The sequence below is a fragment of the Aquarana catesbeiana genome, linkage group LG04, assembly GCF_042186555.1.
Source record: "Aquarana catesbeiana isolate 2022-GZ linkage group LG04, ASM4218655v1, whole genome shotgun sequence".
Taxonomy (NCBI): domain Eukaryota; kingdom Metazoa; phylum Chordata; class Amphibia; order Anura; family Ranidae; genus Aquarana; species Aquarana catesbeiana.
In genome coordinates, this window is record NC_133327.1 from 234,058,455 (window position 1) to 234,346,812 (window position 288,358).

The following is a 288,358-nucleotide window of genomic DNA, read 5'->3' on the forward strand; positions in this document are numbered from 1 at the left end:
AATCAAAACTTGGTTGAGGGTCTAATTCTTTCCCACTCTAACCAATTAACTTAAACTTTGATTGCATAATGACTTGCCCACTGCAGGGTGAAGGGGGGAGATGAGTTACGGGTCATCTGTCCATCATGCCGCTGTTGATGCATGAAATACACCCCTTGAGCTACATGCTTTGGCTCACTTCCATATTATCGCATGGAAAGAACAGAGGAACCTTCCCATCTTAGTTTAGATGGACTGCCGACATCTCGGATAACCGCAGTTCCTTTCTGCCCCTCCACTACTGCTAAGGTTCTGAGCCCACCTGCTCCACGCACCTCCAAAATTAGTCAGGAAGCATCTGGGTTGGCCTACCTCACGGAACCTGGCATTGAGCAGCCGACCGTCGTACCTATGACAGGTGAACTACCAATTCGGGACTCAGATCAGTCTATCCCAGCCCTCTAGGCCAGAAGTTGACCCGGTTATCTCGGTTACAAAGGTACTTTGATGCATATGTCTTTGATAAATATGGATATACATTTCCATATGTGCCCAAAGAACTGTTTAGACAGCTCATGGAGAAGAGACCAAACATTTCTAGCTGAGCTATATGGGAGAAGCTCCATGTACCACAGCATCTCTGAGAATTCTGGTGTCAGAACAAATTTATTGAGGCTTCATCCGATGTACAAGGATTGAAACCTTGGTAGGCATATCTATATGGATTGAGTGGAGATATTTTAACCGGACTATGCATACCCGGTTGTCCACCAAGTCGTGGAGACTACGGGAGAAAAGATTTGGCTTCCAGATCTCAACTTTTATGTTTAAAGGTTGCGGGATTGTTGTAACATCTTTTAAAACTTATGCCATTGGTTTCACTGTCTGTGAAGTTTGCACATTCTTGTTTTGATTATCTGGGTCTGTAAAGCACTATGGGGTATGAAGTAACAACACAGAAAAAGGTTAACTCAGCAAGACAAGAAGAACAGTGTAGCTATGGGTAACCAAGTGAAGTAAGAAGCTACAAGCAATCAGTCGTTAGGCATGGTACCTGGTAAGGTGGCAGGTCCACCAGTAGTGAGGGGGTCGAAAGGGATTTATTATGAAAGGAATATTTGCTTTATGTATAATACTAAAATTGAGTTTCTCTACACCTCTCATTTATAATTATTTTGCAAACTTGTATGCTCCAATAATTTGTCCACAATATTTTCATGGGGAATATGAGCACTTCAGATTTTTAAGCTTGTGGTTTCCGTTTGTGGGCAGGTTGAAATGTGTGTGCAGTTAATTATTCAGCAGCCGTCCCAGGCTGGAAAAAGGGTTAAACATTTTCAGCTCAGTTCCCAGGCTATTGGTTTTGGCGAACCCACCTGTTATATGAAAAGGAGAACAGATTAGGATCAGGAGCTCTGGAAAACGAGACATGGGTATAGGTGGAACGTAGACTCACTCTCTTAAGTTCTGTCTCAGATGGAGGGGTGAATCTCTCAAGTGGGAACACAGACCACAAAATCAAAACTTGGTTGAGGGTCTAATCCTTTCCCACTCTAACCAATTAACTTAAACTTTGATTACATAATGACTTGCCCACTGCAGGGTGAAGGGGAGAGATGAGTTACGGTTCAAAGCTACAAGCAATCAGTCGTTAGGCATGGTACCTGGTAAGGTGGCAGGTCCTCCAGTAGTGAGGGGGTCGAAAGGGATTTATTATGAAAGGAATATTTGCTTTATGTATAATACTAAAATTGAGTTTCTCTACACCTCTCATTTATAATTATTTTGCGAACTTGTATGCTCCAATAATTTTTCCACAATATTTTCATGGGGAATATGAGCACTTCAGATTTTTAAGCTTGTGGTTTCCGTTTGTGGCCAGGTTGAAATGTGTGTGCAGTTAATTATTCAGCAGCCAGCCCAGGCTGGGAAAAGGGTTAAACATTTTCAGCTCAGTTCCCAAGCTATTGGTTTTGGCGAACCCACCTGTTATATGAAAAGGAGAACAGATTAGGATCAGGAGCTCTGGAAACGGGACATGGGTATAGGTGGAACGTAGACTCACCTGTGAGCGCAATCAGGAAGAAGAAACCAGGAATCACGGACAGCATCCATTCAAGAAGTGCATGTTGGTTCTGGTGTATTCCTAAAGTACCTGGGTCTGTAAAGCACTGTGGTGTATATAGTAATACTACTGCAAAAGGTTAATTTGGCGTGGTACCTGGTAAGGTGGCAGTTCCTCCAGTAGCGAGAACCAGGAGCAGGCTAACATTATGCAGATCTATGGCCTGGTCACGAGGTAGGGGAAAGAAAGAGTTAAATGCATGGGGTCTGCGCTATGTGCTTGGTGGGACCCCACTCTGTTACCAGGAGTGAGGTAACAGAAGTACGCTGTACTGGTGAGTGGGCGCAGGCTCAGCACATCCCTCCTAATGCAACATTTGATAAGCTACAGTGTGTAGTGACTTGGGACAAGTCGCAGTTCAGAGGAACATTTTTACATTGCATTTTTACTGCACACAGTGAAGGCTTATCTCTAAGTCGATGAACTGCCTTGATGTTTGATTTTTTACATGATCGCAGTCTCTGCCTGGTCCCGGGCATTGATGAGCGCACTAAATGCAAAAGGTACCCCCATGTGCATGGGTGCAGATGAACCCGCCCACACACTAATTTAAAAAAGGCGTCATTACAGGGATGATATATATCAGATATAGAGTAGTTGTCACTTCCTATCGACTTGTCCAAAAAAGTGGGTCCAAAAGCATAATTCCTCCACCTCATCAAGGCCATAAATAACTAGATATTTGTAGATAATAGAGATAGTCCCACCTCGAAATATTAAATTCCATAGAAATCTTTTCAAAACAATTTACTGAATAAGGATTACTATGGTACAAATGATCTGCTGAAATCAACGCGTTTTGCCTCAAGGTTTGGAACACAACATACACTCTACTCTGTGGGAATGTTGGAATATCCTGAATTGGAAAATAATTTGGAACATAGGGAGACATTTCATGTTTTATCCTCAACTCTCTAACCAAAATTTGAAATAAAACATTGCCTTTACATACACTTTAAAACCAGGGAGATGGAAAATAGATTTTTTTTTCCAGTAAGACAATTGTTTTGGAATGTGTAATGGTATGGAACAGCAAATGCAAAATAAAAACAATATTATAATACCATGCAGAGCTTGTTGGCTCTCAAGTTGTATAGACATAAGCGCTGGTTCACACCAGAACGCACGTGTTCCCGTGCAGTCATTGTTTTACAGTCTATTCATTTGAACAAGCTACAATTCACATCGTAATGTGGAAAAAGTAGTGCAAGCACTACTTTTTCAAAACGCACTGCATTAAACCGCATGGTACCACAGTGGTTTGGTGCTCACAAATGCATTGAGCTTGCAATCCACATTTGGGGTGCCATTAGCAATAAACTGGCACTGGCATACAGATCACAAGGACAGCGCATTCACCTGTGGTGCAGGAAACGCGCATGTAATGTGCATTTCCCACACCGCTTTTTGGTGTGAATTAGCCCTAATCCTATTCTTTCCTGTCAAGAGCTGGTATTAGATTTTAACAGGGGGCTGTGATAAGAAAAAAAAACATTCCTTAGTATTTCTAGTAGTAGTAAGTTGCATTCAACAAGACACTTCTGCAGACTTGAAGATGTTATTATGACATTCATTAGAACTGAAGAAATTACTTGGAGAAGCTACAAAACATTTTAAACACTACAGAAGTAGTCTAGTTGGATGTGAATAACTACTACTAGAAATACAATGACCTGAACAGTTGGAAACCTTCACAGACATTCCTGAGTATTCCAAGCATAGATGGTATCCTAAACCAACCTTTCTTTTCACCTTGTGACTGCAGTGAGTGTTCATAATAGTTGGAAGATGTTTTACAATATAGAACTGCATATTATACACTAAATGTACACCATTAACAAGAACATTTGAGAAATGTTTGTGTAGCGATGACTCCCAAAAAAGCAGCTGGAAAAAGCTGGGTCCCCCGATCTGCTGGGAGGCTCACGTCCTGCTACCAGTCCTAAAGCTCACCACACATGTTACAATGTAATTGCAAAATCTTTCTGATTGGACACAGATCAATTGGTTAGAACATGTAACATGTATGGCGAGCCTAATAGCTCACTGACAAACTCAGGCTCCTGTTCAGAGGTCTTTTTACTGTTTACTGCAGAATACAGGCAAAATGCAAGGAGGAAGGTTTAGGGTGCAGGATACCCGAGGCACCAAAAACACACCACCGGCATGCGCGGATGCCTGAGAGGTTAGTTATGCCTGCTTAGAGCTCCGCTCTGAGGCCGTTTTCGCGGGGGAACTACAGGTCTCAGAGACGCCGAAAATCATCAAAACTACCTGGCACTTACCTGTAAAGCACTCAGGTACTATTAAAATGGTTCTGAAAGGTACCAAATCTAAATTTAAGTCCGGTAGCATTAAAGAAACACCGGCCCGGCCGTTATCCAAGATGGCGGCAGCAGTTACCTCACAGCCCAGCACCTCACATACTGCCAAGCCACTGAAACTTAATACAAGCACTATAGATTTTTCTGGAGAGTCTGATACAGACATAGGAGGCTCACAATCAGCATCACAGATTTATTTAAAAAATTTGAGCGAATATTACAAAAAGCCCTGAAACAGACGTCAGACCACATAACAGATAAATTAACAAGGGAAATTAGAGAGTTGGGGCAAAGAACAGCTGAGCTAGAAATAAGGATGGATGATCTGGAAAGCCAAACACAGCAATATGAATCAGAATTTATGAATCTGAAAGAAGAAAATGCTGTATTACAGTCACGTTTAGAGGACCAGGAGAATAGGGATCGTCGGGCCAACTTGCGGATTAGAGGTATCCCTGAGACTGTCCTTGATGTTCAAGCTACTATTACTGCACTATTTCAGGAACTACAACCTGGTATCCCAAAAGAGAGATTAGAAATTGATAGAGTGCATAGAGCTTTAGCTCAACGTAGAATAAATGGTCCACCTAGGGACATAATTGCTAAAATGCATTATTATCGCACTGAAGAACAATTGCTTGCACCAGCCAGAGGAAAGGATTCTCTCACCTTTCAAGGTCATGTATATCAGCTTTTTGCAGACCTTTCTCCTATTACAGTGGCAAAAAGACGTGCACTCAAACCCCAGTTACAAGTACTTCAGCGTCATCAAATTACTTATCATTGGGGTTTTCCTTTTTCGCTCAGATTTACACATTTAGAAACTAAATATGTATGCTGCTCTTCAGAGGAATTGCAGTCAGCCTTGATCGAGTTGGGCCTAAAGGACAAGAATTCACCTAAAGATTTACCACGCAGAAGGTCAGCCTCAGGATCACCTCAGCAAAATGCAACAGGAGTACATAACTCTCCCACCTCTTCGCGTCAGAATCTACATAAGCGAGGCCGCTTTGACAACTCTTCCCCTAATAATGAAGATTCAATGGACTGATATATATATATTTTTTTTATATATATATCTGTTAAAGAATGTCTTCTATTCGAATCTTCAATATTATATTATAATCTGTTTAAGTGAACCCATTATTCACAATACCAATGTTTCAGGTTTTTGGACTTCCAGTCTAATCCTTGTTTCTAATGTCTATGTCATCCATAATTTTTTGAGAAAATATATTTTTGTCTTTCTTTTTTTTTTTTTTTTTTTTTTTTACAGCTTTTAATAATCATTTTTTGATTACACTTTGGTACCTGGATATGACCAACACTTAATATCCTATCTGTTAATAAAATGTATGTGTATGTATGTGTATGTTTATATATATATATATATATATATATATACATATGTGTATGGGTGTATATATGTTTGCATATATATTTTTTATTTATTTATTTTACAAATATAAATATATATATATATTTTTTTTGTTCTTTTTTTTATGTGTATGTGAATGTATATGTATGTATTTGTGTGTATATGTATATGTATGTGTATGTGTGTATGTGTGTGTATGTATATGTATATATATGTGTATATATATATATATATATATATATATATATATATATATATATATATATATGTGAATGTATATGCATATGTATATTTTTTTTTTTTGTCACGATTATCATATAAATAAACAATCTTAAGGCCGGTAGCGATTTAAATAATTTAGTTTGCCTAAGATTGCGTCTAGTATTATAAGTTATAGTAGTATATTTTAATGGAGCTGTGGTTCTCCGGCGAAGTTCGTCCTTTCGGAACTTCTTGTTGCCCCCCTCTCCATCCTCGGACTCTCGCTGCTATTATGTGGGAGTTTGCGGATGGTTTTGGAAACTCTTGGAGTTTTTTTATTACTCCTCTAAGTTGCTCCCTTACCCTAGCATTTTGCTTTTTTTTATGCTTAAAATGCTATCATATTAGGGTTACTCGATTGCAAATTGTTCTCTCCTATTCTGTCCTTTCTTTTCCTTTTCTTTCTCTCTGGGTGGTGTCCTTGACTCTAGTTATTAATTGTATTCTATATGGTGTGATAGTCATCTCTGATCTATTATGGCCCCGATAAATATTCTATCCTTGAATGTTCAAGGATTTAATATTCCACATAAACGCACAAAAGCAATGAGATCTTTCTCAGCTAAGAAGGCACACATTATTTGTTTGCAGGAAACTCACTTTACAGATAAAGCTACTCCTAAATTTCTTTCCCCCTCTTATCCACAATTTTATACCGCCTCAACCACAGTTAAACAACGAGGGACTCTTATCGGATTTCATCGTTCTATGCCATTTACCCTTTTAACTCAACTGAAAGATCCGGAGGGAAGATATTTACTTCTCACAGGATATATATTGGATATGGCTGTCACAATAGTATCATATTATGCACCGAATAAGAGACCAGAATCCTTTTTGTCCCATCTTTTCCAAATTGTAGAAACCCACAAATTTGGCACTGTAGTTTTATGTGGAGACTCAAATGCAACAGTTTTCCCCTTCTTAGATAAATCTCCTCCGGCACCCATCAATAGGTCTATTAAAGTAACTCTTCAACATCTACTTGCTAAACATGGTTTGGTAGACACATGGCGAGAGCTTAATCCTACTAGTAGACGTTTTACGCATTATTCCTACCCACATAAATCATTCTCACGTATAGACCATATCCTAATCCCTTATAGCATGACCCCTGAAATGTTATCTTCAAGCATTCTACCCTTTACATGGACAGATCATTGTGCGATACGCACATCCATTGCATCCACAATACCCAGATCCCACGATACTAATTGGTGTATTAATGACTCCACATTAACTCACCCTTCCAGTCGTAGTAAAATTGAAATAGCACTAAAGGATTATCTCTCTTCCAATGATACCGGAGATATTTCTGACACCACGTTGTGGGAAGCTCACAAAGTGGTTATTCGTGGTAGACTGATACAACAAGCTACAAACCTCAAAAGAGAACGTAAACTTTTGTTTGCAAAGTTGGAAGATAACTTTAACTCGTGTCATTCCGCCTTTCAATCATCCCCGAATGCCATTAACAATACTAAATTAGACAAAGCTCGTCTTGATCTGGATTTATTTTTAACTGACTCAGCAGACAAACTTATACGTAAACGACAACACATTCAATACCTTAATGCCAACAAACCCACCACCTCTTTGGCAAGAAATTTGAAATCAATAGATCAAATACGGATCCCTATACGACTGAAAACGTCACGTAATCCAATTAAAATATTAGAAATATTTCGATCTAATTTAGCTAAAGTGTATTCCTATACTCATGATTTTAATCAAACCAATGCAGATACTCTTTTCTCCAATATCAAACTCCCTACTCTAGCTAATGAACAACGAGAGAGACTTGAGTGTCCTATCACAAATATTGAAGTTTAGAATGCTATAAAAAGTTTGAAACTTCATAAAAGACCGGGCCCTGACGGGTTTTCGGCATCATATTATAAAAATTTTGAGCACATCTTAACTCCAGTCTTGACTAGAACCTTCAATTCTATCTTGGCAGGACACTTATTTCAATCTGAGACATTAAAATCTATTATAGTTATGATTCCCAAACCCCATTCAGATACTAACTCTTGGACTAATCATCGCCCTATATCCCTACTCAATTTAGATATTAAATTGCTTGCCAAGATATTGGCATCTAGATTGAACAATATTATAGGTCAACTTATACACAGGGACCAAACGGGTTTTATGCCCAAGAGACAGGCAGGAGATAATATAAGGAGAACCCTTTTACTCATTCATGCAGCTAAATCCAGACGCATCCCAACCTGCCTCTTATCTTTAGACATCAAAAAAGCATTTGATTCAGTCACCTGGCCTTATATGCAGTATATGCTTCAAAAATGGGGTTTTGGAATACATTTTCTAACCTGGGTTTCCTCTCTTTATAACAATCCGAGGGCTTATATTAAATATGCTGGCTACAAATCGGCAATGCTCGATATTAGAAGAGGTACGAGACAAGGCTGCCCCCTATCCCCGCTGCTTTTCGCTCTACTTATAGAACCTTTAGCACAATTAATCAGATCTAATCCAGACATCAAAGGTATTGAATTAGGTGGTTATCAACACAAGCTTTGTCTCTTTGCAGACGATATTCTTATTTTTTTATCACATCCCCACATTTCCGTCCCTAATCTTCTTAACGTACTTGATAAATTTGCACATATTTCAGGGCTCTTTGTAAACCCCGTTAAATCAAATGCGCTAAATATATCTTTATCATTATCAGATCTTCAACAGGCTCAAATTTCTTTACCATTTAATTGGGTCTCTCATCAATTACCATACTTAGGAATATACCTCACATCCTCACTTTCTGACCTTTTTGCAGTCAATTATATACCTCTATTGAAACAAGCCACAGGCCTCATGAAACAATGGTCCTCTCTCCCATTGCCATGGTTGGGACGGATAAATACTATAAAGATGTCGTTATTACCGAAATTTTTATACCTATTTAGAGTACTTCCGATTTCTATACCACCATATTTCTTTAGAATTACACAACGTAAAGTGATGTCGTTCGTTTGGGGTAATATTAAACCCCGTATATCTAAATCTACTCTTTACCTTAGCAACACATGTGGGGGCTTGGGGTTACCAAACTTTTCCTCTTATTACCATGCTGCACAAATATCAATTTTAACTAAATACTATTCTAGGGAAGAAATACCCCTTTGGGTAGCTATTGAATCTATTGATAGCGACCCCATATCTGTAGCCAATTTGTTATGGATGCAACCTAGAGATAGATCTCATCTACTTAACCCCATTATGAAGCATTGATTAACTATTTGGGATAAGTTTGGTAAAACTCATATGCTTCAATCTATGCACAATCCCCTTCTTTCTTTTCTAGGGAACCCAGCCTTTTATCCTGCTTGGAAATTTCCAAAGTCATTTTCTGCTTGGTCCTCTACAAACTTGGTCAGATTATACAAGCTAGTCTCTATTGATAAATTTCAAGCATTTTCTACTTTATGTGATAATAATGAATTACCTTGTAATGAAATATTTCGTTATCTACAAATCAAAAATTTTTATACGCCTCTCCTTAAGACCGGTACTACGCTTAATCAATTGTCTCAATTTGAACATATTTGTATGAGTGACCCACATGTTAGAGGGATTATTTCACTCATTTATCAAAATCTCTTTAATACTCCTAATGATATACTTCCGCCTTATACTGCTAAATGGGCAACAGATTTAGGACAGACGTTCACCATCGATGACTGGTCTAATATATGGCTGGCTACCAAATCCTCATCCCCTAATTGCTTTGCTCTTGAAACTAATTTCAAAGTTTTGGCGCGTTGGTATTTAGTACCAGCTAGGATAGCAAAATTTACTCCTTCTTATCCTAATAATTGCTTCCGAGGTTGTTCCTCACCAGGTACCCACTTGCATATATGGTGGCAATGCCCGATTGCGCAAGAATTCTGGAAAAACGTATTTGCCATGGCATCTAAAGCTTTAGAAATTCCTATAACACCAGATCCAGCCATTGCACTTCTAAATCTTAAACCGGACAACATAACCCGTAATCAATTCAAATTGCTCATTCAAATCAATACTGCAGCCAAACAAACTATAGCCAAAGCATGGAAGTCTAATACACTGATTGTGGCAGAAGTCAAACATAGAACGAACAAGGCCCTCATTTTCGCAAAAATGACAGCTATCGAAAATAATAATATCAATAAATTCCGTATGATTTGGCAGCCATGGGTTAAGCACTTTTTTTCTTCCGATTTCGACCAGTCATTGATGTTACCCTATTAAAATTCCTGTAATATTGATGTATTATTGCTTATCTATGTCGGGAGCCGGGACACCACTTCGGGGGATTCTTTCTTTACTTCTTTTTTCTTCTTATCTTACTATCTGTTTCTCTTAGATTCCTTTAATTTCTAGGGCAAACCTATGTAATTTTTATTTAATATTCAGCACTAAGGTTATAATGCCTGTATAAGTCTCATATTCTTTTCTCTTCTTTCTCTACTAACTTTCCCTTTATTATTTATTACGCTAATGATAATTATGGAATACTTTTACAACTTACTTAAATGACTCATATCTCATTATCAGTGAGTAATGCCTTTATACATATTAGACTTTCACAATTTTTCTCCTCCAATAGTTAAATATAGTCAATAATTTGTAATGAGAGTATCACTCCTTTTTCTCGTTCTCCATTTACATTTTTTCTCTCTTCTCTCAGGTATACTATATGGACTAATTCCTATTTGTAATAACAATTTCATTTTTGACTATCCATGCCCCCACCTATCCACAGTTTGAGCCCAAGAGGGGTGGATAGGTGGTCTGGAGGCATACTTTATATATCTCATATATAAATATTGATTCATATTTGGGTACACAATTTATTGACTAATTTAAAATTTTATCTATTATCTCTGCTTTCACCTTGCCTGCGAGAATTGTTTTAGTACAGACTATATAGATATGTCTCTATTGTTCATATATGTATCCCTTGTTACGATATCTGATATACTTTGTCTTTTCTTATGCAAAATTTCAATAAATATATTGAACAAGAAAAAACACACCACCATACTGGCTACATTACAGTCTGACAGAAAAGAAGCAGTCTCAAGGCTGTCTCTTTGTTATGACACACCTCCATCCCCAATTAACATACAATACAACAAAACTTTGCCCATGGGACTTTAAATGAGGTGATCATAATGGTCAAAACCAGTAAATGGAGTAAATTGAGTAAGTAAAATCTCAAAATTTATTTGCATAAGAATTAGACATAGACATGAATGGTAGCCCATTGAGACAGCATAGTGCCAATTGTAAACAGCCATACACATGGTGATGCAATGGTAGTAATACATAAAATGCATGTACACCTGTATACTCAACGCGTTTCACAAGCTTAGCTCGCTTCTTCAGGAGTTGATGTCTGCTTTTTCAATTTACATCGGAAGATTGGATCTGAGGGCTAATGCCCACACGGCAGGAACGAAAGGCATTCCAACTGGGAGCTGAAGGAGCACACCCAGAGACCAGGCAGAGGGTGAACATGGCGGAAAAATTAGTGGAAAGAGAGTGTCTCTTGGAGTCCCCCATTGGCCATATGCACGTAAAAACTGTAACAAAAATATGTATGAGTATACTGAGTTCATTAAAAGCTACTAAAAAGTTAGCTAGGTACTAAGTCAGCGACAATATGGACAGGGATGCACAAGGGAAGGAAAAGTTAAAAAGGGAATAGTGTAGGAAAAAGTATCAAAGAATGGTCAAGAAAAAGAAAATGAATAATAAATATGAGGGTCATCATGAAGAGAAAAATACATGGGTGAGTGATGCAGGGAGTATAAGTGTCTGATTCACACATGTGTGCGTCAGTAGGAAGTGTAGGAGTCTTGCCATCAGTGATCAATGTAAGGAGTAAAATAGTGCTTACCGAGGTGATATGACCTCACGACTGCAAGGTAAGGTAGCAAATGGAAAAGAGAGATAACGCCATGTCAACCCTCCAGCCTAAATCCCCGGGCGGGTGCAGTGGGCTCCGCCCCTAATGCCATGTGTCAGGTGGCTATGATGCGAGCGCGCAACCCGCTCACCCCCGTGTGGGAGCACGCATGCGCTAACTCCCTCAGCCAGCTGGATGAAGTGCTACTTCCCAAATGTGGGGACAGCGCACGGAAGTCCCACGATGGGTGTAAAAACATGGCACCGATGTACCGGTGGCCCTGCCCCTCCAGATCATGGAGGGGGACAGCAGGGGAGAACACCCCCCATATGTACATCGCAGCTCCCGGAAGGGAAAACAGGCCACAGCCACCAGTGGGGCATAGCACAACAGAACCAAGAATCAAGACTTTAAATGAGTTGATCATAATTGTCAAAACCAGTAAATGGAGTAAATTGAGTAAGTAAAATCTCAAAATGTATTTGTGTAAGAATTAGACATAGACATGAATGGTAGCCCATTCAGACAGCATAGTGCCAATTGTAAACAGCCATACACATGGTGATATGCAATGGTAGTAATAAAAAAAATGCATGCACATCTGTATACTTGACGCGTTTCGCAAGCTTAGCTCGCTTCTTCAGGAGTTGTTGATGTCTGCTTGTGCAAAATGTCTGAAAGGTAAATATCAATGAGATAGGACATACAGTATTGGTTGTGGTCAGACAAAAGATAGGGGGGCTTTTAACAGACTCAGTATACTCATACATGTTTTTGTTACAGTTTTTATGCTGCACATGGCCAATGGGGGACTCCAAGGGACACTCTCTTTCCACTCATTTTTCCTCCATGTTCACCCTCCGCCTGGTCTCTGTTTGGGTGTGCTGGGTCATGCTCCATAAGCTCCCGGTTTGAATGCCTTTCGCTCCTGCTATGTGGGGATTAGCTCTCAGATCCAGTCTTCCGATGTAAGTATGGGATGTCCTTATCAGGCCCCCTGTCTTTTGTCTGACCACAACCAATACTGTATGTCCTATCTCATTGATATTTAGCTTTCAGACATTTTTCACAAGCAGATATCAACTCCTGAAGAAGCGAGCTAAGCTTGCGAAATGTGTTCGAGTATACAGATGTACATGCATTTTTTGTATTACTACCATTGCACATCACCATTATTATTATTATACAGGATTTATATAGCACCAACAGTTTACGTAGCGCTTACCATGTGTATGGCTGTTTACAATTGGCACTATGCTGTCTCAATGGGCTACCATTCATGTCTATGTCTAATTCTTACCAAATACATTTTGAGATTTTACTTACTCAATGTACTCCATTTACTGGTTTTGACCATTATGATCACCTCATTTAAAGTCCCATGGGCAAAGTTTTGTTGTATTGTATGTTAATTGGGGATGGAGGTGTGTCATAACAAAGAGACAGCCTTCAGACTGCTTTTTTTCATTTTGAACCCAGGTGGAAGACACATATATGCTCTATTTGGTCTGTTGCTGTTCTCTGGTCTTATCCTTATGTATGCATAACTTGCATCTTTACCCAGACATGTTTATTGCAGTCTTGATTCTTGGTTCTGTTGTGCTGTGCCCCACTGGTGGCTGTGGCCTGTTTTCCCTTCTGGGAGCTGCGATGTACATACTCCATTTACTGGTTTTGACCATTATGATCACATCATTTAAAGTCCCATGGGCAAAGTTTTATTGTATTACAGTCTGACAGGGGTATTTGAATAAATGCTTAAGAGTAAATATATTTTGTCAGATAAAACAATTTATATGCATGATTTTTAACTGTGTATTTAGTTTGTTTTCTGGAGTTCTACTTTATCTTTTTTTATTTCATCATAACAAGCCAGTTATATTTGATGTTTTAATATTATGTGCAATATAGTGCTCTGATCATTCACATTTTCAGATGTTAACATTTTAGGAAGTGATTTGATGATTATCTGCATGTTCTGTTATGTGAATTGTTAGAACAATTTACAATCCCAAAACCTTTTTTACTTCTTCCTAGCGGACCACACTGTGCCCCAATTATCCCAGACATTCTGCTCAGCTGAAATAACCATTATGGATACAATAATTTCTTCATGGAAATGATCTGGACAAGTCATACTCTAATGCTGCATTCTGCATTAGACATGCTTCATAATCATTTGTGCAGTAAAGCATCTAATGGCCTGAACATTACCCCAGGTCCTATAGCAAATTCTTAATGTAGTGTAAACCAGTAGGTCAAGTTCATGGAAAAAATAAAACATTTATTTGGCTTCTGCAGCTAACTTCCAAAACATTAGTTAATTTATGTTTGCTTGTGGAGCTTTGAATATGTTGGTTTATTTATATCATTTTATAAATATATAATTATATAATAGTTATCTAAATATACATATAAATGATATTATTATAAATGTAAGGAAATATATTATGTAACTGTTACGTTCTCTTTATAGTATAGATCAAAGGTTGTTTGTCATATTTAACTCATGAGCCACACTTTGTCCTGTGGCACTTAAAATGGAGTTCCACCCAAAAGATTTGGCACCTTTCAGGGGGGAGGGGGGAATGGGTACCTGTTTTTGATAGTTACCCATCCTAACTTCCAGGTGTCGGTGCAGTGGAGCCGTCTTTTGGAGGTTTGGCCCCCCTCCTCCTTCCTCCGCCGCTGGGCCAGTAATAAAGTGCAGTGTGCTTCACGCATGTGCAGTAGGGAACCGGCAGTGAAGCCGAGAGGCTGGGATGCCAACATCGCGGGAACCCTGGACAGCCAAGTGTCCTAATATTAAAAGTCAGCAGCTACAGTCTTTGTAGCTGCTGACTTTTTGTTTTTTCACGGGGGGCAGAACTCTGCTTTAATCACCCTAGGTTAGAACACTGTGGCTCACAAAACCATTGAACTGTATTACTGTATTTCACAAAAACAACAGAGATACACAATATAGCTGGCACTACAGCAAATGGGCTTTAACACCCTGCTGCCACATACTTGCATTGCTGGGTAGTTCTAGTTCCTAATCTAGTTCCCAATTGCCCCCCCATCCCCCCCCCCCCCCCCCCCCCCCCCCGAACTGTGACCAAGCTCATTGTCATTGATAATAGAACATCAAACCTGGAGTTTTTAGGATGTGGCACATGTACTAAATTTGTATCCACAGTACCACTCTGTGGTGATACAAGGTACATTTAAATTTATTCCAAGCTCATGGTCAACTACCAACTTTTGGGAGCCAGTAGGACTGGCCCCTATTAAGTCATCACTGTGCAGCCAATGCCAGAGAAAAAATGAACAAATGCCCCTCCTACCAGTCTCTGGCATCTTGGTTCACTTAAAGGACTGGCTCCCGCCAGTCGCAAAAAGTTTACATGGTGTCATAAATTTAATAATAGCATTCAATGCCAACCTGCAGCTACTAGAGCAAGTAAAGTGTGTAGGTTAAATTCACAAAGCTCTACACAAGTATAGGGATCTTTATCTTCAGCAACGTAGCTGTAATATTCTCGTTGGACCTAACTGAAAATAAGTGCGACAGGGGATGCAGCAGTGACAAGTGTCTGGACCCATCGTTGATGGAGAACAGCATAGAAGGAGCAAACAAACCCCATGTGCTTGTAAATTGTTAGAAACCGAGTAACTGCACTTCAGAGCTACTGTTGTCTTCTTTGAGGATGGAATACTTCATAGTACATCTAGAGAGGTCAGTGGTGGCTTGTTTTAAAGCAGTTTTACTTTTGGTTAAAAATTTTCACAGTCTAGGCACGGAAGCTCCATTTAAAGCAGAATTTGTCAGTGAATTGTTATAAATAGCTTTCATTTAATCAGAGAACATTCGTTTTTCTTGTACTAATGGTCCACTAGTCATACAACTGCTTTCCAGTTAACTGGTCTCTACACCAACTTCTATCAGAAGGCTGACTGGTCTGTGGCGTACCCCTTGTATGCTTGGATTACAAGGACATTTTTCCTTATGCTGGTCATGGCAGATATGAATGGAATAAAAAAGCTCTGACACTTGGTATCTCCTCCATATCTCTCAGGTGCCCTTGTTTTGTAAGGTCAGTGGAAAAGAAATTAATCCATTGACAATAGTATAGGGCAGACTCACTAATGACTTCCACACCTCTGTATCTACCCAGTTTCTGCCTTTGTCACCACCTCAATCCTGCCATGCCAACTGAAAATTGTTAAAGGATAACTGTACTTTTAAAAACAGAAACTGTAGTTGGGTTTTCAAGTTACCCTGGGGCCAATTCACCAACATTTATCCATATTATGTGATATTTGTATTTATACAAAATATGTATGCAAAATTTAAAGGGTCAGTAGTTCACTACAGTCAAATGCCGCATTTGTTATAAATGCTGCAAATGCAGTAATTACCTGTGGCAAATATTGAAAAGAAGCAAAATAAATGATAAAGCTGTTTCACAATAAAAATGCATTTATTAATTATCTTGTGGTCTAGCCACTCACTATTTAACAAATGTACAAGGGCCCTTTGGGTCTGGTATGAATTTTAAGGGAGACCTAATGCCAAAAAAAAACAAAAAATGGTTTGAGGTCTCCCCCAAATTCGATACCAAACCTTTATCCAAGCATGCAGCCTTGCAGGCCAGGTAAGAACAGTAATAAACGTGTCCCCCCCCCCCCCGAACCATACAAGGCCACATGTCCTCAACATAGTAGGAGGTACCATGTTGATAAGGGCAAGAGCCTCTTCCCCACAACCCTAACCAGATGGTTGTTGGTGTCTGCGGGTGGATGGCTGATTGGAATCTGAAAGCCACCATTAAAATAAAGGGGGCCCCAGATATTAGCTTCCCTCTTCCCTATGTGAATGAGTACATAGTACTCCTACTCATTCACAGAAAAAATGTACACAGTAAAAAAAAACTTTAAAAAAGTCCCAAGATGATGCAGGTCCATGTCAATCGTGATGAATGACACCCATAAACTGTAGAAAAATCTGAGGCACATTCATCTCCAGGTCCCACATATGAACATCTCCGGATGAAAGCTGAATGTGACGGCATGGCTGAATCACTGGTTGTTAGGACAATGGCAGGTGCTGGCTCTCTGACAACCCTGAGCAGGAGCTGTCACGTTTAGCAACAGGAGGTGTTTCACTTCCCACCACAGCAGGAGGTATAGTCGGCGATCAAATAAGGTGTATAAAAATGTGCTAAATACGTAAAAATTAAAAAAAAAAATGTAAAAATGCATTCATTAACGCATTTTAATTAGTGATTTGCCTGCTTCAGAGTTAAATACAGCTAAGTTGTTTTTAACACAAAAATGAATTCAGTATTTATCTCCTAGTGAATTGAACCCCCCATCACTGAAAGTATTTTTAAAAATGGCATTTTGCAAGGAAGTACTTACCTCCCCTGGTACCCATGCCGCCAAACACTGCTTCAAGTAATCCAAGGCTGATTTTTCAGAGATTGACACTTTTGGGGAGTGTTGACCTTCTTGATCTCCCCACAGCACTCCATAGCTCCTTCTCCTGACTCCAACTCCTGACAGGATATAGCAGGAGAAAACACAGAGTGCTGCAGGGAACCCAGAAGTTAGCCACTCCCAGAAGTGTCAGCCTCACAAAAAACTTCAGGGGGATGAATCAGCATTGAAGTAGAGTTCGTCTGCACAGGCAACAGGAGAGGTAGGTATTTCTTTGCTTCTTTGCAGGTATGCCCTTTTTAAAGATACTTTGACCTCACAACAGTAAAATCAGTCTGTATATGCAGTAAAGCAAGCTTGTTATACTCACTGTGGAACCTAAGGGGTTAATTATTATTATTATTTAATAAAGATTTATATAGCACCAACAGTTTACGCAGCGCTTTACAATATAAAAGGGAGACAATACAGTTATAATACAATAAAATACAAGAGGATTAAGAGGGCCCTGCTCAGAAGAGCTTACAATCTAATAGGGTGGGGCAGGTGGTACAAAAGGTTGTAACTGTGGGGAATGAGCTGGTGGAAGTGGTAGGAGATTAGTTGGAGATGTGATAGGCTTTCCTGAAGAGATGAGTTTTCAGGGATCGCCTGAAGGTAGCAAGAGTAGGGGATAGCCGGATAGATGGAGGTAGTGAGTTCCAGAGGTTAGGAGAGGCTCTGGAGAAATCCTGGAGACGAGCATGGGAGGAGGAGATGAGAAAGCTTGAAAGCAGGAGGTTTTGAGAAGAGCGGAGAGGTCGATTTGGGTGATATTTGGAGACAAGATTAGTGATGTAGCTCAGGGCAGAGTTGTGAATGGCTTTGTATGTTGTGTTTAGAATTTTGAATTTAATTCGCTGGGTGATTGGGAGCCAGTGTAGGGATTGGAGTAGAGGGTTGGCAGACACTGAGCGGTTGGTAAGGTGGATCTTCTGCATTGTGTAAAAAGGCTGTTTGAACCAGTCTTCTCTGGTCCTCCCTTTCTTCCACTGTCCCCAATCCATCTCCTGATAGTACAGTGCCTTGGAGGCACTCTGCACATGTTCAGTTTGGTGTGTATTGCTAGAGAGTTTTTTGTTTTTTTTGGGGGAGGGTGCATGTGATCAGCATGGGGCCAATCAGCACTGTCCAGACAGAAAGACAGAAGTCATGCAGCCTCATAGGACAGTGGAGAATACAAATTCATCCTACAAGCTTTAGCCAGACAGGGATAAAAGTCAAAAGACTGCTATTTACTGCTGATGAGAAAAGGTATTTAACAGTTTATATTTACTAAAGTTATTGCATTTCCATGCTCTGTGTACTGTGGGAGACCAGATGTAGTGAATTCAGGTTCCTGGGTTAGTAACACTTTAAAGTGTTACTAACCCCGGGACCCTGCATTCACTATATTTGGTCTCCCACAGTACACAGAGCATGGAAATGCAATTATCTTAGTAAATATAAACTACTAAATACATTTTCTTATCAGCAGTATATAGCAGTCTTGTGACTTCTATCAGTGTCTGGTAAGCATTGGTTAAAGCTTGTAAGAGGAGTTTTCATTCTCCTCTGGCTGTCCTATGAGGCTGCATGACCCCTGACTTTCTGTATGGACAGCGCTGATTGGCCCTCTGCTAATCACATACACCCTCCCAAAAAAAAAAAAAAAGAAGAAATACACATGAAACTGAGCATGTGCAGTGTGCCCCAAAGGCTCTGTTCTATCAGCAGTTGGATTGGTGGCAGTAAAAGAAGGGGATGATCAGAGAAGACAGGATCAAACTGCCTGTTTACACAATGCAGAGTTCCACAGTAACTACAACAAGCATGCTTTACTGCATATACAGAGAGATTTTACTGTTGTGGGTTTAGTAACACTTTAAGTAAGTTAGAGTAATTTAAGTTTTTGGCTGTGCTGATTCACCTGGTGTGTAGTTCCTCTGCTGCAATCTACTGAGAATGAACTCCATGTGTGAATGCAATTTAGTTTGTTTCTAGTAAATCAAAGAATAAAAGAGTTCCCTTCAAAGCGCAGTTGCAGTGTCTTCTTTTACCCACGTACTCCAGGGATTCTTTACAGCCTGTAGTGAGCTACTGCAAACAGGGAAGAGAAAGAAAATATGGTGACAGAATGGTTTCAGACTTCATTAAATTACCCCCAAAGCTGTATAATTCATGCTGAGTTACCTGAGGGCTACTCATTCCATTTGCTATAAAGAAATATGTTTTTTAGAATTCAGAAGTCATTTGCTTCATTGCCAGCATCAAGAGTTTCCATAGTAACCAGTAGCCTTGCAGCGCTTTGGGGCATGAGGGCATTCTAACTTGCCAGAAACTTGTCTGCATGCAGCTGGTAGAAGAAATCCTACTCAAAATAGAATAATAATAAAAAAAAGACTAGATAAAATAGTATATTTATGGAAATGTTCTTTAGTGCACACCTGTTTCATTTGGAAGATATCAAGAAAACGTGACTTACTTTATATGTGGGTTATATTTAAATATACATGAGTTCCCTTCTGTCTTTTTAGCTGGCTTAGTTATAAATGCCTGAAAGTGCAATTCTACTAACCCAATATTGTGACAACATAGCAAAAGGAACTAAGCCTACATTTAAAAGGGTGCTGGGTGAAGAACATCTGGCACCATTATTTTTAGAGCAATTTTTGGGTCCCTCTAGGAACATTAATGAAAGTGAAAGAGCAACCTGAACTTTACATGCAATATTATTATTATTATTATTATACAGGATTTATATAGCGCTGACAGTTTACGCAGCGCTTTACAATATAAGAGGGAGACAAAACAGTTATAATACAATAAGATACAGGAGGATTAAGAGGGCCCTGCTCAGAAGAGCTTACAATCTAATAGGGTGAGGCAGGAGGTACAAAAGGTTGTAACTGTGGGGAATGAGCTGATGGAAGTGGTAAAAGATTAGTTAGAGACATTATAGGCTTTCCTGAAGAGATGAGTTTTCAGGGATCGCCTGAAGGTAGCAAGAGTTGGAGAGAGCCGGACAGGTGGAGGTAGCGAGTTCCAGAGGATGGGAGAGGCTCTGGAGAAATCCAGGAGACGAGCATGAGAGGAGGAGATGAGAGAGCTTGAGAGCAGGAGGTCTTGAGAAGAGCAGAGAGGTCGATTTGGGTGATATTTGGAGACAAGATTGGTGATGTAGCTCGGGGCAGAGTTGTGAATGGCTTTGTATGTTGTGGTTAGTATTTTGAATTTAATTTGCTGGGTGATTGGGAGCCAGTGTAGGGATTGGAGGAGAGGGTCAGCAGACACTGAGCGGTTGGTAAGGTGGATAAGTCTGGCAGTAGCATTCATGATAGACTGAAGAGGGGATATCCTATGGAGAGGCAGGCCAATGAGAAGGGAGTTGCAATAGTCAAGGCGAGAGATAACAAGGGAGTGAATGAGGAGCTTGGTGGTTTCATTTTTTAAAAAGGGGTGAATTTTAGAGATGTTACGGAGGTGAATTCTACAAACTTTTGACAACGATTGGATTTGAGGCTGAAATGACAAGTCAGAGTCTAGGATTAAACCTAGTACCCTGGTGTGAGGGGAGGGACTGATGGTTTCTTTGTTGATTTTGATGGAAAAGTCATGGAGGGGGGCACGGGCGGGGGGGAATATTAATAGCTCAGTTTTAGAGAGATTTAGTTTAACCACTTGACAACTGGGCACTTAAACCCCCTTCCTAACCAGACCAATTTTCAGCTTTTGGTGCTCTCACATTTTGAATGACAATTACTCAGTCATGCAACACTGTATCTATATGAAATTTTTGTCCTTTTTTTCACACAAATGGAGTTTTCTTTTGGTGGTATTTAATCACCGCTGGGTTCTTTATTTTTTGCGCCGTAAAAGAAAAAAGACCGAAAAATCTGTAAAAAAATACATTTTTCTTCATTTCTGTTATAATATTTTGCAAATTAGTAATTTTTCTTCATATATTTTGGCCAAAATTTATACCGCTACATATCTTTGGTAAAATTAACCCAAATTGGTGGATATTATTTGGTCTTTGTGAAAATTATAGAGTCCAAAAGCTATGGTGCGAATATCTGAAAATTGATCACACCTGAAGTACTGACGGCCTATCTAATTTCTTGAGACCCTAACATTCCAGAAAAGTACAAATACCCCCCAAATGACCCCTTTTTGGAAAGAAGACATTCCAAGGTATTTAGAAAGATGCATGGTGAGTTTTTTGAAGTTGTCATTTTTTCCCACAATTCTTTGCAAAATCAAGGTTTTTTTTTTACTTTTTTTTTTCCCACAAAATTGTCATATTAGCAGGTTATTTCTCACACACAGCATATGCATACCACAAATTATACCCCAAAACACATTTTGCTATTACTCCCGAGTACGGCGATACCACATGTGTGAGACTTTTACACAGCGTGGCCACATACAGAGGCCCAACATGCAGGGGAGCACCTTCAGGCGTTCTGGAGTGCCCAGGCCAATTCTGACATTTCTCTCCTACATGTAAAAATCATCATTTATTAGCTAGAAAATTACATAGAACCCCAAAACATTATATATGTTTTTTTAGCAAAGACCCTAGAGAATACAATGGCGGTCGTTGCAACTTTTTATCTCGCACGGTATTTGCGCAGCAATTTTTTTAACGCGTTTTTTTTGGAAAAAAAAACTGTTTTGTGCTTTACAAAAACCAAAACAGTAAAGTTAGCCTAATGTTTTTGCATAATGTGAAAGATGAAGTTACGCCGAGTAAATAGATACCCTACATGTCACCTTTCAAAATTGCACGCGCTTGTGGAGTGGCGCCAAACTTTGCTACTCAAAAATCCCCATAGGCAACGCTTTAAAATTTTTTACTGGTTACATGTTTTGCGTTACAGAGGAGGTCTAGGGCCAAAATTATTGCTCTCACTCTACCGATCGCAGCGATACCTCACATGTGTGGTTTGAACACCGTTTTCATATGTGGGCGGGACTTACGTATGCGTTCGCTTCTGCATGCGAGCACACAGGGACAGGGGCGCTTTAAAATTTTTTTTTTTTTTTTTTATTGTTCATTTTACTTTATTTATTTTAGTTTGATGCTTTTTTTCCAAAAAAAAAAAATTTTGGACCACTTTTATTCCTATTACAAGGAATATAAACATCCTTGTAATAGGAATATGGCATGACAGGTCCTCTTTACAGTGAGATATGGGGTCAATAAGACCCCACATCTCACCTCTAGGCTGGGAAGCCTGAAATAAAAAAAAAAAAAACGATCCTGGCTTCGATCGTAGCGGTGAGTCGGTAGAAGCGCGGGAGGGAGGGACATCCCCTCTCGCCTCCCGTAAGAACGATCAAGCAGTGGAACAGCTGCTATGATCATTCTCATAGTGTAGGGAATCGCCGGCTGAAAAAGCTGATATCTGAATTATGCCTGTAGCTGCAACCATCATTCAGATATCCCCGCAGAAAGTCAAGGATGTTGTATGACGGCCGACGGGCGGGAAGTGGTTAAAACGCTTTTTTTTTTTTTAACACAAAGTTGTCCATTTACACAATATTTCTACCACATAACATGTACATACCAAAAATGACACCCCAAAATAGATTCTCCTACTCCTCCTGAGTACGGCGATACCACATGTGTGAGACTTCCACAGCCTGGCCACATACAGAGGCCGAGTACAGCTGAGCATGGCTCAGCATGGCAGGGTATGGTGGGGTATTGCGGAGTATGGCGGGGTATTGCAGAGTATGGCGGGGTATGGCGGAGTATGGCGGAGTATGGCGGGGTATGGCGGAGTATGGCGGAGTATGGCGGGGTATGGCGGAGTATGGCGGAGTATGGCGGGGTATTGCGGAGTATGGCGGGGGCATGGCAGAGTATGGCGGGGGCATGGCAGAGTATGGCGGGGGCATGGCAGAGTATGGCGGGGGCATGGCAGAGTATGGCGGGGGCATGGCAGAGTATTGTGGGGGCATTGCAGAGTATTGTGGGGGCATTGCAGAGTATTGCACAGCATTGCAGAGTATTGTGGGGGCATTGCAGAGTATTGCACAGCATTGCAGAGTATTGTGGGGGCATTGCAGAGTATTGCACAGCATTGCAGAGTATTGTGGGGGTATTGCAGAGTATTGCACAGCATTGCAGAGTATTGCACAGCATTGCAGAGTATTGCACAGCATTGCAGAGTATTGTGGGGGTATTGCAGAGTATTGCACAGCATTGCATAGTAGTAGGGATGGCTGAGCATGGATGGATGGATGGCTGGATGTCTCTGTGCAGCGCTGTGGGCACTACACATACAGCCCACAGCGCTGCAGCCATCCATCCATCTCCCTCTCCTCCACAGTGTACCGATCGGTACACAGGAGGGGAGGAGAGGAACCGGCATCATCAGATGACGCCGGTCTGTTTACATGTGATCGCGCCGTCATTTGACGGCGCGATCACATGGTAAACGGCCGTGATCAGCGGCCATTTACCGGGATGCGTGATGCGCCGGGTCCTCTGGACCCGGCGGTCATGGATGTGTTCGGGGGCGCGCGAGAGGGGAATTCTGGGAGGACGTCATAGTACGTCCTCCCAGAGTTATCCAACCGCCCTGCAGCCGTCATTCGGCTATGGGCCGGTTGGTAAGTGGTTAAGGAAGTGGTGCGACATCCATGCTGATATGTCAGTTAGTAAGTTAGTAATGCGAGAGGAGACTGAAGGAGTGAGGTGAGGAGTAGACAGATAGATTTGGGTGTCATCAGTGTAAAAGTGGTATTGGAAGCCGTGGGCGGTTATCAAGTGTCCAAGGGAGGAGATGTAGATAGAGAAGGGGTCCAAGAACAGAGCCTTGGGGGACCCCCACAGAAAGGGTCAATGGAGAGCAGGAGACAGAGTTGTAGGTGACACTGAAGGAGCGCTGTGATAAAATGGCAGATAACCAGGATAGAGCAGAGTCTCGGAGTCCAAGGGAATATAGTTTATTGAGAATGAGTGGGTGGTCAACAGTATCAAAGGCCGCAGAGAGGTCAAGTAGTAGGAGTATGGAGTACTGGCTGATGGTTTTAGCAGTTAGAAAATTGTTAGTAAATTTTAGTAAGGCAGTTTCTATGGAGTGCTGTGAGCGAAAGCCAGACTGTAAAGGGTCAAGAAGGTTATTTTCACTGAGATAGGAGCTAAGACGGTTGTAGACTTAGGGCTCCTTCACACGGACATGTCCGTGCACGGAGCCGCTCTGCTCAGCGAGGGATCGCTCCGCCGATCCCTGCTGAGCAGGCAGATGACAGGTCCGTCGCTGCACACTGTGCAGCGACGGACCTGTCAGAGCGCCACTCTCCCCTATGGGGGATCGGATGATGACGGACCGTAGAGTCCGTCGTCACCCGATCCGACCCGAAAACGGATGGAAAAGTAGGTTTTTCCTCTATTACACTTTTACGGATCGGAGCGGGTCGGATGTCAGCGGACATGTCACCGCTGACATCCGACGCTCCATAGAGATCTATGGAGGGTCCTGTCAGGTCCGCCTAAAAAACTGACAGGCGGACCTGAACGGATCGTCAGTGTGAAAGAGGCCTAAGCGTTCTAGAAGTTTAGAGGTGAATGGGAGCAATGAGATGGATCTTAAGTTGTTCAAGTTGGTAGGGTCCAATGAGGGCTTTTTAAGTATGGGAGTGATCTGCGCATGTTTTAGAGGGGAGGGGAAGGTGCCACTATGTGGGGTCCTATACGGCAATGCAATGCTTATAACCATCCCTCGTGTGTACTGAGGTGGCTGAGTAGTCTAATGCCCTGTACACATGATAGGATTTTCCAACAACAAAACCGTGGATTTTTCCAAAGGATGTTGGCTCAAACTTGTCTTGCATACACACGGTCACACAAATGTTATCAGAAATTCTGAACGTCAAGAACGTGGTGACGTACAACACGTACGATGAGCCGAGAAAAATGAAGTTCAATAGCCAGTGCGGCTCTTCTGCTTGATTCCGAGCATGCGTGGACTTTTGTGCGTCGGGATTGTGTACACACGCTTGGAATTTCCGACAACAAGTTTTGTTGACGGAAAATTTGAGAACCTGCTCTCAAACATTTGTTGGTGGAAAATCCCACAACAAATGTTCTATGGAGCATACACACGGTCGTACTTTCCGACAACAAGCTCACATCCAACATTTGTTGTTAGGAAATCCTATTGTGTGTACAGGGAAAGAGTTTGGGGGTGCTAGGCAGGTGATTGAGATGTTTTTCCAAGCACCCCCAAACTCTTAGACCCCATACACACTGTTAGATTGTCTGCAGATTTTTGTCTTCAGATTTACCAAATCATATAATATGAGGTCAAACCTTCAGATTTTCAATTTGTATGCGCTCAGGCAGGCCCTTGCACTACATGGTTTTGGTAAATCTGAAGACAAAAATCTGCAAAAAATCTAATAGTGTGTATGGGGCTTTTAGACTACTCAACCACCTCAGTACACATGAGGTATTGTGATAAGTATTGCATTGCAGTATAGGACCACACATATTGTATTTAAAGTTCAGGTTGTTCTTTCACTTTCATTGATTTTCCTAGAGGGACCCAAAAGTTGCCCTGGTCTGTCTTCACATAGTGAACTTTCATTGAGGCTTGGATGCTACAGATTAGGCACAATGAAAAAGAAATAGATAAACACAGCCAATAATAAAGTGACATTTTTTCGATAAAAGAAATACAATTGCTGGAATTCCTAAAGACTGGCTGAGAAAGATTTTGCGAAAGTGTCTCACATGCGTTCTAAAAAGTGGCGCAGAAAGCATGTACCTGTCCAAAACTTGTACTTGAATTTGGCTCATGCTGCACCACTTTTAGAATGCATGCAAGACACTTTTGCATAATCTGTCTCTGTACACCAAAAAAAAGTTGGCACAAGTTAGAACTACCTGAATTCGTCGCAGGAGTTGCTGTCAGAACTAAAACTGTTGCAAATGTTTTCTGAATTAGGTGCAACACATTAAAAAGAGCTATTAACTTCAGACAAGTGGTGCAGCAGCTTTATTGAATTCCCCTCAGTGGGGTTGATTTACTAAAACTGGAGAGTGCAAAATCTGGTGCAGCTCTGCATAGAAACCAATCAGCTTCCATGTTTTTTGGCTAAAGCTTAATTGAACAAGCAGAAGTTAGAAGCTGATTGGTTTCTATGCAGAGCTGCACCAGATTTTGCACTCTTCAGGTTTAGTAAATCAACCCGAGTGAGTCTAAATATAAGTAGAATGTACTTTTATCTCTCTTTTCTTTCGTTTCATCTCTCAAATGCTATTTTTTTTTCTACTATTCTCAGACTTTCTGTTCTCAGGCGGCTAAGTTCATTCTCCATGCCCACCTTGTGTATGTGAAGGTAGCCACCCTCTCCTGCTTGCCCCTGAGATGGAGTACACATCTAGGTGCAGACACATTCAGCTCTATGGGATTTGTAGTACACACATTGCAGAGCATGTGACCAGAAATAACAGCACCACTCGCTCTAAAAAAAAAAAAAAAAAAACAGGTATACCTGTTTTAGAATAATTCATGTAATAAAAAAATGTGAGTTTAATGTCACTTTAATAATGCTATATGCGCTACTCCAGCAAATAAATAGAATTTAATTTTGAAAATACAGCGGGTCAAATAAGTATTGAACACTTCACCATTTTTCTAGGTAAATATATTTCTGAAGGTACTATTGACATTAAATTCGCCAAATGTCGGTAACAACCCATGCAATCCATACATACAAAGAAAAAGAACAAATAAGTTCAGAAATTAACTAATTGCCACCCGCCATATAGCAAAATGATGTCGGCAAAGTGGTTGCGATATCCTAACCGGACGTCATATGACGTGGTCAGGATAACAAGTCGGGGGCGCGAATCGCTGCGATCATTGTTACGGCATGTCAGTCTGACACACCGCAACTCCGATATAGGTAAAGAGTCTCTGACAGAGCTGATCGCGAGCTGATCACGATGTAAACAGGAAGAGCCGTTTATCAGCTTTTCCTTACTCGCATCTGACAGGCGCGAGGAGAGGAGAGCCGATCGGCTGCTTCTCTGACAGGGGGGGTCTGCACTGATTTTTTTTATCAGCGCAGCCCCCTCCTTCAGATGGCCACCCAGGACCACCAGGGATGGCCACCACTGATGACCACCAGGATGGCATCCCTGGTGGCCATGGGTGGCAATGTGTGCCCACACATGATGCCAATCAGTGCCCACCAGCAATACCTGCCAGTGCCTCCTAATCAATGATGCCAATCAGTGCCATCTATCAGTGTCAATTAGTGTCACTCATCAGTGTCCATCAGTGCCACCTATCAGTGTCCATCAGTGCCACCTATCAGTGCCCATCAGTGCCACCCATAAGTACCCATCAGTGCAGCCTTTCAGTGTCCATCTGTGCCACCTATGAGTGCCCATCTGTGCCGCCTATGAGTGCCCATCAGTGCCACCTATCAGTGCCCATCAGTGCTGCCTATCAGTGCCCATCAGTGTCGCATATCAGTGCCCATAATCAGTGCCCATCAGTGCCACCTCATTGGTGTAATCTCATCCGTGCTCATCAATGCCACCTTATAAGTGCCCAGCAGAAAATATACTTATTTACAAAATTTTATAACAGAAACGAAGAAATTTTTTTTTTTCAAAATTTTCTGTATCTTTTTATTTGTTTAGCAAAAAATAAAAACCGCAGAGGTGATCAAATACCACCAAAAGAAATCTATATTTGTGGGAAGAAAATGATAAAAATGTTGTTTGGGTACAGTGTAGCATCACCGCACAATTGTCATTTAAACAGCGACATCGCTGAAAGCTGAAAATTGACTAGGGCAGGAAGGGGGGAAAGTGCCCAGTATTGAAGTGGTTAATTTATGTGTAATAAAATGGAATGACACAGGGAGAAAGTACTGAACACATGAAGAAAGGGAGGTGCAAAAAGGCATGGAAAGCTAAGATAGCAGCTGAAATCTGTCAGTAATTAGAAAGAAACCCTTCCCCTTGTCAGTGCAAATTAATATCAACTGATTCAGTCTCAACTGATGGCCTAATAAAAGGTGTCTCATTACCAAGGTGTCACACAAGAAACATCTCATGATGGGTAAAAGCAAAGAGCTCTCTCAAGACCTTCACAACCTTATTGTTGCAAAACATACTAATGGCATTGGTTACAGAAGAATTTATAAACTGCTGAATGTTCCAGTAGCACTGTTTGGGCCATAATCAAGAAGAGGAAGGAACATAATTTTGCCATAAACCAGCCACGACCAGGTGCTCCTTGCAAGATTTCTGACAGAAAAGTGTAAAGAATTATCAGAAAAGTTGTCCAAGAGCCAAGGACCACTTGTGGAGAGCTTCAGAAAGACCTGGAATTAGCAGGTACAATTGTTTCAAAGAAAATGATAAGTAATGCACTCACCCGCCATGGCCTGTATGCATGCTCACCACACAAGACTCCATTGCTGAAGAAAAAGCATGTTGAAGCTTGTTTAAAGTTTTCTGCGCAACATTTAGACAAGCCTGTGAAGTACTGGGAGAATACGTCTGGTTAAATGAGACCAAAATTGAAATCTTTGGATGCCATAATACACACCATTGTAAAATGTAAAAGAAAATGGTGCACCAATTCAATATGTGAGAGTATCCAAATCCTCTAAAATTCAGCAACATAAACAAAAATTATAGTGAAACAATAGTAATAACACACACAATATAGAATATGTACAAGTGAGAAAAAGTCCCATAAAGTTGATGAAACTGGGATTCTTCCTTAAACACTTTGCGCCAATAAATGCGACCTATCGCTAAAGATCAGTGATAATAAACAACCACTGCCACCTCCTGATGAATTGCCCGTTCACCTCAGAGGAAGACCCTTTGGGTCTAATCTCGCCTCTAGTATCGTGGTCTTTAAAAACTCCTGAAGGATAACACTGCTGTATCTTTGGTCTTTTTGGTCTCCTCAAAAGTACTCAAAACAGCTTCTTCAGCATTAGCTTCTATATGCACAACATATCCATATCCAACATAGACAGCCCAGTGGTTATAAGGATACCGAATACCTTTAAATTCAATCAGATCTCCAGGTTTTGGTTCTGAGCCGTCATTTTAACAGCATGGTAGTTTTCTTCCTCCCGGGGCTCCTGCAGGATGACATCAGTGCCCCTCATCCACAGAGCTTGCCTGAAGCTCCCGGAGACTGAGAGGATTGGTGCAATTCACCAGGAGGTGGCAGTAGTGGTTTATTATCACAGATTTTTAGCGATGAGTCGCACTTATTGGAGCAAGATGTTTAGGGAAGAATCCCAGTTTCATCAACTTTATGGGACTTTTTCTCACTTGTACATATTCATTGTTGTGTGTGTTATTACTATTGTTTCACTATAATTTTTGTTTATGTTGCTGAATGTTAAAGGATTTGGATGCTCTCACATATTGAATTAGCGCACCATTTTCCTTTACATTTTACAATTGAGTTAAGTGTGAGATCGCTAATTTAATGGTGCAGCTGTTCTAGTTTCACAGTAATTAATTTTAGTACTCTTTAGTACTCTACATATTATAATACAAACCATGTTTGGAGGTCAAATGGCACTGCACATCACCCCAAAAACACCATACCAACAGTGAAGTTTGGAGGTGGGAATATCATGGTGTTTTTCAGCATACAGTACTGGCAAAGTTCATATCATTGAAGGAAGGATGAATGGAAAAATATACCAAGACATTCTTGATAAAAATCTGCTGCCATCTACCAGGATGATGAAGATGAATCAAGGGTGGACAATTCAGCAAGACAATGATCCCAAACACAAAGCCAAGGAAACTCTCAATTTGTTTCAAGGAAAGAAAATAAAGCTGCTAGAATGGCCCAGCCAATCACCTGACTTGAATCCAATAGAAAATCTATGGAAAGAACTAAAAGATCAGAGTTCATAGAAGAGGCCCACAGAACCGTCAAGATTTGAAGACTGTGGAAGAATGGGTAAAAATGACACCTGAGCAATGCATGCGACTAGTTTCTCCAAACAGGAGGCATCTTGAAGCTGTAATCACCAACAAAGGATTTTGTACGAATTATTAAATACATTTTAGTTAGCGTGTTCAATACTTTTTCCCTATGTCATTCCATTTTATTACACATAACTTAATTTTTGAATGTATTTGTTTTGGTTTCTTTGTATGTATTGTAAGGGATTAGCTCAGTAGCAGGGTGTGCAGGGCCCCCTGGATGGGTCACAGCACAGTGAAGTAGGCACGGACAGAGAGCAGGATCTTTGTGAAAACAAAACAGTGGTTTATTTCCAAGTCTGTGGTTATAAGTGCAGGTATCAAAACAGGAAAAATAAAACAAAACAGAAAATAAACCCTTGCCACCTTGGGCATCTAACTGCAAAACACAGGAACCTATCTACCTGGTCTGGAACAGCCTACCGCTGCCCAAAAACCTGTCTGACACACAGAAAAAACGGAAAATTTCCTATCAAATTCTTACCGTAATTTTCCTTTCCTTATAGACGTGCAGTAACGTGTGGGGTAGCCCCGCCTCCATAACTACCCTATAGGACACCTCTCCCATAAATCTTTGCTCTGGGCTACCAGCCGTGTTCCATAACTTGCCTACTCCAGACAATTGGGAGGGAACTCCTGCTGCCATGGAGTCTATCAGGAAAGGAAAATTACGGTAAGCATTTGATAGGAAATTTTCAGTTTTCCTCACAGACTCCGTGGCAGCAACGTGTGGGAAATAACTGGCTGTACACACCCAGGTGGGCAAATGCTGAGCAAAGAAAACAAATTTATTTAACACTGTCAACCGACAGTACTTTCAAACCAAAACTGACAGATGATAAGGCAGCTGGTTCAACACAGTAGTGAGACACAAAAGTGTTGATAGAAGACCAGGAAGCCGCTCTACAGATTACTACGGGAGTGGCATGGCGCGAAGCTGCCCATGAAGTTGAGATACTCCGGGTTGAGTGTGCTGTCACTGCCTCTGGAGGAGCCAGGCCCTTTGCTTTATAAGCCCATCGAATGGTCTGAACGATACAAGCAGCAATGGATCTAACTGAAGCCCGCATTCCTGTTTTTCCCATGGGGAAGGATGAAAAGAAAATCCGATAGCCGAAAGGAAACCTTGACATCCAGATATTGTTTCTGGTTATGCTCCACATCAAGGGGATGGACGTCTTGATTTTCTGATGACCTAAAGTTGGGAAGCACAATTTCATGTGGTCACTTTAGGATTTGACCCCAGGATGGGAATTAACACTGCTCTGTCTGAAAAGAAAGCTATAAAAGGTTCTTTCGAACCCAGGTTTCTGATTTCAGACACTCTTTTTGCTGAGCAATGAAGTGAATGCCACAAGATTAGAAAGGGGGTAGTATATCATTAGTGGGTACCATCATCCTTTTAGAAATATTTAGAGAGGAATTTGGAGAGGAAACAACCAGGACTTCTCCAATTCAGTCCTGCCTTCTCCAGAGGAGTGGTTATGGACTATTACGGTACCTCATAAACACAAACAGGATAAGTAAAATTTCAGTTTATTCAAAAAATAGACATATTAAAAAGTCCATATGTGGACATAAGCTGAAGTAACAGCCCCCGGGAAGGTGGTCTAGAGAGTAAGATCCTTCACTAAGAGCGGCCTGACGGGATGTGATCCGAGTTGAGAAAGGAAATCCAGAACAAGAGGGAGGTCCCACTTGGGGAACCTTGGCTTCCTCTGAGGCCTAAGCCTGATAGCACCTTTGAAGAACTGGCGAACAAAGGAGTGATTGGCCCATGAAACTCCTGTGAATGCCGAGATGGCCGATACCTGTACCCGAAGTGAGATCACTGATAGGGATAGGTCTAGACCTGATTGTAGGAAGCTAAGAATGCCCTGGACTGCTGGAGCGCTACAAGGGTTAGGCCTGGAAGACATGTGATCCGTGAACCTGGTCCATATTCGTTCATAGACCCTGTTGGTGCTTTTCCTTCTGGCAATAAGGAGGGTCGGAATGACCTCTTCTGGACAACCTAGAGCCTGGAGCCTTCCCCTCTCAAGAACCAAACCCTGAGGTGCAGGTGAGAAGGACAGGGGTGCAGGGTTGTGCCCTGAGACAATAGATCTGGCCTGAGTGGCAGGGGAACTGAGTCACGATAACTGAGGAGTGTCAAGAGAGGAAACCATGGCCTGTTGGGCCAGATTGGAATTACCGCTATCACTTCCACCTTCTCTCTCTGAGCCTCCGGAGAACCTGGAGTAGCACAGGTATCGGAGGAAAGGTGTAAGCCTTGTGGAACCTCCACTGGTCCATGAGAGCATCTATCCCATAAGCCTGAGGGTTTCTTGAGTAGTACTTGGCCAACTTGTTGTTGCATGGGGATGCAAAGAGGTTAACGTCTGGTGACACCCCCAGGGTCAAGAGCCACTCAAACACCTCTTTGTAGAAAGACCACTCATTGTTCATCTGAACACAAGAAAGGAAGTCTGTCTGCACATTTTGGATCCCGGGTATGTAGGCCGCTAAAATGTTGGACAAGTTCCACTGAGCCCAGCTCATGATTGCCTCCACCTCCCATAGCAGGGACCAGCTGTGGGTTCTACCCTGCCTCCTTATGTAGGCCACCACGGTTGTATTGTCCAACCTGAGCATCACTAAGGATTTCTTTGTTAGATGATGGAACACTAGAAGCGCCTGAAAAGCAGCCCACAGTTCCAGAATGTTGGACACAACCCCCGAGACAAGGGGAGTTCCATCTTCCCTGTGCTACTTCCGATGACAATGAGCACCCCAGCCCCTGTTGCTGGTATCTGAGGTTATCGTGACTCATGTTATGTGAACGATCGAGTGGTAATTGCAAAGATTTTTCCCCTGGAGCCGCCAAAGGAGGGACACTCTCATAGCTAGAGTAAGGTGGATGTGCTGGCTCTTGCTGTCGGACCTCCATTGTTGGAGGAACCCTTTTTGGAAGGGTCGCGTGTGCCACTGTGCCCACTTCACCATGAGAATTGTAGCTGCCATGGTGCCAATCACCTTCAGACACTGGAAAGCGGAGAGATGAGACGAAGTGAGGGCTGAGCGGATTCTGTCTCGGACTACTACAATCTTCCCCTCGGGCAGCGAGATGGTGCCCTTCACTGTGTTGAAGTGAGCTCCGAGAAACATGAGGGACTGTGAGGGTTCCAGGTGACTTTTCTCTAGATTCAGGAGCCACCTGAACTGTTGAAGTGTGGAGATGACCAGGCTCCGGTGTTCTAAAAGTTGACCCTTGTCTTGAGCCAGAAGGAGGTCATCTAGGTAGTAATGAAGACGAACCCCTTTGACTCGGAGCAAAGCCACAACAGCTAACAAGACCTTGGAGAAGACACGAGGTGATGTTGTTAGACCGAAGGGGAGACAGGAGAATTGTAAGTGCTGCTGGCCTACTGAAAATCAAAGGAAATGTTGGACGTCCGCTGCCACCGGAACGTGGAAATAGGCGTCTTTCAGATCGATCAACACCAACCAGTCTCCTGGATGGACCGACTGATGGATCGTATGTAAAGACTCCATCTTGAATTTATCTTTTTTGATGAAGCGTTTGAGATGGGTCAAATCTATGACAGGTCTCCATGCACCGTTCTTTTTCTGTACCATGAACAGAGAAGTATACATGCCCTTGCCTCGTTTGCCATCCGGAACAGGAATGGCTGCGCCTTGCTCCAACAAGGAGTTTACGTAGGCTAATAGATCGTAGGAATGAATCTGAGTCTGTTGGTGCTGCTGAAGACCCAGGTGTGACCTGAGGAGACCATTTTGACGGTCCAGAAGTTCTGAATTGAGGCTACCCAGACATGCTGAAAGCGGAGAAGACGAGCCCCCACCTGGCATGCCTAAGCGGGCCCAATCTCAAAAAGACTTTGTGGATTCCCTGTTATCGGAAAAATCACCCTTCGCGGGTTTCTTGAATGAAGACTGCCTGGCTTTCCAGTATCTTGTAAACTCCTGGCCTGGCCTGTAACTGCACGCCTCTCTGGCGCGATCGGTATTCTGTCTTCTTGGAAAAGTGCGTCTCTGGCTCTGTAAGCGCCGATCCTGAGGGAGGAAACACCACTTGCCACCTGTGGCCCGAGTTATGGCGCTATCAAGTTTGTTTCTGAAAAAGGATGTGCCCTCAAAGGGAATTCGGCACCAAACATGCTTGGAAGCCGGATCCGCCAACCAAGGACAGAGCCATGAGGCAGGACGTGCTGAGACTGCCGCCAGCATACAAAGGCGGATGACATCAATGGAAGTCTCCCCCAGAAAGGCGGATGGCAGCCTGATCTCCTGGATAGGCGAACTTCTGGCCACTTCACTGGAGATGCCTCTGAGGGTCTCGTCAATGCTGTCTGACCAGGTTTACATGGCTTTAGATACTGTGGCTACGGCTAGGACCAGTTTGCAGGCCATGCCCACTGTCAGGTAGATCCGCTTCAGATCAGAATCGATCCATCTTTCCAAGGGATCTTTAACCACTTGCTGCCCACCCACCGTCATATGACGGCGGGACGGTGCAGCTGTTATCCTGGGCCACCGTCATATGACGTGACGGCCTTCCAGGCCCTCCAGGGGGCGCGTGCACGCCGCGTTACTCGGGTCCAGGTGCGCGTGCCCAGCGGCCCCGATGTCCGCCATGCACCCGCAATTTCCCGGTAACTGAGCAGGACCGTGGATCTGTGTGTGTAAACACACAGATCCACGTCCTGTCAGAGGAGGTGTGTGTGTTCCCAGTAAAGAGGAACAACGATCGGTCTCCTGCCCTTGTGAGTCCCCTCCCCCCACAGTTAAAATCACTCCTTGGGAACATAATTAACCCCTGCGGCGCCCCCTCCTGGTTAACCCCTTCATTGCCAGTCACTTTTATACAGTGATCAATGCATTTTTATAGCACGGATCGCTGTATAAATGTGAATGGTCCCAAAAATTTGTCAAAAGTGTCCGATGTGTCTGCCACAATATCGCAGTCATGATATAAATCGCAGATCGGTGCCAGATCGGTGCAGATCAGTGCCATTACTAGTAAAAAATAAATAAATAATATCCCCTTTTTTTGTAGACGCTATAACTTTTGCGCAAACCAATAAATATACGCTTATTGCGATATTTTTTACCAAAAATATGTAGAAGAATACGTATTGGCCCAAACTGAGGAAAAAAATTGTGTTTAAAAAAAAAATGGATATTTATTATAGCAAAAGTAAAAAATATTGTGTTTTTTTCAAACTTGTCACTCTTGTTTTGTTTATAGCGCAAGAAATAAAAACCGCAGAGGTGATCAAATACCCCCAAAAGAAAGCTCTATTAGTGGGGAAAAAATGATAAAAATTTCATTTGGGCACAGTGTTGCATGACCGCGCAATTGTTACTCAAAGTGCGACAGCACTGAAAGCTGAAAATTGGCTTGGGCAGGAAGGGGAAGAAAATGCCCTGTATTGAAGTGGTTAAAGGAAACGGTGTCTTCCAAAGGAAGGGTTACATATTTAACTAGTCTTATTAGTGCTGCGTCCACCAAAGGAGCTGACTCGAGATGTTTAACCTCTTCCTCCCTGAAGGGATACAGCTTCAGGAATTTCAACTGCATGGAACTCTTTTTGTCCACTTTGTCCCACTCTTTAGAGATGATGTTGCCCAGTTCGGTGAGAAAGGGAAAGTATTGACGCTCCTTGCTGAGCTGCTTGAAGAATTTCCTCTGCTTTGGAGGAGAAGTTACAGGATCTTCCCAATTCAGGGCTTCCCTTACAGCTTTCACCAAAGAGGGAACCAAGACATATTCAAAGTCCATTCCCGGATCCTCTACTTCCCCCGCTGTCGGAGGGAAGAGCGGATGGGAGGCTTGGCTGAGAAGATTCCCAAGTTTCGTGGGCCTGCCCCTCTCCCATTGGAGAACATAGTGGCTCCAGGGGGGGTCACGAGGCTGACGAGCCTCCCTCTCCTGCAGAGATTCTCTCACAACCCGCTAAACCAAAGATTCAAGGCACTGGTCTGCACCCTCCCTCTCGTCTGCTGCTTTAGAGAATTAGTGGTCACAGATGGACTTGCCGACAGGGACAGGAGCCCTGCACCCCAGCATGATTTCTCCGTCCCCTTGCTAGGGCGAGACTTAGGAAAAAAATCCTGCTACAGGAGGGCTGGCAGGTATACCTGCTACAGGAGGGCTGGCCACCAGGAGGCAGTGAAGGATCCATGATGTCAGAGCAGGACACTGCAGGGAAAGACACGGATCAGCTGTCAGGCAGGGAACCTACCCATCTCCAACAGAACCAGTGCTTACCTGGGGAAGCCAAACCAGAGGCCTGGGGAAGTCGCTGCAATGCCCACGATCATTCCTGAGGCTCTGCAGGCTTCCCCAGGATTTAAAATTGGCACCGCATGACGTCACCACCAGTTCAGTTTTTACCAAGGTAACCAGGCTAACTGAATCCAACAATACAACAACATTTTTACCATCTAAACACATTTTGCATAAAGGTTTATCATTTCCCTTTACTGCAGTGCATGTCGTTCAAATGGGGACTGCCGTCTCTCGGTAAGAAAGTCACAGTGCATTGATTCATCAATAGCTGGGCAAACTGTCGCTACATGTCCCTCTTCCTGGCAACGGTAGCAAATTAACTTTCTGGTCACCTCCTGTGGGATTGGTCTTCTAGGCCGCTCTCGCCAGACATTAGAAGCAGTCCCAAAAATACCTTTAGTTCCCCCTTTTTCACTCTCTCCACCCCAATACCTTGATGCAGTCTTACCCATAGCTGGGGATGGTGTGGTATTGGGGTGGAAAGTATGCGAGTCTCTGAGGGAAGATGTCAGATTGTCAGTCGTTGGGTAGCTTTCCACAAGGTCCAAAAGTTTGTCTGCTGTTTCCGGATCTCTGTGGCTCACCCATTTCTGCAAGGTGGTAAGGAGAGACCTCAGAAATTTGTCCATGACTACCTGCTCCACAATTTTTGGTCCGGACAGAGTTTCTGGCTGTAGCCATTTCCTGGTCAAGTGGATAAGGTCATACAATTGAGAACGGGGTGGCTTTCTCAGCCGATAACTCCACTTGTGGACAGGCTGAGCATGGACAGCCAGGGTTACGCCCAGTCGTGCCAATATTTCCATTTTCAAACAATCATAGTTTTTTGCATCCGCAGGCTCCAAGTGAAAATAAGGCTTTGGGATTCTCCAGATAGTAGGGGGGCCACTAGTCCAGCCTATTGTTCTTTAGTGTAAAAGATTTTTAAAGTTCCGCGCTTATGGAAATGTAAGATGTAAGAAGAGAGAGAACTGCTACCTCTACCAATATATCCGCCTGAGCGGAAATATAAAATAAGTGAAGATAGGAGAGTAGAAGTGGCGCTGTTCTGGGGTGGAATGTCTTACACCCCTATGATGAGAAATATCCCCAATTTGGACCAAACATGGAAAGTATATAAAGTGTGAACCCAATGCACGTGTACCTGTGTCCTAATACAACAATCTGGTGTGCCACTAATCAAATTTGCTACACAGTGGCAGATACTGTGAAAGCGTAATACCCCCGTGCAGGGTGAATGGTTCTGTTGAGTGCATTACCTATAGGGCACCTATAAGAAGCACAGAATACAACTTTTTATTATTTTTCTGCTATTTTTCACCATTATGGCATATGGACTATTTGTGCACATAGTATTTTCTTTAGCATAACCAGAGGGTATCACCATAAAGATATCAAGTCTTTATGTTATCACAAATGTTTTAAACACAGACACTGTCGCTCACATGTTTATGGGATTGTCTGTATTTTTCGTATAGTTCACAAGCCACATGGAGATGTCTTTATATTAGCGTTACACCAGATTGCTGAATAAGATCACAGGTCATTTGTATATTGGGATCGCACTTCATACTGGTTTGATTTTGTTTTTTATTATATATTTTTTGGATCAATTTGAGGCCATTTGATCAGTGGCACACCAGATTTTTGTATTAGGATACAGGCATTGGGTTCACACTTTATATACTTTCCACGTTTGGTCCCAATTAGGGATATTTCTCATCATAGGGGTGTAAGACATTCCATCCCAGAACAGCGCCACTTCTACCCTCCATTGTTCTTTAGGCCAACTTTCTTTTTCTGTTGCCCTTTCAAAAGGTGGTCAGAAACATCTCAGGGTCATCATCTGCAGGCAACAGGTGGCTTACCTGAAAAGTAGGTATATTACCGGCATGACTCCCAGCCTCAGTCTTCTGCCTTTGCTGCAGCTATTTAATGATAGCCTTAATTTGCTGCAGGTGTCTCTGTTCCTGCTGTGTCAGCAATTCCCTATGGTGGGCCTCCACCTGTTCTAGGGCTTGTTGCTGGGCTGCTACGCTCTGTTGCAAACCTGCATTTGCCTGCTGTTGATTTGCATTTGCTAGAGCCAGCTGTCTCAGTATCTCCTTCATGCTGGCCTTACTTCACCTGCCCGCATCCTCCACCGTGTGTAAGGGATTAGCTCAGTAGCAGGGTGTGTAGGACTCCCTGGATGGGTCACAGCACAGTGAAGTAGGCACGGACAGACGGCAGGATCTTTGTGAAAACAAAACAGTGGTTTATTTCCAAGTCTGTGGTTACAAGTGCAGGTATCAAAATAGCAAAAATAAAACAAAACAGAAAATAAACTCTTGCCACTTTGGGCGTCTAACGGCAAAACACAGGAACCTATCTACCTGGTCTGGAACAGCCTACCGCTGCCCAAAAACCTGCCCGATGCACAGAAAAACAGTCTTTTATTCATACAGACTAATAGGGCGTACACACGGTCGGACTTTTTTCGGACATTCCGACAACAAAATCCTAGGATTTTTTCCGACGGATGTTGGCTCAAACTTGTTTTGCCTACACACGGTCGCACAAAGTTGTCGGAATTTCCAATCGCCAACAACGCGGTGACATACACCACGTACGACGAGACTAGAAAAGGCCGGTTCAGAACCAATCGCGGCACCCTTTGGGCTCCTTTTGCTAATCTCGTGTTAGTAAAAGTTTGGTGAGAGACGATTCGCGCTTTTTCAGACTCGTGGCTTTCAGATCGTTTTCTGACGTTCAGTTTGTGCTTGTGGGTTTGTATCTGCTCTTCAGTGCGTGCAGTCAGTTCGTATCGGAGTTTTCTGTGTGATCTTGCCTGCTCGTTGCTGTTTTTCAGGTCGCTCTTCACAGGCCTTGCTGTTCTTCAGTGCGTTCTGTTACTTCGTTCTGAGCACCCGACCGTTTTCTAGCCATGTTTCGTATGCGTACTCCTCGTAGAGTTCGTGCTGTGCGGGGGCTTGGTGTTGGGGTCCTGACCTTAACACAAGTCCAGTCCATGAACAGGGTGGGGAGGAGTTCATGGACCAAGAATTGGTTGCTTCAGCGTGACAAGTTCTGTCATATGCCTTTGCTCCGTGAGATCCGTGAGAATAATCCTGATGATTTCAGGAACTTTCTCAGGATGACGGACCCCGTGTTTCACCGTTTGTTGGCTTCGCTGACCCCCTATATCAGCAGGCAGGATACCTGCATGAGGCAAGCCATCACTCCGGAGCAGAGGTTGGTCGCTACCTTGCGGTATTTGGCCACAGGGAGAAGCCTGCAGGACCTCAAGTTCTCGACAGGCATCTCCCCCCAGGCTCTGGGTATCATTATCCCAGAGACCTGTTCTGCCATCATCCAGGTCCTGCAGAAGGAGTATATGAAGGTAAGATTTTTATCCTTTTATATCACATTTTATTGTATTGAATGTTTGCTAATATATTGTATTTTTTTCCTCATTCCCTAATTACCATGATTGTAATATGCTGTGAATGTCCCCTTTGTCCTCATGCATGCTGGATTTTTATGTCATTATTATTTTAGGTCCTTCATACATATTTGCCCTTCAATAACCTCCCCAGCATGGTGTCTCCTGCCCTATATTCACCTCATGTAGTCACTTAACAATGTATTTTATCAGCTCCATAGTAGTGCTTTACCCCAAACACCCCCTAAAATGTTTGGAAATGTTATTTTTGATTTAAATTCAGGCAGAGGGCCAGAGGCTTTTTTTTGTGGTGTCCCCAAATTTTTTGTAACCCTCCCCCCCCCCCAACTGCTAAGTCAGCTGATCCCAATTCATTATCCTCAATCATCTATCTGCTGACTTTGCCAAACCCATACACACTATACCCATCTCTTTACTGGTCAGATTTATGGATGAATTCCCCAAAGCATGTAGTGCAAGGGCCTGCCTGTCTACTTTCCAATGGTGCTGTTTAAAGTTCTTGTATCCTATTATTATCTTGATAGGTAATAGCAGAATGTCCAAATGTCCTCAAATGTGTACAGTGTGTATTTATATCTTTGTATTATGACACTTCTTACCTGTCCAGTGGTCTGCCAATAGTGTAACTAAGGAGGGGCTGTTCCAAGTAATACCCTGTATTTAGGCATTCATCTCTCAATGAAGTGAAGAGGGTTACCTGTCCAAGAGTTCCCCCCCCTATAATGTTAGAAATGGACCATGAGAGGGGGGGGGAGGGGGAATATGATAGGTGTACCTTATACTTTGTTGTTGTAAAATTCCCCTTCGTAAATGCTATCTGGAGGTTGACCCATAATGTTTGTGTCTAATCTGCTTGCCATGTTTCTGTGAAAAAATAGTAATGTTTATTGTTTTTTCCTCAACAGGAATGGCAGACTGTGGCCTCCCACTTTGCCCAGCGGTGGGACTTTCCTAACTGCGGAGGAGCAATTGATGGGAAACACGTCCACATCGTCCCACCACCCAACTCGGGGTCGTACTATTATAATTACAAGGGGTTTAATAGTATAGTGATGTTGGCGGTGGTGTCGGCTAATTACGACTTCTTGTATGTGGACGTGGGGAAGAATGGCCGCATGTCCGATGGTGGAGTGATCGGCCAGACGGAGTTCTACAGGCGTCTCCAGAATGGCAGCTTGGACTTGCCCCCTCCAGAGGACAATGTTGAAGGTCTCCCATTTGTGTTCGTTGCTGATGAAGCGTTTGCGCTGGGGGACCACCTGATGCGGCCATTCCCGATGAGGACCCTCACCCCGGAACAGAGGGTTTTTAATTACTGGCTGGCCAGAGCCCGAAGAGTGGTGGAGAACACATTTGGAATCCTGGCCAGCCGGTTCCGACTATTTCTGACACCCATCCATATGGCGGAGTATAAACTGAACCATATTATACTGGCGTGCTGTGTTCTCCATAATTTTTTAAGAAAACATTCAGCCAACTATGCTGGCTCAGTTGGGCCTGAGGCCGGAATACCAAATACATCAACAATGACGGCGCTTGAAAGCGGCCGTCCTGGCTTGCCCTCCCTGAGTGCCCGTGATGTCCAGTTACGATACCTGGAGTTCTTTGCGGGTAGGGGGGCTATCAATATGCCAGACAATCTGTGACACCTTTTTCAAATAAAAAACAACCAAAAGCAATTCTTGGTGGACATTTACTGCTTGTGTTTGTTTGAGCTGACCCTGACAGAAATGTGTTGAGTGCAGAAAATGTCGTGATTGGGTAACCTTATAAAGAATAGTGTTGGCTGGTACTTCCTAAATGCAAAAACACATTTCACTACAAGTGCACTTGCAACTGCACTGAACTTGCACTTGTAGTGCAAAGTGTATTTGCCCTTAGGAAATAACCCCCATTTTTGCATAAAACAGCAATTACATCACCCCAAAAGTGTTGTAGTGTTGAGACAATAATCCACACATTCTTGAGTAAGGCACTTTTTTATACCTGCACAATCACATGTGCATTTACCAAAGGTTTTTAAAACAAAACAACATGTTTGTTGTATAACAATTTTTGGGGGGGCATTATCAAAAATCGAAATATCCATTTCAGATAAAACAGGCCTGTGTAAAACCAACAAGAAAGCCAAAAAACTTGAACTTACAAAGTTCACATTAGGTAAAACCTGAAGGCTATATCAGACATCAGTATTTAGGAACTGGGTTTGATATAGCGTTCAGATGGGGGGAAATCACCCCTGGAAAAGCCAAATTTGGAAGATGCACACCAATTTACGAATGTCAACATGTGCTACCTGCCATCAGGGGGGATCAAGGGACGTGTTTTGGGGGAGCAAGCCCTTCCTCAATGCGACTTTATAATTGAGGAAGGGGTTGCACCCCCAAAACGCGTCCATTGATCTCCCGTGATGGCAGATAGCACATGTTGGCACACTGTGTGCATCCTCCAAATTTGGCTTTTCTAAACATTGTAAAAATTTTTGTAAGATAAAACAGGTGATTTTGTGGGGTTTAAATTCGCCCCAAAACATCAATGATGTTATTATTTTTTTTAATAACATCAGTGATTTGTTGCTGGATGTTTTGCAATTGGAGATTACACCCCATGATCTCCCCGATCAGTATCTGGGCACTTTCAGATGTAAAGCATTCTGGATCACGATCACCTAAAAAGAGATAAAGACAAAAACAAAAAAAACAGGTCTCAAAAATCTGCCAACATCCATCTCTTTTACCTGAGCCTGTGGTCGCAGACACTCACCTGTTGTGGTGCCAATCTCCACCACATCTTCTTCTTCCTCCTGCTCTTCTTCTTGTGTTGGTATTTCCCCTTCTTCCAGAGGGGGGGGTCTCTGGTCTCCTGGGATGAGGAGTGTCCTCCAAGTCTTTTCTCCCCTATGTAAAACAAAAATGGTATACTTAGCACACAGATATTTGATGGCAGAACTAGAAATAGGAAACATTGCTTGGAAGTGGGGTACAATTGTCTATTTTAGCAGAGTTCCAAGATGTATATTTTTTATTGCCCTTTATCAAGCTGCAATACTTTACCTGTTTTGTACAAGCTTCACAGATGTAGCCCCCCCTATAGTATACACTGGAGCACCTGTGTGGCCCCCCTAATAAAAATGGTGTTCTTGTGTCCTCTCAGTGTCCTCTCCTTACACACAATCTAGTTTGCATTTCATTCTAGTAACAAACCCATCTACACAAAAAAATATTTGGCATCCAAGTAGGCCCAAAAAAAATGTGGGAAAATGCATATGGCCTAAACAATGGTGTTCTAGAGGCCGAAAGAAAAATGTTTGATACGAACGAATAATGGGCCCATGAACATTAAAGTTGACCTTTTTAAACGTTACAATTACTAAAAGCATATGGAGCAGAACGAACGGAATAAAGACAGAAAGAATATGAACACAGCACAACTACTTACTTTTTTGCAGCACTCTCCGGATCTTTCGGTACTGCTCTGGCTCTCTCAACTTCAGGTCCGACCACCACTTCCTGAGCTGATCTTTAGACCTTCGTACCCCGAAATTCCGCTCTAGACTCCTGACGACTTTCGCCATGATCTTGGCCTTTCGGATGTTCGGGTTGGGGTAAGGCCCATATTTTCCGTCGTAGTCGGACTTCCTCATGATGTCGACCATCTCCAACATCTCCCCAAACGACATATTTGTGGCCTTAAAACGTCTCCTTCTGGATCGGGACGTGCCTGGATCCGCCCTTTCCTCCTCCTCCTCCTCCTCGTTGCTACAATTAGCCCGCACCTGCTGTATGTCTGCCATCATGCTCTTCACCCACTGCGCAGAACGAAAAGGGGCGGGGAATACACTAGAAAGAACGTCAGGGGCGGGCGGAGTTACACGCATGCGCAGTGTATATAAAGCGTAACACGCGTGCGTATTACGTTTGATCTGTGAGCGGAGGAAGGAGCATTGAACGCGGCGATCGTAAGAACGAAGGTAAGAGACAAACTGGGGCCTATACTGCTTCTATAGATTGAGGCCTATATTGTAACAAGATTAGGAGAGTTTGGTGTGACATTAGGCTTTGTCTTGTGTTGTGTCTTGCAGTGAACATGGATATGGTACTGAAAGATCAGGACTTCATTTCAGTCTTCATAGAGATGCTAAGGGAGCTGCCCTGTCTGTGGGAGAATAAACACCCCCATTACAAGAACCAAACAAAGAGGAAGGCAGCACTGGAGCAATTGTGTGAAATTGTGAAGCAGGTGATCCCCACGGAAGACATCACTTTTTTAAAGATTTTCATTGGTGGCCTGAGGAGCACATATCTGAGGGAGCGCAATAAAGTCCTGGATTCGCAGAGATCCGGAGCAGCAGGTGACATCTATGTCCCCAGGATGTTGTACTACGACAGGCTGCACTTTCTGGCAGGCCAGACTGAACCCAGGCCATCCCTCTCCAGTCTTCCTTCCACGCTTCCTTCCCCCCTGGCTGAGGCTTCTGACGCCCAACCTGGGCCTTCCAGGCCACATGTAGAGGAGCCCAGATTGAGCCAGGTATAGCATTCCTCTAAATATTTCTGCTTGTCCAATCAATGATGTGAACTAGATGTTAGTTGGGAGTACTAATTTATGATTGTGATTGATGATGCAAAAACTAAAACCATGTCCCTTTTTCATACACAGGGAAGTCTCAGCCAGGAGGTGGCCGGGCCGAGCCGGCTGGCTGATCTGCAGGTCCCTCCATCCCCCCTGGAAAGAGAAAGTGGCAGTAGGAGGAGTACCCTAGAGGAGGCGGCTATCAGATTTTTTTGTAGGGCTACAGAGGTCCTGGGAGCACCACACACCAGGCAGGAGAACATTGCTGCATTCATAGCATATAAAATGCAGAGGATGGAGGAGGGCCAAAAAGCCATGTGTGAGGCCCTCATATCTGAGGCTCTGGCGAAAGGTGTGAGGGGCCAAATTACACCTCACACACAGCTTTGGGATGGTCCTCCTCCTGCAGGTCCTACTCCTCCTCCAGGTCCTACTCCTCCTCCTGCCACATCTCCAACTGCACAGCCACAGCCCGGAAGGAAGTGTGGAAGGAAGACCAGAGAGTGATTGCCCTGGATCCAGTCTGGTCGGCCAAAAGATGCAGCCTCTTGTGGTACCACAGCCTGGGGACACTGATGTCATCTGCTGCTATCCGAGTCTCTGTGAATCCCGGACCAGACTGCCCTCCCTTACATATGGACTCCTCAGGCCACCAATTTTGAGGTTTAAGAATTGATGTCTGCCGTGGGGGTCCCAGGCTTCACTAATTTCTGCTGTTGATCCAGTGTTGCCTTCCTCTTTGTTTGGTTCTGAGCCCTTAATAAAGGAGTTTTGTTTTGAATTATACTCTCCTATGTGTTTTACTTCAAAAATGACAGTTGGTTTGTGAGGATTCAGGTACATTTCTAATATACAATGTGAAATGAACAAGGGACACCAACAACAAAAAATCTCCTGGAGATTAAATAATAAAAGATATCAATGGTGTTGGGGTAACTTGACACACAAAACACAGACAAAAATATTCTGGAGTAAAAATAAAAATAACATTGAACAAAGATCAGCCTTGGAAAAAATCCAAACATTAACCACTTGCCAACCGCCTAACGCACATATACAGCGGCAGAATGGCACGGGCAGGCAGAATCACGTACCTGTACGTGATCTGCCTCCCGCGGGCGGGGGGTCCAATCGGACCCCCCCCCGTTGCCAGCGGCGGTCGGCATTTGACTGGGAGCGTCGGGAGGCGAGGGGGAGACCATCCGATCGTGCCCCCCCCTCGCGATCGCTCCCAGCCAATCGGAATCCTCCCCTGCCTGTGTGTAGTTTCACACAGGCAGAGGATGTGATGTCATCTCTCCTCGGCTCGGCAGTTTCCGTTCCAGCGCCGAGGAGAGAAGACATGTGAGTGCACAACACACACACAGTAGAACATGCCAGGCATACTTTACACCCCCGATCCCCCCCCGATCGCCCCCCGATCCCCCCCCAATCACCCCCCCCCCCCCGTCACAAACTGACAGCAAGCAGTATTTTTTTTTTTTTTTTTTTCTGATTACTGCATGGTGTCAGTTTGTGACAGTTACAGTGTTAGGGCAGTGAGTGTTAGGCCCCCTTTAGGTCTAGGATACCCCCCTAACCACCCTAATAAAGTTTTAACCCCTTGATCACCCCCTGTCACCAGTGTCACTAAGCGATCATTTTTCTGATCGCTGTATTAGTGTCGCTGGTGACGCTAGTTAGGGAGGTAAATATTTAGGTTCGCCGTCAGCGTTTTATAGCGACAGGGACCCCCATATACTATCTAATAAATGTTTTAACCCCTTGATTGCCCCCTAGTTAACCCTAGATTAGCGCCAGTACCGCTAACACCTACGCACGCAGCATACGCCTCCCTTAGTGGTATAGTATCTGTACGGATCAATATCTGATCCGATCAGATCTATACTAGTGTCCCCAGCAGTTTAGGGTTCCCAAAAACGCAGTGTTAGAGGGATCAGCCCAGATACCCGCTAGCACCTGCGTTTTTCCCCTCTGCCCGGCCCAGCCCACCCAAGTGCAGTATCGATCGATCACTGTCACTTACAAAACACTAAACGCATAACTGCAGCGTTCACAGAGTCAGGCCTGATCCCTGCGATCGCTAACAGTTTTCTTGGTAGCGTTTTGGTGAACTGGCAAGCACCAGCCCCAGGCAGCGTCAGGTTAGCGCCAGTACCGCTAACACCTACGCACGCAGCGTACACCTCCCTTAGTGGTATAGTATCTGAACGGATCAATATCTGATCCGATCAGATCTATACTAGCGTCCCCAGCAGTTTAGGGTTCCCAAACACGCAGTGTTAGCGGGATCAGCCCAGATACCTGCTAGCACCTGCGTTTTGCCCCTCCGCCCGGCCCAGCCCACCCAAGTGCAGTATCGATCGATCACTGTCACTTACAAAACACTAAACGCATAACTGCAGCGTTCGCAGAGTCAGGCCTGATCCCTGCGATCGCTAACAGTTTTTTTGGTAGCGTTTTGGTGAACTGGCAAGCACCAGCCCCAGGCAGCGTCAGGTTAGCGCCAGTACCGCTAACACCCACGCACGCACCGTACACCTCCCTTAGAGGTATAGTATCTGATCGGATCAATATCTGATCTGATCAGATCTATACTAGCGTCCCCAGCAGTTTAGGGTTCCCACAAACGCAGTGTTAGCGGGATCAGCCCAGATACCTGCTAGCACCTGCGTTTTGCCCCTCCACCTGGCCCAGCCCAGCCCACCCAAGTGCAGTATCGATCGATCACTGACACTTACAAAACACTAAACGCATAACTGCAGCGTTCGCAGAGTCAGGCCTGATCCCTGCGATCGCTAACAGTTTTTTTTGTAGCGTTTTGGTGAACTGGCAAGCACCAGCGGCCTAGTACACCCCGGTCGTAGTCAAACCAGCACTGCAGTAACACTTGGTGACGTGGCGAGTCCCATAAGTGCAGTTCAAGCTGGTGAGGTGGCAAGCACAAGTAGTGTCCCGCTGCCACCAAAAAGACAAACACAGGCCCGTCGTGCCCATAGTGCCCTTCCTGCTGCATTCGCCAATCCTAATTGGGAACCCACCGCTTCTGCAGCGCCCGTACTTCCCCCATTCACATCCCCAACCAAATGCAGTCGGCTGCATGAGAGGCATTTTCTTTATGTCCTCCCGAGTACCCCTACCCAGCGAACCCCCCCAAAAAAGATGTCGTGTCTGCAGCAAGCGCGGATATAGGCGTGACACCCGCTATTATTGTCCCTCCTGTCCTGACAATCCTGGTCTTTGCATTGGTGAATGTTTTGAACGCTACCATTCACTAGTTGAGTATTAGCGTAGGGTACAGCATTGCACAGACTAGGCACACTTTCACAGGGTCTCCCAAGATGCCATCGCATTTTGAGAGACCCGAACCTGGAACCTGGACCGGTTACCGTTATAAAAGTTAGTTACAAAAAAAAGTGTAAAAAAAAAAAAAAAACACAAAAATATAAAATAAAAAAAAAATAGTTGTCGTTTTATTGTTCTCTCTCTCTCTATTCTCTCTCTCTTGTTCTGCTCTTTTTTACTGTATTCTATTCTGCAATGTTTTATTGTTATTATGTTTTATCGTGTTTGTTTTTCAGGTATGCAATTTTTTATACCTTACCGTTTACTGTGCTTTATTGTTAACCATTTTTTTGTCTTCAGGTACGCCATTCACGACTTTGAGTGGTTATACCAGAATGATGCCTGCAGGTTTAGGTATCATCTTGGTATCATTCTTTTCAGCCAGCGATCGGCTTTCATGTAAAAGCAATCCTAGCAGCTAATTAGCCTCTAGACTGCTTTTACAAGCAGTGGGAGGGAATGCCCCCCCCCCCCAACGTCTTCCGTGTTTTTCTCTGGCTCTCCTGTCTCAACAGGGAACCTGAGAATGCAGCCGGTGATTCAGCCAGCTGACCATAGAGCTGATCAGAGACCAGAGTGGCTCCAAACATCTCTATGGCCTAAGAAACCGGAAGCTACGAGCATTTTATGACTTAGATTTCGCCGGATGTAAACAGCGCCATTGGGAAATTGGGAAAGCATTTTATCACACCGATCTTGGTGTGGTCAGATGCTTTGAGGGCAGAGGAGAAATCTAGGGTCTAATAGACCCCAATTTTTGCAAAAAAGAGTACCTGTCACTACCTATTGCTATGATAGGGGATATTTACATTCCCTGAGATAACAATAAAAATGATAAAAAAAAAAAAAAAATGAAAGGAACAGTTTAAAAATAAGATAAAAAAATAATAATAATAAAGAAAAAAAAAAAAAAAAAAAAAAAAAAAAAAAAAAGCACCCCTGTCCCCCCTGCTCTCGCACTAAGGCGAACGCAAGCGTCGGTCTGGCGTCAAATGTAAACAGCAATTGCACCATGCATGTGAGGTATCACCGCGAACGTCAGATCGAGGGCAGTAATTTTAGCAGTAGACCTCCTCTGTAAATCTAAAGTGGTAACCTGTAAAGGCTTTTAAAAGCTTTTAAAAATGTATTTAGTTTGTCGCCACTGCACGTTTGTGCGCAATTTTAAAGCATGTCATGTTTGGTATCCATGTACTCGGCCTAAGATCATCTTTTTTATTTCATCAAACATTTGGGCAATATAGTGTGTTTTAGTGCATTAAAATTTAAAAAAGTGTGTTTTTTCCCCGGAGGCCATGGAATGCCCAGGTGGCAAAAAACCCCCCCAAATGACCCCATTTTGGAAAGTAGACACCCCAAGCTATTTGATGAGAGGTATAGTGAGTATTTTGCAGACCTCACTTTTTGTCACAAAGTTTTGAAAATTGAAAAAAAAAAAATTTTTTTCTCGTCTTTCTTTATTTTCAAAAACAAATGAGAGCTGCAAAATACTCACCATGCCTCTCAGCAAATAGCTTGGGGTGTCTACTTTCCAAAATGGGGTCATTTGGGGGGGGTTTGTGCCACCTGGGCATTCCATGGCCTCCGAAACTGTGATAGGCAGTGAAGAGTGAAATCAAAAATGTACGCCCTTAGAAATCCTGAAGGCAGTGATTGGTTTTTGGGGCCCAGTACGCGGCTAGGCTCTCAAAAAGTCCCACACATGTGGTATCCCCATACTCAGGAGAAGCAGCTAAATGTATTTTGGGGTGCAATTCCAAATATGCCCATGGCCTGTGTGAGCAATATATCATTTAGTGACAACTTTGTGCAAAAAAAAAAAAAATTGTCACTTTCCCGCAACTTGTGTCAAAATATAAAACATTCCATGGACTCAACATGCCTCAAAGCAAATAGCTTGGGGTGTCTACTTTCCAAAATGGGGTCATTTGGGGGGGTTTTATGCCATCTGGGCATTTTATGGCCTTCAAAACTGTGATAGGTAGTGAGGAGTAAAATCAAAAATGTACGCCCTTAGAAATCCTGAAGGCAGTGATTGGTTTTCGAGGCCCCGTACGCGGCTAGGCTCCCAAAAAGTCCCACACATGTGGTATCCCCATACTCAGGAGAAGCAGCTAAATGTATTTTGGAGTGCAATTCCACATATGCCCATGGCCTGTGTGAGCAATATATCATTTAGTGACAACTTTTTGTAATTTTTTTTTTTTTGTCATTATTCAATCACTTGGGACAAAAAAAATGAATATTCAATGGGCTCAACATGCCTCTCAGCAAATTCCTTGGGGTGTCTACTTTCCAAAATGGGGTCATTTGTGGGGGTTTTGTACTGCCCTGCCATTTTAGCACCTCAAGAAACGACATAGGCAGTCATAAATTAAAGGCTGTGTAAATTCCAGAAAATGTACCCTAGTTTGTAGGCGCTATAACTTTTGCGCAAACCAATAAATATACACTTATTGACATTTTTTCTACCAAAGACATGTGGCCGAATACATTTTGCCCTAAATGTATGACTAAAATTGAGTTTATTGGATTTTTTTTAGAACAAAAAGTAGAAAATATCATTTTTTTTCAAAATTTTCGGTCTTTTTCCGTGTATAGCGCAAAAAATAAAAACGGCAGAGGTGATCAAATACCATCAAAAGAAAGCTCTATTTGTGGGAAGAAAAGGACGCAAATTTCGTTTGGGTACAGCATTGCATGACCGCGCAATTAGCAGTTAAAGCGACGCAGTGCCGAATTGTAAAAAGTGCTCTGGTCAGGAAGGGGGTAAAACCTTCCGGGGCTGAAGTGGTTAAAGAAAAAAAAAGGCTTAAAAACAAAAAAAAACAAAACATAAAAAATATAAAACTGTCAGATGTGACATCTAATAACAATATATTGAGGGAATCCCACTAAAAAAACACAAATAAAACTTTGTGAGAATATGAGCAGCAAAACTACTTCATTCTTGTCACATTATAAAGAAGAAGAGAGTGCGCTGTATTAAACCATTTTTTACATTGCAGCGTGACGAAAGTGCTGTATCCATTGCGAACGCTAAGTTTACCAGAACGAGCTATCCCGTGTCGGAATTTCTTCTGAGCATGCGTGGCACTTTGTGGGTCGGAACGGGCCACACACGGTCGGAATTGACGCGATCGGATTTTGTTGTCGGAAAATTTTATCTCCTGCTGTCCAACTTTGTGTGTTGGAAAATCCGATGGAAAATGTCCGATGGCGCCCACACACGGTCGGAATTTCCGACAACACGCTCCGATCGGACAATGTCCATCGGAAAATCCGACCGTGTGTACGGGGCATTAGTCTCACCACTCAGAAATAGCTGCTCCCCAATCCTACGCACAAATCTGGTTCCAGGGAGGAGCCCCTTGTTGAAGCAACCTGGGAGTTTTATAGAGCCCTGAGTGCTTCATCTGTTACACCTAAACTCGTTAACCCTCACTGAGCCCCAAACAGGCTCACTACCCAGCAGAAACCGAAAAGCAATCAGTGTACAGCATAAACTTGGGACAAATAGATCTTCCATCTTGGACACAACCCATAGATTTTCCTGGCTTCCTGTCATAGTATGGATTGCATGGATTGTTACTGACATGTGGTGAAAATGTCATGTCAATAGCACCTTTAGAAATATATTTACCTAGAAAAATGGTGACGTGTTCAATACTTCTTTTACCCGCTGTATATATGTAGTCTTTCAAGCCTTTGGAGGTCTTAGGTGGGAACTTGACAGAAATGCCTTGGAAATTTGAACCAGCTGCCAGATCATTACCAGAAATGTTGAAACCCTGGTCAGTCTGACAGAACTGGCAGTGCTACTTTTGCAACCGCTGGGGAGCTATTTACCTTGTGGAGATACATGGAGGAGCGAACAAGGAGGAGGAGTCAAATATATTATTTTGGGAACTGAATGTTCTGCACATGCCCTGGGCAGCTAAACTTGAGTGAGGGGGAGAACTGGGGGAAGAGCTGTGTGAAAGTTGGCTGGCCACACATGAAATTCCTCCTACTTTGCTGTTGGTGCAGGGGTGCCTGGATCATTCATTCAATTAAGGTCAGGACAGGTACAGGGCCAGAGTGCATTTCCCAGAGTGGGATCCCAAATCCAGGAAGGCAAATCTCAGTGCTGCAGCTGTACTGGCCTGGTGCAGAGCAAACCAAATCCTACTATGTAATTATTATTTTATAAAGATCCCAACAGAAAATGGATGACCTGATGTTTGTGCATGCATGTGTGGAAAGCAAGTCTAGCTGTACAAAAAAAAATCCTTGCTGCACAATTTATCCACCTTAAATTTCCTGCGGTGCCCTACACATGCAGTGATTAGCCCCACCAATTGTCCGTCCCACAATCTCAGGAAATGTAATTTCCCAAACTTCCAAGTAGAGCTGCACAATTAATCGTTAAGAATCAAAATCTCAATCTTTTTCTCTTCCCGATCTTCAAAACAGCATGTCACGATTCTTTAACAAGTGCAAAGAGTTCTCACAGCTGAGGAAAGAAGAAAAAAAAGGGCAGCCTGCCAAGTTTAATCACTTGAATAAGTAGAAACAAAGTATCTTTTCCTTCTGTTATCAAAGGAAAGAACTCCAGCATAAATCAAGAAGGTTTAACCATTCAGGCTGGGTTCACACTGCTGCAGTGGCAGACATCGCATGTGATTCGCAGCGCACTGCTGTTCACATCACATGCGATGTCTGTGCTGTGCGATATCAGCCATACAGATAGTATGGCTGATATCGCACCGCATTCGGTCCAAACTCGCACAGGACCCTTTTTTTTGTTCGGACCAAAATCGGATCGCATGGGTGTTCACACTTATGCGATCCGAAAATGTCCAAATTGTCAGTTCGCATTGCGATATGCGGGCTGAACTGGGGGTGTCATTAACATTGTATGACACTCCCCAGCAGTTCGCATATGGCAGTGTGAACTGCCGTGCGAGTTGGTGCGATGCGGGAACCCGCAGTAAATTCGCTGCGTTCCCGCACCACAGCAGTGTGAACCCAGCCTTAAAGACCAAACCTTTTCTGACATTTGTAGATTACAAGTAAAAATCATTTTTTTCTGCTAGAAAATTACTTGGAACACCCAAATATGATATATTTTTTTTAAGCAGAGACCCTATATAATAAAATGGTGGTTGTTGCAGTATTTTATGTCACACCGTATCAAACGCAATTTAAAAAAAAAATACACTTTAATGAATTAAAAAAAAAACTGAACAGTAAAGTTAGCCCAATTTTTGTATAATGTGAAAGATGTTAAACCACGAGAATCGTGATCTTTATTCTAAGCAAAAAAATCGTGATTCTCATTTTAGCCAAAATCGTGCAGCTCTACTTCCAAGGTATGTTAATGGGTCACATACATTTTGAAGATAAACTAAGGTAAACAGTCCAAATACTGAAGACAATATCAACTCTTATGCCGCGTACACACGATCGGAAATTCGGCCAGCAAAAGACCGATGAGAGCTTTTGGTAGGAAAATGCGACCATGTGTATGCTCCATCGGACTTTTGCTGTCCGAATTCCAGCCAGCAAAAGATTGAGAGCATGTTCTCAATTTTTTGGTCAGAAAAAGCTCCTATCCGAAAATGCGATCGTCTGTAGCAATTCTGACACGCAAAATTCCTACACATGCTCAGAAACAATTCAATGCATGCTCGGAAGCATTGAACTTCATTCTCTCGGCTCGTCATAGTGTTGTACATCACCACAGTTTTGACGGTTGAAAGTTCAGTGAACTTTTGTGTGACCATGTGTATGCAAGGCAAGCTTGAGCGGAATCTCATCGGAAAAGCCATCATATCTTTTTCTGACCAAAATCCCGATCGTGTGTATGCGGCATTAGGCTGATTTCAGAGAACAATTCTGCGTGCTAGAAGCAGGATCGCTAAAGGGTTTACCTAGCTGTCCCTATGGAATTGCTCCTTCTGTAAACAGATGCAGTGGAATGGCACTCTTTCACTGGCCTGAATGCTGCCGAATCATGATCACTCTTAATGGATCGACACCTTGCTGCCTCAACTACAAAGGGAGTGATTTCATGGGGCAAATAGGCTTTTAGTGATCCTGCTACTGCCGACTTTGAGAAATCATGAGTGGAAGAGATGCCCAGCCAACATCAGCCTTACAGAACATGTTTTTTTAGCAGAGCAGGGAAACAGAGATGACCAGTAGGTATGAAGTCCATTTTTAAATGTACCTAAACAAGCTCCTAAATTCTCCAACAATCCACATATTAAAGTGGTTCTAAAGGCTCAATGTTTTTTACCTTCATACATAAAGCAGTCCTCCAGTCCCCCTAATACTTACCTGAGGAATAGCAGTTCTGGAAGTAGATCATGCTAATTTCCTAAGTTACAAAAGCTAGAAAAAAAGAAAACTGGGAGTAGTTGTTGTATATAGTGACAAATCAGGTTTAATATTTTATGCTCTGTAAAAATAAAAATATTCTATTTAGAAAAAAGTGAAAGGTTTTCTTATTTGGGCACCCCTTCCTCCACCCACTGATAATCATCTACACTGCATTTCTCCACTGCTCTCTTCATCTAAAGAAATATCTGGTATTGGGGAGCATGTAACCTTCATCCCCTGATCCCAGCAGGCAGTGTTTGGACTTGAGCAGCCAATCACCAGGCCCAAACACTGTCACCTGAGATAGAGGAGCAGGTCATTAAAGTGTATCAATGGTCAAATGTAAAACCATTAAATCTTTTCCACACTGTATTTCAGTTATTTCTAGACTACTCCTATTAATCTTAACCATCCTGAGGTTTGTAAACTTACTTTGTGAAGATTCCCACCCATTTTTTTTCTTGAATTCATTGACACATAATCATTATGCCCTGTGAGTAGGCATTACTGTGTCACACATGTCACAGAGCCTGCCTTCTGAACTACAGAGGTGCTGAGAGGAGGCGTTTCAGGAAGCAGTGTCAGTACAGGAATCACTGCTTGCAGGCAGCAAGGTACTATGGCATATGTAGTCCTTAGAAATAGAAAGTAAACAGCAGAGGAGAAGCTGCAAAGCATGCAGAGAATCCAGTTGTGCAAATATATGCCAGCAGACAGGCAGAACTTGCAACACAAAATATTTAAGTAACCTTATATTGGATTGTCAAATATCTCACAAAAGTGAGTACACCCCTCACATTTTTGTAAGTATTTTATTATATCTTTTCATGTGACAACACTGAACAAATGACACTTTGCTACAATGTAAAGTAGTGAGTGTACAGCTTCCACAACAGTGTAAATTTGCTGTCCCCTCAAAATAACTCAACACACAGCCATTAATGTTTAAACCTCTGGCAACAAAAGTACACCCCTAAGTGAAAATGTCCAAATTGGGCCCAATTAGCCATTTTCCCTCCCCGATGTCATGTGAATCGTTGGTGTTACAAGGTCACAGGTGTGAATGGGGAGCAGGTGTGTTAAATTTGGTGTTATTGCTCTCATTCTCTCACACTGGTCATTGGAAGTTCAACATGGCACCTCATGGCAAAGAACTCTCTGAGGATCTGAAAAAAGCATTGTTGCTCTACATTAAGATGGCCTAGGCTATAAGAAGATTGTCAAGACCCTGAAACTGAGCTACAGCATGGTGGCCAAGATCATACAGCGGTTTAACAGGACAGGTTCAACAAAAGGTGGAGGAGGGCATGGTCTCTAACATCCACCAGCTCCATAATGTTATCATGGAGGAGTGGAGGAGGACTCTAGTGGCAACCTGTGAAGCTCTGGTGAACTCAATGCCCTGCAAAAATTAAAAGTCAGCAGCTACACATACTGCAGATGCTGACATTTAATAAAAGGCACTTACCTGTCCTGGAGTCCAGCAATGTTGGCACTGCAGGTGATGTTGCTGCCACCCAGCAGTGTAGCATTACGGCTTCACGCCAGGTCCCTACTATTTTTCAGTTTGCAGAAATGAACTACAGTCCATTTAACATGGTTTTCTATAGTACACATTCACATCTATCTATCAGGGACTTTTTTCCCTGCGGTTTGCGTGTAATAGACTTTAATGGAAACGCACGTGTTGTGTTTGTGATGCAATTTTCGATGTGTTTTGCGTTTCATGAGCTGTCAGCTGAATGTAAAAAAAAAAAATTGCGGGCAAAAAAAAAATAATTGTAAAAAAAATGGTGTGGGGTCCCCCCCAGGTCCATACCAGGCCCTTTGGGTCTAGTATGGATTCGGAGGGGGCCCCCCCGCCATCATTTTTTTTTTAAATGGCGTGGGGTCCTTATCTGAGCATGCAGCCCAGCAGGTCAGGAAAGAGCGAGCATCCCCCTCCTGAACCATACTAGGCCGCATGCCCTCAACATAGGGGGATGGGTGCTTTGCGGTGGCCAGCATCCCTGCCTATTCCTCAGCAACCAGCAGTGTACAGTGTGCTTACAGTGTGTTTAAAGAGAAAAAAAAAATGTAAACCGAAAAATGCATGAAAGCTGCATGCAAAACGCATAGAAAACGAGGGTTTAAAAATGCAAAACACACTGCAAAACGTGTCTGAAAAACGCATCTATTGCAGCTGCATACATGTAAACCTAGACTCATATTGTTTTAGGTTTTGGTGTCCAGGATGCCACAACCCTTTTTATTGTTTTGCCCCTGTTTCTTTATATATATCCAAAGACTTCTCTTCAAAAAAAACATGAGCCGACAAACGGAAAAATATCACAATATGGGTTATTTATGCAGTTTTCACATTAGAATGGAGGCTAAAAGAATGATCCAAGTATTCTTCCATTTTTATGAGTGATTGCTATTCTCCCAAATACTGAGACTAATATTGTTTATTTACAGATCTATCATGCTTTCCGCTTTAGGTCAAATACTTTGGAAATCCATCAAACTGTGCATTTTGGCTAAAGAAGCTAATGACTGTGATTTATCCTCTTAGAGGGGCATACATTTACACACGTCGAGAAAAAAAAGCTTGATTTTAACAGAAAAAAAGTTATTAGGGCTGACTTAGCCTGAGTGCTGTATTTGTTACCTCTCACTATTTTTCCTCTGTATAAACAACGGTAATTGCAAACTGTAATGATATATAATTAGAAAGCCAATTTACCTTTTCAACCTCAATAAAAAAAAATATAGATGTTTTCAATGTGATCATAATTGGTTCTGTATATAAAACTTTTTATGTTACAGACGTAGGCAGGATTTAAACAGAATCTGTCAAGACTGGGCTAATGCAGGAATCTAAACTTCTGACTATCTGATTGATTTAGCAACATGCTTTCTTTTAATATTAAAAATAGCCTTCAGACTTTCCTTCATGTATTTTTACTGTCCTTAGGTTGCAATGTCTGCATTGTGCATGCCTTGTTTTGACAATCAAGCTGTAAGCTTTATAGGCATTAGCTCAGGCTCAGTAACCACTGCTGCTCTACTCTTCACCTATAGCAGGTATATTTCTAGGATGCTCTACATGCATTCATCCTAATGTGTCAGATTATAGAACCAGGGCCGTGTGGCTGTAGTCCAAAAGTGGAGGAGGTATGAAGTGCACAAGGGTGCACACTTTATCATGGGTCTAAAAATATTATTACTAGGGGTAGCTGGTAAAGGCCAGTAGGAGCAGCAAAGGAGAAGTGGAGAGTTATAATGTCAGGTTACTCTATAGAACCTCCTTGTATTAGATCTACATCTCCTGCATGACAATGCTCCCTGTATTCTGCAATAAGGGTGGAACAGGTGCAAAAATTATTTCTTATTCAAATAACCAAAGGTGTACATTGTTTGACTTCAGAGGGACCTTAATGAATTAAATTAAGAATTTGTGTTGGTCTGTTGTTTCCACACAGAATACATTGGTCATTTTCTGCAACTGATTGCCAGGGCTGAGGTTTCTATTGCCACCAGAGCTGTTTACAGCAAGAAAAAAAAAGCAATACATTTGCATAACATCGTTCTGCACACCTAAAGAAGAATTCCAGCCCATGCCGCCGGGCACTAGACAGGGTTGCCTCCTCTGCCCAGCCCCCTTTGCCCTGGCTATTGAGAATCTGGCAATGTTGATACGGGCTTCTCCTGTGGCTCGTGGCATACCGGTACAACCCCTGATCGAAAAGGTGTCCCTATATGCCGCCTTCTTTACTTGCATAATGCTCACCAGTCTCTGACAGGTGTTAAAATTAACTGGGATAAATCAGTTCTGTTCCCTCTGACCCAGGAGGCGCCCCCTGCAAATTTACCTGCCCCCTTTACTTGGTCGACCTGGTTTAAATATCTTGGTGTCTATGTGCAGAAAGACCTGTAGATTTACTAAGATGATAATCTCTATCCGAGCACTTCCTTCGGAAATGCTCTACTTGGAAAACACTGCCATTAACGGCAGTGGGAAGGGTGAATTTGATCAAAATGACTTTTAAGTCCTAAATTTCTATATATATTTAGGTATAATTCTGTTCATCCCTAATGCTTTCTTTGCTAAATTGGATTAAGCTGTCATATCTTTTTTTTTTTTTTGGGCAGGCTCTGTAACACAGATAGCGAGATCCATCTTACAACTCCCTTTGTCCGAAGGAGACCTGGCGATGCCTTGCTTCAAGAAATTTTATTAGGCACCAGTCTTGGTTTCCATGTGGCGGTGGTTTGCCCAGGTTCACTCCAGCCCTACAGTAAATTTAGAGGCAGCGCTTCTTGGGTCCTATTTAGAACTTAGCAATTGGGTATATAGAGGGCCTCAGTCTAATTTGAATGCAACTACACCCATGAAAACCATGGTGATGGTTTGGAGACAAGTTACAGTATTTCTAAGGGAACCTCAAACTATTTCTCCGCATATTCCTTCTGCTGAGATGTGTTATCTGGGTCCGCTGGATTATCTAGATTTGACCATATATTTTTCCTTTTTTTGTTTGTGACTTATGACTTTTACTGTTTGCTTTGATTTAAAGTTTGAACCCATAAATCCTTTCTTTTTTTGTACTTCTACTGTAATTCACATGTACATTGCTGTTATATTTCAATAAACATTCCTTCTGTTAAGAAAAAAAAATAAAAAATTCCAGGTATGGCATTTTTTTACATAGTTACAAGCTGGACCAATGTAACTGTAAAAATGCCATACCTTGAATTCAGCTTAACTCCAGGTTTTGTGTTACTTTAAAAATGTATTTTTGGCCAGGCTGGCCCAAATTAACTGTTTTCATTATTATTCAATGCAGCTGCTGTCAGCTCTGTATAAACTGTAAGCAGCATCCACAATATAAATTATATAGCGCCGTGTGCTGGCAGCGGGGTGGGAACTTCCTGTCTGTTGCTGAAACAAAACTGAGTCAGTTTGAGCACTGCTTAGCCATTCACAGGAAGCCCTGAACGTTACCCTCCCCAAACACTTACCTAAAACCGATCTCAATCCAGCGCTGTGTCTGTCTGCAACAGCTCTTCTCCCTTCTCTCCTCTTTCACAGGAGACTCAGCAGCAGTGGGAGTCATTGGTTCCTGCTGCTGTCAGTCAAATCCTGTGGGAGGGAACAGCGCCAAAACATGCTGTGTGTCTGTATATACACACACACAGCCCAGCTCAGGATTAAGCCCATACATCTGCCCCCATAACAAGTAATTTGCTATGGGAGCAGATGCAGAAGAGGAGCCGTGGACAGGGAGGTTCGGGGCCACTCTGTGCAAATCCATTGCACAGAGCTGAAAAGTATAACATGTTTATTCAAAAGAAAAAAAAACACCTTTACAATCACTTTAACTGACCCAAAACAGCATTTGTGTCAGGGTTTGGAATACGTGAATTAATAATTATACCTAGAAAGGAATAAGAACACTATTTATACATTGGCTAACATTTTTTTAAATAATCTGTCTTTGAGGACCAAAAATTAATTTTGCCTTGTCTTTAGCTTTTATATCCTTTTTCTGAAACATCATATTAGGATCCATCTTCACCTTTCAAGACTAATGGTGCCCATACACTAGACGAGAAATCATTTGAAAATCTGTCATTTGGACAGTTCGTTTTTTGTCCAGTTAATGGGCACAAATCGAAAACCAGTTATGATGTTTCTGAGCCCAAAAAATCGAAGTAAAAAGTTTCTGCCGAACGGACGATAAATTGAAAGGTTAATGTGTTTCTCACCCGCTAAAAAAATTAAATGTTGGTACTGCTGATATGTGACACATAAAAACGAATGAGAAACTGATTCATTTATGTCCATTGAACGATTTATCGTTAAAAATTCGGTCAATACATGATGGCAATATCGTTTGCACTCAAGACCGCGCGTTCGTTTTTCGAATACACATTCAAATGATTCTTTGACTGGTGTATGGCTAGCATTGCTTACATAGAAGATAAGAGGCAAATGAGCAACCAACTAGAAGTGTCTGGGGATAAGTGCTTAACTCTGTATGTTAGCATTCTAAAAAAAATATAGCTATACTCAGATATGTCTATAAAATAGAAATTATGAAGGGGAACCTCTATAACACAACAAAATGGAAATCAAAATGAAAAAATATCACTTCTTTGTACTATTTTTTATGAAAGAAAAAACAGGTACCAAAGCACACTGCCACCACATCATTTGTAAAACATAGCTCCAGGGAGTGTAGTATTATCAGCAATGTGTGTCAACCTAGAGACATCTTATTAAAGGTGTACTAGCAATACTATTTTCAGAGAAAGGTTTACAGCACTTACGAGTGCATACAGAGCGCTGTTAATGGGGGCAACTGATCATAAAGGTGCATCCTCCGGTGCCATACCTAGCTTCTGGCAGTGATAACTTTGTGATGTCCTCCTAATATCAAAGCTTTAAATTGGCAAGATAGCTTATATGCAGTGGATTCAAGAAAGCATTTACTGGGACCAGTGGTAAGAAAATATAGGACCATTAATGTGTCAATGATATGCAAAACCCCCCATAACGATTTCATTTTTAGAAAAAAGACACACCAATCAAATAGCGTCCATGATGTTTATTTGTCTTTTCCATTGTGCCTGGAGTTCAGCTTTAATTATGATGTATGATGCCACTTTAAATACATAATCAAACTAGGTATTAACTTACCCACTTTCATTTCTTTCCAAACATTTTATTTCAGTAAAGCATATGTATGGACTGAAGAAACAAGATAACAGGTAAATGTATGACATCAATTATGTGAAGCTTTATCTGAAATGTCATTGACGGTAAATAAGATAATGAAATAAACAAGAGATGTTGGATAAATTTGTTTTGAATTTATGATTGTAATAGTCTGCTTAAAGGTACAACACAACAGTGGTTCATTGTCAAACTAAGATTTGTCTCTAGGTAAAAGTTTTTTTTTCTTTTGAACCTAGCTTGGTATGCAACAGCTTAAATATATACTTTTATATCAAATATGCACACCACTAAATGGGGTCTATCAATGATTGTACTGTCCCAAAGCATCAGCCATCAAGCAGCTTCCCTTCAGAACTTGGCTTTGCAGGATGTGACCAGCACCTCTCTGCTTAGTAAACTCTGCATTAAAAGTGTTGATGAATAGGGAGTGCAAGATCTCTTGGAGCAGTGGGCCAGTTGCAGTGGTAACCACTGCAATTCCTGTTCCTATGTAACCGGCCCAAACCTTTTTTCTGTGTTCATGGACTCCTGAGTGAAGTTTGTACAAATGCCTACCAAGGATTTGCCCTCTATTATGAGCATAGGCTTGCGCAGCCTATTGCATTAGGGTGTGCACCCCAAAGCTTAAACACACACACTATATAGAGAGCAGTAGATGGTGTCAGTAGGGCAAGGATTGGTGTCAGTAACTTATTTATTTATTTTTTTATTATTATAACCTTTTTTCAACCTGGCACACCCTGTGCGCATGCCTATGATTATGAGCATACATGAGAATACTCTATGACACTTATGTGACCATTGGACACACTCAGGATGCTTCAAGAACTGTCTGAGATATGTCTAGCGGTCACCAAAAAGTCCATGATAATTTGCACTTGGTTTCACTATGGAGACTAATTTTCCCAATGGAGAAAATGTGTACATACTGTACACAGGAGCTGCTGAACACAGAATAGTATAGATTAGCCATACCAACAAGCCCTAACATATTACTAAAATAATAAAAGAATGTCTAAGCTAGTATTTTAGTGTGTTTTCCGTATATCAGAAACATACATAAAACAACAGAATTAAAATTCCTATGCATACAGACAGAGTTCCACAGTTAAGATAAATGATAAAAAAAGAGTAAATAAAAAAATCCTTCATACTCTGACACAAAAATAGTAAGCATATTGGTACATTTTAGTAAAAAATCCTTTTTTGAGGATGTTGTGCAGTAATTGTTTCAATAAAGCAGCAATAATCAGAATGAAATATTATTATGGATGGTGCAGAAGAAGAGGAGAAAGGGCAGGCCTCTGATGGTAGCTCAGTTGGAAGTTTAAACAAGTAGACAGATGGCCAAATTCATCATACTCGCTATGGTTAACACCTGAAGTGCCATTACCTGACACAGAGTATAACGGGGTTTAACAACAGGGATGAGATAAAATTCAGACAGTAATTGCAGAAAAAAATATTTTTTTTACATAATGCCCCAAGTAAACAATGATTTCATATATAACAAAATATCTTAATTTATAAACAACTGGCTAAAGTCCCAAAAATTCTTTCAGTTTTTTTTTTTCATTTTACTTAAAGCAGCAAAGGATTTAGAGTATAACATCTGCATTTCAAATATTTTTGCTTGTACTTGTCCCAGATACCTCTAAAAAAAATACCAATGTGATGAAACATAAGCCCTGTCTTCAGCAGCCTGCAGTCTCATGGCTCTGAAAAATCTGCTCCCGGGAAACAGATTGCTCATGCACCTCATTCCTGATTGGGTCTCCAAAACGTACCCTCCAATGATATCCAGGAAAATCATTCCTAAAGCATATATTGAAGCAAACACTGGGCTGGGTCATGCTCCTAACAACAGAACGTATCTTCACAAAAGGTTACCCATCATATTGGCCTTTTTTTCAAAAGCTATAGGGACAATTACAATTTGTTTTATGAAAGTACAGTTATACTTTATGTGCAAACTAAAGTGAAGAATATTAAACTATTGAGAGAAATTATAACTAAAAGCACAGTAAAAGTATGGGGTTCATTGCTCCCAAGCCCTCAATCAGGTCACCCATATGAAAGATTGGGTGCTGAACGCCAGCAGGGGCTCATTCTATGCTTCACAGGCTGAACAAATGCAAAGGAAAAGACCAGCTGTACTGCAAAAAAAATTCAAACACCGGTAGCTTTATTTACCTGGATAAGACGAACAGGAGGTCAGGGCGGGGACTCTCTGTGTTGTCTGGATAAATAAACTTATCAGTGGTTGAATTTCTGTTGGAGTGCAGCCGGTCTTTTGCTCTGAACGCACAGTAACTGAAGAAATGACTATTTAGCAACAAACTGTTAAACGATAGAATGCCTGTTGGCAAACACAGTGGTGAGTTCCTGGTCATTTTACAGTATAGAAACACAACATACACACAGTATTCCGAAACATGCTTAGAAGCTCATGCTGTACAACATCTAATGTTCTTTGTGTGCATTCCACCATTGACAAGCACGCATCTTCATTCAAACCAAAAATCATTTTTCCAAAAAGGGATTCTTTGGAATGTCAGCTACAAATCACACAGTGTAAAGCAGAGATCCCCAACCTTTCTCAGCTTGTGAGGCACATTTAAATGTAAGAAATTGATATATATATATATATATATATATATATATATATATATATATACACACACACACACACATTAAAAAGTGAAGGTAAACCCTTAAACTATGCATGATGCCTCCCTGTATACAGTTCTTTAAGAACACTGTTCCTTGTGAATCTGTTGCAAAGTTCCTTACCTTGAAATCCTGCCAGTATCAGCACTTCTTGTTGCAGGCTTTGCAACAAGAAGTTGCAGCTTTGTCAGCCTGCAATGCAAGTTCCATTAGTTGGCCTTTGGACTGCCTATCTGATACAACTTAAACCACTTGCCAACCAGCTGTCGTCGTTATACAGCGGCAGGTCGGCTCTCCTGCGCGAATCGCTGTAGCTGTATGGCGGCTCACGCAGACTCAATGTCCACCGGCGACCCGATCGCCTAGTACAGAGGCAAAATGGGGATCTGCCAGTGTAAACAAGCGGATCCCGTTCTGCCAGATGACATGACAGAGATCTACTGTTCCCAGTGATCGGGAACAGTGATCTCTGTTATGTCCCTGGCAGCCCATCCCCCCCTACAGTTAGAACACACCTAGGGAACACATTTAACCCCTTGATCAACCCTAGTGTTAACCCCTTCCCTGCCAGTGTAATTTTTACATTGATCAGTGCATTTTTTTTTAGCACTGATCAATTTAGCAATGTCACTGGTCCCCATAAAGTGTAATTTGGGGTCAGATTCGTCCGCCGCAATGTGGCAGTCCCGCTAAAAATCACAGATTGCCACCATTACTAGTAAAAACAATAAAAAAATGACAGTCCCTAAATCTATGCCATAGTTTGTAGTCGCGATAACTTTTGCGCAAACCAACCAATATAAGCCTATTGCTTTTTATTTTAACAAAAATATGTAGAAGAATATATATCGGCCTAAACTGATGAATACATTTGTTTTTTATACATTATTTTTGGATATATATTATAGCAAAAAGTAAAAAAAAATGTTTTTATTTTTTTTTCCAAATTGTCGCTTTGTTTGTTTATAGCGCAAAAAATAAAAACCGCAGAGGTGATCAAATACCACCAAAAGAAAGTACTATTTGTGGGGGAAAAAAAGAACATAAATTTTGTTTGGGTACAGCATCGCATGAGCGCACAATTGTTAGTTGAAGTGATGAAGTGCTGTATCGCAAAAAATGGCCTTGTTATTAAGGGGGCAAATTCTTCCAGTTCTTAAGTAGTTAAAGCGGAGTTCCAGTCAAATTTTTGTTTATTAAAAGTCGACAGAAACAAAAAGCTGCTGACTTTTAATAAACAGCCACTCACCTGTCCCATGATCCAGCGATGCACTCACCCGCGTTCTCCCATGGCGCTGCCGGCACCTCTACTATGGGCTCCCGGCTGTGACAGCTTGTGGCTTCACAGCTGGGTGCCTGCTGCTCTCTGTGACAGGTCCCAAAGTTTTCTAGGACCTGTCATGTGTCCCAGAAGAGAGGAAGAGCTTCAGCAACAGGAACAGAAGTGGGTGCAGGTACTTGTCAAAATCTGGAAGCTGCTCAGCCCCCCCCCCCCCCCAAAAGCTCAGTTTTACAAAAAAGAGCTGGGGAGGAGGCCTTAAAGTAGATGTTACACTTTTGGATGGAACTCCACTTTAAGGAGCTTGCACGGCGGGCAGGCAACACTACTAATAATTGCGATACAGTAGCTTAGCGTTGTAACATGCTGTTACTGCCAGGATCTCCAGGTAAGAAAGTTTGCAAGAAATGAACAAAAACAATTTGTTTAAGAAAACTACATACAGTGGGACATGTTGCCAAACATACTGAAAAATAGGGTTTTTGTACACACAGTAAGCCTTAAACCTTCGGGTTATATTATCACTTGCAAGAGAATAGCAAACAAACTGTAGGCCAGCCCAGTATAACTCCTAGTATTACCAACATGCCTTTTTCTTGCAGCAGTGAAGTTCAGAAGATACTCGAGTATGAAATCCTATTTTCCTTCTCATTCAATAAAGGACAAAGAAAATCCTAAACCTCCAAGACATCCAAAAAGAAGTCCAAATGGGGGGTGGGCAAGACAGCTAACAATTGCTAACAGATCCAATGAAACTACAGGAAGCTGAGGAATTGCCTTTAGTCTGAATCTGACATTAGATGAGGCAGAATTGTCCATCTAGTGGAATTTAAAGTGATTGTAAACAATTAAATTTACCCAGTGAAGGGACTATCCTCAGGTGATACACAGATTAAACAAATCCTCCTATATAAGTTGTATATAAGTTGTATCTGTCTATCTGCAGTCTTCTCTTCTCCACATCCACCCAAAGTGCTGAATGTATAAGATTGTCTGAGAGTTCAGAAAAAAAGTTACACACTGCAGAGAGGAGAGGTCTAAAACCTGATTGGAGGGAAGAGATACCCCCCTTCACACAGCTCACAGGAACAGAGCTCAGACTGTCAATCAGCTGGAGGTCCCACTCCTGTCACCATTTTTCTCTTGGTGTCAGGAAAACATGTCAGAAGTGATTCATGCTGATAGCAGAGGAACGAGGCAGCGGACAGAAATGACAGCTAGTGCTTTTAACTGAGACAAGTACACACTTATAGAGGGATATGTTTGTTCATATTTTATGTCTGAGCTTTACATCTACTTTAACCAGAACCAAGTCTGGAATGTACCCTCACGGAACCTAGTGCTGAAGGTCTTACCAGGCTAGCCCCACAAAAAAGCAGTGTGGTTGTGATACAGTCCAAAAGCCAATCTAAGGATGACCAGTCTGGATAGCTGTTGATCAAAAGAAAAAACTACAGCAACAATGTGCAGAAGAGTCTTGTTTAAAAAAATGAACACTAGCAAACAATGTATGCATGCTGGTAGCAGGAAGGGTTTTACCTTGGCTGGCCTACAGTTTTTTGTTAGCCAATATCCAATCCTTCTAAAGTTGCAGTATAACCACAGTTTAAAGCGGTAGTAACCCACCACAAACATAAAAAAAATCAGGCCCCCTGCAGGTTTAAGTCATAATGTATGCACCACAATGGGTCGTGATGAAGTCACTCCCGCGCATGCACATGTGAGTCAGGCCCCAGCACGGAGCTCTGAAGGTACGGCACGGGTACGCCGTCCCTTCAGAGCGCATGCGCTGCTGATTTTATCAGCTCCATACTGTGTGAAAATCTCCTAAACAGTGCAAGTTTATGAGATATTCACTGTACCTGCAGGTAAATTTATTATAGGCTTATTTGTAGGTACAAGTTAAAAAGTGGACTTTACTTCCACTTTAAGATCTCCTGTGTGCCTCAATGGAAAAAAAAATGACTTTTAGCTTCCATACTTTTAAAATATTATGATTAGCACTAAACATTCAATATAACTTTTTAATCATGTAAATATGAAATACTGCATATGAATATTTCAGATTTACTACTTACAGTCAGCAAGTAGCAAGCTCTAGGTAACAGCACTGTTTTCTGGACACTTATATAATAACTGTCGTGGAATGGTCATGAAAATCAGGAAGATCGGCCTACACAAATTGCAGAGTGAGGACACACCCCTTCCTTTTTCCTAGCAGGACAGCACATTGGTGCTTGCCATCAGCAGTAGATGTGTTCCGGGATCACCGGAATATAGACAAAAGTGAGCCAAGTTCAAGCTCTCTGCATGCATCTTAAAGTGGTTGTAAACCCCATTCATGAAAGTTGAACTAAGCACATATATCTGCAGTGTTTACTTATCTCTCTCCAAAGCTCTAAACGCTGTTTCTCTCTGGTGCTCCATTCCTCTGTTATCAGCATGAGTCACTTCTGACAAGTTCACCGACACATGAGATAACAGTAGCTGAAAATTTGTGTCAGGGAGGGAACTTAGAGGGAGATAAGCAGAGAGCTTGTCTATTCAGATTATAGTTATGCATGTTTCTTCATTCCTCTGCCTGTGTGGAGGGGGGTGTCCCTTTCCTCCAATCAGCTCACACACAGTGTAAGCCCATCCCCACCCCTATTTGCTGCTGAATAAGGAAGAAAGATTTTTAACACGATCTGCACTTTGTAAAGAGTGTAGAAAGCTGAAGACAGCAGATATACAAGATATTCAAGTAAAACTTATGTAGTAGGATTTGTTTCATCTCTGTGTATCATCTCAGGCTGTTCACTTCACTGGGTATATGTGAGGATTTACAACCACTTTAAGGTTTAATTTTCAAATTTCACTGGAGTGAACCTTTAAAAACATCTCATGCTACCAGAGGAAAGAGCCCATGTGGGGAGAATCTGGTTAATATACCTCTCTGGTGTGCAATTCATTCTGTATCTTTTCATAGCAAAAACTAAAAATAGTTTGGCTATAAACTTTAACAATGTATACATAACAGAACAGTAGTTTGTCATTTTGTTTCCTTTGAAGACAACATATAAGGTGTAAATTACTCTTTAACAAATAAAGAATAAATCAGGAAACCTTTGATTATTTTCACCTACGTGAGAAATGTATAAGGTAACATGTTTAAGTAGAAGTATTTAAAGTGAGCTATCCTGGCCTAGAAAGTGCCTAGGGTAGCAAGAGTTGATCCCAGCGTGCCCCTTGGACAACAAACCCGGAGCTAAGTACCATCCCCATTTTAAACTTCAGATATTAGTGTCTATACTCATTCTACTATGGTTTTTTATGCATATATTACGAGCCAGGACAGGTTCACTTTAACAACTGCTGAATATCTGCCATGAGCAACATCAAAGATAAATATTTTAAATGTGACTGAAAAGCCATTGGTTGGGGACCACTGATGAAAGGAATGCACTGCTGAGTGCAGCCATGAAAAGGGATACTTGGATAAAATGCACAATCGGCAACCACTGACATTTCCCATAACCTGACGTTACAGAGCACAGGTATGTTAGGACTGGGTTTTCGGTTGTAACAGATTTAAAATAGTGGTAATCATTATCTCAGTGTTAAAGAGAAACATGAGACAAGTAGTTCTCCAGAATTGGAAAGACCATGTTGAGAAGTTCTTGAAAGGCCTCCAAACTGTGCAATAGTTACAAGATGTAGTGGTAATAACAAAAAAAAGTCAAGCATAAAATACAACTTGTTAGTGGTAATTTCCCTAAATGTAGCCTAAATTTTCCATCTCGCTGCGGTAGCGTTGCTCAGAAACTTTACTCTTGTGCTGTTTTGTCTCCAGATGTTGCCTAAACTCGAGCTCTTCACTGGCTCCCACATTGCACATTGAACAGTAGAACTGTCCACTTGGAGTTACACACATAGCCAGGTCTCTAGGAATTCTTTGCCGTGAACGGGGATTGAAATATGGACCTAAGAGAAAAAAAAATATATTTTCTGTCAATTGTCATTAAAACCAACACAAATTGATGGAGGACTTTGGCAGAAGGCATGGGGTGACCTTCCAAAGAAATATTGAGTAGCATTCTCATATGTTTTCATTAACAAGGCATAATACAAAGACAAAGTGGATTGCTTGGCCCATTAATTCAGAAAAGACATAATCTCTTGGCAATCAGACTCATCTTCATTCAGTGCCTTAGGTTTTATAATCTTTATAAACGCTGTCTTCAAATACATTTTAATCTCAGATAATTGGCTATCACAGTAGTGAACATAGAGCTATAGTGGATGTCTGAAAAAACTGAAATGTGTTTGTCACCAGACCCTAAAGAAGCTAAGCTTCACAAATACTTACATATTGTAATTTCATTGGTATCCTAGTACAATCCTTAGCTTTAGGCTGTGTAATGCAGGTAAGAGGAATTTGTCAACAAGGGACAATGGAAATTTCAGACGCAAAATCCCTGGTTTGCTACCTGCTACCAGCTGCCTGAAGATTCTTCACTCATTCAACACTTGCAGTAGTTTTGCATGCCTGCATTCCCTGCTCTGTGCAATCCCAGTAAAATATTCTCACCACACATATTCAAGGAAATGGTGTTGTAATAGGTCAGTGTTGTGGCAACTGCTGGCTGGAACCAGTATCAACGCCAGGTAAAGGCATACATCACCAGCACACCATGGATGTCACATGCCTGATGAAGGGGGCCTGCATGGCCCCAAAATGTCGCAATTCTATTCTGTGATGTGATCGCTTGAATAAACTTTTGGATGCTACTTCAAAGATCCACAGTGTGCTGGCGTTATACACCTTAACTTTCTGCGTGCAATGGTTCTTTCCACTGACCCCTGAATTACTACTATGTCCTGAAGTTATGCAGGTGTCAGCAAGACAGGTTTACAGCACAAGGGGGACTTGCATGACACTGGCCTCTTCCCATCCAACACCAAAGCAGCTATTTGTTATTTCTAACCAAACCCAGTCAGGGAAGGTCTGATGTTTCCTGCTAGCACCTACAGACCTCAGAACTGTCACCCAGCCTACTCAATCTCTATGTTTATGGCCACCATAAAGCTCAAACCAATAACAAATCAGATGTGTTTGCATATGGAGGGATTTGGGGCATTCTCTTATTTTATACACAATATTTTATGCACAGAGCATTCACTACTTTAATAAGGAATCTGCTGAGAAATGAAAGCCACGATTTCCTTTTCACTACTTTATTTCTAGCCCTAATTTCTTCATTGCTAGGTATCTCTTGCTCAAGCCAAGACCATGAAAGAAATTCAGATTAAGAAAAAAAACAAATGTTTGCATGCTCATGCTGTAAATATATTTGTAAGTATATTTCAAAAATGTGTTTGTACCTGGTAAAATCCACCTATGTTCTCAGAAGGCAAATGAGTAAATCTATCAACCAGAATGATTGGCTTGCAAAAGGGTCAAGCTCCTTAGGAGATGAAAGAAAGGGGTATCGTGAATCCCACCATCCCACTCTCACTATAATGTTCTCAAATGGTGCTATTTTACAGTATACAGTATGCACAGCACCATCTAGAGCCATATAATAAAATATTCAGATCTGTAGAGAAACATTGTTCATTGTTTAAACTTTTTAAATGACTTAAGCCTGGTACACACGTAAACCTTTTTTTCGTTCAACCCAGGGGTTGAACAAAAAGAAAACTGACAGATTGCCGTACTAACATGCACAATGTTAATGCTGTGATTTCACCTGCTGTGCCTTTGTGTTCTGACAGGGACTCCATACCGCCAGAATACATTGATTAGTGCTTGCAGTCATGGACTGCAAGCTCTGACTGGATGCTGGTTTTCCAACATATCCCTTTGACAAATGCCAGTCGTTAGACCGCCCTTTGCCGGAAAGACTGCTGTGCACACTGATCGAATGTCGGCCGGTTTATGTTGAACCAGCCGATAATTGGCCCGTGTACACCCAGTCTTACAGCTACCTGCAGCAAGATGCACAGTAGAAAATGGAGCCATACAAACACTCTGGATTATTTAACAATTCTGCATCTCTGACAGAGTTGGAGCCATGTAGACCAGTAAAATAGTAAATGATTTTAACCAGAAAGAGTTGCTGTTCAATGGGATTTTTGATAATTGAACAGTTAAGATGTAAACAGTGCTCCCTGGAGAATCTGTACTTTGCCTGGACGAGACAAAATAACAGGTTCCACTTTCAATGTAGGCTCCAAAGGAGTCTATGCTTACCTTTCCCATGCTCCATCACTTTCCAGATCCACCTACAAAAACTCCTATGCAAATTTGAAATTTTTACAAAGTGAATCTTGCTTAGGGCTAAACGCATGCCCTTTGTCTGGTAATTGGCTGCTCCAGCACCAAACTTTGGGATACACGGAAAGGGTCACAAAATTCATTGAAATGAATAGGGTGCCCTACACGCAGCTGCATAGATCCAAACCAAGCCTTAAGCTGGAAATGCATGGAATGAAATTCGACCGGTTCAGCAGAGCAGGGACGAATTTCAATCCATGTATTGGCACCCTGCTTGTACAGAAGTCAATCTACTGATCGACTTCTGTAAAACCAGCCTGTCGGGTTTCTCTCAATCAATCAGTGCTGCTGGCTATAAGAGGCAACACTGATCATTGTATTCTGATGGCAGGGAAGTCTCCCCACCACCAGAGCAAAATTTCACAGTGGGAGGATTCTCCCATCCACATCGAAAGAGTGGATGGGGGAATTGAATCATTTCTTTTGTTCGACCCACTGGTTGAAAAAAAAAAATAAATGATGCATGTATGGGCTGCCTTAGTGTATAAGTGTCATTGCAGAGTACATTCATTTTGGTTCAACTGTCTCCCTCTATATTTTTAAGGGTTCATCTCTGCACAACTCTCCAAATGAAGTATGTCTTTCACCTCTAACACTTCAGTTGTTTACAAGCAAATAAGCCACTTTTTTATATCGCATAGAATACTGTAGTTATACTGTAGAATCAGTAATTCTTGTGATTATTTTGAAATGATAAAAATTGTTTTCCAGATTATAAATATTGTAAGCTTAGAGTGGAATCTATGTTTTCCAAGTACCTCAGTTACATTAATATTTATAGCATACTGTTTGTCTCCATTATTTTTTATCCTGCAACGTTTGCACCTCTTGCACTTTCAATGCCCAGGTGTTTTGTAGTATTAATGGTAAACAAGCTGATTTACATAATACATGCATAAGCTTGTAGTAATGCGTATGCAAGAACATCAGATGTTGGTAACATGGGAATACACATTCCCCCTGTTGTTTTTCAGACCATCCTCAACCTTTAAAGTTGAAGCTTAGCTCAAAAACATTTTCTCTCTACACAGCTTTAGTTACATTACTTACCTGTAATGAGGTATATCCCACGATGTGCAGGCTGCTGGATTCTGTTAAATCTTTACTGCGGGGCTACCCTGTTCTCTTCCTGCTGCTGCTAAACTTCTGGCCCTGTAGGGGTTAATAGCTTCAGTATCCAGGCTCAGCTGTACTAAAGATGGCCCAGCAGGGACACGCTCCCTTCTACCGTCTCCTCCATTGAGAACAGTTCTTTCACGGATTACACTGCTTGTAACATGATTTGTGAATGGGGAGAGGATCCTGTAACCGATTAGGTCAGATTTACAGATTGTGTTACAGGCAATGTAATCAGTGAAAGCGCTTGAGGAAAGAACAGAGAGGAAAAAAATGACACTTCATTAGAAGGTAATTCCTTTTTTGTGGGAAAAAATATTGCATATAAAAAATAATACAGCATGTACAAATGTGACACAAGCCATATTGTAATTTATTGTTATCAAAATAATTTGTCCTTTTCAGTCTGCAGTGCTGTAATTTTCTGTAAAATTCAATGCAGTATGGCAACCCTGAGGCATTCTATACACAATTGGTGTACAGAACACCACCAGAGATGTAATTTTCCTACGTGTATGATTGGCTCACAAATTTTTTCCAGGAGTCCACACTAAGACCCCTTTCACAGTGAGGCGCTTTTCGGGCACTTTCACGCTAAAAAAACGCCTAAAAAGCTCAAGAAAAACTATTTCAATTAAGATCAATGAATGCCACGCTGGGGCAGTGCACTGGCAGGGTGGTGAAAAAACACCCCTCTCCATTAAAATGAATGGAAAGCTCTTCAAAAGCGCCTGAAAAGCTCTTCAGAGGCGCTCAGTGTTTTACTGGCAGCTTAAAAGCGCCTCAGTGTGAAAGGGGCCTAAGTCAAATTTTAGGCATCCTCTGAAACAAAAATGCTATTGGAGGGTTATTAAAGTGAGTGTAAGGGCTTGTTTATTTTGTTTTTTAACCACTTGCCGCCCGCCATATAGCAGAATGACGGCGGCAAAGTGGTTTCAATATCCTGACTAGGCATCATATGATGTTCTCAGGACATTAAGCCGCTGCGCGCCCCCGGGGGCGCACATCGCGGCGATCGTTGTTGCGGTGTGTCAGTCTGACACACCGCAGCTCTGATCTAGGTAAAGAGTGCCCATCAGTGCCGCCTGTCAATGCCCATCAGTGCTGCATATCAGTGCCACCCATCAGTGCTGCCTACCAGTGCCCATCAGTGCCGCATATCAGTGCCCATCGTCAGTGCCCTTCAGTGCCCGCTCATTGGTGCCAACTCATCGGTGCCGCCTTATCAGTGCCTGTCAGTGCCGCCTTATCAGTTCCCATCAGTGAAAGAGAAAACTTACTTATTTACAAAATGTTATAACAGAAACAAAAGCAAAACTTTTATTTTTTTCAAAATTTTCGGTCTTTTTTTTTTGTTTAGAAAAAAATAAAAACCGCAGAGGTGATCAAATACCACCAAAAGAAAGCTCTATTTGTGGGAAAAAAATGATAAAAACGTAGTTTGGGTACAGTGTTGGATGGCCGCACAATTGTCATTCAAACTGCGACAGCACTGAAAGCTGAAAACTGATCTGGGCAGGAAGGTGTATAAGTGCCCTGTATTGAAGTGGTTAAAAAATAACAAACACGTCATACTTACCTGCTCTGTGCAAGGGTTTTGCACAGAGCGGCCCCAATCCTCCTCCCCCGCCGGCACTCATGGCTCCTCCTCTTTATCGAGTGTGGCGCGCTCCTGAGTCCTGCTGCTGCGTCATTTGACACAGACAGCAGGACTCCCGCCCCCCCCCAGCTCCTGTGTCACTAGATTTGACTGACAGCAGCAGGAGCCGATGGACCTATGATTCCTGAAGCAGGATGTACACAACCTCCGCCACAGGGTGACTACCATCTGGAGCACCCCCTCGTGCCATCCTCATCAAACTATTGCATTTCCACGATTGGGAGGCAGTCTTGAGAGCCGTCAGGGAAAAGGGTCGTGTCTCCTTTAATGGCAATGTGATTACTATATTTCCTGACTTCTCTGCGGCTACGCAAAAACAGAGAGCCACCTTTCTGTCTACAAAGAGGAAGCTAAGAGATCTCCAACTACTGTACAATATGCATCTATCAAGAAAAAGCTCACTTCTTCACTGACCCAAAGGATGCAACACACTGGATAGACACCTTGGGACCACCGAATCCACCTCGCCCTAACCACCGCTCTCTACCTTGCTGACTATGGCCTGTGCTAAACAGTTCTTCAGGATGCCGCTTGTTTAGAAGTTCCTTTTGTCCCTTGTTTTCACTGAATGCCCATTCAGCAAGAGGGTAACGTTGTGATCCCTTGAATGTTAATCCCTGCTTTAAGTTTATTGAATATTTTCTACCCTGCCTTATGTGTGTGCTGTCATGATACTTTTGACCGCAGTGGTACACCTCCTTGGGCTACACTCATAACGCCTTCATCTTCACCTCCAAGTTAGCTGGAGCTATGTTACCTCCTGTTGTACCCCCCTTCCGGAACTGTATCCTTCATATGGGGTCTTGCACACCTGCCTTATCTTGCATTAACGGGCACGCATGGAATTTTATTGCTATAATCCCCCCTATATTTGTTGTTCATTTCAATGTTTTAAGGTCCTCCACAAGCCTTACTTGAGGGATTGAAACACGTTGCCCTCGCTAACCATCAGATTTTGTTATGGGAACAAAGCTCTCAAGTGTTTCGGTTTGGGGGCCGGGTGGGTTAGGGTTGTTTTTCTTGTCCTTTTGGGGTTTTCATTTTTTTTTTTTTCAACCTCATTTTTACGAACATAACTGTCCATTCATGGTATATGACCCTGCACTCCTATTAATGCCATATATGATATATATGCGGGATATGAAACCATATGTACTGCTCTGGACACAGGTTTTTCTAGTGTGGATACTTGCTCTACCCTTGTGGTTACATCCTATATTGCTAATGTATACTATTTGGTCATGTCTACAATACGTCTAATTCCCTGGAACATTAGAGGGCTCAATTCCAAAGTGAAACACTCTCTAATGTTTGAGTACCTGGCCCAACACAATCCGCATGTAATCCTTCTCCAGGTAACACATTTACAAGGCTCCAGAGTTATGGCACTGAAACTGCCAAAATAGCCTCTGCCATCCACTCCACCTATGCTCACGGTACTTCCATATTATTAGCGAAGTCGACCTTGATCACTCTTATGCCCCGTACACACGGTCGGATTTTCCTACGGAAAATGTGTGATAGGACCTTGTTGTCGGAAATTCTGACCGTGTGTAGGCTCCATCACACATTTTCCATTGGATTTTCCGACACAAAGTTTGAGAGCAGGCTATAAAATTTTCCGACAACAAAATCCGTTGTTGGAATGTCCGATCGTGTGTACACAAATCCGACGCACAAAGTGCCACGCATGCTCAGAATAAATAAAGAGATGAACGCTATTGGCTACTGCCCCGTTTATAGTCCCGACGTACGTGTTTTACTTCACCGCGTTCAGAATGATCAGATTTTCCGACAACTTTGTGTGACCGTGTGTATGCAAGACAAGTTTGAGACAACATCTGTCGGAAAAAATCCTAGGATTTTGTTGTCGGAATGTCCGATCAATGTCCGACCACGTGTACGGGGCATTAAGCATACAAGATCCTGGGGCTGCTTTGTAATCCTGGTGCTTGAAATTTCATACAAATCTTATAACTTGATTAACTTGTACATCCCACCACCATTCACTAAATTACTATTTGAGTGTATTATGAGGGCAGTATTAGAGGTTGCTGAAGGCCCCCCTCTTAATTGCCGGGGATTTCAACACCATCCTTGATAACTCCCTTGATAGATTTAGTAGTTCCACGTCGCCTCCCACTCCATTATGCTCATATTTGGACAAATTTGACCTGGTAAATGCCTGGAGATAGAAACATGCATTGTCACGGGAGTACTCATGTCACTCAGACACCCATGGTACATTATCCCGTATTGATTTGTTTGCTTTCTCATTTCTGTGTAATGATTTTGCACAGAGAAGCCTGATCCTCTTCTTTTTGGGTCCCCTGCCGGGGGTCCTGGCTCCTCCCCTTTGCCGAGTGCCCCAATAAAAAGCTTCTTGCTATGGGGACACTCGAGCAGGCTCACTCCCGAGCCATTCTGCTGTTAATGGACATTGTCAATTCACACACAGAGCGTGGCTTGGCCCCGCCCCCCGGCTCTCTCCTTATTGGCTCACTAGCGGTGACTGAGAGCAGCAGAAGCCAATGGCTTTCGCTGCTGTGTGAGCCAATGAGGAGAGACAGATCCAGGAAAGCTGCTGCTCTCATGCACATCGCTGGATCAAAATGGAGCCCAGGTATGTATAAGGGGAGGCTGGGGGAGCTGCACCCAGGAGGTTTTTTACCTTACAGCATAGAATACATTAGGGTGAAAAAACGTATTGACTAGAAATGACGATCTGCTGGACCTGGTAATCTCAAACCATGCAGAACTTATTATTTTAATTAGGAATATCTAATCCTACTTATAACTAAGCGCCGGAAAAAGTGACTTTGTTTACTTTAAGATTGTGATGCAGAGCTTATTACCAATATTTAAATAAAAGAACATCTGGGTAGCAGTGACATAACATGATTTAATTTAAAGTTAACTGTAAGCAACAAACACATACGGGAAAGATAAAAACACTTAACTTTAAAGCAGAGTTCCACCCACTTTAAAGTCAGCAGCTACAAAAAGTGTAGCTGCTGACTTTTAATAAACAGACACTTACCTGTCCAATGGTCCAGCGATGCAGTGCCGGCATTGCAAGTGTGAGCGCCCGGCTGTAGCTGCACAGCCGGGTTCACACTGCGCATGCATGAGTTGATGAGTTGCATGCGTTATGAATGGCTGGGCAATCTTCTGGGACCTGTGACATGCCCCAGAAGATTGCAGGGAGGGAGGGTGGAGAGATGAACTTCTGCTCAGCACCACGGCGCCAGGAGAGGAATTAGGAGCTGGGTACCTGTGAAAACTAGGTACCCCCCCCAAAAAAAATGACATGGCATTTCAGGGTGTCACAAGTACTTAAAGCGAAAGTTACATTTTTGGGTGGAACTTAAGAGAGCAAATTTTCCAAGGGTGAGGGTTACTCTCCAGGACCTAAGCTGGATACACACTATACAATTTTCTGTAGATTTTTTTCCTTAAGATTTACCAAAACCATATAATATGAGGTCAAACCTTAAGAGTTTCAATTTGTATGCAATCAGGCAGACCCTTGCACTACATGGTTTTGGTAAATCTAAAGGAAATCAGACAACAAGACTTAGACTGGGAGGGAATTTTGGCATCCATGGACACAGAAGAGAAATGGGAATTATTCAAAAAGACTGTATGCGAACTCACTGCAAAATATATTCCCATGGGCAATAAGTTTAAAAGGCTTAAAATATAAACCTATGTGGCTCACGGCCAAAGTTAAAATGGCTATAAATAATAAGAAAAATAACTTTTAAAAGATATAAAAATGAAGGAACACTATCATTGTTTAAATGCTACAAATAATTTAACAGAATATGTAAAAAGGAAATCGAGGACGCAAAACTTCAAAACGAACGACAGATTGCAAAAGATAGTAGGACAAACCCCAAAAAATTCTTTAAATATATTAAAGTGGAGGGCCACCCTGAAAAAAAAAAAAAATTCACCAAAAATTCTAAAAAAAAATAAAAAAAAAACATTTGAAAAAAAAAAAATTTTTTTAAACTTACCTAAACCCTTGTTGCTAATCTGCCTTTTCCTTTTCCGCGGCGTGTTCTTCTCCTCGGTGAGCGGCCCCGTTGTCTTCAGGGAACTGTGTGTGTTCCCAGAACACCACGGGGCCATTCACAGAGCGCCACGCCGCTCGCGCGTGCGCAGTAGGAAACTGGCAGTGAAGCCGCAAGGCTCCACTGCCTGTTTCTCTTATCTAGGATGGCGGTGCCGGGACCCGAGAGCCGAGGGACGGTCGGCCTCGGGCGGCCAACATCCGGGGCACCCAGGACAGGTAAGTACTTATTTAAAGTCAGCAGCTACAGTGTTTGCAGCTGCTGACTTTAATTTTTTTTTTTTAAGGCCGGAATCCCGCTTTAATGGTAAAAAGTTCAGGTCTGAGCATGTAGGCCATTTACAAAACAATCTAGAGTGGGTGACTGGGGACAAAGAGAAGGCTAGTTTATTAAATCCTTTCTTCAGCTCTGTGTATACAAAGGAGCATGGGGGAGCTCATGTCCATAATGGGGGTGGTATGACACAGCCCCAAATGATCCACAATGGCTCAAAAGTGATATGGTCCAGAAATATTTAGACAGAATAAAGATGGATAAAGCACCTGGACCAGATGGCATCCCCCCATGGATCCTAAAAGAATTGAGCTCTGTCATTTCAAAGCCATTGTTTCAAATTTTTAAGGACTCATTAATGACTGGAATGGTACCACTGGCTTGGTGTAGGGCCAATGTGGTGCCTATATTTAAAAAGGGATCAAAGTCTTTACCAAGTAACTATAGACATGTTAGTTTAACTTCTATAGTCGGGAAGATACTGGAGAGTTTAATAAAAGACCACATAGATGAGTTCTTGCTGGAAAAAAACATTTTAAGCAACAGACAGCATGGTTTTATGAAAGACAGAAGTTGTCAAACAAACCTGATTTCTTTTTATGAGGAAGTAAAACCTTGGACAGAGGGATGGCTGTGGACGTAGTATACTTTGATTTTGCAAAAGCGTTTGACACAGTTCCCCACACACGGCTCGTGTGTAAGGTAAAGTCTACAGGCTAGGAAAATGGAAATGGATAGAAAACAGGCTAAAAGACAGAATTCAGAGAGTAGTTGTTAATTATTCTTACTCTGAATGGTCTAAGGTTATCAGTGGTGTAACCCAAGATTCAGTGTTGGGACCCTTACATTTTAATATCTTTATAAGACCCCTTCCACACTGAGGCGCTTTACAGGCATTTTTGCACTAAAAATAGCCCCTGTAAAGCGCCTCTCAAGTCACCCCAGTGTGAAAGTCCGAGTGCTTTCACACTGGGGTGGCTCGCTTGCAGGACAGGAAAAAAAGTCATGCAAGCAGCATCTTTGGGGCGGTGTGAGAGAGGTAAATACACCACTCCTCCACCACCCCTGCCCATTGGAATGAATGGGCAGCGCTGCCGAAGCACCTGCAAAGTGCTTCGGCAGCGCCACAACACGGGTGATTTTAACCCATTGTTCGGCCGCTAGCGGGGGTTAAAATCACCCTGCTAGCGGCCGAAAAGCACAGTTATAACAGCCGCTACCACCCCCACCGCCCCAATGTGAAAGTAGACTATATGATATAGGGTCTGAGATTAAAAGTACCATTTCTGTCTTTGCCATCCTCAGTGCACTGTCTAATTGGGCAACTATTTGGCAAATGAGGTTTAAAGGGGTTGTAAAGATAAAAATTTTTTCACCTTAATGCATTCTATGCATTAAGGTGAAAAAACTTTTGACAGTACCGCCGCCCCCAGCCCCCCCGTTTTACTTACTTGACGCCTCGAATCTTCGCTGCTCGTCCTCATTGCAGCTCAGCCTGGTCGCTGATTGGCTGCAGTGGATGGATTGAAAGCAGCGCAGCCATTGGCTCGCGCTGCTGTCAATCACATCCGATGACGCGGGGCGCCGGGGGGCGGGGCCGAGTGATACAGCGAGCGGCTATAGCCGCCGGCTGTATCACGGGAGCGCGCCCGCAAGCACTCACCACGATGCGAGGGAGCTCGCATTAAGGTGGTAAATGCTTGCGGGGAGGAGCTGAAACAGCCGCCGAGGGACCCCAGAAGACCAGGTTCGGGGCCACTCTGTGCAGAACGAGCTGCACAGTGAAGGTAAGTATGATATGTTTGTTATTTAAAAAAAAAAAAAAAAAAAAATTACCTTTACAACCCCTTTAATCTTGATAAATGTAAAGTTATGCACTTGGGGCAGGGGCGGATCCAGGGGGGGGGGGGCAACAGGGCAATTGCACCCCCCGAGAAAATATTGCTGACTCTGAGGCTGAGCACGCCCCGATAATGTCCCATGGTTGAGACAACTCACAGCTATTCTCAGCATTAGGAATTACTGCACACACACTCGGAACTGCACTCTCCGCCCCCTGTACCTCCCCCAGCAGCTTTCCAGCCTCTCTCCTGCAGGCTGCTGCTTGAGTGGGAGGGAAGGGGATGTGCCTGACGCCCGAGACCGCGCCCGCCTGGAAGAGAGAGGTGTGAGCAGCTGAGCAGAGGGAGCCGAGTGACTGTGAACTTCCTGGAGGTAAGCTCAGCTAGCAGTATATCCTGGATTCGTTTACAGGCACCTCTATGCTCTATGCGCCCTCCTGACTCCCCCCAGTGTGTGCCCCCCTGATCCCCCCAGTGTGTGCCCTCCTGATCCCCCCAGTGTGTGCCCTCCTGATCCCCCCAGTTTGTGCCCTCCTGATCCCCCCAGTGTGTGCCCTCCTGACTCCCTCAATGTGTGCCCTTCTGCCCCCCCCAGTGTGTGCCCTTCCAACCCCTCCCCCAGTGCATGCCCTCCTGATCTCCCTGGTGTGTGCTCTCCTGACCTCCCCAGTGTGTGCCCTCCTGACCCCGTACTGTGCTCTCCTGACCTCCCTGGTGTGTGCCCTCCTGACCTCCCCGGTGTGTGCCCTACTGACCCCATACTGTGCTGTCCTGACCTCCCGCCGGTGTGTGCCATCCTGACCTCGCTGTTGTGTGCTCTCCTGACCCCCCCCCCCCAGTTCTGTAAGCAACACCTTATTTTCTGGCAGTGCCCCTCCCGAGACTAGACTCTGGATCCGCCCCTGACTTGGGGGCTAAGAAGATGCATGCATCATATATACTAGGGGGACTACAACTGGGAGAATCCATAGTGGAGAAGGATCTGGGGGTTTTGGTAGATCATACTCTCAATAATAGCATGCAATGCCAAGCTGCGGTTTCATTATATGAGGGATATTTGAGATATAATTTTGCCCCTGTACAAATCATTAGTAATACCTCATCTGGAATATGCAGTTCCGTTTTGGGCACCAGTTCTCAAAAAATATATATCAAGGAACTAGAGAGCGCAGAGAAGGGCAACCAAACTGATAAGAGGCATAGAGGAGCTTAGCTATGAGGAAAGATTAGAGGAACTGAATTTGTTCTCTCTTGAGAAGAGGAGATTAAGGGGGGGATTTGATCAACATGTACATTTCCCCTGCTGTAGCAAATTGAAGCATGCTTTGCTGGCCTTTTTCACTTTCCTCTGGATCAACTGTGGGTGAAGGATTGTGTATATGGGATTGTATGATTTTTATTTGTTTTTTTGTTTGAACTATATGGACTTTTTTCAACCTATGTAACTATGTAACAAGACACTTAAATCAGGCTTCAGTCAGTTTCTAACATCCTTGAAACATCTGTTGTGTTTACATGGGAAGGCTGCCAAAATCTCTACTTAAAAATCACAACGCGTCCTCTGTGTTGTGAACTTTTAAAAATATTTTCTTCTTTTTTAGGACCTAAACGTGATGAATTTGGGGTAGCTGACTGTAAACATCCAGCTGCCCATAGATCTAACAAGGATATGTTAAGGTCCAGGTGGAAAAAAATGAATGGATATGGGATGACACAAAAGCAACATCCATACCGCGTGGCTTCAATTCAGCAGGGAATCTGTTCATAGGACATGACCTGTGTGAAAGGGACCAAAGTGTCTGGGCTCTCCAGTAAAAGGCTTCTGAGGTGTTCTGTGTATGTAATAAAGTAACCATAGCTATATTCATAGGTAATCAATAAAATTCAGAGACCATTCATGTACGAAAAAACTATTGTTATGTATGTCTTTCTTCATTGCAATTCCTAAACAAACAAAATAAAAGAAAAAAAAGGGTTTATAAATAATCTGTGCATCCTGCTTACTGGTTGCCTATTGCCAGAGAATCATGAGCAATCAACATTGCTGTGGCTCTGGTGACAGGATGCTGCCCTGTCAGTTAATGTTATCTGAAGAGTGAGATAAGAGAGATAGGATATCTCTGTATTAATTTCCCTGCAGGCCACTCTGTTACTTTCATATGAGATGCGCACAGTCCTAACCAGTGCCTAGGTTGGGAGGAATGCTTGGATTCCCCTCCAGAATTCCCCTAGGTTAGTGGTACCTCAACTCCAGTCCTCAGGACCCACTAACAGGTCAGATTTTAAGTATTACCTTGGGGAGATGCAGACTAGAATACTGCAATCACCGAGCAGCAAATTATATCACCTGTGATGTAGTTCAGTTATCTTGCAAACCTGGTCTGTTTGTGGGCCCTGAGGACAGGAGTTGGGAGCCACTGCCCTAGGCGAAAATCTGTCTCTTTTTCAAAACTCCAGTATGAATGAGAAAATTAACTCAGTTATGAATTTGTAAAGAACCCGTTTATTGACCACTTTAAAACCAGGCACTTAAACACCCAACACCCCCCCCTCCCCCCCCCGTTCTGCGCAGGCCAAGTTTAGCTTTTAACGCTGTCCCACTTTGAATGACAAATGCACAGTCATGCAATACTGTACCCATATGAAATTTTTATAATTTTGTTCACACAAATAGAGCTTTCTTTTGGTGGTATTTAATCACAACTGGGTTTTTTTTTTATTTTTTGCTAAATAAACGAAAAAATAAACAAAATTAAAAAAAAATTAAAAAAAGTTTTTCTTAGTTTCTGTTAAAATATTTTGCAAATAAATCATCTTTCTTCATGAAGCTAGGCCAAAATGTATTCTGCTACATTTCTTTGGTGAAAGTTATAGAGTCCACAAACTATGGTATATACCGTGGGGCAAAAAAGTATTTAGTCAGCCACCAATTGTGCAAGTTCTCCCACTTAAAAAGATGAGAGAGGCCTGTAATTGTCATCATAGGTATACCTCAACTATGAGAGACAAAATGTGGAAACAAATCCAGACAATCACATTGTCTGATTTTTGAAAGAATTTATTTGCAAATTATGGTGGAAAATAAGAATTTTGTCAATATCAAAAGTTCATCTCAATACTTTGTTATATATCCTTTGTTGGCAATGACAGAGGTCAAATGTTTTCTGTGAGTCTTCACAAGGTTGTCACACACTGTTGCTGGTATGTTGGCCCATTCCTCTAGAGCAGCGATGTTTTGGGGCTGTCGCTGGGCAACACGGACTTTCAACTCCCTCCAAAGGTTTTCTATGGGGTTGAGATCTGGAGACTGGCTAGGCCACTCCAGGACCTTGAAATGCTTCTTACGAAGCCACTCCTTCATTGCCTGGGTGGTGTGTTTGGGATCATTGTCATGCTGAAAGACCCAGCCACGTATCATCTTCAATGACCATGCTGATGGGAGGTTTGCACTCAAAATCTCACGATACATGGCCCCATTAATTCTTTCATGTACACTGATCAGTTGTCCTGTTCCCTTTGCAGAGAAACAGCCCCAAAGCATGATGTTGCCACCCCCATGCTTCACAGTAGGTATGGTGTTCTTTGGTTGCAACTCAGCATTCTCTCTCCTCCAAACACGACGAGTTGTGTTTCTACCAAACAGTTCTACTTTGGTTTCATCTGACCATATGACATTCTCCCAATCCTCTTCTGGATCATCCAAATGCTCTCTAGCAAACCTCAGACAGGCCCAGACATGTACTGACTAAAGCAGGGGGACACGTCTGGCACCGCAGGATCTGAGTCCCTGGCGGCGTAGTGTGTTACTAATGGTAGCCTTTGTTACGTTGGTCCCAGCTCTCTGCAGGTCATTCACTAGGTCCCCCCCCCCCCCCGTGTGGTTCTGGGATTTTTGCTCACCGTTCTTGTGATCATTTTGACCCCACGGGGTGAGATCTTGCCTGGAGCCCCAGATCAAGGGAGATTATCAGTGGTCTTGTATGTCTTCCATTTTCTAATTATTGCTCCCACAGTTGATTTCTTCACACCAAGCTGCTTGCCTATTGCAGATTCAGTCTTCCCAGCCTGGTGCAGGTCTACAATTTTGTTTCTGGTGTCCTTCGACAGCTCTTTGGTCTTCACCACAGTGGAGTTTGGAGTGTTGTGGACAGGTGTCTTTTTTACTGATAACAAGTTCAAACAGGTGCCATTAATACAGGTAATGAGTGGAGGACAGAGGAGCCTCTTAAAGAAGAAGATACAGGTCTGTGAGAGCCAGAAATCTTGCTTGTTTGTAGGTGACCAAATACTTATTTTCCACCATAATTTGCAAATAAATTCTTTAAAAAAACAGACAATATGATTGTCTGGATTTGTTTCCACATTTTGTCTCTCATAGTTGAGGTATACCTATGATGACAATTACAGGCCTCTCTCATCTTTTTAAGTGGGAGAACTTGCACAATTGGTGGCTGACTAAATACTTTTTTGCCCCACTGTATCTGAAAATAGATCAATCCTGATGTACTGACGGATCTCATTCCTTGAGGCCCAGAAATGTCAGGTCAGTACAAATGCCCCCAAATTACAATTCGGCACTGCGTCGTTTTAACTGACAATTGCGCGGTCGAGCAACGTTGCACCCAAACAAAACTGACATCCTTTTTTTCCCACAAATAGAGCTTTCTTTTGGCAGTATTTTATCGCCTCTGTGGTTTTTATTTTTTGCGCTATAAACAAAAAAGAGCGACAATTTTGAAAAAACCGCAATATTTTTTAACTTTTGCTATAATAAATATCCCCAAAAAATTTATAAAAAAAAACACATTTTTTTTCCTCAGTTTAGGCCGATCTGTATTCTTCTACATATTTTTAGAAAAAAAATCACAATAAGTGTATATTGATTGGTTTGCGCAAAAGTTATAGCGTCTACAAAATAGGGGATAGTTTTATGGCTTTTTTATTATTAATTTTTTTTTTTACTAGTAATGGCAGCTATCTGTGATTTTTATCGGGACTGCAACATTATGGCGGACACATCGGACAATTTTGACACATTTTTGGGACCACTGGCATTTTTACAGCGATCAGTGCTATAAAATTGCATTGATTACTGTAAAAATGCCACTGGCAGTGAAGGGGTTAACCACTAGGGGGCAGTGAAGGGGTTACGTGTATCCTAGTACGTGTTCTAACTGAAGGAGGGAGGGGACTGTGCAGGGGAGATGACAGATCGTCACTTCATACTCTGTATGAAGAGACGATCTGTCTGTTCTCCCCTCAGAGAACCGGAAACTGTGTGTTTACACACACAGATCCCGGTTCTCGGTGTGCCCGAGCGAGCGCGGGAGCCCGGCGGTGATCGCGACCACCGGGCACTCGCATTCGCTCCGTGGGCGAGCAGGGGGCGCACGCACCCCCCTTGTGGCCATCTATGGTACAGACGTACCATGACGGCGATTCGCGCAGCCGAGCTATATTGCCGCCGTTTAACTGCGGCGGCTGGTCGGCATGCGGCTAACCACCAAGTATAAAGTATTAGTACATCATTTAATACTCTTCTGAAGAATTGTAAATTTTCCCAAAAGCCTAGTACACACTATCAAAAAATCGTACAAAAAATACCGCTTTCCAAGCGATCGTACGATAATCTGATCGTTAGTACACAGCTTTCGAGAGCCGATCATGACAGGTCGAGCAAAATTATCAGATGGGACAAGTATGAACATTTTTCATGTAGTATAACAGATCGTACGATTTTTGTTTCAACAGTACAGTTTTCGTCCAAAAATACGATACAAAATATTACATCACTTCCGAATTTTTATTCTATCGTACGAGAATTTTCGTTACTTTAGTAACCTCTTCATTTTTGATATGGAGAGTAGTATGCAAAAAAAAAAAAAGGACAATTATTCATCTGATAATCTCATTGTATGTACCAGGCACAAGGAAGGCATGATGAGACAGGTTTTAGGTTTAGTTTAGCTGAAGTCAGGGACTCCTGGGCATTTAGCATAGAGTTAACACTTTGGGCACTGGTCTAGCAGCTTACCAATAATACTGTGTTTGTATCCTCTAGTGTGTACTCCATTTTTTTTGTATTACCCTTCAACCCTGATATACTGCAACCCTTTTCCTCTATAAATATGATATACTGTATATACTATACTGGAGACAGTGATGTAAAAGGCAAGACGAGCTCATGTGAATTTTCCCAATGGTACACAGACAGCAATAAAATAACTTGGCAGGGGTTTAACCCTTCCCTACTGTATCCAAAACAAAAAAATTGTGGCTATATATATACTTTAAGAGCGGATGTGTTGCTGCACTTAGCACATCCCTACTGCTCTCTGCACTACTTCCTGGACTCAATCAGATGTTTTAAATTTCACCCAAAACCATTCATTTCATTTTCAGAAGAGTTATAATGATAAATTTTGAGTGAGGCCATACTTAATGAGGTATACTGTAACATCCCATTACGCTGAAATTACCCTAGAAATGCCCTTATTTTGCAATCCTTGATACCAACACCTGTTTCTGCGTTGAGGCCGGGTTCACACTGTTGCAAATTGTTTGCAGGTTTCTCTGCATACAATTTGCATAGCAGGAGATTGTGACCTGCTCTCTATGGAGCCGGTTCTAACATCTCCGATGCGAATTTGCACAGGAGTCCTGTGCGTCTTTTGGTCTGTTTCAGGTCCGAATTCAGCCAAAAATTTGGTCTGAAATCAGACCTAAAATGGTGAATGGGGACGCACTGGACTCCTGCTGTGAGCTGGAGCATGCTGCAGTGTGAACCCAGCCTGAAAGTTCCGCAGTTAGGTCAACTGAACTGTAATTATCTCTTTTTTTTTTTTTTTTTTATTATTATACTTTTTTCATTTTGGAATGAGTGGGGAAAGTACTGTATACAGTTTCTCAACTTATTATAACTGTGTGCCTGTTGCGAAAATTTACCACCAGGAGAAAAGGGGAGGGGAAACACACTACAAAAAAACCTTCTAAGTCTTCCCAGTCTATCCATAATTTGAGTTCCACTCTGGAGATAGATCAATGGATTGATAAATAGGTCGATCGACCACATGCCAATTTCCATCAATATCAAGTAAATGCTGGAGAGCGTATAGCAGATTTGTGTGGAGCTCTACTTAAAGCATTAGTACACACTTCAAATTCAATTTTTCTATAATAAACAGGGCAGCACAGTGGCTTAGTGGTTAGCACTAATACCCTACAGAACTGGGGTCCCTGGTTCAAATCGTGGGCAGAACACTATCACGTTCACGTTTTCCCTTTTTGGGTTTTTGTGGGTCCCACACTCCAAAGACATGCTAGTAATGTAATTTGCTTCTGCCTAAATCAGCTCTTTGTGTGCACTCTCCAGCAGTTGATAAGAAAAAAGAGACTCCTGCACAGTCGTGTGGCTAAATGTCTCTGTGTACCTAAAAGAACTAGTGTTTTAATATATAAATATAATCAAGTAATAACAGTGTCCACATCACTTTATTCAAAACAGTATAAATATGTAAAAACTGTGCTACACCACATATGAACATAAATCATAAAACCATAATCTATATCCAGTGGTCAGATATTCGTCTCAATGGATATATACTTAAATAAAAGTCTAAATAAATGGAAGCAGGCACTACCTTGACTACAAATAATTAATGTGCAAACTATATACAAACATATAAAATAAATAAAGGTGCATAATAATATGCGAAACAATCTACAAATAAAAAGTACACACTATAATAGTAGATATGGTGTCTTCAAAGAGCCAAAAGTGCTCCAGTCTTCTTTAAAAAGTGCTCCACCATGTTCATATCAGGCTTCAGCAAAACTCAGATCCAAAGCAAGGGGGATAAAGACAGGATCTTCTCCTAAATGTTCATACTCATCAGCATACAATGGCCCAGAAAAACAACAAAGTAGGGATATATATAGTGTAGTATGTTTTATTCATCAAAAGTACAAAAGATAAAAACTGTATGCACTCACATGTGTAAATAAGTTTATTTGCACTGACACACACAGTTTAGGAATGGTAGGAAAAGGGTAAGACCTGAGCAGGAGTGCTGCATGTATAAGTCTGGAGGCTGAATGTTCATTTGTTTTAATGGAAGAAAACCCCTGTGAGGGAAAACTCATGTTTTGTGTTTTCTGGAACTTTCTTTGTGTGTGTGTTATCACATTCTGCATGCCAGTCCCAGGTTGGAGCAGTTAGGGAGTGTTGAGGAAAGGCCCGGCGACCTACCCTGTAAAAAAGGTTCTTAAAGTGGTTCTAAAGCCAAAATGTTTTTTACCTTAAAGCGGAGTTCCGCCAGCAGAAAAAAATAATAAAATTCAGGGAGGAGGATTTGCCGGACATTGCGTTAGCGATCTTTCCCCGGAAGTGGGAGCAGATACCTGGATTTAACAGGTATCTGCTCCCCCCTTCCCCCTGAAAAATACCAAATGGGACACCGGGGGGGGGGATCCGAACAGCGGACGTTCCATTTCTGTGTGGAACTCTTCTTTACCATCAAGCCTTTTATTACATGTTCCACCTCAGGGGTCGTCTACATGCTGCAGTGCCCTTGTGGCCTGCAGTATGTGGGCCGGACCAAAAGACCCCTGCAGGTGCGATTAAATGAGCATATTAATAATATCAGGAGAGGATTCACCAAGCACTCTGTATCGAAACACTACTTGACTGTTCATGGCAGAGACCCCACAGGTACCATCTTCCTGGGAATTGATAAATTTAGGCCCCATTGGAGGGGCTGTGTTCTTGTTCGAAGCATCTCAAGACTTGAGATGGCTTGGGTTTATAAGCTCTATATCCCCTTTGGCCTTAACATCGATGTAGATGTTAATTCCTTTATTGACAATTCTTAGGCATTTTGGGTTACTTATATTCCGTTTATGACAAGATATGTTTATGTACCCATTTTTGATTTTTTTACATATATGTGAACTCTATGATGTCCCTTATTGGTTATAAGGACTTTTGATTGTATAAGGTATGTTAAGATGTAACATTTGTTGTTTGTACCACTTTCCTGATTTGGGGTGTCTTCTCATTTCAGGGAGACGCCATCATTTTGGTTCTGCTCTTATGAGCATTTATAATGACCACATTGGATAGCTATTAACATTTACCTTTCAGCCATGTAGGCGTTATGAAGCATTAAAATAATGACTCGGGTTCAGTGATCCGAGCCATTTGAGCTATGACCCTCAAATGATCTTTTTGCCAGTGGTGTTAAATTTTGTATATAACTCTATACGAGCTAGGTCATTTGGGCCAGACAACCTGGGCCGTTCGAGCTATGTCCCCCAATGACCGCCTATAGACTGTTTGCTAGCGGTGCGATTTTATAATTTTTATTATATTACATTTTATATATGTTTTTTTTTTAAATGTTTTTGTTTCTGTAATAGCACCTTCTAATCTTGTAGGTTTTTTGACATCTATGTTTCAGTTTTGGTTTGTGCTGAATCACACATTGCCACTACGTTTTGGTATGTCTATTATGGCCATAAACCATATGCATTTGCCCTTAGTGTTTCCCTTAGATGGAATGGCGCCCTAGTCGTCATGCCTCAATGAGGCGGGATCTTTTTTTCTGTATTTAGGCGGTGGGTCAGGACGCTGCTCGCATCCCGTGACCACGTCCTGATGACACCGCCACACATCTAGTCCCGGAAGTTACGGGCTGTTCTGGAGCTGGCCAGCTTTTCCTTTTGCCGATTTACATCTGCCGTTTGTAAGTGTACATTTGGCTTGTTTTTATTCAATAAATGTAAAGATTTTATGCTATGTGGAGCATCTTGTGTTTTTCACGCTAATACACCATCCTGTTGCGGTCTATGGAGAGGGTTCCTGTGGACATGATGCTATCCAGTGCCTGTCTCTAAGATCCCGGGCTGGGGTTACAGCCGTCTGCCTAGTGAGGTCCCCTATAATAAGGGACCAACATCCTCTGGTAAGCGGCCAAATTTTTTGAAGGTGGAGGTTTCATCTACGCACCCCATTCACTTCAACAAGAATTTTTTCACCTGTCACTTGGGGATATTGATTTTGTTTTTGCTTAATACACTTTCAATATATGGACCTTTTTTTGGGGATTATTACGTTTATAATCACCCTCTGTATATTGTGCATTGTATGGACATTTTTTGCGTTTTTAAATATTGTTTTTTTTTTTCATAAGGTTTTGAGGCATTCACTTTGCTGTTTTTATCACATTATGTGCACAGCTGCATCTCTTCTCCCCTCTCTTACTCTTTACAAGAGGGACTTGAGCAGCAGCAGGAGCCTTGGCTACTACTACTGTCAATTAGGGCTGCAACTAATGATTATTTTCATAATCGATTAGTTGGCCGAATATGGTTTTGATTAATCGATTAGTTGACCAATTATAGTTTTGATTAATCGGTTAATAACCTTAAACAAAAGTGCGGTGTAAAATTTAGTTAATATGTAAAGTTTAACCCTTTCATGACTAAGCCTATTTTTGAAATGTGGTGTTTACAAGTTAAAATCTGTATTTTTTTTGCTAGAAAATTACTTAGAGTTCCCAAACATTATATATATTTTTTTAGTAGAGAATCTAGAGAATAAAATGGAGATTGTTGCAATATTTTATATCACACGGTATTTGTGTAGCGGTGTTTTAAACGCAAATTTTTGGAAAAGGGACACTTTCATGAATTTTAAAAAATCCAAACAGTAAAGTTACCCCAATTTTTTTGCACTCGTGGAATGGCGACAAACTACGGTACCTATGAATTTCCATAGGCGACGCTTTAAATGTTTTTTACGGTTACCAGGTTTGAGTTACAGAGGAGGTCTAGGGCTAGAATTATTGCTCTCGCTCTGACGATCGTGGCAATATCACACATGTGTGATTTGAACACCGTTTACATACGCGGGCGTGACTTCCGTATGCGTTTTCTTCGCTGCGCGAGCTCGCGGGGACGGGGGCGCTTTAAAAAATTTTTTTTTTTTTTTTTAATTTTTTTTTATACTTGTAAATTGCGTTTAAAAAAAACATTTTTTAAAAAAATTTTATTGCTGTTACAAGGAATGTAAACATCCCTTGTGACAGTAATAGGTGGTGACAGGTACTCTTTATGGAGGGATCGGGGGTCTAAAAGACCCCCGATCCCTCCTTTGCACTTCACAGTATTCAGATCGCCGAAAACGGCGATTCTGAATACTGTGTATTTTTAAAATTCGGCGCCATTGGCAGCCGAGTAAACGGAAAGTGACGTCATGATGTCGCTTCCGCGTTTACATTGAGAAGGCTGGAACGAAGCCGCCCACAGCTTCGTTCCAGCCCGCCCCCAGCCACTGAAGGCGGCCGATTGGACACCGGGCATCCCGATCGCACGGGAGGCCCGGTAAGAGCGGCGGGGAGGGGGGATGTCCCCTCCCGCTCCTCCGGTATAACAGCCGAGCTGCGGGCATCATCCCGGTATAACCCCGGAAAGCCGAGTACGCAGATGTGCGTACGGTCGGCGGGAAGGGGTTAAAAAAAAGGCAATTTATGCTTAAATATCTCAATGCAGTGGTAAATACAGATAACCTACTATATGGTTAGGGAGCAAAATATCTAATCCACTCTGAGAATAACAGACAGAAGAGATATACTGTATATAATATTAGAGGAGATATACTGTATATACTACTATTAGAAGAGATATACTGTATATACTATTAGAGGAGATATACTGTATAAACTATTAGAGGAGAGATATACTGTATACACTATTAGAGGATATATACTATGAAAGGGTGAATCTGGTAAATATCATCAGACTCAGAGATCAAATTTTTTTATTAAAAAACAAAAACAATGTCTTCCTTCAAAAAAAATGTCATTTTAAGAACGTTTGTTCGATTTTCTAATCATTAGTGAGGTCAAATCGACGTTCATTTTCAACCACAGTGACAGGAAAATTTGGAAATAATAGAAAACTTCTTGGTCAAAGGGATTTTCAGACAGTGTATGTGGTTTTCGTTCAGAAATTACATTCATTTTAAAAACAGAATGTTAAAAACAAGTGAAAATTTCAAACAGCATTCTTTCATTCAGCGAATGTACAAAGATTCTTTGTCTGAATATTCTCGTCTGAAAATTGATCCGTGTGGCCAGCATAAGGCTCGGTACACACCTATGCAGTTTGCTTTTGATCTGTTTCTGCAGTGCTTTTTGCTGTGCATTTTAATTTTTGTGCATGTGATTTTGCTGCGATTTGCATTTTTTTTGGCCAATTTGTTGTTGGGCAGATTAAAAAACACAAATTGCTGCAAAAACGCATTACATGCTTTTCTGCAGCTTCTCTATTGAAGTATATTGAACCAAAAAAAGCACTGTTTTGCGTTAAAAAAAGTCCCTGACCCTTTCCAAATATGCAGCGGCTGAAAAAAGCATTGATGTGTACATGTCTCATAGGAAACCATGTAAATGAACTGTAATGCGTTTCTGCAAAAAGCCCCAATAAGCACATAGATGTGAACCAGGTCTTTGACGTTTAGTAACATAATGGGGTTAAAAGAACTAAAATGAGCCCTTTATAGTATAATAAAGCAGATAATCCCTACTGTAAGGTGTTAATTTTTTTTACTGTAGAACTGTGAAAGTAATATTCACAGTAGTGATTATTTGCTCTTTTTGTACTATAAAGGGCTCATTTTAGTTTTTTTAACCTCATTATGTTACTGGCCGATTAATCGATTATGAAAATAGTAATCAATTAATTTCATAATCGATTAGTTGTCGATTAATCGATTAGTTGTTTCAGCCCTACTGTCAATCAAGTGCAGTGAGGAGGAAGCAGGGGCGGGGTTAGGCCCCACTGTGTATCTATGGAGCACAGCTTCATAGACACACACTGTTCGGGAGCAAGTACACACAGTGTGCCCCCATAGCAAGCCGCTTGCTTTGGGGAGCACACAAAGTAGAGGAGGAGCAAAGATCGCAGGTGGGGGACCTAAGAAGAGGAGGATTGGGGCAGCTCTGTACAAAACCATTGCACAGAGCAGGTAAACATAACATGTTTTATATTTTAAATAAAAAAAAATGTACCCTTTAGTAACACTTTAAGTGTATCTAATATGGTTTCCACAGAATCGCAGCGAGTCCAATACAATTGAACAGATATAAATGCACATACATATTATGAACTAGCTGTAAAAAGATCCAAACCCACCCCCGATCTTGGTTCATATACCTAGCTTAGCTATCTTTTCCCCATAATTGTACAATGCCACCAACAATTAACAACCACAGCCACTACTGTCAATTACATACATTTTTTGGCATGCCCTTAGACCCATGTGATAGCACTGGGGCCTGATGAGTAATACACTCTGAGGAAACAGGGAGCATATCACGTTTTCCCATACCCAAAGGTAAAGTTACAGATGCATTATAGGAAAATATAGGCATTGGAGGGTGCCTAGTACAAAGTAGGGGAATGGATTTCCTTTTAATAATATGTTCACCGTAAATAAAATTGTGATCAAGGTGTATGTCAAACCAAATTTATTCTCAAGATTTGGATAGTGTGGACGAGGATTAGAACTCCTGTCTAGATTTAGTGACTATCCAGGGCTTTGTTAGGGAGATTTCCACTCTTTAATATTAACATTGATTGGACCCTGGGCAAACATTTTCTTGCCCTCCCCCCCCCCCCCTTTAGACATACAGTGGGGCAAAAAAGTATTTAGTCAGCCACCAATTGTGAAAGTTCTCCCACTTAAAAAGATGAGAGAGGCCTGTAATTGTCATCATCGGTATACCTCAACTATGAGAGACAAAATGTGGAAACAAATCCAGACAATCACATTGTCTGATTTTTGAAAGAATTTATTTGCAAATTATGGTGGAAAATAAGTATTTGGTCACCTACAAACAAGCAAGATTTCTGGCTCTCACAGACCTGTATCTTCTTCTTTAAGAGGCTCCTCTGTCCTCCACTCATTACCTGTATTAATGGCACCTGTTTGAACTTGTTATCAGTATAAAAGACACCTGTCCACAACCTCAAACAGACACACTCCAAACTCCACTATGGTGAAGACCAAAGAGCTGTCAAAGGACACCAGAAACAAAATTGTAGACCTGCACCAGGCTGGGAAAACTGAATCTTCAATAGGCAAGCAGCTTGGTGTGAAGAAATCAACTGTGGGAGCAATGATTAGAAAATGGAAGACATACAAGACCACTGATAATCTCCCTCGATCTGGGGCTCCAGGCAAGATCTCACCCCGTGGGGTCAAATTGATCACAAGGACGGTGAGCAAAAATCACAGAACCACACGGGAGGACCTAGTGAATGACCTGCAGAGAGCTGGGACCAACGGAACAAAGGCTACCATCAGTAACACACTACGCCCCCAGGGACTCAGATCCTGCAGTGCCAGACATGTCCCCCTGCTTAAGCCAGTACATGTCCAGGTCCATCTGAGGTTTGCTAGAGAGCATTTGGATAATCCAGAAGAGGACTGGGAGAATGTTATATGGTCAGATAAAACCAAAGTAGAACTGTTTGGTAGAAACACAACTCGTCGTGTTTGGAGGAGAGAGAATGCTGAGTTGCAACCAAAGAACGCCATACCTACTGTGAAGCATGGGGGTGGCAACATCATGCTTTGGGGCTGTTACTCTGCAAAGGGAACAGGACGACTGATCCATGTACATGAAAGAATGAATGGGGCCATGTATCATGAGATTTTGAATGTAAACCTCCTCCCATCAGCAAGGGCATTGAAGATCAAACGTGGCTGGGTCTTTCAGCATGACAATGATCCAAAACACACCGCCCGAGAAACGAAGGAGTGGCTTTGTAAGAAGCATTTCAAGGTCCTGGAGTGGCCTAGCCACTCATCTCAACCCCATAGAAAACCTTTGGAGGGAGTTAAAAGTCTGTGTTGCCCAGCGACAACTCCAAAACATCACTGCTCTAGAGGAGATCTGCATGGAGGAATGGGCCAACATACCAGCAACAGTGTGTGACAACCTTGTGAAGACTTAGAGAAAACGTTTGACCTCTGTCATTGCCAACAAAGGATATATAAAAAAGTATTGAGATGAACTTTTGATATTGACAAAATACTTATTTTCCACCATAATTTGCAAATAAATTCTTTCAAAAATCAGACAATGTGATTGTCTGGATTTGTTTCCACATTTTGTCTCTCATAGTTGAGGTATACCTACGATGACAATTACAGGCCTCTCTAATATTTTTAAGTGGGAGAACTTGCACAATTGGTGGCTGACTAAATACTTTTTTGCCCCACTGTATAACAAATAGCAGAAAGACTCAATATCAGTTTACTGCAGCAGATCAGGCGATTGCTATTGGTTGCCAGAGGTTACAGCATATCATTACCGTTCACTGACTGGTTGCTAAAGGTTACAGCACACATTAGGGCTCACTGATTAGTTGCTAGAGGTTACAGCACATCATTTCTGTTTGCTGATTCATTGCTAGAGGTTACTGCACATCATTACTGCTCACTGAGCAGTGGCGCAATTCCAGATATTTCAGCAAGTAAAGCGACAAATTGATCAAGCGATTATTTAGTGCTAGATGTACAACCACATCATTACTGCTCAATGATTGGTTACTAAAGGTTACTGCACATTATCACTGCTTACTGATTGGTTGCTATAGGTTACTGCTTATCATTACCGCTCACTTATTGGTTCCTAGAGGTTATAGCACATCATTATCACTCATTGATTAGGTACTAGAGAGGTAACTGCACATCATTTCTGCCAAAACTTTTTTTTGTTTTGGATCGAGTGGGTAAGGATTAGAACTCAGGTTTTACTTCTATTCAGGGCTCCATTACAATGATTTTCCCTTACTTTCTGTTCTGAAGAGAACATATTAGTGTGGGAAAAATTTGCAACAGAGAAACAGTCAATAAAAAGTTAATATGGGTTTTAGGGTTTATACATCTGTCTGTGTTGCTGTTGAAGAGTTTCCCTCACTTCCTGTCTGGTGAAAAGGTTGTCCCCGGGACAGGAAGTGGGGATAAATCTTTCTAACTGAGCCCCAAATAGCAGTAAATCTTGACAAAATTGTAACCTTCTCCACACTATCCAAAAAAAAAAAGTTTGGGCTACAGATACACTTTAAAAATGTATTTAATTTCCATTACAGCAAGTTAAATATCCCTAAACCATTGACAATATATTTTTTACATTCACGGAAGAAAGCAAAAACTGGCATATGGTTTATCACAGCTGTCTCATTGAAATAACTGTTATCAAAAACTATTCTTAAAAGAACATTAGATTAGAGATATTTTTAATGAAGAGAAATAGGTTCTTCAAATTGTTATTTCCGTTGTGCTAGCGACAGAATGTTTATTAACTCATTGCATTCAGGCAAAGGAAACTTGTCAACAAAATAAATATGATAATGAACATGAATGCTTCATACTCTGAATGTAATCTAATAGGTGTGCCTGTATTCATGCTAAAACTCAGGTTTAATTAAAAATCAAAATACTGATTTAAAATACTGAACTAAAAATAGTTCATTCTTTTTTTCTCCCATCAAAGCGAGAATAGTTCTACCGAAGCCTAGTGCCTGACACCTTTAAAGCTGAACTGTAAACTGTAGCCATCCAAACTATGATGTAAAAATTCTGCTGACTGTCTGAAAATGTCATTCCCTTTATAAGCTCTATCTGAAAATGTCATCCCCTTTAATAGTTCTTTACCTTTTACTGGATTTAGCTTCTGTTCAGAAATTGCATCCTGCCCAGATGACTGGTTGCAGATAAATTGTATAGAGACAGTTAGAGGAAAGAGATTCAGGACAACAGACTGGCAATGCCTGCATATTCAGTAATGCCAACTATATGATCTTTCAATTGAATCATTCCCAGGATTATAGCTGGGACATGCCAGTCACCATGCTGTTCTAAGACAAAGATGGTCCTGAAGACGTGCACTGCTGTCCCAGGCAAAGCACCTCTCTGTCTCCCTCCCACCCCACCTCATTGACCAGGCTGCATGCACCCCCACCTTCTCTTTCCCATACACACACACAGTCACACGCTGCTGTACCATGCCAAGTGGAGGGCCAAGAATAAATAAGTGGACCTTGCTTGGTAGTGCAAGGTATACTTTGAAGAACATTTAACGTGAACCATAATGCAATCAAAGCAAAGTACTATCTTTTAACACTGAACTCCAGGCAGACATCTAAATAAACAAATAAAATACACAAAGGGGGTTGTTTTACCTGCCACAAGGTTTGTTTTTCCATCTACACAGTGGACTCAAATGTGCATATAAACAACAAAGCTCATAAATTTACACAATCAAGTCATGTGCAGAAAAATGTAAAACACACGAAAACGGTCCGATACATCATCCAGCTAGGTTGTAAGTAAAAAAACGTGAGAAAAGTCCCATATGTCATCCAATTGTGTTAGATAATCCAATTAGATTGTATGTGTCCAGAAAAAAACACCACCACAGTTCATGTGCCACAAGTAAAGGTAAATCTTCCACAGTATCAGAAATCTTCCACCATGGACTGTCACCAAAAAGTGTTACCCAAGTGCCCAATCGGGTGTTACCTCACCTGATTTGATGGACCCTTTAAGTGTCACTTGCATGTGTCTCTGCACATTGTGAATGCTACTCCTTTTTATTCTTTTATTAAAAAGTCACTGGCAATACTAGACAATTGAATCTTCTTTGCATATATCTCTTTGAGCCCTTTTATGCAAGAAATGGGGAATATGGAGATGTGAGCTGGGTGCTGCTGACCTGTTGCCTATGTGATTAAAGTGATAATAAAGGCAACAATTTAATTTTACTTTTAAATAACAAACATGTCATACTTACCTGCTCTGTGCAAGGGTTTTTTACACAGAGCAGTCCCGATCCTCCTCGTTTTGGGTCCCTCGCTGACTCTCCTGGCCCCTCACTCCTACCAAGTGCCCCCACAGCAAGCAGATTGCAATGGGGGGCACCTGAGCAGGTGCGCTCCCAAGCCGCTGCTCTGAGTGTCCATTCACACACACAGCTGCAGCTTGGCTCTGCCCCCTCTCTCTCCTCATTGGCTCACTGGCTGTGACTGCTAGAAGCGGGAGCCAATGAAGGGGGGGGCCAGGCAGAGCCGAGGCTCCCGTGCACAGTGCTGGAGAAAGATCAGGCTCAGGTAAGTATTAGGGAGGGAAAGATGGGGGGCTGCTGCTCACAGAAGGTTTTTTTTACCTTGCATAGAATGCATGAAGGTAAAAAACCTTGAGCCTTTACAAATACTTTAAAACGCTTTGGACCAGCCTGATTATTTAAAGGGGTCCATCACATCAGGTGAGGAGACACAAGATTGGGCACTGACGGCGGTTTGCGCAGGAGAGCCAACCTGCCGCAGTACAACTGCGGCGGGTGGTCAGTAAGCAGTTAAAGTCTACCATCCTGGAGGTAACTAGATTATATGTCAGGCATGTTAGTAAGAATAAACAGAAGAAAAAATCAATATGGTTCACTAAAGAGGTATGTAGGATAGTAAAGGAAAAACAATAGCATATAGAAGATTCAAGGAAACAGGAGGTGTAGCTGACACTGAGGAGTATAAAAATAGACAAAAGGAGGCCAAACACAGTATCATTGCTGCCAAAGCACAGAAACAGGAGAAAATTGCTAAGTCTATTAAGAAAGGAGATAAAACCATTTTTAGGTACATTAGTGATAGAAGGAAAAATACAATCAAATCACTAAAATGAAAACTGGGCAAAACACATATGCTGAGGGAGACTAGGATGTAGCAAACCATTTAAACAATTACTTCTGTTCAGTCATCTGAGAAATAAATTGTACTAACGATAACAAGTTGGGGATTCATACTAGTTCTAGTAATGATGGTTAATTTCTAGGATTTCTGTAGACAGAGGTAGCAGAGGAACTGGCTCGGTTAAAGCTTAATAAAGCAATGAGCCATGATGGTATTTATCCCAGAGTTTTAAGAGAACTTTGAAATATAGTTGTTGGACCATTACCGGCTCTTTTTAATGGTGGGTGACATGGGTGACACTCTGGTGGCAGTTAATGGTGGAAGATTTTTGAAACTTTGGAAGATTTACCTTTACTTGTGGCACATGAACTGTGGTGGTGTGTTTTCTGGACACTTACAATCTAATTGGATGATCTAACCTAATTGGATGAAATATGGGACTGTTTGCAAGTTTTTCTTACAACCTAGTTGGATGATGTATGTATTTATGTAGCTGTAGATTTCTTGTTACTAACATAACCTACCACCAAAGAACAACCAAAAATAAATTCTCCTGTTCCTGATTATTGCAGCAATACCACATATGTGTATGTCAGTTATTGTTTGTACCCGTAGTACAGCCCAGAAGCAATAGTGTGCATTTTGCTTTTTAACTTCTTTTTCTTTTTTTTGTCCTACTTAAAACACACTGACACTACCTGACACTTAAAAAAAAAATCCTGCCCAAAATACACTGACCCTGACCCAAACACTAACCCTGGCAGTAACCTAGATCAAACCTTGACCTAGGTATTTTTTCTTTTTCCTTAATTCTTTTATTTTTCTTTACACGCAGTATTTTTTCCTCTCTGCAAGGAAAGAGAAACATACATTGTATCTTTCCTCTACATTCACAGTGAAAGAAAAAAACACAGGAGCCGACTTCACAGTGACTGATCACTGTGGTAGCCAATCAGAGGCTATCACAGCTATCAGGTGACCAGGAATCGGGAGATCTGGGTCCCCCTCGTTAGCACGGGGCCCGGGGCTCTCGGTAAGACCCTGTTTTCTGTGCTGGGAGTGTGCTGTGCGCCACGCTTCCAGCACAAAGTGAGATACACATATATGCGGCCCCACAAAAAAAAGGCCAGTGCAGTGGGGCCGCATAATATGTGTTACGTCTGGAGTAAGGGGTTAAGGAGCACCTCACTGTTAGTAGGTATACATTTATTGATATTAGGGTGGTGCATGCACAGCGGAGTGATAGCTGCTTTTTCACGGTTTATATTATTTTTTTTTATAGTGTATTAGTGTAGTGTAGTGTATTTTTTATAAATAATAGCGTGGGGTTTTTTGTACCTAATTTTTTTGAGATTTACACAGGTCTGCCGCACCATACAGCCTTGTCTGGCAGGAAAGGAGACCTGCATTTTCTCTGCTGCAGGGCATTTTGTTTTTTTTTGTTTTTTTTCCTCTGAAATACCAAAGAAAGCATCTCGTACAACAATGCAATTGATAGGCATCCAGGTGGATTATACCTTGTTTTTGTCAGGAGAAATTGGGCTTTCATTTGGTAGTAAATGGTTATTGATATCCATAACCGCAAGGCAAAACCACCCCCCCTGATGTGTGGCATTGAAGCGCGGCAGTGTGGGGCAACCTTACAACTTCCCAATCCAAAGGCGACTGCACATGTTCAAAAAATATGAGACGCCTTTGCAAGAGGTAAATCTGTAACACCAGTGGAGACAAGCGCTTATGGGGACCCTTCTCACCCCCACTCTGTCACTGAACACAAAGTCAACGGTCACACTGGTGCGACTTGTCATGTGATTTGATAGTTTCAAATTGCATGACAAGTCGTACCCTATTGTCCGCAGTGGAAGCAGTCAAATCAGTGCGACTTCAACACCACTGGAGTCACACCGATTTTGAAAGTAGTTCTTGCACTACTAAGTCAGAGTCGCACCGATTTTGAAAGTAGTTCTTGCACTACTAAGTCAGAGTCACACAGAGGTCCTCCAAGTCGCACCTGAAGTCACACTGACATGCGGCTTAGAAATTGTATGAAATTGTGTGATTTCAAAGCCACATTCAGTGTGACCGAACTCTAAAAGTAGAAGCAGCTGAATAATGAGTTTGTCTCACTGTCCCTCTGCTTTTTCCTCCTATCAGCATTCCCCTTGCACTGCATCACAACTTGTGCTGCTTTTCCCTACCATTCACCTTTAACAGAGAAATTAACTTCTATTTATCTATTCAATTTCATGTCCATTTTACTTACAATAAGCAATAGTATACTTTATTAGAAGCAGCAAGCAATGTTTGATTTAATTTTTGTTGTACAGCTGATAAATCATACAGTATAAAATTTTCTCTTTCATTTCATCTCTGGCCTTTTGCATCTGTATTTAGTTTGTAATCTCCGCTGCCTTTGTTACAGATTTATGCATTGAAAATTAATTACAGAATACATATTATTATGTGTGAGTCATCTTTACAGGTAGCGTTCATTTAGACTGAACTGAATTTTCAGGAAGGTGTGTATGTATAATATTCATTTAACATACTCCAGACAAGCAGATCCTTCATCTGTTACCATGGTAGCAATAAGCTATCTATTCTCAGCACCCGCCTGGACAAGTCCCCCTGATAGAATACCTGTATTATTCTGAGGAGAGCAGACGATTCTTCTATTTTGCATCATTTTATGTTCATTCCCTTCTTTTCGAGCTCTTCTCTTGCATTCTGCCGAGTCCCTAAGTGTCATCAAACCATAGCATTAAGTGTAGAAAAATTTTTGTCCGCTTTAATACATTTTGTACCTTTATGCAAATGCCAATGTTTAACAAGTAGTTTTATTCCCAGTAGTAGTGCCTATACATTTGCATACAGGTGTAATAATTTACTGATCTGATGTTTATTTACAGGATCTTGCTAACAGAAAGATCCTACAAGTTATGTTCGGTAAAGACCTTGTGTCTACCTGAATGTGACGTGGTATCAGCCCCTTGTAGTACCTGTAGAGCAGGCCTGGAGTGTCAGAAGAGGAAGAATAGCACAAGGATCAGTTCACGTGGTGACAAGAAGCATGCTGATAGGAAGAAAAAGCAGAATGGAAAAGAGATGTGCTTATCACTGTGCTGATTTTCCAGAATAGACTGGGCTCAGAGGAAGTGGGTTAAATGATGCTGGTCATCACACTTAGAACATTTACCAACATAAAAAAGTTCCAATAATTTCTATATTTGTGTTTGTGGCTGGAGCTCTGCATTAACATGGGTCAGGTATGATCTGAATTTCCCCGCTGTGCCTGAAATACACTATATTACTAAAAGTATTGGGATGCCTGCCTTTACACACACATGAACTAAGGCATCCCAGCCTTAGTCCGTAGGGTTCAATATTGAGTTGACCCTCCCTTTGCAGTTATAACAGCTTCAACTCTTCTGGGAAGGCTGTCCACAAAGTTTAGGAGTGTGTCTATGGAAATGTTTGACCATTCTTCCAGAAGTGCATTTGTGAGGTCATGTACAGATGTTCGAGAGAAGGCCTGGCTCGCAGTGGCAGCTCTAATTTATCCCAAAGGTGTTCTATTGAATTGAGGTCAGGACTCTGGCAGGCTAGTTAAGTTCCTCCACCCCAAACTCGCACATCCATGTCTTTATGGACTCTATGGACTAAAACTGGGATCCTATAAAAGTTTGTGATCGTGTAAAGGCAAGTGTCCCAATACTTTTGGTGATATAGTGTATATGCGTAAAATTCTTCTTCATTCTCTTCTAGCTGCTAGGGTTGCAATTTATGCACATACGATCGTTTACGATCGTAAATACTGGCACTAAACAGCAGCATAGTCTGTGCTAAGATGAGATACTCTTCATGGCGGTCCTGTCTTCCTGGGAATCTAAAAGTATAGAACTTCCCCCATGCACCACCAAACAGGACTACCTAGGATGACAAACTGTAACCACAAACAGATGCACAATGGCTTTGCTGCCCTCTTCTGTACAGGGACACCAAACTAAAATTGAAAAATAAGAAGAAGGCACACCAGCCTAGTACATTATCATAAACTATTTAAAAAAAATACTGTAAGACCCTTTCACACTGGAGGCGTTTTTCAGGCGCTTTAGCGTTAAAAATAGCGACCTGTAAAGCGCCTGAAAAAATGCCTCATCTGCAATCCCAGTGTGAAAGCCCGAGTGCTTTCACACTGGGGCACTGCGCTGGCAGGACGCTAGAAAAAGTCCTTTAGGAGAGGTGTATACCCCACTCCTACACCACCCGTGCACCAATCAATGGGCAGCGCCGCCGAAGCTCCTACAAAGCGTGTGCAAAATGCGTGCAAAGCGCCTTTAGCAGTGGCACTTTGCGGATGCTTTTAAAGCACCACCAGACGTGTCAGTCCAATAGGCACAGCTGACGCTGGAGTGTTTTACTATTGTTTATTAAAGCGGTGTTCCGCCCACCGCTGCAAAAGTTAAAAGCCAGCAGCTGCACATACCACAGCTGCTGACTTTTAATAATTGGACACTTACCTGTCCTGGAGTCTAGCGATGTCGGCACAGTAGCTGATGTTTCCATCAGCTGTCGAGGGCATGCTGCCTCCTATTGCGAGTAGGGGGAACCCGGCAGTGTAGCCTTTCGGCTTCAACTCTCACTTACAGCACCTGAAACTTTTGAGGGGCTTTTATTCAGCGTTAGATTTGCTTTGTTTTGGAGGTATTGCCAGTATTAGAAATCCCAGGAGGCACTGGGAAACCAACAAGCGGACCGGAAAGATGTCACCATTAGTCACTTCTGGTTCATGTTTATATGTTCTGGAAGTGTCTGGTGCAGACGTCACATCTGGTGTGCAGTGTGGTGCAGCAGGAAGGTGAGTGGGGTCTGGACTGGAGAAGAACAACTAGTAGACAGCACAAATGGTGTGAACATGGGAACACTATGGTAGAAGGTGAGCGACGACCAGAGGGAGAGAGGACTGAGCGACAGAGGTTCAGCAGAGCAATGGGACTGGACAAAGGAGAAACTAGCAGATGTTATACATGGTGAGCAGTGTAGGAACAATATAGCAGCAGCAGATGTCACACGTGATGAGCAGTGTGGGAACAATATAGCAGGAGGTCAGAAGGGATCAGAGAGAGTGGAGGATCAGCAAACCAGAGGATCAGCAGAGCAGGAGGTTAATAATAAGTGGGGGATCAGCATAGCTGGGGGTTACTACTGAGCAGGGGATCAGCAAAGCTTGGGGTACTACAGGTACTACTGAGTGGGGGATCAGCAAAGCTGGGGGTACTATTGAGTAGGGGGTCTGGTGAACAAGGATACAAATAAGCTGGTGATATGCTGAATGGCAGTACTAATGAGCTTGGGGATCTGTTGGATGGGGGTTCTACTGGGCCTCTCTAAAACAAATAGAAATACAACACACAGAGGGCATTTGCCAGGCTTCCTTAACTGCTTCAGCCCCGGAAAGTTTTGCCCCCTTCCTGACCAGAGCACTTTTTGCGAATTGGCACTGCGTCGCTTTAACTGACAATTGTGCGGTCCTGCGACATTGCACCCAAACAAAATTGACGTCCTTTTTTCCCACAAATAGAGCCATTTTTTGGTGGTATTTGATCACCTCTGCGGTTTTTAAAAAAAGACAATTTTGAAAAAAAAACGCAATATTTTTTACTTTTTGCTATAATAAATATCCCCCAAAAATATATAAAAAAACTATTTTTTTCCTCAGTTTAGAACGATATGTATTCTTCTACATATTTTTGGTAAAAAAAATAAAATCGCAATAAGCGTATATTGATTGGTTTGTGCAAATGTTATAGCGTCTACAAAATAGGGGATAGTTTTATGACATTTTTATTATAATTTTTTTTTTTACTAATAATGGCGGCGATCTGCGATTTTTTTCAAGACTACGACATTATAGCGGACATGTCGGACAATTTTGACACATTTATGGGACCATTGGCATTTTGTACAGCGATCAATGCTATAAAAATGCATTTATTACTGTAAAAATGTCACTGGCAGGGAAGGGGTTAACACTAGGGGGCGATCAAGGGGTTAATTGTGTGCCCTAGTGTGTGTTCTAACTGAAGGGGGGAGTGGACTGTGTAGGGGAAGAGATAGATCGCTGTTCATACTCTGTATGAACAGACGATCTGTCACTTCTCACCTCAGAGAACCGGAAACTCTGCGTTTACACACACAGATGCCCGTTCTCCGTGTGCCTGGAGCGATCGCAGGGGCCCGGCAGTGATCGCGACCGCCGGGCACTCGCATCAGCTCTGTGGGCAAGCAGGGGGCGCACTTGCGCCCCTAGTGGCCACATTGCGAAGCGACATTGCATATCGTCGTACAACTGCGGCGGCTGGTCGGCAAGTGGTTAAAGCTTAAAAAAGGCCTTGTGAAAGCATCAAAAACAGCATGTTAACCACTTGCTGACCAGCCATTGTATATATATATATATATATATATATATATATATATATATATATATATATATATATATGGCAGCAGGTCGGTTCAATTGCGCAAACCGCCGTACCCATATGGCGGTCCGTGCATGTGACACTGTGGGTGCGGGACCCGCAATCTCGGTACACAGGGGCAGAATGGAGATCTGCCTAGGTAAATAAGGCAGATCCCTGTTTTGACAGGAGACATCATGGAGATCTGCTGTTCCCAGTGATCGGGAACAGTGATCTCTGTGGTGTTCCAGTGAGCCCAGCCCCCACACAGTTAGAACACACCCAGGGAACACAGTTAACCCCTTGATCGACCCCTAGTGTTAATGCCTTCCCTGACAGTGTTTACCAAAAATATGTAGAATAATACATATTGGCCTAAACTGATGAAGAAATTAATTTTTCTTTTACAATTTTTTGGGGGATATTTATTATAGCAGAAAGTTAAAAAAAAAGGTTTTTTTTCAAAATTGTCAGTCTTTTTTTGTTTATAGCGCAAAAAATAAAAACCTCAGAGGTGATGAAATACCATCAAAAGAAAGCTCTATTTGTGGGAAAAAAATAACATCAATGTTGTTTGGGTACAATGTCGCACGACTGCGCAAATGTCAGTTAAAGCAACAGTGCCGTATCGCAAAAAATGGGGGTAAATCCTTCCGGGGGTTAAGTGGTTAAAGGCTCTTTAATATGAGTTAAAGTCTAAGTAAGTGTAAATGAGCCCTAGGAAACATTTTAACCTCAGCCAACTGTCAAAATCTGTAAATGGTCACTAGACTGGTCCATACACATTGTCAAAAATAACAGTGCATGTCAGGTTTGGCTGGCAATTCCACCTGCCACCATTCCTTATAGAGATGATTGAGGCCACACCACAACCGATGCAACCATGTCCAATGAATGCTGCTGACAACAACACAATCCACCACAAATAGTCAGCAGCTAGGCCCATGTGAAAGATGCCTTAAGCAAGGGGATCACATTAAAAAACATCACCATACACATGTAAACTTACATCAACGAGTTGACGGGGGTCTCTGCCAGTCGAAGCCTCTTGGCATGGTTCTTTCCCTGGTAATGTGCTTGGGCCACCACTGGAGAGCTGAATGAAGCATCACACAGTTTGCAATAATCATTCTCAGTGGCAAGGATCACACGACCCCCACATTTTGGGGCTGTAACCTAAAAACCAAGTTAGCTGTGATTTTTTTTTTTTCTGTATGGATGCCATTTCAGAAAATACATTATCAAAAGACAATCGGTAAGAATATATAAAAACAAAACAGTGTACTCAAAGACTCTCAAATTTTTACAGAAAGGCTCAAAATCTAACCAAAAGCCTGACTTCCTAATTCTTGGTAAAGATTTGCCATTACCATAAAACGTAAAGCGTAACTCCACTTTTGTTGAGAAAAAAACATTCCCCTCTGGGTGATCTATGTACATTGCAAGGATTATAACAACCTTTGTTGCAGATTCCTACCTTTTGTTATTCTAAAGAAATCCTTGTATGTTCCTCTGGGACTCTGTGCTGAGTAGGTCTAATGGGAGGGGTTTTATAGTTATCTATCAGCTGTGCACCTGCACAGCACTAGTGAGGAAATCTGCTGGGCCTGCATCCCTTTAGACGTGTTCCTATTGAAAGTATCTCACCAAAAATGACATCTTTGTTGCAAGGGATGCCTGAAATCTGACTTGTATCTTTAGGCAGACTTCTGGGAAAATTGATGAGCCAAGCACACAAGCAGGAAATTATGTTTCTGGAGTGTGTTCAGTACACACTCTGTGTACAGAACAACTCCAGGTAGCCATATTGCACTGCATAAACAGAAAATGACAGCGCCTGCAAATTGAAAAAGAAAGGTAATTTTTAATAACATTCAATTACAATATGACTTGTGTTGCAATTGTATACGCTATATTATTTTTTCTTTATTTGCTATTTTTTTCCCCCGCAAAAGTAGAGTTAGCCTTTCAAATAAAATTCCAGCTAAAGCATAATTAATCTTAAGAATACTCCCTCCCCCCACCTAACACCTATTCTAATTAAACTGTGTAAAGAAGATGCATATACTTACCTATTTTCAGCCCAATCCAGTCCAGTATAGTTGCATGATCCAGCTCCCCTGTGTCAGCTATCCGCGACTGCAGGGAAGAGGAGGGACCACCAACAATTGAGCATAGGAGCCTATGGGTGATGTCATTGCTCCCAGTTTTCTTAGCTGTTGTCAGGCACTCTCTCCTTTCCACTGCAACCACCGCTGGCGGACATGGGGGATCACATGTCCAGAATGGGCTGAAAATAGGTAAGTATATACATCTTTTTTACAAGGGTTAGTTAGTATAGGTGAAGGAGAGGGGACATTAAGACTACTTAGGCTTTAACTGAAATTCTACTTTAACTGAGGGCCAGTTCACACCACATGCTGTCCAGTGCGTTTCTGTATCAAAAATGCACGAAAAGTAGGTTATATGGTCTCCAATGGCATAGTTCACACCAGTGCTTGCAGTTCCAGTGCGTTCCAGTTCCAGAAAAAAAAGTAAAACATGCTGCATTTTACCTGCACTGGACTGTACTGGAACGCTGTAAAATGCACCAAAACGGACTGTAATGCACCGGAACGCACATGTCTTTACTTAAGATGACCAAAAAAAAAGGGGGAAAAATGCACTGGACTGTACCAAAAACGGACTGGAACCAAATCAGAAACACACATGCAGAAATGCATCTGGAATGCATCCAGACTGTGTTTCTATGGTGTGAACTGGCCCTAAAGGAAACCTGTCTTAATGAATTGTATAAGCTGCCATTGCTGTCCTCTCCTTCTAAAAGAGTGAATTGCCAGGAATTCATGCTTATACAGTGATTTCAATACACTAACCTGAAACAAGCAAAAATGAGTCAGGGACTCATTGGGGGTTATTTACAAAAGGCAAATCCACTTTGCACTACAAGTGCACTTGGAAGTTCAGTCGCTGTAAATCTGAAGGGTAGATCTAAAATGAGGGGAATATCTGCTGATTTTATCATCCAATAATGTGCAAGCTAAAATGCTGTTTTTTATTCTCCTTGTATGTCCCCCTCGGATCTACAGCGACTGCACTTACAAGTGTACTTGTACTGCAAAGTGGACTTGCCTTTCGTAAATAACCCCATTGTATTGAAGCAAGTAGAGTTAAGCAATAGTAGGCTTCAGAATCAATTATTCCAACATAAGCTTATTGGGTTAATTCTGCTTGTGTGTGTGACAGCCTTCTAAACTTGTTTAAAATGTTTGTATTCTTCTATTCTTGTGTGTCTTTCTGTTCACTTACCTGACACCCTGTTCCATGCAAGCTGTTGGGTTGCATCTGCCTCTGTATGGTTACCTCAAGGAATCTTCTTTTATTTAGTGACTGTTTGTTGTATACTGCCACTCTCATGTGTTGGCTTTTCATCTTAATCCTGTCTCTGTTGGTCAGTTTCATATCTGTCTCTGGGGGTTATTTACGAAAATCAAATGCACTTTGCACTGCAAGTGCACTTGGAAGTGCAGTCACTGTAAATCCGAGGGGGACATACAAGGAAAATAAAAAACAGCATTTTATCTTGCACATGATTGGATGATAAAATCAGCAGAGCTTCCCCTCATTTCAGATCTACCCCTCAGATTTACAGCGACTGCACTTCCAAGTGCACTTGTAGTGCAAAGTGCATTTGCCTTTCGTAAATAACCCCCTCTGCGTCATCAGTGGGGGAATCAGTGAGGGACTTTGAGGGTTATTTACGAAAGACAAATCCACTTTGCACTGAAAGTGCACTTGGAAGTGCAGTCGCTCTAAATCTAAGGGGTAGATCTGAAATGAGTGAAAGCTCTGCTGATTTTATCATCCAATCATGTGCAAGCTAAAAATGCTGTTTTTTATTTTCCTTGCATGTCCCCCTCGGATCTACAGCAACTTTATTCCAAATGCACTTGCAGTGCAAAGTGGATTTTCCTTTAGTAAATAACCCCCTTAGTCTCAAAACTCTACCACCAGAAACACAAGTCCAGCACCGAAACGGTGAGCCACTGAGACCCACCCTCTAGTCTTTGTCCCGTTTGTCTGTATTAGATGTCTATATTCATATTTTATTAGTTGCAACATAGCATCAAGAAAGGCGGAATAGTACTTCATAACGTGCATTCTACAAAAAGGATATTGTATAGCGTATAAGACAAGCTCTTACATTTGGTGATGATGATCCCGGTGATACTGTTTCTAAAGTTGGATTCAGTCTTGATGAAGCAGGACAGCTACTTGATGCACAGTAATTGCGTAATTTCTTGCTGTGGTTTTTGCCCTAAGAAAAATATATGAACAAATTTAGGCATCTGTGTATTAGATAAAGCTGTTGTTGTCTTTTGTTTTGACTATATAGATACTCCCTAGGTTTACTATAACAATTAACAATGATTAATAACAATTATTAATATTATGTTTATCATTCCCAGAACATAACCCATTTTGTCATGTTACAACCAAAAATGTAAATGTATTTTATTGGGATTTTATGTGATAGAACAACACAAAGTGGCACGTAATTGTGAAGTGATAAGAAAATGATAAATGGTTTTAACATTTTTTTGCAAATAAATATCTGAAAAGTGTGGCATGCATTCGTTTTCAACCCCCATGAGTCAATACTTTGTAGAACCACCTTTTCCTGCAAGTACAGCTGCAAGACTTTTTAGGGATGTCTCTACTAGCTTTGCACATATAGAGAGAGTGACATTTTTGCCCATTCTCCTTTGCAAAATATCTCAAGATCTGTCAGATTGGATGGAGAGCATCTGTAAAGAGCAGTTTTCAAGTCTTGCCGCAGATTCTCAATTGGATTTAGGTCTGGACTTTGACTGGGCCATTCTAATCTGATCCAAACCATTCCACTGTAGCTCTGGCTGTATGTTTAGGGTCGTTGTCCTGCTGGAAGGTGAACCTCTGCCCTAGTCTCAAGTCTTTTGCAGCCTCTAACAGGTTTTCTTCAAAGATTGCCCTGTATTTGGCTCCATCCATCTTCCCATCAACTCTGACCAGCTTCCCTGTCCCTGCTGAAAAAAAAAGCATCCCCACAAGATGATGCTGCCACCATTATATTTCACGGTGGGGATGGTGTATTCAGGGTGATGTGCAGTGTTTGTTTTCCATCACACATAGAGTTTTGCTTTTAGGCCAAAAAATTCAGTTTTGGTCTCATCTGACCAGAGCACCTTCTTCCACATGTTTGTTGTGTCCCCCACATGGCTTCTCGCAAACTGCAAATGGAACTTCTTATGGCTTTTTTTTAACAATGGCTTTCTTCCTGCCATTCTTCCATAAAGGCCAGATTTATTGAGTGCATGACTAATAGTTGTCCTGTGGACAGATTCTCCCACCTGAGCTGTGGATCTCTGCAGCTCCTCCAGAATTACCACGGGCCTCTTGGCTGTTTCTCTGATTAATGCTCTTCTTGCCCAGCCTGTCAGTTTAGGTGGACGGCCATGTTTTGGTAGGTTTGCAGTTGTGCCATACTTTTTCCATTCCTGATGATGGATTGAACAGTGCTTCGTGAGATGATCAAAGCTTGGGATAGTTTTTATAACCTAACCCTGCTTTAAACTTCCCTACAATTTATCCCTGACCTGTCTGGTGTGTTCCTTGGCTTTCATGATGCTGTTTACTAAGATTCTCTAACAAACCTCTGAGGGCTTCACAGAACAGCTGTATTTATACTGAGATTAAAGGGGTTGTAAACCCTCGCCGTTTTTCACCTTAATGAATTCTATGCATTAAGGTGAAAAACATTTTTTAATGCAGCAGCCCCCCCTGAGCCCCCTTTATACTTACCTGAGCCCCGAAATTTCCAGCTCCGGCCGGTGTCTGGTGTCCTGATTGGATAGATTGATAGCAGCGCAGCCATTGGCTCCCGCTGCTGTCAAATCAAATCCAATGACACAAGCGCCGGGGGGCGGGGCCGAGTCCGGCATTCATGTCTATGGTCGCAAATGCTGGACTTGGGAGCGCGCGCCCGCAAGGTAACTCCCTCGGGAGAGTGCTTCTCCTAGGGGTTATCTGATAATAGGAGGAGCCGCGAGAGCCACTAAGGGACCCCAGAAGTCGGTGTTTTGGGCAACTCTGTGCAAAATGAACTGCACGGTGGAGGTAAGTATGACATGTTTGTTGTTTAAAAAAAAAACGTGAACCTTTACAATCACTTTAAATTACACAGGTGGACTCTATTTACTAATTAGGTGACTTCTGAAGGCAATTGGTTCCACTAGATTTTAGTTAGGGGTATCAGAGTAAAGTGGGCTGAATACAAATGCATGCCACACGTTTCAGATATTTATTTGTAAAACAATTTAAAAACCATTTATAATTTTCTGTCAAATTCACAATTATGTGACACTTTGGGGTTGATTTACCAAAGGCCAATAGACTGTGCACCTTGAAAAGTGCAATTGCACTCTGCAAGTGCAGTTGCTCCAGAGCTTAGTAAATGAGGTAAAGCTTCACTTTGCAAAGAATACCCAATCACATGCAAGGAAAATAAAAAAACAGCATTTTGCTTGCACTTGCACATGATTGGTTGATGAAAGTCAGCAGAGCTTCTGCTCATTTACTAAACTCTGGAGCAACTGCTCTTGCCGTGTGCAACTTTCCAAAGTGCACAGTCTTTTTGCCCTTAGTAAATCAACCCCTTTGTGTTGGTCTATCGCATAAAATCCGAAAAAAATGCATTTACGTTTTTGGTTGTAACATGACAAAATGTGGGAAATTTCAAGGGGTATGAATACTTTTTTCAAGGCACTATATATAAGCAATCAAAAAAAGACAGAGAATACTGTTGTGGCAGCAGATGTGTAGAGGTGTAATAATAGAATTGTATCCAAGTGGGAAAGCAGTTGGACAAACATTTTAACAGATCCTGACTTGTAAGGGATTAAAGAATTCCATAGGAACATCTGTACTTTGCAGCACTGCTGTTTAAATAAAGGGCTATGTTACCCCCTGACTTTGGTGTTGGAGTGTTTCCCAATGAAACCAGGTCTTGTGCTGGAAGTAGGCAGCCAGACTGGAAACGCAGTTATGATTTCAACTTTTAAGTTCCCTATTAAGGCATTTTAAATAAATTACTTACACTCCTCTGAAGACCATCCCAGTTTGATATCCATGTTTTGAATTATGCTCCCCAGGAGGTGTTAGCCTTTTTTGATCTTGGTGTAGCTGCTAACATTTTTGTTAGTACTTTTGTCAGTAGACTTGGAGCCTCATCCCAGCCTCTAACCCAAAGTTGGGGCAAAGTTTGCCAAAGCTGCCAAAGTTGGGTCAAATTCTCCTAGAGCAACCAATACCTGCAGGTAGGACTGATTTACTCTGTAAGTCCCTAGGTCCTTGTAATTTTTGATAATCCATTTTTCGCCTTGTATGATTACATCAGCATAGTACCCAGCGAAGACGGAGCAGTGGGCAAATTAGTAACAAGAGAGAATTCTGCTGCAAAGTTGTTTACCTGCCTGTCTGAGTTTTCTTCAAAAGTGGCTGCAGGACTTTCTTCTAAGTGCATTGATTTTGGTAATGCACTTTACAAGCATGCTGCTGAAACGCGCCTCCACATATACCCTATGACTGCTCCATTGTTTGGTTCCCTAGAGTGTGAATGTATAACTTTTTGGTTCTTGAGACCCACACTCTAAAGAAGGAGTAAATGAGAATTTGACTGAAGGTGCACTTGGAAGTAAAGTCGCTGTAGATCTGAGGGGGATATGCAAGAAAAAAAAAAAAGAGCATTTTAGCTTGCACATGATTGGATGATAAAATCAGCAGAGCTTCCACTCATTTCAGATCTACCCCTTATGCTGCATACACATGAACAGAATGTCCGAAGGAAGCTTTTCATCGTATATTCCGATCGTGTGTATGCCCCATCTGACTTTTTTTTTTAGAAAATTCTTATGGACCTAGAAATAGAACATGTTCTAAATATTTCCGACGGAACCAATTCCTATCGGGAAAACCGCTCGTCTGTATGCTGTTCCGACGGACCAAAAACGACGCATGCTCTGAAGCAAGTACAAGACAGAAGCTATTGGCTACTGGCTATTGAACTTCCTTTTTCTAGTCCTGTCGTACATGCTGTACATCACCGCGTTCTTGACGATCAGACTTTGGTGTGATCATGTGTACACAAGACAGTTTCAGCGGAATTCCGTTGGAAAATCCTTCAGAGTTTATTCCGACGGGAAAACCGGTCGAGTGTATACGGCATTAGATTTAGAGCGACTGCACTTCCAAATGCACTTGCAGATGCAAAGTGGATTTACGTTTCGTAAATAACCCCCTAAACACAGTTTGGCCATGGACCTTGTGAAGATTCAAACCATTAAAAACTGGGCCAGCTCAAGTGAATTAGTGTTTCTGGTAGAAAAAATCATTTTATTCCATGTTACTTTATTTTGAAAAAATCAAGGAAATACAAAAATACGTCACACGTGACGGGACATAGCAACAAATATAATATAACCATGAATAACATAGAAAAGTGAGGAAGCAAAAATAAACAAGGATGTCCTGCTCCCAGGAACGGTATACGCATAGGGGGTTATTTACAAAAGGAAAATCCACTTTGTACTGAAAGTGCACTTGGAAGTGCAGTCGCTCTAAATCTAAGGGGTAGAACTGAAATGAGTGGAAGCTCTGCTGGTTTTATCATCCAATCATGTGCAAGCTAAAATTCTGTTTTTTATTTTCCTTGCATGTCCCCCTCGGATCTACAGAGACTTTACTTCCAAGTGCACTTTCAAGTGCACTTTCAGTGCAAAGTGGATTTTCCTTTAGTAAATAACCCCCATAATGTCTCCACATATCAAGCTGAATGATGTATTGCAATTCAAACCACAAGAAAAGCTCAAGAAAAATGCAATTAAATTGTATGTATGTCTTCACACTGGTCTGTTGTGCTTCCTTTGTGTTGTTAAAAATCATGCTTGCTGCATTTTTTTTTTTTTTGGTCAGTTAAAAAAAAATGCACCAAAAATGCACCTCCCAATTGAAAAGGCAGCAAGAACGAATCAATAACCAGTGAGCAGGTATACACATCCTGGCCACATTAATCATGCGAACCGCTAAGGATTTCTTGTAGCTCAGCAATGTTTGTGTGTTATAGTGTAAAATATTGGGTTGAAACAAAATCCAAAGACTCATCTATCACCTTGTTAACCAGTTCATCAACCCACTGCCAGTAGTCAAGAATATCTGGACAGGACCACCAAATGTGTAAGAAGGATTCCACCTCCATACAACATCGCCAACAATGGTCTGAAGCAGACGGTGTAAGCTTGTAAACGAGAGTTCACCATGTACCATCTCATTCTAATTTTGTAAGCATTTTCCTGGATAGTGACATTGCGACAGGATTTATGTGCCATCAAATTCACTGGCGCTCATGCTTCATCATCCAACTGACAATCAAGTTATGACTCCCATGCTTTTGCATGCTGGTCCTTTGCTAGGATGTGCGTTTATAAGATGGGGTACAGATCAGAGATCAAGTGTCTCAGGGGAATGCCTAGAGCAAATGGCCTCAAACACAAACAAGGGTCTTTCAAATGCCTGTTTCTATGTTGGCATCAGCAAGAAATTGAGCATTTGATAATAGGACCAAAGAGGAACCGGTATCTCCTCAAAAAGGCTCCATTAAGGCAGTTCTGTTCAAGAACTTGCCCCTGTGAAAAAAATGGTGTGCCAGGGGGGAAGTATGTGACCAATTCGATTTCAAAAACACCATACCTAGAACAAAATCTGGGTTTTTCCAAAGTGGAGTGAGGTGACGAATATGCCACAAGCCAAAACACCGAACAAAAACCTTGCAGAGTTGCCCAGAGAAGAGGATGATCCGGAACAATGGACTTCCAATAACTATCTTTTATCCACATTTGCTAAAGGTATATGTACAAAGTCCTGTTCTATCTGGACCCAATCTTTACAAGCAGAGTGGAGTGACCAGTCCACATTCCTTGCCAGCTGGATGGCCCAGGAAAGCCATCCCTCCCTGTGTCTTCGGGAGAGAAAGGTAGGCAAGGCTGTACCTTGGTCACTTATAATACCACAGAAAGGATCAGAACATCTAACTCAAATAAGAAAAAAAAAGGAGATAGAGAGAAGAAGCAGGGCCATTTGCATTACATACAGTAAAGAAGACGAGGCACAGCATTCCTCTTCAGTGCCGCCAACCCTCCAAACCAAAACAGAGGTTTAAGATCCCACGGCAGTAGGTCCTTGTGGCGCTGTTTCACCAATTGGACATAATTACATTCATATTATTCCATAGGGTCAGAGGGGATTACTATTCCCAAACACGTGAAAGTGTCTTGTTTTCATGTAAAAGGAAACTGCAGTTTGAAGGTCAGCACTAAGAGCATAGGACTTTGAGTACTTAATTTAAAAACTGGATAGCAAGAGATATTTGTCCAGAGCATCTAACAGTGTAGGTATCAAGAAATGCGGATCCTGAAGGAAAAGCAATAGATCATCTGCATATGCGGTCAGTTTGTGCTCCCTCCCGGCTATGTGGAATCCTCTAATGTCTAGATCACCCCGTAATCATCTAAAAAATGGTAAGAACGAATATCAGGGATGACAATGTGCACCCCTGTCTTGTCCCATTGTGAATCGTGAAAGCATCCGATAAAGATCCATTCCACCTAACCCTAGCAGAAGGAATCGCACAGAGGGCTAAGATCCTGTTGCGCATTTTAGTGCGGAAGCCCACAGCCCTTAACACAACAGCCATATAGTCCCAGGCCACTCAATCAAAGGCCTTCTCGAACCGTCCCAATTTTCTGCTAGCCAGGAGACACACCAGCATTTTCACTCTGACAGCCTATTGCCCTGCTTTTCTTTATCAGCTATATGGTCTATCTGATTGTGTCTCCCTACCATGTTGCCTTCTACCTTGTTACCTTGCACTTTGTGTCTTTGTCTTGTATCCTGTGCTACACTGCCTCACACCTTTACTTTACTGAAGCCTTTGTCTTTATTGTGCATTTGCTATAATCTTGTGTCTGATTGCTTTGCTACTCTCTCTTGCTTTGCTACTCCGTGCATTCTTATGCCTTTGGCTCATCAAGTGAAGATCAGGCAATTCCAGGTACTACCCTTCTTGGTTTGCCCTTTACCCCTTGATGGCAACACCATTTGCTACATTTATCTGCCCTTTAGCTTAGCCTTTGTTGTTGCCCAGAATTGCTAACAATATTTTTGCCTACAGTTTCCCTGGCCCTGTCCTAACCATGACACACACCGCTGTGTAAACTAATTAGTGTATTTAAAACAGAACTTCTACATCCCTGTCCTCAGAGTATATCTGAAGCCAGAACTTTTTTTTAGATTTGGGTAGAGTAGGTAATGGGTACAAACCCTGTAATTTTTGCTGTGTCCCCCCATTTAGAAGATTTTCCTTACCTTCATGTCTTGTAGATATCACAGGATATGAAAAGAAATTTCCATGAAGTAAAAAAACAGAAAAAAAAAAAACCTCTTAGCAGTCACTTGAACAAGTGCCCTATTCGAAAGATTTCCCTTCTTCCTGTACCTGATGAGAACTCAAAATGTGGATTTTTCATCTTTCAGTCCAGGTGAAAACGGTCACTAAGACAGAGGCTGGAAATCTCCCTAGTGGGGACACAGATATGAATAAACATCTGACAGAGGTTCTAATATTTTAATACTCTATCCAAAACTTAAAAAAGGTTTGACTTTAGAACCACTTGAAGAAAAAATTTGTATGTTCCAGTATTCTTGAACCTAGGTAGGTACACAAACATTTCTGGCAGAACCGATTCAGTCCTGTTAGATATTTTCATTTTCAGTACATTCTGGGATGCATCAGATTTTGTATTCTATATGATTCCAAAAATACCAGAACAAAATTGCAGATGAATCAACATAATGAGGTCATCTGTTACTCTATACCATTTGTATAATACACAGTTAAAGTCAAGTCTATTTCTTATCAATGAGGTCAGTCAACAGCTACGATACATGTTTTACATGGTTCTGTGTCTGATAGGAATAACACCCAAATGAAGCAAGAACTTGTATCGGTGGTCCTTACCTGATAATGTGCTTGAGCTTGCTGTGCTGAATTCAGGGTGACATTACACAGCTTACAAGAGAGAGGTTTACACAGTTCTTCCAAAGATGGATCTTGCTCCACGGTGTCATCCTCAAGGCCTTCCAAGGAAGGTGGCTGAGCTGCAGGGGCTACTCGTATTGGTGAATGAGGCTGTGTAGGTAGGACTACTGGCCTTTTGCCCATTGCAATGGCAGAAGGAAAAGCAGGTTGCTCAGGGTGAGGAGGCCTGGCATGTTGCAGCACAATCATCTGCCCAGTTCTGTGCGATGGCAAAAGTGAAAAAAGTTTTGCTCAGGCAGTCTGGATGGCTCTGATGTTCTGAAGAGTGCTATAAAAAAAAAAGAAAAAAGAAAGAAACATGGTCATTTCATGGCAAATAAGCCACACATAGCCAAACATAGCCAATGCAGTATTTTACTAAAGACTCTAACGCCGCGTACACATGGGCGGACTTTTCGACAGCACTGTCAGACGGACTTTCCGATGGACTTTTGACGGACTTCCGACGGACTTTTGAATGAATGGACTTGCCTACGCACGATCACACCAAAGTCCGACGGATTTGTACGTGATGACGTAAGACCAAACTAAAATAAGGAAGTTGATAGCCAGTAGCCAATAGCTGCCCTAGCGTGGGTTTTCGTCTGTCGGACTAGCATACAGATGAGTGGATTTTTTGACCAGACTCGAGTCCGTCGGACAAATTTGAAACATGTTCCAAATCTAAAGTCTGTCAGATTTTTGACCAAAAAAGTCCGCTGCAGGTCCGATGGAGCTCACACATGGTCGGATTGTCCGCTGGATTCGGTCCGTCGGACCAGTCCGGTCGATAAGTCCGCCCGTGTGTACACGGCATAAGGCACATTACAGCATGAGATGGTGATCAGGATATCAAACAACCAACAGGTACATCTTATGAAAGATATTTACATTAACATGCATGACTGGTTCAGCTGAAAATGCATGCTAATGCACTGAATAAACAGTCTTTATCTGGGGAAAAACAGCGATTTCCTGGTAAAATATTGATCAGATCATTCATTACATGGAGATCCTTTAACTAGGCAATTCTACAAAAATGTTCCTTTACCTCCTTTCCTACCCTTCTAAACTGCATGTTCTTTAGAGCCCTCTCTGCTATTGTTTCTTCTTACTGTTAGGATTTGCTACACTGTAGTACTTAACACATACTTGTTACCTTGTTACTTGTTATCTTGTATTTTTAACATTTCGTGTATTGTATCACCTGTGCTACTGACCCTTGTTATACATAATAATTTGTACAGTACCATAGAAGATGATGACTATATAAATAAATTAAATAATAATGATGATGCATATCTTTTAGATTTTAGATCTTCCAAATGTCATGACATGTCTATAGCTAGCATTAGAAAAAAAAATGTCAATAAATACAGTCATTTAAAACAATACACTTATCAAATCTAGAAAACAAATTGTCCACTTCAAATACCCAAGCAAGTGATAAAAGCAAATATTTCCCATATGCCTGACAGAAGACAACACAGGCTCTGTGGGCCAATGAATCATCAACAAATCCAGTTTAGCTATAATCATATAAGCAGTTGATTTACTAAAGGCAAATAGGCCACTTTACAGGGGTAATTTTTACTTTGTAAGGGGATTTTGCACACCAGCTTGGTGAATGAGGTGAAGCTCTGCTGACTCTCCATCATCCAATTAAAAATACAGTTTATTTCCATTTCCTTGCCAATGATTGGATATTTCCTTGCAAAGTGAATAGCCTTTTTGCCTTTAGTAAGTCAAACTCTTTTTTCACTTTCCTGAAAGATTGCCCAGAAACAATACAACATAATGCAAACATGGGCTAATTTTGGAAAGCAAAATAAAGAAAGTGTAAGTGCCGGTTCACATAGGGGCGGCCTCAAAGTCGTCCGCCTCTGAGGCCGCCCCGCACAGCGCGACCTCAGCGCGACTTGAAAACTACTTAGTTAACAGAAGTCAATGCAAGCCGCTCCGAAGTCGCCCCAAAATGGTACAGTAGTACGGAGTCGCTCCTATTAAAATGGTTCCATTGTACTTAATGAAGCGCGAGTTGTCAGGCTGACAAGTCCCCTGACAGGTCACCCCTGTGTGAACCGGCACTAAGGGTTGCCTATAAGATCAGCTGAAATTTGTTGCTATGCACTATACATTTTATTTTGGTAGATAAACAGCAGTCACTCTGTACATGTCTATGAATACTGTATTAGGGTACTTCTAAGTATGTTGCACTTCTAAGAATCTAAATCAGTATGTCTAAAATTGTGGGTTTGCAAACACCACACAGGCAGCCTTAGCTAAGTCATCTGTAGTTAACTTATTACGTGCTGCTGAAGGATGTGCTGTCATTGTAGGAATGGGTGGCATCTGGTGCTAGGCTCCCCACCCTAGGGGAAAAGAATTCCTTGATTGTTAGTATTCAGGGCATTAACATAAAGCAAAGCTTGTATTTTTGCAAAAATTTCATATTAACATTATTTCTCAAACACAACATAAGCTGGGTATTATCCACTTTAAGGCCAAGCCTTCTTCTAACAATTTTTGTTTACAAGTAAAAATCTGTATTTTTGCTAGAAAATTACATAGAACCTCCAAACAGTATGTATTTTGTAGCTGAGTCCCTAGAGAATAAAATTGGTGGGTTTTGCAAATTTTTGTGTCACATGGTATTTATGCAGCAGTTTTTTTAACGCAATTTTACACACAAACACATAAATACATTTGAACAAATTTCAATGCACACAAAGACAATATAACACCCACATTTTTGGTAAAATATAAAATATGGTGTTGTGCCAGGTAAATAGATACCAAACATGTCATGCTTTAAAATTCTGCACGCTTATGAAATGGCGCCAAACATGGGTATTTAACAATCTCCATAGGCAACACTTTATGAGCTTTTATTGGTTACCAGTTTAGAGTTACACAGGGGGTTTGGTGCTAGAATTATTGCTCCCGCTCTGATGTTCGCAGAGACATCTCACATGTGTGGTGGGATCACTGTAGGTTGACGTATGCGTACGGGACCAACGTGTGCGTTCACCTTTGCATTTGTGCACGCTTTAAATGTTTTATTTATTTATTGGTGGGACACTGACAGATGTTTTTGTGCACTTGTACACTATTACAGATGTTGATCGTCCACCGGCAGACACTGACAGATGTTCATGTTGCAATGGAACGGTATCGCTGATTTTTTTTTTTGTGCACTGGTACAGATGTTCATGGGACACTGTTACACTGCAGGATGGATATAAATCAATGATTTAAAAAAAAATAAAATAAATAATAATAAAAAAAAAAAATCAGATTTTTTTTTTTTTTTTTAATTTAAATCGATTTTTTTGATTTTTATTAAATTTATTTTAATAAAATGCTTTTGGGGTAAAGATCGATCTAAAGATAGTTCTCTATTTAAGATACATTAATAATTTAGTTTATTCAGTATGAAATGGAGCTTATGTATCATGAGGCTGTATATTCTGCAATATTTACATTTTTTGTAAACTCATTCAATGAATCGAAGCTCTGCAAGCTGAGATAACATGCACTGCATTGATGCATTCACACAATGTCACAGTAACCATGAGATAAAGCAAAGTTCTGTAATATTCCTTTATCCCATTGTACACTACAAACTGTATGATTGAATTGGTTCTGATATCGCTGTTTTACTAACCTGACAGATTATTATTCTAAATAGGAAACCTTCATATTGTTTTCAAATATTAACGATTCTAACTACCAGCCCTTACACGGGTCCTTACATTTAAAGAGCACCTGTCATTTTAAATCCATCGTGACAGTGCCTGTTAGCGGGCATCTATTCACCTGCTGCTGCCACATCCCTCGCCTTGTTGTGTCACTGCCGAATCACCAGCCATCCCATTAAAGTGAATGGGACTGTCAGTGAGTCATCAGAGGGTCAGAGGAGGAGCCACTGCGGGACAGAGATGACAGTTGCTCTTTAAAAAATATGATTAAAATCAAGTTGATTTAAATCAAGTCTTTTTACTAGTGATTTAAATCGTGATTTAAATTGACTTGATTTATATCAAATCCACCCAGGTACACTGTGACAGATGTTTTGTGCACTAGTGGATGATCATGGGACACTGGTTCAGATGTTCATTGGCCACTTGATGTTCCTGGGACAGGGACAGTGGTGCTTGGTGTACTGTGTGGGAATGGCTGCAGTCTGTGTGATCTGTGACAGCCCTCTGTGTAAAATCATCAGTTACACAGAGAGCTGTCACAGAAGCTGCAACATCACAGCCATCACAGGATCACACGGGCACCCATTCTGGGCGAAATACAGGTTAAAGAATATGTAAACCCCACATTTCATACTTCTGATTTGTGGCTGCTGTACCATGTACTGTACTTGTGTGAAAATGTATCCTCTTCTCTTTGTATCGCTTCCTTTTGTGTCCTTCCAGTCACTCTGTGATGTAATCACTTATAAAAAAGGGGGAAAAGGTATTGATAATGTTTTTTATGTATACACAAATGTTTTACCATTCGTTTCTATTGTAAACGGAATGGGTTATTTTACAAAGTGAGGGTTCACATATACTTTAAATGAGGCCCCATATAGAGCAATTAGCTCCTTGCAGGTCCATCTTTTACCAGTATGGGGATGCACAGGTGCTGCATGCATCCCATTTTAGTCTATTGGGACACACGGCTGCACAGACACAGCTGCTCTGTCCCTATATGACAAGCAGGTGCATGTAAGTGAGGGTCCATGAACTCACCCTGTGTGCTTTTAGGGACCCGCACCCACGTCATATAGGCGCACAGCAGCTGTGTCCGTGCAGCCGTGTGTCCCAGCAGATTTAGGCTAGGTTCACATGTGTTTCTAGTGCATTTGCAGATCCAGAGAGATGCACTACAGTGTTTGTTGAGGGGGCGCACTGGACACCTTCGCTGCCATTGTGCTATTTACTGGGTGTTCAGTGCACCCCTGTGCCTTTAAGGAGAAGTGGGCTCCCTCCAGGCATACCTGTCCTCAATCTATCCATTATATTATATGTGCTCTTACTATAGAGGCTCTCAAAATGTATAGAGTTAGGACTGTTGTGGCCTCTGCACATATATTTGTAAATGTGTGCAAACTAGACACCTGTTTTTAACATTAACTGTTAGACAGGACAATTCCGTTTGTTGCAGGCTGGCTGGTAAGTTGAGAAAGTTGGAGTTGGTAAGTTGGCTGGTAAGTTGGAAATATTTATTTGTTCTTGTTTGAGAAGCACTACAATCTATTTACAGTGGTGGTCAAAAGTATGCATCCCCTTGGAGAATTAGTAATATACAGAATGTACCATTTTTAACCACTTCAGCCCCGAAATAATTTACCCCCTTCCTGACCAGAGCACTTTTTGCGATTCGGCACTGCGCCGCTTTAACTGACAATTGCGCGGACGTGCAACGTGGCTCCCAAACAAAATTGACGTCCTTTTTTTTCCCACAAATACAGCTTTCTTTTGGTGGTATTTGATCGCCTCTGCGGTTTTTATTTTTTGCGCTATAAACAAAAAAATAGCGACAATTTTGAAAAAAAGCATTATTTTTTACTTTTTGTTATAATAAATATCCCCAAAAAATATTTTTAAAAAACATTTTTTTTCCTCAGTTTAGGCCGATACGTATTCTTCTACATATTTTTGATTTAAAAAAATTGCAATAAGCGTTTATTGATTGGTTTGCGCAAAAGTTATAGCGTTTACAAAATAGGGGATAGTTTTATGGCATTTTTATTATTAATTTTTTTACTAGTAGTGGCGACGATCAGCGATTTTTATCGTGACTGCGACATTATGGCGGACACATCGGACATTTTTGACACATTATTGGGACCATTGTCATTTATACAGCAATCAGTGCTATACAAATGCACTGATTCCTGTGTAAATGACACTGGCAGTGAAGGGGTTATTCACTAGGGGGCAGTGTAAGGGTTAAGTATGTCCTAGGGAGTGTTTCTAACTGTGGGGGGGCGTGGCTACAAGTGACACGTCACTGATCTCTGCTCCTGATCACAGGCAGAACGCCGAGATGCTTGTTTACATTAGCATCTCCCCGTTCTTCCTCTCCGTGAGGCGATCGCGGGTATCCCTGCGGCGATCGAGTCCGCGGGACCCGCGACCCGACTCATGGAGCTCCCAGCCGGCGGCGTGAATTCAATGGCAAATTTAAAGGGACATACGGGTACGCCCATTTGCCCAGCCGTGCCATTCTGCCGACGTACATCGGCGTGCGCCGGTCGGGAACCGGTTAAAGGCAAAACATTTCTTTTATTTCTTATGGGGTTCATATGCAACTGTAGGTCATAACAGAATGGCACAATCATAAAACAAAACATGGCAACAAGTAAACAAGTGAAATGGCCCCTGTTTAAATGTCTGCATCCCCTAAGTTCTTAATACTGTGTATTGCCCCCTTTAGCATCAAGGACAGCATGCAGTCTTTAGGCCCCAAATTCTTGCAGATGGTATCGCTTTCCAATCGTCTTGGCAAAATGCCTCCAGGTCATGAAAAGTCTTTGGTCGTTTTGCATGAACCGCATGTTTGAGATCTCCCTAGAGTGGTTTGATGATATTAAGGTCAGGAGACAGTGATGCCCACTACAGTACCTTCACCTTTTTCTGCTGTAACCACTGGAGGGTCAGCTTGGCCTTGAGCTTAGTCATGCTGGTAACTCAAATAGCGTCCCATGCGCAGCTTTCAAGCAGAAGAATGCAAACTGCCTACTGGTATTTTCTGATAATATGCTGCATTAATGTCGATATCAGTTTTCACAAGATACCTTTAGGCCTCATGTACACTGCTGCTGGTAAATGGACGTTTGGGACCAGTTGGGCGTTTTTTTCAGCTGCCCCTGAAGTCTCCTCTATGTTATCTTATCAGTACATGTACACAGGGTTGTTTTTAGAGTAATTTCTAGGTAGTTGAGTTTAGAAGCATTTTTTGGAAAGCAAAAAAATGCGTTCAGGACGGATGTTCAGAGGCATTTGAAACGCCAAACACCTGTAACAGCTTGTAAACGCGGTAACTTGCATTTAGCCATGTTTCATTTACAGGCATTTTTAATTTTTGACTATTTCGAAAAAAAAATGCTTCTAAAAGCAAACGCAGCTAAATGTGGCATGAAAACACGGCAAGACGGACGTTTTTAAACGTGGGTTACTATCTGTCAAGTTAAATAGTTCAGGAGAGGTTATAAAACGTCCAGTGTACATTAAGCCTTAGAGCTCACACATCCTCAAAACATCAGTAAGCCACTGCCATGCTTCACAGTGGGGATTGTATTCTTGTTGCTCTAGGCCTCATTGATCCCTCTCCAAACGTAGTGCATTTTTGGCTCTATCGACTTCAATGGAACTGCATGAAAAACACATGAACACATGAGCCCCCGGTAACGGCACACAGTTTGCCCCAGTGTGAATGTGCCAATGTCATCGGTCATCAGCAGTTGCTTCAGAGCTTAGTAAATGAGCAGAAGCTCTGCTGATTTCCATCATCCAATCACGTGCAAGCAAACATGCTGTTTTTTTATTTTCCTTTGCATGTGATTGGGTGTTCTTTTTAAAGTGAAGCTTTACCTCATTTACGAAGCTCTGGAGCAATTGCACCTGCAGAGTGCAACTGCACTTTGCAAAGTGCACAGTCTAGTTGCCTTTAGTAAATCAACCCCAAAGTGAAGGCTCCATTTTCTTAAACAACTCCCCTTTGGGCCCTTTCACACTGGGGCGGTGGCTATTGTAAGCGGCGCTTTACCGTTGGTATGTGCGGTTTTACCCCCCGCTAGCGGCCGAGGAAGGGTTAAATACCACTGCAAAGCGCCTCTGCAGAGGCGCTTTGCCGGCGGTATAGCTGCGCTGTCCCATTGATTTCAATGGGCAGGAGCGTGGAGGGAGCGGTATACACTCCGCTCCTTCACCGCTCCGAAGACGCTACTAGCAGGACTTTTTTTCCGTCCTGCTAGCGCACCGCTCCAGTGTGAAAGCCCCGCGGGCTTTCACACTGGAGAGACAGCAGCGGCACTTTCGGGTCGGTTTGCAGGTGTTATTATTAGCGCAATAGCGCCTGCAAACCGCTCCAGTGTGAAAGGTCCCTTTCTGTTACTTCATGTGCATATTCAACACATCCCAACTTACATATATTTTTATACATGGTGTATAAATAAGAAAATACACTTTCAAAATGTCACAATTTCTCTATATATACATTTGAAAGATTAGTGAGATTCTCTGTTAATATGGAAAAGGCCTTCTTTCAATTCCCAAACCTGGATCTCTTTAACAAGCTAAACAGTTGCCTTGGTTACATGAAGAGTGTCCATAGATCAGCAGGGACCTCCTTTTTTGCACAGTCTGTTCTTGAGGTCAGCCTAATTTTAGCAAAAGATACATGAACGTGCCCTGTGCAATCAGACTTATCTTTTAATATCATATGAAATTAAATGGACTTGTACAGTCAAAGTATACCTTCCGGCACTTCAAAACAGCCCACCCCTAATAAACTAGGAAAATGTAGAAGGAAAACTATTATACACTAGCAAATAGAGATTGTGAGCTTTAACTGTTTTGTACAACAGCTGTCCCCAACCTTTTGGCACCAGGGACCGGTTTGTGGAAGACAAGTTTTTTCATGGCCTGGGTTTAGGGGTGTGGCATCAGGATGAGTCAAGCGAATTACATTTATTGTGCACTTTATTTCTATTATTATTACATTGTAAAAAAGAAAAAAATATTTATACTACTCACCATATTGCAGAATCAGTGGTAGCCGTGAACTTGTTTTTCTGCAACTAGACGGTCCCATCTGGGTTGATGGGAGACAGTAACCCCTGAAGTGTGTTTCTGTAATCTCATTTTGGTTGCCATCACTGCAGAAAACTCTGCTTCACAGAGATTCAAAATTAGAGCCGCACGATTAATCTTTAAAAGATCATGATCTCGATTCGACCTCCCACACGATCTTAAAGCGGGGGTTCACCCACACCGCCAAAAAAAAAAAAAATATTAAAAGCCAGCAGCTACAAATACTGCAGCTGCTGACTTTTAATACATGGCCACTTACCTGTCCCGGGGTACAGCGATGTCGGCAGAACCGAGCGGGTTCTCGGCAGCTGCCGCCGCCATCCTAGGTGAGGGAATCAGGAAGTGAAGCGTTGCGGCTTCACTTCCCGGTTCCCTACTGCGCATGCGCGAGTCGCGCTGCGCGTCCCTAGTGGTCCCCGCTCTCTGCTGGGAGCTGTGTGTTCCCAGCAGACAGCGCGGTCGGGACGGGAAGAGGCATAGACTCCCATGGGAGTCTATGCCGGAAGTGGGTGCAAATACCTGTCTTAGACAGGTATCTGCACCCCCCTCCCCCCTGAAAGGTGCCAAATGTGACACCGGAGGGGGGCAGGGTTCCGAAAAGCGGAAGTTCCATTTTTGTGTGGAACTCCGCTTTAAGTCAGCATCTCCAAGATTCATGTAGAAAGTGCAGAGCAGTTCCCCCGCTCACAGCCATCAAAAAAAAAAAAAAAGCAGCAGACCATTTTTATCAACAACATTGCTCAGCACAGGTAAAAAGAAACTTGTATCTTCTTATCTGTCCTTCTGTTTATTTATTTACAGATCAAAGGCATGAACTTCGGTCTGCAAATTAACACAGTTTAACCGCTTGCTGACCGCCGCATGTACAAATACATCGGCAGAATGGCACTGCTGTGCAAATGGGCGTAAGCTCCGTAAGTGTGATCGCGGGTGATCGCGAATGTCCGCGCGGATACCAGCGATCGTCTCACGGAGCTGAAGAATGGGGAAATGCTAATGTAAACAAGCATTTCCCCGTTCTGCCTAGAGACACTGTCACTCATCACAGCTCCCTGTAATCGGGAGCAGTGATCATTGATGTGTCACACGTAGCCCATCCCCCCACAGTTAGAACACATCCCTAGGACACACTTAACCCCTGCAGCGCCCCCTCCTGGTTAACCCCTTCACTGCCAGTCACATTTACACAGTAATCAATGCATTTTTAATCGCACTGATCGCTGTATGAATGTGAATGGTCCCAAAATAGCGCCAAAAGTGTCTAATCTGTCCGCCATAATGTTGCAGTCACGATAAAAATCGCTGATCGCCGCCATTACTAGTAAAAAAAAATTAACAATAAAAATGCCATAAAACTATCCGCTATTTTGTAGATGCTATTACTTTTGCGCAAACCAATCTATAAACGCTTATTGATTTTTTTACTAAAAATATGTAGAAGAATACGTATCGGCCTAAACTGAGAAAAAAAAAATGTTTTTATTTATTTTTTGGGGATATTTATTATAACAAAAAGTAAAAAATATTGCCTTTTTTTCAAAATTGTCGCTCTTTTTTTGTTTATAGCGCAAAAAATAAAAACCGCAGAGGTGATAGAATACCACCAAAAGAAAGCTCTATTTGTGGGGAAAAAGCGACGTCAGTTTTGCTTGGGAGCCACGTCGCACGACCGCGCAATTGTCAGTTAAAGCGACACAGTGCCGAATCGCAAAAAGTGCTCTGGGCTTTGGCCAGCCAAATGGTCCAGGGCTTAAGTGGTTAAAGCAACCTTGTCAAGTAAAAAAAATATATATATATAACTCCTTATTAACCCATAATTTACTTTAATGGGCCTTAATAACTCCTTATTCTCCTTCTCCGTTTTAATTATTATTTTCCTGCTGATTTTTTTTTTGTTTTATTTACTTCTATTTTATAAACTTTTAATAATTAAAACCTTTTTTTTGTTTGCTTTACACCTTTAACATATATTTACACGTTTCACATTGAAAAAAGCGCAGAATTAAAAAAATAAATTTTTTCATTTGTAAAATAATTTTTCAATGCTTTGTACCATTGCTGACAGCTGAAGTGTAAGCAAAAAAGTTGAGGTGGGTATCTGTAATTGGTATCGACGAGTACTTCATCCTCCGGTTCTTCTCCCTCTGCTGATGACATCTTCCCCTAGTTCTTTTCCCTCCGCTGGTGTCTTCTTATACTGCTGGTTCTCTTCTCTCCGCTGTCTTCTCCTTCTGCTGGTTGTCCTCTCTGCTGTCTTCGCCCTCTGTTCTTCCTCTGATCTTCTCCCGATGTTCGCTCCCGCTGTAATGCTAGGTCCTCCGTGTGCCATCACTTATATAGCTATGGGGCGTTGCCACCTGGTGATGTCATCCGGAGGCCCTACCCCCTTGTGACATCACCATCCCGTCATGCCACGGGTGGTGACGTCACAAGTGGTGGGACCTCCGGATGACATCACCGGGTGGCCACGCCCCATGGCTATATAATAATGGCACACAGCGGACCTTGCATTACAGCGGGAGCGAGCTTTGGGAGAAGATCAGAGGAAGAACAGAGGGAGAAGACAGTGAGAGAGGAGAACCGGCAGAGGGAGAAGACAGCGGAGAGAAGAGAAGAGAACCAGCAGCATAAGAAAACATCAGCGGAAGGAGAAGAACCAGAGAAAGATGTCATTAGTGGTAGGAGAAGAAATCGGAAGGAGAAGAGACGCCAGAGCTGCTTTAATAAATTACTTTGTCAAAAACCTGTGTACTGTTTTTATTTTTGATGCTTTTTTTTTTTTTTTTATGCTTTTTTTTTAGGTGAATGGGTAGGGGTAAAATGTACCCCATACTCATTCACATAAAGGGGGCTTCCAGACTTTGATAAGCCCCCCACCCGCAGACCCTGACAATCACCGGCAGGGGAACAGGCCCTTGTCCCTGTCAACACGGGGACAAGGTGCTTTGAGGTGGGGGGCCGGACCCCCCCCTGCCCCAAAGCACCCACCCCCCTATGTTGAGGGCATGCACGGTTCAGGAGGGGGCGCTCGCTCGTCCCCACCCCCTTTCCTGACCTGCCAGGCTGCGTGCTTGAATAAGGGTCTGGTATGGATTTTGGGGGGGACCCCATGCCGTTTTTTTTTGCGTGGGGTTTCCCCTTAAAATCCATACCAAACTGAAGGGTCTGGTATAGTCTTGGAGGGGGAACCCTGTGCTGTTCTTTTTTTTTTTTTAATTGGCGTAGAGTACCACTTCAAGATCCTCAGAGCACAAGTCGCATGCCAAAGTCGGATCAGTTAAGACGATGATCCAACTTCAATGATATTCAATGGGCTGAAGTAGGATCAAAGTCGGACCAAAGTGGTGCAGGAACCTTTTTCAAAGTCCAACCGACTTGTGTCGGACCAGTTAAGATGGCTCTCATAGGGAACCATTGATTTATACACGTCATGCGACATGTGGTCCCAATGTCGGAGCATTTGTTGTACCAGTATGAACCGAGCCTCTGTTCTGAGTGGGCCTCATGGGAGTGGTTTCATAATTATCAGTCAGCTGTGCAGCTGCAGAGCACTAATGAGGAAATCTGCTGGGCCTGCATCCCTTTAGACGTGTTCCTATTGGGAGTATCTCACCAAAAAATTACATTTTTGTTGCAGGGGTTGCTTGAAATCTGACTTGTATCTTAGGCAGACTTCTGTGAAAATTGGTGAGCCAATCACACAAGCAGGAAATTATGTTTCTGGGAGGTGGTCAGTACACATTCTGTGTACAGAACAACTTCCGATAGCCATATTGCATTGCATTTTCAGAAAATTACAGCGGCTGCAGATTGAAAAGGAAAGGTAATTTTTAATAACATTCAATTACAATATGACTTGTGTCACAATTGTATACACCATATTGTCTTTTCTTTATTTGCTATTTTTTTCCCCACGAAAGTGGAGTTACCCTTTAACCGCTTGCTGAACCAGCAGCCGCAGTTATACAGTGGCAGGTTGGCTCAGCTGCACGAATCGGGGTAGTTGTACATCGGGCTTGTAAATGGCATGCTATTGGCACGTGCACGCCAATTGGCCAGTGGGAGGGCCAATCAGCGGGTCCGGCAGACTCTGCCCGCGATCGTCCCCCGCAGTGACAGAATGGGGATCTGCCTTTGTAAACAAGGCAGATCTCCGTTCTGACCGGGGGGGGTCACACAGAGATCCTGTCTTTCTGCTATGCAGGAGGACGGATCCTTGTGTTCTCAAGCAGCCCATCCCCCATACAGTTAGTAAACACACTGAGGGAACACAGTTAACCCTTTGATTGCCCCTGATGTTAACCCTTTCCCTGCCAGTGTCATTAGTACAATGTCAGTGCATATTTTTAGCACTGATTACTGTAATAATGGTTCGCTGGTTCCCAAAAAGTGTCAAAAATGTCAGTTAGGTGTCCGATCTGTCCGCCGCAATGTTGCTGTCCCACTAAAAATCGCTGATCACCGCCATTACCAGTAAATATACATATTGGCCTAAATTGATTAAGAAATTTTTTTTTTTTTTTTTTTTTATTGGGTATGTTTTATAGCAGAAAGTAAAAAATATTGTTTATTTTTCAAATTTTTTTTTTTTTTTTTTTTATAGTGAAAAAAATAAAAACCATAGAGGTGATCAAATACCACCAAAAGAAAGCTCTATTTGTGGGAAAAAAGGACATACATTTTATTTGGGTACAGCGGCGCATGCAATTGTCAGTTAAAGTAACGCAGTGCCGCACCGCAAAAAATGGCCTGGTCAGGAAGAGGGTAAATCCTTCCGGGGCTGAAGTGGTTAATAGCAATTGTTTTAGTTCTTTACACATTACATTATTTTTCATTACATTACTGACACGACTTTGGGGCCCCGTATCTCAGGGCCATTTGGTGCTAGGAACCCCAAATTTGGATATGTTGTAGTGCTAGGTCCACTGTGTTTGCACATCAATTTTGAGGTTCCGAGATATGGGGCCCCAAAGTCAGGTTGTAAAATGTTCCTTTAAAAACACTTATAAACGCAAACGCGGCTAAATGCGATACCGGCGTTTAGCCGCGTTTGGCGTCTGAAACGTGGAAAACGTTTGCATCTGAACCCATTTTTTTGCTTCTGGAAAAACAAGGTTAAATGCAACTGCCTAAAAACGCCAAAAAACGAGACTGTGTACATGGACACATAGGATAACATTGAATGGGTTCAGGGGCAGTTGAAAAAAGTGTCCAACTGCCTCTGAACATGAGTTTAACAGCATCTCTTGTGCATGAGGCCTTATGGCCAACGTCACTTGTGATCTCAAGCAGTTGATCCTCTTCTAGTACGGACAAAGTCGATTCTCCTAACTTATTCACAAATGATAATCTGTATTTTTCAGCTGCTCCCCAGCACTACCATCACCACCTTAGCGCCACCGCAGATCATCAGGCATTGGATTCCCATAAGGAGCGTGCAAACTAGATCTGCAAAAAATCTCATGCACTATTTACAGTAGGGTTGGTGCTCCTATGAGAGTCTAATGCCGCCGCTGACCTGACAGGAGGCGGAGCTCAGGTGGTAATGCAAGCAATGGGAAGCAGCTGTAAATACAGATGAAGCTTTGCATGCTTGCCATCTGCTCAGCTCCTGCTGTGTGGCCCAGTTCCTAACAGGCCATGGACCAATACCGGTCTGGGTCCGGAGGTTGGGGACCCCTGTTATACACCGTATAATAATTATGAAGAAATGTAATCATCTATCTACAGGGTTCTTTTTTCAAAATGTATATGTACATAGGAATATAAATAAAACTTAATTGCGCTAGCAGTGATAATATAATTAGAAAGTGTTTAGGAGACACAATAAGTGTGTAAATCCCAACCAAAATAACAATAAGTGCATAGAATCTTTATCCAAAAATACAACAGAAAATAATGTATGCTAAAAATCGATAATCATGCACCAAAACCACTTATAATCAGTCCATAATTAAATAATTTGGATAAGAAGGAAAAGTCCGCTTAGTTTGTCTCATCACCAAGCCATGAGGACTGATGGGCCGAAGTAATTCTTATCAGATGTACATTGATTGCAGAAAAGAGAGTGATAGGTGTGCGCTTACCCCTATTGTTGGACCTCCTCTATGGCAAGGTCTTATGGACTTGCAGATTTCACCCTCTGCGGGGACAAAGTGTTGGTATCCGAGTCTTGACAGCATGCACCGCCGACTTCCGTATGGTCTGGATAGCCCAACTGCTCCAGCATCAGAGGGGGGACTCAAGAATGGAAGAACCCGTAATCAGGAAAAAACATAAGGAGAAGAAACTCCAATAGTGTAATAACGTTTGGGGTTTTATTGGTTAAAATAAACCACAGGTAAACATTTAAAAAGTTCTAATAAAAAAAAAAAAATTATTATCATAAAAAGCCGGCATAAACAAAGGCAGAACGCCCGTGCAAAATGAAACCTTCGGAACACGTGATGGCAAGCACTGCGAGGCCACGCCCTACATGTTTCGTCATACGTGGCCTCGCAGTGCTTGCCATCACGTGTTCCGAAGGTTTCATTTTGCACGGGCGTTCTGCCTTTGTTTATGCCGGCTTTTTATGATAATAATTTTTTTTTTTTATTAGAACTTTTTAAATGTTTACCTGTGGTTTATTTTAACCAATAAAACCCCAAACGTTATTACACTATTGGAGTTTCTTCTCCTTATGTTTTTTCCTGATTACGGGTTCTTCCATTCTTGAGTCCCCCCTCTGATGCTGGAGCAGTTGGGCTATCCAGACCATACGGAAGTCGGCGGTGCATGCTGTCAAGACTCGGATACCAACACTTTGTCCCCGCAGAGGGTGAAATCTGCAAGTCCATAAGACCTTGCCATAGAGGAGGTCCAACAATAGGGGTAAGCGCACACCTATCACTCTCTTTTCTGCAATCAATGTACATCTGATAAGAATTACTTCGGCCCATCAGTCCTCATGGCTTGGTGATGAGACAAACTAAGCGGACTTTTCCTTCTTATCCAAATTATTTAATTATGGACTGATTATAAGTGGTTTTGGTGCATGATTATCGATTTTTAGCATACATTATTTTCTGTTGTATTTTTGGATAAAGATTCTATGCACTTATTGTTATTTTGGTTGGGATTTACACACTTATTGTGTCTCCTAAACACTTTCTAATTATATTATCACTGCTAGCGCAATTAAGTTTTATTTATATGTTTATCACTTCATGGATATTTGGAGTTTTCTTTGCAGCTGCATTTTTTGGAATATATATATTTATCACGTATTGCTCATTAGCGCAGGTTGACCCCACCATATGTACATAGGAGTCATCAGAAAGCTGATGTCATATCAGCTAAATTACATTCAGGTGACCTCAGACTACCGAACACTCAAGCTAAAGTGTCAGTGATCAGACAAAGCAAGTAAAGCCACATAAGGGAGTACATACAAATCTTACATAAATAAAGCTAGTAAAATGACACTAATTTATGACTGGGTTTTCAAAGTTCCGTACAAGCACAATTGTAACAGGCTCCCTTTAAAGCCCAAAAAAAATATTTTTGTTCTGTATCATAGTTGATACCACGTTTGATTTGTATCTCAGAAATTCCAGCAGTGACATATTCACATACTATTCTTAGTATGTGGTAAATGGGCAGGAAGTAAACGTAATCTCCCCAACAAGAAAACTGAAATCCAGGCAGCCATAAAATCACTATTGTTGTCTGTGCCTCCACCAAGGCAAGACAGGAAGAGGAAATCTCCCAAAAATCGACTTGGGTCCAGCCCTTCCCAAAAATATCCAAAAGAAAGTTTTGACTGAAATACTATTTTCAAAGAGAACTATTGCTATGTTTTTAATTTTATTTAGCTAGGAGACCAAATGTATTTAGTACATTGACTCATTCCGACTGGTGGCCAGGTTGTCCCCTAAACACAACTCTTATTTCTGATTGTACCTCCAACTCCTTTTACATAGAAACCTAGAAAAGAGATGGCAGAAAAAGACTGAGTAGTCCATTGAGTCTGCCCATTTTATTTATTTTTTGTTTTTGTTTTTTTGATTTTCATTAACCTTGTTGTCTGACTATAGATCTAGGTTTATCCCAAGCATGTTTAAAGCCATTTATTGTTGACTGTCTCACTACCTCTGTTGGTAGTTTATTACAATCTTCAACTTTCAGTAAAATAATACTTTCTAAGATTTGTTTTGAACTTTCCTCCAGTTAGTTTGAGGTCATGTCCCTGTGTTCTTGATTTTGTTTTCATATTGAAAAGACTGCCTTCCTGAACCTTATTCACCCCCTTGATGTATTTAAAGGTTTCAATCATGTCTCCCCTTTCCCTTCTTCCCTCCAGACTGTACATATTAAGTTCCCGAAACCGCTCTCGATATGTTTTATCCCCCACACCTTTCACCATTTTTGTAACCCATCTCTGGACTCGTTCTATCTTATCAATATCTTTCTGTAAGTGAGGTCTCCAGAACTGGACACAGTATTCTAAATGAGGTCTCACTAAAGAGCTATACAGGGGAATCAAAACCTTCTTCCTCTTGCTGGTGATCCCTCTAGTGATGCATCCTAGAATTCTATTTGTTTTTCCCACTGCCTGGTCACACTGTTTGCTCATTTTGCAATCATCTGAAATAAGCACCCCCCAAATCTTTTTCTTCTGTAGTGCTGGCTAACACTTTACCCCCAATGTTGTACTCTCTAAGGGGATTCTTTTTCCCTAGATGCATTATTTTATATGAAAACTAATGACACCACCAAGCTTCTAATTCACTCCCTGGTCATCTCTCGCCTCGATTACTGCAACTCCCTCCTCATTGGATTACCTTCACATAGACTATCCCCCCTTCAGTCCATAATGAATGCCGCTGCAAGACTCATCCACCTTACCAACCATTCAGTGTCCTCCACTCCTCTCTGCCAATCCCTCCACTGGCTTCCACTCACCCAACGAAAAAAAATTCTAAGTACTAACAATAATTTACAAAGCCATCCATAACTCTGCCCCCAGCTACATCACTAACCTAGTCCCAAAATACCAACCAAGCCGCTCTCTTCGGTCATCCCTAGACCTCCTACTCTCTAGCTCCCTTGTCACCTCCTCCCATGCTCGCCTCCAGGATTTCTCCAGAGCTTCTCCCATCCTTTGGAACTCCCTACCCCAATCTGTCCGACTGTCCCCTAATCTACCCATCTTTAGGCGATCCCTGAAAACCCTTCTCTTCAAAGAAGCCTATCCTGCTTCTAACTATCACTGTTTTACTTCCTCCATCAGCTCATCCCCCCCCCACAGCTATTACCTTTTGTATCAATTGACCCTTCCTTTTTAGATTGTAAGCTCTAACGAGCAGGGCCCTCTGATTCCTCTTGTACCAAATTGTAATGTAACTGTAATGTCTGCCCTCATGTTGTAAAAGCGCTGCGCAAACTGTTAGCACTATATAAAACCTGTATAATAATAATAATAATAATATTTTACATTTAGAAATATTGAACTGCAGTCTCTACTGCTTTGACCAATCTTCCAGCAATGCCAAATCATGTTGCATGTTACAGACACCTCCAGAGATATCAACCCTATTACACACTTTGGTGTCATCAGCAAAAAAGACATACCTTGTCCAACAAACCTTTAGTTATATCACTTTACATATAGGTCAAATAGAACAGGACCCAGCACAGAGCCTTGCGGTACCCCACTAGTGACTGGTCTTTGTTCTGAGTGAACCCCGTTTACAACCACACTCTGGTATCTATCCTTTGTTCAAAGAACATACAACCCCGGCACGTAATAAAAATGCATAATAAGAAAAAAAAAAACTCTTTTTTTCATTACATTACATTACTGGCATGACTCTTCTCCCTCCCCTCCTCCCCATTCTACCCTCCAGTTATATATCCAAAATATCAAGCCATCTTTTCCATATCTTTGGATACATTTCCTGGGCATCCTCTATGCAGAAAAATATATTTTTCCTTAACTAGGGTTTCCCTTATTTGTATCTTCCATTCTGCTACTGTAGGTGGATATGGTGATGTCCACTTTTGCACTATAAGCTTACGAGCCTGAAATAGGCTCCTAATTATTGAAATCCTGTATTCCCCCGGGATTCCCCCTTCATCCAGGATACCCAGAAGGCATCCCCCTGGTTCTGGAGACAACCCGGTCCCAAAAACGCTAATAATCGTTAATACCACCTCATTCCAGTAACGATGGAGTTTGGGACATCTCCATAGCATATGGATTAGGTTAGCAGGGGTCCCTTTACGTCTAGGACATTGCGCTGTGTCTCTACGTTTCCATTTGAATAGTTTCTCTGGTGTGTAATAAGCCCTATGTAATATAAATAATTGTGTTAAGTTTTGTGTTGAAGATAGAGCTGCCAGCAGTGTTACCGATAGTGCCACTGCCCATTGTTCATCTGAGATTGGCCCTATATCACCAGACCAAGCTGAAATTGCTGGTATGTCCTCTGTTCCCCTAAATTTATCATATAATATATCATATATTTGTGATATCAAACCCTTTTCCTTTTCTGTCTTTTCCAGCAGGGCTATTACCTCTGATTTATAAAATTTCAATTCATACATTCGGCCCTGTGCTTGTAATATATGCTTAAGCTGTAAAAATTGAAAGAATCTTTGATTTAGAATATTATATTCGTTTCTTAATTCAGTAAAAGTTTTTATCACATCTTCCTGGAATAGTTGTGTCTGGTATCTATCCTTTAGCCAACGTGTCTGGTATCTATCCTTAAGCCAACTGCATATCCACTGAACCAACCAAGGGTTAAGTCCTAGCTTGTACAACTTTTGTATTAGATCATTATGTGTAACTGTATTAAATGCCTTGCTGAAATCAAGATATGCTATGTACACAGCACCACCATGGTCAAAAACACTGGTAATATAGTCAAAAAATGTAATCAGATTAGACTGACATGATCTGCCCTCAGTAAAGCCATGCTGGTTTGGGTCCAGCAAGTTGTGTATTTTTAGGTGATCAATGATCCTTCTTTTCAGGAGTGATTCCATTACCTTAACTTAAATTAAAATAACTTAAACTCACTGGCCTGTAATTGCCAGCTTCTACCTTGCTGCCCTTCTTGTGGATAGGTACAATATTAGCTGTCCGCCAGTCGTGGGGTACTTTTCCTGTTAGAAGAGATTGATTAAAAAGAGCCGGTAATGGTCCAACAACTATATTTCGAAGTTCTCTTAAAACTCTGGGATAAATACCATCATGGCTCATTGCTTTATTAAGCTTTAACCGAGCCAGTTCCTCTGCTACCTCTGTCTACAGAAATCCTAGAAATTAACCATCATTACTAGAACCAATATGATTCCCCAACTTGTTATCGTTAGTACAATTTATTTCTCAGATGACTGAACAGAAGTAATTGTTTAAATGGTTTGCTACATCCTAGTCTCCCTCAGCATATGTGTTTTGCCCAGTTTTCATTTAATGATTTGATTGTATTTTTCCTTCTATCACTAATGTACCTAAAAAAGGTTTTATCTCCTTTCTTAATAGACTTAGCAATTTTCTCCTGTTTCTGTGCTTTGGCAGCAATGATACTGTGTTTGGCCTTCTTTTGTCTATTTTTATACTCCTCAGTGTCAGCTACACCTCCTGTTTCCTTGAATCTTCTATATGCTATTTTTTTTTCCTTTACTATCCTACATACCTCTTTATTGAACCATATTGATTTTTTCTTCTGTTTATTCTTACTAACATATAATCTAGTTGCCTCCAGGATGGTAGACTTTAACTGCTTACTGACTGCCTGCCGCAGTTGTACTCGATGTCGGCCGGCGGCCCACGGTCGTGGTGAGGAGAGGTAGAATGGGGATCTGCCTTTGTAAACAAGGCGGATTCCCATTCTGACAGGAGACATGTCAGAGATCTACTGTTCCCAGTGATCGGGAAGAGTGATCTCTGTCATGTCCCAGGCAGCTCACCCCCCTTACAGTTAGAACACGCTGAGGGAATACAGTTAACCCCTTTATTGCCCTCTAGTGTTAACACCTTCCCTGCTAGTGTAATTTTTACATTGATCAGTGAATTTTTATAGCACTGATCAATGTAATAATTTCACTGGTCCCCAAAAAGTGTAATTTTAGCAGATTTGTCTGCCGCACTGTCACAGTCCCGCTAAAAAAAAAAAAAAAATCGCAGTTCGCCGCCATTACTAGTAAAAACAATAAAAAAATAAATAAAAATCCCTAAATATATCCCATAGTTTGTAGATGTGATAACTTTTGCGCAAACCAATCAATATACACCTATTGCGATTTTTATTACCAAAAATATATAGAAGAATATATATTGGCCTAAAACTGATGAATACATTTTTTTTTTATATTTTTTTTTTGGATATGTATTATAGCAAAAAGTTTTTAAAAATTGTTTTTTTTTTTTTTCAAAATTGTCGCTCTTTGTTTGTTTATAGCGTAAAAAATAAAAACCGCAGATGTGATCAAATACCACCAAAAGAAAGCTCTATTTGTGGGAAAAAAAGGACATCAATTTTATTATGGTACAGCATTGCATGACCGCGCAATTGTCATTTAAAATGATGCAGTGCAAAATATGACCTGGTCATTAAGGGGGCAAATCCTTCCGGTCCTTAAGTGGTTAAAGTGGTTGTAAACTCCAGAAAAAAAACCTGCAAGACAAAGGCATAATGAGCTAGTATGCATCACATACTGTACTAGCTCATTATGAAATACTTACCTTAGATAGAAGCTGTTGCAGCGGTCCCAGCACACCGATGTGACCAGCGACATGTCTCTCAGAGTTATTTCCGGGTTCGCGGCCTCTGGCTCTGTGATTGGCCAGAGCCGCGATGATGTGACTCCCGGGCATGCGCGCAGGAGCCGCCGGTCACGGCATGGCTCCTGAAGAAATGGCATGAGCGAGCTGTTTCTTTAGTGCACATGTGCCGATGATGTCGGCACATGCGGATACAGGGAATACCCTCTAAACCGTGCAAGTTTAGGAGATATTCACGGTACCTACAGGTAAGCCTTATAGTAAAAGTGATGTAACAGGGTTTATAACCACTTTAATAGTGCCCACTGATTACTTACTCCTGCCATTTTACTCCAACCTTTCAGTTCATTTTTTAGAAATGTCCCCATTTCAGCAAAATTTGCCCTTTTAAATCCTAAAACTTTTGTTTTTGTATACGCGTTTTCAGTTCTTGTTTTAATATCAAGCCAAAGACATCGATGATCACTAGAACCCAAATTCTCTCCCACCTCAACATCAGACAGTCGATCCTTATTTGTCAATACTAGGTCTAGAATATGATCACCTCGGGTTGGACTTTTTACTGTTTTTACAGAAACCCCATTCAGTGCTTTCATTACATCCCTGCTCCTGCTTGTAATAGCAGTCTGAGAATTTCAGTTAATGTCAGGGATGTTGAAGTCACTCCTCTCCCTTCATTGCCATTTGAGTTATCTCGTCAATCAACAAGTTATCATAATCTTCAGTCTGTCCCTGTATACTACACCAGTTCTAAGGGAAGATCCCTCCCTGGTTGGAAGGCAGACCCAGATGGTTTGGAGTACAGTAATACCTTGGATTACGAGCATAATTCGTTCCAGAAGCATGCTTGTAATCCAAAGCACTCGTATATCAAAGTGAGCGTCCCCATAATAATGGAAACTCTGATGATTTGTTCCACAACCACTGCTGATGTATGCAGTACTGTATGTGGCCAGATGTGCGGGGGGGCTGGTTACGCTTGGAGGTGCACAGAGACACTCGGGAACTGTTGACACTTTCGGGTGCTCTGATGCACATTACACTCGCCCCACTCAGCTGGGGTGTCTCCAAGTGTCTCTGAGCATCTCCGAGTTCTCCAGTGCCCCTGGACCTCTGGCCACATATGGTAATACATACACCAGCAGCTTGAGTCCTGCTCATCTTGCGAGACAGCACTTGAAAATCAAGTCAGGATTTTTAAAAAAATATAGCTTGTCTTGCGAAACGCTTGTATACTGCGGTACTTGCAAACCGAGGTATCACTGTATTTCATTTGTTTTTGAATTAATGTTAGTGTTATGCTATTTTTGTCACAACTCCACCTCCCCTCTTCCCTACTCTGTCATCTCTGTATAGTGTACCCTGTTTAGTTATTTCCCAGTCATTTAAATCCTTGAACCACATCTCTGTAATTGCAACAAGGTCCAAGTTGTCCCTAGACCTCCTTTTGAAGGCTACATTATGAAAATTTCTATGGGAGAGGTACAGCCAGCAGAAAGCCCTGCCCCCTCTCTAAACTGAGTGATTTGTCACAATTATGAATGATCAATCAGTACTTCTTTGGTTGTTCGTAATAGTAAAATATCACTCAGAGCTGTGGCTCAGTGTAAAGTATCTGCTGATGCCCTGTATGAAGTAAAAGCAGCCACAGATACATTATACAGAGCAGCAGCTCTGAGTGATCTTTTACGATTATTTATGAACCAGCAGTCCTGACTGTTTATCCATCAGAAATGCGGCACTGTGCGTCAGCAGCTGCTTTTACATGTATACAGCCTGCCCAATGGATCACACAGTGCCGCAGTGTTATGTAAGCTTTCACTTTTATAGATTAGCAATCAGTGTTGTTAGGACCCTGACCTATGCAGCATATAACACAGCCTGGCATCACTGATCGCCCCTTCATAAAATGGAAATATCACACAGCACTGCATCACTGTGTGGTCCATTGGCCAGGGTGTGAATGTGTAAAAGCAGCCGCTAATAGACACACAGCACTGTAGGATGCGCTTTTGTTTTTTGGAGGGTTTTTTTGTGAATGGAGGCGCTGGTCTCCATAGCATCCCCTGCTACCAGAGAATACAGCAGTCAATCACAAATCTCCTTTTTAGCAGCATTGTCGGATGAGGGGGGAAAAGCAGAAAATCTGTCTGACTACTACCGGCAGTGGTCCTCTAGGAAATTAAACAATTTTGAACATTTTTAATGATAGCTCTTCTGTAACCCCCTCTCGTCCAGCCTAAAAATAGCAAAATGACAGCTGGACAGGACGTTTCTAGTTTCGGGTGGACAGCTGATGACTGATCACTGTACTGGCCCACTGCCGGTAACATGTGATCGCTATGACCAATCACAGCAGATCACATGAAAATTGCAAACAATGAATGGCTTCATTTCATGCCATTCACGGTATACAATTGTGTTGCTAGCTGTGATTGCTCACAGTAATCACATGGTACAGACAGGGCCAATCACAGGCCATCTTTACCATGTGATTAGCTGTGGCCAATCACAGCTAATTAAAACAATACATACTGAATGAATCAGTTTCGTTCAGTAAAAATGGTTGTTTATACCACTGAGATTCACTGGTATGAGCAATCAAAGTGTAAAAAAAAAACCATGATCACTTCCCCAGAGTAGAACATTGTTACTATGGTATTGTTCTGGTCACAGGGGTAAAAAAAAAAAATAATGTTTACATATGGTCACCAGTCCTTGATCACCGCCATATGATGACGCTGTACTGCATGGGTGAACAATTTTTTTCTTTTCATTTCTCTTCATTTCACTTCAAAAAATTTGCCATGCCTCTTACTAAATACCTTGGACTGTCTACTTTCCAAAACGGGGTAATTTGTACTGTCCTGACATTTTTGGGCCTCAAGAAATCAGGAGTGATCAACTTTCATATTAAATACAGTGAGGGATAAAAGTACTTAATTCCCTGCTGATTTTGTATGTTTGCCCACTTACAACGAAATGATCAGTCTATAATTTTAATGGTAGGTTTATTTTAACAGTGAGAGACAGAATAACAACAAAAATATCCAGAAAAACACATTTCAAAAAAGTTATAAATTGATTTGCATTTTATGGAGTGAAATAAGTATTTGACCCCTTCGCAAAACATGACTTAGTACTTGGTGGAGAAACCTTGCAATCACAGAGGTCAGATGTTTCTTGTAGTTGACCACCAGGTTGACACACATCTCAGGAGGGATTTTGTCCCACTCCTCTTTGCAGATCCTCTTCAAGTCATTAAAGTGGATGTAAACCCAATGTCATCCTTTCTAAACTACTGCCATAGGGGCTATCTATAAGGATATACATGCCTCCTGCATGTATCTTTACCTGTCAAATGTCTCCCCTCTGTCTGTTATGAGAGCCGAAAAACTGCAGATTCTGTGGGTGGGTCTGTTGTCTGGAGCTGGGTGGGTGGAGTCGTGATATCAGTAGACTCCCCGCCCACCTCTACACTCCCCTTGTCAATATGCATTTTTCTCCTGTGTATTTCTTACACTGAACTTCTGCTTTGATCTCTAACATCCAGTGAAAAGACAGGAAAGTAACCACATGACTTCAGCATGCCAAATCATGCTGAGCTGTGGAACAGCCAATCCTTGCAGAGCTGCTGAAGAAAGAAATGGGGGTGGGAATTAAAAAATAATGCATGTCTCTTAGGCTAGTGCACGAGATATGTAAATCACCTGTCACTCACAGCAAGGGGAGGATCTGACAAAGTTTTTCTCTGTTTGTCAAGATTTATCTCACTGAACAATAAAAGAGGATTGCTCAAAGCTGGATTAACTCTGCGTGGCAAGACTGGGCTCAAATGATAGCAAATCTTATACTCTACATTTTGACATAAAAAAAAAAAAAAAAAAAAAACAACATTTTTTGGGTTTACATCCACTTTAAAGGTTTCGAGACTGATGTTTGGTAACTCGAACCTTCAGCTGGGATTAAGGTCTGGAGACTGGCTAGGCCACTCCAGGACCTTAATGTGTTTCTTCTTGAACCACTCCTTTGTTGCCTTTTCCGTGTGTTTTGGGTCATTGTCATACTGGAATACCTATCCACGACCCATTTTCAATGCCCTGGCTGAGGGAAGGAGGTTCTCAACCAAGATTTGACAGTACATGGCCTCATCCATCTTCCCTTTGATGCAGTCAAGTTGTCCTGTCCCCTTAGCAGAAAAACACCCCCAAAGCATAATGTTTCCACCTCCATGTTTGATGGTGGGGATGGTGTTCTTGGGGTCATAAGCAGCATTCCTTCTCCTCCTCCAAACACGTTGAGTTGATGCCAAAGAGCTCTATTTTATTCTCATCTGACCACAACACTTTCACCCAGTTCTCCTCTGAATCATTCAGATGTTCATTAGCAAAGTTCAGATGGGCCTGTACATGTGCTTTCTTGAGGGGGGACCTTACGGGCGCTTCAGGATTTCAGTCCTTCACGACGTAGTGTGTTACCAATTGTATTCTTGGTGACTATGGTCCCAGCTGCCTTGAGATCATTGACAAGATTCTCCCGTGTAGTTCTGTACTGATTCCTCACCGTTCCCATGATCATTGAAACGCCAAGAGGTGAGATCTTGCATGGAGCCCCAGACCGAGAAAGATTGACAGTTATTTTGTGTTTCTTCCATTTGCGAAAAATCACACCAACTGTTGTCACCCTCTCACCAAGCTGCTTGGCGATGGTCTTGTAGCCCATTCCAGCCTTGTGTAGGTCTACAATGTTGTCCTTGACATCCTTGGACAGCTCTTTGGTCTTGGCCATGGTGGAGAGATTGGAATCTGATTGATTGATTGCTTCTGTGGACAGGTGTCTTTTATACAGGTAATAAGCTGAGATTAGGAGCACTCCCTTTAAGAGGGTGCTCCTAATCTCAGCTCATTACCTGTATAGAAGACACCTGGGAGCCAGAAATCTTGCTGATTGATAAGGGATCAAATACTTATTTCACTCATTAAAATGCAAATCAATTTATAACTTTTTTGAAATGCGTTTTTCTGGATATTTTGGTTGTTATTCTGTCTCTTACTGGTAAAATAAACTGACCATTAAAATTATAGACTGATCATTTCTTTGTCAGTGGGCAAACATACAACATCAGCAGGGGATCAAATACTTTTTTCCCCTCACTGTTGTGCTCATAAGTTTACATACCCTGGCAGAATTTATGATTTCTTGGCCATTTTTCTGAGAATATGAATGCTAACACAAAACTTTTCTTTCACTCATGGTTAGTGTTTGGCTAAGCCATTTATTATCAATCATCTGTCTTTTTTTTTTTAAAGATATTTTTATTGGTTTTAGGTTCAACACAAACCAACAGACACAAAACAGTCACAAATAAAATAAAATAAAAACAAAAACAAAACACACCTGGATATCTGATCCATTCAGTATACACAAGCCATATTCAATTAGTAGGTAGATCACACAAGTCGTAGTAAGCATGTCATTTCGTTTCAAGAGAGTTGAGAAATTGGTAATCGCAACAGTCAGATATATGCATTTTTACACAGCATAACCATATTAATGGACCTGGTATTGGGGGTCCCTGCGGCACGGCCCATCAATGATCAATTGTATTCAATTTTTGGAAAGAGTTAGTGGACTATCCAACCATTTCCCCCAAATTTTATGAAAGGTTTTATTTCTTTTACGAATTTCAAAGGTTAATTTGTATAATGGAATAGAGTCATTGATGAGTTTTAACCAGAGGGACTTCAAAGAGGTCTGTGCACCTTTCCAGGACAGTAGAATAGATTTTTTAACATAAAAATAAAGAATACGGAGCAGTCTCTTGGCATGTGATGGTATATGTAAATCTCCAAATACTCCCAACAAGCAGTTCTTAGGGTGAATTATATTAGGAAGGCCCAGTACAGTCGAAATAAAGGCACCCACTTCTTTCCAGAAGTCACTAACTATCGGGCACGACCAGAAGCAATGTAAAAAGTCTGCCTCCTGGCCACAGCCTCGGAAACAGACAGCTGATGACAAGAGACCCATTTTATGCAGTCTGTCCGGAGTGAGGTGGGTTTGATGAAAAATTTTAACTTGTATGATACGGTCTCGGGAGGAAATGACAGAGGTTTTATATGTGTCACTAAATTCTGTCCAATCGTCTTTTACCATATCAATATCCAATGCCTCCCACTTCTCCTGTGCTCTGTGAAACCTAGGGTTAGAGTCTGTCACTAAGGCTGCGTAGTAGGTGGAAACTAATTTAGAGGGTTCTGGTTGCCTAAGTAGACTTTCCAGTGGAGGCAGATCAGTAATATCATCTAGGGTACCAAATTGGGTATGTATGGCATGTCTAAGTTGATAATAATAAAATAAATGAGATTTTGGTAGATCAAAGTCTGTACTCAACTGAGAGAAAGTTTTAAAGCCCTGCGTAGTATATAAGTGACATAGATATTTAACTCCCTTTGAATACCAGCGATTGGCATCTGGAAAAGAGTATAATTCTTGCAGATTGGGATTAAACCACAAGGGGTTATTAGGGGATTTCAACCAAGCATGTTTCGATATTTTTGTGGTAATGTATTTAAACAGTGAAAGGGAGATTGAGAGTAGAGAGGTTCCAGGACGGTCTGGGACCTGGCCTCTATATATTATATTATGTAAGGTTTCATGGGAGGATGCGATAGCCCCCTCTGTGGCTGTACAGGAATTAGCTGGATCCGGGTTCATCCAGTCATGTATATGCACCAGTTGAGATGCCATGTAGTAAAGGAAAAAGTTAGGGAATGCCAGACCTGCCAGATGAGCTGGCAATCTCAAGGTCTCCAGTGCCACTTTGGGGGATCCGCCCTTCCACAGGAAAGAAGTACACATCACATCTATACGTTTGAAAGTAGCTTTGGATATTTTACATGGGGAGTTAGAGAGAATATAGAGCAGTCTAGGTAAATAAATCATTTTAAGTATATTGGCCCTCCCCATGAGGTCTAACGGTAAATCCATCCATTGTTTAGTTTGTTCCTGGAGGCGGGTCAGCAAAGGGTCAAGATTATTAGTAGCATATAAAGATAAGGGAACCTGAACCAACACCCCAAGATATCTAAAAGAAGACACCACCTGAAGCTTAGAGTCCGGGTGTACCCGAGGGGGGTCATTCACATCCAAAGGGAAAAGACTGGACTTATCCCAGTTAACTCGGAATCCAGAGTAGTCCCCAAAGGTGTTGACCTCCTCCAGTAACGCCCCCAGAGACTCATCAGCATCTGCCAGGTATACCAGTGTATCATCTGCATAAAGAGAAATGCGCTCCTCTATATTTGCAATTGGGAGGCCTTTAATTATAGGGGAGGAGTGAATGCGAACTGCAAGCGGCTCCATAGCCAGGGCAAACAACAGGGGTGACAATGGGCACCCCTGTCGAGTGCCCCTAGTAATTGGGAAGGAATCAGTAATAAATGAATTAACCCTTATCCTAGCCGTTGGGGAGGTGTACAGAATTTTTATCCATTCTATCACTCGGGGACCAAAACCATACTTCTGCAACACCTGAAAAAGGTACGGCCATTCCACACTGTCAAATGCTTTACAGGTGTCTAAGGACACGATGACGCGTGTAGGAGGGCAGTCATGTGGATATTGCAAGTTATGGAACAGTCTGCGTATGTTCATTCTGGTAGACCTGCCAGGGATAAATCCACCCTGGTCGCTGTTAACCAAGGATGTGACCACAGTATTTAAACGATTTGCTAATATTTTGGCCAGAATCTTAACGTCTACGTTTATAAGCGAAATTGGACGTTACGATTCGCAGAGAAGTGGGTCCTTTCGGGGCTTCAGCAGAAGAACTATCAAAGCTTCCCGCATTGATGGAGGAAGGATCCCAGCCTCTAGGGCTTTGTTATAGGTTCGGAGAAGGAAGGGGGATAGGAGGTCCTTAAACTTAGCATACCATTCAGTCGGGAAACCATCAGGTCCAGGGGTTTTATGTGCAGGCATTTGGGAGATAGCTGCTGCAATCTCCTCTACCGTGATAGGCTCCTCCAACATGTCCCGTCCCTCATCTGACAGGGAGGGAAGGGACATGTCAGCCAGATAGTCAGACAACTGGGAATCATCATAGTCAACCCTGGAAGTGTACAATTTTCTGTAAAAGTTTAGAAAGGAGTCTAGGATGTCTCTTGGGTTGTCACTGATCGTACCTTGAGTAGTCAGGATTCGTGGTATAGAAATGGGGGTATGGTCAGGTTTGGTCAAATATGCCAAGAGACGTCCTGCCTTATTACCATATTCAAACGACTTTTGTGAGACATATAACATGCGTTTTTGTGTGAGATCTAGCAAACGAATTTCATATTCCCTACGGCACTGTAACCATGTCTCCCTAGTGTCAGAGACAGGGTTAGAGGTATAAGCAGATTCCGCACTTATCATAGCATTTTCTAATTCCTCAGTGCGCATCTTATTATTTTTACGTAAGATACCTGTAATAGACATAAAGGTACCTCTTAACGTGGACTTAAATGCATCCCACTCCGTGGGGGGGTCTACTTTGTTTAAATTTTGCTTCCAGTAATTAGAAATACTCATCCTGCACTCACCCTGAGTTCAGGCGCCACAAAGCAGGTCCCGAACCTGGAAGGATGAGAAGGGACACAGACAAGGGGGCATGATCGGAAACCCCCCTGGGCAAGTATGAGACGGCGGAGACAACCGGAAGGGTCTCCGTCGACGCAAAAGCAATATCTAGCCTAGACATAGTATGGAAGGAATCCGAATGGCAGGAAAATTGGCGTTCATCCGGATGTTTCCATCGCCACACCTCGGTCAGACCATGAACCTGAGCCCAGTCTACAAATGAGGGAAAAGATCTGCCTCCCCCACCCAGGCGATCCACCGTTGGGTCCAGGACTGCATTAAAATCCCCTATATAAAGTAGAGGGCCCGAAGGCCTATTCAGTAATTGCAGAGATAATTTAGAGAGTACTTCTACTGAGAATGGAGGGGGAACATAGATGTTCACCAATGTAAAGATTATAGTAGAAATTCGTAATATAAGAACAATATACCTCCCCTCTGGGTCTGTTTTAACGCTAATCAACTCAGCTGGAAGGGATTTAGCCAGGAGTATAGATACACCTCTTGAGTAGTTAGTGTGGGTGGCATGATATAGCTTAGATAGCCAGGGGCGTTTTAGAGCCCTTATCTTAGAACCTGTCAGGTGAGTCTCCTGGAGGCAAATAATGTGAGGGTGATATTTTTTTAACACAGATAAAACCAAGGATCTTTTCTGAGGTGCATTCAGGCCTCTAGTGTTCCAGGAGACTATCCTGAGGGGTTGTGCCATAATAAAACATGAAGTAATAAAGATGCATAAGTAAACCTCTGAATTGATATCAATATGAGTAGATAGGCCGTGCCACCTGAAGCACACACAAGCACATGACAAAAAAGTGCGTGGGTCTGCCGATAAGGTAACATGGACCAGGAAAATTTTCCCTTCTTTGCCTTAGAAAAAAACATTAGACATATAACTGACCACAGAGGTATTAATAAACCCCTATATGCAATGACCCAGTATGCCTTTGATGACTTTCCATTAGCAAACGGTATAGGTGTGTTAGAAAGAACATAAAAAGGAAAAAAGGAAGGAAAAAACAAAAAACAAAAAACCTGAAAAAAAACCCCAACCACCTTTTTCTTTAAACCTTTGTGCCCCCCACCCCGCTCAGCCATCCCAAACATAGCAAGCTTTGGATCCCTAAACTAGAAGTCCTTCCTAACTAGCAACTGCGGAAGTAAAAAACAACTGTACCGTGGCCTCGCCACAAGCTGGTAGGGGGGGGTAACGTGGGGTCCGGTGGGGCTCCCAACTATTGACCGAGGAGAGAGGGAAGAGAAAAAAAACTTTTGTTCCTTCCCCTCTAGTAGACATGTCCTGTTGAAGGATAGATGAGCTGAAAAATTCGCTTCTTCTCTTTTCCCCTTTCCTTCTCTCCCTTCTTTGATCGGATGATTGTTCTGGTATGATTGTTCCGGTACGCAAGTTACCATACAATGTAAATCGTAGCAGTGCAGGTTGGATTGTAAAGTAGAAGATCAGGAAAAAAAAAAAAAAAAAAAAAAAAAAGGGGGGGGGGGGAGAGAAACAAAAAAAACCCCCCCCCCAAAAACATTACAATGGAGAGACATGCAGACTGTTGACGCTGTAGCTTGCATAGCAGGGTGTAGATCTTTCCTTGCAGGTTAAGAGTGCCCTCAGTCTCTTCTGCTTCTATGTGCTGCACCATATTGATCGTTCAGCCATTTCATGGCCTCCTTGGGGTTGGTATAGAAAAGAGCCCTACCATCATGGATAATGCGCAATTTAGCAGGGAAAATCATGGCGTAGGAGAGGCCTTCTGTGCGCAGTCTAGACTTCACTGCTGAGAAGGAGATCCGCTGGAGCTGAACTTCAGCAGAAAAGTCCGGATAAACAGAAATATTATTGCCATTAAATGTGAGCGGGCCTTTTTCACGTGCCAGGCGTAGGATGGCCACTTTATCTTGAAAGTTGAGGATACGTGCTATGATGGAGCGTGGTGGGGCTCCCACTGGAGGTGGACGAGGAGGAGTGCGATGTGCGCGCTCTATAACATGTGAGAATGAGGGCGCGTCTTTACCAAAAATGTCCCGCAGCCATGAATAAAGAAACTTTTCAGGATGGGAACCTTCCACGCGTTCTGGAAATCCCACAAATCTGAGATTGTTCCTGCGAGAGCGATTTTCCAAATCGTCGATTTTAGCGCGTAGTGCCGCCATCTCGCTTGTAGTATCACGTATAGTAACAGACATGGGATGTACAGTATCTTCTAATGTACTAATCTGTTCCTCAGCATCCCCTGTGCGGTCTCTGAGATTCTGGACATCTTGTTTCAATAGTGAAAAGTCCATACGGATAGAAGCTATTTGAGTGGAGAGGGAGGCCTTGCAATCCTGAATAGCCAGCATAATAGTAGATAGCGTAGGCTCAGCAGAGGGAGAATCCACAGTCTGACTAAATTCAGCAGACTGCTGTGATTCTAGTATCTGCAGGGGTTCTGTAGGTGTGCGGAATATAGCAGGAATTGATGCACTCACCCCTGTTACAGAGTCCTGGATGGCTGAGGAGGAGGGCTGCAGCGTGTCTGAGTGCCCTGCATGTGTCTCGGCGCCATTTTGCCCCTGGAACCGCGCCAGTTGTTCCGCTGTATGTGAGGGCCACGGCGGCCCGTATTTCACCATGTCAGCCAGTCTGGTGGGTGCCCACAGCCGTGGGGAACAGAATGATGCCTTCCACGAGGATCTAGGACCAAGGATAGATGTAGGATGGCCGTTGAGAGCCGGAGCTGTGTGTCTATGCGACTGCTCTCTTCACCATCCGGCCACGCCCCCCCTCAATCATCTGTCTTTACTCTTTTTAAATCATAATGACAACAGAAACTACCCAAATGTACCTGATCAAAAGTTTACATACCCTGGTGATTTTGGCCTGATAACATGCACACAAGTTGACACAAAGGGGTTTTAGACCGGGTATACAGTAGTGCGACAAACGTTCCGACATTGGGAGCTCATGTCGCATGACGTGTGAAAATCAATGTTTCCCTGTGGGAGCTGACCTAACTGGTCTGACTTTGAAAATGCTCCCTGTACTACTTCGGTCCGACTTTGATCCTACTTCAGCCCATTGACTATCATTGAAGTCAGATCAAAGTGGGATCGCCATCTTGCATGATCTGACTTTGGCATGCGACTTGTGCTCAGATGATCTTGAGTGGGAACTCGCCCTTTATGACGTCACAGTCCCATCATGCCCCGGGACTGCGATGTCATAAGGGGTGGGGTCACCGGGTGACATCACCCGGTGACCACACCCCATCCCTATAGAAGTCGTTGCGCACCGCGCACACGGCATTACAGCGGGAGACAGCGTTGTGTCAACATCGCAAGAAGAGAGGAGGAAAGAAGACAGCGGAGAAGACCGGGCCACCACTAGCAAAAGAGCAGGCAAAAAAGAGTAGAAGATAGGGGAGGAGCCCGGCAGAAGATACTGGAGAGCGGGAGAAGAACCGGGGAGCGCAGAGGAGAGGCCAGAGAGCGCAGAGAAGAAGGAAGAGACCCCCGAATTCGGATGAAGACCCCCCGGAGCCGCCTAATAAATTACTTTAAAAACCTGTCTAGTGTTTTTTTTATTGACAGTTTTTTTCCTAGGTGAATGGGTAGGGGTACGATGTACCCCATACTCATTCACAAAGGGTGGGGGGCCGGGATCTGGGGGCCCCCTTATTAAAGGGGGCTCCCAGATTCTGATAAGCCCCGCGCCCACAGACCCCGACAACCAACGGCCAGGGTTGTCGGGAAGAGGCCCTTGTCCTCATCAACATGGGGACAAGGTGCTTTGGGGAGGGGGGGCGCAGGGCGCCCCCCTGCCCCGAAGCACCCACCCCCCCTGCTGAGGGCATGCGGCCTGGTACAGTTCAGGAGGGGGGGGGCGCTCGCTCGTCCCCACCTCTTTTCCTGATCGGCCGGGCTGCATGCTCGGATAAGGTTCTGTTCTGTTCTTATTTGGGGGGGACCACCACGCCGTTTTTTATGCTCCTGGAGGGGGAACCCATGCCTTTTTTTTTTTTAATTTGGCGTGGAGTTTCCCCTCAAGGTTTATACCAAACACAGTGTCAGGTATTGGCGGGGATCCAAGTCGGATCCCTGTTCATTGAAATTCGGACGTATGTCGGCTTCAAGTCGCAGGGCAAAGTCGGATCCAAAGTAGTGTGTGAACCCGGCCTTAATGGCTATTAAAGGTAACCATCCTCACCTGTTATCTGTTTGCTTATAATTAGTGTGTGTGTGTATAAAAGGTCAGTGCGTTTCTGTACTCCTGACAGACCCTGCATCTTTCATCCAGTGCTGCACTGATGTTTCTGGATTCTGAGTCATGGGGAAAGCAAAAGAATTGTCAAAGGATCTGCAGGAAAAGGTAGTTGAACTGTATAAAGGGATATAAAAAGATATCCAATGAATTGAGAATGCCAATCAGCAGTGTTCAAACTCTAATCAAGAAGTGGAAAATGAGGGGTTCTGTTGAAACCAAACCACGGTAAGGTAGACCAACTAAAATTTCAGCCACAACGGCCAGGAAAATTGTTCGGGATGCAAAAAAAAAAAAAAACACAAATAAATTCAGGTGAAATACAGGACTCGTGGTGTGGCTGTTTCAAGATGCACAATAAGGAGGCACTTGAAGAAAGATGGGCTGCATGGTCGAGTCACCAGAAGAAAGCTATTACTATGCACATGCCGCAAAGTAGCTCGCTTACAATACGCCAAACAGCACAGAGACAAGCCTCAAACCTTTTGGCACAAAATCATATGGAGTGATAAGACCAAAATTGAGCTTTTTGGCCACAACCATAAATGCTACATTTGGAAAGGAGTCAACAAGGTCTAATACTGTGAAACACGGAGGTGGATCGCTGATGTTTTGGGGATGTGTGAGCTACAAAGGCACAGGAAATTTGGATAAAATTGATGGCAAGATGAATGCAGTATGTTATCAAAAAATACTGGAGGAACATTTGCATTCATCAGCCAGGAAGCTACACATGGGACGTATTTGGACATTCCAACATGACAATGAACCAAAACACAAGGCCAAATTGACCTGTCATTGGCTACAGCAGAATAAAGTGAAGGTTCTCGGGTGGCCATTTCAGTCTCCTGATTTCAATATCATTGAGCCACTCTGGGGAGATCTCAAACGTGCAGTTCATGCAAGACAGCCCAAGAATTTACAGGAACTGGAGGCTTTTGCCAATCTACATACACACATACATACATACACTCACGTATACATACTCGCTGATACCAATTACCGATACCTATTTTTTTGTGCAGTGCAGGCAATTTGAGCGCATACAAAATTATTGCCTCAAATCACACTGCAAAGAATCGCATGTAATTTGAACATAAATGCGGTGCGATTCCTGTCCGAATCACATCCAGCTTCCCTCGCTGCTCCTGTGTGAACACAGGGTGAGGTCACTATGACAAGCCTGGGTTCACACAGGAGCGGCGCGGAAAACTGCATGTGATTCAGACAGGAATCACACCCCATTCCTGTTCAAATCGCATGCGTTTCTTTGCAGTGCGATTTGAGCCCATACATTTTGTATGGGCTCAAATCGCACCCCACTGCATGAAAAAGGTATTGGTTTTAGGTATTGGACCATTTGCACCAGTACAAGTACGCATGCAAATGCCTAGTATCAGCATTGATATCAGTATCGGTGCAACGTTAGTTTATTTAGAAAACACTTAGTTCACCTGAAAAAACTGGGAACTGTTAAAGGTGCAATCAACCCCCTGTTCAATCAATTATCACAATGCGTGCCCTACCTGCTTTCTTCATCTATTAGTATTTCTCTTTAAGATCTGTAGTCAGTAGGGAGTTTAAGAGTGAATTCACACATGTACATATGTTAAATCGCAATGTCGAGCAGTGCAATTCGGGTCGGTGCGCAGCAATAAAATGCAGCATGTATGCATTTTATTGCAGCACGCTGCATTGCAGTGCTACGCTGAGTTGCAGTGTAAATGGGACACATAGGAAACAATTGTTTCCCTGTTCCTGCGTCTGGTCACCGCAAATAGTGTGATTTAGCCCGAAGAGAGGAAGGGATGGACTGACTACATGGCAACCAGAAGGAGACTCGGTACTTTTTTTCCTCTAAGGCTGCATGTACACGGGCATGTTATAGTAATCACATTTATGCTGGATCTTTTTGCCAGGGGTTGGCAGAAAAATCCAGTATAATAAAATGCCATGTTTAGTGCGTCTTTACATGCGTTGATGTGTATTTATGTACATAATGTGTACGTGCACAATTTCATTCTAGTGGGTAGAATATTCGTGTTTCTGCACGTATAAGTGTGAATTGTGCCAGTACACTTCTCTGAACACAGGTCTGCCCAGCCCTGTTCTTTGTAGGGAAAACAACGGTATTTAATGGCCATTTTTTTATGTATCCAACAAACAACAAAAAACTGGATGGCAAGTAATGAAAGTTATTTGCATGGGAAATCCTCTCTTACAATGCTTTATTGATTAAAAGAAAAGACCAAAGCCTTTCCTACAGATATACCACCTGTCAATGCATACAGATTGCACATAAAGACAAATGCTCATTGTATTTTTAGGGAAGCCGTATAAAATAAAATCAAATATATTTTGCACAAAGAAACTGTAGCCTAAGAGACAGAATTATCATGCCTTGCTTATTCAGGTAGTCCTAGCATACTACACAATGCACTTACATCGCTATAGGAAACATGTTCTGCATAGACCACAGTTCAAAATTATTCACAGTTTTTGTACACTTCTGTATATCAGTTTGCCCAATCATGAGCAAGATATAGGCCCTTTCATGCAGGCGTTCCATTTGCTTGTTTTCCCATCTATCTGTTGACAAATAAAAACACATTCCTGTGTAAAAGGATATCGTCCGTTTAGATCAGTTTTTCATCTGCTTGCGTTAAGGTCCGTTTTTTTTAAGTGGGACAAGTCTACATTTCTGTTCCGTTTAAAAAAACTTAAGTGGACGAAAAATGGATGCAAATGGATGAAAAACAAATGTTAATGAAACAGAACTAAACAGAAGATGAGTGTTACTGATGTAAGGCCCCTTTCACATGGCTGGACTGATTGGGTCCGCCTGGTAGTTTTGTAGGTGGACCCGATCGGACCATCTATTGCCCTCTATGGAGCTGCGGATGTCAAGGGACATGTGTCCGTTGACATCAGTCGACATCCGATCCGCTAAAAACAGATGGATATGGGATCTGTTCCCCATCCATCTGGGATATCAGATGACATTAAGACGGAAACAGACAGACGACCACCCATAAAGGAGAGCAGGCTGTGTCTGTGTCTGCTGTGCATAAGTGGAGCGGACACGGACCTGTCATCTGCCTGCTCAGTGGGGATTAGTGGACAGATTTTCCACTGAGCAGGCAGATCCGCTGCCAGTGTCCGCCCATCTGAAAGGGGCCCAAACTGAATCTGTTTTTTTCTTAGCAAAAATGTTACTGAATGGATGACGCCCGTGCAAAAGGGGCCATAAACATCATTAAAAAACCTCACTTCCTGTTTCTCTCACCCTGTCTCAGGCTAGGAAGTGAGAGGAAACCTCTTGAAAGGGACACGCAAATTATAAAAATCTAACAGAAGTTCTAACCCTTCCTGTTCTATCCGAAACAAAAATGTTTTGTCTGGATTTGGACTTTATTAAGACTATACATGTCTTTTGAAACTAAAAAAATGTGTTTTTTCTGATTACATATGCTTCTGCACTTGAATGCATATGTTTAATCTTATTGGTGGTACTGGCATCAGCACTGACAGGTAAACAAAAGTTGCTTACTATTCTGCCTCAACCTCTGGCTTTCTAGAAGTGATCTGGACAGCTATAAAACCTCCCAATTACCTCTACACTGCTGGGAACATGCTGTTTCCTCCTGCTTGAACCCCCCCCCCCCCATATGTCCCAGATTTACCTGTCCCCCTGGCTGTCTGGCACCTCCATGGCTGGTGTCAATAGAGAGAGCAGACACCGCAAACATCTGTTCTCTGATTTCCCCTTAGGTCAGCCCTCTTGTAAAAGCAACAGTTGTTTAAAAAAAAAAAAAGTTTAAAAGCATGACCTAGGGACTAAGGATGAGCTCCTGTGTGTTCGCACACACCACGTGCAGTGATCAGGAAATGTCTCACCGCCTGTGATTAGCACAGCGCAGTGCCAACTTCCGCGTGGGCTCTGCACGCGGTGTGTGCGAACACGCCGGAGCTCATCCTTACTAGGGACTATTTTGGGGGAAAGCTGCAACATCAGAATGATGTTGTGTGTTTGTTTTTTTTTTAACCACTTGCCACCCACTAACAGTACAGTACATTTATTGCTAGCGGATGGCACAGCAACGTACTGGTATGCTGCAGTGTACTTCCTGGTTTTCGAGCACGCGTGCGCACGCCCCCTGCTGATCTATCCTGTGACTGGACACAACACGAGTTTGTCAGCAGGTTACAGCCAATGATTTTGACTGTACACCTGCTGATCGGCTGTGTCCACAGCACGGAGTTCATTACTTACAAAATCTGGATTACTGGAAAAAAGACAGATCATGTGAGTAAAAGCAGCACACATACATACTTGTTAGGCACACAATTAACCCCTTAATTGCCCTTTTGATCACCCCTGTCACCCATTGGTGTCATTAGTACAGTGTACAGTATTATCGCTGATCACTGTATTAGTGTTATTAGTGACATCATTGTCAGTTAGTGTCCCTCCCAGTCAGTGTCATTTAATGCTAGATTGCCTGCCACACTATCACAATTAGCACCATAAATCACTGACCACCATTACTGGTATAGCGTCTATAGCTGCATAAATTCCAGTATATATACCATAGTTTGTAGACGTTATAACTTTCAAACAAATATATATCTATTGGGATTTTTTTTTTTACCAAAGACATGTAGTAGAATACATTTTCAGTCTTTTTTTCATTTATATAATAAAAATAAAAACCCAGTTGTTAACAAATACCACTACCACTACCACCACCACCACCATAGACTGCAAACAGGCAGATTTGTCTTACTACAAAAGAGCCTGCCTGCTTGCAGTTTTTTTTTTTTTATTTGCACTTTAAATGTGTACCTTGTAGAAGTTCAGCCAGATGCTAAGCTAAAACACAAATTCATACAATATATTTTTTGTAGCTTTAGATGGAGTGTGGAAGAATTAGTTTGTGCTACCATACTCCGTTTTAAGAACTGCAAAATTTGGGGTTACCTGGATTTGCATTAAAAACCAAATCAAGACAATGCTAAATTTTTATGTCTCGTGTCACGTTCCCAGCACCCACAGAAGTAGATGCCCTTATTTATCCACAGCCTTGAATCTAGCCTTGCCTATGCATGTCACGGTCTGGGGTCAAGCTCAGAGAACAGTGCCTGTAGCAATAGAGAGGTTCACTGGTAGTCATCTAGAAATATACAAATTCCCCCTAGTGAATGATGTGGGTTCACCTAGGGTGCAGGTTTTAAGCGCTAACCAATATTCACCAGATATCCTGATGTTGGAGATTGATTTTGCTGCATGTTAGTACCAGGTTGCAGTCCTCAGGAATGCTCCACCAGAAAGTGGGCAAGCCAGGATCTGGTAGCAGGTAACCTACACAAACGGAATATATCGGCCACATAGAGGAGACATTTTTGATAAAATCATGAACTTTTACTTTAAAGCATTTAAAATTTCAGAAGAAGTCTTACAATACCCATATAGGGAAAAAGTAGATACATAAAATATGCACAATATGTAAAACAAATTTAGATAATAACCATCCATACAGTGGTATGATGTAGTGTTCTCTGTACAGTCAACGTTTCGCCACAAACTTGGCGTACCTCGCTGCCCCCACTCTGTGGTTACATTATCCATCGCCATATTTTATACTGTGCTCTGATTAAGTAAGTTTACCAAGCTGGATACGTTTTGGTTGTATACATATTCTTTATATTGAATCTCTAGTTATACTACATATATCCTTTCATCTAGGAGTGCTGCCCTCTCCTTACCATCAGCACTGTGGTGTATTTGCATATGGGGTGTTCCTATGCCCACCCCAGGCATTTGAGCTGATTGATCCCTTACCAACCTCTGTAAGTAGGAGTATATGATATATGGTTCCGTAAAGTCTGATATAAGTTGTACAACAATGATATGTTACTAATACGATGTTTTAGGTAACAAAGAAATTGAACATACAGTGCCTTGCAAAAGTATTCACCCCATGGCATTTTTCGTGTTTTGTTGCCTCACAACCTGGAATAAACATGGATTGTTTGAGGATTTGCATCATTTAATTTACAGAACATGCCCACAACTTTGAAGATGTTTTTTTTTTTTTATTGTGAAGCAAACAACAAATAGGTTAAAATAACAGAAAAAGTCAATGTGCATAACTATTCACGCCCCTAAAGTCAATACTTTGTGGAGCCACCTTTTGTGGCTATCACAGCTCCAAGTCGCTTTGGATAAGTCTCTATGAGCTTGCCACATTTTACCACTGGGATTTTTGCCCATTCCTCCTTGAAAAACTGCTCCAGCCCCTTCAAATTGGATGGTTTGCGCTTGTAAACAGCAATCTTTAAGTCTGACCGCAGATTTTCTATTGGATTGAGGTTTGGGCTTTGACTAGGCCATTCCAACACATTTACATGTTTCCCCTTAAACCACTCAAGTGTTGCTTTAGCAGTGTGTTTGGGGTCATTGTCCTGCTGGAAGGTGAACCTCCGTCCTAGCCTCAAATCACACACAGAGTGGTACAGGTTTTGCTCAAGAATATCTCTGTATTTAGCACCATCCATCTTTCACCTCAACTCTGACCAGTTTTCCCAGTCCCGACTGCTGAAAAACATGTTCTTTGGGTGATGTGTTGGGTTTGCGCCAGACATAGCTTTTGCTTTGATGGGCAAAAAGTTAAATTTTAGTCTCATCAGACCAGAGCACCTTCCTCCATATATTTTGGGAGTCTCCCATATGCCTTTTCGCAAACTCAAAATGTGCCATTTTGTTTTTTGCTGAAAGTAATGGCTTTCTTCTGACCACTCTGCCATAAAGCCCAACTCTATGGAGTGTACGGCTTATTGTCATCCTATGTACAGATACTCCAGTCTCTGCTGTGGAACTCTGCAGTTCCTTCAAGGTTACCATAGGTCTCTGGGCTACCTCTCTGATTAATGCCCTCCTTGCCCGGTGGGTGAGTTTTGATGTGCGGCCGTCTCTTGGCAGGTTTGCTGTTGTGCCATGTTCTTTCCATTTGGTTATGATAGATTTGATGGTGCTCCTAGGGATCATCAAAGATTTGGATATTTTTTTAGAAGCTAACCCTGACTTGTACTTCTCAACAACATTGTCCCTTATTTGTTTGGAGAGTTCCTTGGTCTTCATGGCAGTGTTTTGTTAGGGGTGCCTCTTTCTTAGGTGTTGCAGCCTCTGGGGCCTTTTAAAAAGGTGTGTATATGTAATGACAGATCATGTGACACTTAGATTGCACACAGGTGGACATCATTTTACTAATTATGTGACTGCTGAAGATAATTGGTTGCACTAGAGCTTTTTATGTGCTTCATAACAAAGGTGGTGAATACATACGCACATGCCAATTATCAGTTTTTTTATTCCTGAAAAATAGTTTTATGTATATATTTTTCTAATTTTACTTCACTAACTTAGACTATTGTGTTCTGATCCATCACATATGATTCAGATTAAAAAAACATTGAACCAAAGGCTGTAATGTAACAAAATAGGTAAAAAGTCAAGGGGGGTGAATACTTTTGTATGTCTGGGTTGTGAAGAAGCCAAGTTTGTGGCAAAATGTTGACCGTACAGACAACACTACATCATACCACTGAATAGATGGGTTTCATCTAAATTTGTATATGTTCATTTTACATTGTGTGCATATTTTACCTACAAAGCATTCCACAACTCTGCCCCCAGCTACATCACTGACCTAGTTTCAAAATACCAACCTAATTGTTCTCTTCGTTCTTCTCAAGACCTCCTGCTCTCTAGCTCTCTCATCACCTCCTCCCATGCTCGTCTCCAGGACTTTTCCAGAGCCTCTCCAAGCCTATGGAACTCCTTACCCCAGTCTGTCTGTCTATCTCCTACTTTATTAGCTTTTAGACGATCCTTGAAAACCTTCCTCTTCAGAGAAGCCTATCCTACCCACACCTAACAACTGTAATTTCATTTTGTCCATCTGATCATCCCCCACAGCTACAACCCTTTGTTTCACTTGACCCTCCCTTCGAGATTGTAAGCTCTAACAAGCAGGGCCCTCTGATCCCTCCTGTATTGAATTGTATTGTAATTGTACTGTCTTCCACGATGTTGTAAAGCGCTGCGCAAACTTTTGGCGCTATATAAATCCTGTATAATAATAATAATTTTATGCATCTGCTTTTTTCCTATATGGGTATTCTAAGACTTCTATCTTACATTTTAAATGCTTTAAAATAAAAGTTCATGATTTTATCAAAAATGTCTCCTCTCTGTAGCCGATATAGTCTGTTATTGTAGGTTACTGGGATACCTCCGGTCATTTGCTAATAGTTGTGTATGTATTTTTGTATGAGGCCGAAGTCTATCTCTTTTTTTCTTCAGTAGCAGATATAGCAGGTAGGGATCAAGTAGACGCGTAGTCAGTAAACAGGCCAAGGGTCCTAGGGCTACGCGTTCATCTGATCCCATCCAGCTAATACAAATAGTAGCTGGATGTGATCAGACGAAAGCATAGTCAATGAACAAGCCAAGGGTCGATAACATATAGTAGCTGGATGGGATCAGACCAAAGCATAGTCGATGAACAGGCCAAGGATCGGTAACAAGTGGTAGTAAAGATAAGGACAGCAGCAAGTATGCAAGGGAGCAAGATATCAGCTGGAGAGAGCACAATATTCTGGAAAACATGAAGTACAGAGACATGGCTTAAGGCTCTTTTTACACTTGTACGACTCCAAAGTTGCACCGACTTTGGGGTGCAACTTTGACACAACTTTGGATGGGTGCAACTTGGATACAACTTTGGCTTTGACCAGTAATAATGGACAACTGTTGCACACAAGTTGCACTGTATAACATTCAGGTATGACTTTCATGCAACTTCTGAGGGTTAACATTGAAGTCTATGGCCCTCAAGTTGCATAAAAGTCAGACCAAAGTAGTGCATGAATTACTTTGAAGTTGCTGCAACTTTAAGTTGCGCATATATGAATGGTTATCATTGGAAAACATGGGGAAGGATTTGTCATGCAACTTGATGACAAGTTGCACAAGTGTGAATGGAGCCTAGATCAGGAAGTTTATGGGAGGAGGGTTCAAGGTTCAAGAGAAGAAAGATACAAGGTAAAGTTGTCTAAAGAAACAGGAAGGGAGCTGTCCAGCATCCATGGTGGCAAAGCAAGAAGACACCACAGAGGTCTCAGGTTCAGACCCAGGTCCCGATAATGTATTTCCTCCAATTGTTGTATTCTTTCTTCTAGACAGCATTTAAAAACACCAGGGTATAGTGATTGCCATGATTCCTTTCTAGCCTCGCAAGCCATGATTTCCTTTACTAAAGTGATTACAGACCTCCTGTTTTTGCTCCTGCGGATTCCATTGCTCGTTTATCAAGACCACATGGTTCACCCACATCCAGAGAAACTCCATCCAATTGAGGATGCCAACCTCTGGCATTTGACCCTCAAAACAGTCTACCACAGGCCACAGGACTTTGGAAATATAGGTGTTAGGCCATAAGGAACCCAATCTATGTTTAATGCAAGACAGAGTAGCTCTGAGAACGATTTCCTCATTCCAGCCTAAAGTAACATTTACATTTCACTTTAACCATTTCAATACAGGGCATTTTCACCCCCTTCCTGCACAGACCAATTTTCAGCGCTGTAACATTTTGAATGACAATTGCATGGTCATGCAACACTGTACCCAAATGATCATATCATTTTTTTCCCCACAAATAGAGGTTTCTTTTGGTGGTATTTGATCACCTCTGCAGTTTTTATTTTTTGTGCTATAAACAAAAGAAAAGCGACAAGTTTGAAAAAAAAACACAATATTTTTTACTTTTTGCTATAATAAATATCCCAATTTAAAAAATAAAAAAAAACTAACCTATTTATCGGCGTATAACACGCACGTGTGTGCGTGTTAGACGCCGATCCCTGCTGCCTCGGAGTGGAAGGAGGGGACGAGCGCAGCTGGATTACACACAGCCACGATCTCCTATGTATCCGGCGTTCAGTCACACACAGTCCCGCCACCCTGGCCCATTATTGGACCACTGTTCTGTCCATCATATGAGCCGGGCGGGACTGTAAGTGACTGAGCGCCGGATACACAGGAGATCGCGGATCTGTGTTATCCAGCACTGCAATCATCGACAAACTTCCCTTTGTTGGGCTCAGCTCATTGCTTCTTTAAATCACAGTAATGCATTATCAAGAGCAGGGATCCTCAAACTACGGCCCTCCAGCTGTTGCGGAACTACACATCCCATGAGGCACTGTAACACTCCTACATTCACAGACATGGCTAGGCATGATGGGAATTGTAGTTCTTGAACAACTGGAGGGCCCTAGTTTGAAGACTCCTGATCAAGAGTGATGAAAGAGACAGAGAAATTCTTCTCTTTCCAAGATGATTACTCTCAAATATGCAAAATTGCCATTTGGTCGCAATGGAATAAAACTGCTAAAGTATCAGTGAGAATGAACCCTCTGCAATATGTTGGAGACATTTTGAGAAGTGAGGACAGCATGAGGAATGGAAGAGCAGGATAGAAGACCTAACAGAGTGCTACAATGAAAGACAGCTCAGGGTAAACCAAAATGACCCTCCTTAGAACACTTTGATACCAATATAATTGTAGATGTGAACAGGCTGCAATGATGGGCACTTTTGACACTATTTTGTGACAATTCACATTTATACAGCGATCAATGCTATAAAAATGCACTGATTACTGTGTAAATGTCACTGTCAGGGAAGGAGTTAACACTAGGGGGGGATCAAGGGGTTAAATGTGCTACCTAGAGAGTGATTTTACTGTAGGGGGAGGGGACTGACTAGGGAAGGAGACCGATCGGTGTTCATACTTAGTATGAACACACGATCGGTCTCCTCTCCCCTGACAGGACGTGGATTTCTGTGTTTACACACACAGATCCATGGTTCTGCTCTGTAACGAGCTATCACAAGATCGGCTCCTCTGTGACGCAGTGGGCGCAGGTGCACACCCCTATACCACCGGGAAGCAGAGAACGTCATATGATGCCCGCCCAGGACTGGAGATCCCATCTGCGGACATCATATGACAATGGGCGGGTAGGAAAGAGGTTGATAAAGATATACAGTGCCTTGAAAAAGTATTCATACCCCTTGAAATGTTCCACATATTGTTATGTTACAACCAAAAACGTAAATGTATTTTATTGGGATTTTATGTGATAGACCAACACAAAGTGGCACATAATTGTGAGGTGGAAGGAAAATTATAAATGGTTTTCAAAATTACAGCTGCAAGTCTTTTTGGGTATGTCTCTACCAGCTTTTGCCCATTCCTCTTTGCAAAATAGCTCAAGCTCTGTCAGGTTGGATGGAGAACGTCTGTGAACAGCAATTTTCAAGTCTTGCCACAGATTCTCAATTGGATTTAGGTTTGGGGTTTGACTAGGCCATTCTAACACATGAATATGCTTTGATCAAAACCATTCCATTGTAGCTCTGACTTTTTTTAGGGTCGTTGTCCTGCTGCAAGGTGAACCTCCACCCCAGTCTTAAGTCTATTGCAGACTCTAACAGGTTTTCTTTCAAGACTGCCCTGTATTTGACTTCATCCATCTTCCCATCAACTCTGACTGACCAGCTTCCCTGACCCTGCTGAAGAAAAGCATCCCCACAACATGATGCTGCCACCACCATGTTTCACGGTGGGGATGGTGTGTTCAGGATGGTATACAGTGTTAGTTTTGCTTTTTGGCCAAAAATTAAAGTTACGTACCGGTAACGTCTTTTCCTGTAGTCTTTCAGGACAGCCACTATTGAGAGATAGTCTCCTCCTCTTCCTGTAGGAAACACTGCGCCAGCCCATAAAACTCTCACTTCCCCTGCCATACCTCAGTTTTTACAAGATCACCTCCGGTCAGCTGGGGAGACACAAGAACACATTAATAACATACCATTCAATATCATTATCATATTGCGTTCTGGTCTTAAATAAGACCCCCCCAAGCTTAGGGTGGGTAACTAGGGCTGTCCTGAAAGACTACAGGAAAAGACGTTACCGGTACGTAACTTTAATTTTCCCTTTACGTCATTCAGGACAGCCACTATTGAGAGGATAATCGAGCACTTACCAATTAGGGTGGGACTACAGCTTGCAGAACTTTTCGCCCAAAAGCCTGCTCACCTGCCGCCACCAGGTCCACTCTGTAATGTTTAACGAAAGTGGAGTAGCTGGACCATGTCGCTGCCTTGCATATTTGCTCTGGCGTTGCTCCAGCCTTCTCTGCCTGGGAAGTTGCCACGGCTCTGGTAGAGTGTGCCTTTATGCCCATAGGAATCTCTTTCCCTGCTAGAGAATATGCTTGCCCAATAGCTAATCTAAGCCATCTGGCAATCGTGCGTCGAGACGCTCTGAATCCTTTTCTGGACCCGGAAAATAAAATAAATAGAGAATCAGACTTTCTTATTGTTTTAGTCATCTCTAAGTATTGTAGGATACACCTCCTTACATCTAAGAAATGAAATTTCAGTTCCCCTTCTCCAGCAGGATTGGGACAAAATGAAGGTAGGACTATTTCCTGGCTTCTGTGAAAGCCTGATGCCACTTTAGGCAAAAATGCTGGATCAGTCTTAAGGACTATTCTATCTGGCAAAATAACGCAAAAAGGAGGTCTAATTGATAACGCCTCAATTTCACTGACTCTCCTGGCAGTTGTCACTGCCACTATTTTAAGGGTACCTACGGATAACCCTTTGTCTGCTCCACACTGTAGGAACTCCAAAACAGCTATGGGGCTCTGCGCCGAGAAGGAGTTTTCAGTGCACCACTTGTTGAAAAGGAGCCAGACCTTTTTATAAATATGACGCGTCTCCTTTTTTCTACTGTTGAGAAGGGTGGATATTAATTTCTGAGAAAATCCCTTAGATTTTAATATACTCTCTTCAGTAGCCAGGCCGCTAATTTCCACTGGTGTACCTGTGGACAGAGGATTGGACCTGTGAGAGAAGATCCTCCTGAGGTGGAAGGAATAGGGGCGGTTCCACCGCTAACTGACTGAGAATTGAAAACCATGCCCTTTTCGGCCAATGTGGAGCTACTAGAATGAGGGAGGTGTTCTCTAGTTGGAACTTCCGCAGAACCGCCGGTAATAACACCGGAGGGGGGAAGGCATAGCATGTCCTGAAATGCCAATTCTGCAGTATTGCGTCGCCCAGGTTTATTGCTAAACGGAGAAACCTCTGAGAGGTTTCTGCAATAGGGACGTGCAAATACGCGTCTCTGAGGTCCAGAGACACCATGAAACAATTCTGCGGTAACAGAGCCCTGACCGTAAAAATTGACTCCATACGGAATCTTTTGTAACAAATTGACTTGTTTAAGGGCTTTAAATTCAGAATCAATCTGAATTTTCCTGAGGGTTTTTTTACCATAAATACATGGGAATAAACCCCCTCTCCTTCCTCCCCCTTGGGTACTCTGCAAACTACATTTTGTAGTTCTAGCTCTTTCAGAGCGTCTAACAAGGCCTGGGTTTTTGTCGTGCAGCTGGAAAGCTGCGTGACAAGGAACCTTTGTGAGGGGGGCCTTGTAAATTCCAAGAGATGCCCCCTTCTTATGATCCCTAGAATGAACCGATTGGGGGAAATGATCTCCCACTGTGGAAGGAAGGCCCCCAGTCTTCCTCCCACCGCTTTTAGAGAGTCATTGATCTTTCTGGGCTTTTTCAGGAGGGCGAAAAATCGCCCCTCCTCTGCCCTTACCTCTTTGGCCCCAGGTTTTCTTCTGTCCCCCTTGTTTAGGGGCTTCCCTGCACTTTTGCGGACGAAACCCCCTCTTTCTCTGTGTAGGGGTCTTTCGTTTGAGTGGGAAGGACTTCTTTTTGTCTGCTGTCCGGTCTAGGACTGTATCTAACCCAGGACCAAATAGTAGGTCACCTGTCAGGGGTATCCCACATAACTTGACCTTAGAGGCGGCGTCACCCGGCCACGTCTTCAGCCAGAGGGCCCTCCTGGCCGAGTTAGCCAGGGCCGCTGATCTGGCTGACATACGGACTGACTCTGCCGAGGCATCTGCTATGTATGCGATGCCTCGCAGAATCGTGGGGAAAGACGCTAGGATAGTCTCTTTAGCTGTGCCAGCCTCAATATGCTCCTGAATCTGGAAAAGCCAATGTTCTAAATTGCTGGCTACCACAGTAACAGCCATTTCTGGTTTTAAGTTACCGACTGTTGAGTCCCAGGTCTTTTTCAGTAATGAGTCTATCCTCTTATCCATGACGTCTGATAAGGCCCCCATGTCCTCAAAGGCCAGGTCTGTGTGCCTAGAGACCTGAGAGAAAGCTGCATCCAGTTTGGGATTTTTATTCCAAATGGACGCTGGATCCTCTGAAAACGGAAATCTTCTCTTAAGGGAACTAGAGAAGAAGGGCTTTCTTTCCGGATCCTGCCACTCTTTTTTAATCGTCTCCACCAGAACCTCGTGTACTGGAAAAACTTTTCTCTTTTGATCTCCTAAGCCCTTGTACATAAGGTCATGGAGTGAGAGGGGTTTTTTATCCTCGTGTATACCGAGGGTTGTATATATTGCCCCTAGGAGATCTTCCACCTCCTCTAGGGACAACTTATACCTGGAGATTTTCCTGGACTCCCCGTCCTGGTCCTCTCCCTCTGATTCCTCATGGGAGTCAGAAGTGCCACTGTCTGGTTGCCTAAGCTCCACCCCGGAAGGGCCTGCAGCCTCCTCTGCCGTAGCCATACTAGTGGATCTGGCAGGAGCCGAGCCCTGAGCATGAGGCGGGGTTGAATCCTGCTGAATGGGATTAAGGGGAAGCTGAAACTTCTCAAAAAGCGTTTTAAAGGATGAAAAAGTGGATGACAGCTCCTTTACAGAGGCTGCCAAGCCGGACTGCTGTTCAGAGTCCCTTTCCTTGACCAGGGAATCTATGCATTCCTTACACAGAACCTTGGTCCAAGCTTCCCCTAAACTGTCCCTACAAGAGGCACATTTCTTTTTAGAGACATGAGTGGACTTTGTCTTTTCTGTGGATTTCTGAAATTACATACAGAAAGCACATTACATTCAGCAATTTTTTAACAGAAACAACCCTGGGGGTGTACCCAACCCACCTGTAGGGATCCGAGTCACCCCCACCCCCTGACCACCCAGGGGGTCTGTCCCCCCCTAAGTAAGGAACCGTACATGGGGGGGGGGACAATCCTAGGTAGAGAGGACCCCTCCCCAGGGAACTCTTACCTTCGGAAGGCTGGAGCTAGTGTCCGTATGAGCTGCAGCATCTGCCTCAGACATGACTGCAGGTGGTTGCCTGTGTAGAGTCTCACACTGTCTGCACGTGTAAACCGACTCCTCCAGCCTGAGCCCGGCCCCCTATCAGCACCGCGACCCGGAACCGGAAGTCGCGGGTTAAAGGTAGACATCCGCCCTCCGCCGGAAATGACGTCGCCCGTCGTCCGGCCCGTTCGTTCCATTAACAAAAAAATGCGGCCTGCACAGTGTACAGGGAGAGCGGAGTGTCCTCCTTGCTGCGGCCCTGTGGACGCGATAGGGGGCCCCCACAGCCTGATGCCACGCTTGACAAGGAAGGGGTGGCTGCTGTTTTGCGGGTATGTACCGCCTATCCACTGCTTGGAAGCCCCTGCTCCCCTGGGGATGTTCTGAAAGAGGCCACAATCTCCCTGATTGTATCAGCCTGGTTCCCTGCACAGTGTCTCCCCTCCGGAGGAAACACTATTAACTGAGGTATGGCAGGGGAAGTGAGAGTTTTATGGGCTGGCGCAGTGTTTCCTACAGGAAGAGGAGGAGACTATCTCTCAATAGTGGCTGTCCTGAATGACGTAAAGGGAAAAGTAAAATTTTGGTCTCATCTGACCAAAGCACCTTCCTCCACATGTTTGCTGTGTCCCCCACATGGTTTCTCATAAACTGCAAATGGGACTTAGGGCTTTCTTTCAATAATTGCTTTCTTCTTGCAACTCTTTCATAAAGGCCAGATTTTTGGAGTGCACGACTAATAGTTGTCCTGTAGACAGATTCTCCCACCTGAGTTGTGGATCTCTGCAGCTCCTCCAGAGTTACCATGGGCCTCTTGGCTGCTTCTCTGATTAATGCTCTCCTTGGCCAGCCTGTCAGTTTAGGTGGATGGTTTGCAGTTGTGCAATACTCATTCCATTTGATGATGGATTGAACAATGTTCTGTGAGCTGTTCAAAGCTTGGGATATTTTCTATAACTTAACCCTGCTTTAAACTTCTTTACAACTTTCTCCCTGACCTGTCTGGTGTGTTCCTTGGCCTTCGTGGTGCTGTTTGTTCACTAAGTTTCTCTAACAAACCTCTGAGGGCTTCACAGAACAGCTTTATTTATACTGAGATTAAATTACACACAGGTGGTCTATATTTATTAATTAGGTGACTTCTAAAAGCAATTGGTTCCACTAGATTTTAGTTAAGGGTACCAGAGTAAAGGGGGGCTGATTTCAAATACATGCCACACTTTTCAGATATTTATTTGTGAAAACATTTTGAAAAACATTTTCCTTCCACAATTATGCACCACTTTGTGTTGGTCTATCACATAAAATCCCAATAAAATACATTTACGCCTTGTAACATGACAAAGTGTGGAAACTTTCAGGGGGTATGAATACCTTTTCAAAGCACTGTAATCTTACCAAGTTTCCCAAGAATGACAACAGATCAGTATTACTTTTTATATGTGGGTTATGCTATCCAATTTTACCTGGACAGGACAGCAACATTCACAGCTGTGGAAAACTGCTTTATATTACCATCAGGGACACACAAAGGTCAGTCTGCAACTTCAGGAACAAATGCTTCCTGGCTAGTAAGATTTATCAGAAAAGCTTATTTTACAAGAAGTATAGAAGCTCCAGTTGAAATCACAGTGCACTCAACGAGAGCTATATCATCCATAGCAGCATACTCCAGAAACGATTTGCAAGGCAGCTATTTGAACATCCTAGGGAACCTTCTTGGAGTGTCCTGCTGCCCTTACCACAGTTGCCTTTGGGACATCTGTTCAAGTTGAGTCTACTTACCATTGACACAGACAGCAGGACTTGGCCCCGCCCCCAGCTTCCTCATCACTGGCTTTGATTGACAGCATGGCTCCCAGTGCCCCAGCAAAGCCAGCGAGACTCAGAAGTAGGAGAAGAAAAGATCTGCAGACATGCACGGCGCTGGATCAAATGGGGTCTCAGGTAAGTAAAGGGGGGCTGAGGGGGTAATGCTGACACCTAAACATTTTTTACCTTAATGTAAGGAATTCATTAAGGCAGGAATATTCAAACTACGGCCCTCCAGCTGTTGCGGAACTACACAACCCATGAGTCATTGTAAAACTCTGACATTCACAGACATGACTAGGCATGATGGGAATTGTAGTTCCTGAACAACTTGAGGGCCGTAGTTTGAAGACCCCTGCATTAAGGTAAAAAACTTTCAGACTTTACAACCCCTTTAACTGTTTCCTAAATCAGTTACATTCAAGACATACTATATATTACATTTACAATCTTGTGCATCTGAAAAGTGATCTGTGGGCATTTGACAGGCGGTGTCGCCTCCTTGCCGCCTGTTTTAAGCCCTAAAAAGCTGCACTACCATGCTGCAACTTCATCCCAAATCAGTTGCTGCTGAACGTGACAAAGAGGATAATTTTGGCATGTGTCATGTGTACTTCCCGCCCGCCCACTTACCTGAACAAGCTGAGGATAGAAGTTGATTGGGTAGTGTGCACAGCTGCTCCAGTTTTAGTAAAGTTCCCCCATTGCTTTGTTTGCTCCAATAATACTGGGCTTTGGTGACATACTGGTGTTTGTGCATGCCATTGCTTAGGGATCTGGTCACATTTGTTTTTTTTATATTCAGGTAAGCCCTCATGCACACAGGCTGTTAAAAAAAGTTATGAAAACGCCAGTATCTTTGCAGTGATTTTTTTTAAACTTTTTTCAGCGTTTTTGCAATAGCGTTTTTTGAGCGTTTTTCCACGTTAGCGTTTTTGAGCGTTTTTTTTTTTTTTCAAAATTTTTTTTTTTTTTTTTTTTCTCAATGGATCAAAAACGCTAAAAAACGTTGGTGAATGACGTTTTTGAGCGTTTTTTAAGCGTTTTTCAGCGTTAGAGCGTTTTTACAGCTGAAAAACGTCTTTCAGAACCCACTGGTCCTGGGTTTTTTTTACAGCTTAAAAACGCCTATGCCACTTGCAGCTCAAAAACGACTAGGTGGGCATGAAGCCATAGACTAACATAGACAGGCCTTTTTAAGCTGCAAAAAAAGCTCAAAAAAGCAGCTGTAAAAACGTCCGTGTGCATGAGGACTTAAAGTTTACAGTGCTTTGCAATAGTATTCACCCCCTCCCCCCCCGGCTTTTTACCTATTTTGTTACATTACAGCCTTTAGTTCAATGTTTTTTTAATCTGAATTATATGTGATGGATCAGAGCACAATAGTCTAAGTTGGTGAAGTAAAATTAGAAAAATATATACATAAAACTATTTTTCAGAAATAAAAAACTGATAATTGGAATGTGCGTATGTATTCACCCCCCTTTGTTACAAAGTCCATAAAAAGCTCTGGTGCCAATTACCTTCAGAAGTCACATAATTAGTGAAATGATGTCCACCTGTGTGCAATGATTACTGTGTAAATGTGACTGGCAGTGAAGGGGTTAACCACTAGGTGGCGCTGTAGGGGTTAAGTGGGTTACGTGTGTCTTAGGGAGTGATTCTAACTGTGGGGGGGGGCTGTGTGTGACAAGACACTGATCCCGATTACAGTGTCACTAGGCAGAACAGGGAAATGCTTGTTTTCATCAGCATTTCCCCGTTCTTCCTCTCCGTGAGACAAACGCGGGTATCCCCGCCATCACACTCACGGAGGTCCCAGCGGGCGCACCCGCAAACCACTTCTTAAAGGGCAATGTACAGGTACGTTGATCTCCCTGTACGTGCCCTTGTGCCGACGTATATCGGTGTGAGCCGGTCGGCAAGCGGTTAAGGGGGGGAAATATGTAAATGTGTTGGAATGGCCTAGTCAAAGCCCAGACCTCAATCCAATACAAAATCTGTGGTCAGACTTAAATATTGCTGTTCCACAAGCGCAAACCATCCAACTTGAATGGAGCAGTTTTGCAAGGAGGAATGGGCAAAAATCCCAGTGGTAAGAGGTGACAAGCTCATAGAGACTTATCCAAAGTGACTTGGAGCTGTGATAGCAGCAAAAGGTGGCTCTACAAAGTATTGACTTTAACCACTTGCCGACCGCCGCACGACTATATACGTCGGCAGAATGGCACGGGCAGGCAAAAGGACTTACAGGTACGTCCTTGCCTGCCCGCGGGTGGGGGGTCCGATCGGACCCCCCCCCGGTGCCAGCGGCGGTCGGCAAATCTCCCCCGGCGATCGGAGGTGAGGGGGAGGCCATCCATTCGTGGCCCCCCCCTCGCGATCGCTCCCAGCCAATGGGATCATTTCCCTGCCTCTGTATTGTACACAGAGGCAGAGGAAATGATGTCATCTCTCCTCGGCTCGGTATTTTCCGTTCCGGGCCGAGGAGAGAAGACTGCAATGTAAGTGCACAACACACTACACACACAGTAGAACATGCCAGGCACACAAAACACCCCGATCCCCCCCCCGATCGCCCCCCGATCCCCCCCCCAATCACCCCCCCCCTGTCACAAACTGACACCAGCAGGTTTTTTTTTTTTTTTTTTTTTTTTTTCTGATTACTGTATTGGTGTCAGTTTGTGACATTTACAGTGTTAGGACAGTTAGTATTACCCCCCTTTAGGTCTAGGGTACCCCCCTAACCCCCCCTAATAAAGTTTTAACCCCTTGATCACCCCCCGTCACCAGTGTCGCTAAGCGATCATTTTTCTGATCGCTGTATTAGTGTCGCTGGTGACGCTAGTTAGTGAGGTAAATATTTAGGTTCGCCGTCAGCGTTTTATAGCGACAGGGACCTCCATATACTACCTAATAAATGTTTTAACCCCTTGATTGCCCCCTAGTTAACCCTTTCACCACTGATCACTGTATAACCGTTACGGGTGACGCTGGTTAGTTTGTTTATTTTTTATAGTGTCAGGGCACCCGCCGAATAAAGATTTAGCCCCCTGATCGCCCGGCGGTGATATGCGTCGCCCCAGGCAGCGTCAGATTAGCGCCAGTAACGCTAACACCCACGCACGCAGCATACGCCTCCCTTAGTGGTATAGTATCTGTACGGATCAATATCTGATCTGATCAGATCTATACTAGCGTCCCCAGCAGTTTAGGGTTCCCAAAAACACAGTGTTAGCGGGATCAGCCCAGATACCTGCTAGCACCTGCGTTTTGCCCCTCCGCCCGGCTCGGCCCAGCCCACCCAAGTGCAGTATCGATCGATCACGGTCACTTACAAAACACTAAACGCATAACTGCAGCGTTCGCAGAGTCAGGCCTGATCCCTGCGATCGCTAACAGTTTTTTTGGTAGCGTTTTGGTGAAATGGCAAGCACCAGCCCCAGGCAGCGTCAGGTTAGTGCCAGTAGCGCTAACACCCACGCACGCACCGTACACCTCCCTTAGTGGTATAGTATCTGAACGCATCAATATCTGATCCGATCAGATCTATACTAGCGTCCCCAACAGTTTAGGATTCCCAAAAACGCAGTGTTAGCGGGATCAGCCCAGATACCTGCTAGCACCTGCGTTTTGCCCCTCCGCCCGGCCCAGCCCAGCCCACCCAAGTGCAGTATCGATCGATCACTGTCACTTACAAAACACTAAACGCATAACTGCAGCGTTCGCAGAGTCAGGCCTGATCCCTGCGATCGCTAACAGTTTTTTTGGTAGCGTTTTGGTGAACTGGCAAGCGCCAGCGGCCTAGTACACCCCGGTCATAGTCAAACCAGCACTGCAGTAACACTTGGTGACGTGGCGAGTCCCATAAGTGCAGTTCAAGCTGGTGAGGTGGCAAGCACAAGTAGTGTCCCGCTGCCACAAAAAAGACAAACACAGGCCCGTCGTGCCCATAATGCCCTTCCTGCTGCATTCGCCAATCCTAATTGGGAACCCACCGCTTCTGCAGCGCCCGTACTTCCCCCATTCACATCCCCAACCAAATGCAGTCGGCTGCATGAGAGGCATTTTCTTTATGTCCTCCCCCTAGTACCCCTACCCAACGAACTCCCCCAAAAAAGATGTTGTGTCTGCAGTAAGCGCGGATATAGGCGTGACACCTGCTATTATTGTCCCTCCTGTCCTGACAATCCTGGTCTTTGCATTGGTGAATGTTTTGAATGCTACCATACACTAGTTGAGTATTAGCGTAGGGTACAGCATTGCACAGACTAGGCACACTTTCACAGGGTCTCCCAAGATGCCATCGCATTTTGAGAGACCCGAACCTGGAACCGGTTACAGTTATAAAAGTTACAGTTACAAAAAAAGTGTAAAAAAAAAAAAAAAAAACACAAACAAAAATATAAAATAAAAAATAATAGTTGTCGTTTTATTGTTCTCTCTCTATTCTCTCTCTCTCTATTCTCTCTATTGTTCTGCTCTTTTTTACTGTATTCTATTCTGCAATGTTTTATTGTTATTATGTTTTATCATGTTTGCTTTTCAGGTATGCAATTTTTTATACTTTACCATTTACTGTGCTTTATTGTTAGCCATATTTTTGTCTTCAGGTACAGCATTCACGACTTTGAGTGGTTATACCAAAATGATGCTTGCAGGTTTAGGTATCATCTTGGTATCATTCTTTTCAGCCAGCGGTCGGCTTTCATGTAAAAGCAATCCTAGCGGCTAATTAGCCTCTAGACTGCTTTTACAAGCAGTGGGAGGGAATGCCCCCCCCCCCCCCCCCACCGTCTTCCGTGTTTTTCTCTGGCTCTCCTGTCTCAACAGGGAACCTGAGAATGCAGCCGGTGATTCAGCCAGCTGACCATAGAGCTGATCAGAGACCAGAGTGGCTCCAAACATCTCTATGGCCTAAGAAACCGGAAGCTACGAGCATTTTATGACTTAGATTTCGCCGGATGTAAATAGCGCCATTGGGAAATTGGGGAAGCATTTTATCACACCGATCTTGGTGTGGTCAGATGCTTTGAGGGCAGAGGAGAAATCTAGGGTCTAATAGACCCCAATTTTTTCAAAAAAGAGTACCTGTCACTACCTATTGCTATCATAGGGGATATTTACATTCCCTGAGATAACAGTAAAAATGATTAAAAAAAAAAAAATGAAAGGAACAGTTTTAAAATAAGATAAAAAAGCAAAAAAATAATAAAGAAAAAAAAAAAAAAAAAAAAAAAAGCACCCCTGTCCCCCCTGCTCTCGCGCTAAGGCGAACGCAAGCGTCGGTCTGGCGTCAAATGTAAACAGCAATTGCACCATGCATGTGAGGTATCACCGCGACGGTTAGATCGAGGGCAGTAATTTTAGCAGTAGACCTCCTCTGTAAATCTAAAGTGGTAACCTGTAAAGGCTTTTAAAGGCTTTTAAAAATGTATTTATTTTGTTGCCACTGCACGTTTGTGCGCAATTGTAAAGCATGTCATGTTTGGTATCCATGTACTCGGCCTAAGATCATCTTTTTTATTTCATCAAACATTTGGGCAATATAGTGTGTTTTAGTGCATTAAAATGTAAAAAAGTGTGTTTTTTCCCCAAAAAATGCGTTTGAAAAATCGCTGCGCAAATACTGTGTGAAAAAAAAAAATTAAACACCCACCATTTTAATCTGTAGGGCATTTGCTTTAAAAAAATATATAATGTGTGGGGGTTCAAAGTAATTTTCTTGCAAAAAAAAATAATTTTTTCATGTAATCAAAAAGTGTCAGAAAGGGCATAGTCTTCAAGTGGTTAGAAGAGTGGGTGATGTGTGACATAAGCTTCTAAATGTTGTGCATAAAATGCCAGGACAGTTCAAACCCCCCCCAAATGACCCCATTTTGGAAAGTAGACACCCCAAGCTATTTGCTGAGAGGCATGTCGAGTCCATGGAATATTTTATATTGTGACACAAGTTGCGGGAAAGAGACAAATTTTTTTTTTTTTTTTTTTTTTTTTGCACAAAGTTGTCACTAAATTATATATTGCTCAAACATGCCATGGGAATATGTGAAATTACACCCCAAAATACATTCTGTTGCTTCTCCTGAGTACGGGGATACCACATGTGTGAGACTTTTTGGGAGCCTAGCTGCGTATGGGACCCCGAAAACCAAGCACCACCTTCAGGCTTTCTAAGGGCGTAAATTTTTGATTTCACTCTTCACTGCCTATCACAGTCTCGGAGGCCATGGAATGCCCAGGTGGCACAAACCCCCCCCAAATGACCCCATTTTGGAAAGTAGACACCCAAAGCTATTTGCTGAGCGGTATAGTGAGTATTTTGCAGACCTCACTTTTTGTCACAAAGTTTTGAAAATTAAAAAAAGAAAAAAAAAATTTTTTTTTTTGTCTTTCTTCATTTTCAAAAACAAATGAGAGCTGCAAAATACTCACCATGCCTCTCAGCAAATAGCTTGGGGTGTCTACTTTCCAAAATGGGGTCATTTGGGGGGGGTTTGTGCCACCTGGGCATTCCATGACCTCCGAAACTGTGATAGGCAGTGAAGAGTGAAATCAAAAATGTACACCCTTAGAAATCCTGAAGGCGGTGATTGGTTTTCGGGGTCCCGTACGCGGCTAGGCTCCTAAAAAGTCCCACACATGTGGTATCCCCATACTCAGGAGAAGCAGCAGAATGTATTTTGGGGTGCAATTCCACATATGCCCATGACCTGTGTGAGCAATATATCATTTAGTGACAACTTTGTGCAAAAAAAAAAAAATAAATAAATAAATTGTCACTTTCCCGCAACTTGTGTCAAAATATAAAATATTCCATGGACTCAACATGCCTCTCAGCAAATAGCTTGGGGTGTCTACTTTCCAAAATGGGGTCATTTGGGGGGGGTTTGTGCCATCTGGGCATTTTATGGCCTTCAAAACTGTGATAGGTAGTGAGGAGTAAAATCAAAAATGTACGCCCTTAGAAACCTTGAAGGCGGTGATTGGTTTTCGGGGCCCCGTATGCTGCTAGGCTCCCTAAAAGTCCCACACATGTGGTATCCCCATACTCAGGAGAAGCAGCTAAATGTATTTTGGGGTGCAATTCCACATATGCCCATGGCCTGTGTGAGCAATATATCATTTAGTGACAACTTTTTGTAATTTTTTTTTTTTTTTTTTTTTTTTTGTCATTATTCAATCACTTGGGACAAAAAAAATGAATATTCAATGGGCTCAACATGCCTATCAGCAATTTCCTTGGGGTGTCTACTTTCCAAAATGGGGTCATTTGTGAGGGTTTTGTACTGCCCTGCCATTTTAGCACCTCAAGAAACGACATAGGCAGTCATAAATTAAAGGCTGTGTAAATTCCAGAAAATGTACCCTAGATTGTAGGCGCTATAACTTTTGCGCAAACCAATAAATATACACTTATTGACATTTTTTTTACCAAAGACATGTGGCCAAATACATTTTGGCCTAAATGTATGACTAAAATTGAGTTTATTGGATTTTTTTTAGAACAAAAAGTAGAAAATATCATTTTTTTTCAAAATTTTCGGTCTTTTTCCGTGTATAGCGCAAAAAATAAAAACGGCAGAGGTGATCAAATACCATCAAAAGAAAGCTCTATTTGTGGGAAGAAAAGGACGCAAATTTCGTTTGGTTACAGCATTGCATGACCGCGCAATTAGCAGTTAAAGCGACGCAGTGCCAATTTGTAAAAAGTGCTCTGGTCAGGAAGGGGGTAAATCCTTCCGGGGCTGAAGTGGTTAAGGGGGTGAATAGTTATGCACATTGACTTTTTCTGTTATTTTGTCCTATTTGTTGTTTGCTTCACAATAAAAAAAAAAATCTTCAAAGTTGTGGGCATGTTCTATAAATTAACCACTTAAGGACCAGCCTCGTTTTGGATTTTAGGTGTTTACATGTATAAAACAGGTTTTTCTGCTAGAAAATTACTTAGAACCCCCAAACATTATATATGTTTTTTCTTCTAACACCCTAGAGAATAAAATGGCGGTCGTTGCAATTTTTTTTTTTGCACCGTATTTGCGCAGCGGTCTTAAAAGCGCACTTTTTTTGGAAAAAATTCACTTTTTTGAATAAAAAAATAAGACAACAGTAAAGTTATCCCAATTTTTTTTATATTGTGAAATATAATGTTACGCCAAGTAAATTGATACCCAACATGTCACGCTTGAAAATTGCGCCCGCTCGTGGAATGGCATCAAACTTTTACCCTCAAAAATCTCCATAGGCGACGTTTAAAAAATTCTACAGGTTGCATATTTTGCGGTACAGAGGAGGTCTAGGGCTAGAATTATTGCTCTCGCTCTACCAGTCGCTGCGATACCTCACATGTGTGGTTTGACCACCGTTTTCATATGCGGGCGCTACTCACGTATGCGTTTGCTTCTGCGCGCAAGCTCGTCGGGACAGGGGGTTTAAAATTTTTATTTTTTTTTTTATTATTTATTTTACAATATTTTATTTATTTTTACACGGTTTAAAAAAAAAAAAATTGTGTCACTTTTATTCCTATTACAAGTAATGTAAACATCCCTTGTAATAGAAAAAAGCATGGCAGGACCTCTTAAATATGAGATCTGGGGTCAAAAAGGACCTCAGATCTCATATTTACACAAAAATGCAATAAAAAAAAAAAAAAAAAAGTCATTTAGAAAAATGACATTTGAAAAAATGTGCCTTTAAGAGGCGTAGGCGGAAGTGACGTTTTGACGTCGCTTCCTCCCAGCAGTGTCATGGAGATGAGTGGGCACCATCTTAGCCTCACTCGTCTCCAGACACACCACAGGGAAGGACGCGATCGCCTCCGCCGCTACCGACGGCTCCGGTAAGCCGCGGAGGGCACCGGATTGCGGCGGGAGGGGGGGCCCCTCTCCCGCCACCGATAAAAGTGATCTCGCGGCGAATCCGCCGCAGGGACCACTTTTATCTGAAAGCCGACCGCCACACAATAACGGGGATACCGGGGTTATGGCAGCTAGCTGCTGCCATAACAACGATATCCCCGTTCAAAGTTTGGACGTACATAGGCATGCGGCGGTCCTTAAGTGGTTAAATAATGCAAATCCTCAAACAATCCGTGTTAATTCCAGGTTGTGAGGCAACATAACATGAAAAATGCCAAGGGGGTGAATACCTCTGCAAAGCACTAAACATGCCTTAGTGCACCTTATCAGAACCAAAGTCACAAAAGCAGCATTCTCTGTATGTTCAATGCATATCAGCTAGGGGTGTACCATACGCATTGAACATCCTTGTGCAATTCACTAAACAGAATCCAAGTTTGCTATGCACACGACATCCGCACATTCATGTGAGCACACAATGTAACTGTACCACAGTGATTTACCTTGGCTCTTCTACTTTTCCTTTAGTAAATCAGCCCCATACAGTGTAAAAAAAAACACTAAGGCCTGGTTCACACTAGTGAAATTTCAGGTGCAATTTGAGTCGCACAGAATTGCATGACAATGGAAATCACATTGTTTTCAATGGTGCTCATTCACATCAATACAGCACAGTTTTTTTGGGGAAAGGGTCCGGTGAAATTTTGGTGCAGTTCCAGTGCAAGTTTGGCCCCATAGAATATGCAAACCACATCAGCAAGTCGCACGCATGGTGGATAAAAATCAATTTTTTTAATTTAAATCGGATTTTATTGATTTTTTATCAAATTTATTTTAATAAAATGCTTTTGGAGTAAAAATCTATCTAAAGATAGTTTTCTATTTAAGATACATTTATAATTTAGTTTATTCAGCATGAAACGGAGCTTAGTTATGTAGCATGAGGCTGTATATTCTGCAATATTTAATTTTTTGGTAAACCCATTCAATGAATCGAAGCTCTGCAAGCTGAGATAACATGCACTGCATTGAATCATTCACACAATGTCACAGTAACCATGAGATAAAACAAAGTTCAGGAATATTCCTTTATCCCATTGTTTTGTAAATCTATGTACGCTGCAAACTGTATGATTGTTTAAAAAGAAATGCATCTGTACCTGGCTCTAAGTGTGAGGAGGAAGGGCAGGTGAAACCTTCTAAGCAGCTTATAAACTTTGTGATCTTTCTGCACAAAGCTTGAAGTGCTTTATTCCTCCCTTGAGGAGCAAAATGGCAGCAGGCCAGATAAGTTTAATGAAGTTTCTCTACCTATGGGTAAAGCAGGTAATATAATGTTATTGTTTTAAATTAAATTAAAGTGGAGTTCCACCCAAAAGTGGAACTTCCACTCATCAGATTCCTCCCCCCCTCCGGTGACACAGTTGGCACCTTTCAGGGGGGAGGGGGGTACAGATAGCTGTATATTACAGGTATCTGTACCCACTTCCGGCATAGATAGCCGCAGAATCTGCGGTTATTTACGCCACTTCCTGCTCCCTCCCCGCTGCCTGCTGGGAAACACACGGGTCCCAGAGACAGCAGGGACCATCCGTATTGCACTTCGCGACTCGCGCATGCGCAGTAGGGAACCGGGAAGTGAAGCCACACGGCTTCACTTCCTGATTCCCTTACCGAAGATGGAGGCGGCAGCACCCGAGGACGGAGAGACGGTACGGCCTCGGGTGCGGACATCGCGGGCACCCTGGACAGGTAAGTCTCTATGTTTTAAAAGTCAGCAGCTGCAGTATTTGTAGCTGCTGACTTTTAAAAAAAAAAAATTTCGGTGGAGCTCCGCTTTAAAGAATTTGAGTAGTTCAACTATGTGTGATTAACTTATTAACCTAAAATCGGTTCTGATATCGCTGTTTCACTAACCTGACAGCTTATTATTCTAAATAGGAAAGCTTCATTTTGTTTGCAAACATTAAAGATTCTAACTACCAGCAAGAATAAGTCCTTACATTTAAAGAGCACCTGTCATTTCAGATCCATCATGTCAGCACCTGTTAGTGGGCATCCACTCACCTGCTGCCGCCACATCCCTCGCCTTGTTGGGTCACTGCTGCATCACCAGCCATCTCATTAGAGTGAATGGGACTGTCGGTGAGTCAACAGCGGGTCAGAGGAGGAGCCACTGCGGAACAGAAATGACAGTTGCTCTTTAAAAAAATATGATTTAAATTAAGCCTTTTTACTAGTGATTTAAATTGACTTGATTTAAATCAAATCCACCCTGGTTGCACAACATAATCGCACTGAAAATCAGATCAAATCACAGCTGCAGTGGTGTGAACCAAGCCTAGGTGGTTTAACTTGCTGGCATTTGTCATTTTTGGGTGAAGCAATCCTGTTGTTTCTGGCCACTATTAGTAGTACAACTCTTGTACAATCCACTATTAGTAGTACAATCCACTATTGGTACTACACTCCTTGTACAATACACTATTAGTAGTACAAGCCTATTACAATCCACTATTAGTAGTACAAGCCTTTTACAATACACTATTAGTAGTACAAGCCTTTTAGTAGTACAAGCCTTTTACAATCCACTATTAGTAGTACAAGCCTTTTACAATCCACTATTAGTAGTACAAGCCTTGTACAATCCACTATTAGTAGTACACTCCGTGTACAATCCACTATCAGGGCCAGTTCACACTGGTTCAATATGTGCTCCGACTTCCAGAGCACAAGTCGCATGACACGTGAAAATCAATGGTTTCCTATGAGAGCCGTCTTAAGGCGCCTTTCACACGGACGGCTATTCTGCCGCAGTTAAAAGCATGTTTTTTTTCCTGTGCAATTCAAGACTCCAGGCACTGCGATCAGCTGCATTTGCACAGTGCGATTAGCTGCGGTTGCGTTTAGCTGCGGTTTGCCATTTCCATGGCAACCCGACAGGGAACCGACTCGCACTGTTTAGTATGAATCTTGAGGGGGAACTCCACGCCAAATTTTAAATAAAAAACCGGCGTGGGTTCCCCCTTCAAGAGCATACCAGGCCCTTCGGTCTGGTATGGATGTTAACTCCCTACGCCGAAAAAACGGCATGGGGTCCCCCCCAAAATCCATACCAGACCCTTATCCGAGCACGCAGCCCGGCCGGTCAGGAAAGGGGGTGGGGACGGGTGAGCGCCCCCCCCCCCCTCCAGAACTGTACCAGGCCGCATGCCCTCAACATGGGGGGTGGGTGCTTTGGGGGAGAGGGAGCCCTGCGGGCCCCCCCACCCCAAAGAACCTTGTCCTCATGTTGATGAGGACAAGGGCACAATTTAGGGGGCGTGGTCACCGGGTGATGTTGACCACGCCCCCTAAAAAGTCACAGTCCGAGCATGCCCAGGGACTGTGATGGCATAAGGGGGCGGGGTCACCGCCTATATAAGTCACATCGGAGCGCTCAGAGAGCATTCCAGCCAGAGAGAGCGTTGTGTCAACATCAGAAGAAGAGAAGAGGGAAGAAGCAGAAGGCAGAAGTCCGGGCCACCGCTAGCAAAAGAGCGGCAAAAGAGCAGAAGTTAGCGGAGGAGCCCGACAGAAGAACCGGAGAGACCCCCGAAGTCGGAAGAAGACCCCCGAAGCTGTCTAATAAATTACTTTAAAAACCTGTGTAGTGTTTTTTTTTATTGACACTTTTTTCCTAGGTGAATGGGTAGGGGTACAATGTATCCCATACTCATTCACATAGGATGGGGGGCCGGGATCTGGGGCCCCCCTTATTAAAGGGGGCTCCCGGATTCCGATAAGCCCCCCGCCCGCAGACCCCGAAACCAACAGCCAGGGTTGTCGGGAAGAGGCCCTTGTCCTCATCAACATGGGGACAAGGTGCTTTGGGGTGGGGGGGCCGCAGGGCTCCCACTCCCTCAAAAGCACCCACCCCCCCATGTTGAGGGCATGTGGCCTGGTACGGTTCAGGAAGGGGGGCGCTTGCCCATCCCCACCCCCTTTCCTGACCGACCGGGCTGCGTGCTCGGATAAGGGTTTGGTATGGATTTCAGGGGGGACCCCACGCCGTTTTTTCAGCGTAGGGAGTTCCCCTTAACATCCATACCAGGCCAAAGGGCTTGGTATGCTCTTGAAGGGGGAACCCACGCCTTTTTTTTTATTTAAAATTTGGCGTGGAGTTCCCCCCTCAAGATTCATACCAAACAGTGCCGGGCATTGGCAGGGATCCGAGTCAAATCCCCATGCTTGTCGCTCATTGGGAAAGGAAAAATCATTTTTCCTTTCCCGATGAGCAGCTCGGCGCTGTTATCCGCAGCTGGCACAGTGCACTGCGGTTATGTGCGGATAGCTGCACTAAACGCTGCACTAAACGCTCCTGGACGCAGTCAATTCTATTTTTTCTATCCGCACGGAACTGCATGTATCTAAATCGCTGCTAAACGAAGTGTGTGAATGGGGCCATAGGAAAGCATTGTGTGCTTTTAGCTGCGGTAGAAAATTAGAAAATCCGCAGCTAAAAGCACCATTCTATCCGTCCGCGTGAAAGGGGCCTAACTGTTCCGACTTGTGTAGGCCCGACTTTGTAAATGCATCCTGCGCTACTTTGGTCCAACTTGGGCACGATTTCAGCCCATTGATATGAATGTAAGTCGGGATCATCATCCGACTTGAGGCATGCAACCTGTGCTCTGAGGATCTGGAGGGGGAGCCCCACGCCAAAATTGAAAAAAAATAAATAAAACACGGCATGGTCACGTGCCGTAACAAGGGGCGGAGCCTCATGGTGACGTCACCGGATGGTCACGCCCCATGGCTATATAAGAACTGGCAGACATCACAGATGACACAACGGCAGAAGCCAGCGTCGGAGGAGGACCAGGTCAGTGGCGGAGAAGACAGCAGTGGGGGGAGAAGACCAGAGGAAGAACACATCACCGGAGGGAGAAGACCGGACAAAGAACACAAAACGGTGGCGAAACCAGAGAAAGAAGACACGTTGGAGCTATGACGGGGGACATTCTTCACACTCATTCACATGGGGGGGGCAGGATCTGGGAGCCCCCTTGTTAAAGTGGGATTCAGATAAATGCCCTGCCCGCAGACCCCCACAACCACCGCACAGGGTTGTTGGGAATATGGGGACAAGGTGCTTTGGGGTAGGGGCGCAGATCTCCCTTGCCCCAAAGCACCCGCCCCCCTATGTTGACGGCATGTAGCCTGTTATGGTCCGGGGGGGGGCACCAGGCTGCATGCTCGGATAAGGGTCTGGTAAACATTTAGGGGGGCTGCACCCCTGTTTTTTGGGGGGGTTTTCTGGCATGCAGTTTTCCCTTAAAAGCCTTATCAGACCGAAGGGTCTGGAATGGTCTTGGGGGGGCCCCACAGGGCCTGGTATGGTCGGATCAAATTTGGATCTCCTTCATTGAAGTCACATGGACGTCGGACATGAAGTCGCAGGGCAAAGTCGGATCGGAAGTCGTACAGCTTTCGTGTCGGATCAGTGTGAACACAGCCTTAGTAGTGAAATCCATTATCAGTAGTACACGCCTTGTATGATCCACTATTAGTAGTACACTCCTTGTACAATCCGCTATTAGTAGTATAATCCACTATTAGTAGTACAAGCCTTTTACAATCCACAACTGGTAGTACAATCCTTGTACAATCTACTATTGGTAGTACAAATCACTGTTAGTAGTGCAAGCCTTGAACAATCCACTATTAATAGTACAAGCCTTGTTCAATCCACTTTTAGTAGTACAAGCCTTGTACAATCTATTATTAGTAGTACAAGCCTTGTAGAATCCACTATTAGTGGTACAATCCACTATTAGTGGTACAAGCCATGTACAACCCACTATTGGCAGTACAATCCACTGTTAGTAGTACACTCCTTGTACAATCCACTATTAGTAGTACACTCCACTATTAGTGGTACGCTTCTTGTACAATCCAATATTACTGGTACGCTTCTTGTACAATCCACTATTAGTAGTACAATCATTATACAATACACTATTAGTAGTACTAGCCTTGTATATCACTATTAGTAGTACAATCCACTATCAGTCGTACACTCCTTGTACAATCCACTATTAGTGGAACAAGCCTTGTAAACCACTATTAGTAGTACACTTCTTGTACAATCCACTATTAGTAGCACGCTCCTTGTACATTCCACTATTAGTAGTACAATTCTTGTACAATCCACTATTAGTGGTGCACTCCTTGTACAATCCACTATTAGTGGTGCACTCCTTGTACAATCCACCATTAGTAGTATACTCCTTGTACAATCCACTATTAGTAGTACACTCCTTCTTGTACAAACCACTATTAGCAGTACACTCCTTGTACAATCCACTATTAGTAGTACACTTCTTGTACAATAGACTATTAGTAGTACACTCCTTGTACAATAGACTATTAGTAGTATACTCCTTGTACAATCCACTATTAGTAGTACACTCCTTGTACAATAGACTATTAGTAGTACACTCTGGTATGGTCTTGGGGGGACCCCACACCGGTTTTTGTTTTTTGTTTACATTTTGGCGTAGGGTTACCCCTCAAGATTTATACCAGCCTCAAAGGGCCTGGTATGGTCGGATCAAATTTGGATCTCCTTCACTGAAGTCACATGAAGTTGCAGGGCAAAGTTGGATCGGAAGTCATACGACTTTCGTGTCGGATCAGTGTGAACATAGCCTTAGTAGTGCAATCCACTATCAGTAGTACATTCCTTGTACAATCCGCTATTAATAGTATAATCCACTATAAGTAGTACAAGCCTTTTACAATCCACTATTAGTAGTACAAGCCTTGTACAATCCACTGTTAGTGGTACAAGCCTTCTACAATCTACTATTGGTAGTACAATCCACTGTCAGTAGTACACTCCTTGTACAATGCACTATTAGTAGTACACTCCTTGTACAATGCACTATTAGTAGTACACTCCTTGTACAATGCACTATTAGTAGTACACTCCTTGTACAATCCACTATTAGTAGTACACTCCTTGTACAATCCACTACTAGTAGTACGCTCCTTATACAATCCACTATTGGTAGTACACTCCTTGTACAATCCACTATTAGTAGTACACTCCTTGTACAATGCACTATTAGTAGTACACTCCACTATTAGTGGTACGCTTCTTGTACAATCCAATATTAGTGGTACAAGCCTTGTACAATCCACTATTAGTAGTACAATCATTATACAATACACTATTAGTAGTACAAGCCTTGTATATCACTATTAGTAGTACAATCCAATATTAGTGGTACAAGCCTTGTACAATCCACTATTAGTAGTACAATCATTATACAATACACTATTAGTAGTACAAGCCTTGTATATCACTATTAGTAGTACAATCCACTATCAGTAGTACACTCCTTGTACAATCCACTATTAGTAGTACTAGCCTTGTAAACCACTATTAGTAGTACACTTCTTGTACAATCCACTATTAGTAGCACGCTCCTTGTACAATCCACTATTAGTAGTACAATTCTTGTACAATCCACTATTAGTGGTGCAAGCCTTGTACAATCCACTGTTAGTGGTACAAGCCTTCTACAATCTACTATTGGTAGTACAATCCACTGTCAGTAGTACACTCCTTGCACAATGCACTATTAGTAGTACACTCCTTGTACAATGCACTATTAGTAGTACACTCCTTGTACAATGCACTATTAGTAGTACACTCCTTGTACAATCCACTATTAGTAGTACACTCCTTGTACAATCCACTATTAGTAGTACACTCCTTGTACAATCCACTATTGGTAGTACACTCCTTGTACAATCCACTATTGGTAGTACACTCCTTGTACAATGCACTATTAGTAGTACACTCCTTGTACAATGCACTATTAGTAGTACACTCCTTGTACAATGCACTATTAGTAGTACACTCCACTATTAGTGGTACGCTTCTTGTACAATCCAATATTAGTGGTACAAGCCTTGTACAATCCACTATTAGTAGTACAATCATTATACAATACACTATTACTAGTACAAGCCTTGTATATCACTATTAGTAGTACAATCCACTATCAGTCGTACACTCCTTGTACAATCCACTATTAGTGGAACAAGCCTTGTAAACCACTATTAGTAGTACACTTCTTGTACAATCCACTATTAGTAGCACGCTCCTTGTACATTCCACTATTAGTAGTACAATTCTTGTACAATCCACTATTAGTGGTGCACTCCTTGTACAATCCACTATTAGTGGTGCACTCCTTGTACAATCCACTATTAGTGGTGCACTCCTTGTACAATCCACTATTAGTAGTACACTCCTTCTTGTACAAACCACTATTAGCAGTACACTCCTTGTACAATCCACTATTAGCAGTACACTTCTGGTAAAATAGACTATTAGTAGTACACTCCTTGTACAATCCACTATTAGCAGTACACTTCTGGTACAATAGACTATTAGTAGTACACTCCTTGTACAATCCACTATTAGTAGTACACTCCTTGTACAATCCACTATTAGTAGTACACTCCTTGTACAATCCACTATTAGTAGTACATTCCTTGTACAATGCACTATTAGTAGTACACTCCTTGTACAATGCACTATTAGTAGTACACTCCTTGTACAATGCAGTATTAGTAGTACACTCCTTGTACAATGCACTATTAGTAGTACACTCCACTATTAGTGGTACGCTTCTTGTACAATCCAATATTAGTGGTACAAGCCTTGTACAATCCACTATTAGTAGTACAATCATTATACAATACACTATTAGTAGTACAAGCCTTGTATATCACTATTAGTAGTACAATCCACTATCAGTCGTACACTCCTTGTACAATCCACTATTAGTGGAACAAGCCTTGTAAACCACTATTAGTAGTACACTTCTTGTACAATCCACTATTAGTAGCACGCTCCTTGTACATTCCACTATTAGTAGTACAATTCTTGTACAATCCACTATTAGTGGTGCACTCCTTGTACAATCCACTATTAGTAGTATACTCCTTGTACAATCCACTATTAGTAGTACACTCCTTCTTGTACAAACCACTATTAGCAGTACACTCCTTGTACAATCCACTATTAGCAGTACACTTCTGGTACAATAGACTATTAGTAGTACACTCCTTGTACAATCCACTATTAGCAGTACACTTCTGGTACAATAGACTATTAGTAGTACACTCCTTGTACAATCCACTATTAGTAGTACACTCCTTGTACAATCCACTATTAGTAGTACACTCCTTGTACAATCCACTATTAGTAGTACACTTCTTCTACAATAGACTATTAGTAGTACACTCCTTGTACAATCCACTATTAGTAGTACACTCCTTGTACAATCCACTATTAGTAGTACACTCCTTGTACAATCCACTATTAGTAGTACATTCCTTGTACAATACACTATTAGTAGTACACTCCTTGTACAATCCACTATTAGTAGTACACTCCTTGTACAATCCACTATTAGTAGTACACTCCTTGTACAATCCACTATTAGTAGTACACTCCTTGTACAATCCACTATTAGTAGTACATTCCTTGTACAATACACTATTAGTAGTACATTCCTTGTACAATCCACTATTAGTAGTACATTCCTTGTACAATACACTATTAGTAGTACACTGCTGTAGCATGAAGGCCGTGAAGTGTATGTGGGTGATGCCATGATGTCCTATGATGGGTGTGGGATAATGAAGCAGGTGCCCACATTCTGTCCTCATGTCAGGAGGATGCTGGCCGCTACCACTGACCTGATATGACTGAAGCTCCCTATTCTAGCGGAGATGTGTGTGATGCTATGTACTAAGAACACACTGCTGTTTTGTAGGATAGATGCATATTATGGAGGGCAATGAATGGGGTTGCTGGCATGCAGTGTAGATGTAGGAAGGTGTCCAGGTCCAGTGACAGGAATGGCTGCCTGCCTCTCACTGCCGAGTCCCCGGCAGGCAGGCAGGCCAGTGATGGACATGATGGAGGGCTGTGTCTGTACTCACACACTCTGCAAGGCTCAGCCTGAAGCATGGAGTCTCAGCGAGGACAGGGGGCACATTGCCGGCTGGGGGCTCATTCTCCGGAGCGGACAGTAACAGGCCCAGAACCGGCGGGCTGCTCTACACATCCAGGAGGCAGCAGCCGCCGCAGAGTCCCTTCCTCCTCCTCGGCTGAGTGGACGCTTCCGGGGCCTCCCGCCCTCCCATTGGCTGTCTGCCACACAAGTCCGTCTTCCCTGGCTGACTGTACGGCGGTGTGGTGCAGAGAGGAGCGGACAGGTGATGTGCTGCCTCCTCCTCATACACTGTACGATGGCTACACCGACCTGAAGGAGAGACTTGCGAAGAAGGACGCCGGAACTGGATGAGGATGGAACCCTGAGGACTTCTTATGTGTGGTGACCTGTGTCTTTCCGCCCTGGTCATGGCTATGGAACATAGAGGACAATTGCAACATGTCTGCACTTTACACTGCTCACTAGATTACACAGGCATGCACCACACTGAGCGGAGCCTGTCTGATCTGGGGGGTCATAAAAAAAGTCAAGGAGTTCTCATCAGTGTCCCTTTTTATATCAGGTTCCCATCAGGGTGCTCCCTTACATCATATTTCCCCATCAGAGCACCACCTTACATCAGGTGTCCCCATCAGAGCACCACCTTACATCAGGTGTCCCATCAGAGCACCACCTTACATCAGGTGTTCCATAAGGGCACCACCTTACATCAGGTGTCCCATCAGAGCACCACCTCACATCAGGTGTTCCATAAGGGCACCACCTTACATCAGGTGTCCCATCAGAGCACCACCTTACATCAGGTGTCCCCATCAGAGCACCACCTTACATCAGGTGTCCCCATCAGAGCACCAACTTACATCAGGTGTCCCATCAGAGCACCACCTTACATCAGGTGTCCCATCAGAGCACCTTCTTACATCAGGTTTCCCCATCAGAGCTCCAACTTACATCAGGTGTCCCCATCAGAGCACCAACTTACATCAGGTGTCCCATCAGAGCACCAACCTAAATCAGGTGTCCCCATCAGGGCACCACCTTACATCAGGTGTCCCCATCAGGGCACCACCTTACATCAGGTGTCCCCATCAGGGCACCACCTTACATCAGGTGTCCCCATCAGGGCACCACCTTACATCAGGTGTCCCCATCAGAGCACCACCTTACATCAGGTGTCTCATCAGAGCACCACCTTACATCAGGTGTCCCATCAGAGCACCACCTTACATCAGGTGTCCCCATCAGAGCTCCAACTTACATCAGGTGTCCCCATCAGAGCACCAACTTACATCAGGTGTCCCATCAGAGCACCAACCTAAATCAGGTGTCCCCATCAGGGCACCACCTTACATCAGCTGTCCCATCAGAGCACCACCTTACATCAGGTGTCCCCATCAGAGCACCACCTTACATCAGGTGTCCCATCAGAGCACCACCCTAAATCAGGTGTCCCCATCAGGGCACCACCTTACATAAGGTGTCCCCATCAGGGCACCACCTTACATCAGGTGTCCCCATCAGAGCACCACGTTACATCAAGTGTCCCATCAGAGCACCAACTTAAATCAGGTGTCCCCATCAGAGCACCAACTTACATCAGATGTCCCATCAGAGCACCACCTTACATCAGGTGTCCCCATCAGAGCACCACCTTACATCAGGTGTCCCATCAGAGCACCACCTTACATCAGGTGTCCCCATCAGAGCACCAACTTATATCAGGTGTCCCCATCAGAGCACCAACTTACATCAGGTTTCCTCATCAGGGCACCACCTTACATCAGGTGTCCCCATCAGGGCACCACCTTACATCAGGTGTCCCCATCAGAGCACCATCTTACATCAGGTGTCCCATCAGGGCACCACCTTACATCAGGTGTCCCCATCAGAGCACCATCTTACATCAGGTGTCCCATCAGAGCACCACCTCACATCAGGTGTTCCATAAGGGCACCACCTTACATCAGGTGTCCCATCAGAGCACCACCTTACATCAGGTGTCCCCATCAGAGCACCAACTTACATCAGGTGTCCCATCAGAGCACCACCTTACATCAGGTGTCCCATCAGAGCACCTTCTTACATCAGGTGTCCCCATCAGAGCTCCAACTTACATCAGGTGTCCCCATCAGAGCACCAACTTACATCAGGTGTCCCATCAGAGCACCAACCTAAATCAGGTGTCCCCATCAGGGCACCACCTTACATCAGGTGTCCCCATCAGGGCACCACCTTACATCAGGTGTCCCCATCAGGGCACCACCTTACATCAGGTGTCCCCATCAGGGCACCACCTTACATCAGGTGTCCCCATCAGAGCACCACCTTACATCAGGTGTCTCATCAGAGCACCACCTTACATCAGGTGTCCCCATCAGAGCTCCAACTTACATCAGGTGTCCCCATCAGAGCACCAACTTACATCAGGTGTCCCATCAGAGCACCAACCTAAATCAGGTGTCCCCATCAGGGCACCACCTTACATCAGGTGTCCCATCAGAGCACCACCTTACATCAGGTGTCCCCATCAGAGCACCACCTTACATCAGGTGTCCCATCAGAGCACCACCCTAAATCAGGTGTCCCCATCAGGGCACCACCTTACATAAGGTGTCCCCATCAGGGCACCACCTTACATCAGGTGTCCCCATCAGAGCACCACGTTACATCAAGTGTCCCATCAGAGCACCAACTTACATCAGGTGTCCCCATCAGAGCACCAACTTACATCAGATGTCCCATCAGAGCACCACCTTAAATCAGGTGTCCCCATCAGAGCACCACCTTACATCAGGTGTCCCATCAGAGCACCACCTTACATCAGGTGTCCCCATCAGAGCACCAACTTATATCAGGTGTCCCCATCAGAGCACCAACTTACATCAGGTTTCCTCATCAGGGCACCACCTTACATCAGGTGTCCCCATCAGGGCACCACCTTACATCAGGTGTCCCCATCAGAGCACCATCTTACATCAGGTGTCCCATCAGAGCACCACCTCACATCAGGTGTCCCATCAGAGCACCACCTCACATCAGGTGTTCCATAAGGGCACCACCTTACATCAGGTGTCCCATCAGAGCACCACCTTACATCAGGTGTCCCCATCAGAGCACCAACTTACATCAGGTGTCCCATTAGAGCACCACCTTACATCAGGTGTCCCATCAGAGCACCACCTTACATCAGGTGTCCCCATCAGAGCACCAACTTACTTCAGGTGTCCCATCGGAGCACCAACCTAAATCAGGTGTCCCCATCAGGTCACCACCTTACATCAGGTGTCCCCATCAGGGCACCACCTTACATCAGGTGTCCCCATCAGGGCACCACCTTACATCAGGTGTCCCCATCAGGGCACCACCTTACATCAGGTGTCCCCATCAGAGCACCACCTTACATCAGGTGTCTCATCAGAGCACCACCTTACATCAGGTGTCCCATCAGGGCAGCACCTTACATCAGGTGTCCCCATCAGAGCACCACCCTAAATCAGGTGTCCCATCAGAGCACCACCTTACATCTGGTGTCCCATCAGAGCACCACCTTACATCAGGTGTCCCCATCAGAGCACCAACTTACACCAGGTGTCCCATCAGAGCACCACCTTACATCAGGTGTCCCATCAGAGCACCACCTTACATCAGGTGTCCCCATCAGAGCACCAACTTACATCAGGTGTCCCCATCAGAGCACCAACTTACATCAGGTGTCCCCATCAGGGCACCACCTTACATCAGGTGTCCCCATCAGGGCACCACCTTACATCAGGTGTCCCCATCAGAGCACCACCTTACATCAGTAGTCCCCATCAGAGCACCACCTTGCATCAGGTGTTCCATAAGGGCACCACCTTACATCAGGTGTCCCATCAGAGCACCACCTTACATCGGGTGTCCCCATCAGAGCACCAACTTACATCAGGTGTCCCATCAGAGCACCACCTTACATCAGGTGTTCCATCAGAGCACCACCTTACATCAGGTGTCCCCATCAGAGCACCAACTTATATCAGGTGTCCCCATCAGAGCACCAACTTACATCAGGTGTCCCCATCAGGGCACCACCTTACATCAGGTGTCCCCATCAGGCCACCACCTTACATCAGGTGTCCCCATCAGAGCACCACCTTACATCAGTAGTCCCCATCAGAGCACCACCTTACATCAGGTGTTCCATAAGGGCACCACCTTACATCAGGTGTCCCATCAGAGCACCACCTTACATCAGGTGTCCCCATCAGAGCACCAACTTACATCAGGTGTCCCATCAGATCACCACCTTACATCAGGTGTCCCATCAGAGCACCACCTTACATCAGATGTCCCATCAGAGCACCACCTTACATCATGTGTCCCCATCAGAGCACCAACTTACATCAGGTGTCCCATCAGAGCACCACCCAAAATCAGGTGTCCCCATCAGGGTGCCCCCTTACATCATATTTCCCCATCAGAGCACCACCTTACATCATATTTCCCCATCAGAGCATCACCTTACATCAGGTGTCCCCATCAGAGCACCCCACCTTACATCAGCTGTCCCCATCAGAGCACCACCTTACATCAGGTGTCCCCATCAGAGCACCAACTTACATCAGGTGTCCCATCAGAGCACCACCCTAAATCAGGTGTCCCCATCAGGGCACCACCTTACATCAGGTGTCCCCATCAGGGCACCACTTTACATCAGGTGTCCCCATCAGAGCACCACGTTATATCAGGTATCTCATCAGAGCACCACCTTACATCAGGTGTCCCATCAGGGCACCACCTTACATCAGGTGTCCCCATCAGAGCACCAACTTACATCAGGTGTCCCCATCAGAGCACCAACTTACATCAGGTGTCCCATCAGAGCACCACCTTAAATAAGGTGTCCCCATCAGAGCACCACCTTATATCAGGTGTCCCATCAGAGCACCACCTTACATCAGGTGTCCCCATCAGAGCACCAACTTATATCAGGTGTCCCCATCAGAGCACCAACTTACATCAGGTTTCCCCATCAGGGCACCACCTTACATCAGGTGTCCCCATCAGGGCACCACCTTACATCAGGTGTCGCCATCAGAGCACCACCTTACATCAGGTGTCCCATCAGAGCACCACCTTACATCAGGTGTCCCCATCAGAGCACCAACTTACATCAGGTGTCCCATCAGAGCACCACCTTACATCAGGTGTCCCATCACAGCACCACCTTACATCAGGTGTCCCCATCAGAGCTCCAACTTACATCAGGTGTCCCCATCAGAGCACCAACTTACATCAGGTGTCCCATCAGAGCACCAACCTAAATCAGGTGTCCCCATCAGGGCACCACCTTACATCAGTAATCCCCATCACAGCACCACCTTACATCAGGTGTTCCATAAGGGCACCACCTTACATCAGGTGTCCCATCAGAGCACCACCTTACATCAGGTGTCGCCATCAGAGCACCAACTTACATCAGGTGTCCCATCAGAGCACCACCTTACATCAGGTGTCCCATCAGAGCACCAACTTATATCAGGTGTCCCCATCAGAGCACCAACTTACATCAGGTGTCCCCATCAGGGCACCACCTTACATCAGGTGTCCCCATCAGGGCACCACCTTACATCAAGTGTCCCCATCAGAGCACCACCTTACATCAGTAGTCCCCATCAGAGCACCACCTTATATCAGGTGTTCCATAAGGGCACCACCTTACATCAGGTGTCCCATCAGAGCACCACCTTACATCAGGTGTCCCCATCAGAGCACCAACTTACATCAGGTGTCCCATCAGAGCACCACCTTACATCAGGTGTCCCATCAGAGCACCACCTTACATCAGGTGTCCCCATCAGAGCACCAACTTACATCAGGTATCCCATCAGAGCACCACCCAAAATCAGGTGTCCCCATCAGGGTGCCCCCTTACATCATATTTCCCCATCAGAGCACCACCTTACATCATATTTCCCCATCAGAGCATCACCTTACATCAGGTGTCCCCATCAGAGCACCCCACCTTACATCAGGTGTCCCCATCAGAGCACCACCTTACATCAGGTGTCCCCATCAGATCACCAACTTACATCAGGTGTCCCATCAGAGCACCACCCTAAATAAGGTGTCCCCATCAGGGCACCACCTTACATCAGGTGTCCCCATCAGGGCACCACCTTACATCAGGTGTCCATATCAGGGCACCAACTTACATCAGGTGTCCCCATCAGGGCACCACCTTACATCAGGTGTCCCCATCAGAGCACCACGTTACATCAGGTGTCCCATCAGAGCACCACCTTACATCAGCTGTCCCATCAGGGCACCACCTTACATCAGGTGTCCCCATCAGAGCACCAACTTACATCAGGTGTCCCCATCAGAGCACCAACTTACATCAGGTGTCCCATCAGAGCACCACCTTATATCAGGTGTCCCCATCAGAGCACCACCTTACATCAGGTGTCCCATCAGAGCACCACCTTACATCAGGTGTCCCCATCAGAGCACCAACTTATATCAGGTGTCCCCATCAGAGCACCAACTTACATCAGGTTTCCTCATCAGGGCACCACCTTACATCAGGTGTCACATCAGAGCACCACCTTACATCAGGTGTTACATAAGGGCACCACCTTACATCAGGTGTCCCATCAGAACACCACCTTACATCAGGTGTCCCCATCAGAGCACCAACTTACATCAGGTGTCCCATCAGAGCAGCAACTTACATCAGGTGTCCCATCAGAGCACCAACTTACATCAGGTGTCCCATCAGAGCACCACCCAAAATCAGGTGTCCCCATCAGGGTGCCCCCTTACATCATATTTCCCCATCAGAGCACCACCTTACATCATATTTCCCCATCAGAGCACCACCTTACATCAGGTGTCCCCATCAGAGCACCACCTTACATCAGGTGTCCCCATCAGAGCACCACCTTACATCAGGTGTCCCCATCAGAGCACCACCTTACATCAGGTGTCCCATCAGGGCACCACCTTACATCATGTGTCCCCATCAGAGCACCACCTTACATCAGGTGTCCCATCAGGGCACCACCTTACATCAGGTGTCCCCATCAGAGCACCAACTTACATCAGATGTCCCATCAGAGCACCACCTTACATCAGGTGTCCCATCAGAGCACCACCTTACATCAGGTGTCCCCATCAAAGCACCAACTTACATCAGGTGTCCCATCAGAGCACCACCTTACATCAGGTGTCCCATCAGAGCACCACCTTACATCAGGTGTTCCCATCAGAGCACCAACTTACATCAGGTGTCCCCATCAGAACACCACCTTAAATCAGGTGTCCCCATCAGGGCACCACCTTACATCAGGTGTCCCCATCAGGGCACCACCTTACATCAGGTGTCCCCATCAGGGCACCACCTTACATCAGGTGTCTCCATCAGAGCACCACCTTACATCAGGTGTCCCCATCAGGGCACCACCTTACATCAGGTGTCCCCATCAGGGCACCACCTTACATCAGGCGTCCCCATCAGAGCACCAACTTACATCAGGTGTCCCATCAGAGCACCACCTTACATCAGGCATCCCCATCAGAGCACCAACTTACATCAGGTGTCCCATCAGGGCACCACCTTACATCAGGCGTCCCCATCACAGCACCAACTTACATCAGGTGTCCCATCAGAGCACCACCTTACATCAGGTGTCCCCATCAGAGCACCAACTTACATCAGGTGTCCCATCAAGGCACCACCTTACATCAGGTGTCCCATCAGAGCACCAACTTACATCAGGTGTCCCATCAGAGCACCACCTTACATCAGGTGTCCCCATCAGAGCACCAACTTACATCAGGTGTCCCATCAGAGCACCACCTTACATCAGGTGTCCCATCAGAGCACCACCTTACATTAGGTGTCCCCATCAGAGCACCAACTTACATCAGGTGTCCCATCAGAGCACCACCTTACATCAGGTGTCCCATCAGAGCACCACCTTACATCAGGTGTCCCCATCAGAGCACCAACTTACATCAGGTGTCCCCATCAGAGCACCAACTTACATCAGGTGTCCTCATCAGAGCACCAACTTACCACAGGTGTCCCATCAGAGCACCACCTTAAATCAGGTGTCCCATCAGGGCACCACCTTACATCAGATGTCCCCATCAGAGCACCACCTTACATCAGGTGTCCCTATCAGAGCACCACCTTACATCAGGTGTTCCATAAGGGCACCACCTTACATCAGGTGTTCCATCAGAGCACCACCTTACATCAGGTGTCCCCATCAGAGCACCACCTTACACCAGGTGTCCCATCAGAGCACCACCTTACATCAGGTGTCCCCATCAGAGAACCAACTTACATCAGGTGTCCCCATCAGAGCACCACCTTACATCAGGTGTCACATCAGAGCACCACCTTACATCAGGTGTTCCATAAGGGCACCACCTTACATCAGGTGTCCCATCAGAGCACCACCTTACATCAGGTGTCCCCATCAGAGCACCAACTTACATCAGGTGTCCCATCAGAGCACCAACTTACATCAGGTGTCCCATCAGAGCACCAACTTACATCAGGTGTCCCATCAGAGCACCACCCAAAATCAGGTGTCCCCATCAGGGTGCCCCCTCACATCATATTTCCCCATCAGAGCACCACCTTACATCAGGTGTCCTCATCAGAGCACCACCTTACATCAGGTGTCCCCATCAGAGCACCACCTTACATCAGGTGTCCCCATCAGAGCACCACCTTACATCAGGTGTCCCATCAGGGCACCACCTTACATCATGTGTCCCCATCAGAGCACCACCTTACATCAGGTGTCCCATCAGGGCACCACCTTACATCAGGTGTCCCCATCAGAGCACCAGCTTACATCAGATGTCCTATCAGAGCACCACCTTACATCAGGTGTCCCATCAGAGCACCACCTTACATCAGGTGTCCCCATCAAAGCACCAACTTACATCAGGTGTCCCATCAGAGCACCACCTTACATCAGGTGTCCCATCAGAGCACCACCTTACATCAGGTGTTCCCATCAGAGCACCAACTTACATCAGGTGTCCCCATCAGAACACACCTTAAATCAGGTGTCCGCATCAGGGCACCACCTTACATCAGGTGTCCCCATCAGGGCACCACCTTACATCAGGTGTCCCCATCAGAGCACCACCTTACATCAGGTGTCCCCATCAGGGCACCACCTTACATCAGGTGTCCCCATCAGGGCACCACCTTACATCAGGCATCCCCATCAGAGCACCAACTTACATCAGGTGTCCCATCAGAGCACCACCTTACATCAGGCATCCCCATCAGAGCACCAACTTACATCAGGTGTCCCATCAGGGCACCACCTTACATCAGGCGTCCCCATCAGAGCACCAACTTACATCAGGTGTCCCATCAGAGCATCACCTTACATCAGGTGTCCCCATCAGAGCACCAACTTACATCAGGTGTCCCATCAGGGCACCACCTTACATCAGGTGTCCCATCAGAGCACCAACTTACATCAGGTGTCCCATCAGAGCACCACCTTACATCAGGTGTCCCCATCAGAGCACCAACTTACATCAGGTGTCCCATCAGACCACCACCTTACATCAGGTGTCCCATCAGAGCACCACCTTACATCAGGTGTCCCCATCAGAGCACCAACTTACATCAGGTGTCCCCATCAGAGCACCAACTTACATCAGGTGTCCCCATCAGAGCACCAACTTACAACAGGTGTCCCATCAGAGCACCACCTTAAATCAGGTGTCCCATCAGGGCACCACCTTACATCAGATGTCCCCATCAGAGTACCACCTTACATCAGGTGTCCCTATCAGAGCACCACCTTACATCAGGTGTTCCATAAGGGCACCACCTTACATCAGGTGTCCCATCAGAGCACCACCTTACATCAGGTGTCCCCATCAGAGCACCACCTTACACCAGGTGTCCCATCAGAGCACCACTATACATCAGGTGTCCCATCAGAGCACCACCTTACATCAGGTGTCCCCATCAGAGCACCAGCTTACATCAGGTGTCCCCATCAGAGCACCAACTTACATCAGGTGTCCCCATCAGGGCACCACCTTACAACAGGTGTCCCCATCAGGGCACCACCTTACAACAGGTGTCCCCATCAGAGCACCACCTTACATCAGGTGTCCCCATCAGAGCACTACCTTACATCAGGTGTCCCCATCAGGGCACCACCTTACATCAGGTGTCCCCATCAGAGCACCGACTTACATCAGGTGTCCCATCAGAACACCACCTTACATCAGGTGTCCCCATCAGAGCAGCAACTTACATCAGGTGTCCCATCAGGGCACCACCTTACATCAGGTGTCCCCATCAGAGCACCAACTTACATCAGGTGTCCCATCAGAGCACCACCTTACATCAGGTGTCCCCTTCAGAGCACCAACTTACATCAGGTGTCCCATCAGGGCACCACCTTACATCAGGTGTCCCATCAGAGCACCACCTTACATCAGGTGTCCCCATCAGGGCACCACCTTACATCAGGTGTCCCCATCAGGGCACCACCTTACATCAGGTGTCCCCATCAGGGCACCACCTTACATCAGGTGTCCCCATCAGAGTGCCCCCTTACATCAGGTGTTCCCATCAGAGCACCACCTTACATCAGTGTCCCTATCAGGGCACCACCTTACATCAGGTATCCCATCAGAGCACCCCATTACATCAGGTGTCCCATCAGGGCACCACCTTACATCAGGTGTCCCATCAGAGCACCCCATTACATCAGTGTCCCCATCAGGTCACCACCTTACATCGGGTGTCCCATCAGAGCACCACCTTACATCAGGTGTCCCATCAGAGCACCCCATTACATCAAGTGTCCCATCAGTACATCAGGTGTCCCATCAGAGCACCCCATTACATCAGTGTCCCCATCAGAGCACCACCTTACATCAGGTGTCCCATCAGAGCACCCCATTACATCAGTGTCCCCATCAGAATGCCTTCTTGCATCAAGTCTCGGTATCAGAATCAGACTGGTTCATGGTTTAGTAGGTGCACTCCCAGCACCCTTTAGATCTGGCCTCAGTGTGGAGACATGAATGGAGTGTCAATATGTGACACTTCAAATAAATTAAAAAAAGAAATGAAAAAAATAAAAAGTAGGTCAGAGTTTGCAGCTGGCAGCTGCCCACACAGTAAGGACCCATTCACACTAGCTTTGCTCTCTAATGAGCGATCCGCGTTCAGATAGCTCTTCAGAGAACATTCAATAGGTGGTGATCGGGTGTTGCATTGCCTCCTCACTGCCTGCTTTAACCTCCTGAACCCTACACTTGCAGAGCGGCCTCATTCACATGAATGGGTCGCAATGGGCAGGTGGTAGAATCCACCTGGGTGCAATTCTATCTGCGAGGCAAAGGTCGTGGCTGCAGCATTTGTGTACACCCCCAGCCGGTGCCTCTGCAGCTAAAAGGAGTAACAGTTGAGAGGTAGCAAAAGCACGGCTCAGCCGCTGGGTTTTATCACCCTCCAACCACTAGTGTGAACAAGCCCAAAAACGACTACATTTTACCATGCAGGCAGTGTGACCCTTCCTAGGACCTCCTTCACACTATTTGCAGTGTCCTACTTTTTTCTGCACAAGTCACTAACAGGACAATCGTTTTTCCGTCCCACTCACCATGAAACACTGTTGTGATGTGAGCCCCAGCGCAATGCAGAAAAATACAGCATGTCTGCATTCTACGGCCGGGGTGTCAATGAATGTTAGGCCACACTGGAACGCACAGCTGCCTTAGCATTTTACCGCTCTGGCAGTTGTCCATTCCTGGTGCTTCCAGCGCATCACACGGTTCCTTTTTTTGTTTTGTTTTGTACAAACTATATTTGAAGTGTAACAAACATACACATTATTCATGACAATGTACAGCAGCGAGGTGTGCCACGTTGCCATAAAGTGCCATGCGATTCTGTATGATGCGCTGAGATAAAATGCAGCTTGTGTGCACTGTATCACAACATTCAGCAGTGCAGCCCTAGGCTGTGTTGCAGTGTGAATGGGACACATAGGAAACAATTGTTTCCTGTTTGGTCTTGCGATGTTCATTGGTCACAGCATGCTATGTAAATTAGCCCTTACTGCTATGCAGTGACATACAATCATCCGAAAAATATTCACAGCGCTTCACTTTTTACCACATTTTGTTATGTTGCAGTCTTATTCCAAAAATGGATTCATTTCATTATTTTCCTGAAAATTCTACAAACAATACCCCATAATGACAACATTAAAGACGTTTGTTTGAAATCTTTGCAAATTTATTAAAAATTTAAAAAATGAAAAAATCACACCTACATAAGTATTCACAGCCTTTGCCATGACACTCAAACTTGAGCTCAGGTGCATCCTGTTTCCTGATCATCTTTAACCTCCCTGGCGGTATGATTATTTCAGATTTTTGATGCTGCAAGCGGTACCATTATTTTGCATGGAAATTTGGCGTTTTATATTATAGGCCTGTAATTCTTAGGAATAACTCACTTAAATCTGTCCAAACCAGAGTCTAGTAGACATCCCGGGTATGAAAAAGTTTGAAACACAAAATCAAAAATTATAATATAATAAATAACTATAAATAATTGTACCAAATAATAATATAATAATAATATAAAATTATTCAATAATGTAATCAAATCAAAAACACTGAAATTTGCTCAGTTGTAGAATTGTCGCTGTCATTACTTTTCAGTGTTTGATGACGGATTTCCCCACAAATCACTATCGCTCAATTCTGCAAGTGATTCTAATTTATTATCACTGTTTTCTAGCTGGTCTAAAACCGCTTTTGATGTAAAGGGACGGTTTTGGTTGCTATGGACAATTTCCAGTTTCCAGGCAGAAAGAACAGTGTTTATAATATAAAACTGCATGCAGGGCATAGGACAAACCACTAGGGACCAAAGCGATGTGAAATAATTTGATACAGTAATGTAATCTGTAAGATTACAGTATACTGTATGTATTGTGTGTGTTTCACTTTTTGAATTTTGCGCACGTTCTCTGTCCCTGTGAGTCGCAACTGGGGATGCACCGATACTGGTATCGGCGCCGATACTAGCCATTTTTGCGAGTATCGGTATTCACGAAAATGTTCCGATACCGGAAACCGATACCGGAAGTGACGTCCAGGGGCAGATCCAAGGGGGGGGCAACGAGGAAATTGCTCCCCCCCCCCCCCCCCCCGAGAAAATATTACTGACTCTGAGGCTGAGTGCGCCCGTGAATTCAGAGCGGCGGTCGGGACGACATACAGCTTCTCTCAGCATTAGGAATTACTGCCTAGATGCATCGGGACTGGACACTCTGCCCCCTGTACCTCCCCCAGCAGTTTTCCAGCCTCTCTCCTGCAGGCTGCTGCTTGAGTAGGTGGGAGCCTCCTGGCTTCTGCTGATTGGATGGGAGGGACAGGGGATGTGCCTGCCCCTCAAGATCGCGCCAGCCTGGAAGCGGGAGGTGTGAGCAGCTGAGCAGAGGGAATGTGAACTTCCTGGAGGTAAGCTCAACTAGCAGCACATCGTGGATTCATTTACAGGCACCTCTATGCTAAGTTGCTGAGTTAATGCAGCTTAGCATAGAGGAGCTGTTAGCTGACAAATGGGATTGCATCTCCTTTTCATGTGGCACAGTGAGAAATTGGGCACATTAAAGCATTGTGACTGCCCCCTGATGTGTTCCCTCCTGACCTCCCTGGCTGTCCCCTGTACCATGCCTGCAGTCTCTGGCTGTCCCCTGTACCATGCCTGCAGTCTCTGGCTGTCCCCTGTACCATGCATGCAGTCCCTGGCTGTCCCCTGTACCATTCCTGCAGTCTCTGGCTGTCTCCTGTACCATGCCTGCAGTCTCTGGCTATCCCCTATACCATGCCTGCAGTCTGTGGCTATCCCCTGTACCATGCCTGCAGTCTCTGTCTGTCTCCTGTAACATGCCTGCAGTCTGTGGCTGTCCCCTGTACCATGCCTGCAGTCCATGGCTATCCCCTGTACCATGCCTGCAGTCTCTGTCTGTCTCCTGTAACATGCCTGCAGTCTGTGGCTGTCCCCTGTACCATGCCTGCAGTCTCTGTCTGTCTCCTGTACCATGCCTGCAGTCTCTGTCTGTCTCCTGTACCATGCCTGCAGTCTGTGGCTATCCCCTGTACCATGCCTGCAGTCTCTGTCTGTCTCCTGTACCATGCCTGCAGTCTCTGGCTGTCTCCTGTACCATGCCTGCAGTCTCTAGCTGTCCCCTGTACCATGCCTGCAGTCTCTGTCTCCTGTACCATGCCTGCAGTCTCTAGCTGTCCCCTGTACCATGCCTGCAGTCTCTGGTAGTCCCCTGTACCATACCTGCAGTCTCTGGCTGTCTCCTGTACCATGCCTGCAGTCTCTGGCTGTCTCCTGTACCATGCCTGCAGTCTCTGGCTGTCTCCAGTACCATGCCTGCAGTCTCTGGCTGTCCCCTGTACCATGCCTGCAGTCTCTGGCTGTCTCCTGTACCATGTCTGCAGTCTCTGGCTGTCCCCTGTTCCATACCTGCAGTCTCTGGCTGTCCCCTGTTCCATACCTGCAGTCTCTGGCTGTCCCCTGTACCATGCCTGCAGTCTCTGGCTGTCCCCTATACCATGCCTGCAGTCTCTGTCTGTCTCCTGTAACATGCCTGCAGTCTGTGGCTGTCCCCTGTACCATGCCTGCAGTCCATGGCTATCCCCTGTACCATGCCTGCAGTCTCTGTCTGTCTCCTGTAACATGCCTGCAGTCTGTGGCTGTCCCCTGTACCATGCCTGCAGTCTCTGTCTGTCTCCTGTACCATGCCTGCAGTCTCTGTCTGTCTCCTGTACCATGCCTGCAGTCTGTGGCTATCCCCTGTACCATGCCTGCAGTCTCTGTCTGTCTCCTGTACCATGCCTGCAGTCTCTGGCTGTCTCCTGTACCATGCCTGCAGTCTCTAGCTGTCCCCTGTACCATGCCTGCAGTCTCTGTCTCCTGTACCATGCCTGCAGTCTCTAGCTGTCCCCTGTACCATGCCTGCAGTCTCTGGTAGTCCCCTGTACCATACCTGCAGTCTCTGGCTGTCTCCTGTACCATGCCTGCAGTCTCTGGCTGTCTCCTGTACCATGCCTGCAGTCTCTGGCTGTCTCCAGTACCATGCCTGCAGTCTCTGGCTGTCCCCTGTACCATGCCTGCAGTCTCTGGCTGTCTCCTGTACCATGTCTGCAGTCTCTGGCTGTCCCCTGTTCCATACCTGCAGTCTCTGGCTGTCCCCTGTTCCATACCTGCAGTCTCTGGCTGTCCCCTGTACCATGCCTGCAGTCTCTGGCTGTCCCCTATACCATGCCTGCAGTCTCTGGCTGTCTCCTGTACCATGCCTGCAGTCTCTAGCTGTCCCCTGTACCATACCTGCAGTCTCTAGCTGTCCCCTGTTCCATGCCTGCAGTCTCTGGCTGTCCCTTATACCATGCCTGCAGTCTCTGGCTGTCTCCTGTACCATGCCTGCAGTCTCTGGCTGTCTCCTGTACCATACCTGCAGTCTCTGGCTGTCCCCTGTACCATGCCTGCAGTCTCTGGCAGTCCCCTGTACCATACCTGCAGTCTCTGGCTGTCCCCTGTACCATGCCTGCAGTCTCTGACCAGCTCCTGTACCATGTCTGCAGTCTCTGACCATCTGCTGTACCATGTCTGCAGTCTCTGACCATCTCCTGTACCATGCCTGCAGTCTCTGGCAGTCCCCTGTACCATACCTGCAGTCTCTGGCTGTCCCCTGTACCATGCCTGCAGTCTCTGACCAGCTCCTGTACCATGTCTGCAGTCTCTGACCATCTGCTGTACCATGTCTGCAGTCTCTGACCATCTCCTGTACCATGCCTGCAGTCTCTGGCAGTCCCCTGTACCATGCCTGCAGTCTCTGGCAGTCCCCTGTACCATGCCTGCAGTCTCTGGCTGTCCCCTGTTCCATGCCTGCAGTCTCTGGCAGTCCCCTGTACCATGCCTGCAGTCTCTGGCAGTCCCCTGTACCATGCCTGCAGTCTCTGGCAGTCCCCTGTACCATGCCTGCAGTCTCTTTCTGTCCCCTGTACCATGCCTGCAGTCTCTGGCTGTCCCCTGTACCATGCCTGCAGTCTCTGGCTGTCCCCTGTACCATGCCTGCAGTCTCTGGCTGTCCCCTGTTCCATGCCTGCAGTCTCTGGCTGTCCCCTGTACCATGCCTGCAGTCTCTGGCTATCTCCTGTACCATGCCTGCAGTCTCTGGCTGTCTCCTGTACCATGCCTGCAGTCTCTTGCTGTCCCCTGTACCATGCCTGCAGTCTCTTGCTGTCCCCTGTACCATGCCTGCAGTCTCTTGCTGTCCCCTGTACCGTGCCTGCAGTCTCTGGCTGTCTCCTGTACCATGCCTGCAGTCTCTGGCTGTCTCCTGTACCATGCCTGCAGTCTCTAGCTGTCCCCTGTACCATACCTGCAGTCTCTGGCTGTCCCCTGTACCAAGGCAATAGGTATCGGTAATTGGTATCAGCGAGTACCTGCAAAAAAGTATCGGTACTCGTACTCAGTGTTAATAAAATGGTATCGGTGCATCCCTAGTCGCAACACTCTCAGGGAAAGGAGCTTGGCTCCGTGAGGAATCGAGCGGAGGACGAGCCACTCACACTGCGGGGAGACATCGCGGGATCCTGGGACAAGGTAAGTAAGCTCTTCCTGGATCCTGCAATGCGATCCTGAGTCTGGCTCGGGGGTTACCGCTTTTGGTTCTGAAATTCCAACCCGAGCCAGACACGGGAATACCACTAGGGAGGTTAAGATGTTTCTACAATTTGATTGGAGTCCACCTGTGGTAAATTCAAGACATGATTTGGAAAGGCACACACCTGTCTATATAAGATCCCACAGTTAACAGCGCATGTCAGAGCACAAACCAAGCCATGAAGTCCAAGGAATTGTCTGTAGACCTCCAAGACAGGATTGTATCGAGGCACAGATCTGGGGAAGGGCACAGAAAATTTTCTGTAGCATTGAAGACCCTAATGACCACAGTGGCCTCCATCATCCGTAAATAGAAGAAGTTTGGAACCGCCAGGACTCTTCCTAGAGCGGGTCGCCCAGCCAAACTGAGTGCCCAGGGGAGAAGGGCCTTAGTCAGGGAGGTGACCAAGAACCCAATGGTCACTCTGACAGAGCTCCAGCATTTCTCTGTGGAGAGGGGAGAACCTTCCAGAAGAACAACTATCTCTGCAGCACTCCACTAATTAGGCATGTATGGTAGAGTGGCTAGACAGAAGCCACTCCTCAGTAAAAGGCACACGACAGCCCACCTGGAGTTTGCCAAGATACACCTAAAGCACTCTCAGACCATGAGAAACAAAATTCTCTGGTATGAGGAAACAGTGGTGGAACTCTTTGGCCTGAATGGCAAGCGTAATGTCTAGAGGAAAACCAGGCACCGCTCATCACCTGGTCAATGCCATCCCTACAGTGAAGCATGGTTGTGGCAGTATCATGCTGTGGGGGTGTTTTTAAGCAGCAGGAACTGGAAGACTAGTTAGGAACGAGGGAAAGATGAAGGCAGCAATGTACAGAGACATCCTTGATGAAAACCTGCTCCAGAGCGCTCTGAACCTGAGACTGGGGAGAAGGTTCATCTTCCAACAGGACAACAACCCTAAACACACAGCCAAGATAACAAAGGAGTGGCTACGGGACAACTCTATGAATGTCTTCGAGTGGCCCAGCCAGAGCTCAGACTTGAACCGAGAGAATTGAGAAAAAGCTGTGCACCGACGTTCCAGATCCAACCTGATGGAGCTTGAGAAGTCCTGCAAAGAAGAAACTGCCCAAAAATAGGTGTGCCAAGCATCATACTCAAAAAGACTTGAGGCTGTAATTGGTGCCAAAGGTGCCTCAACAAAGTATTGAGCAAAGGCTGTGAATACATTAATACATTTGCAAAGATTTCAAACAAACTTCTCTCACGTTGTCATTATGGGGTATTGTTTGTAGAATTTTGAGAAAAATAATGAATTTAATTCATTTTGGAAAAAGGCTGTAACATAACAAAATGTGGAAAAAGTGAAGCGCTGTGAATACTTTCCAGATGCACTGTAAATTAAGTGTCGCCATAGGGGATATTTACTAAAACTTGAGTGAGCAAAATATGGTGCAGCGCTGCATAGAAACCAATCAGCTTCCAGGTTTTATTGTCAAAGCTTAATTGAACAACAATTGAAGTTAGAAGCTGATTGGCTACCATGTACAGCTGCACCAGATTCTGAGTGCTCCAGTTTTAGGAAATCTCCACCCCATGCAACACTTCAAATAAAATAGAAAAAAAGGCAGTGTGATGTACCGCACTGCCAATTGCGCAGCTTACTGCTGGAGCTAACACTGGCACTAGATTGCATGGTACAACACAGCATTTTAATGCAGGCTAGTGCAGTGCCAGTTCTGGTCGAGGGCCATCCAATGCACTTAAAAGTGCATGGCACCGCTTGTTTGTTTGTTTTTTTATCCAACTATATTTAACCACTTGCCGACCGCCGCACGACTATATACGTCGACAGAGCGGCACGGGCAGGCAAAAGGACGTGTATGTACGTCCTTGCCTGCCCGCGGGTGGGGGGTCCGATCGGACCCCCCCCCGGTGCCTGCGGCGGTCGGCAAATCTTCCCCGGCGATCGGAGGTGAGGGGGAGGCCATCCATTCGTGGCCCCCCCCTCGCGATCGCTCTCAGCCAATGGGATCATTTCCCTGCCTCTGTATTGTACACAGAGGCAGAGGAAATGATGTCATCTCTCCTCGGCTCGGTATTTTCCGTTCCGGGCCGAGGAGAGAAGACTGCAATGTAAGTGCACCAACACACTACACACAGTAGAACATGCCAGGCACACAAAACACCCCGATCCCCCCCCCGATCGCCCCCCGATCCCCCCCCAATCACCCCCCCCCCGTCACAAACTGACACCAAGCAGGTTTTTTTTTTTTTTTTTTTTTTTTTTTCTGATTACTGTATTGGTGTCAGTTTGTGACAGTTACAGTGTCAGGGCAGTGAGTGTTAGGCCCCCTGTAGGTCTAGGGTACCCCCCTAACCCCCCCTAATAAAGTTTTAACCCCTTGATCACCCCCTGTCACCAGTGTCGCTAAGCGATCATTTTTCTGATCGCTGTATTAGTGTCGCTGGTGATGCTAGTTAGTGAGGTAAATATTTAGGTTCGCCGTCAGCGTTTTATAGCGACAGGGACCCCCATATACTATCTAATAAATGTTTTAACCCCTTGATTGCCCCCTAGTTAACCCTTTCACCACTGATCACTGTATAACCGTTACGGGTGACGCTGGTTAGTTTGTTTATTTTTTATAATGTCAGGGCACCCGCCGTTTATTACCGAATAAAGATTTAGCCCCCTGATCGCCCGGCGGTGATATGCGTCGCCCCAGGCAGCGTCAGATAAGCGCCAGTACCGCTAACACCCACGCACGCAGCATACGCCTCCCTTAGTGGTATAGTATCTGTACAGATCAATATCTGATCCGATCAGATCTATACTAGCGTCCCCAGCAGTTTAGGGTTCCCAAAAACACAGTGTTAGCGGGATCAGCCCAGATACCTGCTAGCACCTGCGTTTTGCCCCTCCGCCCAGCTCGGCCCAGCCCACCCAAGTGCAGTATCGATCGATCACTGTCACTTACAAAACACTAAACGCATAACTGCAGCGTTCGCAGAGTCAGGCCTGATCCCTGCGATCGCTAACAGTTTTTTTGGTAGCATTTTGGTGAAATGGCAAGCACCAGCCCCAGGCAGCGTCAGGTTAGTGCCAGTACCGCTAACACCCACGCACGCACCGTACACCTCCCTTAGTGGTATAGTATCTGAACGCATCAATATCTGATCCGATCAGATCTATACTAGCGTCCCCAGCAGTTTAGGGTTCCCAAAAACGCAGTGTTAGCGGGATCAACCCAGATACCTGCTAGCAACTGCGTTTTACCCCTCCGCCCGGCCCAGCCCAGCCCACCCAAGTGCAGTATCGATCGATCACTGTCACTTACAAAACACTAAACGCATAACTGCAGCGTTCGCAGAGTCAGGCCTGATCCCTGCGATCGCTAACAGTTTTTTTTGTAGCGTTTTGGTGAACTGGCAAGCACCAGCCCCAGGCAGCGTCAGGTTAGTGCCAGTAGCGCTAACACCCACGCACGCACTGTACACCTCCCTTAGTGGTATAGTATCTGAACTGATCAATATCTGATCCGATCAGATCTATACTGGCGTCCCCAGCAGTTTAGGGTTCCCAAAAACGCAGTGTTAGCGGGATCAGCCCAGATACCTGCTAGCACCTGCGTTTTGCCCCTCCGCCCGGCCCAGCCCAGCCCACCCAAGTGCAGTATCGATCGATCACTGTCACTTACAAAACACTAAATGCATAACTGCAGCGTTCGCAGAGTCAGGCCTGATCCCTGCGATCGTTAACAGTTTTTTTGGTAGCGTTTTGGTGAACTGGCAAGCGCCAGCGGCCTAGTACACCCCGGTCGTAGTCAAACCAGCACTGCAGTAACACTTGGTGACGTGGCGAGTCCCATAAGTGCAGTTCAAGCTGGTGAGGTGGCAAGCACAAGTAGTGTCCCGCTGCCACCAAGAAGACAAACACAGGCCCGTCATGCCCATAGTGCCCTTCCTGGTGCATTCGCCAATCCTAATTGGGAACCCACCACTTCTGCAGCGCCCGTACTTCCCCCATTCACATCCCCAACCAAATGCAGTCGGCTGCATGAGAGGCATTTTTATGTCCTCCCGAGTACCCCTACCCAACGAACCCCCCCAAAAAAGATGTTGTGTCTGCAGCAAGCGCGGATATAGGCGTGACACCCGCTATTATTGTCCCTCCTGTCCTGACAATCCTGGTCTTTGCATTGGTGAATGTTTTGAACGCTACCATACACTAGTTGAGTATTAGCGTAGGGTACAGCATTCCACAGACTAGGCACACTTTCACAGGGTCTCCCAAGATGCCATCGCATTTTGAGAGACCCGAACCTGGAACCGGTTACAGTTATAAAAGTTAGTTACAAAAAAGTGTAAAAAAAAAAAAAAAAAAAAAAACACAAACAAAAATATAAAATAAAAAATAATAGTTGTCGTTTTATTGTTCTCTCTCTCTTTATTCTCTCTCTATTGTTCTGCTCTTTTTTACTGTATTCTATTCTGCAATGTTTTATTGTTATTATGTTTTATCATGTTTGTTTTTCAGGTATGTAATTATTTATACTTTACCGTTTACTGTGCTTTATTGTTAACCATTTTTTTGTCTTCAGGTACAGCATTCACAACTTTGAGTGGTTATACCAGAATGATGCTTGCAGGTTTAGGTATCATCTTGGTATCATTCTTTTCAGCCAGCGGTCGGCTTTCATGTAGAAGCAATCCTAGTGGCTAATTAGCCTCTAGACTGCTTTTACAAGCAGTGGGAGAGAATGCCCCCCCCCCCCACCGTCTTCCGTGTTTTTCTCTGGCTCTCCTGTCTCAACAGGGAACCTGAGAATGCAGCCGGTGATTCAGCCAGCTGACCATAGAGCTGATCAGAGACCAGAGTGGCTCCAAACATCTCTATGGCCTAAGAAACCGGAAGCTACGAGCATTTTATGACTTAGATTTCGCCGGATGTAAATAGCGCCATTGGGAAATTGGGAAAGCATTTTATCATACCTATCTTGGTGTGGTCAGATGCTTTGAGGGCAGAGGAGAAATCTAGGGTCTAATAGACCCCAATTTTTTCAAAAAAGAGTACCTGTCACTACCTATTGCTATCATAGGGGATATTTACATTCCCTGAGATAACAATAAAAATGATTAAAAAAAAAAAAAAATGAAAGGAACAGTTTTAAAATAAGATAAAAAAGCAAAAAAATAATAAAGAAAAAAAAAAAAAAAAAAAAAAAAAAAGCACCCCTGTCCCCCCTGCTCTCGCGCTAAGGCGAACGCAAGCGTCGGTCTGGCATCAAATGTAAACAGCAATTGCACCATGCATGTGAGGTATCACCGCGACGGTCAGATCGAGGGCAGTAATTTTAGCAGTAGACCTCCTCTGTAAATCTAAAGTGGTAACCTGTAAAGGCTTTTAAAGGCTTTTAAAAATGTATTTATTTTGTTGTCACTGCACGTTTGTGCGCAATTGTAAAGCATGTCATGTTTGGTATCCATGTACTCGGCCTAAGATCATCTTTTTTATTTCATCAAACATTTGGGCAATATAGTGTGTTTTAGTGCATTAAAATGTAAAAAAGTGTGTTTTTTCCCCAAAAAATGCGTTTGAAAAATCGCTGCGCAAATACTGTGTGAAAAAAAAAAATTAAACACCCACCATTTTAATCTGTAGGGCATTTGCTTTATATATAATGTATGGGGGTTCAAAGTAATTTTCTTGCAAAAAAAAATAATTTTTTCATGTAATCAAAAAGTGTCAGAAAGGGCTTTGTCTTCAAGTGGTTAGAAGAGTGGATGATGTGTGACATAAGCTTCTAAATGTTGTGCATAAAATGCCAGGACAGTTCAAACCCCCCCCAAATGACCCCATTTTGGAAAGTAGACACCCCAAGCTATTTGCTGAGAGGCATGTCGAGTCCATGGAATATTTTATATTGTGACACAAGTTGCGGGAAAGAGACAAATTATTATTTTTTTTTTTTTTTTTGCACAAAGTTGTCACTAAATGATATATTGCTCAAACATGCAATGGGAATATGTGAAATTACACCCCAAAATACATTCTGTTGCTTCTCCTGAGTACGGGGATACCACATGTGTGAGACTTTTTGGGAGCCTAGCCACGTATGGGACCCCGAAAACCAAGCACCGCCTTCAGGCTTTCTAAGGGCGTAAATTTTTGATTTCACTCTTCACTGCCTATCACAGTCTCGGAGGCCATGGAATGCCCAGGTGGCACAAACCCCCCCCAAATGACCCCATTTTGGAAAGTAGACACCCCAAGCTATTTGCTGAGAGGTATAGTGAGTATTTTGCAGACCTCACTTTTTGTCACAAAGTTTTGAAAATTAAAAAAAGAAAAAAAAAATTTTTTTTTTTGTCTTTCTTCATTTTCAAAAACAAATGAGAGCTGCAAAATACTCACCATGCCTCTCAGCAAATAGCTTGGGGTGTCTACTTTCCAAAATGGGGTCATTTGGGGGGGGTTTGTGCCACCTGGGCATTCCATGGCCTCCGAAACTGTGATAGGCAGTGAAGAGTGAAATCAAAAATGTACACCCTTAGAAATCCTGAAGGCGGTGATTGGTTTTCGGGGTCCCGTACGCGGCTAGGCTCCTAAAAAGTCCCACACATGTGGTATCCCCGTACTCAAGAGAAGCAGCAGAATGTATTTTGGGGTGCAATTCCACATATGCCCATGACCTGTGTGAGCAATATATCATTTAGTGACAACTTTGTGCAAAAAAAAAATAAATAAATAAATAAATTGTCACTTTCCCGCAACTTGTGTCAAAATATAAAATATTCCATGGACTCAACATGCCTCTCAGCAAATAGCTTGGGGTGTCTACTTTCCAAAATGGGGTCATTTGGGGGGGGTTTGTGCCATCTGGGCATTTTATGGCCTTCAAAACTGTGATAGGTAGTGAGGAGTAAAATCAAAAATGTACGCCCTTAGAAATCCTGAAGGCAGTGATTGGTTTTCGGGGCCCCGTATGCGGCTAGGCTCCCAAAAAGTCCCACACATGTGGTATCCCCATACTCAGGAGAAGCAGCTAAATGTATTTTGGGGTGCAATTCCACATATGCCCATGGCCTGTGTGAGCAATATATCATTTAGTGACAACTTTTTGTAATTTTTTTTTTTTTTTTTTTTTTCATTATTCAATCACTTGGGACAAAAAAAATGAATATTCAATGGGCTCAACATGCCTCTCAGCAATTTCCTTGGGGTGTCTACTTTCCAAAATGGGGTCATTTGTGGGGGTTTTGTACTGCCCTGTCATTTTAGCACCTCAAGAAATGACATAGGCAGTCATAAATTAAAGACTGTGTAAATTCCAGAAAATGTACCCTAGTTTGTAGGCGCTATAACTTTTGCGCAAACCAATAAATATACACTTATTGACATTTTTTTTACCAAAGACATGTGGCCAAATACATTTTGGCCTAAATGTATGACTAAAATTGAGTTTATTGGATTTTTTTTAGAACAAAAAGTAGAAAATATCATTTTTTTTCAAAATTTTCGGTCTTTTTCCGTGTATAGCGCAAAAAATAAAAACGGCAGAGGTGATCAAATACCATCAAAAGAAAGCTCTATTTGTGGGAAGAAAAGGACGCAAATTTCGTTTGGTTACAGCATTGCATGACCGCGCAATTAGCAGTTAAAGCGACGCAGTGCCAAATTGTAAAAAGTGCTCTGGTCAGGAAGGGGGTAAATCCTTCCGGGGCTGAAGTGGTTAAAGTGTCACATAGTGACACTTCATTCATGTTACTGTACAGCAGCACAGTGCTGTGCCACTGCCATCCAGTGTGATGTGGAAAAATGTAGACATGCTTCATTTTTACGTAGCACAACTCATCACACAACATAGCACCATAGTGTGCCGCAACAGGCTGCGATGCATAAACTTGAACAAGGTGACACTTTAATAAAGTTAAGAAAAAAATGTAATGACTGGAAATGTTAGTGATAATTCTTTTTTGTGCATTTTATGTGTATTTTAGGTGTGGTGCATTAAAAAATCCCGCTTGCTGCATCTTTGATGTGCTTTCATTAAGCACTTGCTGACCCACTGCAGTACATTTACTGTGGCAGGTTGGTCATACAGGCACAATCATGCACCTGTACATCATGGCTTTCTTCTGGGTCTGCATGCACAACTGTGCTGCCATTCGCTGCAGCACAAGCCTATCAGCGGGTCCCGGACAATGATTTATGGCTGGGACCTGTATATCAGTTCAGCGAATAAGCGAAGAGAGCCCTGTGTAGGTAAACAACACAGAGCTCTCTGCATACAGCAGCGATGTGCAATTTTTTTTCTCCCTGCAAAACAGGGAGTAAAAAACCAGCACATTGCTTAGTAAAACACCACCCAGTACGTACACACTAAACATTGTTAGGTACACATTTAACCTATAGATGTTAACCCCTTCCCAGCCAGTGTCATTAGTAAAGTGACAGTATATATTTTTAGCACTGATCATTGTATCAGTGCCAGATTAGTGTCAGACTGCACGCCGCACTATCGCAGTCCCACCATTACTAGTTTAAAAAGAATAGATACAAATTCCAGTATTTATATAATAACTGTAGAAGCTATAACTGTCATGTAAACCAATCAATATACTCTTATTGGTAATTTTTTTTTTTTACAAAGACATGAAGCAGATTAGTGTCAGATTGCACGCTGCACTATCGCAGTCCCACCGTTACTAGTTTAAAAAGATAAATAGATAAAAATTCCAGTATTTATACAATAACTGTAGAAGCTATAACTGTCATGTAAACCAATATGCTCTTATTGGTAATTTTTTTTTTTTACAAAGACATGAAGCAGAATACATTTTGGCCAAAATTTAGGAAAAATTTTTATTGGATATGTTTTATAGCTAAAAGTAGAAAATATTGGATTTTTTTCAAAATGTTGGGTCTTTTTTCGTTTATATGCCAGAAAATAAAAACCCAGTGGTGATCAAATACCACCAAAAGAAAGCTCTATTTCTGTGAAAAAATTATATAAATTTATTTTGGAGTACAGTTTCACATGACCACACAATCAGCAGTTAAAATAGTGCAGTGCCAAATAGCAAAAAATGGCCTGGCCATAAAGGGGTAAAATATTCAGCAGCTCAAGTGGTTAAAAGGCACACTATATAGCGTTCAATATTAACGCATCTAAAATGCATGTAGAAGACACATAAAGTGCACTGCATAGATGTGAACAGGGCCTTACTTGGTCATTCCTACCAGTATAAGGTTTTGGTAATCTACTTAGAAGTACAATGTAAAATACTGCACAAATTCTTGGCATAAAAATCCTGTATAATAATAATAACAATATTACAGTTGGCATGCTGGCTCTCTTCTTCTTACTTGGAATTCAAATATGGCAGTCTTTGTTCAGCTACATTTAAGGCCCCTTTCACACGGATGTTCTGATTGGGTCCACCAGTCATTTTTTCAGATGGACCCAATCTTCTCTATGGAGCGAAATGCGTAAGATTTCCACCACGTGGCCGTAGAGTCACCCGTCTAAACATTTGGAACATTGTATATGGCAGGCTTGATTTTATTTACACTTTGTGAGTATAACACTGAAATGTGTTTTCAATAAATGTTTTTTTTGTGGTAATTCACTAGGTATTGGCATCCTCTTGTGTATATTTTTTGGAAGGACCGTTCAGTCCGAGGAGGAATGCATCTCTGAAACCATTGCCCATCATAGTCCTGTTGTTTGGGGAAGACCTGGAGTTGATCACTGGATAGTGTTTTTGTGGATGGTGTTTCATGTGTTTGTTTACACCCGCGTATATCCAATCCAATCTGATCTGCCAAAAAGAGATGGATGGGGATCCCCTTCCATCCAGCGGGCCGGATGGCAGTGGGGTGTAAACAGACAGACGCCCATAGAGTAGAGCGGTCTGTGTCTGTGTCCACTCTGCATAAGCAAAGCGCACACAAACCTGTCATTCACCTGCTCAGCGGAGATCAGCGGACAGATCCCCTGCTGAGCAAGCACACCGCAGCTGCAGTCCGCCCCATGTGAAAGGGGCCTTATGGTGGAATGATGGGACTAGTGGTTTTTACAATAAAATTAAAAAGTGTTGGGAAAGGCTAATTCCAAGTATTCCTAACAATGCCCCCACCCCCACCCTTTCACATTTATTGATAGAGGGAAGCACTGAACCTGTCAGGAAGTCGCTCATACTGCTGCAGGAACACAGAGCCACTTACTGTATATAGACAATTGTTATTACAGCACACACAGCGGCCGCATCCTTCTTTATCAAAGGTAGTTTGTTTGAGCCAGTCATAGGAGAGCTGGAATTCTACTTTAAAAATTATATCCTGAAATATTCTATATAAAAATGTCACTTGCTAGATTTTAGAGTTTGGCAATGTAAAAACTCTATGTACCAACAATAATGTGGACTGTATTTACTATGGAACAGTGCATATACCTTCTAGGCATACATTTAATTCAGTTTTCCAAGCATTATTTTTGTGTGGTGTAATAACTTCCTAAATTGTGCATTAGTACTAAACTTCTATGACTTCATCCAGTAATGATTTGCTTTTGCAACACAAGTATACTTTTCAATCAGCCTGTCCAACCATTCTGCTACAGTGTACTTTAGCGTGTCCTAGGATTCCCTGACAGTATTCCCAAAGTGGTACCAAAGGCAAAATCAAAAATGACATATACCATAGTCTGTCAACAGCATCAACAAAGTGGTCCCCCTGTAACTTATTTTTTCCCCTGGTGATCCCACCAGTAAGTCTGTTATTTTTCAACTTCCTTTAACAAGTTGTCCAGCAAATGTGGCAGTTAGAGGGTGGAGATAAGCCGTTTAACGCTGACAGGAATACTTACAATGGTCAGCTTTAAGCGTTTACATAAACCTTTCATGCTAAAAGGACGAAAAAAACTTGCTGTAACTGTTTAAAAGGTGTTAGCTGGAATTCAGCTTGAATGTGTTAGTCACTTATGTGAAGTCCATCTTAGGCCTTGTACACACGATGGGATTTTCCGACGGGAAATCTTCAATGTGAGCTTGTTGTCGGTAATTCCGACCGTGTGTATGCTCCATCGGATATTTGCTGTCGGAATTTCCGACAACAACTGTTTGAGAGCAGGTTCTCAAATTTCCGACAAAAAACTTTGTTGTTGGAAATTCCGAGCGTGTGTAGACAAGTCCAAGGCACAAAATTCCACGCATGCTCAGAATCAAGTACGAGACGGAAGTGCTCAGTCTGGTAAAACTAGCGTTCGTAATGGAGATAGCACATTCGTCATGCTGCAAAATTTTAAATCTTTCAATGCAGCACATTCTCTTCTTCTTTATAATGCTAGAATAATGAAGTTGCTTTGCTGCTGATATTCAAACACAGTTCTGACAAACTGTTATCTTTATTATTTCTCGTGATCTCCTGAATAATCTTTTATATTTTTTTTTCGCAGATCTCCAGAATAATGTTTCTTATTTTTTTTTTTAGAGTGATCTACTTTTTTTTTTTTTTATCAAGATCTCCTGAGTTTATTATTTTTTTTTTATATAGTGATCTCGATAATATTTTTTGTCGTTTTGTGTGTCAAGTTACCACAACACCATTATTATCTTGTTTTTTTTAACCTCAAAGAGGTTGGTTGGTGTTTGTGTCCCTTGTTAATTTGACATTGTATTTTTGAAATGTACCTGCCTACTCACAAAAAAACTGTCCTTTTTGAACTAAAACACATTGCCAAGTATTTGTAAAAAAAAAAAATAGTAATTTATTAGGGGTCATAACAAACTAAAGAGGAAGGCAACGCTGGATAAACTGTTGAAATTGGCAAAGCCTTTGTACCCCAGGGCAGACATAAATTATTTGACAGGCAAAATTGGTAGCCTGAGGAGTTTAATAGGGAGTTTAATAGGGAGCACAACATGATCGAGGACTCCGAGAGATCGGGAGCAGCAGCAGATGATATATATGTCCCCATGCTGTGGTCTTACAACAGCTTGCGTTTTTTGCCAGACCAGAACGAACCCAGCCATCACTCTCTTGACTTCCTTCCATGCTTCCTTCCAGGCTGTGGCTGTGGTGTTGGAGTTGTGGCAGGGGGTGGAGGAGGAGTATGGTCCAACTCACATACATGGTGTAAGTTAAACCGGACCTTCACCACTAAAAGGCCAGTGCAGATGCCTGCTCATGCTCGTACACATTGCACTTGTGCTAATATTCATAAGCAAAGGACCAACATAATGCCCGCAATGCCAGTTCATCTCGCACAGGCATGCATGCGCGTGTGCACACACCAATTAGCACAGTGGCCTATTTAAATTGCTCTGTCACTGTAAACAGTGCTGGATGATCTTCAGTTCCTTCCTGACCCGCCAAGACCTGATCTGCTGTTCCTGTTTGTTCGTGTATGACCTGGCTCATCTTTGGACTTCGCCTCTGCTTACTCCGTTACTCTGTTACCTGGTATCCTGACTTTGGCTTGTTTATTGGACTTGATCTGCCTTCTCACTTGGTACCACATTGCCCGGCTGTTACCCGACCTTGGCCTGCCTTCTGGACTTGCTTTGCCTGCTGATTCGGTACCCTGCTGCCTGGTTGTTGCTGATTACTGCTCTTCTTCTGGTTCCACTCCTGTCCATGCTCTGGTGCCAAGCTGATTCTACTTCCTGCTCCAAGGACCGTGACTGCCAGCTCTACCCACCTACAGAGGGGACATCACCAGCCAGCTACCCGGCACTCGTGCCACTCCTTGCCTTTACACTTTCTGTTCCCACCTTCAGGAGTGTAGGCGGGAGGAGTAAGGGAGGCCTCCAGCACATTCCAGTCTCCACCAGGTACGTGATACGTGATACATGACTTTTGTTGGTGAGTTGGCCCCTCACCCCCTTATTTAGGGCATGAAATATGACCTCCTCACAGATGAGGCGTTGGCCCTCCTCCATTTCTTGCGCCTTACTGGCCGTCATACACGCAAAGGCCTCCTGGATATTAGGGGTGTTTGTGAGGACCGCAGTAGCCTGCTGAATCAAACCAAGCACTGACGCCTCCACGTTCCTCACCTTCCTGGGCCTTTTTGTTTGAAGGCGGAGGGGAGGAACCTGGGATTCAGTCAGGCTACTGGGCACGGCCACCTCCTGGCTGCCACTTTCCACGGCCACCTCCTGGCTGCCACTTTCCCCCACCACCTCCTGGCTGCCACTTTCCACACCCACCTCCTAGCTGAGACTTTCCTGTGTATGAAAATGGGACATATTTTTAGTTTTTTGGTCATCAATCACACATAATTTAGAACTCATGACTGTTGCAAATTGAATGTTAACAAATAGAAAAGACTATGATTCTTGTCCCAATAATTTTTGGCTACTACTTTCAATAGATAGATAGATATGTAAACCACTTAGTTAAATCCTAAATTAGTGATCAATAATAACATCTAGTTAACATCATTAATATTTTGTCCAGAAATATGTTGAACAATGCTATACCTGGCTCAAGCTGGGCTCCTCCACATCTTCCTGGGTGGAAGGCCCAGGTTGTATATCGGAAGCCTCAGCTGAGGTGGAAGGAAGTGTGGAAGGAAGACAAGAAAGTGATGGCCTGGGTCTGACAAAAACCGCAGTCTGTCATAGTACCAGAGCCTGGGGACATAAACGTCATCTGCTGCTGCTCCTGATTTCATGGAATCCTGGACCTTCTTGCGCTCCCTATTACATGTGCTCCTCAGGCCACCAATTTTGGCCTTCAAATAGGTGATGTCTGCCGTGGGAATCACCGGCTTTACCAATTCCAACAGTTGGTCCAGCGTTGCCTTCCTCTTTAGTTTGTTGTTATAAAATTGGTGTTTCACTTGCCACAGACATGGCAGCTCTCTGTACCTATCAATGAAGTTGGGGAGGAAGTCATGGTCATTATTCATTTTTTGTCTGCAAGGCACAACACAAGACAAACCCTAATGTCAGGCTAAACTCTCCTAATCTTGTCCCAATATAGGCCTCAATCTCTAAAAGCAGTATAAGCCACTAACCACTGATGCCCCAAGTTAAAATGGTACCTTTGTTTGCACGATCAGCACTTACGCTACTCCATCCTCCGCTCACAGATCGTACGTACGACGCACGTGTGTTACCCTTTATCTGCACTGCGCATGCGTGAAACTCTGCCCCTGACCTTCTTTCTAGTATATTCCCAGCCCCTTCTCTTTCAGCTCAGTGGGAGAGCACATGGTGGAGAGACAACAGGTGCATGATAATCTCAGCAACGAGGAGGACGACGAAAGGCCGGAGCCACAAATTCCCCAATCCAGGAGAAGATTTAAGGTGTCAAATATGTCCTTTGTAGAGATGGTGGAGATGGTGGACATCTTGAAGAGGGCTGACTATGATGGGAAGTATGGACCGTACAGCAACCCAAATGTGAGAAAGGCCAAGATCATGACTGAAGTTGTGAGAAATCTGCAGAAGAATTTTGGGGTACGAAGATCCAAGGAGCAATTGAGGAAACGCTGGTCAGACCTCAAATGGAGGGAACAGAATCAGTACAGAAGGATCAAGAGAGTGCTGCAAAAAAGTAAGTATTTTATCGTGTGTTCCAATAATTATTACTTGCATGCTGCTCCATGTGCTTTTCTTTACTGTTGTACATTTTAAAATGGCGTGGGGACAGTAATCGTCCATAGTAAACATCGTTCCTTAGATTGTCGTAGTAAACATTGTTCGTTCGACTCCAAATACGATGTTTTTGGCAAATGCAGCTTAACTACATTTGTTCATACCTATTTGTATGAAAATAAGGTTAGTACATTGTTGTCTAGATGTGTTTTGTAACTAGAATGAAATGCAAACTTGATTCAGTGTAAGGAGAGGACACTCAGCAGCTGTTTACACATCTGGACGCAGGAGCACTAGTGTGGGACACCAGGACACCAGAACACCCTTTTTTGGGGTGTCCCACTCAGGTGATCCAGTGGATACTAGGGGTCTCTCCATCTGTGAAACTTTAATAACAAAAAAGGTAAGTATTCCAGCTTTAGAAAGGGAAAAAAACATGTTTTCAGCTTGGAACTCTGCCAAAGCAGACAATTGTACGACACTTCCAAGCAATGTTTCATATTCCGATTTCTTGCCTCAAATATATGTGTGCTAAGTATACCTTATTTTTAATTCACATAGGGGAGAAAAGACTCGGTACATATGAGGACACCAAGAACACCACACCTCCTAAAGAAGGGGAAATCCCCACAAACCATGAAGAAGATGTAGAGGGAGAGGTTCCGGAATTGGGTGAAATAGTGACCACAACAGGTCAGTGTCTGAGACCACAGCTTCAGGTAATAAATGTATGCCTGTATATTTATAATACATGGTGTTTTTTTTTTTTTTTTTTTTAGGTGATGTGGTGGATGTTCTGGAAGAAGAAACTTATTTCACCAGTGCAAGTGCACAGATCCTCATCGGGGAGATAATGGTGTGCAATCGGGAATTAGAGAAGATAAAGGAAAACATCAATGATGTTGAAAAAAGACTCAACAACATCATTGAAGTTTTAGGCAGAATATAAAACACCCAAAAATGTTTACATTTTGTCATTATATTTTTTAATTTTAAAAAAGTTTTAAAGTAATTGGAAAGCCAAATTTTGAAGATGCACATAGTGTGTCAACATGTGCTATCTGCCATCACAGGATATCAATGTATGCGTTTTGTGGGTGCAACCCCTTCCTCACAACTAAAGTAGATGAGAGGAAGGGGTTGCACCCCCGAAACAGGTCCATTGATTCCCCATGATGGGAGCTAGCACATGTTGACATTAGTCATGGGATCAGGAGGGAAATCCACATTTTCACTCCCAATTTGTGTGCATCTTCAAAATTTGGCTTTTACAGGGGTGACATCACCCCATCTGATGAAGGCAAGATCAGCACAGTTTTGACATACTAATGCCTTCAATTTATCCAAGTTGAACTTTGTATGTTCCTGAGTTGTGTATGTTATGGTTTTAAACATGCTTGTTTAACCCCAAAAAAGTATATTTCTACTGTCAAACATAAAAATGTTATACACCAAAGATGTTGGTTTGTTAAAAAACCCTTTTCTAACGCACATGTAAATGTGCTTTGAGTAAAATGTTTTATACTCAACAATGTGTGGCTTCTTCTTTCAATGCTCAATACCAGTTTTTGTAGTAAGTTGGGGTAGTTTACATTGACAATGGGGGTATTTACTAAAGGCAACTCCACTTTGCGCTACAAGTGCACTTTCAGTGCAGTTTCAGTGCACTTGTAGTGCAAAGTGTATTTGCCTTTAGTAAATAACCCCAACGGTGTTCTAAAATTTGCCCCAATCACGCCACTTTAGGGACTTAAAGCAATTACTTCATGGAGCTGAAAAGGATAATTGTTCTTATCATTAATGCATTACATACATTAACAACAAAAACAATGTGTGTGTGTAGCAGACCCACAACATAATAGTTAGCTGAAGAAGAGATTGTCACCTCATGTATCAAATAAATTACGTTTTCACTATTGAAGAAAATGGCCACAAAAAAAAAGGCCATTGGAGAACCTAGGAGAAAGCTAAAAGAAACACAAGCAGTAAATCAAATGAAATATGAATTCAGTTTATACCAAAAAAAATGTATTTTAATAATGTTTCACACATTGGCTGACATATCAATGGCCCCCCTACCCGCAAAGTACTCTACATACTTCTGTCTAACTTCGCGGGCACTTTGGGGGGGCAGGCCAGGACAACCAGGTTCAAGTGTCATCAGAGTTCTATTTTGAAATCCGTCCTCAGCCCCAACTGAGGCCACATAGTTTGTTGCTTTTTTTCTGAGGTAATTGTGGAGAATGCAGCATGCAAGTACAATATGGTTCAGTTTATATTCCGCCATGTGGATTGGTGTCAGAAATAGGTGGAACCAGCTGGCTATTATTCCGAACGCATTCTCCACAACTCTTCTGGCTCTGGCCAGCCGGTAGTTAAAAACCCTCTGCTCCGGGGGGAGGGTCCTCATGGGGAACGGCCGCATCAGGTGATCACCCAGCACAAATGCTTCATCAGCGACAGACACAAACGGACGACCACCCACATTGTCTTCCGCAGGTGGCAAGCCCAAGCTGCCATTCTGGAGCTATCTGTAGAACTCCGTCTGGGCGATGACTCCACCATCTGACATCTGGCCATTCTTCCCCACGTCCACATACAAAAACTCGTATGTCGCCGGCACCATCGCCAACATCACAATACTATTAAACCCCTTATAATTATAATAGTATGACCCCGAGTTGGGGGGGTGGGACGATGTGGACGTGCTTCCCATCGATTGCCCCTCCGCAGTTAGGAAAGTCCCACTGCTGAGTAAACTGGGATGCCACAGTCTGCCATTTCTGTGGGATTGAAGGAAACTGGGGAGTCAAACAAGAAAAAAAAATTAGTACTTTTGCACATAATATTGCAAGCAGATTAGACACAAACATTCTTGGCCAAAATAAGTATAACATTTATTGAAATTAGTATTTGAAGACAAAAGTATAAGGTCCACTTATCAGATTCCTCACCCCCTCTGATGGCCCATTGTAAAAATTTTATGATGGGGGGTAGATGTTTTGGACAGGTAACCCTCTCCACTGAATTAAGAGCTGAATGCATAAATAATGTGTTTTACTTTGGCCAGCCCCTCCTTACTTACACTATTGGCAGCCCACTGGACAGGTAAGAAGTGTCATAATACAAAAATATGAATACACACTGTACAAATTGAAGCACATTTTTACATTCTGCAATTACCTAACCAGATAATAGTATAAAAAAACTTGAAACAGTACCATTTGAAAGTATTTAGGCAGGCCCTTGCAACTACATGCTTTGGTGAATTCAGCCATAAATCTGACCACAAAAGAGGTAGGTATAGAATGTATGGGTTTGGCAAAGTCAGCAGATAGAGTATTGGTATCGGTTGACTTAGCAGTTGGGGGGGAGGGAGGGTGGGTTCCAAATGAGTTTGGGCCCCCCCCCCAAAAAAAAGCCTCTTGCATTCTGCATGAATTTAAGGACCTGAATGATGGCAGAACAGAGAAGAACGATCTGAAAATCAGAAACGAGCGGACAAGAACGCACTGGAAAACAGATACGAACTGACAACACGCACTGAAGAACAGATACGAACCCACAAGCACAAACTGAAGAGCAGTAACGAACTGAAAAGCACAAGGCTGAAAAACGTGAATCGTCTCCCACCATGTTTCTACTAAATAATAAATAATAAATAACACGAGATTAGCAGAAGGAGCCCAAAGGGTGGCGCACTTGGTATTGAACTTCCTTTTTCTAGTGCCGTCGTACATGCACGTCAGAGCGTTCTTGGTCCAACATCCGTCGGAAAAAAATCCACGGTTTTGTTGTCGGAATGTCCGATGGTGTGTACAGGGCTTTAGTCTACTAGTCCATCTAACACTACCATCTCCAGACAGTGCTGCTGTCCATTGGTGTCTCTGGTTCACCCCCTTAGATAAAGGATCCACCCTGGGACAGGAAGTGTATTAATAGCTGAATAGCTGAATCGCCAGGAAACAAAGGATTAAATAAATCATTCATGTCAAGGCTGCATTAGGTTTATTTTCCTTTTTTTTCTTGCTTTGTGCACTGGTCCAAATAATTTGGTGGAAGTGGGATTATGATGTGGGGTTGTTTTTCAGGGGTTGGGCTTGGCCCCTTAGTTCCAGCGAAGGGAACTCTTAAAATGTCAGTATACCAAGACATTTTGGACAATTTCATGCTCCCACTTTTGTGCGAACAGTTTGGGGATAGCCCCTTCCTGTTCCAATATGTCTGCGCACAGTGCACAAATAAGGTCCATAAAGACATGGATGGGCAAGTTTTGGGTGGAGGAACTTGACTGGCCTGCACAGAGTCCTGACCTTAACCCAATAGAACACCATTGGGATGAATTAGAATGGAGACTGCAAGCCAGGCCTTCTCGTCCACATCAGTGTCTGACCTCACAAATGAGCTTCTGGAAGAATGGTCAAACATTCCCATAGACACACTCCTAAACCTTGTGGACAGCCTTCCCGGAAGATTTAAAGCTGTTATAGCTGTAAAGGATGGGCCAACTCAATATTAAAACCTACAGACTAAGACTGGGACGCCATTAAAGTTCATGTGCGTGTAAAGGCAGGCGTCTCAATACTTTTGGTAATATATTGTATCTGTAGTCTTCTAGTGGTAAAATGGGGTTACTGAAAGTGACAATATGGTCAAGGAAGGCGAGTACTGCAGCCACTGCTACTTTTTTTATTGTGAACACCAGTTGGGGTTCTTTAAAACAAAATATCCAGTTAGGCTTTACATTTTATAAGATTTCATTGATTGTGTTTGGCTCTACTTTAACACTAGTTCTCTTTGTCCACAGTAAAATTAATGCAAAACATCTTTCTTATGACTTGGAAATAGTATGCAAAATGGTACGTTAGAAGAAAAATACTGTGAATATATAATAGGATGGAATGCAAATATTAAACATGGTTTATTCTAAGAAGCTGTTGTCCATCAAGAACCATTGCTATTACTATTTTCAAATAATTTCCAGGGTTACTTTACTGCTGAGTGACTGTATCTTAGTGAAATGTTGTTTCAGAAGACTGTGGAGCTTTATATACCTGTGTCTACTACAGCACCCCTGGAGTTCCTTCAGAGGCTGCTAGGGGTTCCTTCAGCAATGAAGAGTTTCTAACTCCCAATAACCACTGATATCAACTATCTTTTTAGCTGTTTGTAAGGTGGTGGGGGAGTTGTTTTCCCGCTGGTCAACAATGTAAAAGTGTCCTTCTCCCAGTGACCATTAGTATAAAAGGTCCTTCTCCCAATGGCTACCAATGTAATTAACCACTATACCATCTACCAATATTAGGAGGCACATTTCCACTGGCCACCAATGTAAGGGGCTCTACATTTTTCACCATTAGCATTTGTATTCTATTGCACTTTTTTTTTGGTTAGAACGTTATTGAAATGTCACAAGTGGCTTTTCATTAAACTCTATTGGCCGCAGTGAGGTGCAATGCGGTGGATTGGGTGCTCTGAAAAAATTGACTGCATGCTGTACTTTTTTCAGTGCACACTACTGCAGCACAGTGATACTGGCCTGATAGAGAGCAAGGCTTTTTTATCTTGTCTTGCATTGGGACTGTGCTGAGCAAGGGCTGCCCAGTGCCGAACCAGTGCAGTATTTTTTTTGTTGATATGTGCAGTAACACACTTCCTGTCTAGGGTGTCTTTATCCACTGGAGGAGCAATGGAGACAACTTTGGACAGCAGCATTGTCAATATGGGGAGATGGTAGTGTTATATGCACTTGCAGATTTAGATGGACTTAAAGTGGTTGTAAAATCAGAAGGTTTTTTATCCTAATGCATTCTATGCATTAAGTTAAAAAGCCTTCTGTGTACAGCAGCCTCCCTCATCCCCCTAATGCCGCGTAAACACGACCATACTTTATGGCATACTTTGGCCGGCGGACTTTTCGACGGACTTTACGATGGACTTTCCGAATGAACGGACTTGCCTACACACGATCAACCGGACTAAAACAAAGAAGTTCATAGCCAGTAGCCAATAGCTGCCCTAGCGTCGGTTTTTGTCCGTCGGACTAGCATACAGACGAGCGGACTTCTTGACCGGACTCAAGTCCGTCGGATAGATTTGAAACATGTTTTAAATCTAAGTCCATCAAACATTTGAGAAAACAAAGTCCGCTGCAGCCCACACAAGATCGAATTGTCCGACGAAATCCGGTACGCCGGACCAAGTATGCCGTAAAGTCCGATCGTGTGTACGCGGCATTACACTTACCTGAGTCCATCCCTATCCATCCCTATCCAGCGATGTCCACGAGTGCCTGCTTGCTGTGGGGGCACTCAACAGAAAGGAGAGGCCAGGAGGGCCGAAGAGGGGCCCGAGAAGAGGAGGATCGGGGCTGCCCTGTGCAAAACCATTACAAAGGGCAGGTAAGTATAACATGTTTGTTATTTTTATAGAAAAAGCTGAGACTTTACAATCACTTTAAGTAACAAATGAAAGCTGAACTTCAGCTTACACTTTTTAACATCACTAGTTCTTTTTATTTTTGAGATATAGGTTTAATATAACTGAATACAAGCTGACCATTATAAACACCCTTGTCAGTGTTAAATGATATGTCTCAACCCACTAACTGCCACTTTTACTGGGCATCTTGGTCTGTTAAAGGAAGTTGAATAACAGCAGACTTACTGGCTAGATCACCAGATAAAATAGACGGATAAAGCCACAAAAAGAAAAAACGAATGCAGTCGTTATACTAAGGATTGGTAGGCTGCAATATATTACATTTTTGTTTTGGGGTTTAAAGTGATATTAAGGGCATTTTTTTAAACAACAAACATGTTATACTTATCTACTATGTGCAACAGTTTTGATTCTTTTCGTTACATTCAGCTGTCAGCGGGGAACCTCGCTGACAGCTGATGACTCATTGGTTGTGAGAGACGTGGCGACTGCCCGCTCTTTAACAACCATGACAGATTCTGGTTGTTAAGGACACCAGTGGTGGCCTGCTCCTTGATAACCAGTACATATTCCTTAAATACTGCATGCCTCAACCACTACTTAATTACTGTATGCATATATTTTTTTACTTCCTTCTGTGAATTGAGTTTAACACCTGTTCATGCGGTATTTACCAAGCATTTTCAGCGCTTTCTGGTAAATACTGCAGAACGGTATAGTCAATTGACAGTTTCAGGATCGCATGAGATATTTAGGTAAAATGTGTCTGGATACCTACATACCGCATGCAATCTGGTTCTGTGACTGGAGCCCAATGTGTAGGAAGGGGTAGGCGGTTGATGGCAGAGTTTCCGCCATGTTCCCAATTAACTCATTGGGCACGAAGACTGGGACACATGAGAGGACTACCCCCGGGTGGGTTCATCTGGGCTATGCTAGGCACCTGTAACAGGGTTGCTCTCCTCACACGTGGATACCTTTACTTGAGTCACGTTCACAACCTGGAAGATAACACACATGAACAAACTCTAGTAAACTTTCTTGATGTATTAAGCATCACCGCAATCACTTGTACCTTTTTACTGTGCTGTTTCCATGAATGCCCAAGGACAAGGCTGAGGCTGCTGTGTGGGAATACTCAACCTTAAGGCAGGCCTCCACTCTCAGAGATGGACGTACACTGTGTACACTTGCACTGTAACTTTTCTCCAGTTAACTCTTCGGTGTGTAAATGTACACCTCTCACTGTAGCTTGCATTTAGGAGGGACACATTGAGCTTATGTCCACATCCATCTGTCCAGCATTTGCCACTACCTCTCCCCCGTAGCACAATGGGGATCTGTCATGCACCTAGCGTGGGCTCCATGCGTGTGCTCACTTAAGTCTTGAACTTCCATAACACTGTACAGCATGGAGACCTCAGCAGTGACAATCAGCTCCCATTGCTATGGGAGATAGACCTCTACAGAAGGAGTACTGACAACCAGGGCTGAAAATAGGGGGGGCGCCTGCCCCGGGTGACGCATCTAGGGGGGGTGCCACAGCGGTAACACCACTACCCGCACTGGGAACCGCTGCTCTAAGGGTCTCACTGCTGGCCGATCAAGTGTAACAGACAGGCAGGTCTCCCTCCTAGTGCTGCCCAGTGTCCAAACAGCCTATGTCTTTTCTGCGAGAGGCATCCGAGAGAAGGGGAGACTTCAAAGAAGGCCCTGGACTGGGGGGGGTGCAGAGGAGGCCCTCGATTGGGGGGGTACGGGGGAGGCCCTGGGCTGTAGGGGTACAGAAGAGGTCTTAGACTGGGGAGTGCTGTGAAGGCCCTGGGCTGAGGGGGGTGCAGAGGAGGCCCCAGGCTGGGGGTGGGTTAGAGGCGGTCCTGGACTGGAGGGTGCAGTGGAGGCCCTGGGCTGATGGGGGGTCTTTTTGTCTTCAGAGGCAGGAGGAGTCTTTCCAGCTTTCTTTAGGCTGTCTCTGCTGGAGAAATGAGAACTCTTCCCACCAGTAAGGTCCTACATGGAGAAGTCCAAGGCCTTACTCACACGGGGTGTATGAATCTGTACCCTGTGTGGGGGCTGAGTTAATCCCAAAAAGGACATCCATGTGGGTGCAGTTGCGCTGACACACCCTGGGTGCGTTCAGGGCTGTGCAACGTCACCCACACAGATGTCACATTGGGTATAGCCACTGCAACCCAGTTGACAGAAATGGGACTACCTACACGGGATGCTGGGAACAGCTGTGCATCCCCATTCTGGTAAACACGGCCCTCCCATGGGGTACGGATCGAATTCATACGCCCTGTTTGAATGAGGCCTAAGGGTGAATGGAATATTTAGCTCCATTGTGTTGCTAATTTGGGGACCGCTGTTCCCCTCTTTATTGTTATTTAGGTGTGTTTTATTATAGGACTGTTATATATTGTAGATTAGGATACGTTTTTATATGTTGTGGAGGTGTGCGTTATTCTTTGGGTGTGTTTTGGAAAGTTATATATAGATATATATAGATATATATATCTATATATAGATATATATAGATATATATATCTATATATATAGATTGTAGTTTAGGATAAGTTTGGATTTCTTCTGGAGGCGCTTTAAGTGGACAGAACTGATTTACTCCGCTCAGCGGGGGTGGGCTTTAGAGAACAGAGGCCGCATATGGGCAGCACAGAGGCTTAGGGTTAGCCTTGCAGCAATGGGGTCCTTGTTTCAGATTCTGACCAGGACACTATCTGCATGGAGTTTGCATGTTCTCCCTGTGCTTGCATGGGTTTCCTCCGGGTACTCCGGTTTCCTCCCACACTACAAAGACATGCTACCTTGCATTGGTGGTGCAGTGGTGAGCATAGCTGCCTTCCCAGCAGCTGACCTGGGGTCGATTCCCGGCCAACGCCATCTCCAATACTTGGAGTCCGAGAAAAGCGCTATACAAGATCAATGCTGAGTATATATTAGCGGTGGAATAAAGAATGAAGCGAATGTGTGGTATTTTTGAGGAAGAAAATGTTTCCCCAGAATCTATAGAAGGTGAACCCAGCAACTGATAGAAGACACTTAGGCTGCTCTCACACCTAGGCCTTCCGGATTGCGGGCGGAATTACTGCAATGCCCGATTTGCTGCAAAACACGCTTGTGATCCCGTTACTTTCAATGGCACCCCAATCACGAGACAATATTGTCACCTCACAAATCGCGCACACAAAATCGTGGGGAGCCTATTTCCCAAAAGCAGTCCTGCGATTTGTCAGGCGACAATCGATTGGGGTGATGTTGAAAGTAAGGGGATCGCAAGCGTGTCCCACGTTTTCGGGAGTCCGGAACACCTAGGTGTGAACAGAGCCTCGTCGTGTCCATCGTATGACAAGAACTTCCTGCACAGATGTCCCTCCAGCAGGAATATTACACCCATACTCCCCCAGCAGGAATATTACACCGATACTCCCCCCAGCAGGATAATACACCGATACTCCCCCCAGCAGGAATATTACACCCATACTCCCCCCAGCAGGAATATTACACCGATACTCCCCCCAGCAGGAATAATACACTGATACTCCCCCCAGCAGGAATATTACTCCCATACTCCCCCCAGCAGGAATATTGCACCGACACCCCACCATCCTGACACTGATGGGGATCTCTACTGACCTATTGTGTGCTGATAACAGGAATCCTGCTGCAGGTATCTGGGAACATTTCATAGCCAGCATCACTCTGCTCTCTCCTTCTATCAGCATGTTCCCTATCATCATATTGGCACACAACTCCTCTGATTGGCTCCTGCAAATAAAAAATAAATAATAATTAAAAAAAAGAAAAGAAATAATATTATTATTAATCACTTCCCCCGGGTCCCTGTCATCTGATGCCCTGGACTTTCAGGGGAGATATCAGAGTGACAGGTGCAGCTGCAGGCATCATCCACATACTGTATCTTTGTTTTCAGCCGGTGATTCCCTGCAATGTAAAAGCCGTCATAGAGTTTGTTTAGCTGTACGATTGCTTTTACGGGGTGAGGGGGATGGGCCCTCGAGGTGTTCGGGGTGAGGGGGATGTCCCTTCAAGGTGTTCGGGGTGAGGGGGGCGGGCTCTCGGGGTGAGGGGGATGGGCCCTTAAGGTGTTCGGGGTGAGGGGGATGGGCCCTCAGGGTGTTTGGGTGAGGGAGATGAGCCCTCTGGTTTTCTGGGTGAGGGGAGTGGGGATTCCCTTGGGGTGTTCGGGGTGAGCGGGGTGGGCCCTCGGGGTGTTTAGGATGAGGGGGTGGGCCCTTGGGGTGCTGTGGATTGGGACAGTGGGCACCACGCTTGGCTGGAATGAGGGCAGCCCGTGGTTTGCTGAGTTGAACGGTGTCAGGTTCTCCTCTCACATGTTGCCCGTCATCCCATCAATAGGAGAAGGTCAGACTTGTTCCTGTCTGGGGGTTTATCTATAATGTCACACTATGGGGAGAAGGGGCTTTCTATTATACCCGCTCCTATGCTGACAATTCCTGTACAGCACACCTGGCCTCTGGCCCCTCGGGGGGGTTTCTCCAGTGTTGGTTCCTCCGCTCAACTCAGTGCTTTGAGACACCACAATCTCATCTCTGGTATCCTATTAGAACAGGGCTGATTGGCCCAGTGCTATCACCTGACCAGGTCACACACTTCTCCATCCCTTCTATGAGAAGGTATTTCCTTCTGCTACACACTGGAGGGGGGGGGGGGGGGGGGTGAGTGAAGGAAAGGGGAGTGTACAGTGGGGTGTAGGGAGGTAAAGGTGAACTCCGCTGTTGAAGTGAAGAATGTCTTTGTAGAGTAATGTAACATTTTCCTTCCATTCTATTGCAGGTTCCCTCATGTCTGTGCAGTTCACTGTCCCTCTGGCCTTCAGGGACCTCCTGAAGAGTGGTGGTGTGGGGCAGTATGTGGTCCAGGAGGTCCAGCCTGCGCGGCAGCTGCTATCCCAGCTCAGTGATGAGACCTTCTTTGATCCCGTGTCCTTCTTCTATGGTCCGTGCCCTTCTCCTTTGATCCATGCCCCTTCTTCTCTGATCCGTGCCCTTCTTCTCTGGTCCTTGACCTTCTTCTCTGGTCCTCACCCTTTTTCTCTGGTCCCTGCCCTTCTTCTCTGGTCCCTGTCCTTGTTCTCTGGTCCTTGCCCTTCTTCTCTGGTCCCTGCCCTTCTTCTCTGTTCCTCGCCCTTCTCTGTTCCCTGTCCTCTGTTCCTTGCCTTTCTCTGGTTCTCATCCTACTTCTCTGGTCCTCACCCTTCTTCTGGTGTTATCAGTGTCACTGGTAAACAGTGAATGGGTATAGTGAATGGCAGGACACCACATACCCCCTCAACTGTCTAGATTTACATTAAAGTTTCAAATACAAAAATCCTTCATTACTGCAGACCTCAGCACACGCCAATGTATACAGTATCTCACAAAAGTGAGTAGACCCCTCTCATTTTTGTAAATATTTTACTCTATCTTGAAGAAAAGACACTTTGCTACAATGTAAAGTAGTGAATGTACAGCTTGTTTAACAGTGTACATTTGCTGTCCCCTCAAAATAACTCAACATACAGCCATTAATGTCTAAACTGCTGGCAACAAAAGTGAGTACACCCCTAAGTGAAGATTTCCAAATTGGGCCCAAAGTGTCAATATTTTGTGTGGCCACCATTATTTCCCAGCACTGCCTTAACCTTCTTATCCATAGAGTTCACCAGAGCTTCACAGGTTACCACTGGAGTCCTCTTCCACTCCTCCATGACATCACGGAACTGATGGATGTTAGAGACCTTTCGCTCCTCCACCTTCCATTTGAAGATGCCCCACAGATGCTCAATAGGATTTAGTTCTGGAGACAAGCTTGGCCAGTCCACCACCTTTACCCTCAGCTTCTTTAGCAAGGCAGTGGTCTTCTTGGAGGTGTGTTTGGGGTAGTTATGTTGGAATACTGCCCTGCGGCCCAGTCTTCGAAGGGAAGGAATCATGGTCGGCTTCAGTATGTCACAGTACATGTTGGCATTCATGGTTCCCTCAATGAACTGTAGCTACCCAGTGGCGGCAGCACTCATGCAGCCCCAGACCATGACATTCCCACCACAATGCTTGACTGTAGACAAGACACACTTGTCTTTGTACTCCTCACCTGGTTGCCGCCACACACATGCTTGACACCATCTTAGTCTCATCAGACCACAGAACATGGTTCAGTAATCCATGTCCTTAGTCTGCTTGTCTTCAGCAAACTGCAGGCTTCCTTGTGCATCATTTTTAGAAGAGGCTTCCTTCTGGGACGACAGCCACCCAGACCAATTTGATGCAGTGTGCGGCGTATGGTCTGAGCACTGACAGGCTGACCCCCACCCCTTCAACCTCTGCAGCAAGGCTGGCAGCACTCATACGTCTATTTCCCAAAGACAACCTCTGGATATGACGCTGAGCATGTGTACTCAATTCCCTTGGTCGACCATAACGAGGCCTGTTCTGAGGGGAACCTGTCCTGTTAAACCGCTGTATGGTCTTGGCCACCGTGCTGCAGCTCAGTTTCAGGGTCTTGGCAATCTTCTTATAGCCTAGGCCATCTTTATGTAGAGCAACGTTTCTTTTTTTTTAGATCCTCAGAGAGTTCTTTGCCATGAGGTGCCATGTTGAACTTCCAGTGACCAGTATGAGAAACTGAGAGTGATAACACCAAATTTAACACACCTGCTCCCCATTCACACCTGAGACCTTGTAACACTAACTAGTCACATGACATTGGGGAGGGAAAATGGCTATTTGGGCCCAATTTGGACATTTTCACTTTGGGTGTACTCACTTTTGTTGCCAGCGGGTTAGACATTAATGGCTGTGTGTTGAGTTATTTTGAGGGAACAGCAGATTTATACTGTTAAACAAGCTGCACATTCACTACTTTACATTGTAGCAAAGTGTAATTTCTTCAGTGTTGTCACATGAAAAGATAGAATAAAATATTTACAAAAATGTGAGGGGTCTACTTACTTCTGTGAGATACTGTACAGCACACTGCACCTGTTAGGGCTTATTTACACTAGTGGATGGGGTGCAATAAAACATTCCCCCCATTGCTACCCCCTTTGGCTGCAGGGGCAATGGCCAGGGGTATACACATGGCACTGCCATGTTGCTTTGCAGGAATTATACCTCCTGTCGCTTTCATTTAAGTGAATGGGGTCATTTTGCAACCGTTCCTAAACTATGCGCAAAGCATGCCGTTGTGGTGTGCTGGTTTGGGGGTAAAGAAGTCTGTGAAGAGGTAAGTAAATAGCAAGCTGGTCCAAACTAACTATTTAACCGATTGCGGACCGCCCACCAGTCTCCGTCACTATGAGATTCATTTTCTGAATCCTGCAAAAAAACCTGGTTGATTCTGCTGTTCTTTATTTCCCCCTCCTGTCCGTGTCCTCACCGCAGTTGGGGATTTTGCAGAGCAGTGTTGGTAGCTAGTGCATATTCCCAGTTTTCAGTGTATTTTCTACCCTGACCATTTCCTCCCTGTCACATCTGAGCAGCCCATGTGACTATAGAGTCACACATATGGGTGTATACACATTGGTACATGATGGCCCACTTCCTCCTTCGTCCTGCATGCCCTCTAACCAGCTAAACACAATGGCGACGGGATATTAGATTTTGATTAATGGAGACTTCATCTCCCTGTCATTCTAACACACAGGCCGTGCCGGCGCCGAGGAGAGAAGACATCTGAGTGAGTGTAAAACACAAACACACACAGTAGAACATGCAGGCACACTTTACACCCCCGATCCCCCCCTGATCGCCCCCCAATCACCCCCCAATCCCCCCCCCCTGTCACACTGACACCAGCAGTTTTTTGGGGGTTTTTTTCTGATTACTGCATGGTGTCAGTTTGTGACAGTTAGAAGTGTTAGGGCAGTTAGTGTTAGCCCCCTTTAGGTCTAGGGTACCCCCCTAACCCCCCCTAATAAAGTTTTAACCCCTTGATAACCCCCCTTCACCAGTGTCGCTAAGCGATCATTTTTCTGATCGCTGTATTAGTGTCGCTGGTGACGCTAGTTAGGGACGTAAATATTTAGGTTCGCCGTCAGCGTTTTATAGCGACAGGGACTCCCATATACTACCTAATAAATGTTTTAACCCCTTGATTGCCCCCTAGTTAACCCTTTCACCACTGATCACCGTATAACCGTTACGGTTGACGCTGGTTAGTTCGTTTATTTTTTATAGTGTCAGGGCACCCGCCATTTATTACCGAATAAAGGTTTAGCCCCCTGATCGCCCGGCGGTGATATGCGTCGCCCCAGGCAGCGTCAGATTAGCGTCAGTACCGCTAACACCCACGCACGCAGCATACGCCTCCCTTAGTGGTATAGTATCTGAACGGATCAATATCTGATCCGATCAGATCTATACTAGCGTCCCCAGCAGTTTAGGGTTCCCAAAAACGCAGTGGTAGCGGGATCAGCCCAGATACCTGCTAGCACCTGCGTTTTCCCCTCCGCCCAGCCCAGCCCACCCAAGTGCAGTATCGATCGATCACTGTCACTTACAAAACACTAAACGCATAACTGCAGCGTTCGCAGAGTCAGGCCTGATCCCTGCGATCGCTAACAGTTTTTTGGGTAGCATTTTGGTGAACTGGCAAGCACTAGCCCCAGGCAGCATCAGGTTAGCGCCAGTACCGCTAACACCCACGCACGCACCGAACACCTCTCTTAGTGGTATAGTATCTGAACGGATCAATATCTGATCCGATCAGATCTATACTAGCGTCCCCAGCAGTTTAGGGTTCCCAAAAACGTAGAGCTAGCGGGATCACCCCAGTTACCTGCTAGCACCTGCGTTTTGCCCCTCCGCCCGGCCCAGCCCAGCCCACCCAAGTGCAGTATCGATCGATCACTGTCACTTACAAAACACTAAATGCATAACTGCAGCATTCGCAGAGTCAGGCCTGATCCCTGCGATCGCTAACAGTTTTTTTGGTAGCGTTTTGGTGAACTGGCAAGCACCAGCCCCAGGCAGCGTCAGGTTAGCGCCAGTACCGCTAACACCCACGCACGCACCGTACACCTGCCTTAGTGGTATAGTATCTGAATGGATCAATATCTGATCCGATCAGATCTATACTAGTGTCCCCAGCAGTTTAGGGTTCCCAAAAACGCAGTGTTATCGGGATCAGCCCAGATACCTGCTAGCACCTGCATTTGCCCCTCCGCCCGGCCCAGCCCAGCCCACCCAAGTGCAGTATTGATTGATCACTGTCACTTACAAAACACTAAACGCATAACTGCAGTGTTCGCAGAGTCAGGCCTGATCCCTGCGATCGCTAACAGTTTTTTTGGTAGCGTTTTGGTGAACTGGCAAGCATCAGCAGCCTAGTACACCCTGGTCGTAGTCAAACCAGCACTGCAGTAACACTTGGTGACGTGGCGAGTCACATAAGTGCAGTTCAAGCTGGTGAGGTGGCAAGCACAAGTAGTGTCCTGCTGCCACCAAGAAGAAGACAAACACAGGCCTGTCGTGCCCATAATGCCCTTCCTGCTGCATTCGCCAATCCTAATTGGGAACCCACCACTTCTGCAGCGCCCGTACTTCCCCCATTCACATCCCCAACCAAATGCAGTCGGCTGCATGAGAGGCATTTTCTTTATGTCCTCCCGAGTACCCCTACCCAGCGAACCCCCCCAAAAAAGATGTTGTGTCTGCAGCAAGCGCGGATATAGGCGTGACACCCGCTATTATTGTCCCTCCTGTCCTGACAATCCTGGTCTTTGCATTGGTGAATGTTTTGAACGCTACCATACACTAGTTGAGTATTAGCGTAGGGTACAGCATTCCACAGACTAGGCGCCATTTCACAGGGTCTCCCAAGATGCCATAGCATTTTGAGAGACCCGAACCTGGAACTGGTTACAGTTATAACAGTTACAGTTACAAAAAAAAAAAAAAAAACACAAACAAAAATATAAAATAAAAAAAAATAGTTGTCGTTTTATTGTTCTCTCTCTCTCTATTCTCTCTTTATTGTTCTGCTCTTTTTTTACTGTATTCTATTCTGCAATGTTTTATTGTTATTATGTTTTATCATGTTTGCTTTTCAGGTATGCAATTTTTTATACTTTACCGTTTATTGTGCTTTATTGTTAACCATTTTTTTGTCTTCAGGTACGCCATTCACGACTTTGAGTGGTTATACCAGAATGATGTCTGCAGGTTTAGGTATCATCTTGGGATCATTCTTTTCAGCCAGCGGTCGGCTTTCATGTAAAAGCAATCCTAGCAGCTAATTAGCCTCTAGACTGCTTTTACAAGCAGTGGGAGGGAATGCCCCCCCCCCACCGTCTTCCGTGTTTTTCTCTGGCTCTCCTGTCTCAACAGGGAACCTGAGAATGCAGCCGGTGATTCAGCCAGCTGACCATAGAGCTGATCAGAGACCAAACATCTCTATGGCCTAAGAAACCGGAAGCTACGAGCATTTTATGACTTAGATTTTGCCAGATGTAAACAGCGCCATTGGGAAATTGGGGAAGCATTTTATCACACCGAGCTTGGTATGGTCAGATGCTTTGAGGGCAGAGGAGAAATCTAGGGTCTAATAGACGCCAATTTTTTCAAAAAAGAGTACCTGTCACTACCTATTGCTATCATAGGGGATATTTACATTCCCTGAGATAACAATAAAAATGATTTAAAAAAAAAAAAAAAACGAAAGGAACAATTTAAAAATAAGATTAAAAAGCAAAAAAATAATAAAGAAAAAAAAAAAAAAAAAAAAAAAAGCACCCCTGCCCCCCCTGCGCTAAGGCGAATGCAAGCGTCGGTCTGGCGTCAAATGTAAACAGCAATTGCACCATGCATGTGAGGTATCACCACGAAGGTCAGATCGAGGGCAGTAATTTTAGCAGTAGACCTCCTCTGTAAATCTAAAGTGGTAACCTGTAAAGGCTTTTAAAGGCTTTTAAAAATGTATCAATTTTGTTGCCACTGCACGTTTGTGCGCAATTTTAAAGCATGTCATGTTTGGTATCCATGTACTCGGCCTAAGATCATCTTTTTTATTTCATCAAACATTTGGGCAATATAGTGTGTTTTAGTGCATTAAAATTTAAAAAAGTGTGTTTTTTCCCCAAAAAATGCGTTTGAAAAAATCGCTGCGCAAATACTGTGTGAAAAAAAAAATGAAACACCCACCATTTTAATCTGTAGGGCATTTGCTTTAAAAAAAATATATAATGTTTGGGGGTTCAAAGTAATTTTCTTGCAAAAAAAAATAATTTTTTCATGTAATCAAAAAGTGTCAGAAAGGGCTTTGTCTTCAAGTGGTTAGAAGAGTGGGTGATGTGTGACATAAGCTTCTAAATGTTGTGCATAAAATGCCAGGACAGTTCAAAACCCCCCCAAATTACCCCATTTTGGAAAGTAGACACCCCAAGCTATTTGCTGAGAGGCATGTCGAGCGCACGGGACCCCGAAAACCAAGCACCGCCTTCAGGCTTTCCAAGGGCGTAAATTTTTGATTTCACTCTTCACTGCCTATCACAGTTTCGGAGGCCATGGAATGCCCAGGTGGCAATAAAAACCCCAAATGACCCCATTTTGGAAAGTAGACACCCCAAGCTATTTGCTGAGAGGTATAGTGAGTATTTTGCAGACCTCACTTTTTGTCACAAAGTTTTGAAAATTGAAAAAAGAAAAAAAAAATGTTTTTTCTTGTCTTTCTTCATTTTCAAAAACAAATGAGAGCTGAAAAATACTCACCATGCCTCTCAGCAAATAGCTTGGGGTGTCTACTTTCCAAAATGGGGTCATTTGGGGGGGGGGGGGGGGGGTTGTGCCACCTGGGCATTCCATGGCCTCCGAAACTGTGATAGGCAGTGAAGAGTGAAATCAAAAGTTTACACCCTTAGAAATCCTGAAGGCGGTGATTGGTTTTTGGGGCCCCGTACGCGGCTAGGCTCCTAAAAAGTCCCACGCATGTGGTATCCCCATACTCAGGAGAAGCAGCTAAATGTATTTTGGGGTGCAATTCCACATATGCCCATGGCCTGTGTGAGCAATATATCATTTAGTGACAACTTTGTGCAAAAAAAAAAAAAAAAAAAATTGTCACTTTCCCGCAACTTGTGTCAAAATATAAAATATTCCATGGACTCAGCATGCCTCAAAGCAAATAGCTTGGGGCGTCTACTTTCCAAAATGGGGTCATTTGGGGGGGTTTTATGCCATCTGGGCATTTTATGGCCTTCAAAACTGTGATAGGTAGTGAGGAGTAAAATCAAAAATTTACGCCCTTAGAAATCCTGAAGGCAGTGATTGGTTTTCGGGGCCCCGTACGCAGCTAGGCTCCCAAAAAGTCCCACACATGTGGTATCCCCATACTCAGGAGAAGCAGCTAAATGTATTTTGGGGTGCAATTCCACATATGCCCATGGCTTGTGTGAGCAATATATCGTTTAGTGACAACTTTTTGTAATTTTTTTTTTGTCATTATTCAATCACTTGGGACGAAAAAAATGAATATTCAATGGGATCAACATGCCTCTCAGCAATTTCCTTGGGGTGTCTACTTTCCAAAATGGGGTCATTTGTGGGGGTTTTGTACTGCCCTGCCATTTTAGCACCTCAAGAAACGACATAGGCAGTCATAAATTAAAGGCTGTGTAAATTCCAGAAAATGTACCCTAGTTTGTAGGCGCTATAACTTTTGCGCAAACCAATAAATATACACTTATTGACATTTTTTTTACCAAAGACATGTGGCCGAATACATTTTGGCCTAAATGTATGACTAAAATTGAGTTTATTGGATTTTTTTTAGAACAAAAAGTAGAAAATATCATTTTTTTTCAAAATTTTTGGTATTTTTCCGTGTATAGCGCAAAAAATAAAAACGGCAGAGGTGATCAAATACCATCAAAAGAAAGCTCTATTTGTGGGAAGAAAAGGACGCAAATTTCGTTTCGGTACAGCATTGCATGACCGCGCAATTAGCAGTTAAAGCGACGCAGTGCCAAATTGTAAAAAGTGGTCAGGAAGGGGGTAAATCCTTCCGGGGCTGAAGTGGTTAAGGAAAAACAATAGAGAGAGGCGCCTCTGGGTGTAGGCTTATTATTCTATACCCCATTGCTGACACTTCTGGTAATAATTGCTGTGGCCACTCCCCTAGTTTTGTTCGTCACCTCTGCCTTCCCCCTCTTTTTCGTCCGGATCAACCACAGTATTTTTCGTCCCAGCCCCTCCCCCTACATTATATTCTTATGGCATCCTGTCCCATCCATCCATAGCCTGATGAAGGGGCGCAGCTGTCACGTCACAGCAGCCCGTACGCCCAGTAAACGCGTCGCTTGACCAGTGACGTCATCTCTCCTCGCCGGCTATCCACCTGCGCTCCGAGCCTCGTTTTGGTTCCTGTCACCGCTGCGGCCGGAATCACATCACAGCGGTGTCTCTCCACACACAGGCAGAGCTTCCAGCCAGCTGATAGGAGTTTTATGACTGATCTGATGGTACTTCCCATGATGGATGACATTTCCTATGATGGATATTTCACATTCACATGCCTTCTGATGCCTTCTTAAATGTGAGTGTGATTGATACCAGTTTTTATGAATAAATTGTTTTAAGTCTACACCCAGAGGCGCCTCTCTCTTTTGTTTTTCCTCAGGATTTGGAATTTGGTTTCAGTTCTCGGTGAAGGCAGCCCTACATGTGGACTTATTGTCTTGGTTCTTTGGATCTCTGGACTCCCTTCCTGCACACATATAATTGTGATATAAATATATATATATCCACCATTGTGGCTCCTTTCACATACCTATTTATTATATTCCCTAGTTTTAATGTTTTTATATCTCCATAGTTCCATATGTGTTTTTCTCTAGAGATACATTTTCTCTGTTCATTCATATATCAGTTTGCAGGTTGGGGGGTTTTCACTATTGCTGTTTCCAGTTCATTGCGCTTATACTTGCATACTGTGACTCTTCAGTATTTAGACCCCTTTCACACTGGGGCGCTTTGCAGGAGCTACATCGCTAAAAATAGCGCCTGCAAAGCACCTTGAAACAGCCGCTGCAGTCTCTCTAATGTTCAAGCCCCGAGGTCTTTCACACTGGAGCGGTGCGCTGGCAGGACGCTAAAAAAAGTCCTGCTAGGGCTCCTTCACCGCTCCTGCCCATTGAAATCAATGGGGCAGCGCGGCTATACCACCGGCATAGCGCTGCTGCAGCGGCGCTTTGTGGGCGGTTTTAACCCTTTTTCGGCTGCTAGCGGGGGTTAAAACTGCCCTGCTAGCGGTTGAATAGCACCACTAAAACTACGGTAAAGCGGCGTTAAATATAGCACCACTTTAACGCCGACACTGCCCCAGTGTGAAAGGGGCCTTAGAGAACATTTACCAATATAAATTTTTAACAGAGAATGTGTAGAAGGAGGAATTCTGTAGTCTAGGTGGTCAGCCTAGAAAACTGAAGTAGTTGCCATGGCATAAACTTTAGGGGACCAAGCTATAAAAACTGGTACTGCTCCTGAAATTGTGACCTGCCATCCACAATGTATTTGTCACTATTTATTTAAAGTTTTATTACTTCACCACAATAATTCTACAAACTTCAGTACGCAAAGTTGTAACTCGCCAGCTGTCAGACTACTTTTAATCCAGAAGTGACTAAGGCTTTAATGATTAAAAGCAAAGCATCTCATTCGCTGGTCCAATGAGCTAGAGTTTCTGAGCAGATGTACCAACTCCACTGGGAACAGCATGGTGCATAGTTTGTACAGTCAAAACATTCTCTTCAGAATCCTTATATTCCCTGCACAGTCATCATTAAATTATTTAGCTGGGCACAAGGCATTCCTTTTGGAGAAACTAATTTAGACACAAGGTTGCATAAAATTCCTTGGCAATCACAAATTAATATACACTACCATTAATATTCTGAATTGAAATTTACTTTAAAATATACATATTACCAAAAAATTTGATTATGTGAAGTAAAATTAAGTTCACACCTAAGTTTATTTATAATTAAAAAAAAAAAAAAAGCACAGATTAGCAGAATGATACTTACATTCCAAAAGAAGTGCTGGGGATTGCTCTCTTGAACTACTCAATCCTCCGCCCCATCTTCCAGTGCTACAGGGGTTAATACAGTGCTGAACCTGTCATAGGCATCAAGAGTGCCCACTCTGTCTGCCCTTTCTTCCGCTCTGCATTAATATAAGCTATATACTATAGCTTCCATCAGTGCGAAATGTTTAATGAATGGAGGAGGTGGACCATTTATTCATCCGCCCATCTTCCATTCTTCATTGATGAAAGCTATAGCATACCTCCCAACATTTTGAGATGGGAATGAGGGACACCTACTAGCAAACGCATGTAGGCATAGGACACACCCCCTGCCACACCCCCTTAAAGGAGAATTAACCCCCAAAAAAAGGTTAATTAAATCCACAAGGGCTTTTTTACCACTGCTATTCCTTTATATTGGCTTTTAAAATTTACAAATGCAACCATTTAGAATTTGGATGAAAGGTTTAGCACTGGGAAACACTTTTTGAAAGATAAAAAGTGCATTTTATATACAACTATATAGATCAGACCAAAATGAGAGACAAATGAGGGGGAAAGAGGGACAGAGGGACATTGCTACAAATCGGGGACAGTCCCTCCAAATCAAGGACAGTTGGGAGCTATGCTATAGTACAGCTCCTCTGAATAAAGTAGGGGTGCGGAAAGAGCGTGAATAGTTGGCACTCCTCACACATGGTTGTGACAGGTCCAGCAGCTGCATTAACCCCCACAGCACTTGAAGACCACTGTGGGGGTATTTGGTAATTGGGGGGGGGGACTGAAGATTTCAACTAACATAGCAGCCACCAGCACAAGGGATATTGTAATGAATGTAAGTACCATCCCCTGTGCTGATTTACAGAAAAAAAAACTTATGCTTCAAAATAATGATTAATTCAGCATTTAGACAATACTAAATAATTGCAAAATGAAGATAGGATTTGAAAAGGCTGAATAGGGGAGGGTGACCTGGCAGTGTGGCCGTAAGGAATGGACTTTGAATTTGAATAGACTTTTTTTTGGCAAGATATATCATATGGCGGACTTTAATATTTAGTTCATAAAAGAGTATTTATTCAGATATATTGTACATTGGTCACTTGCACTTTATTATTATACTGTACATGTGGTTTTCTATTTTTTTATTTTTATTTTTTTCATAAGCGATATCACATACACAATTGGTCATTCAAATATGTGTATTGTGCACTATTATATGAACAACTTTATTTTTATTTTTTCAAATATTTTATTTATGGAAAGCAGGAACAGGCAGATCCAAAACTTCACGTCAACGTTGTATATGCATCAACATAAACAGGTAAGGTATATATCCAATCCAAACAGGAAGTCAGTGTTAAGGGAACATACACGTCAATAAAGCATTACCAAGAATGATTCCATAGTAAGTACTTGTCTTCATGTAGTTATTTGTAAAAATCAGCCCTGTGAAGAGAGGTATGGAGCTACCCATTCCCCATTTTTTTAATACTAATTTGTAGGGATAGTTAAAAGAGAATAAACAGCTAAGATGGAGAGAGAAGATAGGAGGGAAAAAAAGGGGGTGTGCATGAGGTAAGGGGGGAGGGGATCTGAAGTAATGCGATGGCTAGTCACAAAGACAGTATGTAGGTGGTATCCCCCATTGGGCCAGTTATGGACCCAGTAGGGCTTTCCCCTCGGCAGAAAACATACATATTCCACAGTCTCCAAATCTTGGAGTGTAAATGCACAGTTTTTTCCGTGTCTAGCTTTTGCACTTATTTGTTGCATTTGAAATTTGTATTTTGAATTTAAAGGAACAGCGCATCAATTTTTTTTTACACAGTAAGCACCACCAAACATATAGGTGCAGTGGTGGGCAAAGTGGATGCTTGAAGGAGAGGTTTTGATATCAGGGAGGATGGATGACAGAGATGTTCGTCAGTGTAGTGAAGCTAAGTGCAGACGTGTGTGGTGTTGTGGTTGTAAGTGCAGAGGTGTGTCCAGAGCCACTACCACTAGGTGAACTAGGCAGCCGCCGTGGGCGCATCACCTCTTCATCCCCAATGGATGTCACCTCTGGAGCCGTCGTCCCTCCCCCACACACACCGGTGCACCTGCACAAAGTGGAAGAGATCCCGGCACAGGACAAGGTCATTCACTGGACAATGGTGATCACCGCTAGCTGAAGCTGAAGTCAGCCCAAAGCCCCGATCGCCGCATGTCGTCGCCCACCAGCATGAAGTCCGGGGTAGAGGTGTAGGTGTGGTCCGTCTTCAGGAGTGTACTGGAGGAGGAGAGGGAATGTCCACTACAGGGGACCTTGCAGGGGCTGCAAGCCAAGATGGAGGAGTTCAGGTACAGGGTTTGAGAGGTAGCTGGAGGACGTACTGTGCCTGGCGGAGCCCCTCTCCTGGTCCATCACCAACCTGCAGTTTTAGAATCAGAGGCTGGGAGAGCAGTTGAACAAACTTAGATGCAAAGTGGAACCGTTGAAGTACTGTGCCCGGCAGCGGGACTGAGTAGGAACAGACAGACCATGAGCTGCTCACTGTGTCTGGCAAGGTGGCTCAGGTCAGTTCAAGGAGGGGGCAACACACATCACAGGGGGTATAGACAGGGCCCGGTGCTAGATTGTTTTGCACTCTTTTTATACCGTATAAAGGTATAGAAAGTATATTTTAGAGGTATAGAAGTTTTATTTTATTTTTTGGGGGGGGCAAGTAGCTGGTCTTGCCTAGGGTGCAAAATAGTCTAGCACCGGCCCTGGGTGTGTCTATCTTGTGACGGCAAGTGCAAACCAGTGCTGGTAGGTGATGTGATGGTGGTTGGATGGATGATGTGCTGTGGCAGCAGTACTAGTAAGCATAGGTGTGCGCAGCCTATTGCATTAGAATGTGCACCCTAAAGCTAAAACACACAAGAGCGCCACCTGCTGTCACAGGAAGGGGGCTCTGGTGGTGGGAGCCGGTTGATTGGGAGCATATTACGATACACCCTAATTATGGGTGTAACGTGTTCCTAAAGTTGAACCTAGATTTTAATATGATGGGGGCATTTACAATGGTCACTGGCACCCCCAACCACCCACCTGGTGCTGCTCCTGAATAATGCTAATGCATTAATGCCTAGGCACACCCGGAACAGGCACAGCAGTGAGAAAAACACAGTAAGAAACAATTTAATCAAACATGGATTACAGGGTCATTAAGTTGTGGATGTGTAGGGATTATTTTTGAAGAATAAGACCCCTTCCATGCAATTCAGGTATGAACTGGCCCTGAAAAGAATTCTTCAATACACCAGGAATACGCTCTGGTCAGGTGTGAATGCAGGCATTTTACCCCTGAAGAACTCTTCTTCTCCTATACAGCTTGATAAGTATTCAAAAACGCTTGTAAAATGTCTGTAATATGCCTGTAAAAAAAACAAAAAAAACTTAAAAATCACCAGAAATACACATTTCTCAGGCATGAACACAAGCTTAGGCAGGGCAAATCCTACAATAGCAAATCCACAACAAATGCATTTGTTTAAAGAAAACTTCTCATAATGGAAATATAAGCGCTACTTGATTTGCTCTAAAAGGTTGAGGCTTCAGGGCTGTCATTCTGCTTGCTTCACTACCTTGAGAGTCACTGACCTGGAACAAGTATGCAGCCAATGTAGTCTGATCACCTGTCTTGCATGCATTTTCCAGTTCAGTGACTGGTGAAGCCAGGAGGATGGAAACTGCAACTTTTAAAAACAAATGTCAGTTCCCATATACTGTACTGTATATGATTGTTTGTTGCAGAATGGGCTCTGTAACACACACACTAAGGGCTGTGAGAGAATTGGTCAATGTTTAACCTCTTGAAGAAGTAAAGTTGGAGTAAGACTGTGTTGGATGCTTTTTTTTTTGTTTGTTTAGCATTTCAAATGAGAGCATGCTATACTCGGAAGTGGAATAAATATAGCACTTCTATGCTAAGCTGAAACTTCTGGGAGAGGAAACTTTGCAAAGCATGATTTTGAGAAAATAAACAGTTAAAATGATTGTTATGCCCCGTACACACGGTCGGATTTTCCGACGGAAAATGTGCGATCGGAGCGTGTTGTCGGAAATTCCGACCGTGTGTGGGCTCCATTGGACATTTTCCATCGGATTTTCCGACACACAAAGTTTGAGAGCAGGCTATAAAATTTTCCGACAACAAAATCCGATCGCGTCACTTCCGACCGTGCGTGGCCAATTCCGACGCACAATGTGCCACGCATGCTCAGAAGAAATTCAGCTCGGTCTGGTAAAATTAGCGTTCGGAATGGATACAGCACTTTCGTCACGCTGCAATGTTTTAAATTGTTTAATACAGCGCACTCTCTTCTTCTTTATAATGTGAGAAGAATGAAGTAGTTTTTCTGCTCATATTCACACAGACTTCTCACAAACTTCTTTCTTTATTATTTATCGTGATTCCCTCAATATATTTTGATTTGTCACATCTGACCAAATTTCTTTTTTGTTGTTTTATTTTTGTTTTGTATTTTTTTCAAGGCTGATTATTATTTTTTTTGTGTTTGTATTTTTTTCCAGGCTGATGTATTTTTTAATTTTTTGGGGGTTTTACTCCATAATATTTTTGTGTGTGTTTTGTGTATCAGGTTACCGCAACACCATTATTATCTTGTATTATTTAATCTCAAGAAGGTTGCTTGGTGTTGGTGTCTCTTGTTAATTTCACATTGTATATTTGAAATGTACCTGCCACCTCACAAACAAACTGTCCTTTTTGAAGGAAAACACACATAGGCGAGTATAATTGAAACAAAAATTCCTTTATTAAGGGCTCAGAACCAAACAAAGAGGGAGGTAACGCTGGAGAGACAGCAGAAATTGGCGAAGCCTTTAGCCTCCAGGGCACACATCAATTCTTTTCCAGCAAAAATGGTGGCCTGAGGAGTGCAGTCTGGTCCAGAAGTCCCAGAGATCCTGAAAGCATCAGATGACATCTATGTCCCCAGGCTGTGGTCATACAAGAGACTGCATCTTTTGTCAGACCAGAGTGAACCCAGGGCCATCACTCTCTGGTCTTCCTTCCACGCTTCCTTCCACGCAGTGGCTGTGGTGGTGTAGTTGTGGCAGGAGGAGGAGGAGGAGGAGGATGGTCCAACTCAATCACGTCGGTATTGGGTGTGATTTGGCCAGTCACCCCCTTAGTTAAGACTTTATAAAGAAGTTTCTCACACATGAGGTGTTGACCCTCCTGCATGCCCTTCAGTTTGGTGGCAGCCATGCAGGCAAAGGCCTCTTCAGGAGTGGGTAAGGCTCTGAGGGACGCAGAAGCCTCCTGAATGAGCCTGGGAGCTGAATCCTGCACGTGACTCCCCTTCCTGGGACTTTTGTTTGGAAGGCGGAGGGGAGGAACCTGCGATTCTGTCAGGCTCCTACTGGTCCCAGGCTTCTCCTGGCTGCCACTTAGCCCCGCCTCCTCCTGGCTGCCACTAACCCCCGCCTCCTCCTGGCTGCCGCATTCCACAGTCTCCTCCTGTGTGCCACATTCCAGAGCCTCGTCCTAGCTGAGGTCTTCCTGTGTATGAAAAAGGGACATAGTTTTAGTTTTTTCTTCATCAATCACACACAATTTTCACCTCATGACTGTTGCAAATTGAATGTTAACAAATATAACAGACTATCCTTCTGAGCCCAGCATTTTTCATTCTTGTCCCAGTTATTTTTGCCACTACTCTCTATTGATATGTAAAAAACTGTATTAAATCAGCAATTAGTGATCAATAATAACATCTAGTAAACATCATTTATTTATTGACCAGAAATCTGTAGAACAATACTATACCTGGCTCAAGCTGGGCTCCTCCACTTCTTCCTGGCTGGAAGTCCCAGGTTGGACATCGGAAGCCTCAGCTGGGGTGGTAGGAAGAGTGGAAGGAAGGGTTGAGAGGGATTCCCTGACTCCAGTCTGGTCTGACAGAAATCGCAGTCTCTCATAGTACCGCAGCCTGCTAACATAAACGTCATCTGCTACAGCTCCGGATCTCTGGGAATCCGTGACCTTCTTGCGCACCCTAAGATAAGTGCTCCTCAGGCCACCAATTTTGGCTTTTAAATAGGGGATGGTTGCTGTGGGGACCACAGGCTTCACCAACTCCAGCAGTTTCTCCAGCGCTGTCTGCCTCTTTTGTTTATGATTATAATGTGGATGTTTCACCTGCCACAGACAGGGCAGCTCCCTGTACTTGTCTATGAACAGGGGGAGGAAGTTGTGGTCATTGAAGCCATCCATTTTATCTGCAAGACACAACACGAGACAAACCCTAATGTCAGGCAAAACTCTCCTAATCTTGTTACAATATAGGCCTCAATCTAGAAGCAGTAAAGGCCCAAGTTTTTTTTTTTTTTTTAACAGAAGAATAAAGGCCCAAGTTTAGATCTTACCTTCGTTATCACGATCGGCGCCTCCGATACTACTTCCTCTGCTCACAGATCGTACGTACTACGCACGCATGTTACGCTTTATACACACGGCGCATGCTTGTAACTCCGCCCACCCCTGACGTTCTTTCTAGTCTATTCCCCGCCCCTTTTTGTTCGGCGCAGTGGGGGAAGAGCACATGGCGGAGACACAGCAGGTGCGTGCTAATTACAGCAACGAGGAGGAGGAGGAGGAAAGCCCGGAGCCTGAAACGTCTGGATCCAGAAGGAGAAGATTTAAGGCATCGAATATGTCCTTTGGGGAGATGTTGGAGATGGTCGACATCCTGAAGAAGGCCGACTATGACGGGAAGTATGGACCTTACCCCAACCCCAATGTCAGAAAGCCAAGATCATGGCGAAAGTGGTCAAGAGTCTGCACCGAAATTTCAGAGTACGACGATCGAAAGAACAGCTCAGGAAGCGGTGGTCAGACCTGAAATTAAGAGAGCATGAGCAGTACCGAAAGATCCAGAGAGTGCTGCAAAAAAGTAAGTAGTTGTCCTGTGTTCCTATTCTTTATGTTTATTACATTCGTGCTGCTCCATGTGCTTTTCTTAACTGTTATCCAGTTTCAAAAGGCGACTTTCATGTTCATGGGCACATTATTCACTCGTATAAAACATTGTTCATTCGACCTAGAAAACACCACTGTTTTGGCCATATGCATTTGCCCACATTTTTTAGGGCCTACTTGTCTGAAACTAATTTGGTTGTGTAGATGTGTTTGTTTACCTAGAATGAAATGCAAACTAGATTCTGTGTAAGGAGAGGACACTCGGCAGCTGGTTACACATCTGGACGCTGGAACATTAGTGTGGGACACAAGAACACCCTTTTTATTAGGGGGCCCACACAGGTGCTCCAGTGTATACTATAGGGGTGTCTCCATCTGTGAAGCTTGTACTAAACAGGTAAGTATTGAAGCTTGACAAAGGACACTAAAAATTCTACATCTTGGAACTCTGCCAAAATAGACAATTGTACCCCACTTCCAAGCAATGTTTCATATTTATAGTTCTGCCATCAAATATCTGTGTGCTAAGTAGACCTATTTTTTTTACATAGGGGAGAAAAGACTCGGAGGACACCCCATATCCAAGGAGATCAGAGACCCCCCACCTCTGGAAGAAGGGGAAATCCACCCAGAACAAGCAGAGCAGGAGGAGGAAGACGTGGTGGAAATTGGCACCACAACAGGTGAGTGTCTGCGACCACAGGCTCAGGTAAGAGATGGATGCCGGCATATTTATAATACATGGTATTTTTTGGTTTCTATCTTTTTAGGTGATCGTGATGTTGTGGATCCAGATCCTTTCACCTCGGAAAGTGCACAGATCCTGATTGGGGAAATCATGGGGTATAATAGGGACTTGGAAAACATCAAGAAAAACATCAATGATGTTCTTAAAAAAATGAAGAACATCATTGATGTTTTAGGGAGAGTTTAAAACCCCTCCAAATCCCTTTGTTTTTTTGTGTGCTAAAAATTTTTGACATTTTTTGACAAATTTGAGAAAAGCCAAATTTTAAAGAGACACACAGTGTGTAAACATGTGCTATCTGCCATCACGGGAGATCAATGGACACGTTTTGGGGGTGAAACCCCTTCCTCAATAATAAAGTAGCTGTGAGGAAGGGGTTGCACCCCCCAAACACGTCCCTTGATTCCCCGTGATGGCAGGTAGCACATGTTGACATTCGTAAATTTGTGTGCATCTTCAAAATTTGGCTTTTCCTGGGGTGACTTCACCCCATCTGAACGCAATATCAAACACAGTTTGTAAATACTCATGTCTGATATTGCCTTCAAGTTCTACCAAATGTGAACTTTGTAAGTTCAAGATTTGTGTCTTTCTTGTTGGTTTTAAACATGCCTGTTTTATCTTAAATGGACATTTCTACTTTTTCTAATGCGACCCCAAAAATTGTTATACAACAAACATGTTGGTTTGTTTTAAAAACCTTTTCTAAATGCACATGTGATTGTGCTGGTATTAAAAAGATTGTTAATCAAGAATGTGTGGATTATTGTCTCAACGCTACAACACTTTTGTGGTGCTCTAATTGGTGTTTTCTGTGACAATGGGTGTTATTTCCTAAGGGCAAATCCACTTTGCACTACAAGTGCAGTTTCAGTTCAGTTTCAAGTGCAATTGTAGTGCAAAGTGTCTTTGCCTTTAGTAAATAACACCCAACAGTGCTTTGTTAGGTTACACAATCACGCCATTTTCAGGACTCACCACATTTCTGTCAGGGTCAGCTAAAACAAACACAAGCAGTAAATGTAACCAAAGATTTGAGTAGTTTTTTTTTTTATTTGAAAAAGGTTTTAGACATTGTCTGGCATATTGATAGCATCGCAGGCACTCAGGGGGGGCAAGCCAGGATGGCCACTTTCAAGCGCCGTCAGGGTTGGTTCATTTGGAATTCCAGCCTCTGGCCCAAATGAGCAAGCATAGTTGGCAGAATGTTGCCATAAAAAGTTGTGTAGAACACAGCACGCCAGGATAATATGATTCACTTTGTACTCCGCCATGTGTATGGGTGTAAGAAATAGGCGGAACTGGCTTGCCATGATTCCAAACGTGTTCTCCACCACTCTTCTGGCTCTGGCCAGCCGGTAATTAAAAACCCTCTGGTCTGGGGTGAGGGTCCTCATCGGGAATGGCCGCATAAGATGTTCCCCCAGTGCAAATGCTTCATCCGCAACGAAGACGAATAGGAGTCCTTCCACATTGTCTTCTGGAGGTGGCAAGTCCAAGCTGCCATTCTGGAGACGCCTGTAGAACTCTGTCTGGGCGATGACTCCACCATCGGACATCTGGCCATTCTTCCCCACGTCCACATACAGGAACTCATAAGTAGCCGACACCACCGCCAACATCACAATACTATTGAACCCCTTATAATTATAATAGTACGACCCCGAGTTGGGCGGTGGGATGATGTGGACATATTTCCCATCAATTGCCCCTTCGCAGTTAGGAAAGTCCCACCGCTGGGCAAAGTGGGAGGCCACAGTCTGCTATTCCTGTGGCGTGGAAGGAAACTGTGGAGTCAAACCAAAAAAAAAACAATTATTCATTTTGCACATAAACAGGGAAAGCAGATTAGACACAAACATTCTTGGCCAACATCAAGATAACATTTATTTGAAGGAGTTTTTGAAGACCAAAGTATAAGGTACACCTATCAGATCCCCCCCCCCCCTTCTCATGGGCCATTTCTAACATTATTGGGGGGGGGGCTCTTGGACAGGTAACCCTCTCCACTTCATTGAGAGATGAATGCCTAAATAATGGGTATTGCTTTGAACAGCCCCTCCTTAGTTACACTATTGGCAGCCCACTTGACAGGTAAGAAGTGTCATAATACAAAGATATAAATACACATTGTACACATTTGAGCACATTTGGACATTCTGCTATTACCTATCAAGATAATAATAGGATACAAAAACTTTAAACAGTACCATTTGAAAGTATACAGGCAGGCCCTTGCACTACATGCTTTGAGGAATTCATCCATAAATCTGACCACAAAAGAGATGGGTATAGTGTGTATGGGTTTGCCAAAGTCAGCAGATAGATGATTGAGGATAGATAGAGAATTGGTATCAGCTGACTTAGCAGTTGGGGGGAGGGAGGGTTAAAAATGATTTGGGGACACCCAAAAAAAGCCTCTGGCACTCTGCCTGAATTTAAACCACAAATCACATTTATAAACATTTTAGGGGGTATGTAGGGTAAAGCACTACTATGGAGCTGATAAAATACATTGTTAAGTGACTACATGAGGTGAATATAGGGCCAGGAGACCATGCTGGGGAGGTAAGTGAAGGAAAATATGTATGAAGGACAAAAAAAAATAATTACATAAAAATCCAGCATGCATGAGGACAAAGGGGACATTCACAGCATATTACAATCATGGTAATTAGGGAATGTGGAAAGAAATACAATATATTATCAAACATTATATACAATAAAATGTGATGTTAAAGGATACAAATCTTACCTTAATATACTCCTTCTGCAGGACCTGGATGATGGAAGAACAGGTCTCTGGGATAATGATCCCCAGAGCCTGGGGGGAGATGCCTGTCGAGAACTTGAGGTCCTGCAGGCTTCTCCCCGTTGCCAAGTACCGCAGGGTAGCGACTAGCCTCTGCTCCGGAGTGATGGCTTGCCTCATGGTATCCTGCCTGCTGATATAAGGGGTCAGCAAAGCCAACAAACGGTGAAACACGGGGTCCGTCATCCGGAGAAAGTTCCTGAAATCATCAGGATTATTCTCACGGATCTCACGGAGCAAAGGCATGTGACAGAACTGGTCACGCTGAAGCAACCAATTCTTGGTCCATGAACTCCTCCCCACCCTGTTCATGGACTGGACTTGTGTCAAGGTCAGGACCCCAACACCAAGCCCCCACACAGCACGAACTCTACGAGGAGTACGTATACACAACATGGCTAGAAAACGGTCGGCTGCTCAGAACGAAGTAACAGAATACACTGAAGAACAGCAAGGCCTGTGAAGAGCAACCTGAAAAACAGTAACGAACGAACAAGAACACAATGACAAGTCACGCGTAGCTTGCTGCACGCACTGAAGAGCAGATACAAACCCACAAGCACAAACTGAACACCAGAAATACGATCTGAAAACCACGAGTCTGAAAAAGCGCAAATCGTCTCTCACTAAACTTTTACTAACACGAGATTAGCAAAAGGAGCCCAAAGGGTGCTGCGCTTGGTTCTGAACTGCCCTTTTCTAGTCTTGTCGTATGTGGTGTACATCACCGCATTCTTAACGATCGGAAATTCCGACAACTTTGTGCGACCCTGTGTACGCAAAACAAGTTTGAGCCAACATCCGTCGGAAAAAATCCATGGATTTTGTTGTCGGAATGTCCGATCAATGTCCGATCGTGTGTACGGGGCATAAGGCTTTATTTTTTTAAATAATATAACAAATATATTATACTTACCTGCTCTGTGCACTGGTTTTGCACAGAGCAGCCCTGAACCTCCTCTTCTGAGGTCCCCCGCCAGCACTTCTGGCTCCTCCCCCTGCCGAGTGCCCCCATAGAAAGACGCTTTCCATGGGGGGGTCACTCAGGCGGGCTCGCTCCCAAGCCACATTCTTTGCATCTATTGACACAGACAGGGTGATTCGGCCTTGCCCCTCCCCCCGTCACAGAATTTAATTTGACAGCGGCGGGAACCAATGGTTCCCACTGCTATTAATCTGCCCTATGAGGAGGGAGAGAGCTGAGAGGGACGCTGCTCTTGTGCATATCGCTGGATCAAGATTAGCCTCAGGTAAGTATAAGAGGGGTGATCCCGTGACACAAAGTTTTTTACGCTAATGCATAGACCTGCAAAAGTAAAGGCATAATGTGCTGGTATGCATTGCATACTAGCACATTATATGAAACTTACCTGCAAATGAAGCCCTCATCATCACCTCTGGAGGCCGCATCCATCTTCGTCCGCCTTTTTTTTTCCGGGTCCGCGGACTCCGGCTGTGTAACTGACGTCACTCCTGTGCATGCGCGTGGGAGCCGCCGGTCACGGCACAGGGCTCTAAAGAAATGGCAATGGTGGCTGTTCCTTCAGAGAGCATGCGCCAATGACGTCATCAGCTGCACAAATAGTAAATATCTCCTAAACAGCGCACGTTTGGGAAATATTAACAGTACCTATAGGTAAGCCTTATTATATTACCTATAGGTACATACAATACATGAAAGTTTACATCCTGTTTAACCACTTCAGCCCCGGAAGATTTGGCTGCTCAATGACCAGGCCATTTTTTGCGATACAGCACTGCGTCGCTTTAACTGACAATTGAGCGGTTGTGCGACGCTGTACCCAAACAAAATTAATGTCCTTTTTTTCCCACAAATAGAGCTTTCTTTTGGTGGTATTTGATCACCTCTGCGGATTTTATTTTTTGCGCTATAAACAATTTTGAAAAAAAACACAATATTTTGTATTTTTTGCTATAATAAATATCCCCCATTTAAAAAAAAAAAAAAAAATTCCTCAGTTTAGGCCAATATGTATTCTTCTACATATTTTTGGTAATAAAAATTGCAATAAGTGTATATTGATTGGTTTGCGCAAATGTTATAGCATCTACAAAATAGGGGGAAGATTTATGGCATTTTTATTATTATTATTATTATTTTACTCGTAATGGAGGCGATCTGTGGTGTTTATCAGGGCTGCGAGATTATGGTGGACAGATCAGACACTTTTGACACATTTTTGGGACCATTGACAATTATACAGCGATCAGTGCTATAAAAATGCACTGATTACTGTGTAAATGTCACTGGCAGGGAAGGGGTTAACACTAGGGGACGATCAAGTGGTTAACTGTGTTCCCTGGTGTGTGTTCTAACTGTAGGGGGATGTGAGTGACTGGAGGAAATGACAGATCATTGTTCCTAACTAGTAGGAACTCACAATCTGTCTGTCCTCTCCTCACAGAACAGGGATTTGTGTGTCTATACACACACGTCCCTGTTCTGACTCTCTTGCCCACGATCACACGTGGCCGGCGGTCATCACGACCGCCGGTCACACGCATCAGCACCCCTGCAGTGCAGCGGGCGCGCGCTGCTATCCCGCTTAAAAGGGAGGACGTACAGCTACGCCGGTTCGCGGGATTGTGCTGACCTGCTGCAGTTTAATGATGGCGGCTGATCGGCAAGCAGTTAAGGTAAAAATTAGGCTTTAAAACCCCTTTAAGTTTAGCCCCAGTTCACACCGTTGCGACTTGTCATGCGATTTGACAGTTCCAAATCACATGACAAGTCACACCCTATTGTCGGAAATAGAACCGTTCAAATCAGTGCGACTCCGACTTTGCGGTGCCGCACTGATTTGAAAAAATGGTTGCTGCACTATTTTTTGCGATTTCAGGTGCGATTTGCATAGACATCTGTACATGAAGTCACACAGATGTCAGGCAAGTCAAACCTGAAATCGCACTGACTTGCAGCTTTGAAACCCTGCTATTTCAAGTAAAGTAGCATGGTTTTAAAGTCGCATTCAATGTGAACCAGGGCTTAAAGTGGTATTAAACCCAAATCCAAAAATGTATTATATTGCAGCTTATTAATCATTAGATGTGATAGCTCTATCTTTTTTTTTTTCTTTTCTTTGGCTTTTTTCTCTCTGTTTTCACCTGGTAATCTGGCCAGTAACACACCTCCTCTATTAGTGAGACACAACTTTGGAGGAATGAGTACTGGAGGCACATCAGACAGCATCATTGTCAGCCTGGGGGGCAGGGTAATGTTAAATGCATTAGCTGATTTAGAACCACAAACAAATTGAAGCCCAACTCCAGCTCACAATTTATAACCAGTTACATCAAACAGTTTTTTATTCTTTTTGGGATAAAGGTTTTGCATGAATATGAATAAATAAAATCTAATCATTTTAATCACCCCTGCCAGTGTTAAAGTGATTGTAAGGCTTTGTTTTTTATTTATTTTAAATAACAAATATGGTATACTTATCTCCACTGTGCAGCTTGTTTTGCACAGAGTGGCCCCAAACCTCGTCGTCTGGGGTCCTCCGGCGGCGCTGGTAGCTCTTCCCCTCGTCGTGTAACCCCCTGGGAGAGGCGCTCTCCCGATGAGTTACCTTGCGGGCGCGCTCCTAAGTCTATCATTCGGCGTCCATAGACGCCGAATGTAGGACTCGGCCCCGCCCCCCAGCGCCCGTGTCATTGGATTTGATTGACAGCAGCGGGAGCCAATGGCTGCGCTGTTATCAATCTATCCAATCAAGAGCCGAGACAACGGGGAGAGGGGAGGAGCATGTTTCTGGCGGGGGAATACAGCACTCAGGTGAGTAAAACAGGGGGGGGGGGGCCTGGGGGGCCGGTCAGAAGTTTTTTCACCTTAATGCATAGGATGCATTAGGATGAAAAAAACATGAGGGTTTACAACCCCTTTAAGTGGTTTGCCTTATCCATGTAAACTGATACATTCTGCTGGGGAGTTTGTGCTGTGAAAAACAGACTTGCTGGCAGATGAAAATAGAGGAAAGAAGCCTAAAAAAAAGCTAATACAGCCATCACATCCAAGAATGGATTATCAGAAACATTATGCAAAACTGACATGCAAATTGGCACCTGGCTTGGGGCCAAAATTGGCTTCCTGAGCTTCTTTGCCATGACAAACGCGTATAGGGCAGCCCATACAAGTGAATGGGCTGCCCTATGTGCAAAATGCAGAATCGCATGAGAATAACCCACACAAAATGGAGTTCTTGCTATGTGCAGTGTGAACAGGTCTTGGAGGGAGAGAACATTTTTTGCTAAGCCTGTAATTTGTGGACTAAGGCTCCCACTACAGGAAAGGGGGGTCCGAAGTTTACTCCCCTGTGGAGCTAAAGGCAATTTGGAACTGGAACTTGTAATTCACCAAATAAACACATAAAGAATTAAATATGCCCGCCCCACCCTATTAGATTGTAAGCAGGGCCCTCTTAATCCTCTTGTATTTTATTGTATTATAAATGTATTGTCTCCTTTTTATATTGTAAAGCGCTGCGTAAATCCTGTATAATAATAATAATAATAATAAATATATGTATAATATATACAACATATGTATAGATACAGTATATACATTGTGACAGGAAGCCAGGAAAATCTGTCGGTTGTGTCCAAGATGGGAGATATATTTGTCCCAGTTTTATGCTGTACACTGATTTCTTTTGGGTTTCTGCTGGGTAGTGAGCCTGTTTTGGGGCTCAATGAGGGTTAATGACTTTAGGTGTAACAGATGAAGCACTCAGGGCTCTATAAAACTCCCAGGTTGCTTCAACAAGGAACTCCACCCTGGAACCAGATTCCTGCGTAGGACTGGGGAGCAGCTTGTTCTGAGAGGTGAGATTAAGGCCTCTTTCACACGGGGCGGATCAGTGATGATCCGCCCCGTGAATATCCGCTTGCTCAGCGGGGATAGCTCCGCCGATCCCCGCTGAGCAGGAAGATGACAGGTGCATCGCTGCACACTGTGCAGCGACGGACCTGTCAGAGCGCCGCTCTCCCCTATGGGGGGATCGGATGATGACGGTCCGTAGTGTCCGTCGTCATCCGATCCGATCCGAAAACGGAGGGAAAAGTAGGTTTTTCCTCCGTTACACTTTACGGATCGGAGCGGGGTCGGATGTCAGCGGACATGTCACCGCTGACATCCGACGCTCCATAGGGATGAATGTATGTCCGTTTTTCATCCGAAAACGGAAGGATGAAAAACGGACATACGGATCCCCGTGTGAAAGAGGCCTAAGTTTGTATGACTAAAATACACTGTTTTTCTGTGTGTCAGATGTGTTTTTTGGGCAGCAGTAGGCTGTTCCAGGCCAGGTAGATAGGTTCCTGTGTTTTGCAGTTAGACGCCCAAAGTGGCAAGGGTTTGTTTTCTGTTTTGTTTCATTTTTGCTGTTTTGATACCTGCACTTGTAACTTTAGACTTGGAAATAAACCACTGTTTTGTTTTCACAAAGATCCTACTGTCAATCCGTGCCTACTTCACTGTGCTGTGTCCCATCCAGGAGGTCCTGCACACCCTGCTACTGGGCTAATCCCTTACAATATTTTAAGGTAAAAACATTTTGAAGCCCATCTCCATGCTCTGGTGATGGACCGTTCCTTAGTGTCCTTACATCCAGTGCAGTATTATGGTCCCTGCATTTGTGATGATGAAGACAGATGACCATAGACTGGCGGAACATAGGGGAGAAGAGTCTAGTAGTGCAGAAGAGCTTGCAAGAGTAGAGGATCGGATAAGTAAAGGTGTTTTACCAAGTCCTCTAGACATAAATGAGCAGTCCACCACCTAGATTGTGGCAGCCTTTATATTTTATATTTTTCCATCAGTTTTGTATGCATTTATCGTGGGATTGAGGCATTTAAATGTACTGAATTTGTGGTGACAATATGTTTCATGGCACGTACAAGGCACAATGACTCCAGCTGTTATTGTTAGAACATTTTTGGGCATTCCGAGTTGCGAATTCAAATTCCACATTCCAAGTTTCGGTTTCTGAATTTTTAATTCCAAATTCTCCATTCTGAATTCCAAATTCCGAATTCTGAATTCCAAGATGTACTGTAGGTTCCGAATTCTGAGTTCCTAATTCCAAATTTGAGTTCCAAATTCTGAATTCTGAGTTCCAAATTCCGAGATTTGAATTCCAAATTCTGAGTTCTGAATCACAAATTCTGAGATCTAAACTTCAAATTCCAGTTTCCGAGTTCCAGATTCCAAATTCCAAGTTCCAAATTGTGAGTTGCAAATTACAAAATCCACATTCCAAATTCCATTTCTGAATTTCAATTCCGAGATTTCTATTCCAAATTTTGCATCCTAAATTCTGAGTTCCGAATGATAAATTTCAAGTTCTGAGTACTGAATTTGAAATCCTGAGGTCCGAATTCCCAATCTAGATTTCTGAATTCCAAGTTCCAAGTGTAAAGGTAATGCGAACTGGGCACCCCAAATTGTCTGTTAGCAGTAAACATCTAAGCAAGTTATCAGCACTTCTCATTGAGGGCATTTTGATCAGGCATCATAAAACTGTGAAATAAGCAAGTCCACGCAATATTTACTGACTTATCTGTGCACGCAAAATACCCTGTCTTCGTTGCCAGTTGTTACCTAAACATCTGGGTGGAATTGCTGTTCCGAATATCCACAAATATTATTAGGCAGCTCATCTGGCAGATTGATTAGTGTGAAGACCAAACTTTGGCTGAGACTTGAACAAGCTCAATAAAATATACCTCTTTGACGGGCTTTGTGGTGCTTCAAGGATCTTCCCTTGTCCATAAAATTGCACCCGCTCATTGGTCCCACTCTACCTGTGTGCTCCTCTATCTGCTCAAGGTCCTCCCTCTCTTCCATCCATTCCCCCCTTTATCTAATTTCAGAAAATCTGTGCTTTTTTCGCTCTTTAGTGGACTTACCGTATTTCCTGGCATCTCACTTTTTCTTCGCACCCACTTGGCCCTCTGTTTAGGCTCTAAAGGACCTGAGATGGGGGAGGCCATTGGTCTAGACTTTTGGAGGGCATTGCAACTTCCATACTTTTTCCAGTCTCCTCCAAGCAATTATTGCCATACCTTTACCATTTTTGAAGAGTTTTGCACAGGTCAGGGTACATTACCCCATACCCTGTCTAAAATGTACTCTTTGTTAGTATAGCCCTCAGACGATTTTCCTCTGCCATATCTTGACAAGTGGGGGGCTGACCTTGGTAACATTTTCAAAGCAGACCAAAAGAGCAGGATTATTCCCTTCACCTTGAAATCCTCCATCTGTATATGAATACAGGAAAATAATGTTAAAATGCTGACCAGCAGGTACACCATCCGTCCTGCAACCACCGGTTGCTGCTGGAGACGCCCGGGAAAAGCGGGGGACACTGTTACACATGTACTGGTCCTGTCCTAAACTTGAACATTTTTGGAAAGAAGTATGCAGAATATCACAAAAGTTCACTGACTACCAAATTCCAGAGGAGCCTTCTTTCTTTCTCCTACATGTATGTGACTTTCCTGCCAAAACATACAAGAAATCCGCAGTACGCAGGCATTTACTGGCCATCGGGACTACCGGGAGTTTTCCGGTGGGCCGATGGCTCAGTGGGCTGGTCAGGTGCAGTCCTGGAGCCGCTCCTCTCTGACAGTGAGTGATCGCGATTTCACGCCTGTCAGGAGGAGCAGCTTCCGTCACTTGCTGGAGAGAGCATTAGGCTTTCTGCTCCCTCCAGCCTACAGGGGGAGATAGATAGCCGGCAGACTTCCTTCCTCTCTACCTTATCACTTGTTATCACATGACTGGAGAGAGGAACGAGAAGCTGCCTTCAAAACTGTGAGTACATGTGGGAGGGGGAGGAGAGGGAGGATCAGGGTCGTAACTACCACCATAGCGCCCCATGCGGGCGCTATGGGGCCCGCAGCCGATTGGAGCCCAGTGAGGATAAGAGCACCGCCGGCACAGTCTCCCAGCCAGGGGAAGAGAGAGGAAAGGAAGAGGCGAGCTGTCCGTATCAGCAGAGAGCTGAATTGCCCGATGTAAGAGCTTTCATTAGAACTTCCAGTGTTCCCAGGGCTCACGTCACATAGCTCCACCTTTTGGCCCGGTGCCTTTGATAGACAGAATGCCGATCCAATGCGGGACATGTGACGTCATCAAAGGCGTCGGGCCAAGAGGTGGGGCTATGTGACGATGAGCCCCGGGAAGACAGGAAATTCAAATGAAAGCTATTACAGCAGGCAATCCCGCTCTCTGCTGATCCGGGTGGCTTGCCTCTTCCTCTGCATAGGTGGGGCTGTATGGGGCACAGGCAGACCAGGCTGTATTGGGCACAGGTCACGCTGTATGGGGCACAGGTCACACTGTATGGGGCACAGGTCACGCTGCATTGGGCACAGGTCACGCTGCATTGGGCACAGGTCACGCTGCATTGGGCACAGGTCATGCTGCATTGACACTAGGGCAGCTGTGGGGGGGGGGGCTGTTTGCAGGGGGGCCCCATACAACATTTTGCTATGGGGCCCTGCTATTTCTAGTTACGCCCCTGGGGAGGATATTCTGATGTGAAGGGGGCTGCTGATTGGGGCTCTCTGATGTTAAGGGGGCTGCTGATGGGGACACACTGATGTGAATGGGGCTGCTGGTGGGGACTCTGATGTGAAGGGGGCTGCTGGTGGGGACTCTGATGTGAAGGGGGGTGCTGATTGGGACTATCTGATGTAAGGGGGACGCTGTTGGGGACACTCAAAATTAAAGTGGGCCAGTCATGATGAAGTCCAGGGACAAATTTTTCTCCCAGTCCAGCCCTGGCAGTACGCCATCTTCTTAATGCCACCAAGTCATGTATCTCTTAGATGGAAAGACCCGCAACCTCCTTCCATTCAGCTTGAGCTCCGCAGAGTTACATAATTACATAATTAGTTAGGTTGAAAAAAGACACAAATCCATCTAGTTAAACCAATAAAAAAGAGTGGATGAGCTGAATCAGATGGAAGATGCTCTTTGTTCAAAGCAAACACGAGCTATACTCCAAAATCTAGCTTCACTGGAAAATGTTTGTTTATTCTGAGGAGTTCAAGGCTCTCCTGGAGTGAGATTTCTACACGGTCCCATCCGTTCATGCTATTTTCACTATGTATCTCCTTTCCTCTGCCCTCCCTTCCTTTTTTCCCTCTCTCTCTTCTCCCCTCCCGCTCTTTCCCTTCCTCTGCCTTATACTTTTCCTCCTTAGGTATAAAATGGTTGAATGCAGAGTCCTGATCTATTCGGGCCCTGTTTTTGCATTGGGAATTTTCATCCTCTTTAGGACATTGGCAAATTAAAAAAGATTAGCATGCAATCTTTAGGTTCCTCCTTCTCTTTGCCTTTCTCTGTTTTTGTCAAGTAATCCTTTGTTTATATCTTTGTCCTTTTTCGAATCTTAACAAATGTATGGCTGTGGCTATTATCCCCGAGTGGAACTGATTTTCTCTTTCATTGTATATCGGTGACCTGTATGTATGCATGCCTACTTTTATGTTGTATGTTGCTGTTATTTACAGTATATGGCTTGTTGGATTCTGCTTTCTTTAAATAAAGAATTTGCAAAAAAAAACTATTTGAGTTTTGTCTCACACTGGAGTAATTAAGCCCATTAGGAGTACATGGCATGCAATAAAATGTCTTACACAGGGCTAACTGATATTGTGATATTGTGAAGCCATTTAGGCCTGATCTATACTAATAGATATCCTATTTGACCTTTAAAGACCCCTTCTTCTAATCACAGTTTCAAAATATACATAAAATCTATAAAATTAGATACAATAAAGCTACATTACCACTTCTTATATATGTTTAAATGTGGAAGAAAATATTAAACAGGCCAAGATCACACATGTGTTCAAAAATATTGTATCTAATTAGATCAGCAATTGCACAAGATTACACATGACTAGGCTGTCATATACAGAAGGTGAAATAGAAATCTTCCACCTCCAGGGTGGTCTGCCTAACTGAGCTATATCATTTGTGGTATCTCTAGAATGGCAATTGCATGCTGCACAATAACATGTGGGTTACCAGATAATGACATATGGTATATTCAAAATATTAATACATTTAGAAAACTGTATCTCAGGGAGGGGCAGCTGCATGATTGTAAAGACTGTGACATCCCATCGGTCACTCCTCAGACCTTATAATTGGTCAGGTCACTTCTGTCCACACCCTCCTCAGGATGAGCCAGCAGTCTAGAGCTCTCCTTTACCATCAAACAAGCAATATCAGCCATGATTTTATGAGATCACCCTGATCCTTCCTGCTCTTTGAATGGACTTTGCCAAACTCACAGAACCAGGACTTTTGTAAAACCTTGTTTGTTTTCCTGTTGCATTATTGAGTCTTTTCATTTGTAATACCCTTTTTCTGTAAATATTTTGTTTATTTAAAATCATGAATATTGTGTGTAATGTGCGATTTGGCACTGCGTCGCTTTAACTGACAATCGTGCAATGTTGCACCCAAACAAAATTGACGTCCTTTTTTTCCCCACAGCTTTCTTTTAGTGGTATTTGATCACCTCTGTGGATTTTATTTTTTGCGCTATAAATAAAAAAAGAGCGAAAATTTTGAAAAAAATGCAATATTTTTTACTTTTTTCTATAATATCCCCCAAAAATATATAAAAAAACTAATTTTTTTCAGTCTAGGTCGATATGTATTCTTCTACATATTTTTGGTAAAAAAAAATCGCAATAAGCGTATATTGATTGGTTTGCTCAAAAGTTATAGCACCTACAAAATAGGGGATAGCTTTATGGCATTTTTATTATTAATTTTTTTTATTAGTAATGGCGGCAATCTGCGATTTTTATCGTGACTGTGAGATTTTGGCGGACACATCAGACACTTTTGACACTATTTTGGGACCATTGTCATTTATACAGTGATCAGTGCTATAAAAGTGCACTGATTACTGTGTAAATGACACTGGCAGGGAAGGGGTGATCAAGGGGTTAAGTGTGTCCTAGGGAGTGATTCTAATGCCCCGTACACACGGTCGGACTTTGTTCGGACATTCTGACAACAAAATCCTAGGATTTTTTCCGACGGATGTTGGCTCAAACTTGTTTTGCTTACACACGGTCGCACAAAGTTGTCGGAATTTCCGATCGACAACCACGCGGTCACGTACACCACGTACGACGAGACTAGAAAAGGCCGGTTCAGAACCAAGCGCGGCACCCTTTGGGCTCCTTTTGCTAATCTCGTGTTAGTAAAAGTTTGGTGAGAGACGATTCGCGCTTTTTCAGACTCGTGGCTTTCAGATCGTTTTCTGCTGTTCAGTTTGTGCTTGTGGGTTTGTATCTGCTCTTCAGTGCGTGCAGTCAGTTCGTATCAGAGTTTTCTGTGTGATCTTGCCTGCTCGTTGCTGTTTTTCAGGTCGCTCTTCACAGACCTTGCTGTTCTTCAGTGCGTTCTGTTACTTCGTTCTGAGCAGCCGACCGTTTTCTAGCCATGTTTCGTATGCGTACTCCTCGTAGAGTTTGTGCTGTGCGGGGGCTTGGTGTTGGGGTCCTGACCTTGACACAAGTCCAGTCCATGAACAGGGTGGGGAGGAGTTCATGGACCAAGAATTGGTTGCTTCAGCGTGACCAGTTCTCTCATATGCCTTTGCTCCGTGAGATCCGTGAGAATAATCCTGATGATTTCAGGAACTTTCTCAGGATGACGGACCCCGTGTTTCACCGTTTGTTGGCTTTGCTGACCCCTTATATTAGCAGGCAGGATACCTACATGGAGGCAAGACATCACTCCGGAGCAGAGGTTGGTCGCTACCTTGCGGTATTTGGCCACAGGGAGAAGCCTGCAGGACCTCAAGTTCTCGACAGGCATCTCCCCCCAGGCTCTTCTTTGTGGACATTTACTGCTTGTGTTTGTTTGAGCTGACCCTGACAGAAATGTGTGGAGTGCAGAAAATGTCGTGATTGTGTAACCTTATACAAAGCACTGTTGGCTGTTATTTACTAAATGCAAAGACACTTTTCACTACAAGTGCACTTGCAACTGCACTGAAACTGCACTTGTAGTGCAAAGTGGATTTCCCCTTAGGAAATAACCCCCATTTTCTCATAAAACAACAATTACATCACCCCAAAAGTGTTGTAGTGTTGAGACAATAATCCACACATTCTTGATGAACAATCTTTTTTAATACCTGCACAATCACATGTGCATTTACCAAAGGTTTTTCTAACAAACCAACATGTTTGTTGTATAACAATTTTTGTGGTGTCATTATCCAAAATCAAAATGTGCATTTTATAGAAAACAGGCCTGTGTAAAACCCACAAGAAAGACACAAATCTTGATCTTACAAAGTTCACATTTGGTAGAACTGGAAGGCAATATCAGACATGAGTATTTAGGAACTGTGTTTGATATAGCGTTCAGATGGGGGGAAATCACCCCTGGAAAAGCCAAATTTGGAAGATGCACACAAATTTCACAATGTCAACATGTGCTATCTGCCATCACGGGGGATCAAGGGATGTGTTTTGGGGGAGAAAGCCCTTCCTCACCGCTACTTTATTATTGAGGAAGGTGTTGCACCCCCAAAACGCGTCCATTGATCTCCCGTGATGGCAGATAGCACATGTTGACACATTGTGTGCATCCTCCAAATTTGGCTTTGGGAAAAATCACAAAAACATTTAGCACATTGTAGCACACAAAAGAAGAAAGTGATTTGGAGGGGTTTTAAACTCGCCCCAAAACATCAATGATGTTTTTATATTTTGGAATAACATCATTGATGTTTTGCTTGATGTTTTCCAATTGTAAATTACACCCCATGATCTCCCCGATCAGGATCTGGGCACTTTCGGATGTGAAAGGATCTGGATCCACAACCTCACGATCACCTAAAAAGAGAGGAAACCCAAAATAAATTATGTCTAAAAAATATGCCGCCATCCATCTCTTATCTGAGCCTGTGGTTGCAGACACTCACCTGTTGTGGTGACTACTTCCACCACGTCTTCATCCTCCTGCTCATCTTGTGTTGGGTGGATTTCCCCTTCTTCCAGAGGGGGGGGGCTCTGGTCTCCTCGGATGAGGGGTGTCCTCCGAGTCTTTTCTCCCCTATGTAAAACAAAAATGGTATAATTAGCACACAGATATTTAATGTCAGAACTATAAAGATGAAACATTGCTTGGAAGTGGGGTACAATTGTCTATTTTAGCAGAGTTCCAAGATGTAGCTTTTTTGTCAAGCTGCAAAACTTTACCTGTTTGGTAAAAGCTTCACAGATGTAGCCCCCCCTATAGAATACACTGGGGCACCTGTGTGGCCCCCCTAATAAAAATGGTGTTCTTGTGTCCCACACTAGTGCTCCAGTGTCCAGATGTGAAAACAGCTGCTGAGTGTCCTCTCCTTACACACAATCTAGTTTGCATTTCATTCTAGTAACAAAGCCATCTACACAACCCAATTCTTTGAAGACAAGTATAGGGCGTCAAAATGGTGGCCAAATGCATATGGCCTAAACAATGGTATTTTATCGTCCGAAATAACAATGTGTGATCCGAACGAATAATATGCCCATGAACATGAAAGTTGCCATTTTAAACTGTACAACAAAGCACATGGAGCAGCACGAACGTAATAAACATAAAGAATAGGAACACAGTACAACTACTTACTTTTTTGCAGCAATCTCCGGATCTTTCTGTACTGCTCGTGTTCTCGTAATTTCAGGTCCGACCACCGCTTCCTGAGCTGATCTTTCGATCGTCGTACCCCGAATTTCCGGTGCAGACTCCTGACCACTTTCGCCATGATCTTGGCCTTTCTGACATTGGGGTTGGGGTAAGGCCCATACTTTCCATCATAGTCGGCCTTCTTCAGGATGTCCACCATCTCCAACATTTCCCCAAAGGACATATTTGAGTCCTTTAATCTCCTTCTGGATCGGGACGTTTCAGGCTCCAGCCTTTCCTCCTCCTCCTCGTTGCTACAATTAGCACGATCCTGCTGTCTATCCGCCATGTGCTCTTCCCCTACTGCGCCGAACGAAAAGGGGCGGAGAATAGACTAGAAAGAACGTCAGGGGCGAGTTATACGCATGCGCAGTGCGTATAAATCGTAACGCGCGCGTCTTACGTACGATCTGTGAGCGGAGGAAGGATCATCGGAGACGCCGATCGTGCTAACGAAGGTAGGATCTAAACTTGGGCCTATACTGCTTTGAAATGGAAGCCTATATTGTAACAAGATTAGGGGAGTTTGGCCTGACATTAGGCTTTGTCTTGTGTTGTGTCTTACAGAGAAAATGGATGGGTTCAACGACCACAATTTCCTCCCCCTGTTCATAGACAAGTACAGGGAGCTGCCCTGTCTGTGGCAAGTGAGACACCCCCACTATAATCACAAACAGAAGAGGCAGGCAGCGCTGGAGAAACTGCTGGAGTTGGTGAAGTCGGTGGTCCCCACAGCAACCATCCCTTATTTGAAAGCTAAAATTGGTGGCCTGAGGAGCACTTATCTTAGGGAGCGCAAGAAGGTCACAGATTCCCAGAGATCCGGAGCTGCAGCAGATGACGTTTATGTCCCCAGGCTGTGGTACTATGAGAGACTGCGATTTCTGTCAGACCACACTGAAGTCAGGGAATCCCTCTCTACTCTTCCTTCCACTCTTCCTTCCACCCCAGCTGAGGCTTCCGATGGCCAACCTGGGCCTTCCAGCCAGGAAGAAATGGAGGAGCCCAGCTGGAGTCAGGTATAGCATTCTTCTACAGATTTCTGGTCAATAAATAAATGATGTTTATTAGATGTTATTATTGATCACTAATTGCTGATTAAAAAAAGTGCTTTACATATCAATAGACAGTAGTGGGCACCCAAAATTGGGAAAAGAATGAAAACTGCTGGGCTCAGAAGGATAGACTGTTATATTTGTTAACATTCAATTTGCAGCAGTCAGGAGGTGAAAATTGTGTGTGATTGATGAATAAAAAACTAAAACTATGTCCCTTTTTCATACACAGGAAGACCTCAGCCAGGAGGAGGCTGTGGAATGTGGCAGTCAGGAGGAGGCGGGGATTATTAGTGTCAGCCAGGAGGAGGCGGGGATTAGTGGCAGCCAGGAGGAGGCGGGGCTAAGTGGCAGCCAAGAGAAGCCTGGGACAAGTCGCAGCCTGACTGAGTCTCAGGTTCCTCCCCTCCGCCTGCCATATAAACGAGCCAGGAAGGCCACTCCGAGTCCTGTGCAGGATTCAGCGTACAGGCTGATCCAGGAGGCTTCGGCGTCCCTCAGAGCCTTCCCCAGTCCTGAAGAGGCCTTTGCCTGCATGGCTGCCACAAAATTGCAGGGCATGCAGGAGGGTCAACGCAAGATCTCTGAGGACCTGATTTATAAAGTCCTTCGTAAGGGGGAGAGTGGGGAACTGACACACAAGACAGATGTCATGGAGAGGGACGATCCTCATCCTCCTCCTCCTCCTCCTCCTGCTGCCACAACTCCACCACCACAGCCAAAGCCTGTAAGGAAGCGTGGAAGGAAGACCAAAGAGTGATTGCCCTGGGTTCAGTCTGGTCTGACAGAAGATGCAGTCTCTTGTATGACCACAGCCTGGGGACACAGATGTCATCTGCTGCTTTCCGGATCTCTGGGACTTCTGGACCAGACTGCCCTCCCTTATGATATGGACTCCTCAGGCCACCAATTTTGCTTTTAAATAATTGATGTCTGCCCCAGGGGTCCCAGGCTTCGCCCACTTCTGCAGTTTCTCCAGCGTTGCCTCCCTCTTTGTTTAGTTGTGAGCCCTTACTAAAATTTTTTTGGGTAAATTCTACTCTCCTGTGTGTGTTTTCATCCAAAAAGGACAGTTTGTTGGTGACGATTCAGGTACATTTCTAAAGTACAATGTGAAATTAACAAGGGACAACAACACCAAACAATCTCCTACAGATTAAATAGAACAACATATCAATGGTGTTGTGGGAACTTGTCACCAAAAACACACACAAACATTTTCGGGAATACAAATCAAAATCACCAAAAAAAAAAAAAATAAAAAAGAGAAACACAAAAAAAGAATCTACATTAAAGTCCAAAAAAAACAAAAAATGTTGTTGTCAGATGTGAGAAATCAAAATATATTGAGGGAATCCCGATAAATAGTAACGAAATAAGTTTGTGAGAAGTGTGTGTGAATATGAGCAGCAAAACTACTTAATTCTTGTCACATTATAAAGAAGAAGAGAGTGCGCTGTATTAAACCATTTTGAACATTGCAGCGTGACGAAAGTGCTGTATCCATTCCGAACGCTACGTTTACCAGAACGAGCTGTCCCATGTCGGAATTTCTTCTGAGCATGCGTGGCACTTTGTGCGTCGGAACAGGCCACACACGGTCGGAATTGACGCGATCGGATTTTGTTGTCGGAAAATTTTATCTCCTGCTCTCCAACTTTGTGTCGGAAAATCCGATGGAAAATGTCCGATGGCGCCCACACACGGTCGGAATTTCCGACAACACGCTCCGATCGGACATTGTCCATCGGAAAATCCGACCGTGTGTACGGGGCATAACTGTAGGGGGGATGGGCTTCAACTCACATAACAGCGATCACTGCTCCCGATGACAGGGAGCAGTGATCTCTGTCATGTCACAAGGCAGAACAGGGAAATGCCTTGTTTACAATGCCTTGTTCTGCGGCTCCGTGACACAATCGCCGGGAGACCGACAGACATCGGGCATGGTCAAGCTGTACGCGGCGGGCGCGCACAGTTAAATTAAAGGGGACGTACAGGTACGCCCATTTACCCACCGCTGCGATTGTGCCAACGTATATTGCCGTGCAGAGGTCGGCAAGTGGTTAAACTATATGGTGCCAGTTTAGGGTGTAAAGGGTTAACTATGTAGATAACCAGACCCACCGATGTTTGCTGTCAGTCTGCTGGCACTTAGATTGTGGTCCTGTGAACTGGAGAATCTTTGTGTAGGGTGAGGCTGAGAGTGTCATTATCGCATATCAGTGACAGCGCAATGTGAGCTTGACCAGCCATTCACAGTTGGTGAAGATGTCTGGGGTCTGACGCTGCATTCATCACACTGAGATCCTATTCTAAGTTCAGAATTCCAAGTTACAAATTCCAAATTTGGAGTTCCGAATTCCAGATTCTAAATTCTCAAATCCAAATTCTGAGTTCCGACTTTTACGTTTTTTAAGTTCTGAATCCTAAGTTCCGAATTTTTAATTTTTAATTCCAAGTTCCAAATTCTAGATCTTGTGTTCCAAATTCTGAATTCCATATTCTGAGTTCCGAATTCCAAATTCCAAGTTTAGAATTTAAAGTTCTGTACTTCTAATTCTGAATTCCAAATTCTGTAAACTTATATGACAGTAACATTGTGGTGTAAACAGAACACATAGGGGTTGATTTACTAGAACTAGAAATTGCAAAATCCAGTACAGCTGTGTATGGTAGCCAATCAGCTTCAAATTTCAGCTTATTCAATTAAAGTGATACTAAAGTCTTGTTTTTTTTTTTTTTCAATTGAAATAACAAACATGCTATACTTACCTGCTCAGTGCAGTTGGTTTTGCACAGGACAGCCCAGATTCTCCTCTTTGTGGGTCCCTGGCTGGAGCTCCTGGCCCCTCCCTCCTGTTGAGTGCCCCCACAGCAAGCAGCTTGCTATAGGGGCACCTGAGCTGAGCTGCAGCTATCTGTTCAGACACTGAGCCACGTCTGTTCAGACACTCAGTTAGCCTCCTGATTGGCTAACTGAATTTGACAGCAGCGGGAGCCAATGGCCCAGCTGCTGTGTCTCAGCCAATCAGAACCAGACGGCTGAGGGACTTATGGACATCGCTGGATAAAGATTAGTCCATATAAGTATTAGGGGGCTGAGGGGGCTGCTGCACACAGAAGGCTTTTTATCTTAATGCATAGAATGCATTAAAGTGGGGTTCTGGCCGTAGCTGCTGACTTTTAATAAGGAAAATTACCTGTCCAGCGAGCCCGCGATATCGGCCCCCCCGAGGCTGATCCGTCCATCGGATCGGCCAGCGACACCTCCATCCTAACTAAGGGAAACAGGCAGTGGAGCCTTGCGGCTTCACTGCCAGTTTCCTATTGCGCATGCGCAAGCGGCGCCGTGCTCTATGAATGGCCCGTTGTTTCCTGGGACACACACATTTCCCAGAAGGCGACGGGGCCGCTCACCTTAGGAGGAGGAAGCACCGCGGAATAGGAAGAGGCAGATTAGGAAGACTGCCTAGCAACAGGGGTTTCAGGTAAGTTAAAAAAAATGTTTTTTTTTTAATTTTTTATGAATTTTAATGCCATTTCCTTTTTTAGGCTGGACCTCCCAGCTGCACCAACCCCCCCATCCCCCCCCCCCCCAAAAAAAAATTTCTTTGTGAAAAATTGCCTTATTCACAGCTATTTTCTGACAGAACTTTAAAGCCAAAATTACAGAATAAGATGCTGGCTACATGATGTAGTGAGCAATGAAGAGATTGATAGAAAAACATGACAGGAAGACCACAAAGTCAACACCCTCCTCGGTTGAGTATGTTGTCAATGCCTCCAAAGGAGCCGTGCCTTTTCCAATATATTCCCATTGTATAGCCAACATGATCCATGCAGCAATTGTTCTGGATGTTGCTTACTTTACTTTGTTCTTACCAAGTGACCAAGAGATGGCCTGAATCTCTAAATTAATTCATAGCATCATCTGAATAAGCTTTTAGTGTCCTGCTGACAGCCAATGAAGGGATCTGATCATCCCCAGTTATCCTAATTGTGAGCAGTGGCATCACTAAGGTGGGGCCACATGGGTCCCTGACCCCCCAACAGAATACTGTGGCCCCCACGATCGGCACGGCAATTACAGAGCGATTCTCTGTAGGCTCCCAGCTGCTGGAGGGAGAGACACACAGAGGGCATTGCTCTGTAATTGCTGTTCTCCCTGTGATGTTGTGTAAAGTTTGTAGTCCGGGTCTCCTGCTTGTCATAATGACAGAAGGCAGAGCCAGCTCCAGCAGCAGCGCTTCCACCTTTAATCCCGCCCCTGTGTGTGTGCAAAACAACATCTCCAACCTGTGCACACAGCAGTAAGATGCAGGGCTGCATGATGTCAGTGTCCCGACTCCTGACCATCAAAGGGAGGGGGGATATTTGCATCTCATCTCAGTGTTAGCCAATAATGCTTTGTCTGCTGCAGCCCCTCCCTCTTCCCCTCCCGCCCGCCACATTTTGACTTCAGTTCAAGGAAGAAGCCAGAATCAGTCCTCAGCTTGCTAGCTTCCATGTGAGTTTTTTTTTTACTTTACTTCAGGTAGGGGGAGAAGGAGGTTCTGCAGCAGCAGGGACAGCCATAGAATCATAATTTTAGTGCAGGTGATGGAGGAAGAGGGGAACAGGACCAGCATTATCTTATCTATTCATGTTGTCATGTATATACTCTGGCACTACCACCTAACCTGGCACTACCACCCTAACCTGGCACTACCACCCTAACCTGGCACTACTACCTAACCTGGCACTGCCACCTAGCCTGCCATTACCACCTAACCTGGCACTATATCACCCTAATCTGGCACTACCACCCTAACCTGGCACTACCACCTAACCTGTCACTATACCACCTACCCTGGCACTACCACCTATCCTGGCACTATACCACCCTAACCTGGCACTATACCACCCTAACCTGGCACTATACCACCTAGCCTGGCACTACCACCTAACATGACACTACCACCTAACATGACACTACCACCTAACCTGGCACTATACCACCCTAACCTGGCCCTACCACCTAGCCTGCCACTACCACCTAGCCTGCCACTATCACCTAACCTGACACTACCACCTAACCTGACACTACCACCTAACCTGGCACTATCACCTAACCTGGCACTATCACCTAACCTGCCACTACCACCTAGCCTGCCACTATCACCTAACCTGCCAATACCACCTATCCTGCCAATACCACCTATCCTGCCACTACCACCTAACCTGGCACTACCCCCTAGCCTGCCGCTACCTCCTAGCCTGCCACTGACACTACTACCTAACCTGGCACTACCACCTAACCTGGCACTACCCCCTAGCCTGCCACTACCTCCTAGTCTACCACTGACACTACCACCTAACCTGGCACTACCACCTATCCTGCTACTACCTCCTAGCCTGCCACTACCACCTAACCTGGTACTACCACCTAACCTGGCACTACAACCTAGCCTGCCAATACCACCTAACCTGGCACTACTGTATATCACCTAACTTGGCACTATAACCTAACCTGGCACTACTGTATATCACCTAACCTGGCACTATATCACCCTAACCTGGCACTATATCACTCTAACCTGGCACTATATCACTTAACCTGGTACTATATCACCTAACCTGGCACTATATCATCTGTTAAATTTTAAAAGCAGCGGCAAACCTGCTGATCTCACAGGTTTGTTAATGTGACAGAACAGCGCTGCTTTTATAATTCAACATGTAAACAGTCCAATGGATTTCCAAATACTGTAATTCACCATATATGCTCCGTTTCCTGTTAAAAATAACTGTGGTGCAAAACTCCGGTGGGTGTAATAAGATGTCTGCTTGCCCCCTTCTCTGTGTATCGTTACTGTGAAGGAGTATGGGGTGTAGCAAGATGGCGGCGATGAAACGTCACTTCCATTACCAATTCCGACAAGTCGCCTAATCTGACAGAACACCGGCATTCCAGGAATGTAACTGTTTTTTAAAACCATTAAATCAACGGGTTTAGTTCCACTTTCCAATTTACTCCTGTTCAAGGGACTCTTCAGCAAAATGGCAGCCTCCAGCAAGAAGAAACAGGAGCAATGCTGGAGGCAGTTTACAGTACATGCTAATTTTGGTAGCATAAATAATAATGTGGAATGTATGTTCCTTGCTGAAGAACATTATATTTTATCAAGCTGTTAAGTTCTGCTTTAAGCATGACTGTACATCTGTGGGAAGGGCCTTGTTTGCCTGCATGGGATGCACGCATTTATGTGTAGGTCGTCCCATTCATGTATGTTGGTGTGCAGCTGCTGCATGGACACTGCATCACAATAGACATGAATAGGAGTGCCTCCATGGGGATGCACTAAAGACCTGTGCGGGCAAACGCGGCCCTTTGCATATATATATATATATATATAAGCTTAAGCGGATCTTCAATCTGCCTTGTTCAGCGGCTCCACCTTGCAGGTGCTGCCATTATGGTGTGTGCGCAGATGTGCACTCAGGCTCTGCCCAACCTTCAGGTCTTGGCAGAACTTGTCAAAACATCTGCGCATGCGTCCTTTAAATGCCACACACGTGCCATGATAAAAAGGTTTCTAGCTTCCTCTATTAGCGACCTTTGCACATGAGCAGTAAAACCTGCGTGTGCACAGATACTGAGTTCCTTCATTGTGTAAACAGATGTGCTTACAGGGGTCTCTTGGGGCCGCACATTGGGGGGGCAATGACAAAGTCTCGCCAAGGTGAGGAAAGTGAAAATAGCTGAGAAAAGCACAAATAAAATCCTAAAAAAAAAAGGAATGTCCATTACTAAGAGAGGGAGGTGGCGGTGAAGACAGCTTCAAAGTTAGGGTGAAGGTCTGCTTCATGTACGCCCGTGTGAACAAGGCCTGAAATAATGAATGTTGGTGGCCACAGAAGTCCTAATCCTGGACCAAACTTCTCATGTACATTACAGTAAGTACACATTTTTGCCACATTGCACATTTTTGGGGGATTTTCAATCCTTTGCTTTTTTCTGTCACTACGGTTGAAAATGATTGGCAGCTTGCCAGATTAACCATTGAAACCTTTGGAATGAAATTCTGCTGGTGTATGGGCAGAGTGTGAGGATTCCATCCCATGGGGGTAGGTATAATAGATGTGTTGTGATAAGTCTGGAGCTAAGGAATTCTTTACTGCCATGACCAGAGCTGGGACTTTGTGTGTATCCTCCTTTTTCTGCTCTCACATAAACTGGAATGTATGTCACAGCCAGGGGGAAGCTCCAGCCCCAGTCTGCCTGGTAAATTCTAGCCGTGTTATTTTTAAATAAAGCATCTATAAGGAATAATAAAAAAAAAAAAAAAATAGAAGCGTGTAGTGGAGAGTGACGTCACCGGATGCCGGAAGCAGGAACGGAAACTGAGCGGCTGAGGAGGAGGAAAAATACAACAAATCCAACGGCGTTTACAGAGTTGGAACCGGGCGAGGGCTGAGTTCGAGGTGCCGCATTGTTCCGACAACTTTGGGGGGGCCTCCTGTTCCCCCCGGCCTGGGGGACTATGAGGGCGGAGTGAGAGCACCGGAGGAGGTTCTGGGGGCACGCTGAGGTAAATATGTCTGTGTGTTGGGTGGAGGCTGTGGGTCACACTGGAGTTGTCTGCCTGGGTAGGTGTCCCTAGGATTGTCAGTACAGCCTGTCCCTGGAAATGGCTTTCTTGTGCATTTCTATCTACTGAAATCCTATTCCTTCCAGTGGGCTGTGTATACACTGTGTGCTGGGAGTGGAGGACACTGGGGGGAGTAGGACTAGAAACATGGCAAGATACATGACTTCCCATAGAGGACGCTTCCCTTCAGCCCTCTCTGTTGTATCATATGAGTAACCCCCCCTCCTTCCTTTTCCCAGATTGTACCTCGCTACTCAATTGACTTGTACCCCTCCCCTTTCTACTACTACTCGATCGACTTGTACCCCTCCCCTCTCTACTACTACTCGATCGACTTGTACCCCTCCCCTCTCTACTACTACTCGATCGACTTGTACCCCTCCCCTCTCTACTACTACTCGATCGACTTGTACCCCTCTCTACTACTACTACTACTACTCCTCGATCGACTTGTACCCCTCTCTACTACTACTACTCGATCGACTTGTACCCCTCTCTACTACTACTCGATCGACTTGTACCTCTCTCTACTACTACTACTCGATCGACTTGTACCCCTCCCCTCTCTACTATTAGATCGACTTGTACCCCTCCCCTCTCTACTATTAGATCGACTTGTACCCCTCCCCTCTCTACTATTAGATCGACTTGTACCCCTCCCCTCTCTACTATTAGATCGACTTGTACCCCTCCCCTCTCTACTATTAGATCGACTTGTACCCCTCCCCTCTCTACTATTAGATCGACTTGTACCCCTCCCCTCTCTACTATTAGATCGACTTGTACCCCTCCCCTCTCTACTATTAGATCGACTTGTACCCCTCCCCTCTCTACTATTAGATCGACTTGTACCCCTCCCCTCTCTACTATTAGATCGACTTGTACCCCTCCCCTCTCTACTATTAGATCGACTTGTACCCCTCCCCTCTCTACTACTAGATCGACTTGTACCCCTCCCCACTACTAGATCGACTTGTACCCCTCCCCTCTCAACTACTATTAGATCGACTTGTACCCCTCCCCTCTCTACTACTATTAGATCGACTTGTACCCCTCCCCTCTCTACTACTATTAGATCGACTTGTACCCCTCCCCTCTCTACTACTATTAGATCGACTTGTACCCCTCCCCTCTCTACTACTATTAGATCGACTTGTACCCCTCCCCTCTCTACTACTATTAGATCGACTTGTACCCCTCCCCTCTCTACTACTATTAGATCGACTTGTACCCCTCCCCTCTCTACTACTATTAGATCGACTTGTACCCCTCCCCTCTCTACTACTATTAGATCGACTTGTACCCCTCCCCTCTCTACTACTATTAGATCGACTTGTACCCCTCCCCTCTCTACTACTATTAGATCGACTTGTACCCCTCCCCTCTCTACTACTATTAGATCGACTTGTACCCCTCCCCTCTCTACTACTATTAGATCGACTTGTACCCCTCCCCTCTCTACTACTATTAGATCGACTTGTACTCCTCCCCTCTCTACTACTACTACTAGATCGACTTGTACCCCTCCCCTCCCTACTACTAGATCGACTTGTACCCCTCTCTACTACTATTAGATCGACTTGTACCCCTCCCCTCTCTGCTCTACTAGATCGACTTGTACCCCTCCCCTCTCTGCTCTACTAGATCGACTTGTACCCCTCCCCTCTCTGCTCTACTAGATCGACTTGTACCCCTCCCCTCTCTGCTCTACTAGATCGACTTGTACCCCTCCCCTCTCTGCTCTACTAGATCGACTTGTACCCCTCCCCCCTCTGCTCTACTAGATCGACTTGTACCCCTCCCCCCTCTATTATAGCATATATTAGACTGCTTGTTTATCATTGCTCTCACCTATACCTAGCTTGTGACTCTCCTTTTTCCTATACTATATATGAGCCCTTCGTGCAGCTTGTACCTTTTATGAGACCTCTCCCCATCTTGTACTTCATCCCACTCTCCTCCCCCAAAAATAGGACTCCCCAGCATGTACCTCTGTCTTATACTATACCTTAGACACCCCCCATTGCACCTCAACCCTCTTTCCTATACTATATATGAGCCCCCTCCCAGCTTTAATCTTACCCCTCCCTCTTATAGCATATATTAGGACTTCCACCCCTTTCTGCAATACCATATATGAGAACCCTTTCCCCTGTCTGCAATTCTGTATATGAGGTTGTACCTCACCCCTTGCTCATATTTCCCATATATTAGGACCCCCCCCCCCTCTCTCACCCAGCTTGTACCTCAAACTCTCTCCTATAATATACCATATAGGATGACTTTCCCTTAGTCTATATGAAATGACCACCCCTCAACTTGTACCTCACCCCTCTCTCTCCTACAGTGGGGGGGAATCATTATTTGATGCCCTGCAGATTTTGTAAGTTTGCACACTTACAAAGAAATGAAGGGTCTATAATTTTTATTATAGGTGTATTTTAAATGATAGACAGAATCGACCAAAAATCCATACAAAATCACAATACTAATTTTATAAATTGAGCTGCAGTTCAGTGACTAAAATAAGTATTTGATCCCCAAGCAAAACATGACTTAGTACTTGGTGGAGAAACCCTTGTTGACAAGCACAGAGGTAAGACGTTTCTTGTAGATGGTTACCAGGTTTGCACACATCTCAGGAGGGATTTTGGTCCACTCTTCTTTACAGATAATCTTCTCTAAATCCTTAGTTTCTTGGCTGTCGCTTGGCAACTCGAAGTTTCAGCTCCCTCCATAAATGTTTTATAAGATTAAGGTCTGGAGACTGGCTAGACCACTCCATGACCTTATTTATGAGACCTCCCCAGATTTTTCCTCTTCCCTCTCTCCTATACCATATGTGACCTCCCAGCTTGTACCTCACCCCTCTTTCCTTTTACACAGAAGATATTTTCACATAATCTACAAATCATACAGATTTTCTGTACAGAATGTAAATAGTGCTCATTAGAGGAAAAGAAGTGAGCAGGCAGGCTTCATCTGTAAATCCAAAAAGTTAATTTTATTCTCCCTGAGACAAAGGATTAAAAATGTTAATTATATGCATATGTTTCAAAGCACATTTTATAGGCCAGGATTTTAAATGTGAATAGTGAGACCAAGCAAAAAAAGGTTTTTATTCAAAACTTCACAACTGAGGAGCAGCATAAAGATACACTAACTAGTGACCAGTTGTAATGATGATACACTGCAATTCACTAAAAACAGCCAATGCAGTATAGTTTTTGCTTAGGATCAAGCTGCTGCTGTGCAAGAATATTTGTTGGGTTACAGTGCTTTGGCACCACTAACCCCTTTATGACCACCCAACACATACAGTTAGGACCATATATATTTAGACACAGGCACAATTTTCATACTTTTGGCTCTGTTTGCCACCAGAGTAAAATGAAAACGAAACAAAATCCAAATGAATTTGAAGTGCAGAAGACTTTCAGCTTTAATTCAAGAGGTTGAACATAAATAAGTACAAATTTTAGGAACTGCAACCATTTTTATACACAGTCCCCATATTTTCAGGGGCTCAAATGTAATTAGACAAATGAGTATAATCATGTTAATTTTTAGTATTTTGTTGAGAATCCTTTACTGGCAATGACTGCCTGATGTCTGGAACCCATGGGCATTACCAAAGACTGTTTCCTCCTTTCTGATGCTTTTCCAGGCTCTAACTGCAGCTGTCTGCAGTTGTACTTTTTTTGCTGGACTTTCTGCCTTTAGTTTTGCCTACAGCAAGTGAAATGCATGCTCTATTGGGTTGAGATCGGCCATTGCAGAATATTCCTCCACTTTTCTTTCAAAAGCTCCTGGGTTGCTTTTGCAGTGTGTTTTTGATCATTGTCTATCTGTACTGTGAAGCGCCATCCAATCAACTTTGCTGCATTTGGCTGAATCAGGGCTGACTGTATATCTCTAAACACTGCAGAAATCATCCAGCTGTGTCTGTTTTTCTTTCACATCATCAATAAACACCAATGACCCAGTGCCACTGGAAGCCATGCATGCCCTTACCATCATACTGCCTCCACCATGTTTTACAGATGACTTTGTGTGCTTTGGATCATGAGCTATTCCAAGCCTTCTCCACACCTTTTTTATTTTTATTTTTTTCTTCCCGTCATTCTGGTACAAATTAATCTTAGTTTCATCCGTCTAAAGAATACTTTTCCAGAACTGGTCTGGCTTTTTTAGTTGTTTTTTGGCAAAGTCTTATCTGGCTTTTCTATTCTTCAGGCTTATGAATGGTTTGGACCTTTTGTGGTGAACCCTCTGTATTTGGTCTTGCGAAGTCTTCTCTTGATTGTAGACTTTGAAAATGATATGCCCACCTCCTGGAGCGTCTCTTTCACTTGTCAAAGTTGTGAATAGATTTTTCTTTATCATAGAGAGGATCCTGCGATCATCCACCACTGTTGTCTTCCGTGAACGTCCAGGCCTTTTTTTATGTTGCTGAGCTCACCAGTGCGTGCTTTCCTCAAAACTTATCAAACTGTTGACTTGGCCACTCCTAATGTTGCTGCAAACTCTCTGATGGATTTGTTTAGTTTTTGAAGCCTTACAATGGCCTGTTTCACTTGGATGGACAGCACATTTGAATGCATCATGTAGGTTCACAGCAATAGATTCCTAATGCAAATACCACACTTATGCCCCGTACACACGATCGGACTTTCCGACAACAAAACTGTGGAATTTTGTTCGAAGGTTGTTGGCTCCAACATGTCTTGCATACACACGGTCACACAAATGTTGGCCAACAGTTACAAACGTGGTGACGTACGACGAGCCGAGAAAAAGGAAGTTCAATAGCCGGTGCGCCTCCTTCAGCTTGATTCCGATCAGCATGCGTGAACTTTTGTTCATCGAACTTGTGTACACACGATCGAAAATTCCGACAAAGTTTTTTTGTTGGCGGTAAATTTGAGAACCTGCTAGCCAACATTTGTTGGCGGAAAGTCCGACAAAAAATGTTCGATGGCGCATACACACAGTCAGACTTTTTTCGCCAGCAAGCTCACATCCAACATTTTGTTGTTGGAAAATCTGATTGTGTGTACGGGGCATTAGAATCCACTCCAGACCTTTTACCTGCTTAAAGGGGTTGTAAACTCTTGTGTGTGTGTGTGTTTTTTTTTTTTTTTTTTTTTTTTCCCTTAATGCATCCTATGCATTAGGGTGAAAAAACTTCTGGCAGTCACCTGCCCCCCAGCCCTCCCGTTTTACTTATCTGAGCCCTGGAATTCACTCGGTGGTGATGCGCTGTTCCTCTCTCCACGGATGCGCTGTTCCTCTCTCCACGGGGTCCCGGCTTTTGATTGGATAGATAGCAGTGTAGCCATTGGCTCCTGCTGCTTTCAGTCCAATCCAATGAAGCGGGGTCGGGGCCGAGTCCGGCATGACACAAATGCTGGACTCGGGAGCGCGCCCGCAAGGTAACCCCCCCCCTCCTCCCCGGGAGAGCGCTTCTCCTAGGGGATTATCTGATGTGGGAAGGAGCCGTGAGAGCCGCCGGGAGACCCCAGAAATCGAGGCTCGGGGCCACTCTGTGCAATGCGAGCTGCACAGTGGAGGTAAGTATGACATGTTTGTTATTTAAAAACAAAAAAAAAAAAGCTTTACAATCACTTTAACCACCTCAATACAGGGCACTTTCACCCCCTTCCTGCCCAAGCCATTTTTCAGCTTTCAGCACTGTCGCACTTTGACAATTGCGCGGTCATGTTACACTGCACCCTAATGAAATTTTTATCATTTTTTCCCCACAAATAGAGCTCTCTTTTGGTGGTATTTGATCACCTCCTGTGGTTTTTGTTTATTGCGCTATAAACAAAAGAAGAGGGACAAGTTTGAAAAAACACAAAATTTTTTGCTATAATATCCAATTTTTTTTTTTTTTTTTTTTTTACTAGTAATGGGGGTGATCTGCTATTTTTATTGTGGCGGACAGATCGGACACTTTTGACACATTTTTGGGACCATTCACGTTTATACAGCGATCCATGCTATAAAAATGCATTCATTACTGTGTAAATATGACTGGCAGGGAAGGGATTAACACTAGGGGGTGATCGAGGGGTTAATGTGTGTCCTAGGGAGTTGATTCTAACTGTGGGGGGAGGGGACTGACTGGGTGAGGTGACTGATCGGTGTTCCTCTGTACAAGGGACACACATCGGTCTCCTCTCCTCTTTGACAGGACGTGGATTTGTGTGTTTACACACACAGATCCACGATCCTGCTCGGTTGCTGGGCAATTGCGGGTGCCCGGCGGACATAGCGGCTGCCGGGCACGCACATCGGGTCCGCAGTGACGCGGCGGGCACCCCCTAGTGGCTCAGGAAGGCGGTCACGCCATATGACGTCCACCCAGAAGGAGAGCTGTCTCGTCCCACCGTCATATGACAGTGGGCGGGCAGCTAGTGGTTAATTGATAAATGGGTTACTCCTTTGTTATTTACAAAGGAGTAACCCATACTGGCCATGAAAAAGCTTTTGATTCAATTGTCCTATTACTTTTGGTCTCTTAAAAAAGGGGGGTGACTATTCCTAAGAGGTGTAATTCCTAAACCCTTCCTCCGATTTGTATGTACATACCCTCAAATTAAACCTGAGTGTACACTTTCAGCCCATATCTATTATATAATTATAACCTGAATATGTTATGGTAAATACATTTAAAAAAAAAAAAAAAAAACTAAAATTGTACCTGTGTCCAAATATATATGGACCTAAAGATGTGTCATGGCAAAGTGCGAGCTTTAACGCCCACACCCCGCACATATGCATCGTTATACAGCTAGTGAGAGCATGAGCTCTCGTTCAGTGGTAAAGAATGGTACCAGCGGGAGCAGCTTCCGATCACGTGAGCACCGTAACAGCGGTCGCTTGATCGCTGATTCTTTAACCACCTCAAATCTTTTTCATTCTTCAGCTCTCAGCGCTGTCACAATTTGAATGACAATTACTCAGTCATGCAGCACTGTACTCCAAATTAAATTTTCACTAATTATATACTGGACATTGGGGGTTATTTATGAAAGGCAAATCCATTTTGCGCTACAAGTGCAAAGTGCACTTGGAAGTGCAGTCTCTGCAGATCCGAGGGGGACATGCAAGGAAAATAAAAAAAAAAAACAAAAAAAACAAAAAACAGCATTTTAGCTTGCACATGATTGGATGACAAAATCAGCAGAGCTTCCACTCATTTCAGATCTTCCCCTTAGATTTACAGCGACTGCACTTCCAAGTGCACTTTCAGTGCAATTTCAAGTACGCTTTGCACTTGTAGTTTGCACTTGTAGTGCAAAGTGGATTTGCCTTTTGTAAATAACCCCCATTGTATCTTGTGTATCACAGAAATCAACCAATGTACTGTAAGGGTCACCTCTGTATGAGTTTAGGGAATGTAGCATTGTCTATAGCAGTTCTATTTACTAGAAGTCAAGCAAGCCTACTGGTATGTGATTTCCCCCAGGAATGCCATGTTCACTGGCCAGGAAGTACAGGAGGTAAAAGAAGAGAGAGTGTTCCTGTGGGTCCAGGAGTGCAGTTGTCAGCATGGGATGGCTAGTACTGGTGTCTCAAAGAAACCTAGTCAGACATTCAGGTGGGTCAGTTCTGGCACAGGCAGAAACGTGGTCAATAAACAGGGCAGGGTTAGTACAGGAAATAATCAGGGACACCAGCTGTGATTTGCTGCACTAATGGGGTTTGTTCACAATGAAAGTTGGGGGGTGGTAAAACCTTGTGGTTGAGTTGCGGGTTTATAACCCCTCAACCACTACCCTCTTTAGCTGCAGCTGCTGAGGGTATACACAGGCAGGAATTATACCCCCTCTGCACCTGCAGATTGTGACTCATTCAAGTGAATAGAGTTGTTTGTGCTGGGTTAAAGGGACTAAAGCAGGTGGTAAGGAGGTGATACAATGCCTGCTCACTGCCTGTCCAATGCTCTCTGAAGAGCCATCCAAACACAGATGGCTCTTCAGAGAACATCACACATGTGAACAAGTCCTTATGGTGACACTGACTGGTGTGGCAGTGATAAGGGACACTCTAACTGGTGTGGCAGTGATTATGGATGGTATGACTAGTGTGGCAGTGATCAGGGACAATGTAACTGGTGTAGCTGTGATTATAGACAATATGACTGGTGTGGCGGTGACCAATCACAGAGCTCACACAGTATTAAACGACAGTAATGTTTACTACTGTGACTGATCGCTGAGATTAATCACATAGTACCAGGGCTGCGCACAACGACCTGGTCCTGCAATCAGTAATTCACTGGACACGGCGGGTCACAGATTGTGCCACTAGCCAATCTAGAAAGCGCACATCCGCAGTGGCCGATGCAGGAGGACGTATTGGTACATCCAGCTGCATCGGCCCTGCTCCCATGAGGTTGTTTTTATACAGTGGCTGGACAGGAGGTGAATAATGTGACATTGGGACAGTAAGTGCCCATTCACACCTGAGCGTTTTGTAGCTTGAAGCCTGTAGCTACAAAATGCTTGAGGGGAAAAAATCCATTATTCTCTATGGAGATGGTTCACATCTCTACTCCAAGTCGCCTGAAGCCAAACGCCTGATAGTCAAACAAGTTCTGGACCCTTTTTTGTCGCGCGAATCGGGCAGATTTGGGCGTTTTTGGAGCAGGAAGCAGATGACAAAATCTAACAACAAATGATGAAACATATGATCATTTTTCCTATTGGCTAATAAAAAAAACCGCCAAAGCTCAAAATCGGCGGACAACGCTGCATGGAAACGCGCAAATATGCCCGAAAAAACGCACGTCAAAACGCCGGAAAAAAACGCTCAAACGCTACGCTCAGGTGTGAATAGGGCCTTAAGGAAGGGTTTATGACAGAAATCTAATATTTACAAAGCTTATTTTATGGATGTAGAAATTGTTTGTTTTGTACAACTGTCACATGCTGAAGAAAAACGAATCCCCGTGACTAGGCTTCATTGGCGGAGTGAAATATGGTGGGGGCGTGGCCTGGTTGGAGCCTGGGCGGAGGCTGTCATACATCCTTTTTTTTTTTTTTTTTTTTATATGGGGGTTTTGAAGAGATGTGCAACTTCAGGGCTTTTTCCCTTTTCCATTAGATGTCTAGAGTTGGGACAAGCTCTGTCCTTGTCTGCACTCCAAGCAGTTGCCACATCAAAGGACCTAGTGGAGCCTTGAGCAGCACTTGTAAATTTTAGTTTGGGTCATTGGGCACCACCAATGCTCAATTTTTCTGCACAAAGACCATAACAGAAATCTATGACCAAGCCTGGTGAGTGGGTGAAACATGTCAGAGGACATGGCATGTGAAGTGGTGCAGCTGAGGCCAGCTTATACATGTTAACCACATAGGTGGCGATTCCCCCCCCCCCCCCCCCCCCCCCCAAGTATGCTAAAAGAAATCTACACCTGCAGCGCACAGGATGAACCCTGCGCTAACAAATATTCAGCATACCTGCAACTGTCTTACAGCTTCAGAAAATTGGGCCTAGGTACTTTACGTCGCTTCGCCTTTTAGGCACTAGGGGCGATGGGCACTCACGATCGCTCATGACAGAGCGAGAACCGGGATCTGTGTGTGTAAACACACAAATCCCGGTTCTTTCAGAGGAGAGAGGTAGTATGAACACACAAAGTATGAATCTCTCTCCCTCTCCCCCTCTCCCCCTCTCCCCCTCTCTTCCCTCTCCCCCTCTCCCCCTCTCCCCCTCTCCCCTCTCCCCCTCTCCCCTCTCCCCCTCTCCCCCTCTCCCCCTCTCCCCCTCTCCCCCTCTCCCCCTCTCCCCCTCTCCCCCTATTCAGTCCCATCCCCCCTACAGTTAGAACTCACCTAGGAACACAGTTAACCCCTTCCCTGCAGTGACATTTTTATAGCACTGATCACTGTATAATTGTCAAGTGTCCCATTTGTCCACCGCAATATTGCAATAAAGATGCAATAAATCTATACCTTATTTTGTATACCCTATCTTCTTTCTTTCTTTCTTTCTTTCTTTCTTTCTTTCTTTCTTTCTTTCTTTCTTTCTTTCTTTCTTTCTTCTTTCTTTCTTTCTTTCTTTCTTCTTTCTTTCTTTCTTTCTTTCTTTCTTTCTTTCTTTCTTTCTTTCTTTCTTTCTTTCTTTCTTCCTTCCTTCCTTCCTTCCTTCCTTCCTTCCTTCCTTCCTTCCTTCCTTCCTTCCTTCCTTCCTTCCTTCCTTCCTTCCTTCCTTCCTTCCTTCCTTCCTTCCTCCTTCCTTCCTTCCTTCCTTCCTTCCTTCTTCCTTCCTTCCTTCCTTCCTTCCTTCCTTCCTTCCTTCCTTCCTTCCTTCCTTCCCATATATGGACACTTACCTGTCCAGGGAGCCCGCAGTGTCGGCAGCCGATCCGTCCTTCGGCTCTTGGCTGCTGCCGCCGCCATCCTCGGTGAGGGAACCAGGAAGTGAAGCCATGCGGCTTCACTTCCTGGTTCCCTACTGCGCAAGTCGAGCTGCGCGTCCTCTCAGGTCCCTGCTGTATTCTGTGTCTCACAGAATACAGCGGGGTAGCGGCGAAGTGGTGTAGGTCACCGCAATCAGGAATCTATGCCAGGAAGTGGGAGCAAATACCTGTATTAGACAGGTATCTGCTCCTCCTCCCCCTGAAATGTGCCAAATGTGACACTGGAGGGGGGGGAATCCAAAAAGTGGAAGTTCCATTTTTGGGTGGAACTCCACTTTAACAGGAACTGATAATTCAGAGGATGAATTGGCAGAAGGGGGCATCGAGGAGGTGGAGTGACAGTTCTGGTATCTGTAAGGACCCAGGGCAGCAAAGCAAGCTCCAGTGGTGAGGTCCATCCTGCACCCTTCCTAGCTGCCAGCAGTCACCTAGTGGGCTGTAAATTATATTTTGCATTCCTGCCTGTACTTGCTAAACCACATGTCTGATGTCATGTGGACCTTGCTGCTGACAATGTAGTCCAGTGATGTGGAAACCTTGCCTTCCATGTGATGGCTTTACAGGTGAAGAAATCATGGCCAGGAACCTGCCGCTGCAATACAGCACAGTTCGTAAATTTCTGAAAGGGGCCAGAATCCACCAGCTAGAGGCAGGAGTTGTAAAACACTGGGGTGGCTGGAGGTGTATTTTCTGTTTCACTTTAGCAGCCTAGGGCAGTCAAATCCTAAAGCTGGTTATGTAGTACTGGCATCAGAGCAAGGTTCCTGCCTATGTTTGCCCTTACTCTGTGTTGCTTCTTGCAAGGGAGGAGCCATAGGGTAGACCTATGACACCCCTTGGTAAACCATCATCCCTATTGATGGTAGGGCATGGTGTATAGTGGGGGTAATGGTGGACCGCGAACGAGTAGAAGGAGGATGAGTAAGGCTCTTTTTCCGACCTGTAGCTGTTCCCAATGAACTGCATGGTGCGAGGTCAGACGTGCAGTCTCTTGCACACATGCTGATAAAGGCCCACATGACTGAGGTCTGGGGAATGGGCCAAGGGAACAACTGTGCCCTGTATCCATGGAGCTCTGTCACTGAGCAGAATAGGTTGGCTTCTCCCTCCGCTCCCTGACAATTGCCCCTGGATAACATCCTGTCTTGTTGGGATCATGCCACTTCCTTGCACTTTCCTTATCTGCTCTATTGGGCACCCAGGTACAGTCAGAGACCTAATCACGCCTCAAAATCACTGGAGCTAACTTGGCAGTATGCTGCGACTGTGTGGAACATTACTGACAATTGCTGCACATCCTCTAGGAGCAAGTGGCTAAGACTGACCTATGCTTAAATAATTCAGCCACCTCCGTGCCAGTTGGTGGGGCAACAGCAGGAGTAGTTGTTGAGCCAGAATATGCAGTTTTGGCAGCTGCGTTGGGCTGCAAGCTAGTCTGGGCATGTATGACAGAAAAGGATGATGACTGGTTAGCCACTCCACCACCTCCTCAGCATACTATGGCTGTATAGCGTATTCAGCACCCAAGATGAAGGCTCATGCCTATGACCACCACTTTGGCCTGTGAACACAGAGGCTACTCACCCCCTTCATAGCTGTATGGGAATCTCTGCCCCCTGTTGGCCTTCCAGACATTATGTGGGGCTTATTCAAGAATGTTATTTGCAGTGGAACAGTTGTAAGGTGCATAATTGCCAACATTCTTAAAAAAAAAAAAAATGGACATTATTTTAGGGGCGGGGCATTCGTTAGTAGGCGTGGTCTATCTGTAGTGGAAAAATGCTGCACGGTTTAAACTATGCTAATTATTGGGTGTGGCTTAAAGGGGAAGTGGTTAAATAGCCTGAGATGAAAGAGGAATGAAGGAAAAAAGGGAGGGAGAAGAGCAAGAAAGAGGGCGGGAGAAAGATGGAGGGAGAGAGAACAAAAAAAGAGCAGATCCTACACCACAATAGCAATATGAGTATAACAGAAAGTTTAACACTCAGCAGACAAACATACTCCAAACACCCCCCCAAGACAGATCCCATCAAACAGATAAAAGAGATGGTCAGACTGCCAACGTGATACAGGAGATGGGGTCAGAGAGTCTGCTGACGTGCCACAGGAGATGGGGTCAGAGAGTCTGCTGACGTGCCACAGGAGATGGGATCAGAGAGTCTGCTGACGTGCCACAGGAGATGAGGAGGTATACAGAGAAGATGGGGTGATCACCTTCAGTCCTGTCCTGGTTGATGTCACCTGTTGTATCCTGAACTCCTCCACTCACAGCCCGGCCGATCCACCGGTGTCTTCCGTAGGCATGCCCACTTTTTTTAGGGTGATACGATGATGGTGTCATTGTGTATGTGCCCACAGCCGAGCTTGCCCGCGCCAGAACAGCCAAGCTTGCCCGTGCAGGGCATATGCAGTTCAAAAGTCAGGCCGCGGCCGTTTTTTTTTACAGGTGGAAGCTGCGTGCGGCCATCCCGTGACACAGCCAATTTTCCGTGATTCTTCACGGGACATGGAAAGACTGGGACATGGATCTGAAATTGGTGAAGCTGGAAAAATCTGGACTGTTGGCAAGTATGAAGGTGATGTGGGGGGAAGGTGGTGCTTGGGTGCACTGTGTAAGTTGTGGTGTTATGGTGTACTAAACAGCACATCAATGATAGTGCTCTGGTTCAAATAATAATTCAAAATAATAAAGTCACTACACTAACACGTATTTCCCTTAAATCTTTCACTGCCAGTCCTTTTTTTTTTTTTTTTTTTTTTTTTTTTTTTTTACACATTGTTTCATTTTTTTTTTTTTTGCACTCAAAATTGTTTCTGGTGTGTCCTTGCAGAGACAGGCATTTTATAATGCAATAAAACACCTGTCACCGCAGTACATGTAAATTCACCCTTAAATGGCAAACATTTTCTGAAGAGATTCCTTAAGGCCCATACACACGGTAGGATGTTGCCTGTTTGGACATACTCTTTCGGTTTTCATCGGACAAATGTTGGCTGTGCAAACAGACAAACTTTCCAGCAACAAAAGTCCTATGGTGCAAAATCCTATCGTGTGTACACAAGTCCATAGGACTTTAGTCCAAAGTACAAGCACGCATGCTCAGAACCAATGCAAAAGATCAGACAACAATACAGAAGTTGACCAAAGGGTGGCAGTAAAGAGCTGAAAAACCACGTGATTTGGTAAAAGTTGGCTGAAAAAGTCCTGCCGTGTGTATGCTTAGTTTATGGCCAACGCCCTTTGTACAAAAATCCACGGGAAAGTTTGTACAAAGTCTGATCGTGTGTAATGAGGCTTTAGAAACGTATTTTCTTATTGACTTCAATTCCCTCCATAAAGAGTACCTGTCACGTACCTATTGCTGTCACAAGGGATGTTTACATTCCTTGTGACAGCAATAAAAGTGATTAAAAAATGTAAAGCAATTGTGGGAAAAAAAAAATAAAATTTTTTTTTTTTTTTTTTTAAAGTGCCCCCTGTGCTAGCACGCAAAGGCGAACACGTGCGTCAGCCTCGCGCACACACACACACACAGCGATTGTCCTACACATTGCTTTTGAATAACGGCTGCGCAAATACTGTGCAACATAAAAATGATAAAACCCACCAATTTATTCTGTAGGGCCTCTGCTTTAAAAAATGTTATAATATTTGGGGGTCCTAAGTAATTTTCTGTAAACAAAGTGCCAGAAAAGGCCTGGTCTTCAAGTGGTTAAGTGCTTAGTGACCATGGATACACCACACTCGATGGCCTGACACCTTCATTTTCTAACTTGGGTAGCCAGATTGTACAACCTGGTTTGTGTATGTGTAAAAAGCAGTAGACTTTGTCAAGTTTTCCCCTTGATTCTACTACTTACTTGGCTGTTCCAACAAGCTGCCTATTTACTGAGTGATGTGTGCAGGATGCAATTGA

General features: G+C 43.7%; 2 protein-coding genes across 3 annotated transcripts in view; one reads left to right on the forward strand and one right to left on the reverse strand.

Annotated features, from left to right (window-relative positions):
* Positions 1–67,887: 67,887 nt before the first annotated feature.
* Positions 67,888–188,596, reverse strand: ZMAT3 (zinc finger matrin-type 3). The gene is made up of 6 exons (XM_073626252.1): positions 188,218–188,596; positions 117,737–118,085; positions 109,832–109,945; positions 106,637–106,803; positions 101,810–101,907; positions 67,888–69,088 (listed from the first exon to the last, which is right to left on the reverse strand). The coding sequence occupies exons 2-6, from the start codon at positions 118,004–118,006 to the stop codon at positions 68,880–68,882; spliced, it is 858 nt and encodes a 285-aa protein (XP_073482353.1). The 5' UTR covers positions 118,007–118,085; positions 188,218–188,596; the 3' UTR covers positions 67,888–68,879.
* Positions 188,597–273,315: 84,719 nt separating this feature from the next.
* The window catches only part of PIK3CA (phosphatidylinositol-4,5-bisphosphate 3-kinase catalytic subunit alpha), a 242,171-nt gene continuing 227,128 nt past the window's right edge, over positions 273,316–288,358 (forward strand). The window contains exons 1-2 of one of the 2 annotated variants that reach the window (XM_073626255.1): positions 273,316–273,946; positions 286,888–287,017. The gene's annotated coding sequence lies outside the window, so the exon portion shown is untranslated. The remainder of the gene's footprint in view (positions 273,947–286,887; positions 287,018–288,358) is intronic. The other variant, XM_073626254.1, reaches the window with a different exon arrangement.

Bases quoted from the DNA above. Each gene is read 5' to 3' on its own strand.
- ZMAT3 (XM_073626252.1), bottom strand. From the start codon at position 118,006: ATGATTGTGCTGCAACATGCCAGGCCTCCTCACCCTGAGCAACCTGCT. The intron at 109,946-117,736 runs GTAAGGACCACC...TATTTTTCTTAG, and splicing joins AAGCTCAAGCACATTATCAG to GGCAAAAACCACAGCAAGAA. The intron at 69,089-101,809 runs GTATTCTATCAG...TTTTTCTCTTAG, and splicing joins CTCTCCTCAGAATAATACAG to GTCCATATTTCAATCCCCGT.